Consider the following 261,146-nt stretch of genomic DNA (forward strand, 5'->3'; position numbering starts at 1 on the left):
GATGCAAGCTTTTGTCTTCACTTTTTCCTATCGACCCACTTGTGCCAGTTGTTTAAATTTAATTTATATAGTGCTTACTGGGGGTTCTTCAAAACTAAGTTATGTTTAAGTTTATTAATGTCAAAGGGCCAGATGTAGCAACAAAGCAAATTGTGACTTGCAATTTGCGAGTCCGTGCGACTCGCAAATTGCAAGTCGCAATTTGCTATGCAGAAAGGTGTCTCAGACACCTTCTGCAACTCGCAATGGGGTCGCAAAGACACACCTCATTAATATTAATGAGGTGGGTCGCAGTTTGCGACCCCATTGCGAGTATGGGCACTCACGGGGATGGTGGCCTGCTGGATTCAGCAGACCACCATGTCCGTGACTGCTTTTAAATAAAGCAGTTTTTTTTTTCCATCTGCACCCCGTTTTCCTTAAAGGAAAACGAGCTGCACATAGAAAAAAAATACCGAAACCTTTAGTTTCGGTTTTTTCAGGGCAGGGAGTTGTCCATTGGACCACTGCCTGCTCTGAAAAAATATTTTATTTTCCATTCACAAAGGGGAAGGGGTCCCATGGGGACCCCTTCCCGTTTGCGACTGGGTTAGCATCCACTTCAAGTGGATGGTACCTGCGATTTCATTCGGTCGCAAATGAAATTGAATAGCATTGCGAGTCGCAAATAGGAAGGGAACACCCCTTCCTATTTGCGAGTCGGAAATGCATTTTGCGAGTCGGATCCGACTCGCAAAATGCATTTCTGCATAGCAGAGGGGCTTTTGCGCCTCGCAAACGGTGTTTTTCGCCGTTTGCGAGGCGCAAACCCTTTGCTACATCTGGCCCTTAGTTACTTAAAACCATACATGTAAAATGAAATATAAGCTTCACATTCATCAGTTACCATAAAAAAATCTCTTGGTACCCATTGTACTGAACATAATCAAAATAAAACAATCATCTCAGAGTTTCGGCACAGACTAAGGTCCCTATTACGAGTTTGACTGATGGGAAAGCCCGTCCGCCAAACTCCCAACAGGTTGGCCACCGCCTTCGTGGCGACGTCCCCGTGGAGTTATTACGAGTTTCCCACTAGGTCGGCGGGTAGAAACGCGAGTTTCCACCCGCCAGCCTAGTGGGAAACAGGCTACAGCATTGTCTCTGGCTCGTAATCGAGCCAGCGGCAATGCTGTCGCCTGCAGGGTTGCACCAGCACTCTCGCAATGTATACTATCTGCAAAGCTGACAGTGAACATTGCAATGGTGCTGAGCAGGGGGGCGTCCGCATGCCAAGTCCATGAGAAGTACAGGGGTCCCCTTGAACTCCCTGCACCTGTTCTCCACCAGCGTCTTCATGGCGGTGAAACCATAATGAAAAGGCTGGCAGAGAATGAGGTCGTAATCCGCAAGGCACCGCTGCACTGGCGGATTACGATCTCTGCCTCCGCCAGGCTGCGGGGGTCATGGATCCTGGTGGAGATGGAGGTTCCCTGGCAGTCTGACCGCCAGGGTTTTAATGTGGAGGTCGGACCGTCTCAACAGCGGCAGTCCTGACCGCCATCGTTAGTGAGGCAGTCTGTAAACCACCACACTCGTAATGAGGCCCTAAAATACCTCAGGAAAGTTGTCTCGATGCTTGTGGTGTGTTAAACAGGAAGTACAACTTCCAAAATGGAGTCTATTATAAATTCTGTCACCTACCTAGACTCTAAATCACATGACAAGAAAAATCACCTTTGTAACACCTTTAATTTCAATTTGATTTGTTTTGGTATAGAAATCATGGGCCAGATGTATCAAAAAAACGATTTGCGTTTCTTAAATAGCGAATTTTAAGAAATCACTATTAAAGAAATGCAAAATGTTATGTATGATTTTTGAGATTCAGTAATAGCGATTTCTTAAAATTCACAAATGGTGTTACCAAATCGCAAATAGAAAATCCAACCCCATTCGCACCTATGGGCCTGTTGCAAATGTTTTTGCATTTCCCAAAATTCCAGTTAGGAAATCGCAAATTAGGAAATGCAAATCCCAGGGTGCTGGGGGCCTAAGGCCCCCACTACTGCACTCCAAAAATATTTTTATGGACATCTGAAGCACGCACATGCCTTAGGGGAATGTGTGGGCTGCATGTCAATTTTAAAAATGCATTTATAAAATTTGCACATGGTTATCACCAAACTTTAGTTTGTGGTAATTGCGTCTCTGAAATGCCCAATTCGCATTTAGAAAATGCTTGATACATGTGCTTTGGAAATCGCAAATATGAATTCTCTATTTGCGATTTCCTATTTAGAGAATCGCAATTTGCGGTTCTCTAAATGGGGCGCAATTTTAAGGAATCGCTATTTTAGCGATTCTTTAAAATTGCACTGCGAATGCCTTTCATCCATTGTGAAAGGCATTTTTGCATTCACAAACGGCCGAATTTTGCAATTCGCACCGTTTGCGAATGCAGAAAAGCTTGATACATCTGGCCCCATATCAGTAATTTGCACAGATAATATTTTGAAATACTTTTGCAAAAGAAAATATCTCTTTCAATGGAAATAAATGTATTTTTCTTTACATGTATTTTTTTTTTTTTTTAATGAATGGGTCATGATGCAAATCTGGCACTTGCATATGGTTTGGATATCCACAGCTCTTTCAGGGGAAATCATGTTCTTTTTTTTCTTAGTCTATCCTTCCTAGCACCTTATATATATATATATATATATATATATATATATATATATATATGTTAAACACTGTTTCTCAGAATGAAAATAAAAAACACACTCTAGCTTGAGCTTGAGAATATTGTTGTTTATTCATTGCAGCACCCTCCAACTCAGAACGCATTTCAGCTGTATCATCAGCCTTTATCAACTGAAGAGGCTAACAACACTGAAGAAGGCCTTTGTGCCGAAATGCGTTTATTTTGGTTTTGATGGTGTTTTGTTTTTGGATGGTTAGAGTTATCTCAAGTAACTATAACTCATGCCCTAAGGTAACTATAACTCACAACCTTGCCATCCACAGTTTTTTCAACAAATATTTTACTGCAAATATGAGATTGATATTATCAATGATGTTATCAAAGATGTCATGAGTGTTGTAATATGTGGGGTAATTAGCAGTGCATGGCGAGGGTGCGAGTTATATTTAACTTAGGGCACGAGTTATAGTTACTTGAGATAACTCTAACTGTAACTGGTAAATTTCTATGGTCTAGTATGTTTAAAATGTGAGCCTAACTATAACATCCCTGTAACCTTTTTTTTTTTAAGAGAATGTCTTTTTTTTTAAATTCTATTTCCTAACTATATTGTTCCTGTAACCTTTGTTTTTTTCAGTGAGTGGATGAATGAAGGTGTCGGTGGGTCTGTGAGTGGGTGTGTGAGAGTGAGTGGGTCTGTGAGTGGGTGCATGATGGTGTGAGTGGCGCTGTGCGTGGGTGCGGCAGGGTCCAACTGGAGCTGGTGTATGCACAAGGGTCTGTGTAGGTCTGTGAGTGGGTGCTTAAGGGTCTCACTGTGTTTGTGAGTGGGAGAAAGAGAATAAGAAAGAGAGAGTGAGAGGGGTTGTTTTTTAGGCTTTGATGTATGATATACTTAGAATGAGATATTTCTGCACAAATTGAAAATAAATGTTTTTGTCAATTAAAAACAGTAAAATCACCGTTCAGTATGATCCTTAAACATTTGTACTTGAAACAACAAGGAGAGGAATGACCAGGGAAACACCTGGACTCGAACTCTTAAAGTTCAGTGTGAAAGTCTGTGACCTTAACACTTGAGCTATAATTTTTTTTTCTTTAATTTTGCGGCCCTTTAGGCCTCAAGGCCTCCGCCTCGGTCCCTGATGATTTATTTTTATTCATTTTATTAGATGCCCTTTATGGGCTATCTTGGACTGCGGTGGGAGACTCAAAGCCTCCCCGGTGGTCCCATTGCTCCAGCAAGCATGCAGCTGCTTTTAACAGCAGCTCTGTGCTTGCTGGAACAATGCTTTCATCTCTGGTCCCTGCATACATACCTGCATGCAGGGAACAGAGATGAAAACTCTGCTTTCCACAGCAGGACCTGTTTGACAGGTCCAGCTTTCAGAAAGCAGAGTGTTTGCCGTGACCTGGTTGCAACTGTCAAAGCTGCACCCAAGCCACGGCAAACAGCTATGTCCTGGGGGTGGGTGCCACAGGACATAGCAGGAACTGGCCTTGGGCAGTGGCGGTCACTAGAGCCATCAGTGGCTCCTCAAGGAGGGCCTCGTGGTCCGCTTCCCACATAAAAGTAGCCCCAGGGAGGCTTGGGGGTCTGGAACAAACCCTCTTTCTTTTTTTTTAACTATTTGCCCTGGGGAGGGGGCAGTCCCTGGCGCAGTGGTCGGAGGCCCTCTCCCCCACATTATGATAAGAATGCCCTCAGAACTTGGCCACCCGGGATCTTAAAAAAGACAAAGTGCGGGAGCCCGCGCTTTATTTTTTTTTATTTACCGAGGATCCACCGATCTACTGCAACTCCGGGCATACATTTTAAAACAATATGTTTTTTAGCGTTGGGGGGTCTCTCTGGGACCACCAGAGCTCAGGGGTCAGGATGACTATACCCTGGCCCCTTTTCTTTATTTTTAACCTTTTTAGTAGGACTCAGCTGAAGCCAAGTCCCAACAACTTTCTTGTTGAAGTGTTGTTGGTCAATCAGATCTCAGCATGAGATTGGGAGGGGTCGCAAATTCTTTGCATCCCAATATATACAAATTAAAATTTCTTTTAATCTCTCTAAAACTACTGAACAGACTTACACCAAATAACAAAAAGGCCTCCTTCTGGACCAAGAGCTACCTTTCTGCCAAATTTGATGTGGTTTCGGTGCTATCGCTGTTCAAAATCCCTCTGGAAAAAAGAATTGGGAAATCATGTTTTGGGACTCCCCTTCTTTCTCAACACTGCTTGACAGATCGCCCCGAAAGTTTCCAGTCATCAATTGAGGTGACTACCATTGTTTTTTTTTAAATGTCATGAAGATTTATCAAACGGCGCCAAAGTTATTAGCAAAACAAAAATCATTTTTTCTATAGAAACTAGGTCCTGACTATAACTACCTAGTGGCAACCACCACTGGGTGATATATATATATATATCTATATACATATATAGATATATATATATAAAAAAAAAATCACTGAAAAAAAACAAAGGTTACAGGAACGTTAAAGGTAGGTTCTGAATTTACTCACAGAGTATTTCAAGTAACTATAACTCACGTCCTAAGGTAACTATAACCTGTGCCTTCGCCATACACGGTTTTCGGATCAATACTTTTATTGCAAGTGTTGCGTGATAATATCAAAGATGCCACAGAAGGTATCATCAGTGATATAATATGTAATTAGCTGTGCATGGCAAAGGCATGAGTTATAGTTACACTAGGACGTGAGTTATAGTTACTTGAAATAACTCTAACTGTAACTGCTGAATTTGTAAGGTTTTGTGTGAATAAATTCAGAACCTAACTATATCGTCCCTGTATCCTTTGTTTTTTTCAGTGAATTTCTATGTTTTTTTAGCACGCACCAACGTGAATATAAGCAGTGCCAAGCACGGCCTTCGGCTGTGCACAACCGGGGTTGGCCCCCGGGCCGTGGCCAACCCTCCTACACGCACCCAAACACAAGCCTCCCATGGCCTTTGGCCATGCACAGCATGAGTTTGGATGCAGCCCCAGTCAGACCCTCACGCACCCACTCAGACATTTACGCACCCACTCACACACCCACTCTGACAGTCACACACCCACTCACAGACCCACTGACACCCTGATACACCCACTCACAGACCTACGCACACACTGACACACCCAGTAAAACACTGATGTATGCACTCTCACACCCAGACAGAAAATCTGGCAGCCACTCTCACCCCGAGATTCATCCTCTAACACCTATTCTCACACCAAGAGAAGCCACAGACAACTCCTGCCCCGCATTGCCAAAGCTCTGTGCACATCGTGGTTTTGGGTGGTTAAGGGGTGTTGGCCGCAGGGTCTGGGTGCATGCCAGGTCTTGCAGGCAACCTCCCCTGCACACGGGTGAAGGCTGTGCACAGTGCAAGGGTGGGTGCTTTTAGGGGGTTGGCCTCAGGGCCTGGCCACAGGCCAGGCCCTCTGGCCAACCGCTGCCCCAAGATGCGGTGGTGGTTGGATCAACGTATAGCAATTAAAATTACTATATGTTAAAAAAACATAGAAATTCACTGAAAAAAACAAAGGTTACTGGGACTGGTGAATTTCTATGGTTTGGTATGGTTAAAATCTGAGCCTGACTATAACGTCCCTGTAACCTTTGGTTCTTTAAGTGACTTTCTATGTTTTTTTCAATTCTATTTCCTAACTATAACATCCTTGTAACCTTTGTTTTTTTGCAGTGCACTGGGTGCTTTTTTCGCATCTTCATGCTGCCGGTACCTTCGTAGCTCCTATCTAAGTATTTGCTGAGTCCAGGAATGGAAGTTTCCAACACCGCCGGATGATAACTTGCCTACATCCTGCACTCAAACACATGGGACACTCTGGAAACGTGTTCTGAATTTTTCCTTATGATATCTGTCTCTAACAAGTATTTTTCCCCTTAATCAGATAATTATAGGCTGAGCTCTTTTCCTCAGACTTGCCCTTTTGCTGGTCTTTTCTCTTCTTTCCTGTCTCGCCAGGGTGCGCTGGACAGTCAGCTTGTACTTATGCATGGAGTCATTGATTGGTCGACTGAACAAGAGGGTTATTGTGGTGGACTGATCGATGAGAAGCAGGGATGATGGAGGAGAAGCGGGGATGAGAAGCAGGGATGAGAAGTAGAGATCATGGATGAGAAGCAGGGTTGAGACGCAGGGATGAGAAGTAGGGATGATGGAAGAGAAGTAGGAATGGTGGATGAGAAGTAGGGAGGATGTATGATGGATGAGAAGTAGGGATGATGTATGATGGATGAGAAGTATGGATGATGGATGAGAAGCAGGGATGATGGAAGAGAAGCAGGGATGACAGAAGAGAAGCAGGGATGATGGATGAGAAGTAGTGATGATGGATGAGAAGTAGAGATGATGGATGAGAAGCAGGGATGAGACACAGGGATGAGAAGTAGGGATGATGGAAAAGAAGTAGGGATGATGGATAAGAAGTAGGGATGATGTATGATGGATGAGAAGTAGGGATGATGGATGAGAAGCAGGGATGATGGATGAGTAGTAGGGATGATGGATGATGGATGAGAAGCAGGGATGATGGAAGAGAAGCAGGGATAATGGAAGAGAAGCAGGGATGATGTATGATGGATGAGAAGCAGGGATGATGGAGGAGATGTAGGGATGATGGAAGAGAAGCAGGGATGATGGATAAGAAGTAGGGATGATGGATGAGAAGTAGGGATGATGTATGAGAAGTAGGGATGATGGAAGAGAAGCAGGGTTGATGGATGAGGAGTAGGGATGATGGATGAGAAGCAGGGATGATGGAAGAGAAGCAGGGAGGATGAATGAGAAGTAGAGATAATGTATGATGGATGAGAAGCAGGGATGATGGATGAGAAGTAGGGATGATTAAAGGGAAGCAGGGATGATGGATAAGAAGTAGGGATGATGGGTGAGAATTAGGGATGATGTATAATGGATGAGAAGCAGGGATGATGGAAGAGAAGCAGGAATGATGGATGAGAAGTAGGGATGATGTATGATGGATGAGAAGCAGGAATCATGGATGAGAAGTAGGGATGATGTATGATGGATGAGAAGTAGGGATGATGGAAGTGAAGCAAGGATGATGGATGAGAAGAAGGGATGATGTATGATGGATGAGAAGCAGGGATGATGGAGGAAAAGTAGGGTTGATGTATGATGGATGAGAAGTAGGGATGATGGATGAGACACAGGGATGAGAAGTAGGGATGATGGAAGAGAAGTAGGGAAGATGGATGAGAAGTAGGGATGATGGATGATGGATGAGAAGTAGGGATGATATATGATGAATGAGAAGTAGGGATGATGGATGAGAAGTAGGGATGATAGAAGAGAAGCAGAGATGATGGATGAGAAGTAGGGATGATGTTTGATGGATGATAAGTAGGGTTGATGGATGAGAAGCAGGGATGAGAAGTAGGGGTGAGGAGTGAGGAATGAGGATGTCCTAAAATGGATGCTGTACACCTTGTACGTGTGTGCTGACACTGAAGTGCTGGTCATCACTGGCAGATTCCTTGGACAGGCAGGTGGAAGTACAGCAAAATGATAGAGCCCCCCTGAATCTCCAATATCGCACAGATATCCATTGGCCTTGGGCTGAATGGACCCTCCTGGAAGTATTAGGGGCTCCCTGTAGAACTGACCCCCTGCGCTGCGCTGCGCTGGGTTACACCCCTGGTGGTGTCACTCCTCACAGCAGGCAGAGCGAATCTTTGATATAAGACAGCAGAAGAAGATAGGCCACCCCAAAACCTCATGGCTGGAATTAATGTGCTATATATGTTTTTCTGTGTTTTAGCCGGAGGCACTGAAAGTATGATTGTTAGACTTTTCATCCTCTGCGTGGTCTCCCTTAACTTTTTGCCTCTGTTTCCCAGGTTCTTGATGTGTGCTGGACTCTGTTTCTGCTGTTTTTGTTACTCTGGGCACTTTACCACTACTAACCAGTGCTAAAGTGCAAGTGCTCCTATACAAAATGTGTATTGTGGATTTTTGTCGTTGTTTTGTTTAGATAAATATTTTCTATTTTTCTAAACCTGTGTTGTGTCATTTTGTAGTGTTTTCATTGAGTTACCGTGTGTGTTGGTACAAATACTTTACACCTAGCACCCTGAAGTTAAGCCTACTTCTCGTGCCAAGCTACCAAGGGAGTACACAGGGGTTAGCTCAGGGTGATTCTCTTTTACCCTGACTAGAGTGAGGGTCCTTGCTTGGACAGGGGGTAACCTGACTGCCAACCAAGGACCCCATTTCCAACATTTATGCTCATTAGGGGTGCTGTAGCACACACAAAAATAACCTTGCTGGAATGAGCAATAAAGATGTTTTTACCTTTTGTTTTTAGATTGTCACATTTGCTGTTAATTCGAAGACAGAGGTCAGACGCCAGCCTTCATCTGCTGACAAACTGCTGCTTATTCACTTTTATTTCTCTGACTGCAGAGTGAGTGGGTTTTGTAAAAGTGACCTAGGTGACAATTTTGTTTCGGTACATGGAAGTGAAAGGAAAGGCTGTAGGCTGCCTGTTTTCTTTTTGTAACACATAACAGCATTTAAATACTTTTAAATGCCTATGAGTGTGCTGTACATATGTTTCAAAATATATCAGCAATTAGGAAAGAAATTCTGAAGTGTGATGAAAACAAAGATTTTAGTAGGATCAAAACAAATCAAGACACTTGACTTGTTGATGTGCAAATGATAATTACTGACACTGGATTTCCATGCATTATTGTTCATGCGCAATATAGTTTACCGGTAGGACTGCATGACTAGGCATTTCAAAGCAAAACGTGCTGTCTGAAAATGACAATGTGCTATGTCACGAGTGCTCCAAAATGCACCACTGACCGCTTACCTGCTAAATGGGCATGACACATTTGCTACACTTGTTTTTTGTATGAAGGTTAGATTGTTCACAATTCCTATCACATTATATACAACATTGATCACAGTACCCCAACTCTGAAAACTGCTCGAGCACCACTCGTTTTAGCACATGTATGTCAGTGTTAATAGGTTTTAGCATATGAAAGTCAGACCCATTGGCTTTGCCGACACTGCTTTAATTAATTCAAGCATAAATCTCAAGTGTTCCATACATAAAGCCCTATAACAATGTTGATTCTCATCTGGCCACAAGGTGTCACTGTTTGTATTAAATTGTTATCACTCCAATTCGAAACGTAGATTCGGGAAACCGCTGGGCAACGAGTTAGGTTTGGAAGTGTTCGACGTCGATAAGGAATTGGCACGAACAGACATAAAGGCCCTCATTACAACCCTGGCGGTCGGTGATAAAGCGGCGGTAATACCGCCAACAGGCCCGCTGTAACAAAAAGGGAATTATGACCACGTCGGAAACCACTCACACAGACAGCCACTTTAACACACTAACCGCCACGGTAGTAGCAACAAGCACCGCGGCGGTAACCGCCAACAGCCAGGCGGAAGACAATGTACCGCCCACACTATTACAACAGGCCTATCCGCCACCTTTTCCGGGGCGGTACGAACAACATCAAAAGCACGGCGGAAACAGATCTCAGAAGTCAAAGGATTCACCTTGGGAGACTCAGGGAAGAACCACGCTGCCATGGAGCCCGAGTTGCAGGTGTTGCCCATGCTCATCTATCTCTTACTTCACTATGAACATCAACGCCAGCGAAGACGACCACGGTGAGTGCAGCCGCCTAGCACACAGGGGAGGGAGGAAGGAAAAAGAGAGTGACACATACGCGCAACACCCCCACCCCCAAAACCAGACACACAAGCAGATGCAGTAAGAAAACATATTTACCCTGTGCCCCTCAGCAATAATGCAAGGACAAAAGAAATTGATTAAAGTGAGTGTAATAAGATACAAATCTAGAAATTTGCACTTCAAAATCAAAACAGTATATACATATATATAAATGGAGGGACACAGCCCAGTCCACAATGTGCGTGGGCCACAGGGCCACATCACATAGGCCAAGGCCCCACTTGACTCCTGCAACAACACGGAGAGAACACCACAGGGGCATCAGGTCGAAAATACACAGGCACCTCAGGGGGATGGGGAACAGGGGGCACCTCAGCCGGAAGATGATACACGCCACTGGTCCTGGAGGGGGCTACATGCCCACTGCTTTGTCCTGGGGAGTGCAAGGCCACAGTCTCTCAAGTGGGTGGTTTGCCCACTGCTTGGTCCTGGGGAGTGCAAGGCCACAGTCTCTCAAGTGGGTGATTTGCCCACTGATTGGTCCTGGGGAGTGCAAGGCCACAGTCTCTCAAGTGGGTGGTTTGCCCACTGCTTGCTCCTGGGGAGTGCAAGGCCACAGTCTCTCAAGTGGATGGCTTCTTCCACTGGTTCTGAAGGGGGCATTCTGCCCAGTGAGCTTCATCCTGGCAAGGATGCGGTGAGTGGATGGCTTCTTCCAGTGGTTCTGGAGGGGTCATTGTGCCCAGTGAGCTTCATCCTGGCAAGGATGCAGTGAGTGGATGGCTTCTTCCACTGGTTCTGGAGTGCAAGATCGCAGTCTCTCATCTGGGTGTGACACTCACAGGATTTGCATGGTCCAAGACGCACTACAGTCTATGGAGGCAGGACTACACACTGCCCGCCAGCAGTGACGGCTGCTCAGTGGTGGCAGTGGCGGGGCTGGTGTTGGGCCTGGCAGTGGTGGGGGGAGGCTCCTGCCCGTCCCCTGCAGCCTCGGATGGCTGCCCACTGGGGCTGCTGGCGGTACTGGCAGTGGTGGGGGAGGCTCCTGTCCGTCCCCTGCAGCCACGGATAGCTGCCCACTGGGGCTGCTGGCGGTGCTGGCAGTGGTGGGGGGGAGGCTCCTGCCCGTCCCCTGCAGCCTCGGATGGCTGCCCACTGGGGCTGCTACTGCCGGTGGCGCTGCTGGTGGCATGCTGTTGGCGGTGCTGTTGTTGGGAATGCCAGTGGTGGGGGGAGACTCCAGCCCTTCCCCTGCAGCCTCGGATGGCTGCCCATTGGGGCTGCTGCTGCCGGTGGCGGTGCTGGTTGCGGTGCTGTTGTCGAGAATGCCAGTGATGGGGGGAGGCTCCAGCCCTTCCCTTGCAGCCTCGGACAGCTGAACCACCATGGTTCATGGTGGGAGCTCAGAATCAGTCCCAGCACCAGGCCTCCTGTCCTTCCTGCAGGGGCAGGCCCCTTGCCCTTCCCAGCTGGTGGTGCCTCCTTGCCCTTCCCCTTGGCAGCTGGTGGTGCCTCCTTGCCCTTCACCTTGGCAGCTGGTGGTGCCTTCTTGCCCTTGCCCTTGGCAGCTTGTGGTGCCTCCTTGCCCTTCACCTTGGCAGCTGGTGGTGCCTCGCTGCTCTTGCCCTTGGCAGCTGGTGGTGCCTCCTTGTCCTTCACCTTGGCAGCTGGCGGTGCCTCCTTGCTCTTGCCCTTGGCAGCAGCTGGTGCAGGCACACTGTCAGTGCTGATGGCTGGTTCCCTGGAGCCCCGCCCACCTGCAGTAGCTGCCGACACTACTGTGGCCGTGGACTGGGTGGCTGAGGTGCTCGCCTGGGTTCTGACCACCCTGGCCCGACGTGAAGGACGGGGGGGTTAGAGAAGAGGTCAATGACGGAGAAGAAAAGCTTCTTAGGGACACTGGGGCGGGAAGAGGGTGAAGGTTTGGGAGTAGAGGAAGAGGGAGTGGTTGTTGTAGGTGTCTGCTGTGTTTGGCTGCAGGTGCATGGGCTGGATGCTGTTGTGAGGTGGATGGCTGTTGGGTGTCTGGGTTCTTGCGTTTGTGTACTTTGGGATGAGGGGGCACAGACACAGTGGGAGAGGACACAGGAGACATGTGCATGGATGTGGGGGTGGTGACTGCAAGTGAGGGGTGTGTAGTGATAGATGTGATGGTGATGGGGGTACCTGATGAGGATGTAGTGCATGCAGGTGTGAGTGGAGACACTACTGGGAGGGTGGTGGAGAGGGTGGTGAATGAGGAGGAGGAGGGGGACACAGTGGAGGCAGTGGATGTTGGTTTGTCTGCAGCTGGATGGTGTTTGTGTGAGTGACTGTGTGATGATGTGTGGTGCTTGTGTTTGCCTGAGCCACTCCTGTGTGTTGTCTTGGGTGCATGCTGGTCTGAATGTGTGCTTGGGATAGGATGGGGTTCAGGGGACTGGGACTGGACAGAAGAAGTTGGAGAGGGGAGGCTAGAGACAGGGACAATGGCTGCAATCAGAGAGGAGGCCAGAGCCTGGACTGATTTCTGTTGGGCCGCCATGCCAGAGTGAATACCCTCCAGGAACGCATTTGTTTGTTGCAAATGGCCTGCCAGGCCCTGGATGGCATCTGCAATGGTTGACTGCCCAACAGAGATGGATCTCAGTAGGTCAATAGCCTCCTCACTCAGGGCAGCATGGCTAACTGGGGCAGGACCTGAAGTGCCTTGGGCGAAGGAGATGCCCACCCTCCTGGGTGAGCGGGCACGGGAAACACGCTGAGGGGCTGCTGGGAGGGCAGTGCTGGTACGAGGGTGGCAGCTGTACCTGTAGTTGGGGTGGCCACAGAGGTGACTGCCACCAGCAGGGAGCTTCCATCGGAGGAGGTATCACTGTCAGAACTGTCCCCTACAGTCTCCGCCGTGGTGCTCCCCCAGTCCCACTGGTGCCCTCACCATCGGTGGATTCGGCCTCCTGGGCCATGTGGGATGCAGCTCCCTCCGTTGCCGGTGCCTCTGCTCCTCCGCCAGATGATGCTAATGCACAGAAGGACAGGGTGACAAAACAAAAAGGGGGGGAATCAAAGGATACACTTGGTCAATGGCTGCACCAACTCCACAGTTGGCATACACAGCACCCTCACACAGGGAACAGGCCTACGCACTATGCAATGCACTACCAGTCACAATGCTAGTCACCAGCCCAAGGACAGGAATACCTAACTCCAATAGCAGCATACCTCACACCCACAGACCCCTGCCCAGTAGTGGATGCTTACTAGCTTAGTAGGAGGTTGGGTTCATCAGTCCCTGCCCAACATGGAACCTACCCTGCAATGTCCGGCCTGGCCTAGGGGCACCCACTGGCCCACATCCCCCACCCGGAGACCACCCCACCAAGCGCAAGTAGTATATTGGGAAACTGTACTCAACCCCTTGTGACTGCTGTGATGCCCTCAAGCGCCCATCTAGCTCTGGGTAGGCCACCGCCAGTATGCGGAACATCAGGGGGGTCAGGGTTTGATGGGCACCCCTTCCTCGCTGGGAGGTCATCCCCAGCTGGGCCTCCGCCGTCTTCCGTGCCCAGCGTCCTAGGTCCTCCCACCGTTTGCGACAGTGGGTGCTCCGCCTGCCATAGACCCCCAGAGTCCGCATGTCCTTGGTGAGGGCACGCCATATACCCTTTTTCAGATAGGTGCTGAACAACAGGAAAATAAACATAGAAAAATGTATCAGCCATACCGTCCGGCCTGTTACACTCATGGCCCACCATATCCCTCACATCCTCTTATGCACAGACATTGCCCAGCATACATGCAGCACGCTGCTCAGGACCCTTCCACCACCCCCCCTTACATGAGGCCCTCACACACAGCACTCCATGCATTCATGCCCCATGCATCGTGCTCACAGTGTACTCACCTGTTGGTCTGGAGGCCCATACAGAATTCGGTACGGGAGTAGATCCCCAACCACCAGTCTCTCCAACTCCGCTGCGTTCCTTTCCCCAGTGACTCGAGCCGTGGTCGGTTCCAGACACAGGTCACAGCAGCACTTGCAGTGTAGGTCCTCTCCTGTTGAAGGTCAGGTAGCAAGTGAGAGAACAGATAGAAAATGGCGGTTTTGCCCCCTAGATTACAACCGCTGCAGATGAATAGGAAATGGAGACATCCCCCGTGTACAGACCCCTGGTGAACTTGGCAACAATGGAGGACAGGCACATTATCCTTCCCTATTGACTTGACAGGGCCACAATCACGGAGCTGTGTGCCCAATTGGAGCCCGACCTGATATCTGCTATCTGTAATGCCACTGGGATCCCCCCTTTTGTGCAAGTCCTATCTGTGCTCCATTTCTTGGCAACTGGTTCTTTCCAAGTGACAGTGGGCTTGGCAGCAGGAATGTCACAATAGTGCTGACCAGAGTGTTGTTTGCCCTGATTAAACACATGTGCAGCTACATTGTTTTCCCCCAGCTTGAGGATTTGGCCACAGTGAAAGCTGACTTATATGCAGTGGGATATATCCCCAACATTATTGGGGCTATTCATGGTACACATATTGCATTTGACCTCCCCCCCCCCAGAGAAATGAACAGGTGTTCAGAAATCGAAAGAGCTTTCACTCAATGAATGTGCAGATAGTGTGCCTGGCGGACCAGTACATCTCCCATGTGAATGCAAAGTATCCTGGGTCTGTGCATGATGCTTTTATCCTGAGGAATAGCAGCATCCCATATGTGATGGCTCAACTCCAGAGGCACCGGGTGTGGCTAATAGGTGAGCCCATGGTTCCCACCCAGAATATGTGGTGTATGGGTATGGTGTGGGCCCTAAGGGTTAGTGTTTGGATAACAGGCATCCCTCGTTATTTGCAGGTGACTCTGGTAACCCCAACCTCTCATGGTTACTGACCCCTGTGAGGAATCCCAGGACAAGGGCAGAGGAACATGGGTGAAAAAGAAGAATAATCTAGAGAACATTCGGCCTCCTGAAGGCCAGATTTCGGTGCCTTCATCTAACAGCTGGTTCCCTGTGCTACTCACCCAAGAAGGTCTGCCAGATCATCATGGCATGCTGTATGTTGCACAACCTTGCCTTGAGACACCAGGTGCCTTTTCTGCAGGGGGATGAGGCTGGAGATGTGCGTGTGGCAGCAGTGGACCCTGTGGACAGGTACGAAGAGGAGGCAGAGGATGAGGATGAGGACAACAGAACAGCAATCATTCAACAGTACTTCCAGTGACACACAGGTAGGACACTGTAACTTCACCTTACATTGACAGTTTTGTGTTGGACATTGTACATGGCAGCACACTACTATGGCCACTTACTGAACCCTTTGGCATTTCTATTTGCAGATATCTGTGCCCCACTCTGAATCCTGGTGTGTTGACTGCAGCCAACTACAGGTCATACCTATATATACATTACTGTACAGTTGAATTGTAATGCTTACAGCTTGTTAAACGAATACATAGTTCAATCAATTGACAGACTCCATACTTGTAGTTTTACCAAGGGTGTTTATTTAGGTGCTAATAAGTGGAGGGGGATGTGCAACGGGCTGGGTTGCTGATGGAGGAAAGTCCAGGATAGAGTCCAGTCTATGTGGATCACAGATGCAGTGTCCAAGGGGACATAGGAAGTGGAGCAATGGCAGTTCAAGGTGGACAGGGTAACAAAGTGGGACACAAGGGTGACATTCAGGAGAGTCTTATTTCCTGGTGGGGGTCTTGGTAATGTTCTCTGGCTTCTGCCTGGATCGCAGGGACCGTTTGCAGGGTGGTTCTCCTTCCTTCTGTAGGGGGAGGGGTGCTGGTGGTCTGTTGTTCCTGTGGCGGAGCCTCCTGTCCACTAGTGGCAGCGGAGGTGGAGGGCTTTTCATCGGTGTGGCTATTGTCAGGGGCCCGTTGGTGTGCCACTGCCTCCCTCATGGTGTTAGCCATGTCTGCCAGCGCCACTACAATGGTGACCAGGGTGGTGTGGATGTCCCTCAGGTCCTCCCTGATCCCCAGGTACTGTCCCTACTGCAGCCGCTGGGTCTCCCGCAACTTGGCCAGTATCTGGCCCATCGTCTCCTGGGAATGGTGGTATGCTCCAAGGATGTTGGTGAGGGCCTCGTGGGGAGTCGGTTCCCTAGGCCTGTCCTCCCCCTGTCGCACAGCAGTCCTCCCAGCTTCCCTGTTGTCCTGTGCCTCTGTCTCCTGAACCGTGTGCCCACTGCCACTGACCCCAGGTCCCAGATTGTCCTGTGTTTGTGGGGTGTCCTGGGGTCCCTGTAGTGGTGGACACACTGCTGATTGACGTGTCCTGGGGACAGAGATATGGGCCCGCTGGGTGGGTGCTGTGGTGGTATTTCCTGAGGGGGAGGCCCTGTGGTGGTATGGGACTGTGCCTGGGTAACCGACTGTTGGAGGTCCCTGATGGGCCAGGTTGGTCATCCAGATCCAGGCGTCCAGAGCTGCTGTCATCACTGTGGGCCTCTTCTGTGGGGGACTGGATGTTGCTGGCACCTCCTCTCCGGTGATGTTGGATGGGGGAACTGTGGGGATGTAAATGCAGTGTTATTGTTTCTGCTTGTGACATCTTGGGCTAGGTGATGGTCTCTATTGTGCATGCTTTAGTGATAGTTGTCCATACAGGTCTGTGATGGGTGTCCATGCATTGGTGTTGCATGCAGGGCATGGTTTTGGAAGGGGTGGGTTGTGATGGTGGGGTGTGTGTGAGGTGGTGAAGTGATGGGAGTGAGGGTGAGGGTGGGGGTATGTGATGGCATGCAGGTAGGGGGGTGAAAGTAGTAAAGAGTTGACTTACCAGAATCCAGTCCTCCTTCTACTCCTGCCAGGCCCTCAGGATGCATGATTGCCAAGACTTGCTCCTCCCATGTTGTTAGTTGTGGGGGAGGAGGTAGGGGTCCACCGCTAGTCCTCTGTACTGCTATCTGGTGTCTTGCTACCACGGAATGCACCTTCCCCCGTAGGTCGTTCCACCTCTTCCTGATATCATCCCTTGTTTTGGGGTGCTGTCCCACGTCATTGACCCTGTCCACAATTCTCCGCCATAGCTCCATCTTCTTAGCAATGGATGTCTGCTGCACCTGTGATCCGATTAGCTGTGGCTCTACCCGGATGATTTTCTCCACCATGACCCTTAGCTCCTCCTCTGAGAATCTGGGGTGCCTTTGCGGTGCCATAGGTGCAGTGTGAGTGGTGTGTGTGAGGGTGTGTGGGGTGATGTGTTGGGGTTTGTGCTGTAAGGCACGTGGATGGTGTATGGGTAATGGTGTTTTGTGGCTCTGGTTCTGTGGGTGCTCTTGGTATGTCTCTCTCAGTCGTTAATATTTTTGGGTCGTAAGGGGTTGTGGGTAGTGTGGGTGTGTGCTTTATAGTGGTGTGGGTGTGGTGTGTGTGTATATGTGTCAGATGTGTGTTATTCAGATTGACGAATGTGGTGTTGTTTTGTATGTGTGTGTATTTTGAGCGCAGCGGTATGTACCACCAATGGTTTTGCGCCATTGAATGTCCCCCGCAGTGATTCGTGGGTCATAATGCTGTGGGTGTAGTTCTGTTGGCGTAACGGTGTGGGTTTTTGTTCCGCCAGTTTATCACTGATCTTTGGGCTGGCGGACTTGTGTGTGTGGCTGTATAGTGACGGATTGCTATGTGTGTGTCATAATATGGGTAGCGGTAATCCGCCGTGCCGGCAGTATGTTGGCGGCAGTCAGCATGGCAGTAACCGGACTTACCGCCAATGTCATACTGAGGGCCAAGGTCTCTAATAGGGTGACCAGAGGTCTTGGATTTCCCAGGACAGTCCCGGTTTTTAGAGGGTTGTCCCAGTGTCCCGACACTTCTCTTAATTTTAAATAAATGTCCCGTTTTTTTGGGACAAGGGTCAGATCATTAAATAAATGTCCTGGTTTTTGGGACAAAGGTCACATCATCTAGGGAAGCATAAGTTAAAGGTATGCTCTCCTTTAATAGACGCCTATAAAGTATGAAATTCTTAAAGTAATTTATCTGTTACAGTCAGGCAACACAGTTCCCTGTCTGCTCCTAGCAGAGAGAAGAGTGGGGAGCAGAGAGAGGTCGGTGGGGGCGGGTTGGGGGTGCAGGTCAAGCCATAGCTAATTTTATATATGTAGGTCTGCTAAATGTGTGTGTGTGTGTGTGTGTGTGTGTATATATATATATATATATATATACACACACGTATAGGCACACATTCACAAAGCTAAGCAAAAAAACGGTACAGGCCAGATTTAAAAGTGAGAGTGAAGTCTTTAGACCTTCTTTTATGTCTGACCTGCCTGGGTTTTTGCTCCCCAAAATCTGGTCACCCTACCTCTAATGAAAGAAATATTTTGTTAGAAAATGATATTGCCCTAATGCACAAATGTGATCTCAAATATACCACTACTTTTAGCTACCCTGCTCCCAGGGGACAGCCAGCATTGTTGGAGTGCCCTGGTTGGTGGGTGGTTAAAAACATGTACTGGTGCTCTTCGACACGTAGTTGGCCGCCCTGCTTAGCAGTCATCATTGAGGGAGATGGTTACAACTCTTATAGGACAGTGTATTTATAAGCCCATTCTATTGGTCAAAACCTTGAAAAATGTAAAGGCTAATTTACAAGGGTTGTGCATCCGTTACTCAAAGGTGACAGAAGGTAGTCCTAATGAGGGTCTGATAAACCTCAAAGAAGTGATATAGAGCCCCAGCCCCCCAGTTGTCCCCACGTCTGAGATCAGACTCCTGCCCACTGCTGTCCCCAACTCTGAGATCAGGGCCGGCTTTAGGACTGGTGGTGCCCTGTGCGACAGTTTATTTTGGCACCCCCCCCACCTCATGACCTCCTCCTCTGTTTCACTCACTACCACCCAGCAAATGTGACCCTCATCTTTCCATCGTGACCCTTTAACATACATTCATCTGTTTTAAAGCACTTGTAAAGGCTGGCTTTACTAATCCACTCAGCTATCCACATAAAATATAGGGGCATATCTAAGAGCCCCTAGCACCATTCTAATGCCACATTAGCGTAATATTTGTACGCTAATGTGGCGTTAGAAGGCAAAAAACTTCATGCCATATTTACAAATTAGCACAATGCATGCATTGCGCCACTCTGTATCCCTTTGCGCTACATTATTCCTGTGCCAGGCATAGTGTATGCAAAGGTGTCATTCCCCCCATTAGGGGAGCCAAAAAAAGGCACAAAGAAATCTGACATATTTATTTTGTCATTTTTTTCCGTCACTTTTGATGCCTGCTCAGAGCAGGCGTTAAAACGAGGCTTCCGTTGGTTACAATGGGCCTCTGGATGCTTCGCAGGATTAGCATCAACATTTTTTACACTAATCCTGCAAAGCACCTGGCTAGTGTAAAAAATTCTGATGCTAGTCCCCTAACTACCACCGTGGTGTGCCGTATTTTGAATACAGCGCACTCATGGTGGCGTTAGCGGGGTGCTAAGTGGCACAAGAAAAGTGGCGCAGCACTATGTTCAGCTCCACTTTTTTTAAATATGCCCCATAGGGGCATATTTAAGAGCTCCTAGTGCCATTCCAACCCCACATTAGTGTCATTTTTTATGCTAATGTGGCATTAGAAGGCCAAAAACGGTGCACCATATTTACAAAGTGGCGCAATGCATGCCTTGCGCCATTTTGTAACTATTTGCGCTACATTATGCCTGTGCCAGACATAATGTATGCAAAGGGGGCATCCCCCCGTTGGGGGGGGGGGCAAAAAAAAATGGTGCAAAGAAATCTGACAGATTTCTTTGCGTCATTTTTTTCCAGCACTTTTAACGCCTGCTCAGAGCAGGCATTAAAAGGAGGCTTCGATTGGTTACAATGGGCCTCTGGGTGCTTTGCCGGACTAGCGTAAAAAATTCTGATGCTAGTCCCCTAACTACTGCCATGGTGCGCCGTATTTTAAATATGATGCACACATGGTGGCTTTAGAGGAGCGCTAAGGGGTGCAAAAAAAGTGGCACTGCACATAGTGCAGCGCCACTTTTCTTAAATATGCCCCATAGTTCTGCTTTTTGCAGCAGGCATATTAACCCTCTATGCTACTTTATGTGGAGTCAAAGCTGTCCCTAGGCAAAACTCCCATCTCTCTCCCTAGCAGGAGCATTAATCACAAGAGGTATCTTGACATTTTAATTGTTTCCTGAAAGCTGGACGTACAAGGAACTTTTCAGCAGGTGCTGTTAAATCGCAGGTTTCGGGAGTTATTGCTAAAGAAAGCGCTCCCGTTTAGGTCAGCGCCCGGTGTGGCCGCACCGCTCGCATCACCCAAAAGCCGGCCCTGTCTGATATCACATCCTGCCCCCTTTGGCCCCAACTCTGAGATCAGACTCGTGTCCCCTGTTGCCCGCACCTCTGTTACACCCAGGTCTTAGATCCGACTCCTGTCCCCTGTTTTACTCAGGTCTTAGATCAGACTCCTACCGCTCTTACTTTCAACTCTATGATCTCACTTCTGTCCCCTGTTACACCCGGGTCTTAGATGAGACTCCTGCTTCTCTTACTTTCAACTCTATGATCCCACTTCTGCCTCCTGTTACACCCAGGTCTTAGATCAGACTTCTGTCCTTTCTTCCACCGTTAGCTTTCAGGCCGGGCTTCTGCTCCCCGTTGGCCACAGCTCTGAAGATAGCCTCCTGTCTCTCTCTTACTTCCAACTCTATGATCCAGCATCTGCCTCTTATGTTACCCCTAGTTGAGCAGTTAGACTCCAGTCTCTTTGTTACCCTCCTCTCCCCCCCCACCAGTTCTTAAATCAAACGTGTATACCCTACGTTAACTCCAGTTCTGAGATTAGACTCCTGAGCTCTCCTGACCCCTGTCCCTACCGAAGCTCCTCGGCCAGAGTCCCAGAGCTAAGCTTAGCCTCTGACCTCAGTTCTGAGATTAGACTCATGCCTCTTTGTTACCTTTCTTGCCTCTGAGATCGGACTCCTTCCCTATTGCCCTCCCCTCTAAATTCAGACCCATACTCTCTCTCTATTGAACCCACCTCTGGGATCAGACTACTGCCTCCGCGCAAGTCACCCTAGCTCTATGATCTGACCCCTGCCCCTCTATTACCACCGTGTCTGACATCAGTCTCACGCCCCCTCTGGTACCCCAGATCTCAGGTCAGACTCCAGTCCTCTCTGTTACTCCCGATCTCAGATCAGACTCCAGCCTCGTCTGTTACCCCAATTCTGACATTAGACTCCAACCCCCTAGTTACCGCAATCCTGGGAAAAGACACCAGATCTCAGGTCAGACTCCCACCCCTCTCTTTTCCCCCATCATCATGATCACGCTCCTGCCCCCTCTTAAACCAGCTTTGAGATCAGGCCTAGTCCCAAACCCCTCACAATCAGATTCCTGAACTCCGATACCCATCGATGTGATCAGTCTGCCGGCCCTCTCTTGCTCGCCCACCTCTTTAATGAGACGTCTGCTCCCTCAGTCACCTCAGCACACAGGCCCCTGTCCCCTCTGTTACACTCAGCTCTCAGAACACACTGCTGCCCCCTTTGCTCCGCCCCCACCCCCGAGCTAAGATGAGACATCTTGGACACCCCTGTAATCACCAGATGTCAAATTAGACACAAGTCCCTGGGCCAAATGCAATAACCGATGAAAGGCCTCATGTTCAGCTAAATGGAACTAGTCAACCGCATGTTCGGTAGTCATAGGTAACATCCTATGACGTGAACACCCATGAGGCATCGAAGACAAGGAATAGATTTGCGACAAAGAATGAAAACTATAGACATATATGCCAGTAAAAGCCACAAAAGTCTATGGTTTTATTGGTTGATTAAAAAAAAAACACGGACCGGGATGTTTCTATGCAGATTTGAAAGACGTCTTGAAGCAAAGACACAGTGCACTTGGAAAGATGCCGCGTTACACTGGCCCTGCAGGGGGCAGGAGAGCGATGCAGTCGGTCTCCCGTATCCCACCATGCTCTGCCAAAGCAGACATTTGCATACATTTAGAAAGACAAACATACCCATTATGTGACCATAACATAAAGAAACACTTTGATCCAACTGAAGGAGATGGAATTCACCCAAAAAGCGAGGGGTCAAACTCAAGAAAAACAGACAGTTTGGCGAACACATTCCATCCCGCCCTTTCTGACGCAGTAGCCGAGTGTCTTGGAAAAGAGAACCAGCGCGCGGCTCCGGCCTGCACTTCCGGCTGGCTCTGATGAGCAACGGGGTAAGTTTTAAAGGCTGTTCTGCCTCCAGCTTTAGTGGAGGTTGGCTGGTGTGATGTATTTTAAAAAATATATATTTTTATCTTTGTAAACTGTTATGTTAATTGATGTAACTGATTATGCATGTTTTTTTGTTTCATATTCTCCAATGCAGTGCATGCAACTTTCACAGTTACGAACATCTATAGGCTAATTCTAACAAACTAAAACAAATTAAAATATTTAACATTCAAGCTTATGGGTAGCTTGATGAGGTTCGGTATTATCGTTGCATCCTGGGACTTGTAGTCCTGCATTATTAATGGAAAAAATGTAAGTAAAAGAAGACAACTGGGTGTTTATGGCTTCCCTTGGGTGTCTTCCTTTCACTCGCTGAAAATGTCAGCGTGTGCTAAAGTTGTATTTTTTATGGTATTATAAAACACAAGAGTTCAGAAGTACAAGCGAGGATCTAGTTGATAAACAGCCGAGAAAAGTGTAAATTACTCTGACTAAATACTGCTGTCCTAGCTTTTCTCTGGGCACCCAAAGCATTATTGTGCAGCGTGAGGCGTTAATGGACACCCAAACCAAGCTTAACTTGGTCCAGAGCTGGTTACCCAGGCCCATTCACAAAGAACTGATCCAGGCCAGGTGTTTTCTTCTCATCCTGGCACTTGATTTCCTTATATTAACGACCACAAAACCCAAAATACAAAGAGAAAAGCACTGGCTTAGATTATTGTCGGCTCGATTGATTGTGCTAGGCGCTGTAACCTTGCTATCGTGCATATCACAAATAAAAAGCTGTGCAATATGCTTTATATAGTCTGGACGAGCGTCTCCCTAATACTTAAGAGCTCTGCCGGTGACCCCTTTACGTGCCACCCTTCACTGTCAGACCGGTTCCAGAATGCCCAAAGTGGGAGGTGCACAGCGCCTTCTCCCAACTAAGACTGCTTAGGCTTCAGAGAGCATGAATTACAGAAATGTCTCCTGTAGGCACTGTATTGAGTGACAGGCATGTGGGTTTGAGTGAAGCATGTGCAGGGATTTAGGGGTGTAACTGCCTGATCCACCCCGTTGGCTACTTTTTTCATCCAATCAGTAGGCCAGACTGCTTTCCTTTCTTGCAGTAGGGGTCATGGCAACCGAGCTGTGCCGCTTATGAAATCTAAAGAGGGAGGCAAGAGTGTTCAAGACTGAGGTGCACCTAGGCCTCATCCATACCACATTTTCTGAATAGCCACTAACTTTGTAAACGTTTCTCATTTACACTTATACTAACCAAATGTAGCTTATCTGGCTGTCAAAGTCTGGCAGGATTTTTTTCTTTGTGGACTAGCACAGGAGACCCCTAATGTAGGGCCTGAGATTAAAGCGTTCTGGCAATTGAGTTTATTAGATGGATATCTAGCTTGCCTGCCTGTCTTCAGGTTCAGAAGCACTTTATAGTTCCCCATGTTTATACAGGAGTAGCCCCTTCATGCCAGGACTACACTTTGCATTCTGAAAATTGTAGTTCGTACACAATGGGACAACAAGTCCCAGAATGCAAAGCAAAAAACTGGACCGAGAAATCTTCCGACACGTGGTTCTGGGACATGCAATAGCCCTGGAGTCTGTTGCTAGTGACGCGTGAGCAGCAGTTTGTCGAATATCGCCACCTGGCTTCTAATCTTGCACACCTGGATAAAGTCACGTTTCGTCCTTTGTACCTGTTAATTTAGTAATTCGTAGCTATGGGGACAACAAGGACTCCGCTAAGGGGGTATCTGAGACATGGGGGGAGACTTGCTCCTGTGAAATCTCAGTGAGGTAAGGGGGTGGGGGGAGAGCTTTAGAGCCTGACGTCCCTAAACTGGAAGTGTATACTCTACTTTTACTATTTAAGCAGTGCTTAATTTGTAGATAAAACGTGCCGGTGCTCAAAGCCTCCTCTTAAACATGCGGCTGCTTCAATTAAATGTGCGAACATGGAATACTGAGGTAGCGCAATCCCAAAGCCATCTCGGGCCTCTTCAATCCATTTGAAGCCCCTCCCTGTCCCTTCAGCTCACTCTTGCAGCTTTCTGCTTTCTCCCATTGTGAAGCTTTTTCGTTTTTCTCTTCCTCCGTCTTTCCTAAAATGTGTCTTCAGCTCGCTGTAAATGCTTGAGGCGGAACAATAAGCTCCGGCCCTCAAAAATAAGTGCCGGTGCTGAGCACCAGTTACAACAAGCATAAATTAAGCACTGTAATTAAGTTTTTAATGGGTTGGTAAACTGGCATGTGTCCTGTTAAGCTACTATAACGTAACTTTTTTAAAAAAATCAAAGACCATATACCTGGTCGTATAACCAGAGAAGCTGGTACTCTGAAACACTGGAATTTGATATTGTGCGTCTGTTTTGACTAAGTTATCTGGCAAGATAAAGCAAATTATGTGGTTAACGCGGCGCGTTCTGTGGCGGTATTTCGCTGTTTGGTAATTTTAACCAACATTAGTGCTGTCTGGGCAAACGGTTCGCCTCATTACTGTGTTGCACGTGAATAAAGTAATCGGCCACTAAAGGGGTCTCTTGCCTTTTCATCGTTTGAGATAGAACCGTTTTTATTTTGCTGAAAGCTGCACATTTATAAAGCAGTTGGATTATGTGGCACGTGTGGTAAATCCATAGTTATGTGGAAATGCTACGGCTGCAGAATCTCATAATTCCAGTGGCTCGGTTTATAACACATGGATCTGTAAAGAGACTTCATCATTGGAAACCTTTGGCCAGGCCTGCCCATCATCAACCGCATATTACAAGCTGCGAGTATTGGGTTCCTTCCTAAAACTATGCCAGGCCCATAATGCAACCTGCTGTAGGGGAAAGCACCGGGCATCTACCACAGGGCTTGTGCCCACTTTCTTGCCTTAAACTCGTATTTCAGGGGAGGGGGGCTTGCCACAGAGATCTGCCCCCTCGAAGGAGGATGGAAGTGGGCGGGTGCAGTACTCCAGACCTGTCCGAGGCAGTGGTCTGACACATGACTCTGCTCCAGGCCAGCTGGCTGTTCAGAACCGAGCCTAATATTTGAACTAGTACCCCTCAACCATACCAGCCTTCCATCTTCTTCTATGCGCTGTGTCCTTGCCTTTCAGAAGTACCAGCCAACATGAAATGTATCCTTTTCACAATACCCCCTTGCAGTCCTGCCAGAGACGGCTTTGAGACTAGCAGAGTTGGTAGTTTTCAGCAGGATGGTGCCAGGGTTTCCACCCTCACTAAGAAGACTGAAGATGTTCCTGCTGAAGTGCCCTCAGTCTCTCAACAGGGTCTCATTCCAGGCCCTTTGCTGTAATGGCTTCACTGGGCAGCCTTGCTGCCCTACCTTGCCTTACAGACCCACTGTCTGTTTTTTGGGGGTGACACTGGGGGAATGACTTTGTTCATCATGTGTGGTGTTTAGAGACTCTGTCCCCGACCAGGAGTCTAACCTATGCCTTGGATGCCATTATCACCAGCAGGTTCATTGACCCACGGAGCTACATAATGTTGGTCTAGACCAGTGGTTCTCAAACATTTTAATGCCGCGCCCTCCACCCATTGGGGAAAATAAAATCATCGAACCCCCCTCAGAATTTTTCACAATTATTCTATCAAGCTGGCAATGTTGAAATATGTCTAGACTTATTTAAACATTACAGTTTAAAGTTAAGTTTGGTTACCTCTTTTTTAAAATATTTTGTAAATGCAATAAATCTATTTCTTCTTGAAAAGGCAGTGTTATCTGCATAATGCCTTTCTTGGCAACAGCCTGGTGCCCCCTCCACCCCAGCCCCCTTGGATCACTTGAGTCCTTCCCCTACCCCCCGTTTGAAGACCCCTGGTCTGGACTGTTGCAGACATGGAGGGGGAAAGAGAGACAAGAGTGAGAGAATGAAGATAATGACATGTTTTCCCACCTGCCATCTAGAAAGCATCAATAAATCTGCCAAAGTCCATAGGAATAATTAGTAATGTCCTTTTTAAAATCTTTTTTTGTGACTCCCCCTGTTTACTGGTGTTAATCAAAACTAGATGCTAGGCCCACGTTGCTCTTTTTGTAACACGGGAACTTTTGTTGCTCCATATTAATGTGTTTATAATTCATGTATAACTATTTAATCCCCATTATTGCCCAATTTACCTTTCATTGAATTTTTTTGTTTACACAATACACAACTTTCCCTTCCCAAATCACCATATGGAGATAACTTTCAATCCATGATATCCCTCGCCTCACTCCACATTCATCAGCTATACACCACATTAATATTAAATAAATGTGACAATAGCCATACAGGGCTTACTGAGTCACATGAATGTATGAGGCCAGTCTCGAAAAATCAGTTATTAAAGCATACAGAGGCAAGATCAAAACGGATTCTGTAAGGGGCACATATGTAGAGCCTGAAACATGTGGATAGCTCTAGGGCAGATAGCAGATGTTGTGTTTGGAATACCACATAGGCCAGCCTTGAGGATCAGTGGTGGAAGCAATAATGCTGAAGTGTAGTGACTTCTCCTTGCTAAAAGGCATCTCTTGTTTAGCTGTCAGGCTAGCAGAACCACAAGGTTAGATAGATCTCGAAGCCTCTTGGGAGAACTATTATTTCTGGCACAAGGGGAGGGCTATGGGGTAAAATAAACCCATTGATAAAATGGGCGCAGCCTTCCATTGTGCTATTTAAGTTACTCCCCTCAGCTTTTGTTATGCAAATTTGAAGATATTTTACTTTCTCACTAACTGTTTAGACTTGATTCCAGTCTTCTTGTCCATTTGTTGTCAATCTGTTTTTTATTTAATGACTAGCTTGAAAAAACAACATATTGATTTATAAATGCGGGTCCTGCTGAATGCAGTATACAAGTGAGTCATCCGCGTATAGTGCTACTGATGGTTCCCAGACGAACAAGTCTGAAGCTTTTATTGATGTTATTACAGGTCATTATCGTTAGAGACTCAAAACATAGGTCATATAGCAATGAACTCAAGGCTCAGTCATGAAGGGGCGCGCTCTGAATGTAAAACCTGAAATATAATTATGGATTATAGCAGAGGCATGGGTAGTTGATAAATGGCTCCTAGATACCACCTCAAGGCTTGTGGGTATCTCATTCTTCTCAATGTAGTCCATAAAATAATCCCAGTCACTTTATAGATTGCGTTCTTGCTGCCAGTTAATGGATCCAAGACTGTTTTGTTCTTCTGCACTATCTCTGTTGCAATTACTAAGTCATTCACACACATATATGTTTACTAATAATACATCCACGTTGTTTGAGTAAAATTTCTAAATAGAGACCTAGTGTAGGAGACTGGCCTGGTTTTGTAGTGGGTACCTAAGGTACTTAAACCTTATACGAGGTCCAGTTATCCTTTATTAGTGAAATGTAGTCAGTGTCTAGAAGCCAGACTGTCTAGATGTAGCTGTAGGCAGAGCAGCCAAGGCTGAACTAGGAGGCATGCAAAGCTCTTTCAATACCACTGCAATCACACAGTACTTAAACACAAAAAGACAATACTCAGTGTTACCAAAAATAAAGGTACTTTATTTTAGTGACACAAGGCCAAAAATATCTTAGAGGTTATACTCCCTTAGGAGGTAAGTATTATACATAAAATATAACTAGTAACCAAAATTGGTAAGAAAACAGTCATAAAATAGTGCAAATAGTGAAAATCACCGTAGGTTACGATGGGCCTGGGGAAACACAAACCATATACTGAAATAGTGGAATGCGAATGTTGGTTTCCCACCTAGGCAAGAGTAGTGTGTAGAGGGGTGCTGGGAGTGTAAGAAAACACCAAAGGTAAGTAAAGTACTCCACCCCAGAGCCCAGGAGAGCAGGAGTAAAGTACAGCAAGTCTCCTCAGAACACACTAGAAATCGTGATAAAGAATTATGCAAAAACCAAGCAAGACTGCAAGACGCCAACAATGGATTCCTGGACCTGAAGACCTGCGGAGAGAGGAGACCAAGTCCAACAACATCTGAAGAGTCCAGGAGTAACAGGAGCCCCTGCTAACCCAGATGAAGATGCAAAAGTGGAACCTCCAGTTGGAAGAAAAAGTCAGAAATGCACCAAAGAAGATACCTGTGGGTTCCTACTTGGTGCAAGAGATGTCCCACGTCGAAGAGATGAATGCAGGCTGGTTTTCATCGCTGGATTCTGCCAACAAGCCATTGCTCACGCAGGGGATGAGTTTGGTGGGAAAAGGTGCTACCCGGGCCAAGGAGGTCTCAACTTGGACTGAGGAGACAGGGGGGGCTCTCAGCACTTCAGCAGAGAGCCCTCAGAAGACCAGGCAGCACCCCCAGGAATCCCAGGACACATGGACAACGGAGTTGCAAATCGCAGTCGTCGCAGCACTATCATCAAATCAAATCATTAACATTTATAAAGCGCGCTACTCACCCGTGCGGGTCTCAAGGCGCTAGGGGAAAGGGGGGGGGGGGTTACTGCTGCTCGAAAAGCCAGGTTTTTAGGAGTCTCCAGGAATGCGGAGTGGTCCTGGGTGGTCCTGAGGCTGGTGGGGAGGGAGTTCCAGGTCTTGGCTGCCAGGAAGGAGAAAGACCTCCCACCCGCCGTGGAGCGGCGGATGCGAGGGACGGCAGCAAGCGCGAGGCCAGAGGAACGGAGGAGGCGGGTGGGGACGTAGAAGCTGAGGCGTCGGTTGAGGTATTCTGGTCCCTTGTTGTGGAGGGCTTTGTGTGCGTGGGTGAGAAGTCGAAAGGTGATCCTTTTGCTGACTGGGAGCCAATGCAGGTGTCTCAGGTGTGCGGAGATGTGGCTGTTGCGGGGTACGTCGAGGATGAGGCGGGCCGAGGCGTTTTGAATGCGTTGCAGGCGATTTTGGAGTTTGGCGGTGGTCCCAGCGTAGAGGGTGTTGCCGTAGTCCAGGCGGCTCGTGACGAGGGCGTGGGTCACGGTTTTTCTAGTGTCGGCGGGGATCCAGCGGAAGATCTTGCGGAGGGTGAGGAAGCAGGCGGAGGACACGGCGTTGACTTGCTTGGTCATGGTGAGAAGGGGGTCCAAGATGAAGCCGAGGTTGCGGGCGTGGTCTGTGGGGGTCGGTGCCGAGGGCCGTGGGCCACCAGGAGTCATCCCAGGTGGACTGGGTGTTGCCGAGGATGAGGACTTCCGTTTTGTCAGAGTTCAGCTTTAGGCGGCTGAGCCTCATCCAATCTGCGACGTCCTTCATACCCTCTTGTAGGTTGGTCTTGGCGCTGGCGGGGTCCTTGGTGAGGGAGAGTATAATTTGGGTGTCGTCTGCGTAGGAGGTGATGATGATGTCGTGCTTGCGTACGATGTTGGCGAGGGGGCTCATGTAGACATTGAAGAGTGTCGGGCTGAGAGATGAGCCTTGAGGTACGCCGCAGATGATCTCGGTGGGGTCTGAGCGAAACGGTGGGAGGTAAACTCTTTGGGAACGGTTTGAGAGGAAGGAGGCGATCCAGTCCAGGGCCTGGCCTTGGATCCCGGTGGAGCGGAGGCGGGTGATTAGGGTGCGGTGACAGACGGTGTCGAAGGCCACCGAGAGGTCGAGGAGGATGAGGGCGACTGTTTCACCGTTGTCCATCAGGGTTCTGATGTCGTCTGTGACTGAGATGAGGGCGGTTTCCGTGCTGTGGTTGGTTCGGAATCCGGTTTGTGAAGGGTCGAGCAGGTTGTTGTTTTCCAGGAAGGTGGTCAGCTGTTTGTTGACGGTCTTCTCTATTACCTTGGCTGGGAAAGGCAGGAGAGAGATGGGGCGGAAGTTTTTCAGGTCGCTCGGGTCAGCCGTAGGTTTCTTTAGGAGGGCGTTGACTTCGGCGTGTTTCCAGCATTGGTGGAAGGTAGCAGAAGAAAAAGAAGAGTTGATGACGGCCTGGAGGTGCGGGGCGATGATGTCGTCGGCTTTATTAAAGATGAAGTGAGGGCAGGGGTCCGAAGGGGTGCCGGAGTGGATAGAGTTCTTGATGGATTTGGTTTCTTCAGTGTTGATGTGGGTCCAGTTGTTGAGGGTGAAGGCCGGGGGTGTGGGTTCAGTGATGTTAGGTTGGGTCTGGTGTCCGAAGCTGTCATGGAGGTCGCTGATCTTGCGGTGGAAGAAGGTGGCGAGGGATTCGCACAAATCCTGTGAGGGCGTGACGGCATTTGCGTTGGCGTTGGGGTTGGAGAACTCCTTGACGATGCTGAAAAGTTCTCTGCTGTTGTGGCTGTTTTTGTCCAGTCTGTCGGTGAAAAAGTTCCTTTTGGCAGCGCGGATCAGGTGGTGGTGTTCGCGGGTAGCGTTCTTGAGGGCGGTCATGTTGTCAGCGGTGTGGTCCTTGCGCCAGGCCTTCTCGAGGGTGCGACAAGTTTTCTTTGATTCTTTGAGGTTGTCAGAGAACCAGAGAGGTTTTTTGGTGTTGGTCTGTCGATGCGTGCGTTTGAGGGGAGCAAGGTTGTCTGCGCAGTTGGAGATCCAGTTTGTGAGGCTGAGGGCTGCGTCGTTTGGGTTGGTGGTGAGGGTGGGTTGGTTGGCGGCGAGTGTGGAGAGGAGTTGCTCTTCGGGGATCTTGTTCCACTGTCGACGAGGGATGGGTTGAGTGCGGAGGTGGCGGGTCTCGCGTCGGAATGTGAAGTGGACACAGCTGTGGTCAGTCCAGTGTAGAGCGGAGGTGTGGCTGAAGAGGATGTGTTTGCTGGCGGAGAAAATAGGGTCGAGCGTGTGTCCGGCGATGTGGGTGGCGGTGTTCACCAGTTGCTTGAGGCCGAGGTTGGCGAGGTTGTCGAGCAGGGCGGTGGTGTTGGGGTCGTTCTGTTCCAGATGGAAGTTGAGGTCGCCTAGGAGGATGTAGTCAGGCGAGGGCGTGCGGGGAGATCCCACACCGCCGGGGAACAACTCAAGGAGCTGAAAGTCGCAGGATAGAGTGCTGGGGACCTGGGCTATGCTGTGCATGAAAGATTTCTTGGGGAAGCGCACAGAAGCCCTAGGAGCTGCAAAACACGCTGTGCACAGGGGTACTGTTTGGCCCAGGAAGGCATGCTCTTACTTCCACCAAATTTGGACAGTTGGATCTTTGGATAGTCAGGGTCACTTCAGTCCACCACCTGTGTTCCAGGAACCACACTCCTCGTCAGGAGATGGGACCCAGAGTACCAGTCGGTGCTGCAGAGGAGATTCCTTTGGTTCTTCTGGTGCGGGATGAGGACAGGCCGTCCTCAGAGTGTGCACAACCTGGAAACTGTTGCAGTTGCTGGCAGCAGCTGAACGTACGGAGTTGAAGTAGCTTTCTTGCATACTTTGTTGAAAGTTGTAGAGTTCCTGGAGCAGTTCTGTGGTTGATCCAACGGTAGAAAGTGAAGCAATCTGAATCTGAGGAGAGACCCTAAGTAGCCATGAGAGAGGGATTGGTCAGCTAACGCGGTAAGCACCTATCAGGAGGGGTCTCTGATGTAACCTGCTGGCACTGGCCACTCCAGATGTTCTCAGAGTTCCCTGGCCATCCTGAAAAGAAGATGGCAGAACCCAGGGACACTCGGGAGGCGCTCTGGGCACCACCCTTGGAGTGGTGATGGACAGGGGAGTGGTCACTTTCCTTTGTCCAGTTCCGTGCCAGAGCAGGGACTGGGGGGTCCCTGAACTGGTGTAGATTGGATTATGCAAAGAGGGCACCTTCTGTGCCCTTCAAAGCATTTCCAGAGGCTCTGGGAGGATACCCTTACCATGCCTGTAACACCTATTTCCAAAGGGAGAGGGTGAAACACCCCTGTCCCAAAGGAAATGCTTTGTTCTGCCTTCCTTGGATTGGGCTGCCCAAGCCCCAGGAAGACAGAAGCCTGCCTGTGAGGCAGCAGCAGCTGGGGCTGCAGTGGAAACCGCAGAGCTGGTTTGGCAGTACTGGGGGTCCCTGGTGGAGCCCCCAGGGTGCATGGAATTGCCCCCCAATACCAGAATCATCATGGAGGTACAATTTCCAGTTCTGAGACAACTTACATGGCCATATTCAGGGTTACCATTGTGAAGCTACATATATGTATTGACCTATATGTAGTGCACACTTATAATGGCGTCCCTGTGCTCATGAAGTCTGGGGAAATGGGCCTGGATGACTTGGGGGCACCTCTGCTAGTGCAGGGGTGCCCTCACACACAGCTACTATGCACCTAGCCTTCAAGGTCTGAAGGTTAGATATATAGGTGACTTATAAGTCACCTGGGGAAGTGAAAATGGCTGTGAAATAGTGCTTACACTGTTTCACTCCGGCTGTAATGGCAGTCCTGAAGAAGTGTTTGTATGAGCTCCTTATGGGTGGCAAAAGAAATGCTGCAGCCCATAAGTATCCCCTGGTACCCCAAAGCCCTGAATACATAGGTGCTATATACTAGGGACTTATAAGGAGGGTCCAGTATGCCAATTTGGAGTGAAATATGGAGTCACTAAACTATAGTGACATTTAGAAACTGAGCATGAGCACTGGAGTTCTGATCAGCAGGCCTCCAGTGACAATTTAGAAAATAGTGCAAGTACACTGGCAAGCAGGCCACAAACCATAAGCACTAGGTCCTGACTAGCAGGATCCCAGTGACTGTCAAAACACACTGACAGTCAGTCCGAAATTGGGGGTAACATGCCAAGAAAGATGGTACTTTCCTACACCTAGCCATAAATGTTGCATACATTTTGGAGTCTGGGGTTAAAAAGGAGATTGTCAGTAAGACCCACATCATTCCTGATCTTTGCTGGGATCAAGGAAGAGTGAAGCAGTTCCGCGAATCAGATATTTCCTTGTTTAGCAGGATTGAACTGAAGACCTTCTTGGGCAATGGCAATTTTAGTCTTACTTTACAAAACTCATTTAGAAGCTCACTTGGAGAATTGTTTTAGCCAAGTCTTTACCAGTAGGAGGTTCCATGTCTGGCCGCCTAAGAAGATGGCTGGCTATAAAAGAGGATTTCCCCACGGAATAAGGTTTGCCTTGATGATGGGGAAAAATTCATATTTCAAGCACTTTGTAACATGTAGGAAGGTAGTGTGGGACTTCCACTTCACATAGACAGCTTCTTAACCTATATGCTGCGTCTTACACAAGAGATGCCGCTATGGGATTGGACTGGCATTTACTACACCTCTGATATGGCACCGATGCTCTTTTCAGTGAGTGGCCCTGTACACCACTGGGCCCATATGGGGGCTTAGTACGACAGCAAAGGGTGAAAAGCAGGGGGTCTGAGTGGAGGGGTGATAGTGTTGTTCCAGGCACTGGTAGGCAATTGTGCAGCTTAATTCAAATCGATCAGAATTCAGAAGGTTATTGATCATTTTATTGAACCTTGGTTAGTATCAAATGATTCAAGATGAGTTTGTAATGCTATGTGAGTAATCGCAGTCAAACTGTGTTGGTGGTTGTCATCAGAAATTACATTTATAACAGATTAGTAGTTCACGCAAACAATCACTAGGAAGTGAATTTACTGTGCCAAGTGAAAGGATATAGAGTATAATATATGTACAGGGTAAGCATTTTGAGTACAGTCTGTCGGAAGCACATCTATGCATGACATATTGAGTTGGGCAACAATAAACACTTGAGACTCAGAGCCAAGATGCCCCAAGGGGTGAACATGCGCTTTACAAACAAAACGTGTTATGGTAATTCTGTTTCATGCAACCTCAAGCTAGGGGCTAGGGTCTGACCAATTCAAGTGAAGTTTGATATATATATATAATCTCAGCTACTGGCATGCATCCATTGTATATATGGTGCAATGTTTATAGATTTGCACGAACAAGCCATGTCTTGTTTCGCTTCACCTTTGCTAGTTTTCTGAAACTGGCTTTGTTGGCAAAGTGATATTCAGTGTAAATACAAGTGGTTCCCAACCTTTTGACTTCTGTGGACCCCCACTGAATCATTATTGGAACCTGGGGACCCCGCCTCTGACTCATTAATGAAAGCCAGGGACCTAATCTGTTAATATTAAGTTTACTAAGCAGTCGCGGACCTCCTGAGGAGGCTTCGCGGACCCCCAGGGGGCCCCGGACAACAGGTTGGAAACCACTACATTAGGGAGTACACTTTTCATGAATACCGTTACAGTTGCCATTTAGTGTTGATGACATTTTTGTTTCTCTGAAATGTTTAAAATAGTTTATATATTTGTTTTATTTGACATTCACAATGAACTCTAGTATTATTCATAGTTCATTTCGATGCTATTGTGGTAACAATAATACATTTTGCTGACCACTTTGTCACATGTGTTACAAAAGCAAATTATGGCTGCAGATTTCCTTTGCATGTTTGGATAGCCATATAATTGACAGTGCATACCTGTGAAGTATCCAGTTATGTGAGGCGTTATAACATATAACTATTGTGATCTTCCTCCCACCTTATTTACAACAATATCACATTGTGTAATTGTTTAGCAGAGGTGGTGTAATTCTCACTGGTGATAGTAGCAGTCCACATTTCTGCATTAAGGGCTGGATAACGTTTTTTAGATCTGATTGTATACTGATTTAGCTTTTTCACCAGAGCTCATATAATCACCTAAAAAAACAAAGCCTAAAGAACCAGTATCAAGGCTCCGCCTCTGTTAATCTTCTTTGCATACATTTGATAAGGCAGTAACTGTGCTAAAAAAATAAAAAAAATCCTTAATGCACTCTTAGAGTACAGTCCCCAAAAGCTTCTCCAAGCCATACACCTCTTACTGGTGCCCAGAGCCGACTTTAGGGCAGTGCAACCGGTGCAGCCGCACTGGGTGCTGACCTCGGGGAAGGGGTAACGCTGTGTTTTAGCAATAACTTTCAAAACTTCCGATGTAAAAGCACCTGCTGAAAAGTTCCTTGTGCGTCAAGCCTTGAGGAAGCAATTCAGAAATGTCAAGGTAACGCTTGTGATTAATGTTCTTGCTAGAGAGATTTGCATTTTGTCCAGTGGCAGTTTTGACTCTATATAAAGTAGCACAGAGGGTTAATATCCCTGCTGCAAAGAACAGAAGTATGTTTTATGTAGATAACTGAGTGGATTAGTAAAGTGAGCCTTTACAAGCGCTTTAAAACAAATGAAATGCATGTGAGAGGGGCTATGGTGAGCTGAGGGGCAATTTTGCCAGGTGGCAGTGAGTGAATCCAGGAGGTGGTCCGGGTGTGGGGCTGGAAGCAAAATAGATTGGTGCACCGGGCGACGCCAGCCCTAAAGCCAGCCCTGCTGATGGCTTTGCTGTCCATTGGGGAGGCAGAACCTACAGAGCAGCTAAATCACTCATGTACCTCCACAAAGAAAATAATATCAAACAATACATAACCCACCCCACTCAATGTGAAAGGTCCACTCTGGAACCTTTCACCAAAGGTCAGATTACAAAGCAATACACATTACTATACAACTGATTACTCTGCCAACAAATACAATTTGAAAATTCCTTTCTTACCATCTGCCACTAAAGAACATCTGTTAGACCTGGCATTGTCGGAAGCTGGCCTGGTGTGTGGTGGGTGCCTAAAGTACTTACACCTTACACCAGGTCCAGTTATCCCCTATTAGTGATGTGTAGGCAGTGTCTAGAATCCGGGCTCTCTAGAGGTAGTTGTGGATGAGCAGCCAAGGCTTATCTAGGAGACATGCAAAGCTCATGCAAAACCACTGTAGTCACACAGCACTCACACACATGAAAGAAAACACTCAGTGTTACAAAAATAAAGGTAATTTTTTTTAGTGACACAATACCAAAAAGTACTAGAGGCAACTCTCCAATAGGAGGAAGGTAACACACCAATTATATACACTAATTATCAGCAATAGGCATAGAAAGTGATAGAAAACAGTGCAAATGCAATTAGGCAATAGTGACCCTAGTGGAGCCCAAACCATATATTTAAAAAATGGAATGCGAACACAGGACCCCCACCTAGGTAAGTGGAATGTGTAGAGGGGATCTGGGGTACTAGGAAACCCCAAAGGTAAGTACCACAGTGCCCCCTAGTGACCAGGCGGAAAGGAGTAAATTACTGTATTTTCTCTAAACCACCCAAAAGGAAGCAAAAAAATAAGAAAATGCAACACCCAGACAAAAGACCGCAAAAAAACAGCTGTGGATTTCTAAAGAGAAGATCTGTGAAAGAAGGGGACCAAGTCCAGAAGTCACAGAAGAGTCTAGGAGGAGTAGGAGCTACTACCCACCCAACTGTGAATGCAGGAGTTAGTTGACGGTAGGACGAAGACGGTCAGAAATGCAGCCCTGGAGCAGGTGAAGAGTTTCTGGAGGATGCAGTCGATGTCCTACACTGGATAGAAGATTGCAGTTGATCAGTAGTACGGAAAAGCCACCAACACGTCTTGGCAAAGGCAGAAGTCGCAGTGAAGCAAAAGTGGAGCTGCTGGGGACCAGCAAGGTCCAGGAGGACTCAACTCCTGGGGGTGGGGGGTAAGAGTCCTAGGGGGACCCTTAGAAAGGTAGTGAGTGCAAAGAAAAGGCAGCCCCCACAGGAGACCAATTGGACGAGGAACCAGAAGTCCCAGAGGAGTCCACTCAGCACTAGTGGAGAGAGGAGCCCACTCAGCACTAGTGGAGAAGGGTCAGACGCCACAGGAAAAGCACTCAGAGGGCTGTGTGTCGCAGGAAGAAGTGCTGGGGGCTACATGGAGACTGAAGATCCCTTGGAGGAGATGCAAACAAGCCTTGGCAACTACAAGAGGTGCTGTGCATGCAGGTCCTGTGCTGCGTGGGAAGGCAAAGACTTGCCTCCACCAAAGTTGGACAGCTGGCACAGAGGACCAAGAGGACTACTCCAGACCACCACCTGTGATGCAGGATCCACACAGCTCAGGATAATATCATCCATGCAGCCGGTCATTGTTGCAGTTGGTGCCTGCAGATGCAGGGGAGTGACTCCTTCACTCAGATTCCTTCTTTCTCATGCAGACTGAACACTTGCCACCCTCAGAGGATGCAAAGCCGTGGAAATGTTGCAGAAGCTGGAAGGAGCCGTGGAAACAATGTTGCAAGCAGAGTCTTCATCATGGATGCAGGTTGTCAGTTCCTGGAGGGTCCAGTCGCGGTTCCAGTGGCTAGAAGTCAAAGTTGAGGTTGTAGAGGAGTCCTGCTGGAATCTTTCAAGCTGAATCTGAGCCCCTCCCACCCCCCAAACAGAGACCCTATATAGCCCTGAAAGGGGGATTAGTCACCTAGCCAGGTGACCACCTATCAGGAGGGGGCTCTGACATCACCTGCCTGGGCTAGCCTCTCAGATGCTCCCAGAGGGCCCTGCCAACTTTGGATTCAGGATGGCAGATCCCAGGGACCCTCTGGAGGAGCTCTGGGCACTAACCCCTGGGGTGGTGATGGACAGGGGAGTGGTCACTCCCCTTTCCATTGTCCAGTTTCACACCAGATCAGGGACTGGAGGTCCCCGAACTGGTGTGGACTGGTATATGCACAGAGGGCACCAAATGTGCCCTTCAGAGCATACCAGTGGCTTGGGGGGCTACCCCTCCTAAGCCATGTAACACCTATTTCCAAAGGGAGAGGGTGTTACCCCCCTCTCCCAAAGGAAATCCTTTGTTCTGCCTTCCTGGGCTTGAGCTGTTCAAGCAGCAGGAGGGGATAAACCTGTCTGAGGGGTGGCAGCAGCTTGGGCAGCCCGGAAAACTCTAGAAGGTTGGTGAGAGCAATGCTGGGGGTCCTCTAAAGAGCCCCCAGAGAGCATGGAATCATACTTCCGATACTGGCAACAGTATTTGGGTATAATTCTGACATTTTTGATAACAAACATGCCTAGGTTCAGAGTTGCCATTATGTAGCTGGACATAGGCAGTGACCTATGTCCAGTACATACATAAATGGGCATCCCCGCCCTCACGAAGTCAATGAAAATGGCACTGGAGTTTGTGGGTGCACTTCTGCTAGTGCAGGGGTGCCCTCACATACAGGTGCTTGCACCCTGCCCTCTGGGCTAGGAGGACCTGCCATTGGGGTGACTTAGTCACCTACTGCAGCGACCAATGGTGTAAAAGGGTGCATGCACCCTTTCACGCAGGCTACAATGGCGGGCCTGCAGAACACTTTGCATGGGTTCCCCATGGGTGGCATAATACATGCTGCAGCCGATGGGGGATCCCCTGGCACCCCAATGCCATGGGTACCATATACTAGGGCCTTACATGGAGGCGCCAGTATGCCAAATGTACGGTGAAAATGGTACAAGTTACCAAGTTAGAAGGGACAGAGCCTCATCACAGGGGTCCTGGTTAGCAGGATCCCAGTGAAGTCACACAAACTGACAACAGGCAGAAATTGGGGGTTGTAGGAGGCTGGCCTGGCTTGTAGTGGGTACCAGAGGTGCTTACACCCTGTGCCAGGTCCAGTTATCCCTTATTAGTGTAGAAGAGGTGTTTCTAGCAGCTTAGGCTGATAGAAGGTAGCTATGGCAAAGCAGTTTAGGCTGAACTAGGAGACATGTAAAGCTCCTACTATACCACTGGTGTTATATGCACAATATCATAAGAAAACACAATACACAGAATTACTAAAAATAAAGGTACTTTATTTTTATGACAATATGCCAAAAGTATATCAGTGAGTACCCTCAGTATGAGGATAAGTTATATACACAAGATATATGTACACAAACCAAAATTATGCAGATAATAGCAAAAGGAAGTAATGCAAACAGTGAAAAGTTACAATAGATTGCAATAGGAGCACATAGGTATAGTGGCAACACAAACCATATACTCCAAAAGTGGAATGCGAACCACGAATGGACCCCAAACCTATGTGAGCTTGTAGAGGGTCACTGGGACTGTAAGAAAACAGTGAGGGTTAGAAAAATAGCCCACCCCAAGACCCTGAAAGGTAGGTGTAAAGTGCACCTACTACCCCCAGAGAGCACAGAAGTCGTGATAGGGGGATTCTGCAGGAAGAACAAACACCAGCAATGCAACAACAGTGGATTTCCGGACCTGAGTACCTGTAAGACAAGGGGACCAAGTCCAATAGTCGCGACAGTGTAGAGAGTGGGCAGGAGCCCAGGAAATGCCAGCTGTGGGTGCAAGGAAGCTGCCACCTGTTGGAAGAAGCTTGGTGTTCTGCAAGAACGAAGAGGACTAGGAACTTCCCCTTTGGAGGATGGACGTCCCACGTCGTGAAGAAGCTTGCAGAGGTGTTCCCATGCAGAAAGACCGCAAACAAGCCTTGCTAGCTGCAAGGGTCACGGTTAGGGTTTTTGGGTGCTGCTGTGGCCCAGGAGGGACCAGGTTGTCGCCACTTGGATGAGGAGACAGAGGGGGCGCCCAGCAACGTAGGGAGCCCTCACAGAAGCAGGCAGCACCCGCAGAAGTACCTGAACAGGCACTTAGAAGAAACGTGAACCGGAGTCCACCCGAAGTCACAAAAGGGAGTCCCACGACACCGGAGGACCACTCAGAAGGTTGTGCACTGCAGGTTAGAGTTTCGGGGACCCAGGCTTGGCTGTGCACAATGGAAATCCTGGAAGAGTGCACAGGAGCCGGAGCAGCTGCAAATCACGCGGTACCCAGCAATGCAGTCTAGCGTGGGGAGGCAAGGACTTACCTCCACCAAACTTGGACTGAAGAGTCACTGGCCCTGCCCCGCGACACTCACCTTCTCTCCTGCTCCTGCTTGTTTTCCTCCTCTCTGTCTCTTCCTCCTCGCTCCCCCTCTGCAATCTTCTTCTGTGTTCTTCTGTTCTTCTGTTCTGTTCTTCTGTTCTTCCCTTCTGTTCTTCTGTGTTCTTCCGGTCTTCTGTGTTCTTCTTCTCTGTTCTTCTCGGTGCTTCTGTGTTGTTCTTCTCTGTTCTTCTCTGTTCTTCTCTGTTCTTCTCTGTTCTTCTCTGTTCTTCTCCTCTTCCGATCTTCTGTTCTTCTGTTCTTCTGTCTTCTGTTCTTCTGGTCTTCTGTCTTCTGCTCTTCCGTCTTCTGTTCTTCTGTCTTCTGTTCTCCTGTCTTCGGCTCTTCTACCTCCTCCGTCTTCTTCCCCCGAGCCTGCCCTCCTGCTCCTTCCTCATCCCCCTCCCTCACTCGCCTCCCCCTCTCTCACCCCTAGCTAACCCGTTCGCTATCTACCTCCCTCACTCCTCCTATCTTCCTATCTCTCTAGCTCCCTATCTCACTATCTAACTCCCCCACTCTCCACCTCCTCCTACCTACCTATCTGTCTATCTATCTATTTCCCTATCTATTGACTTCTCTATCTATTTTCTCTATCTATTTCTCTATCTCTCCCCCCCTCCCGCCACCCCCTCTACTACCTATCTCCCTATCCTCTCACTCTACCTCTCTCCCTCACCCACCTCTACAACCCCCCCTCCCCTATCTTCACAACCCTACTCCTATCTCTCTCCCTAATCTCCAAACCTCCTAACACTCACCCTCCTCCACCCTAAACCCCCTCCCCCAGCTCCTCTCACTCTACCTGTCCCCCCCCTCCCTCGCGCTTTCCCGCCGCGACCTCCTGCACGCCCCCGCCCCCCAGCTCCCATTCGCCCCCAGCTGACCCCTCCCCCCCCCTCCTACCTCTTATGGCGGCCGCTGCGCGACTGCGCAGCGGGCGCGCCAGAGGCGCGCCAGAGGCAAGCCCGTCTGCGCCCGTCCGCGCCTGGCCCGCGCCCAGCGCCACGACCCCTGGTCCCCAGCTCCCCCAAGCCCCGCTGATCCGCTACGACCCCACCACCCTCCACGCCCTCAACCCAGGGCGCTCCAAAACCTGCTTCCTAGCTCACCCCAAACGCACCCATGGACCCTTCGCCTGCAACTCCTGCAAACGCATCTTCCACCACGCAACTACCACGACCACAAGCCCACGCGCCATCAACCACCTCAAGTGCATCCTGATCAACGCTCGTTCCGTCCACAAGCACGCCGTTGAACTTTGGGACCTCCTGGACTCCACAGCCCCGGACGTCGCCTTCATCACGGAGACATGGATGAACGCCTCCTCTGCTCCAGACATCGCTACCGCCATCCCCGAAGGCTACAAGATCTCCAGAAAAGACCGCACCAACCAAGTAGGAGGAGGTGTCGCCATCATCTTCAAAGACTCCATCAGCGTCACCACCTCCACCGAAGACCCCCCCCTCGCCGCTGAACACCTGCATTTTCAGATTCGCACCGACCCAAGGACCACCCTCAGAGGATCCCTCGTCTACCGTCCTCCCGGACCTCGCGCCTCTTTCAGCGACGCCATCGCCGACTTCATCTCCCCGCACGCCCTCGCCTCACCGGACTACATCCTCCTAGGCGACCTCAACTTCCATCTGGAAGAAAACAACGACCCCAACACCACCACCCTGCTCGACAACCTCGCCAACCTCGGCCTCAAACAACTGGTGAACACCGCCACCCACATCGCCGGACACACGCTCGACCCTATCTTCTCCGCCAGCAAACACATCTTCTTCAGCCACACCTCTGCCCTACACTGGACCGACCACAGCTGCGTCCACTTCACATTCCGACGCGAGACCTCCCACCTCCGCACTCAACCCACCCCTCGTCGACAGTGGAACAAGATCCCTGAAGAGCAACTCTTCTCCGCTCTCGCCGCCAACCAACCCACCCTCACCACCGACCCCAACGACGCAGCTCTCAACCTCACAAACTGGATCTCCAACTGCGCTGACAACCTTGCTCCCCTCAAACGCACGCATCTACAGACCAACACCAAAAAACCTCTCTGGTTCTCTGACACCCTCAAAGAAAACTTGTCGTGCCCTTGAGAAGGCCTGGCGCAAGGACCACACCGCGGACAACATGACCGCCCTCAAGAACGCTACACGCGAACACCACCACCTGATCCGCACTGCCAAAAGGAACTTTTTCACCGACAGACTAGACAAAAACAGCCACAACAGCAGAGAACTCTTCAGCATCGTCAAAGAGTTCTCCAACCCCAGCGCCAGCGCCAACGCCGTCACGCCCTCACAGGATTTGTGCGAATCCCTCGCCACTTTCTTCCATCGCAAGATCAGCGACCTCCACGACAGCTTCGGACACCAGACCCAACCATACACCACTGAACCCGCTTCCCCGGACATCACCCTCAACAACTGGACCCACATCAACACGGAAGAAACCAAATCCATCATGAACTCTATCCACTCCGGCGCACCTTCGGACCCCTGCCCGCACTTCATCTTTAACAAAGCCGACGACATCATCGCCCCGCACCTCCAGACCGTCATCAACTCTTCTTTTTCTTCTGCTACCTTCCCCGAATGCTGGAAGCACGCTGAAGTCAACGCCCTACTAAAGAAACCTACGGCTGACCCAAGCGACCTGAAAAACTTCCGCCCCATCTCTCTTCTACCTTTCCCAGCCAAGGTAATAGAAAAGACCGTCAACAAACAGCTGACCACCTTCCTGGAAGACAACAACCTGCTCGACCCTTCACAAACCGGATTCCGAACCAACCACAGCACGGAAACCGCCCTCATCTCAGTCACAGACGACATCAGAACCCTGATGGACAACGGTGAAACAGTCGCCCTCATTCTCCTCGACCTCTCGGCTGCCTTTGACACCGTCTGTCACCGCACCCTAATCACCCGCCTACGCTCCACCGGGATCCAAGGCCAGGCCCTGGACTGGATCGCCTCCTTCCTCGCTAACCGCTCCCAAAGAGTTTACCTCCCTCCGTTTCGCTCAGAACCCACCAAGATCATCTGCGGCGTACCTCAAGGCTCATCGCTCAGCCCGACACTCTTCAATGTCTACATGAGCCCCCTCGCCGACATCGTACGCAAGCACGACATCATCATCACCTCCTACGCCGACGACACCCAACTTGTACTCTCCCTCACCAAGGACCCCGCCAGCGCCAAGACCAACCTACAAGAGGGTATGAAGGACGTCGCAGATTGGATGAGGCTCAGCCGCCTAAAGCTGAACTCTGAAAAAACGGAAGTCCTCATCCTCGGCAACACCCCGTCCGCCTGGGACGACTCCTGGTGGCCCACGGCCCTCGGCACCGCACCGACCCCCGCAGACCACGCCCGCAACCTCGGCTTCATCTTGGACCCTCTTCTCACCATGACCAAGCAAGTCAACGCCGTGTCCTCCGCCTGCTTCCTCACTCTCCGCATGCTCCGCAAGATCTTCCGCTGGATCCCCGCCGACACCAGAAAAACCGTGACCCACGCCCTTGTCACGAGTCGCCTGGACTACGGCAACACCCTCTACGCCGGGACCACCGCCAAACTCCAAAACCGCCTGCAACGCATCCAAAACGCCTCGGCCCGCCTCATCCTCGACGTACCCCGCAACAGCCACATCTCCGCACACCTGAGACACCTGCATTGGCTCCCAGTCAGCAAAAGGATCACCTTCCGTCTTCTCACCCACGCACACAAAGCCCTCCACAACAAGGGACCGGAATACCTCAACAGACGCCTCAGCTTCTACGTCCCCACCCGCCCCCTCCGCTCCGCTGGCCTCGCACTTGCTGCCGTCCCTCGCACCCGCCGCTCCACGGCGGGTGGGAGATCTTTCTCCTTCCTGGCAGCCAAGACCTGGAACTCCCTCCCCACCAGCCTCAGGACCACCCAGGACCACTCCGCTTTCCGGAGACTCCTAAAGACTTGGCTGTTCGAGCAGCGATAACCCCCCCTTTCCCCCCTAGCGCCTTGAGACCCGCACGGGTGAGTAGCGCGCTTTATAAATGTTAATGATTTGATTTGATTTGACTGGACTGTGGGAGTCACTTGGACAGAGTTGCTGAGTTCCAGGGACCACGCTTGTCGTGCTGAGGGGACCCAGAGGACCGGTGATGCAGTCTTTTGTTGCCTGCGGTTGCAGGGGGAAGATTCCGTCGACCCACAGGAGATTTCTTCAGAGCTCCTGGTGCAGAAAGGAGGCAGGCTACCCCCAGAGCATGCATTCACCTGGAAACAGTCGAGAAAGCCAGCAAGATGAAGCGATACAAGGTTGCTAGTAGTCGTCTTGCTACTTTGTTGCGGTTTTGCAGGCGTCCTGAGCAGTCAGCGGTCGATCCTTGGGCAGAAGGTGAAGAGGGAGATGCAGAGGAACTCTGATGAGCTCTTGCATTCCTTATCTGGTGAGATCCCCAAAGCAGAGACCCTAAATAGCCAGAAAAGGAGGTTTGGCTTCCTAGGAAGGAGGATTGGCTACCAAGAGAGGTAAGAGCCTATCAGAAGGAGCCTCTGACGTCACCTGCTGGCACTGGCCACTCAGAGCAGTCCAGTGTGCCACAGACACCTCTGTTTCCAAGATGGCAGAGGTCTGGGACACACTGGAGGAGCTCTGGGCACCTCCCCTGGGAGGTGCAGGTCAGGGGAGTGGTCACTCCCCTTTCCTTTGTCCAGTTTTGCACCAGAGCAGGGCTGGGGGAATCCCTAAACCGGTGTAGACTGGCTTATGCAGAGATGGGCACCATCTGGGCCCATCAAAGCATTTCCAGAGGATGGGGGAGGCTACTCCTCCCCAGCCTTCACACCTATTTCCAAAGGGAGAGGGTGTTACACCCTCTCTCAGAGGAAATCCTTTGTTCTGCCTTCCTGGGCCAGAGCTGCCTGGACCCCAGGAGGGCAGAAACCTGTCTGAGGGGTTGGCAGCAGCAGCTGCAGTGGAGACCCCGGAAAGGCAGTTTGGCAGTACCCGGGTTCTGTGCTAGAGACCCGGGGGATCATGGAACTGTCCCCCCAACGCCAGAATGGCATTGGGGTGACAATTCCACGATCTTAGACATGTTACATGGCCATGTTCTGAGTTACCATTGTGACACTGTACATAGGTAGTGACCTATGTACAGTGCACGCGTGTAATGGTGTCCCCGCACTCACAAAGTCTGGGGAATTTGCCCTGAACGATGTGGGGGCACTTTGGCTAGTGCCAGGGTGCCCACAAACTAAGTAACTTTGCACCCAACCTTCACTAGGTGAAGGTTAGACATATGGGTGACTTATAAGTTACTTAAGTGCAGTGGTAAATGGCTGTGAAATAACGTGGACGTTTTCACTCAGGCTGCACTGGCAGGCCTGTGTAAGAATTGTCAGAGTTCCCTATGGGTGGCAAAAGAAATGCTGCAGTCCATAGGGATCTCCTGGAACCCCAATACCCTGGGTACCTCAGTACCATATACTAGGGAATTATATGGGTGTAGCAGTATGCCAATGTGAATTGGTAAATTTAGTCACTAGCCTGTTAGTGACAAATTTGGAAAGCAGAGAGAGCATAACCACTGAGGTTCTGGTTAGCAGAGCCTCAGTGAGACATCACCCAGGGAACACATACATATAGGCCACAAACTTATGAGCACTGGGGTCCTGGCTAGCAGGGTCCCAGTGACACATAACAAACATACTGACAACATAGGGTTTTCACTATGAGCACTGGGCCCTGGCTAGCAGGATCCCAGTGAGACAGTGAAAACACCCTGACATATACTCACAGGCCAAAAGTGGGGTAACAAGGCTAGAAAGAGGCTACTTTCTCACAGGGGTAACCATGCAAAGAAGGAGGGTACTTTCCTACAGTCATCCTTAGGATGGTCTTTCCCAAAACTTTTTGTCTTATTTCTCCTGTTTTTGCTGAATTTATGTTGGCCTTAGGACTTCGCACACTTTACCACTGCTAGCCAGTGCTAAAGTGCTTGTGCTCTCTCCTTGAAACATGCTAAAATTGGATTACATCAAATCAGCACACTTACTTTACTTGCAAGTCCCTGGTAAAGTGGTACTACATGTATGGAAAGCCTGTAAATTAAATTCTACTAGTGGGCCTGCAGCACTGATTGTACCACAGACTTAAGTAGCTCTTCAAACCTGCCTCATACCTACCTTGCAGTATGTGTGTGCAGTCTAAAACTGCCATTTCAGCCTAGCAAAATAAACATTTACCAGGCCTAGCCTTTCCTGTTTAATATATACAGGTCACTCCCTCCCCAACCCCCCCGTCCCCCACCCGCTGGACCCTAAACAGCCCACAAGGCAGGGTGCAATGTATTTTAAAAAGGGGTACTTCTTTTTGGGGAGTTTTTTTTTTTTTGTGTGCTCTCATAGTGAAACACTTTACCCCTCCAATAGGATAACATTTAAGTTACCCTATTACATCTAATAAGATAACTTTTGATTGGCAACAGGTAGGGAAGTGATATTTGGTGTCGGGGATTTGTAAATTAAAACCAGCTTTAATGGTAAAGTTGGATTTTAAGTCATAATTCTGAAAATACCACTTACAAAAGTTGGGATTTTCTTCTCCTAACTGTTGGGCACCTGCAAGCTGTTCCTGTGCCACATGACTAGGTGTAGTTGACAGTTGGCTTATGTGTATTCCTCCCAGACAGTATCACAATAGTGCATGGGTGTTGGTAGGATGAGGTGGAGCTGTCACCTACCAGACTTGCACCTCAAAGGGACTAATTCAGGGCACTCACAAAGGATTTCAGACTAGTATATTGTGACCCCAAACAATCTGGGGACAGAGCAGGCAGGAAGGAAATTTCAGACACATCTGCGGGCGGCAGGACCCTAATAGGTTCTCCCACTTCAACGTAGGCACCAGGCATAAATAGAGGACCCTCGGATCCAATTCTTCAGATCACTTCTGAACCTGTGGGAATCTGAGGAAGGACTGCTCTGCTACCCTGCTGCAAGAGGTGCTGCTCTGCCTACAAGAAGGACCAATCTGCTGTTTGCTGAAGGCCTGAACCGACACCTTGAACTCAGGCCTGCCAGATGACCCAAAGCCCTAGTTTGCTGGCCTCCTGTTCTCAGCTACAAAGACACAACAGGCTCTTTGCCTTGATGCAGAACCACACATCGCAGCTTCTGTTCGGCGACTTCCCAAGCACCAACCCAGCAAGACACATTTCTGCACTGACTAATGTCCCAGATCGACTCTTCTCGATGAGGGACAGCGCATCACAGCTTCTGTTTGGTGGCTTTGCCAGCACTGACCCAGAACAATGCATCTAGATTCTGACAGCCAGTCCAGCTCGACCCATGTCGACTTAGCTTCAAAGAAAGGGAGCTCACTGCCTACACTCCAGCAACAAAGTATGACCCCAATGGATCATGGTAAATGCAGTTGAATTCGTAGTCCATTCAAAAAGTAAGTCTTTCACCTCTGTAGGTGCAGCAAGTGCTGTATATCCCTGTACACGGGCTTCTGGGTTTAGACAGTCATCAGCAGGGAGCAGCTCGACTTAGCACAACACATCTCGACAAGTCCTCTCAGCACAAGTGACTTCATCAGCCTCGACACAGTGCAACGTCCCTCAAAGCCTCAATCATTGCTCCCTAAAGGTGGTTTCACTGGCACCAACACAGTGGGACGCATCTTGACACAGGAACTCGCACCGCAAGCTCGTGTCTATGGCTCCTCAACACCCACGCCTCACAGGTCAACAGCAAGGACTTTGCATCTCAATGCCCAGGACACAAGGTACTTTTAAAAGTAGACTGAACTCAGTCTTGTATCTGGCATGTGTTCCATGGCGGTTGGCCTGACTTTGTGACTTGGACTCGGTCCACCACAAGATCTCAATTGGCACTTCTTGCTTCAAAGGACTACTTTCTTCAACACTTTTAAAATTGCATATCTCCAGTTCTACTAACTGGAATTTTTGTTTAAGTCTTAAATTGTTTATTATGTTTATTCTATTTTTCTAAATTGGTGTGCAGTTTGTCTTGTGTCAGATTTTCACTTTATTACCGTTTGAAGTGCTGCTTAAATACTTTACACATTGCCTCTAAGTTAGGCCTCACTGCTTTGTGTTAAGCTACACTGTGTTAAGCACAGGTTAATTTGGGGTCTCCATGTGTTTCATCCTGACAAGAACTGCGGTTGTTGCCCCCCCCCCCACACACACACACACCTAACCACTAACCCAGTTTCTCACAACATCCCAAAAGTGCTCTAATAAAATGCACCAAATATCCAGTAACTTTGAAACCCTAATCTAGAACGTGGCTAGCAACCTATTCTCATCTGCAACGCAGGAAGATGAAACTTATCTAACAATAAAGGACTACATTAGGGCAGCAAAACAGTGAGGAAATGGAAATCGATCTGTAGACAAAACCAGTTGATCCCCCACCCCAAACTTGCCGGAAAAGCATGCAAAAAAATTAAGATGAAAGCTACCGTCTTCCAACAGGAATTGGGTAAAAGAGAAGACCAAAAAAAACCTTTCACATACTAAACTAATTGTTTGTTCTGCCCAACTGTCCTCTCCAGGTGCCTCAATCAAAATGCAACCAGTGTCTATTTCCCCCTGGTCGAGACATAATGTTAGAATCATAACACCCCCATAAGACCTGCAACCTGAATAAAATGGCAAAATGGGACGCGTTTGAATCCATAGAATTTCCCTCCAATGTAAAAACCATAAACACTGTGACCACTTCTCCTGATGAAGATCTTATTCCTGTCCATTTAGCTACATCCTTGTCAACCTATAGTTCTCCTTACTAGGCCAGCCTCATAAATTGCTCACTGAAACAATTTTTCATGACTTCCTAAAAGAGGCCAAGTCAAAACCCATTGTTGCCTAAATCAAGATTTCTGCCCCAAATGACTCATCCATTCACCTGTTAAGCATCATTCATATTTTGCTTCCGCCCACCACAGCATACAGTATAGGGCAATGGGTGAACCTGCTTCATCCATTGGTTGTCTTGGATAGTGAACGATTTTGCCTTATCACATGTGCATAGCCATCCAAAAGAGTGCACTGCTGTGACAGAGCTGGTGTCTAGATTAGATTACTTGGTCAGTCCTTTATTTTTATATTTTTGCCCATTTTGATAAGGGTTATTAAGAAAGAAAAAAAAGAAAACCTGCACAATTGGAAGTCCAGTCATATTAGCTTTGCCAATGTTTGTCTGTTTTTTTTATCATTGTTGCAAGATTAACAGATATAGCTGTCCTAAGGCCAGTCCTAAAAAAAAAAAAAAACACGAGAATTAAGAGAGAACCTGGATTACACATCCACATAGGTTTCAGTATATTTTATTAATAACAGAAGAAAGGCTGACTTTTGTGCAGCCTGTGAAAGCATACAGTGGGCAGATATTTATAGGAAGGTGTGCTACTTTAATTCTGCCAGCACAGTTTGGGAAGCAGGAGGACTTTGAAGCTCCACAAAGTTGTAGGGGGAGGTGAAATTTCATTCAAACAGTTTCCAGGCAAAGTTTTTTTCCAGCAAAGCAATGTTCTGAAGAGTTCTGTATTTTTCTCTCCCGTTAATCTTAATTGAATGCATCTATTTCTCGAAATGTTGCTAAACTGCCAACCAACTACCTTAAGCACTGAGTTCTTAAAGCTGGTGATCTGTCACTGAGGGCCTGATTACGACTGTGGTGGTCAGAAAACCAGCGTGCAGCGGTCTCCCCACTGGCCCCATTACAAGTTTTCCACTGGGCTGACCGGCGGAAACAGTCAGCCTAGTGGGAAAAGGTGGCGCCATTGGACTCCCCTCCTCTCCACGTCGCAAAGCAGACAGTGCGCATTCTGATGGTGCTAGTTGGCGGGTGTGGAGGGGGCTGCACTTGTTCTCATTGTGGTTGAACCGCCATGACAAGGCTTGCAGAGACAATGGTTGCTGACTTCAGCGCCACCATGGCTGATTACAACCAGTCACCGTCATCCTGTCGGGATCAGAGATCGTGGTGGAGACGGTGCTCTTTTGCCTGCACTGACTGCCAATCTTGTAATATGGCAGTCAGACAGCCGCAGCGGTCCGACCTCCACCGTGAGTCTGGCAGTCTTCGGGCCGCCACACTCCTAATCTGTCCCTTAGTGTTGTGTTTTATTGTTAATTAATCCTAGAACTGTAAGGAAAGCAAAATTGCGGGTGTACACGTTTGCATGTGGATGTCTCAAGCAGATTGGGGATGCACTGACTGAGTAGCAACATGCCTCCGTAAACCACTAGATATACTTCGGATATTGTGCAGAACAATATGACCATTGCAGCCATGTCATAAATCTAAAAAAATAGATATATGAAATACATGTCGTTGATGCAAATGTCGCGAAGCTAGTTTATGGCCAATATAAAGTCCCTCAGGAGAAGGGTCTCTGGCCCAGGTCCATATAGTTCAATTTCCACTTGCTATAGCGCCTAGAGGCCCCCTCCAAGTCCTCAGGGTTACAATGACTATCATCCACTCTACTTCTCATAAGTGCGCGTTACTTTTAATGGGTCCATTTCTTTGCTGCTCTCTCACCCTCCGCGTCGACTCACATCCCTACTGGTGCCTCCAGTAACTGGGCTACCTACCCCCCCCCCCCCCCCCCTTCCCCTTGTGAAAGCGTAGTGGGCGGGGTGTTCGGAATCAGAAAGGCAAAGTATCAGAGATGGGGAGACTGGGTCTGGTATACATTTCTGCGCCTCTCCAGCTCTGTAAACAATTTCCAGTCAGAAATGCTGGCTGGGCAGAGGAAGGGCCTTCACACAAAGCAGCCCTCCCACTTAACTGCCGGAGTTCCTGTCCCATCTTCTGATACCCCCCTCCCCACACACACACACACATAGAGCACGTAGTATATTCATTTCAGCCCTTCTAGGCCTTTCCATCTGAAATGTATTCCTTTCTTCTCGTTGCAGATCTTCTGCCCCTCCCACCTCTCTCTAGCACTCACGGAGTTATCCCCCCTCACCCCAGGGTCCTCATTTTAATTTCTCACGCTCTGTTTGTGCTCTCTCCGCTCGCTTTCTCTCCCAGTGTTTCACCCCCCAGGAAGAATGTTCCCTCCGCATCTCTGTCGGTGCCAAGATTTGCGAGCGAACTAGGAAACATCTGGGCTAGGAGATCCGTACCCCTCGCTCTAGAGGCCTCGCCTCCCAGTACTAGAGTTCCTCTCAGAGCCAGGGGCCCGCAACATCACACCCAGCAGACCCGGGTCCGAGCCAGCGGAGCTATCCCTCCGAATACGCGGCAGTCTCTGCAGACTTTCAGTATGCTCCAGCGCCTTTCAGTGCTGTGCGCATCAGTGCCTTCAGTCACAGGAAGCACAGACTGCCCCGTCAGTGCCCGCCAGTCCTTCTTCCGAGCTAGCAGCAGGAAGGTCTCTCCGAATCAGCACTAGTCTCTTCAGACATCCCTTCCGCTCCAGCGCCCATCAGTACTGTACACTTCAGTGCCCGTCAGTACTGTGCGCTCCTGTGCCTCGGCCACAGAAAGCATGGACTGCCTCATGCAGTACACCCCCAGCCCCTTCGCCTAACCAGCATAGCTTTCCAGTCTCAGTACGCGCCAGTACTGCAACAGAACAGCCCCTCGTGGAAGAGAATCTCCCAGTACAAAAGCAGTCTGTTCAGAGCTGCCCCCACCAGTACTCCGCTGTCAAAACGCAGAGTGCATAGGCTCCAGTATCTACCCGCTTCCCCCCCCCCCCAAAAAAAAAAGCTGTGTACCTTTCCTGAATGCACGAGGCTCTTAACCCGACATGCACCAATCCCCCCAAAAAAACCACAACCTCCCGAGTAAGCACCACTTTTGACCAGTACGCAGCGCACTCTCCTGAGTTGACAGTTACTCCTAGTACCCGCCCGTGCACCCAGAGCTGGCACTGAATGTCCCACTACGCAGCTCTCTTCCGAGCACATACAAGCTCTGCTCAGTACACAGCACTCTGGAGAGCAGGACGGATGTCCGTACCAGTGCATGCAAGCTCCATGCACACAGCAGCCTCTCCAGAGGGCGAGGGCTGTCCATCCCAGTACGCACAAGTTCCCCTTGGTAGTCGGCAGTCTCTCCAAAGAGGGGTGCCCCCGCCCCCCGTGCCCATCAATTCCTCCCAATGCGCAGCAGTCTCTTCTGAGTCTGCCCTGACTGTCCCTCCCAGTACACTGCAGCTCCTCCCAGTACACGCCTGCTCCTCCCAGTACACAACCCTCCAAGTGAGCCAAGTTCCCGGGTCATCCTGTTGCTGTGGCCCTGGGGGGCGGGGGGAGAGGAGGTCCGGGCAGTCTGGGGCTGAAGGCTCGGTTTGTGCTGCGCTTCTCCCATCATGCCCCAGCGCTAATCTTTTTATATAATAAGAGGTCTCTGCGCGCTCTCGGTCACCTCCTCCCAGCGCTAGCTTCGCAAGCCAGGAACGCTCCCCTGTTGGCCGCTATCTGACGGTGAGTACTGGGGGCTCCGAGGAGGGCTTCAGGGAGCGCCCGAGAGCCTGTCGTACTGTCTGTCGCCGATGGTTCCCTGAGTTTGTTCCAAGCTCTGTCTGGACGACTGTGCCACACTCGCTGATGTACATGTCTAGCTGACAGTGTCTTGGCGGAGTTTTAAGGCACGGGCAAAGTGGGCTTTGGCCCAGGGCCCCAGTCTTTCAGGGGTCCCCCTGACTGAGCCAACTCTGGTCTGCAGAGAGCCTTTCCCCGATGACCATTAATACTTTCAAAACAGATTGGAAAAAGATGGAGCGAAAACTGTATTTTAAACAAACTGGGTAATGTGTGAGTCTACAGATATTTTGCAGAGAAATGTGGTCATTTTTATGCAACATCAATAAAAAGTTTCTTTAAGAGCAAAACCGGACCTCGCCTATGAAAAATGGAGGGTGCCAGAGATTATTTGAAGTAATATTAGTGAGCTGCTGCTGTGTTACAATATTGAAAACACTCATAACTACCCTGAATATTAGATATAAACACATTTTAAAATATGGGCGAGCCTGCGTGTGCACGGCCACTGACCTGGCCAACGAGAGCATGGAAAACCTGAAATTGGGACATATATTTAATGCTCTTCTGAACAGGGGCCCCAAAATAATTTGGCCCAGGGGCCCCAAACTCCTTAAGATGCCCCCGGTGTGCCTGTCATTCGGTTATTGGTGAGGGCACCAGGCACGCCGGCTGAAGTTCGAGTGTTCCGCTGTATTTACGCAGCTGGTCACGGTTTTGTACCGAATGTGCGGATCCTGCTCTCCGGGTAGCGCCTCGTTGCGCGGAATCTTCCAGCCTCGCATTACGCGGAGAGAATCAACAACTTGGCGTGAAATATATTCTCGTCCCCCGTGGATGTGGGCAGAGGAACGGTTGTTGCCACGTCGCCAAGTAAATGTGCGCTTTTCACAGTTGGTAGGTGCGTGATCTGCGTGCCGATGCCCCTTGCCGATGCCCCTCGACATTGCCGTGCGCACAATTGGCTCAGAATAATTCCTGCCGATGCGTTTAGAGAAAGGAGTGTATGCAAACAGTAGGCGTTTGTTTGTCAATAAAGAGTTGATTTGCGTCTTCCAGCAGCCATAACAAAGCAGACCTGTTTACAACACTATAACAACGGGGAGAGAAAGAGAGAGACGGTCATTGTACAATGCAAGGTAATAAGTGGGGTGCCACCTCTCACAATGAGTCGCGATAGTCTTTCAGCCCCCCCCTTGACCACTGCAAACATTTAAGCACTGCAACCAGGCCACAGCGTGTAAATGCATCTCAGCTAAGTGTGTGTGCGTTTTTTTTTTTTTTTTTTGGGAGGGGGGGTTGGAATGCTGATGGTACGCTCTCCAGCCGGATTTGATGCATGGCACTTGCAGCTACTGCTTCTGAGTTTCGATAGCGGTCCAGCTGTGTGTTTATATCATGCCAGTGAAAACGTATGTTCTACATAACACAAGTTAATAGGTACCAGTGTACTGATAAACGTTATTCTACACATTTAGTACTATAGTGCAAAGCACACATTTCATGTTATTATCATAATATAGCCTAATGTATGGAAGAAAACCGGCTTACCAGCTCAGTCTGCATGTTGCAATAATTTTATACAGAAATTGGGACCATGCTCAGGAGGCCTGTTCAATGTGATTTGTCTCACTGCGTGAATTTAACTCATGTCTGGGTTCTGGTAAATACCTTTGTGTATTATTCCTACTTAATATAAAAAGTGGTATCGCATAAACTTTACATGCAGGTCTGTGGAGAGTAATATGCTTATCATTGTCGGGGAGTGCATTTTGCCCAATTTGGTATTAATCAATAACACATTAAACAATCTGCTTGTAAGAAATTAAATTATTAATTGGGGTTGGTGACTGTCCACCACAAGGAACAATCCATTCTTATCAGGATCAACCTTCAAAGTCACTAAAGTAACCTGAGCTCCTCACCCTGGTAGCTATGGCACAGACCAGACAGGCTTAACGTAAGGCAATTTGTAAAATATTTATGCAGCAGCAAAACTGTAATAAAGCCAAAATGCAAAACAATAAAAATCACAAACAAATTAGAAAAATATAGTACAATTTATCAAACAAAATGACAAACTCAGTCGAGGAATGTCAATGGTCGCAGTAGAGCGGGACCTAGGCACAATTTGAGGCTGAACACAATGAAGCGCAGATCTGATACACCAACCAGGTTAGGCCTGATCAATGATTTTGCCTTTTGATTTAGTCCTTTAAGTCCCAATCCACCACAAGAACACTCTTCTAAAGTCCCTCAGGACCTCAGTGAAGGCACTTAGACTCGCAGGGTGTCGGGCAAGAGGCCAACAGTAGGGACCATTCCAAGTCCGGTTGCTGCTGGGCAACTGCAGTAAAGGCCTCTTGTCGCTTGTCTCCGTAGCCACACAGGAGGTGAGCCACCTGACCCTTGCAGGCAACTTACTTGCCCTGGGTACCTGAGGGAGCAGGTCAAGTCCTTCTAGGTTCTCCACAGGTCCTCTGTTTATCCTCCGGTCCAACAGTGTTCTGAAGTGGGTGCCTGGAGATGCCACATTTGTCTGGCATGAGCTTGTGGGTGACAATGACTCCTGGGCATGCCCTAACCAAAGGTTAAAATGTTCCCAGGCAACTCCTACCCACTTTGGGCATTTTAAAGATGATGAAAGTCTTCAACCACAATACACTTGGGCTCTGAGGGTTGGGGTGTTTGTGGTTAGTGTACTATGGTAATCCTAGTCTCCTCCTAAATCTAACATCAAAATCAATTTTCAAGCAGCCAATGTACCTCCTATAAACCAAGAGACGTTATTCTGGTAAGGCAAGAATAGGGTTTTCCAGTAACCACATAGTGGCTATACAAGAACTGCCTTGGAATCCTGTATCCTTCCTTTCAAGCACATCCCAAGTGTTGTATGTAAACCCAGTGGACAGGATTTGACACTAATGTAAAAAGGGATGTCAATAGCCCCCATTCAGCATAGCTCAAAGGGGTCCTCTAAGCCAGTTTACCGCAGCCTGACATTCACTGAGACCTATTGTGTAGCTCCTGGTAGGAATTTTACACTTATTCAAATGCTAATCACTGGTTGGGAGAAATTGGAGAGCACATGCAAATTAGCATTCACAAATTTCAGGCAGGGAAAAGGTAACTTTCTAAAAGCTACTGTTACTTAATATTAATTACAAATCTGACTTCACCATTGAATTTTATTATCTATTACAATTATTTGCTAATAGTAATTTTTTCTGCCTAGTTCCATTCCTGAGATACAGAATTAGGATTTGAATCTGTATTTAGGTTTTCTGTGTAGAACAGCTAGGCCTGCCAAAGTGAAAAGAAAAAAAAAAAATGATTTTGGGTGCTAGTCACTGTGATAACTTTTAATTTCTACTTGTCCTGCTTTTAAATATCACGCACCCTGTCATATGGGTTCCAAAACCTGCTTAGGGTTAACTTATTTATGCTTAAAAGGGAGAATTTGAGAAAACAAGGCATTATTTTGACAGGTCTAATTGCAGTTTTTGTAGTGCTGCAGTCAGGCTACAGTGGTTGCAGGGTCAGATTGGCCATCTGGCAGTGCCGATGGGCTAGTCTGAAAAGTCAGTGTCTGCCTTTTTTTTTTTTTTTTTTTGTCTATAGACATTTTTATGGTCTGTTGGTCCAGTTTTTGCTAATGATTCCCTTCATATCAACACAAACATTGTTTGCAGCAATCTAAAATCCATGCAGTTTTCCACACCTTGTAAAACACTTCAAAACGGACCCAATTTCTATTCTATTCTGTGTTTTTTGTAAAGCCTATGGCTACCCAAAATGGCTTCCCAGCTCTGAAACTGACCACATGCCCCTACTTAGCAGCAGATTAATCTATCAGCCTAGTGTTTAATAGTTTCCTACATTTTGGATCTGATGCCGTCTGCCTCAATTGTGGTAGAGGAGAATTCCAAAGCTTGGGGGCGAGTTAGATAAGAGCCCCCCCCCCCGGCTCTGGCTTATATGCTAGAGACTGCGGCAGCTGTTGATCAGTGGACCATAACCACCTTTCTGGATTGTAGGGTGTAAGTAATACCTGAATCAGTTTGAATCCTTTTTTATACCTTGCTGTATGTACTAAGCAAAGTGTTTTAAATTTGATTATTTTTTTATGTAGGGAGCCAGTGTAAAGATGCCAGTGCTGCTCTTGCTGGCTGCTCTTTATGTATTTTGGAAAGAATCCTGACTGCAGCATTCTGTACAACTTGCATTCTTTTTAAAACAGACTTAGGGCTCCCAAGATATGAGTTTGGAAGGAAGTGCTTGCTGTAGGAGGCTGGCCTGGCTTGTAGGGGGTACCAGAGGTACTTACACCTTGTGCCAGGTCCAGTTATCCGTTATTAGTGTAGAAGAGGTGTTTCTAGCAGCTTAGGCTGATAGAAGGTAGCTATGGCAAAGCAGCTTAGGCTGAACTAGGAGACATGCAAAGCTCCTTCTATACCACTTATATCATAAGCACAATATCATAAGAAAACACAATACACAGAGTTACTAAAAATAAAGGTACTTTATTTTTATGACAATATGCCAAAAGTATCTCAGTGGGTCCCCTCAGTAAGAAGGTAAGTGATATACACAATTTATATGTACACAAACAAAAATTAAGTAAGAGCAACAAAAATAATGCAAACAGTGTAGAATTACAATAGGTTGCAATAGAAACACATAGGTATAGGGGCAACACAAACCATCTACTCCAAAAGTGGAATGCGAACCGCAAATGGACCCCAGACCTATGTGAGCTTGTAGAGGGTCGCTGGGACTGTAAGAAAACAGTGAGGGTTAGAAAAATACCCCACCCCAAGACCCTGAAAAGTAGGAGTAAAGTACACCTACTACCCCCAGAGAGTGCAAAAGTTGTGATAGGGGGATTCTGCAGGAAGCACAAACACCAGCAGTGCACTGACAAAGGATTTCCGGACCTGGGTACCTGTAAGACAAGGGGACCAAGTCCAATAGTCGCGACAGTGTCCAGGGGGGCAGGAGCCCAGGAAACCCTAGCTGAAGGTGCAAGGAAGCTGCCACCGGTTGGAAGAAGCTTGGAGTTCTGCAATAAAGAAGAGGACTAGGAACTTCTCCTTTGGAAGACAGATGTCCCACGTCGCGATGAAGCTTGCAGAGGTGTTCCCACGCAGAAAGACCGCAAACAAGCCTTGCTAGCTGCAAGGGTCGCAGTAAAGGTTTTTGGGTGCTGCTGAGGACCAGGAAGGACCAGGATGTCGCCTTTTGCAGGAGGAGACAGAGGGGGCGCTCAGCAACTCAGTGCCCTCGCAGAAGTAGGCAGCACCCGCAGAAGTACCCCAGCAGGCACTTGGAAGAAGAGTGAACCGGAGTCCACGCGAAGGTACAAAAGGGAGTCCCATGATGCCGGAGGACAACTCAGAAGGTTGTGCACTGCACGATGGAGTGCTGGGGACCCAGGCTTGGATGTGCACAAAGGAAATCCTGGAAGAGTGCACAGGAGCCGGAGCAGCTGCAACTCATGCGGTACACAGCTTTGCAGTCTAGCGTGGGGAGGCAAGGACTTACCTCCACCAAACTTGGACTGAAGAGTCACTGGACTGTGGGAGTCACTTGGACAGAGTGGCTGTGTTCCAGGGACCACACTCGTTAGGATGAGAGGGGACCCAGAGGACCAGTGATGCACTCTTTTGGTGCCTGTGTTAGCAGGGGGAAGATTCCGTCGACCCACAGGAGATTTCTTCAGAGCTTCTGGTGCAGGGTGAAGGCAGGCTACCCCCAGAGCATGCACCACCAGGAAACAGTCAAAGCCGGCAGGATTAGGCGCTACAATGTTGCTGGTAGTCGTCTTGTTACTTTGTTGCGGTTTTGCAGGCGTCCTGGAGCAGTCAGTGGTCGATCCTTGGTAGAAGGTGAAGAGGGAGATGCAAAGGAACACTGGTGAGCTTGCATTCGTTATCTGAAGAATTCCCCAAAGCAGAGACCCTAAATAGCCAGAAAAGTAAGTTTGGCTACCAAGAGAGGTACGAGCCTATCAGAAGGAGCCTCTGACGTCACCTGCTGGCACTGGCTACTCAGAGCAGTCCAGTGTGCCCCCAACACCTGTTTCCAAGATGGCAGAGGTCTGGGACACACTGGAGGAGCTCTGGGCACCTCCCCTGGGAGGTACTGATCAGGGGAGTGGTCACTCCCCTTTCCTTTGTCCAGTTTCACGCCAGAGCAGGGCTGGGGGGATCCCTGAACCGGTGTAGACTGGCTTATGCAGAGATGGACACCATCTGTGCCCATCAAAGCATTTCCAGAGGCTGGGGGAGGCTACTCCTCCCCAGCCCTTCACACCTATTTCTCTCAGAGGAAATCCTTTGTTTTGCCTTCCTGGACCCCAGGAGGGCAGAAACCTGTCTGAGGGGTTGGCAGCAGCTGCAGTGGAGACCCCGGAAAGGCAGTTTGGCAGTACTCTGGTTCTGTGCTAGAGACCCGGGGATCATGGAATTGTCCCCCCAATACCAGAATGGTATTGGGGTGCAAATTCCATGATCTTAGACATGTTACATGGCCATGTTTGGAGTTACTATTGTGACGCTATACATAGGTAGTGACCTATGTATAGTGCACGCATGTAATGGTGTCCCCGCACTCACAAAGTCCGGGGAATTTTCCCTGAACGATGTGGGGGCACCTTTGCTAGTGCCAGGGTGCCCACATACTAACGTTGCACCCAACCTTCACCAGGTGGAGGTTAGACATATAGGTGACTTATAAGTTACTTATGTGCAGTGGTAAATGGCTGTGAAATAACGTGGACATTATTTCACTCAGGCTGCAGTGGCAGGCCCGTGTAAGAATTGTCAGAGCTACCTATGGGTGGCAAAAGAAATGCTGCAGCCCATAGGGATCTCCTGGAACCCCAATACCCTGGGTACCTCAGTACCATATACTAGGGGATTATATGGGTGTACCATTATGCCAATGTGAATTGGTAAATTTAGTCACTAGCCTGTTAGTGACAAATTTGGAAAGCAGAGAGAAAGCATAACCACTGAGGTTCTGGTTCGCAGAGCCTCAGTGAGACAGTTAGGCATCACACAGGGAACACATACAGGGCACATACTTATGAGCACTGGGGCCCTGCCTGGCAGGGTCCCAGTGACACATACACTAAAACAACATATATACATTGAAATATGGGGGTAACATGCCAGGCAAGATGGTACTTTCCTACACTTGCATAAATTGAGTCACAGGCCACCTTTTAAGCTTTCAAATTCAATAATGGGGCCACTTTTATTTTGGTGCTCAGGCCAATATTTGAGCCTGAATGGCAGGCCTGAAGCAATATTTTACAATCTTAGAGGATGGCACTGTAGGTGCTGCAGTCCACTAGTGACATTTAATTTACAGGCCGTGGGTACACCTTGTTCCATATACTAGGGACTTGTGGGTATGTTAAATATATCAATGAGAAGTATGCCAATTCAGTCATGTTTTAAAGCTGATCACAGGTACTTTTACTACTAGTTAGCAGGGGTGAAATGCTCAGAGTTCTAAAGCCAGCAAAAATGTTGGATCCAGCAAAAGATGAAAAATTCCGGACTGACCGTGCAGAAAAGGTGGATTTCCTACACTGCTCATCAGTGTCCATATAAAATAGAATTTAGCCAGTTATAAAAGTACTAGTTTTTCTGGTCCGGGTGTTGGAAGCTCAAGTTGTCTGTAGCAGTGCAAGGGCCTCCCACTCAGTACGTACATGCACCTCAGGCTCCTGACACTGTCAACGTCCATCTAGCACCACACATCACTCGCATCTGAAGCTTCTCACACTCCATGTGCAAATCAGTGTTAAAATGTCTGCTACAAATTTTAAAGCACACCTACGGGTCTAAAACTACAAAAAATTATAGTTTGTGCTCCAGCATTGAGAAACTTAATCACACATTCCCATTGTGTTCCAAATTGGCGCCAGCCATCTTGTTTTGGTATGATGCTTAGATTTTTCACAATTGAGGACCAATTAAAATCAAAACAGCCTGAGGGTCGGTTGTTAAACTTTTTATGCACCTTAAGAATCCGTTTGTAATGCACACCAAGCCTTGAACATCGCTATGTGCAGTGGCGGCCAAAACAATTTAAAAGTAGTAGTGTGGGTGGAGAGGGCATGGGGGCAGCACACAGGGGAGCATGCTGTGCAGAAACTGGAGGGTTTAATATTTTTTTTTTAAAACGTACCTGGTGCTGTCAGTTGCCTTGCGCTCCTCTGCTTCCTGGTCCCAGCAGTCCATGAGACGGCTCCAGAGACTCCATGTGCAATACCTGCGCTGCTCTCATGCTATTACCAAGCATGAGAGCAGCATGGGGATTGGCCTGAGCGTGCTGGTTTACCACCCACTCAGGCACACTGAGTCTGTGCTGTTTCTCCAGACCAGCTGTCAAATACAGCTGGGTTGGAGGAACCTAAGTGTGCTGGTCTGTTTGGCGGGCCTAAGACGCCCAGCCAAGCAGACGTGCACCTAAGTGCACTATACTCCTCCAACCCCTCCCTGCACATGCTGCCTCAGTCAGCAGCTGAAAGATAAAACGATAATAAAATATTATTTCATTTCTCATCTGCTGGCTCTGAGCCAGTGGGGCTACGCTCCTCTGCCATTGCGGAAGAGCAGAGGCTGGTTATGTGTATGTGTAATAAACAAATTGTTCATTCTGTGGGCCTCCTGTTTCCTATGAAATGCGGGAAAAGCCCTGCACGTGAGGCAAAAATGGGCATCCCTTTTAGAGATCTTTACATAACTTGTTCTGATACAGTTCGCATTACATCAGTTTTGTTTTTCTATGAGTTGGGGAAAAAGCGCAAGTGTTACTACTGCGCACTTCAGTTGTGCAAGGCTTTGTTACGTATGATGGATTCGAGCTGCAGATGTTAGCGCCTGATGTTTAAAGCGCAGACCGTTCTTGCTCATGTACATGAAAGGTTTGAATTCACTCATGAAGTCATTACTGTTTTTAATTTCCAAACCTACCCCTCGTTCTGCATGCAGATTTGGTACCCAGATATTTTTTTTTTTTTACATTACCCAAGTTTATATCGGTGGCCTTCCTTCCTTTCCACCAGATTGTGAGACTTACAGCATTTGGCTGCTCACCGGTTCATGTTGGTGTTGTGCTGTGGTTCAGATCCAAGCAGCGCACTGCTTTTGTTCTCACGAACAAAAAGCAAATTACATACAGATGGCAGGACAGTGATTTTTTTTTTTTCGTGTGTGAATCTGTTTTATGATGAAATAAATAAAACTACAAGTCCCAGAATTCAAAGGAAAAACCTGGACTGGAGCAGCCCATCACGCATTGACCTAGGAAAACTTGGCAGGGCTGCACACACGTTTCACGTGACACCCAGAGGCACTACCTTATTTAGCCACATGAACCCAGCTGCTTCATGTTCTGTTTATTTTAAATGTTCTTTAAACCGCCTAACCATCACTTAATCTTCCTCTGTGGTTGAAAGTTATATACAACCAGACTGAACTCAGTCACACACTCAAGTGTGTATTCTTTGATTCCATTTTCTTTGATGGTCTTGGAACAACATGAATACCAGAAGAGGTTGTGGTCTAGTAGCCAGAGCTGCTATTTTTGGAACTGAAAAACTGGGTTTGAGTCCCAGCATTGGCTCAACGTCGTGTGATTTGGGGCAAAGCACTTAACCCCCTGTGCCTAAAAAGAATAACACACTTGTACTTGTTTTAAAGTAAAGAGCACTGTTGGACCTGCCCCCTTTTTGCCTGGTCATCCCCAAACTTTTTGCCTTCTGCCTCCTTATTTTTCTGACACTTTTTGTTTGCTTTAGGACTCTGAGCACTTTATCGCTACTGATCAGTGCTAAAGTGCATGTGCTCTTCCTTCTAAACATGGCATAATTGGCTTACACCTGACTGGCATATTTAATTTACCAGTAAGTCCCTTATACAGTATCTCCTATACCCAGGGCCTGTAAATTAAATGCTACTAGTGGGCCTGCAGTGCAGCTAGTCACCCACAGAAGTAGACTTTCAAACCTGTCACAGGCCTGCCACTGCAGAGCCTGCGTGCACAGTTTACTGCTACCCTGACTTGGCAAGTCAAACTACTTGCCAAGACCTAAACTCCCTTTTTGCCTACACCTAAGTCACCCCTAAGGTAGGCCCTAAACAGCCCTATGGGCAAGGCGCTGTGCATGTAAAAGGTGTCTTTTTGTAGTGCTTCTGCTAGTAGTGACAAACAGCCTATTTGATTTCTCACTACTGTGAGTGCTGCTGCTTTCATAGGTCTGCATTGGAAATCTAAGTGGTATCTTCTGATCTATGAGAAATAGCGTGGGCATGTTTAGTATGTTTGGAATGGTAGTGTGAAATCCTGCTTATTGGTGTAGGTGGATTTTTTTTTTTATTCCCAAGGTAGAAATGCCACTTTTAGAAAGTAGGCATTTCTCTATGCTCGTAACTCTAGTGCTTTGCAGCCTGACTCTAATCTGTCTGGGGCAGAGTGACCGCTTCACTTGGTCCATAATTTCCAGATAGCCATCACACAGGAGGGGCTGGATGTGACAGAAGAGGCATCTGCATTCTCCTAGTCTTCCTGGGATGGGGAGAGGGAGGGTCATTCACACCTTACATGTGAATAGGCTTTGTCCTGCCCACACAATGGACTGATTACCCTCTACTGATGTCTGGAGACAGGGCTGGGTTAAAAGGGTGTTGTGCTTGACATGAAATGACTTATTTGAAGTTACCCCTGAACAAAGACATTTTTGAGTATAAGTAGAAGGGCTCTTCTCCCCTGACCGAGAGAGCACTTACAGAACTGGGACTGAGCCTCTGTCAGAGGGACTGCTGAACTGCACAAAGGACTCATTTGGACTGTTCTTCTTTCGTTGCCCTGCTGCCTCGTGCCTGCTGTGTGGCCCCTGGACTCATTTGGATTACCTTTCTGTGTGTTGCCTTGCTGCCAGCTACTTCCTAACACCATTCTGCCCAGGTACTGTGTGGGGCTCGCAACCAGGCACTGCATTGCTGGAGGACTGTGGGACAAGGGGAGACCGCCATCGGAGTTGCTTCCTTGCATGCTGGCCCACCTGCCCACCTCACCTTTTATCCCTATGAAGTGCCCCTCAGGAACCCCAGCGCATGAGGAGCGCTGGCTATTTTGTGCTTAGTACTGAGTGCTCCATGCGCAGAGGTCGCTTCCTCTTGTGGCTCTGATCTCTGCGCACAGAGGGCGCTTGGATTTCCCCTCCTGCCGGATCCACTGCTTCTGCATCTGTGTGGCAGACCAGAACTGCCTCCGCGTGGGCCATCACCAAGCGGCCTGGCATGCCTTCCAACCAGCCCCGTGACTGCTCCGGGTGGGAAGAAGGAATCTGCACCGCAGGGTGCTGTCCCAGTGGTCGTTGGAGAGCGACTTCCCTCGTCAAGTAAGGCCACTGGGTGGAGCTACGGGCCCCAGCCCCGCCGAACCTTTGCAGATACCACGCAGCAGACATTCTCCAAGAGCCGCAGATGCACTGCACAACCACGTCAGCTGCCCTTAGTTATTCCACGCGGGGGACCCAGAAAGAGGGTCCCCCTGCAACTTGTTACGAAGTGTTCCTCGCTCCTAACCCCCTGCTTGAACTCATACCTTGGGGGCAGTTGTTGGTCTTTTGCTTCCAAGATAACCTGTAAAAAGGTCCCTGGAATGGCACGAGGCTACTCCAGCACATAAAGACCTGGCCATAGAAATTACCATGTTTACTCTGAGGCTCGCAGGCGCTCCCACACCTGACGGAGTGTGACCTGTACCGTATACCATCTAAGAGGAGCGCAAAAGCGCTGTGGCCTTCGCCTAGAAGGCATTTATGGTGATTCCTGTAAACAATGCATTTTTCCCTTGGATTTCCGGTGCTCATTGTATATGCCGTATTCCTAGCTCATTATTGGCCCGCTAGGATAATTGGCATATTTTAGGATTTCCAATTCACGCATAGGGAGAGTGTGGTTTCTATGGTTTTACATGACCTATGCAACATGGGAATTTTTCTTATTTTGCATTCATGATGACGATGGTCTGACAAGTGTCTGTTTCATACAGTATTACTGATGCATGTCATGTTAGTCTAATGTTTTATACAATACAGTATATTTGTATATAACTTGTGGAGTTTTCTTTGTGGTGTATTGTCACGTGTGTGTGTGTGTGTGTGTGTGTGTGTGTGTGTGTGTGTGCGCGCTTGCGCTGTGTAAACGCTTTACACATTGCCTCTGGGATCAGCCTGACTGCTCGTGCCAAGCTACCAGGGGGGTGAGCAGGAGTTATCTTACGTGTGTAGCTCCCTAGCCCTGACTAGAGTGGTGGGTCCTGCCTAGCTGAGGTGCCTACCCTAGCCCACCAGGAACCCCATTTCTAACAAGCTCCAATACCTACGGGTCAAGTTTACACTATTTAAAACTGCAAAAAGAATGTGACTTGACGCAGTGTTTCCACAATCTCTGTATTCCATAAAGCACCTTTTCCCGTGTAATTGTGTATATTTTTTATTTCCTCGCATTCATACCAAGTACTTGACATGCAGCTATATTTATATTTCACGGCTATGTGATAAATAAACTAAACACTACCATGCTGATTACGTGTAGGGCACTAAAGTCTGTTTATTGTAACTCGGGAAACCGAAAACAATGTTTAGGTTTCAGATCACAAACTTAAAGGTCGCTTACTTAAAAAAAAATCATTACAGCTCAAAAGTAAGGATCTCTCTGAAGTCTGAAATGCCCATGAGCACACTTTTTATTGAAGAACTCGCACTATAAAGGCGCTGCAGCGCTGTTGCATATGTATTTCATTTGCTTGTATATCTATTGTTTTAATCTATATGTGGAGCAGTGAAGACCTACGAAAACACTTACAAAGTCAATAGCTATTGCATAGGCAAAACCTATTGGCTTTGCCTATGCTCGTCTTCTCAACATCTGGTCACCCTGTAGAGAAACCTTCTCGGAACCACGGCTGTGGGCTTCAGGAGTGTGCCTGCAAAGTCCTGTTAGCAGCCCCAACACGGTCTGGTTTTTGGTGCGTGCAGGTAAGTGTGGGCGTGGCCTGGTTGACTGGTTGACAGCCTTCGGACTCACTCAGGCCAGGTGCTGCGCTAAAGCCCCCCCCCCCCCCCTGGAGCTTGCCCCCCCCCCCCCCCCCCCCGGCCCCTTTCCCCCCGGGGGAGGGGCTGCAGGGGCACTTGTTACGCCCCGGCAGCTGACTAGAGAGGGTGTGCCTGTGGAGGGCACAGTTATCAGTCCAGTGGGCCTGCTCTTCAAGGGTGTATTCTTTATCTGCCATTGCTGAGGGGCTCAGGCCAGACCCGCTGCAGTTATCTGTAGTGAGAATAATATGATTGGGGCCGGGGTCAGAACGACCCACTGAAGGGGTCAAAGGTCAGTCAAATAACGTTCGATGCGGCTAGGTGCAGAAACCTGGACTGAGAAAGCGGGGGGGGGGGGGGGGGGGGGGCAATTGGGAAGCGGCGGCAGTTTCAGGGTGTATATCAAATGACTTCAAATAATTAATCTTGTTGAAGCAGTAGTGCGGATAGCCTGCACCACGAGCATTTAATCCGCAGCAAAGTCTTTTTTTTTTTTTTTTTTTTTGCAGTTTTATATAACGCGAACTCGACCCCAAGGTATGAGTATTTAACTTTTTATGTGGTAGAAGGAAACAACTACCTACATCCTTCCCTTTGTGTCACACAATTCACTTTACAAAGTCCTCACACTTTCCAGTAAGAAAAAAGTAAGCACAGTCTTCAAATTAAAAGAATAAGAAGCAGTTTATCAGAAGACTAGACTGGCATTTGACCTCTCTTTGAACACAAAGCAAATGTGACAAGACAAAAGAAAAATGTAAACTAGTCTTTAGTGCGTATTCACCGCATTAAGAGTTCCATCCTGCTTATTTTGGGGATACTGCCGCTCCCCCCGCTCCCCTCCTTCAAGTACCTATAGGTAGCACACCACACCACATCACTTATGGTGTGTGGCTGGAAATGTGTTGCCTTCGTTTTGATCCTATATGGTAGGTGTTTCCATGTCATGCACCATAACTACTGCGGTGCTTTGCTTGTGGGAGACAGGGAACACTTTTCAGAAGTAAATTGGCAACTGTATCAGCTGTCGGTGAAGGAGTCCCTGTCACTGAGCAGCGAATTTCATGGGCACATTTGCTACGTGCTAAGATTTTTATTTCTAAATTAAAATGCCCAAGTCTTTGGACTATGACAGCTCAGAGCTGGAAAACACATTAACAGAAGAATGCAGATAGCTTCAGATCAGAAGTACTTGCCTACACTGGTTTTTATTTAGGATAGTCGTACACATTGGCATGCAGAGACCCAGAAGAACTCTATTGTCCACTCTGAGATATCTTGATTAAAGTTTATGCACACAACGCTCTCTGACTGGCCACTTAGGATTTTGACAAGCCTCTGCCCACCTGCCCTCAGCCCAAACCCCTCACTGTCATCCCTGAATCGAAGGTTATCCTCCATCAGAGAGACACTTGTGGAAAGGTGCATGAAAGATGCAATAGCCGTGTGAGAGGAAGCAGGGCTCCAGAAGGAGAACTGGACCCTGAATATGCACCAGGTGGTTCTAGTCTCGCTCGCCTGGAAACAGGTGGGGCAATGTTATATTGGACTTGTTTGCGCCATATGTTACAGTAGGTTAACAGAGAATTACATAGCGCTGTATTGTCATGAATCTACCCTGTCACTGCGTCTGTTGGCAGTGCTGACCAGTATAACAATGTGTCTTTTCATAAAACTTTTCAGAAGTCTAATTTTCTTATTAAAAGTACACTTTAAAGTGAAATTCGTAAACAATTCATTATACAAACATTTCTTAATTTTATGCCAAAATGTAGAAGTTTTTCATGGATGGATTGAATTCATCAAGTCTCATTTTGGCATACAATTAGCAAATATTTCCAAATTGTGGCTTTTTTTTTTTAATAGTCTTTTTAAAGAACGGATTCACGTACAAAAAAAAAATAAACAACTTTTGAATTTGTATTCTGCATAAATATATCCCTGTTTAAAGCACAGTCAACTTTGCACTATTGAGCATTATGGTGCAAAGAAGAAGCCAAAATAACAGTTCTACAGTAATCCGCCCACCTGGCGCACAGTCTGCCATAATGCCAAGATTGCAGTTTTGCAGCAGTTCAGTAAATGGGGGGGGGGGGGAGGGGGAACCCGGTGGGCTTTGCTGATGTGATAGGCAGCCAATGGTGCCACTGAACCAGCCAGACACATTTTTTTAACCAGGCTACTAACTCCCTTGATGGAGAAGGAGTTGGTATTTGGTGCATCGGGTGCTACTTAGATCACAAGTGGGGTTATTTTTTTAAAGGAATGGATGCAAAGCATATGTACTACTATCCATGACATTTTAACACAATCGATAAGCAGAATTGTTTCTCATTGTTTTTTTCTAGCCGAGTAGTGGCCCAAAACCTGTTAGCCCCCGTCTGTTAGAATGGTACAAGCCAGCCACTTCAAGGATTGGTGTGGCAGGGAGGGTGACTTACAATTCAGACACAACTGATGTGAAAGTGACTCCCTTCCTTGGTCTTTTTAGGTCAAAGTCTACCAGACAGGGCAGCTGTCTAGTTGCTAAAGACGTCTGGAGAGCATTCTGAAAGCTGACCTAAGAATGCATTCTGCCCATTGCTTACCATTGGCTTTGTGGTTTGTAATTCATATGTCCTTGCTGTCCATTTGCTGGCTTTCTTTGGTTTAGGCTGTCCAACATGTCCTTGTCCCTTCTGGAGCATAGCCTGTTTCTTGCATTCTTCCACAGCTGCTCGCTTTCCGGAAACAGGCCTTTAAGTTTTGTTCCTAGCTTGCCCCAGAATGAACTTGCCATTTACTTTTCTTTCTCTGGCTTCTAAGTCAGACGACAAAATTTAAATGTCTGTAAATGAACTGTAAACATATTTCAGAATATATCAGACTAAGGAAAACACAAACGAGCCACGTTTTTGTAATTCTGAAGTATGCTGGGAACAAATATTTTAATATGATCAAAACAAATCAATACACTAGGTGATGCCATTTCCACACACTGTTTATGCGCTTTATAGTTTTATCAGTAAAGGTGAATGTGCAAATGTAATGGCCATTTCAATTGATAGTGTTGTGTGTAATGGAGTGCACAACCACACCATACACAGCACTCCACTCTATCCCACGACACTACGCTGCTCACCTCTACCCTGCTACTCCACCCTACTCAAAGCCTCTCTGAGTCCAGACACTTTGCTCTGACACTCTACTCTACAACACTAACTTTTAGCCATGCGGAACAGCAACAACGCTGGAGTTCAACATGGCTCAAGCACATTGGCAAAGCCAATACCTCTGGCATAGGTGAGATCTGTTGGCTTTGCCAGTGCTTGTTCTCTGCAGAGAAGCTTTTCTGTCAGGTGAGCCTGACTTGGCTGACCACCACAGCCCTACTAGCTTTTTCCTGTATGGCTCCCAGTCTAGGATTGACCGTAGGATCAAAGCATTGCAAGGCACACAGATCGTTTAGGAGGGGGCTGCTGGACTGATGTACCATGCCCCTGCCCCCACCCCCAAACAGAGTTTTTCGGCCTGTCTGCACTGGCAGAGGTCAGGCAGGACATTTAGCTCCGACCTGCCTACTGCCAGTAGGTGCAGGGGGTGGCACAGCGCCTAGACTGGGAAACTGACCCAAGTAAACAGAAGGGCACTGGCCAAAGAAAAGCCGAGTCAGAGCCAGGGCTTGCCCAGGTGGCTCACAGCCAAGGAGTGTCCAAGCGCCTGCCTCCTGTGTACATGGCAGCAATCCTCCAGGTGCCAGCGAGCAATGTAGTCTGAGGGATTGTGGGGACACAGGCAAGACCTATTTTAGGAGGTGCTGTATGGAACAAATTTTGATTTTAATACCCATTTCCAGGTAACTCGAGCCCGTATGAAGCCCAAAAATACTATATTATTTAATAAACTTTAACAGGATTACTTTAAAACAGTTAAAATATTGATTACCCGTGATTCCGTACATTTTTAAGATGACGCGAGGTAGAGATTGTCAGAGGTAGAGGTAGGCAGAGAGGGACGGAGTTTTAGATGGAGCAATAGAATAGAGAGAAAGTTAACTTTCCAAGTGCCTTGAAAGGTGGGTGCCCTGGGCAATGCCCACTTTATCTTAGAATGTCTGCCAGAGATATCCTAACCTCCAAAGTCACCCCCTGCAGGCACTAGACACAGCACAGGATCCAGGTTTTATAGATTGATGGGGCCTAGGTCAGAGAAGCTGCTTCATCGAGGTAAGTTACCAACTCTCTCATTTAACGCTCACTCATAGACCCATTGTCGGAATTAAGCTGATGCACAGGTTTCTCCTCACTAAGGTACTCATTTATTCCTTTTGTATAATACCACCCAAACAGCTCTAGATAAGCAAACTTCCCTTGAACCCACAAATCAGGGAACACTTTAAAAAAAAAAAAAAATTGCAAAGTCAATAGGTTGGGTGTTGGCTTCGAGCCTTTTGGCTTTGTCTTGTATTGCGATGATTTTTGTAAAAATGTCTTATTGAGCGAGCTACCAGACCAATACAAAATACAATTGGTTAAAAACAAACATACTTTTTGATCTCAAATATTATACATTGCTTTAGTTGTTCCTTGCACAAAAGGAACTACTTAATGTGCAGATTCGTTCCTTGCGGAGAGCAGACTGCCTTACTCGGTGAAGTTGGCCAGTAGCTGAAGTGAGCTGACCCACAGCTCCATGCTTTATCTTGTAGTTAGTGGAATTAAAACGTGAATGACAACAGCAGATCTTTGTAAGATGAAGTAACATTGTTGCACATTCTTTATGCTAGCCTCCCACCTATTTTTAGTTCTGGCTTTAGGCAAGACCTTTTGATTTGACTAAACTAACTTAGTTTGCTTACTTTTTGTTTGACTAAAATTATATGTGGTGGGAGAATAGCATAAGTAATGGGGAACAATGTCACTTCGTGCAAAGGTCTCACAGCTTCCTCACGCCCTCCTTTGAAGTCGTGACTAAAGTAAAAACTTTGCAGTGTATATTGTTTAAGCCGATTAATCTGATTTGTAATGTATATTTCCATGTATAAACCACATGCAGGATCCCTGAAGCTTCCGAATGTTTTTATGAGTGTTCTGAGAGGATTTCTGACTGAGCACTACCCAAAACACAATGAGTACCACAAGTGAACACATGGAAAGAACAAGTCCAAGTTATTTCCTCTATTCTAAGTCCGCTCCATATTTTCCACATATTAAATGGTAGTAGCTTTAATATATTAAAAGTAACACCTATCTAAATGAAAAAGGTCGCTTTTGTTATAAATAATGGTGGGACCCTAGCCCCACAGGCCCTTATAGCCTGGCGCCTATGGAATCCAGCATGGGCATCTGAACCGTCCTCAACATGAGGAGCCCCAGCTTCTCGTCACTGACCCGACCTAACAAACCACACTGCCGTCAATCCATGAGTCCCACAATCTCTTCCCTCCAACTCTGAGCAACCAACACCACCCCCAGCTGCCATTCAATGCCAGGTACTGAACAGCTCCCCTCGGACCCAGGATTCCTCTTCTCCCAGTAGCCCAAGGAGCCACCTGTTCCCAGACATAGTACGCAGACACGCTTTCACTCCTTCTCCAACTCTTTCTTGGTCCAAGGGACCATCCCAGCGTTCTCAGCCCTCGCCAAGTCACACTCCCACTTTCACAAGTCTCCAGGCCCCATCAGCCCATCTCCAGTGCAGATACTATAACTTGCAAGAGGCCACTTTTGGTTGAGCCTATCGGGTAGTGCAGCTGTCTGGTTGTGAAACATTATAGGCTTCCCTAGAACATACAGGGGCTAGGAGCCCACCCTCTGCTTAACTTAGGCTGGCCTTCTATCACTCCTCTGCCTGCATTATTTTCGGGTCCTAGCTTGTCAATCCCGGGTTTCTCTTCTATGGAACATAGACACTTTACTATCTTTGATTGGCTCGTTTCTATGCTTCACAACACAAAACTACAACTCCTCAAGGTATTTTGAAATCTGCATAGGTCGGTACATAAAGGTACTGTGAACACTGCAAAGATAGAAAAACCTGCAAAAACATTTAATGTATTCAATTTGTGCATAAGCTGAAAATTACATGTAAACAACATACGTCTAATATGGCTTATAGCTTTTTTTATTGCTCATCATTCAGAGGTGAATAGGCATCTGTCCTTTATTTCAAAAACTTTAACGTGAAATAAGAAATGAATCCACGATCTTTTCAGGACACACAGTTGGAAGCTATGTATTGTCTTATAAACAATATGCAACTCTTCAACCACATGAAATGTTATTTTTTTTATTAAATGAGATTTTTTGTAATGTATTCTTCCACAATTTTCATAGTGACTTAATGACTTGATCTATGCGGATTCATAATACCTGGGGAGCTGTAGTTTTGTTTTTTGTCTTGTAGGCCCCGTCCCCTTGGTGTGGAGAGGTTATTCTTTAATTCTTGGCTTTTGATTCCACGGCTTGCTTTTCACGCAATACTTTTTTCTTTTGGGCTAAGCACTCAGTGCATTTCTTTTCTAGCTGTCTTCCCTCATGAACTTCTCTCCCTCCACAATCAGAGTTGCTGTCATCAGTGTGTTTCTCCTACTCTATATTGCACTCACCTGTGCTTCTCCCTACCTGCCCCACGTTGCTCACTTCGCCTTCTCACCCCCTCCCTCCATGTTGTCCCCCCCACCCTCATACTCTTGTCCATTGCTTCTCCTCCCCATCCTACGTTTTGCTTCCTCCTTCCAGCATTTATGTAGCACAAGTGTTTATCTTTGTTTACCAATCCAACTCTGTAAAAAAAAGTGTCTTGCGTCATTTTGAAGGCATTTGCATGTGTTTCGCACCTTATAAAATTACACAAAAGCCGAAACATGGCACCTTTTTTCAGTTTGTATTTGTATCCATGCTGCGCATCACTGGGGATGCTGTACAGCAGTGGTTTCTAAGCTGTGGTCCGGGGGGGTCCGCGACTGCTTAGAGAATGTAATATTTTTAACAGGTTAGGCCCCCAGCTTTCAGTCATGATTCACTGGGGAGTCCCCAGATTCCAATCATGATTCAGTGGGGGTCCCTGGGTTCCAGTATTGATAAGGTGGGGGTCCACAGAATTCAAAAAGTAGGGTGCCACTGCTGTTCAGCATTGGTAAAGCCAATATGACCAAAAGCAAGACCTGGTGGCTTTGGAAGTGGTGTTGCTTTAGACGTTGGCACCAAGATGAGAACCTGTCCCACCGCACCAGCACAGAATCCAATGTCTGCATGGGCTCAGCTCCCAGATGATGAAGGAAAAGTGAACTGTACCAGGAGGAAGTGTTTTACTACAGGGAGTGCAGAATTATTAGGCAAATTAGTATTTTGACCACATCATCCTCTTTATGCATGTTGTCTTACTCCAAGCTGTATAGGCTCGAAAGCCTACTACCAATTAAGCATATTAGGTGATGTGCATCTCTGTAATGAGAAGGGGTGTGGTCTAATGACATCAACACCCTATATCGGGTGTGCATAATTATTAGGCAACTTCCTTTCCTTTGGCAAAATGGGTCAAAAGAAGGACTTGACAGGCTCCGAAAAGTCAAAAATAGTGAGATATCTTGCAGAGGGATGCAGCACTCTTAAAATTGCAAAGCTTCTGAAGCGTGATCATCGAACAATTAAGCGTTTCATTCAAAATAGTCAACAGGGTCGCAAGAAGCGTGTGGAAAAACCAAGGCGCAAAATAACTGCCCATGAACTGAGAAAAGTCAAGCGTGCAGCTGCCACAATGCCACTTGCTACCAGTTTGGCCATATTTCAGAGCTGCAACATCACTGGAGTGCCCAAAAGCACAAGGTGTGCAATACTCAGAGACATGGCCAAGGTAAGAAAGGCTGAAAGACGACCACCACTGAACAAGACACACAAGCTGAAACGTCAAGACTGGGCCAATGAATATCTCAAGACTGATTTTTCTAAGGTTTTATGGACTGATGAAATGAGAGTGAGTCTTGATGGGTCAGATGGATGGGCCCGTGGCTGGATTGGTAAAGGGCAGAGAGCTCCAGTCCGACTCAGACGCCAGCAAGGTGGAGGTGGAGTACTGGTTTGGGCTGGTATCATCAAAGATGAGCTTGTGGGGCCTTTTCGGGTTGAGGATGGAGTCGAGCTCAACTCCCAGTCCTACTGCCAGTTCCTGGAAGACACCTTCTTCAAGCAGTGGTACAGGAAGAAGTCTGCATCCTTCAAGAAAAACATGATTTTCATGCAGGACAATGCTCCAGCACACGCGTCCAAGTACTCCACAGCGTGGCTGGCAAGAAAGGGTATAAAAGAAGGAAATCTAATGACATGGCCTCCTTGTTCACCTGATCTGAACCCCATTGAGAACCTGTGGTCCATCATCAAATGTGAGGTTTACAAGGAGGGAAAACAGTACACCGCTCTGAACAGTGTCTGGGAGGCTGTGGTTGCTGCTGCACGCAATGTTGATGGTGAACAGATCAAAACACTGACAGAATCCATGGATGGCAGGCTTTTGAGTGTCCTTGCAAAGAAAGGTGGCTATATTGGTCACTGATTTGTTTTTGTTTTGTTTTTGAATGTCAGAAATGTATATTTGTGAATGTTGAGATGTTATATTGGTTTCACTGGTAATAATAAATAATTGAAATGGGTATATATTTTTTTTTTGTTAAGTTGCCTAATAATTATGCACAGTAATAGTCACCTGCACACACAGATATCCCCCTAACATAGCTAAAACTAAAAACAAACTAAAAACTACTTCCAAAAATATTCAGCTTTGATATTAATGAGTTTTTTGGGTTCATTGAGAACATGGTTGTTGTTCAATAATAAAATTAATCCTCAAAAATACAACTTGCCTAATAATTCTGCACTCCCTGTAATTAGCTAACCCGAATTAAGTGAATAAAAGCTGTTTCTGCTGTAGGCTTCTGCGTGGGGAGGGCAACGGGTGCTTTACATGCACCAAGCAAGATTAGTCTAACATCAGTTTACCATATGACTATATATAGATCTCAGCAGTTGGTTATTCTAAAAGGGGGGAGGAGCTGAGGGAGACCTGGAAGGAGTACCCAACTTGCAAACTGGTCTTTGGAGCCCAAATGCTAGTGAATACCCAAGAACAGAAGAAAAGGCGACTGTCTGGAGCAAAGGCCTGGCTCATCAATGAGGACAGGTTCCAGCAGGATTTGTGCTCCGTACAATGTCATGTATTTAGGCTTCTGCATGGGGTCATATCAAGGTTAATCTGAAACCGTATGTACCATACAGTTGAGAGCGTGTTTGCTTTCGTACGTTCATGTGACATAATGTCAATTACATGAAGTTAGGCATAATTACCTGAAATGCAAATCCGTAATGTTACACTTCATTTTAGGATGAAATGCATCATGTCCATTTTTAATGCCAAGGTCTTTCAATAAAAGCAGACACTCGTGTTATGCTGCTCCTGTACGCTTGCAGTAATTTTTTTCTGCGAGTTGCGCATCCACTCTAAACGTTTACAGCAAACAGCATGTAACTATGCAAGATTGCATAATTTCAGGAATTAAGCATATCGTAAAATTCCCTAAATTATGCAGATTACCCTATAGTGTGGCGTATAAAGAAGTCACTGGCACCAGGCAGTGACCATTCAAGGACACGATCGCTCAGTGGTAGATTGCAAAAACAAAACAAAAAAAGTCCAAGGCTCAGGGCATTAAATTCTCACCTGTAAAACACACTGTAGATGTCTTCAGTTAAGAAGCATTTTTACACAGCGGAAATATGTCTAGCCGTGCCCTGGAAGTACTCTAAAGTGAAATGTCCATAGAGTTGGCACCTTCCTTTCCGTAGCTCTCGCGTGCAGTCTCTCTCACAAGTGTCTTCCTGGTGTAGCAGGCTAGATACACTTGGGTGGTCTCACGTTTCACTATTGGAGAGAGTCCTTTGGCCCAACTCTTGACTGGACTATCTTAAGGCTGTGGCCCAGCTCTGTCCGTGGCAGGGCTTTAGGTGAGATGAAAAGGGTGTGTTTGGGAGAGGGTGGGGCCTAAAAGGGGCGTGGCCTATATTTAAGGGTGTGGTGTAAACACATAAATTAGATTCTGTGGTTCCCATAGTGTGCCACTATCACAGCACTTTGGTTCCTAGCTGTGCTTTACCACATCCAGATCTACAACGCAACAACTGACCGATACCTAAAACCAGCCAGGACCTTTGGCTTTGTCAGTGGTTGTTAGCTGTTTAAGATAAATGAAAAACAATGGGGTTTTTTTAATGATTAATATTGAGAATAATTTAATTCTGAAATTGACGGGTTTTTAAACATTACTGAGGCTTGTGGAGGGGCTAGTGGACTTTTGAGCGTCTCAATCACGCATGTTAGGTTCCCTCTGTTAAACACGACGCCCCTTCTTTTCCCCACAGCTTGTCCATCTCCATTTCGAACACTTCATCTTTCCTCTTCAGCACCCTCTTTTCACTCTCTTCTGAATGCACTTCTTGCATCTCCTTCACTTTATTTTCACCTTGTCAATATTTTGACAACTGTGCACCTCCTCCACACGCTTGTACAGAATCACAGCTGCAAGTGAAATGTGTGCCCACTGCTCTGTGCGCCCTGCAGAGAGCCAGTTAATTGGATGCCCACTTACTCTGAACACCTTTTCGCCCTGCTGACGGGCACTGTGAGAAACTTTCAGCCTCAGCCCCTGAGCTCTCAATTGTGGCCCGTTATAAACACCTGGAGGCGACTCAGTTCTAAGTATGCGGCATAGAACTGTGATGTGCTATACGAAAACAGCTCCGCATCCAGGAAATAGCGAACACTAAAACATGAAATCTAAAAAGAAACCAAATCACTGACATGGTTTACCTAAACTTTATGTTCATTGTTCGAAAATTGACCAGTGTTTTATGCCATTAAGGTTAGGGACATAAATACAGTCCCATATCAATTCTTAATTACTTCTTGGTCGGAGACTGGAGGGACCCGGCCCACTTACATCCTGCGTCTAGAATCCCAGCTGTTTGAGCCTTCCTGGTTAGGATAGCCAGATGTTGTTGCTGCCTTTATCATTGCTCAGGCATTGTCCCTATGTGTGAGGGGAGTAGACTTTGTGTCTGTAAGATGGAAGGTTAGTTCATGTTCTCCTCTTGCACCTGTTCTGTGTGAGGGGAGGAGCCTTGGTGTCTGTAAGATGGAAGCTTAGTTCATGTTCTCCTCTTGCATCTGTTCTGTGTGAGGGGAGGAGCCTTGGTGTCTGTGAGATGGAAGCTTAGTTCATGTTCTCCTCTTGCATCTGTTCTGTGTGAGGGGAGCAGACTTGGTGTCTGTAAGATGGAAGCTTAGTTCATGTTCTCCTCTTGCTCCTGTTCTGTGTGGGGGAAGTTGGCGGTGGCTTCCTAGGCCGGTTCTCATTTGGCGTGTGATGGGAGCTTGCGCGAGCTGCTAGTTTGGAGGCAGGTAGATGCATGAAATCATGGGGTTTCTTGGAGACGAATGTACTTGCCCCCAAGGGTGCAGGAACCTGGGGTGCAGGGAGTGCTGCAGCACCCACTGGGGTGTAGCAAACGTCGCTGCAGCCTTTGTGGCACATGCGGGGCTTCTGACCTTTCTGGGACCCGCCCAGTTCTTCAGGGGCGCCCCCTTCAGCCCAATACTAGTATCTGTGACATATGGGAGACTAAGGGGCGCGTATTCACATTCGGGGAGAGGATGTGGCGGCGCCTCGGTGCCACATTCTCTAATTCTAGGCAGTCACTATATCTTCCTGAACCTTAAAATCAACAAATGAATGTGCCCTTGTATGCTGCTCATGTAAAGCGCTCCAGTACCTTCGGGTCAGTTCGCCCTATATACAAGTGCAAAAAACACACAAATGTTGGTATTTTATTTCTTTTGTCTTCTGAGAAGTGCGCCAATAAAATGTGAGTGGCGGATTGATGCTACAGTGTAACATTGGTGTAACCCAAGTGGCCCATTCCTGTCTGAAGTTTGAGCCTTGATAATAGTCTGTGTAATCCGAGGGAATGGCTCGGGTGTCGAAGCATTAAATGCGGCAATTGTGCACCCCGAAGGAGCTCGTCTGGATCCGACAGCATCCGGAGCCCAAATTCATTCTACCTGAAGGTGTAGAGTTCTGTCGGTTTCTGAAACATACAGCCCTCTCTGAATGTTCTCGAAGCGGCCGAAATATTCCCCACTGCGAGGAATGAAAACGTACTTTTCAAAGAATGACATTGCAGAATGTCAGTGGAGAAACCTCCATAGCGAACAGTCAGTCCATTTGAGGTCCAGGATCATGGAGAGGCCATTTCGGCCATTTACCGGTTATAAAGGTCCCGAATGGTGGGGTGTGTGGCAGTGGTGGCTGGTGGTGGAATTTAAAAGCGGTGGGCAATTTTTAGATAGGTGTGTAATGCCCGAGCAAGCCCAGTGAGCGAGCACGAACGGAGGGTGTGGGGATGGGGGTGTTCTCACCCTGCAAGAAAATTTTGGGAAAAAAAGGTTTAACTGGTGAATTGCACAACCTACAATTGCAGTACTGCACGACCCAGAGGCTGACAATCACCCCTCCAGGGTCCGCCCAATCTCTCCAATAATAGCATCATCCCAGATCTCTCTGCATATTGAAGTCGCCATTCTAGCCAAAGAGGCACCAGAGAGGAAGTCGATGCTCCACACAAGACCTCCCATCAACCGGTCCACTGATTCATTAATCCAGACCACAGCACACTCAAGTGACTGAGAGAACACCACCCACTCTGCGGAGACCGGACGACTGCGCAACACCACACCAAGCGCCTGTTAGTCACCGAGGCCACTGTAACAAAGCATGGCACAAGTTTCATTCTCATCTACAGATATTTTAATGGACAGTGTATCAGAGTTCTTTCAGTCTACGGTGCTGTGCCACAGAAGATTCTTCATTTATTTATTCATTCACCTATGCCCACATTCAGTCATTTCCTCAACAGTTCCTACAACGCACACACCAACAAGGCGTGCTCCAATCCCATCGTGTCAGCTGTCTTAGTGCACAAAACATTGTCTGAAGACAATGCAGTCAACACAATCGCTTTTTACAAACTATTTTATGAAAATCATTTTACAACTTTCTCTAAATGAAGCCCTACTCTCCTAATACTTGTGTATAAAGTGCCTTTCACTGAGAGACATAGGGCACTTGAGGGTCCTTTATCCCTTGCTAAATGCCATCAGAATGTTTGTGATGTGATAATGCACCTGGTACAGCTCCGTCCCCCTCCCCGTGCATACTTGCGTGATATTGATGCGCAGGGGGTTGCTTTGTCTCTTCCCTTTGAAAGGAAGCATCCCTTTGGATCCAACTCCAAGCAGAAATCATCAACAGTGAAACTCCGCCCTAGAACCCCTATTTCTTGGTTATTAGCGATGCAGCAATGGGTGAAACTAGCCCGTGGAATGTTGGGTTGTTTAATGCCTCAATAAATGTAATGCTTCACGGACCCTTTCCTGTGTGTTTAGCGTATTTTGTTTGATGGTGAGATGATATGCATGTGAGTACCCTCTGTGCTTGGTGCGGCCAGTTAGTGTCTTATGTTGTTGCTCCTTCCCGTCCCCATGTGGTTAGAAGGTTGCACTGTATGCAGTGATGTCATCCAGATGAGGTTCTTCAGTCCACTTTGGTCTGTTGGATAGTTGCTTTACGCCATCTCACAGACCCCATGCATGGGAACAAGCAGCCTCCTTTGTATCGTTCAGATTATGCCCTGGTCTTACATGAACCACCAATATTCAGCTGACACGAAGGGGCATAAAGTGCCTCAATTAGTGAGATAGGCTGGAACAATATAAACCTTTCAATTCTAACATTGGACTGAGATTCCTATCCAGTGGGAGAGGCCTGGGCCCCAGGAGTAGGAGGCCGATCACTGCAACGTCCAGCGCCAGGTCTAAAGCTAGGACAGATGCATAAAGCTACTGGAGACTCTCCTCTTCTTGGGGTAACAGTAGTGAAAAGCAATAAATTACACTCGGGGTGGCTTGGGTTGGTGCCATGGACCTACTGCATAGGAATATGCCTCAACAGACCTTGTTTCCATAGTAAACACAGCTCCATTTTTAAAGTTATGGACTCCGGTGCCACAGCACTGGCTGCCCATGGATAGCTGCAACGCTTTAGTGGAGTAAATGATCAAAGATGCACTTTCTATCGCGTGAAAAGAAGGCATGATTTCTGCCCAAGTTCAATTCACAAGAACGCTGGTCACAATAGCTTTAGAATGCCAGAGTTCGCAGATGACTGGCCTTCTAGCTCTATTGTGATTTCATTTCTGACTTCTGTTTCTCCATACTGGACTGTGATGGATGTGACTCAGCCTCACCCCAAATGCAAATCTATGCTCAGCCTGGCTTGCACGTGCCAGTGCATATTACATATGGTCATAGTTTTAGGTCATGCACAGCACTCCCAAAGCCGCACCTTGCCCAATGTTGTAAATGTGCTGCTAGTTTGTAGTGCTGTTTGTTGTAACCCACCTACAAAGGCATGCCACCGTAGTACCCTGCAGTAGCATTTAGCTCTGTTTTTACCCCATTCTATGTTACTTTTCAAACAGTGACAGATGAATGAATGTCGGTGTTCTCTGCTAAACACACCATTACAATACATTCTTGGTTAAAGTCGCCCACCTCTAATGCATACTGCTCAGTGTACAATCAGCCCTCCCTTTCCTTAGAAAGGCCTCCACTTCGTAGCACTCACAAGCCTGGCATGGCAACAGGACGCTCGAGTCTGTAGTCCACACTCGCTCCAGACTGGGAGCTCACCTTCATTACTCTAGCAGTGTAAGAAGTCCAGGAGACATGTGAGTGTTCTCACCAACACATTGGCAAGGAGTGGTTTAATGGGCACTGTTGGCAGCCAGAGACCGACTTACATTTGGCATAGACGTTGCTGTTAGGGCCCAGGGTGATTAAACCAGTGCCTGATCCTTTCCTGCTTGGGGATCCCTTCTGTCCTTCTGCCCACAGCAACCAGCTTCAGCCCGGACATGGGCAGGACTGGTAGGTTCTGGTAAATTGTGTAACTGGAAAACTGCAAACTTCTGAGTTCCAACAAGAAAATAACGAAAGGAGGACTCAAAAGCAACACGGTAACTGGAACTTACAAATTGCATGCCCTGACTAAAATAAACGCAGAACCTTGAACCAATGTCACATGGTACCGGCTTTAGTTAACCTGGAAGGGGGCCGCTGCACTCCTCCTTCAGGCCCCAGTCCACCTATCAGTAACCATGACACAAGTTCTTGGGCAGCATGACGGAGGCAGACGGCATTGAAGCCACACCCACTCAAACATTGCACCCTTCAACCAGTCCCACTCCCAGCCCTTTTGCTTAATACACCCTTGGCTATTGTTTTTAACACCCAAACTTAAACCATATACATAGCGATAAAATCCACCACACCCACCACTGACATCACTGCCCTGGTTTCTGGTTCCAGGGCAAGGGACATTTTTCCCAGGCAGTGCATGCGCAGAATGCCATGATTTCATCCCCCCTCAAAAAAAAGAAAAAATAATTCTGAACACTTTCTGACTGAGCAGAAACTTTAATTTGTCTTCAGCTGCTAGGTGCTCCTTTTGATTGTTCACAGGGGTGGCAGGGCGACGCCCATCACGCTCAACACCAGCCGCCCCTGGTGCGAGTCAAATGTCTGTGCTGAGGACCAGGAAGTCCTTGAAAGCTTTGTGCCTCAGGCCAAGTGTTTATTCTTGCTCATCCTGTCTGGCTTGCTACCCCCAAGCCGCTGCAAGCATCCTGAAATATTTTTAAGGTCCTTTTCAGCAGACTGTCCAGTCTCATTGGCTAGAAGATTCCAGTATCTCTCAACAGCCCTGTGTGAGATAGATGCTCCTTTTTTTCTTATTTTAGTCGGTACTCCTAATTAACAGACTTAAGACTCGAAAATATTTCATGTGTTCCTATACAGAACAAGCCTAGCTACAGATAACATTGAATTAAACATACATCGCTTTGTAACTTTGTAACCTTTGGGATGAAATAGTAAGAGGTTACAACTGGGACTAAAGTACCAACATGGCCCCACAAACCTTGCCTTTTTCTTTCTTTGAGGAATACTTCCGTAGGCAAAATGCTGTTTTGCAAGGGGCCTGGTAAATCCTCGTCCCATTCAGCACGCAGACTGATACCTAGCAGAGAACAGTCCCAAAAGTAGGCCATGCTTATTGCCTAGGAGTTAAATTCCATGCCCTATGAAAACAGATGGGATTCTGAGTTTTCTGATAATTACCATACTATACTTTTTTTCTTTTCAGATTTCAGCAGCCCAGCCTGCCAGAATATATCTGGGTGGGACAGCATTTTGTGTGTTAAAAACAGAATCTGAATAAACACATTCCTAAAAAGGGTATTGGAGAAATCGTCCAGGGCTACTGGTCTCTGTAATGTTCCCAAACCATGCAGAGAAAAATTGTTGAAAATCTGCTTTAGGTACTGAAATATTGAATGAGGGAAATCCACCTTTTTCTGCTTGGTCATTCCAGATTATTTGTCACTTATTTGCTGGCGCCTATATTTTTGCTGGGCTTAGAGCTTAGTGCACTTTATCCCTGCTATTTAGTAGTAAAGCTCGTGTGCTCCCCTTTAAACATGATTGAATTGGTATTCTTTGAATTGGTATATTTAATTTGCCTATAAGATCCTAGAATATGGTACAAGGTGTACACAGGGCCTGGAAATTAAATGCCTTTGTGGAGTGCAGCACATTTTGGCCTATTCACTACAGTGTCAGCGCACATGTGGCCTCAGACCTACCATTGTACCCTGACTGTAGCAGTGCAAAAAATCAATTCAACCACTCAAAGTAAGCCTCTTTGAGAAGTAAAAACCTTCCTTTTAAATATTAACTTAGGCCTTGTAGCCCAGAAGGCAGAGTGCATAGTATGTAACAGTAGGACAAGTAGACATTTAATGTTAACATGTCCTTGCAGTAACTAACACCCAAAATCTATTTTCACTGTAGGAAGGCTGGCTGACCCACAGAGAGACACTGGGAAATAATGTTAAATACTAATATTGAATCTCTGGAAAGGGACCAGTAGAAAATATAATTGAACTATTTTTGGTAGGTATTCAAAATACAATTCAATTGTGAAGTCTGGTAGTTAATAAATATTAAGAAAAAGTAACTTTAAGAGTTACCTTTCCCTGTCCTAGATACCAGAAGGTTAATTTGCATTGGCTCTCCAGCTTTTCCCCATCTGTAATTATCCCTGAATAAATGTGAAATGCCTCCCCAAAACAAAAAAAAGGTTGACCTTAAAGGGCAGAGATGATTGCTCCAAAGTCCGTAGAATCTTCGGGATGGGGTATGGGGGAATCCTTTTTGACACTAAACTGTCAGATCCTGCATGAGTGTCAAATTCTGCTTGACTGGTCTGCTGGCTTTCCGTAAAACTTTAAAGTGAGATAAAAAAGATCCCAAAGCAATAGTAAGCCCACAGTTTGGTTGCTGAAAGACCCTGCTTTTGTCCTACTGGGCTCCTGTCTGATTTTTGTTGTGCATACAGTGGCTGCTTCAAACTGGACTTCAGTTTTAGATGAGGACACTAGACTTACCATAGTATCACCTCCTCGTCCTCCCACACATGCATGCACACCCTTTAGTGCTCAAGTGGAGTGTGGCTGAAGCCTTTAGCCATCTTGAAAATGCCCAAGGTGGGTAAGGTGGGCCCCAGTGAATTTTACCCCATTGGCTAGGGCATGTCCAGGAGTCATTGGGGATAAATATGGTACATCCAAGCACCACTTTAAGAGGGTGGATCAGTGTCAATGCTCAAACGATGTGTCCCATAGCACATAGTAACATTAAGTACTGATGGATTCACATCCCATGGACACTCAGATCACCCCTTTCCACAGACCTGAAATGTCCTTTTCTCAACTGGTTAACCGGAGTCTCAAAGTATACGATTAGATCAGTGTTTCACCTTTGTTCCTCCTCTATCCAAAAAATTGACACTTTGTTTTCAAAATTTTCCATGGACTGCTAGGACTTACAAGGAACTTTTTCACTGCCCCATACCCCTCCTCCCTGCCCATCCTTGCCTTTTCCGAGGCATAGACATGTACATCCTTGAGTACTGCAACTACAAACCATTGAAATTGACATAACACGAGACTTGATAATGTTGTAGCAGATTTGTTTATTTTAGCTTGGGAATCGTTTTTCTGGCTGCTTTGATTTGCTTTTCGGGATTTCCTTGATGGCGTTTGTCATTTAATTTGAATGTGTGCGGCTCAAATGGTGGGGTGAGCTTGAGGAGCTGGTGATTCAAACCGGGGGATTGTATATCTAAGGAGGGGAGATTGTCGCTTGCGAGTCGTTATTTTGGACCTGATGTTAACGTATGGATAAGGGAAATAAGGGCCAGATGTAGCAAGCAGTTTTGCCCATTCTGTGTCTATGGGGAAAATGTGTTCGTACATATGGCCCTAAGTTACGTGGATGTTACTACTCGCCGGCTTTCCGAGGGTTATTTCGAGTGCGTGTGGCCTCACACTTTTGTAGCACATTCCTCCGTCAACTTTTGTGTGTTTGGCAACGGAGGTACTCCCTGATAACATGCCGGTCCTGGCAGTCATTACTGGTAACATGCTGGACCTCATTGGTGGTAATCTGTAGTGTCCTGCTGGACACGTTCTAGTGTTTTGGCCAGCCTCTCTGCTGAGGGCTGGCCTCCTACACAGACCCACCCAACACAGGCGTCACCGGTCAGGTGACCCTGGCAATAAAAAGGGCCGGGCGCACGTGCCCAGGGCCAGTTCTCCCGACCATGCCACTGTGTCTGTGTGACTTATTCTAGTAGCATGAGGGCCTAGGGCCCCAACACTACATTGGCGACGAGTGGGTCCGATCCCACGTGGCAAGGAGCATCTTCTACGTTGTGCTGGGGGGAGAAGGCCGGCGTAGTCTCAGCCCCACCAGCACACGACCTGGGGGCTATCCTGCCACCCCTCTATGCAAAAGAGGCAGCGCCCTGGTGCTGTGCGCCAACAAGAAAACAGTAAGCCAACAGTGCGCCGCAGCACTGCCAATACGGATGCGGTCGCCGTAAATGAGGCGCGAGGTGATCCCCGTGTCGGCCGAAGCGTGGCCGCGCATTGTGTGAAACAGGGTGCCAAACCGCGACTGGGGCCGGTCGACCCCGCCCCTAAGAAAGGAATGCGGTCCGCAGCGTGTGCCGTCGTGCTGCGGCCACGTGTGAAAAACATGGTGCGATCGTGCACCAAGAGAAGGGAGAAAGCAACCGGGCCGTTTTCCCCTCTCTCCTGTTCCTTTTAAATAATGCTGCAGTCGCGCTGTGAAGAGGAGGGTCATAGTGCGCTACAAAGCGGCCCGCAGCGCTGCCAACCCGGCTGCGGCCGCCGCTAGCAAGAAAGCGCAACGGTGCTGCCTCGCACCGGAAATCAAAGTGCCGTGCCCAGGGCTGCCCCTCCATACAAGTGATCCGATCAAGAGGTGCTGACCTGCACCCGAAGAAACAAAGTGCCCAGAGCCGCCCCCCAGCTGCTGCGTGGTCACAGGAGACATTGGTGCAGACACGCACCGAAAACAATTTAGGATGCGTCGGTGCAGACACGCACCAAAAACAGTGAATGACCATGGTGCAGACACGCACCAAGTAGAAAAAAAGCCCCGGGCCGCCCCCACACCTTCGTCTGGTTCTGAATGAAATGCTGAAATGCGGCCCGCATAATGAAAATGGTGCTGGCACGCACCAAAGAAGCAGAGTGCCCGAGGATCCCCTTATCCCATGTGGGATACCAGGGAGGTTTACAGCACAGGCCCGCGACGGCCTGCACCAACAGAGCTGACCCCCACAGCATGTGCCCACATGTCACCAGGAGGCTGTGAAAAAAAAAAAAAACGAAAAGCTACTGACACACTCACTCAGAACTTTTGAACTGCCCAAAGTACCCCGTCACCAGAAGGTTATGTTTTGTTCTACAGTAACAGGGAAAAAAAAAAGACAGAAAAGCACAAAAGAAGAAAAATGGCACTTACCTGCCGCTCCAGACACCAGCAAAAACCCCCACCAGCCTGAAGAACTCCTCAGCAGCATGGTTTCACCGGCATCTGCCTCAAAACAAACGAGGCCGGTAGGAGGAAGACTGTCTTTCAAGTTGAAGAAAAGAAGTGCACTACTGGCATCCAGTGGCCAAAGTCGGTACTGCACCCTTTTCTATTTTAAAGTGAAAAAAAAACAGCTTTGTCAAAAGAAAGTCTAGAGCAACACCCAAGAGAGTGACTGCACAAGACTAACAGCGCGCCTGCGGAGCAAAATGGCGCAGAAGACGGAAACGGCACACAAGATGACAACGACGTGAACAACGCTGCACAGGGACAGAGAGGACTGCAGCTGTCCCAGCCAAGCTGCAACGGCGAGAAATGAACGCAAGTGCCACGTGAGGCACGAGGAGAGCGCGCATGGACTGCGCAGCCCCTGGCGGGTGTCTGCTGCCACCGCCGAAAGAACGCCACATGCCCCAGAAGTGATGGACATCACCACAGGACAAGAAAGGGACATGCCAGGCGTTATCATAGGACGCCCAGAAAAGAGACTATGTCACATGCGCAGAGACCTGTGCCAGAGAACGTGACGACTAAGGCAGCGCCTGCGAAATTGGAGAGAGCACCCGAGAGCGTGACGTAACGCACAGGACAAGAGGCCGTGCCAGCCAGCCTTTCAGCAACACAAGATGGCCACCGTTGGCCCATCACACAGAAGGTCATCAGAAGCGACCAACCCTGCAAAGCACACGCAGGTTCAAGCAAGACCCAGTGCCAAGAAAGCACTGCCTTGGGGCGCAAGCACTGCGCCCTCAAGTGAAGAGGAAGCGGAAAAGAAAGTGACCCTCCGTCACTGCCCTGCAACGGACCAGAGACTCAGCAAGGAGTGTCCTCCCCCACACTGCCTCAAGACGGAGTCGGCAGTGACTCGCAACAGGCAAGAGGAGAGTCGCACAAGGAGTGTCTTCCCCCACACTGCCTCAAGACGGAGTCGGCAGTGGCTCGCAACAGGCAAGAGGAGAGTCGCACACCCCAAGTGGCACGATGCCACCCAGCAACACTGAGAAATGCCTAGTTCTTGGACAGGACAGGACCTTCTAAAGGTCCACACAACAAAGGAGAAGAAAGCGTGGCGCAGCACCATGCTATGAAGAAGGAAGAAAGAAGATTGTGTGACATCACCTGTCACACTGCAACACCTGACGACCACAGAAGAACAAGAATGGAAGATCAACAGGGTGGAGAGTTGGAGGACTCATGCAACAAAGAAAGAGTGCACCCACAGACAAGACCGCCACAGGGGTGCGGGGACGTCACTGGAGACAGCTCAGCGAGAGTACCAAACGTAAGACGCCATGCGTGAACCGCCTACTTGCCCCACGCTTCACAGTGTGACCGTCCAAGTCACCGGCTGCTTAAAGCAGATGGCATCACTGCCAGCATCTGCACATGAGGAAAAGAAAGACTGCACTAGCTATGGCGAAGTCCCTCTAATCACCCTCACTCCAGCAACATCACTTGTCGTCCAGGTCTCCGAATGGCAAGCACCATCATTGCCATGTGCATCACGGTATCCATCAAAGGAGCAGTTAAACAACCAGACTGGAGTCCTACACCTCTGCGTTAATGCTCTGAAGAACCAGTCAACCAATGACCAACTGCTCGCCCTGTCTGTATCCTGCTCTCGGTGACAAGAGCAAGTCGTGACCTAGACCCATCTACCCCTGTAAGTGCACGAGCGACCAGGCAGTGGCTCCTAGGAGGTCTTGCAGCTGCCCTATGTGGCACACAAGCAGCCCCAGCGCAGACCACAAGCAGTCCCGTGACAACCCAGACAAGGGGCCTCTCAAGCTTGAGAGAGGACTGGACATTACCCCACCGATTAAGTCAAAGAGACAGACAGGGCTGTGCAATGGAGACTCCCAACAGGTCACAGCACACCAAGACTGTCTTCAGTGAATTAACATGACACCAACTAGACACCCTCCTGGCAACGTGATAGACAATTGCCCTGAGACCGTCTGAAAGCCCGCATGCACCTGAACCATGTCGGCAAGCGCCCTGACCACGGAACAGCCACCTTGTGGTTGTGCGAATGATTTGATCATGGCTCCTGTCGGAGAGCCTGCAGCGGCCGGCAGATGGCCCACACGCAGCCCAGCACAGTCCATGCCAATCCCGTGGCAAACCCATCGAAAGGGCCTCGAGGAAGTTCCATAGTGAAGAATCCAAAACCGAGAGGTGGTCTGGAACCAGCTCTGCCATCAGAGGGTCAGAACATACAAAGGCTTCAGAGGAGGACCTCACGCCATCACAGATGTCATCCGTCTTCAAGGGATTGGCCTTCGTGAAGCCAGGATGTCTCGGCAAGCAGATTCACAGTAGACTCCACCAACGCTCGTGATGCACCCAATTCGGGTGATGCACCCAATTCGAATGACACACCCAATTCGAATGACACGCCCTATTTGAACAAATTGAACTGTAAACGCCACCAGCCTCGCCACGAGTGCCCACAGGACTGAAGCACGGTGCATCAGTGGACACTTGTCCAACCATCTGACTGTCAGAGTCCGGATTTCTTCCACACTGTGTTCGTGCCCGGCTGTGACTGGTTAAATCATGAACTCATGCAGAAGGATCCGGGTGCTTCCAGCTGCACCTGCCCACGGCAATCCTGCGGCCTGCCTTCTTGAGGCCGAGAGACTGATGGTGGTGTTTTTGTTACTGTGTTTTTCTCTTGCAGGTTGGACTTTGTTTTTTGTTCCTCAAAGTTTTGGAGGAATGTAGTGTCCTGCTGGACACGTTCTAGTGTTTTGGCCAGCCTCTCTGCTGAGGGCTGGCCTCCCACACACACCCCACACCCACCCAACACAGGCGTCGCCGGTCAGGTGACCCTGGCAATAAAAAGGGCCGGGCGCACGTGCCCAGGGCCAGTTCTCCCGACCATGCCACTGTCTGTGTGACTTATTCTAGTAGCATGAGGGCCTAGGGCCCCAACACTACAGTAATCCTCTGTAACTTGCTGGCCCTGGCACACTGCTGGTTATTCCTCGTAAAATGCTGGCCCTGGCCTAATGGCGGCCATCCGCTAAAAAGGAGCGCGTCTACCACAAGGCCCAAGAAATTCAAAAGCACAGCAGCATCACGGCCAAATCAACCTTGTTATTTCACAGCCTTGAGAGGGGAGACGGAGCTGTGGAAAAAGACAATGTTTCTTCTCATTAAGTTGTAAAAACATAGTGCCTGGGTGCCTAGCACGCTTGGTAATGGCTGTAAAAGGTGGTAATGAAGAGAGGTCCTTATGAGCCTGGCGCGCGTGCCAGCCGCCCTCGCGTGCACAGGACCAGGCCTCGCTCTCAGAAGTGCGCAGTAGAGAAAGGACCCGCGCCGGGCGGGCTGTCGAAGGCTCCCGCATTTAGAGTATCACGTTCAGTGACTAATATTGTGTTTTGATGCAAAAATAGTTTGTCGAGTGCGCCGAGTGCTGCCTGTCGGTCACTTGGCAGCCATGGCACTGAGGCGCGTGCACTCCATGAGATCATCAAGAGTTAATAACCTGCCGGCGCTTCACCTCATTAAGAAAATAAATCGATGATGGATTCTTCTCTGTAGATTTGCCAGACTTGGCAAGCTGCCCGCAGTGTCCACACTGGCACCGTTTTAGGCCGTTTATCAATGGCGGATCAATAAAGGGTTAAGGTTTACCGCCCTTCAATGAGCCTGCAATTGATTTTTTTTCTCCCTCCCAATGAAGGTTTATCATTTCGCTGCAGAATGAGACGGGGTCTCTGAAATACCAAGGGCCACGGGTGTTCACATGCCAGGCGTACCGGCCGGCCAAGATCTAGTCCCTGATAGGCCTCTGCCCTCTGAAAGGCACTTAGCACTGAGATGCCAGTCCCTGGCTGGGCGCTGGAATCCTTGGACCAGGAGTGTGCTAATTTCTACGCCAGATTCTCCTGATTGCTGTGTAAATGCGTTCCACTTACCTTGATTGTATGTACATGCAGCTTACATGGGCATCCTGAAATGTGGCGTGATGCTTTTTTCTCACTTCTACTCCAATGACTTTGACAAATTTGGATTTCCTTTAATGTCTCAAACTACTAACAGATTTACACCAAATAACAAGTGTGCTTTCTGTAGGAAGCTGGGTTATGGCTGCAGTGCCCCCCCATTTTTTGCCTGTTTTTTGATGCAACTTTGAATGAAGTGCACTGGGTTCCTGCTGTCCAGGACTTCAGTGCCAGTGTTTCTTCCCCAAAACAAGACACCTGGTGACCTGAACCCCAATTGGCCAGGTCCCTTTAGTGCCTCTATGTCCCTTATAAACGGTACCTCTGGTACTTTCATTCAGCACTGGGGGGGGGGGCAGTGGGAAGGGGGGGTGCACAGGTAAGCACCAAACACACACCCTCAGCGGCACAGGGGCAGCTGGGTACAGGGTGCAAACACAGCATCAGGCGCCCAATGCTGTTCAATGAGGAACTCTGGGATTACAAAGAGGCTACAGGCTTGGTCCAGGGGGTTGGTTGAAGACGACCAACAGCTGGACAGGTAAGTTGAGGATCCTCTGGATGTCGATGGACTGACTGCTGGGTTCCCCAAGGCCAGGGGGCCACAGGTGCAGGGGTACTTTTAGGTGTCTGGTATCCTCACAGGATCCAGCTGTGTTCAAGGGGAGTCTTCTGGATCCAGGCTGCATATGTTGTCTTGGTGGCCAGCAGGGGTCAATCCAGGGTGGACTTGAGGTCAAAATCACCTGCGTACTCTCTGGTCATGTGGGCCACCTGGACCTGGACTCGGGCTGTGGGCATCTGGTGCAGAGTGGGCAGGACTTGAGGATCCAGGGGTCTCTGGAGTCCTTGTTGGAGGTTTCTTTGTGGAATGGACCACTATCCTTGGAAGTTCTTTGTCCTTAAGTAGGCAGGCAGTCCTCTGGGGGTTTGTAGAGGTCTCTGGTGCTGCAGGATGAGTCTTTTTTTTTTTTTTTTTTTCTTCCTTTAGCAGGAGTCTTGAAGCTGCCAACAGGCTGGTAGTGCTGGGGCCGAGTCATTTGTCGTCTGGTGTCTTCTCTGCTGGTGCAGCTCTTCAGTCCTTCTTCAAAGTCATCAGGAATCTGAAGAGCCAGGTTCAAGGGTGCCCCTAAATATTAGATTTAGGGGTGTTATAGGGGTCAAAGGGCAGTAGCTATTGGCTACTGACCCTGAGGGTGGCTATACCCTTCCTGTGACCATGCCCTTTGGGAGGGGGGGGGGGCACATACCTAACCCTATTGGCTATCTCCCTCCAAAACAAGATGGAGGATTCTGTCAGGAGGGGTTCACCTCAGCTCTGGGCACCCTAGGGGTGGTCCCAACTGCGTTGAACACTCCTCCTGGTGTTTATTCATTTTCCAGCCAGACCTGTCGCCAAAAGTGGTGCTTGGCCCGGGGGCATCTCCACTAGCTGGAGTGCCCTGAGGCAGCAGAACAGGCAGGAGCCTTTGAGGCTCACCGCAAAGTGTTGCTGATCCTGCAGCAGGGAGTTGTGAAGCACCTCCACCCAGAGCAGGCTTTGTCCCTGACCCCTGAGAGCACAAAGGTCCTCACGTCACGGGGTCCAAAACTTGTATGGTGGCGGCAGCTTGCATAGACCGGTCAGCTACACACTAAGATTGGGGGAATCTTTGTGTGCATTTTACAATAATTCCAACATTGGCATCAGTGTGGGTTTATTGAGCTGATAGGTTTGATACCAAGCTTCCTAGTATTCAGTGAAACCATCATGAAGCTGTGGAGCTTTTAATGACTAACTCCTGGCCCATGTACTCAATATGGCTACAGTGCACTTACAGGGTGTAAGAATGGACTTAGACATTGTAGGTACATATTACTAATGCAGCTATTCCTCACCTGTGGTGTAGTGCACCCTGCATTAGGGCTGTAAGGCCTGCTAGAGGGGAGGCTTACCTATGCCACCGACAGGTTTTGTAGGCATGATACCCAGAGAGGGATGCCATGTCAACTTTACCTTTTCCTCCCCACTAACACACAATCTGCAGTGTGCATGTGTTTGGTGAGGGGTCCCGTAGGGTGGCATAATATATTCTGCAGCCCTAAAGGACCCTCCCTGGTCACAAGGCCCTTGGTACCACTGGTATCTTTTACAAGGGACTTAGCTGTGTGCCAGGGGTGTGCCAATTGTGGAAGCAATGGCACAGTTTAGGGAAAGAACCAGGTGCTGGGGCCTGATTAGCAGGTTTCCAGCACACACTTAGTCAAGTTAACATCAGATATCAGTCAAAAAGTGTGGGGGTGACCATGTCAAAAGGGCAACTTTCCTAAAACCCTTACAGCCCTAAGTCAGGGTGCATTATATCACGTGTGAGCATATGTGCAAGAGCAGACATGCCCTTGCTATGTCTTTGTAGATTCTTAAACATAGTAAGTGTGCAGGGAAGCTATTTTAAATACATTTGCTGGACATTGGTCAATAGGAGTTCCGCAACTACAAGATGGCTTCACTGAAACTAAGGGTGTTTGGTATCAAGCATATCATATTAATTAACCCTCACTGATTCCAGTGATGGATTTATTATTACATGTACCCAGAGGGCACCTTAGAGGTGCCTCCTTAAAACCGACCAACTGTTGGTGGGCTCAGTGACTAGTTCTAGCCAGCCTGCCTGCCACCAACAGACAAAAATCTGACCCCCAAGGGTTAGTGCCTTTGCTCCCTGCAGGGCAGAAACAAAGCCTGCCCTGGCAGGGGTGTTAACACACCCCTTCCAACAGGTTGACCTTTAAATCTGCATTCAAAGGCAGGAGGCTTCAAATAAGCCCACTGTCTTTCGTTTTGCGGAACTGACTCTCTTCAGAGGATGATACTGACTCCCCTGCCCAGGGCCCATTTGGCACCTGGACAGGCGGGAACATTAGCTATACATTAGGCATGTTGCATTTCCAGACTGGACACACCCCTAGGGTGACCAGCCTGAAGTGGACACAGCATAGGACAGTGGTTCTCAACCTGTGGTCCGGGTACCACTGGGGGTCCACGAAGCCTCTTCAGGGGGTCCGGAACTGCTTAGAAAATTAAATAATATTAACAGACTAGGTCCCCAGCTTTCAGTAATGACTCATTGAGGGGTCCTCTGATTCCAGTCATGATAAAGTGAGGTACACAGAAGTGAAAAGGTTGGGAACCACTGGCCTAGGAAATTCTATCATCTTGTGTGTGGTGGAATGCAAGAACTCTGAACAAGGACGTGGCCTCCCCACAGGAAGTTTTCATCTAGGGGAGTGTAGTGACCCTGAGGGCAAGTAGCCCATTGGCTACTACACTTCACTCCCATACCACCCCCAAAATTGAGTGTTTAGGGGACCCTCTAGTACCAGGACTTTAGATCTTCACTGGACACAAAAGGAGTGGACAAGAAGCCTGCTTAACCCGAGAACCAAGGAGCACAACTGACTTGGGCAAACCCTGCCAGTCTGCCTGCTGCACCTGTCCCTCGAGGAACAACTGACCTGTCCAGCCTCCAAGAAACTGGGAAAGCTGCCAGCGCTTCGCAAATCACCAAGAATTCCCTTGGAGCATGAAGTGATTTTCCTGCATCTGCAGGCAACCCAAGAAAGAATTGTGTGGACTGGGATCGCCAAAAACCTGATGCCAGACAGCACCAATGCACCCGATTCACCTAGCCCGAGCTGAAGTGGGCCAACTGTGCCAGCATGGTTCCCAGGCTCTTCAGAGACCAAGCCTACCTTGTGCCTGTCCACTGTGGACTTCTTGGTGGCATCTGCAGCCTAGTTCTGCAGGCCCCCCCTCCAACTGTGCATAACTCCAGCACCAGACCAGATACCAAAATACACCACTGCACCTAGGCCCTACAGCCTGAGGAGTGGACCAATGGTTCCTTCAGGGTCGAGGCCTCTTGTAGGTTTCCCCAGACTGACTTTCCGTGCCCAGCTTGCAGCAACTTTGTGACCGAACAGTGTCCCATTGCAGTGAATGGGACACCCAACGCTGTAGCACACCTCTGCACCCAGACGCCCCAGAGCCCACTGAGGTGAACTGTTGGTGTTGCCTTGGACCTTACCCATACTCACTTCAAGTCCAGAAGAACAGTCCTGTAAGTAGTAGCTTAGTGCCTGCATGCAGTGTGTTTTTTTTTTTCCCATAAGATAACGTTGGGCACCCGACGCTGAAAAGCACCTCTGCAACCGGACGCCCCAGTGCCTCCCAAAATGAAGTGTTGGTGCTGCCTTGGACCTTGCCCATACTTACCTTAAGTCCAGGAGATTGGTCCCGTACGTCGCGGTGAAGTGCCCGAATGCATCACTTTTTTCCCCTTATAGGATAACACTGGGCACATGACGCTGAAAAGCACCTCTGCATCCGGATGCCCCAGTGCCTCCCAAAGTTACCTGTTTGTGCCGCCTTGGACCTTGCCCCATACTTACCTTAACTCCAGAAGATTGGCCGTGTATGTCGCTGCTAAGTACCAATATGCAGTGTATGGTTTTCACCCAAAGCATAACATTACCGCTCCTAAAATTTGTGCGGTCAGCTTTTGAAAACTGTAAAAATTCATAACTCAAAGTACTCACCTGATTCCTATGATCTTGGTATTAAAATTTATATAAAAGTATGTATTGTTTTTATAAATTGGTGTTGGATTTTTTTTGTGTCTCACTGCTTGTGTGCGCAATACATGCTTAGCACTACCCTCTGATATGCCTAACTGCTCACCCACACTACCACAAAAGAGGGCATTGGGGTGTCATTTGTGCCTCTAATTCCTTTGGGGCTTTGCTTGGAATCTTTACACAGTGTACCTCTTTTTGGTCCACTATAGAAAGAGCCCACTTCCTACACTTTCTGGACCAAGCCCTCACTTTCTGCAAACTTAGTGTAATTCTGTCCAGTGGTTCAGGCTGCAGTCCTGTTCAAAATCCAAATGGGAAACACTTTTTTTTTTATTCTCCTCTTCAGCCCCCCCCCCCCCCCCTTTTCCCTCTGCCACCGCTTGACATATCTCCCCAAAACTTTCCATGTACAAGACCCTAGAGGACACCTTTTTTTTTTTGTTGTTGAAAATGTCATGAAGATTCGTCAAACAGCACCAAAGATAAAGCCATGTCAAAAAACACTTTTCCTATAGAAATAGATCCCAACTATAATTCGTCCGCCAGTAGGTTTTTTGGTGTGTTGATAAAATATTGTACAGGTGCGTGTACCGTCTTGTTTGCCTACTGTAAGTAGCCCGCCAGCTTTATGTGACCCCTTGTGTGCCCATGATCACTTCTAGAGAGGCCACCTCTGGAAGAATCCGAGAATGATGGAAAGGTGATTTGAGCAAGATTCCCCCAAACTCCAAGTTTGTTCACAAAGGTAGAGAGGGGAGGCTATGGAGTGAGAAAGATACCACCTGCCTGCGAGCCCGGGGGGAGCGGGCGGCCTGTGTGCCTCCTGCGTCAGACCGGTGCAGCTGCGGCTCATTACCGCGCCACACACAGGCCCTTGATGCTATTAATGAATATAAATCGAGTTACGGTCCGTGGCTTCAAGGGCTGCAGGTGGCCCTGAGCCGCGCCTGGCTGGCGGGGGAGGACGAGCAGAGAGCTGGCAGACCGGGGACGGGAGGCGGGGTGTCAGGCAGACTTTGTGCCATGCAGGCCTAGGCTGAGCGCCAAGCAGGAACGAGAGAGGCCCAGAGTGTAACATCAGAAGCCTTGTCCTGGAGGGGGTGGGAGTGGATGGGGCCTGTTCACACTACCAAGTATGGAAGCGTTACCTACGACAGAAACGTTAACCCACACGGCCCTGTGTCAACTTTAACCCCGGATCTTTTTGAGTTATGATGTCGGCCTTTGTGTTGCTTGGTTTGTATGTGTTGGTGCTGTAATGCCAAGGTTTTTGTATTTGAATTGGTGGCCTAGTGCCATGTTTGTGTGCGGGCGCACATTAACTCTTCAATGCCAAGTATCAGTTTTTGAATTAGTGGCAGGTTTCTGTGTGTTGATGCTAGAATGCCAGGTGTGTCGGTGCTGCAATGACAACTTTGTTTGTTGGTACAGAAATGACATTTTTTTTGTGTGCATTCGTGTTGCAGTAGCCAGATTCTCTCCTGGTGCTGTGAACCCCCGCCTTTGTGTGCGGATTTGTCTTTTAATGACAGGCTTGTGCGAGCATTGGTGTAATGACGTTGGTGTTTCAGTGCCTGCAGTGTCAGTTTCTGCTTGCTTTATGGCCAGGCTTGTGTGTGGTCGCTGTTATAAGACAATGTTCCCATGAGTATTTGTGTGATAAAGCCAGACTTGTACGTGTGTGAATGTGTGCTGTTATGAATGGGTCTGTGTGAGCACTGGTGTTGTAGTGCCAAGTGTGCGGAGATGCTGCAGTGACAACTTGGTGTGCATCTGTTTTGGTACACCAGGTTTGTGTGTTGGTCCTGCAATGCCATTTTTATGCGTTTTGGTGATGTGTGGGTACAGCGTGACGCTCCGGCGGCGCCAGTTATTTGGCTTAACACCCATTGGTTGGAAAGTGTATACTGGACAGTGGCGTAGGAGGGGTGCCAGGGCCCTATTGCGAACTTTGAATTGCCCCTTAGAAGCTTGGTGTGTTCTTGCAAACAAACAAAAAATACTTACGCAACTGGAGGGCGGAGGGCCATTCACTGTCCTGGGCCCCGGTGCCATAGCACCTTCTGCACCATTGCGAGACCCACCCCTGCTCAGGGACGTTGGAAACCTCCACTCCAAGCTGTGCGTCAGGGCTGACGTGCATCATTTTATGTGCAGTGGCCTTGAGCACGGAGTCCACTGAGCCGTTTCGCTGTGATTTTGTTTCACCCCAGAAGAGCGCGACACTGCAGGGCTTGGATAGACCCCGGGTGACTCGCCACCCACAGTAGTGCACGACTAACGCTAGTTCACCCGGCTGGGGTGATACTGAGGCATTATACTCTGGACCGGCTTACAGGCGGTGCGACCGGTGCAGCTGCACCTGGCGCTGACCTGAGAGATTGGCACTATTTAAAAATAAATGGCTTAAGAGCAAGTAGTGCAGGATCCTTGTGTATCCAGCAGTTTTCAAGGACCAGTAAAATGTCAAGATAACACTGATGATTAATGTTCCTGCTGGAGATAGATCTTTGTCTAGTGGCAGTTTTGATTCATTCTAATGTGGCGCAGAGGGTTAATGTGCCTGCTGTTAAGAACCTGCGCCGTGCAGATCACAGAACTGAGTTAACTATGTAGCGCTATAAAAAATGAAATGCATGTCACAGAAAAGCTATGGAGAGATGAAGGGCACTGTTGGAGGGTGGTAGTGAGGGAATCCCCAGAGAAGGAAGAACGTGGAGGGTGCAAAAAATGGCTGTCGCACCAGGCAATACCAGCGCTAAAGCTGTCCCTTATTCTCTTGCTGAGACTGATCTGATCCTTTCGATCAATTTGTAAGTTCTGCAATAAGTGATGCCCACCACCTTTTCGCAAGGTTTTTCTGTGATAGTGTCTACATGCAGTGCTTGCTTTAGGGCAGTGCAACCGCACCAGGTGCTGACCTGGATTTGGGGGGTGGGGGGTGTTTAGCAATGACTTAAACTTGTGATTTAAAAGCACCTGCTGAAGAGTTCATTGTGGGTCCAGCCTTCAGGAAACAATTGAAATGTCAAGATACCTCTTGTGATTAATGTTCCTGTTAGGGAGCCAGGTGGGAGTTTTGTCTAGCAGCAGCTTTGAAGCACCATGATTGGATTAGTAAAGCCAGCCTTTATGAGCACTTTAAAATAACTGGATGTATGTGAAAGGGGGGGCTATGGAGAGATGATGGGTGCATTTGCCTGGTGGTAGTGAGCGAATCCGAGAAGGGGGTCATGGGGTGAGGGGCACCAAAAAAAGTTGCACAGGGCACCACCAGCACAAAAGCTGGCTCTGTCTACGTGTGTGTGGGGAAGGTGAGGGTGGAGGGGGGTCCTTGGCACATGGGCCTCGAATTAAGTTCCAATTTATTTTTATTTATTTAAGGTGGACACACTCATCTTTTCATTGACCCACACTTCTTTCTATTGCCATCCTGTTTCCCTCTGCCCCCAGATCAGGATACAAGCTGGCAAAGGTGGAATGGTGTTTGCTGAGAGCCAAACACCTTTTGTTACTCCCAAAGTAATGATCAGGGCTTGGCAGGGGAGCCTACCTACTTTCAAGCCTTGCCTTAGAAGGGCAACTGCTGGGCTTTCAGAAGGGAATGATGCCACCAAATAGAGGTCAAAGAGCATGCCCCACTGTGGGCGAGCTTCTGTAGTAAGGCCACTTGATGGCGCCGCCTACTGGCATCCGCACGTAGGTATTTATACTTAGGATCTAGTTTCCATAGAAAAAGCATTTTTTGACTTGCCTATATCTTTGGCACCATTCGATGAATCTTCACAAAATTTTCCCCAAAAAGTGCCCCGGTGATTTGTTACACAAGGAATGTTTTGTGGTGATCTGTCAATTGGGGGGCCCAGAAAAATTAGAGGGGGGTGAGGTCAGAAAAGTTGTTACCCATGTTAATTCCCATAGGACCTTTAGACAAAACTACAGCCTGAACCGCTAGATGAAATTACACCTAATTTTCCACAAAGCTAGCTTTAGGTACACAGATTGTGCTTTTGGTTATTTGGTGTAAATCTGTTCAGAAGTTTGAGAAATTAAGGAAATCCAAATTTAGTACATCTCTGGCTGTGAATAAATCATGAAAATTCACGAATTTACGAAATAGAAGCACTGTAATTGGCTGGCCACAACCCGCATAGAAAGTTGTGGCCACCATTTTGTTATGTGAGAGGGTCCCCGGGGCTGAAAATAGAAATAAGTGATATAAAGGATCAGGGTGGAGGTACTCTGACCCCAGTAGTGTGATATTGGGTTGTTTTAGGACCAAATTATGGGTTTTAAATGATTTTTCTTCGCCATGTACAATATTCTTCAATAATATTCGAAGATATGCAAAAAAAACAAAAACTTTCAGACTCATTCATGCACTAATTCATTCACTCATACATGCACACAGACTCATGCGGACACTCAGACCCACTCATGCATGGCGGTGGTTGGATTAACGTGGGGGGTAGTTAAAATTACTTTACGTTAAACCATAGAAATTCACTGAAACAAACAAAGGTTCCAGGGACGTTATAGTTAGGTTCAGAATTTACGAGTACAAAACTGTGGAAATTCAGCAGCTATAGTTGGAATTATTTCAAGTAACTATAACTCACGCCCGAAGGTAACTATAACTCGCGCCTTTGCCATGCACAATTATTCCACATATTGATAACATCTTCTATGGCACCTTTGATATTATCACTGCAACATTTGCAATAACATTATTGATAAGAAAACTGTGCATGGCAAGGGTGCAAGTTAGTTATTTGAAATAACTCGAACCTCAGAATTTCTATGGTTTTGTACGAGGAAATTCGGAACCTAACTAGAACGTCCCTGTAACCTCTGGTTTCTTTCAGTGAATATATATATATATATAAGTCCTAGTGTTTCCTCCAGGACAGAAAAAACATCCCAGTCACTCAATGTCTCCTTTCAAATTAATTTAATCGGCAAAAGCAAAATCACCCAATGTGTTTCGGGAGTCACAGCTCCCCTGTTCACGAGTCACAAGGGAGCTGTGACTCCCGAAACACGTTGGGTGATTTTGCTTTTGCCGATTAAATTAATTTGAAAGGAGACATCGAGTGACTGGGATGTTTTTTTCTGTTCTGGAGGAAACATAAGGACTAACATATATCACTGAAAAAAAACAAAGGTTACAGGGACGTAAATAGAATTTTTAGGATACCATAGAAATTTACTGAAAAAAGAGGTGGCAGTCCCCATGTAAAAAAAAGCGCAGGAGCGTGTGCTGCTTTTTTTTTTTTTTTTTGTCTTTTCTTTTTTTTTTTTTCTTTTTTTTTTTTGCCACGAATGGCGCAAACTCGCATCAAAAAAATACAAAATATAAAAATCCAAGGGGTCAGGGTGTCTCTACCCAGGCCCTTTTTTTTAATTTTTTTTTTTTACTTTTTTTTTTTTTTTCTTTTTCCCTGGGGCTCAGCTCAAGCCACCTCCCAAGATGGCTGCCAACACTTTCAGGTGTTGGCAGCCAATCAGAGCTGTGCATTTCCCTGCACAAGCTCATTTTTATTTGTGAATACTTAGCGCCAGAGATACAAATATGAATTTCCCTAAGTTTCTCAAACTACTGAACAGATTTACTCCAAATAACCAAAAGTGTGATCTGCATACCAACAGCTAGCTTTCTGCCAAATTTGGTGTGATTCAGTCCTGTGGTTTGGCCTGTAGTTGTCTAGAAAATCCTATGGAAATTAACATGGCAAATGCAACCTTTTTTTTTCTGCCCCCTTTTTCTCAGCCCCCGCTTGACAGATCACCACCCCCCCTAAACTTTTCATGCGCAACAAGAATCACTGCAGAACAGGTGATGCGTGGACCTTAGTTTCACGATGAGCAGGCCAAGGGAGAAAGTCCATCCTCAAAAGGGGGAGCTATTAGCATTTTTTTGCTTTTAAAACATTTGGGTGCCTCATTAGATCCAGTCAGTGCGAGTGTAGGGTCAGTTGTCATATTGCTTCCTTTGAAATCAGTGTCTTTTAAAGATTGTGTGATATTTCTGTTGGCGACATGGCTTCCTGTACCATAAGATCTGAATAGCAAGTTTAGGACTACTCCCTTTAAGGTTCAAGCTAGACCCAGGGTGGTGAACTTCTAGAAAGTTAAAGGTACTTCAGATGCTGTTCCCAAGGGGTGTGGGGACATGAGTGCACACCAGTTTGTGTTGTCGACGAAGTGGGCATCGATTTACCTCTAAATGGCATGGTGACCTTCAGCTATTAACCTGTACCAACTTCCGAGCATGAACAACTTTAGATCAATGTAAACCAGAAAGAGGGAAAGCAGACGGTTTCTCAAGTTGTATGGGACCGGTCAGGTATTCAGTGGCTTCCAGGAAAGCACAAAATCAAGTTTTCCTCTGCTGCAAACATATAGCAGTGGTGCTCACAATAAAGCCACGAAGTACATGTTACAAGAAAAATTATTAATGGTTACCACTATATCCCCTGTGAATTGTTTGTATGTTTTGGGACATACATGTTCAGGTAGCCACTGCAGTCATTTATTCTACTGTCTTCTGGGCATTGGTTGGAGTTATTGAGTCCCAACAATTACCATATTCATTTTTTAAGGATTTATCTGTGTAATTAACACAAACAGATTTAAGACTTAACACTGAATCCCAGATTTTGTTATGTAATTGACCTTTTAATGTGGTCCATATGGGATCCAACAACTGGTTCAAAGCTCTTTGTAAATAACAGGGAAACCAAATAAGCCAGCATGTGCAAGGAGGATTAGAACATTGGAATGTTGGGAGCGCCTTTGAAGACAACGGAGTGCTCGGGGCTTCTAATGGCTGGTAAAAGCCTTGCGCTCCAACATTCCAATGTTTTTCACAAAGCAAGAGCTGTGAACAAAGCCCTCAAGGTGCCCGAGGGAATTTCAGTCCCCTGGGGTACCATGAGGCCTTTTATTTATTTGAACATTCTTTCCTCTATTGGTAGAATGTTTTGAAGCCTTATTCCGCCTGGCTGGGGTATACCGGTCATTAAAGTCCAGCTCCTTGTTAAAGTCCCAAGCCGTAATGAGGAGTGGGCCTTTAATGGCTGGGATAGCCCACTATGTCGGGCTAGACAGCTGTATTAGAAGAGTGGAAGGCTCTTCCTAAATTTATCTAGTCATGTTCCGGATAAATGCATGGAAAGGTGGTCCGAGTTGGTACTTTAGCAATAGGCCCCAGGCCAAAGTCCTTAAACAAGGTTTATTAAATCATGGGAGGGGTGAGGGCACTCAAGCAGCACTGGTGCTTCTGGGATATTACCAATCATGCAGACTCATCCAGTTAAACGCTGTTCTAAGTACAACCACATAGAGCAATCCTAGCATATCCAATGCCCTGTGGTGCTTTCCTTATCTTTCGGTTCGCTTTCAGTCTGCGACTGGAGCACAAGGTGAAGTTATTGCTCGGGTATCTGACGACAAACAGCCGAGCACAATGGCTGATGCCATCACAAGATGGGGGCTGCGCTTTCTGAGAACTACAGGAAACCTTATGGTGAGCCACAATATATGCAAAATATTTACTGTTGATAAACACAGTAGAGGGGGAAAAGGTTCTCCCACACCACTCTTACACTTCAGGCAGCCATCTTGGAGCAGGACCATTTGCCTTTCATTGCTAAGATTTCACCAGCATAATTATCAGTGCAGAGGCACCAGAGCCCCTGGGTGTGAACAGCCCACTCAACTCCAATTATGGTGGCCTTTTACTACTCTACACAGTACTGTTTTCCTTGCTTGTTTGCATTGGGACCAGTGGCCATGAAGAAAACGGCAATGCAACACTTTGTGTTAAGGAATTCAAAATATATGCAACTTTTTATTTTAAGCCACTTGACAATATAGCGGTGTGAAATCTTGTGACGAATGTAGCAGCCTTTTTTCCCCATAGTTTTTTAGTTGTGCTATGTCTGTCGAGTGCAAGCCTTCCCAACCGCTTGGAAGCTGAATACCTGAAGTGGTGACAGTCACAGGTCACTGGGGCCCTACCCAGCTATATGCATGTTCTTGCCAGCTCTTCAGGGCACTACCCAAGACTGGGCATTTATGTCACAGAGGCCAGCGCACTGCTTACAGGAATAGTGGTGTGGCTGTAACTTGCCACTAGGGGGCATGGAAAGGGACCCTGACTCTTTCCACTTCCAATTCTTGGGGCAGTTGATCATTGTGCTTCTCCTCTGAGCTCTACCCCTGATGTTGGTGGTTAATAATGCGTTGGCAATGTGAATTGCAATGCTTCAGTCTTCCAGATGGACTTAACTTAGCGCTCTATTACCATGCTATCCCCCAGTACCGGACCTGCCCACTTGCTAATCCCACCATGTCAAAGGAGGGAACTGAGGTCTAGGGAGGGACAGGCCCTTGAGCCCATTACTTATCCATCCTGCCATGATGGTGCTTATAAGGATGTGGGGCTTTGGGAGGATAGTAACCAAAGCGCCACACTAAACCTCTTAAAAATAAAAGTTAAAAAAAAAAAATTGCAATTCAATAGGTCTCACATTTTTTTCAGTTAGTTATTGGCACTGTACATTCAGAAATTGACTTTTTTTGCCACATAAATTGGTCAAACCTGTCACATAATTGTCTTTTCCTGCCATATTTTGATCGTCGTTGGCGGCTATTGACATCAGAAATCACAAGCCCTTGAGGAGAGACGAGAAGATTACTGCACTACCTCGCACTGTGTAAACATCTGAACAGATATTGGAAAATAAGGCTGGAAAAGTGCTTTCTTTTTAATAGAATGAGAAGTCTTGCAAGCATTCTTGCCTCACAATTCAACAAGCAGAGCAGCCTGAGAAGATTTATGGCCCCATTAAAGGAGATAAGCAATGCCTTGTGTGTGATGTCATGAGTGCTGGTAGGGAGGGGCCCTAGAGAGAGAAGCTCTAGATGCAAGGGCTTTCATGAGCAGTGAGCTAAGGACCGGGTGTTTCTTTTGTAAAATAAGCTTTTTTTAGGAGCCAAAGGTAAACAAGGACAGCACTGGAATAAAGCCAAACAAATGTCAGCGACATGGGAGGAACAGAGTGCTGCAATAAAACACAGGCAGCTACCAGCCTAAAACACCCACAGTGACAGGGAAGCACCAAAAAAAATAACAAATAGTCCGTCACAGCAACAGATCAAGAAACCAAAGTAGAATAATACAGTAGTTGGTCACTGCTCTGAAACAGAAAAAGGAGGGAGAAAAAGGCAGAACTGACCACTATCAAGCAAGAATTTTTAAAGAACACTGCAACCAACAAATGAAATCGCTTTAAGCTATAAGAAGTATACGAAAAGTATACACAAGGTTGAATGCTTAGGCTCAACCTAAAAACGGTGCGCTGATGTTCTGGGGAGTTGCTCAGCCTGCACCCAATAGGTTGGAAAAATTTTCCCTGCTGGGGCTTCCAAGTCAATTTGTCTCTACCACAGTGTGGTTTGGAAGCTCTGCAATTGGGACTCAAGACATGAATACAATCACTTATGTTTGATCTCACACACACACACACACACACACACACACACACTCGCTCACAAACACACACAGACTTGCTCACAAACACACACACACACACACACTTGCAAACAGACTCGCTCACAAACACACACACACACACTTGCAAACAGACTCGCTCACAAACACACACACACACACACACACTTGCAAACAGACTCGCTCACAAACACACACTTGCAAACAGACTCGCTCACAAACACACTCATACTATCCATCCTGTGAACTGAAATAAAATATGAAAACTCCCTAGGAAAGATTTTAAGATGTCTGACCCAAAGCCCTTTTGTGTATTCCTATTAGGGCTGACATTAGCCAAGTCTGTTTGATTTTGCTAAAATTGTGAGCGATTTAGTTAAGCATTGAGGCTGTTACCCACTCCTCTTCACTGGATTGTCATTCACATTTTTCTTCCACTCACTTCACCATACAGCATAGGGCAGCACATTTGACAGAGCGTGTTTAGACCCGGGGCCGACGTGGCCCGAGCCCTGTACACTGGTCCTACCTTTGCTGGCCTGGCGCTTCCTCCCCCTCGCAAGACGAGAAGACAGAAGAGCAAGAATTGAGACGGAGGTTGCGCACGTCACTTTCAGCCGCCTGCACCGCCGCATCCACTGGGGGGTATTCAAGTGCCCCCCAGATCAGGCCTACGCCTTTTCTGTGGATGTGGCGTGGGCAGCGCGACCAGTGATCGGCGTCCGGTGAGACAAGGAGATGTAAGTTCCATTGCTCGCTTCAGCAGAACTGAACTTTGGAAGATCTCTTTATGTGGGCGGTCATGTTCCCTTCCAGTGAGGGTCGAGGGTTCTATCCCGGGTGGGTCCAGGGTCCTTTCCCAGAGACGCCTGTTGTTCCGTGCCAATTTTCCCACCTTGCCACTCTGGGACAGCCGGGATTTTGAGGCTATTTTTTCGCTGCTGCTTCTGAAACTCCGGGCTGCAATTCAATCCTCGCCTGATGAGTGGCCGCATGGGGAGGGTGGTTTGTGGCTCTTTCTGCGCCTGCGTGCATCAGAAGTTGGATGCCTGGTGGTGTGCCTTTAAGGTGTGTATTGTGCGGTGTACACCAGGAGTCTCATTGCTGTTTTTTAGGCTGTTTGTGCTCCCTACGCGCTCCTTTAGTGTCTTGTATCCTTTCTGCAGTTTGCATTTTTGTCACTTTTCTTCCTGCTGGGCCTATTTATTTGTTTTTTTGTGGTGTGATGAACGCACACAACCTTGATGTGGCTTTTTGTACCTTTAGGGGCGATGTGTGTTGTTAACTGTCCCTGTAGAGCAGTTTTTCTGTTGTTTTGTGCGCTGCCGCCCGCCGAAAGAGGCCTAGTTTGGCCTCCAGGGCCCGCCCGGGATGAAACACGAGCAGACACACACCAGACCCACTTCTTGTCTGGAGAGACAAATTTAAAAATTAACAGGTCACGAGGTTGAGTTGTAGTTTAACGTTTTTGTCAGAACAGCTGTAGAGTGTGACCGCGGATATGGGCTCGCAATACAAACAGACAAGACATCCCAGCTCTCTCGCTTGTCAACAGGTTCGTTCGCTTTGCATTCTGGTATTTGTAGGCCGATTTTTCCCGCTGCCATTTCCCGGCTGCAAGAGCGGAATGTAAAACGCAGGACTACATGTGCTGCTGAAGCCCAGCATTGGGCAAATTGAGATATTTATGATCATTGGTAAATTGTTTTCAATTTAGTGCCTCCCACCGCTTTGTGCTGTTTCAAGGCGCTGCAGGCAACGGGGTGGTTCAATGCCAAAGTCTGCTGTAATGCTCAGTGAAGACTTCCGTGGGCTGAGATTTTGTGATCTGAAAGTCCCCCTCTCCACCCCCGCCACAGTGACATTCTTGTGCCAAATAATAAAGCGCCAATTTACCACAAAAAAAACATCTTGGCGCTTTGATGAGCCGCTGGTTTGGTGAGAAATGCGGGAAACGGGCACATAAAATCACTTCATGGTTCCTTACAGCACCGCAGGTGCTACTCGGTCAGCAGCTCTTTTTGTTCCTGCACTGTTTATTTTGTGGCCGCTGCTGATGAGCGCCTTGCATGAGAATAAGTTCAGCCCTGGTGTGGTCAAGAGGTGCATTTTTTACGACGCTGTACTAGTTATGTCAGACCCCTATTGAGTGCATGTTGCTTGTCCTCGCGAGTGCTTTCCCTCTGCATTCTGGTACTTGTAGTCCTGCATTTTGATAGACATCAGAAAAAATCTCCTAGGCCTGTGTTTAACATGGGGAAAGTGAAACTTCAAGTCCCAGAAATCTGAGTTGCCAGCTGATAAACCAGGTGCTGTGAGGCCATTGTACAGCTAGGTAAGGTGCATTAGAGGGTGCTGGGGGGCCCTGACTTGGAAATGAGGGTCTGGTCCACTATTCTTCATTTGGAGTACAGGGATGAAGGGAAGGTTTTTTAAACTGGGAGAGGTGGACAGGTTCTACCTTTACCTATTTATTATCGGGGTGATTTGTTTCACAGCTGTCAGGTGGCGTCCTGTGATTGGGGAATATTTGTTCCATTCCCAACTTTTAAGGGCTTGGAAAGCCAGCCTTCTGAATGGCAAATTAGATACTACAGTCCCAGCAGGCAACATGCTGCTGGTTCCAAAGCTAAATCTGGCTGAAGGAGGGCGCGTGACAAGGAGGCTGCTGGCAGCCATAATCCTCACATAATCTACGGGCGGAAGTGCTGGAGAATAGCCTCGAGCTGCTGGCAGTACGTGATCGCTCATCAGGTAGGCCTTGCATCGGCTGGTATTGTTTGGGGGGGGTCCTAACGTGCTGTCTTCTTGCCTCTGCCAGTGGTACAAGTGCACGTTTTCAGTGCTTTGCCTGTGCAGGTTTTTTGGGCAGCCCCACAAGAGGGCGCCACGCTGGAGATGCGCTCTAGCGCTTAGTTTGACGGTTAAATTCGACACATGGCACTCAACAATGGCTGTTGAGTGCTATGTGTCGAATTTAACCATCAAACTAAGCACTAGAGCGCATCATAGGGCATATTTGGGTACCCCCACTATGTGTGAAAGTTACCTACTTTTAAGCTGTGAGAAAACGTGAGAAGGGCTGCTAACTTCCGAGTACAATTCAACAACCCTGACACATTGTGACAGATGTGCAGAAATAAACTCCAGACTAACACCGATCTGTTAAGTATACGACATTCCGCAAAGGCAGATACTGTATTGTAATCGTATTTATATTACGCTTACTACCCCTGACGAGGCGTTGAATCGCTTTTCGGTGAGTAGCACGCTACTCTGGAACCCAACAAGAATTAGTGATGCATTAGTATCGCGGAAAAAATGAGTACAGTTTTAGTATTAGGAGTTATTTTGACCCGCGGATATGAGAGTTTGTTAGTTAGATTGACTGGAGTAATGGAGGAGGAAAGAAATCCAGAAGTGTTAATTGGGAGTATATCCTTCAAAGGCTTGGGATGAGTAGAGGGGGATGGTTGAGGGAAGAGTATGTGGAAGGGTTAGGGAGAGCATAGTAGCAGGGTGCGATAAATGCGGGAGAATTTAGTAGGGTTGTGTGGGAGGTCACGGTAGTAGAGTGAGGTTTGGTGAGTTAGATGTGGAAGCGGAGGGAAGAGCTTAGGCAGAGATATTTAGGAGATGAAAGTAGCAGAAAGGATTTGGGATGAGTCAGAGTGAGAATGGAGGATAGTTTGATAGAGACATGACATATGATGATGGGTAGATAAGTGTGATAAAATGAGAGCAGGAATTCATAGATATTTAGGATAACCCACGAACATGCCAAGCACAGAAATAAATATACACACACACACACACGCGCACACGCACACACATGCACACACATATGCACATACAATACATAATTAGAACCATGGGTAAAATATACTTAGTCAAACAGCTTTAAAGAGTGTGTGTGTATTTTATTGTTATGACATAGTAGCAATACATATTTGCTAAAGAACTATACATAACTAGAAATATACACATAATCTTAAAAAAATATTTATCAACATAGGCATATGCTGTCCATAGTTGTTTGAATATGGTGGTTATGAAGGAAAGAGCCAACTCTTGAGTAGTTTTCTGAAGACAAGAAAGTTATCTGTGCTCTTATAGTTGGGGGTAATGAATTCCATAGTTTGGCTGCTTGGACGGAGAAGGATGTACCACCTATAGTCTTTTTCTTGTATGGTGGTGTTCTATGGCGGGGTGCCAATCTTGAGCGGCAGTTTCTTTGTTGGATGTATTTGGTTATTTTGTTTCTGATACAAAGTGGTCCTGTTCCATGTATAGCTTTGTGGGTGATACAAAGCAGCTTGAAAGTGCATCTTCTGGCAACGGGTAACCAGTGTAGTGCTCTCAAGGCAGGGGAGATGTGGGCTTGCGGCTTTACATGTAATAGTAGCCTGGCTGCGGAATTCTGGATACGTTGAAGTTTTTTCATAATAGATAGGTATGATCCATTGTAGAGGCCATTGGCATAATCCAGTTTGGATAGTACAAGCGAGATAGTAGCTTGCATCTTGTGTCGAAATCCGAGGTAGGGGAAGATGTGTCGTAAAGTCTTCAAGGTGATGAAGCTTGTTCGTGCTAATTTGTCCACTTGGGCATTCATAGTTAACTTGGAATCCATGGTGATTCCTAGGTTTTTAACTTCCTTGGATAATTGAGGTGGTCCGAGATCGTCAGGCCAGACGCACAGAGGGTCATAACTTTTCCAGTCACCACATATGAGTATTTCTGTTTTGGAGGTATTTAGTTTGAGATGGCTCCAGGTTATCCACTGATCAACGGCTCTGAGGCAACTGAAGATTTCTGAGTTTTCAATGTTTTTGGGGCATTCTAATTTAAGTAGTATTTGTGTGTCATCTGCATAGTTGTAGCATGTGAGATGGAAATCATTGATCAGTTCTGGTAAAGATATCATGTAGATGTTGAAAAGCAAAGGTGAGATGATTGATCCTTGGGGGACCCCTGCTTTTGTGAGGTAGGGTTCGGACGAGAAGGGGGGTGAGTGGATGATAGATCTTTTTTGAAGATAGGAAGTAATCCAGTCGAGAGCAATCCCTTGTATGCCGGCTTCGTGGAGTCTTTGAATTAGGGTGTCATGGTCAACCGTATCAAAGGCAGCCAAGAGGTCCAAGAGAAGTAGTGCAGCAACTCCATTTCGGTCGACTGTTTTTAAGATCATCCCAGATTGCTATGAATGCCGATTCAGTGCCTCTTCCTGGGTGGAATCCAGTTTGGAAGTCTGAAAGTATAGAATTGTCTTCAATGAATTGTGACATCTGGGCGAATGCTGCTCTTTCTATCAATTTGCCCAGCAAAGGTCCATTTGTGATTTGTCTGTAGTTGTTGGGGTCTTGCGGGTCTAGGTTTGTTTTCTTTAATAATGGTCACATATATGCCTTTTTCAGGTCTACAGGAAAAGTTCCTGAAGTTAAAGAGTTGATGATTCTTCTTACAGGTGTGGCAGCAGAAGTAGATAGAAGAATGTTCTTGAAGATTTGTGGCGGGCAAGGGTCAGAAGGGCAACCGGAAGGTCTGCTTGCTTTGACCAAATCCATAAATTCACCCTGGGATATTTGTTTGAAGGACTGTAGAGGTTGGGTTGGTTTATTCTTAGAGGGTATTTTAGGAAAGGGGGTGGTGCTGATGTTTTTCTTCTGTTTTAAATAGGAGTCCAATGTGTCTGCCTTGGTTGTGTAGTGAGTTGCCAATTTGTTTGTGAAATCTTTAGTGGGATGACTTCCTTCCATGCATGTAGGTTTTCGAAATTCATTGATAATTTTATAAAATTCCTTGCTTGTAGATTGAGCATTTTGAATTCTGTCTGAGTAGTACCTTTTTTTTAGCTTTTTTTGATTGATTTGTATATCCTGTTAAGTTTGTGTTGCTGCAGTTTGTCTTGGATGTTTGTTTGCCAAAGGCCTAAGCCCTCTGATCTCTAAGGTGGCTTCGCCAAACCAGTAACAATGCATTTGTCACTACTGTTAGCTCTGGGTAAGGTAGTGAGAGGGATCTGCCACCTGTCTAATTGTGATCTAGCAGCTACCACTGCAGATCCTTTTCAGTCTCCTCTGACACCTGACTGGAATCAGACAGGATTCCTTGGTGCTGAGCCCACTGAAACTTCAGATCCACTGCAGAGCCCACATGTGCCACCTGGTATGGTCTCCAAGCAAGCTACATGAGGCCAAGAAGTCTCCAAATGATCTTGCCAAAATACAGGTCAAAGGTTAAAATATCAGCATCATAGGCCAGACTCGCGGAGGGATGGCTCCAAACTGCACCATACCCAAAATGGCACTAATGACTGAGAGCTCCTGAGAACAGTCAGGTTGACTTTGGCACCTTGATCAAGAACCCCAAAGATGTTAGGAGGCTCGCCATTATCTGGAGGTGGTCTGCAGCTGGGGTGAGCATGCCTTGAACAACCAGTCAAGGTATGGGAAGACTGGTAATCCCAAACTGACTGACCTGAAGGATATACTGGTGGATGAGAACATCTGTTTTCAAAAGGCCTCCATACGCTCTAACTCTTTTGCTTCCATGTGTTTGGGTAGGGAATCCGAGTTAATCATGCAAATTGGCGAATGTATCACAACACTTACAGGGGTAGGGTAGTAGAAGAGGACAGGTGGGTTACCTGGGGCAAGTCTATATCACCTACTGATTTGCCTGTTCACAGGAGGGCAAGAACCAGCCTTTGACCAAGTGCCCATTAAGGTGGCTGTAAGGGATTCACTTAGAGAGGGGCTTTAAGGAAGTCTTTCCTGGATGCAAGACTTTCATCAAGAAGTAAGCTTTGCAACTCCGCTGAAGGCAGCTGGAGTTCAAGGACTTTTGCAGCTGAACTGATAACCGTGGCAAATGATACAGATTCCTCTGTGGAAGTTTCAGGTAGAGAGCGGAGGCCAGTGTCAGGGGGCGTATCAAGACCACAGGCATCTTTGAAATAAAAAAAATAATAATTCTCCTCAACATAAAGTTGGGAATCATCAGCAGGGAGTCCAGGGTCAGAAAACCTCTGAGGTAAAGGAAGAGTTTGATCAGTGTCTGAATGAGGCTGCAGAGGTTGTGATTGAGGTGGGCGTGACTTTGGCTTAGGTTGTGGCGTATTCACTTCTGTGTAGACAATCAGTTCTTCCTCCAGTGCTGGCGGTCTCCATACTGTCATTAATGCATGGGGAACCAGCGAGGATCTTGGTGTTGGGTGTCAAGTCGGAGCATGTGGTTTTGGGGTGGGAGGGTGAATTGGTGGAGGCATTTACCCTTGCACGCTGTGAGAAATTTTGCAGCAGAACTTTGTCACTGGCAAACACATAAGGAATCGAGCTCTGGGTCCACGTCGAAAGGCATGGAAAGAAATCAACTGATGTTGTGGAGCTGGTGCTGGTGTGGAGAGTATGTGTGGCCGACGTGGAGCCGCACAATGCCACATACCAGAGCAGGGGGGAACTGCTGAGAAAAATCTCTGGATCCAATATGGAGCCTGAGTATATTCACAAGATATCATCTTATGTTCTGCATATGTCTGTGGAACGCATTGCACTGCTTTCACTGCAGACTGTCTGAGCTGCACTGCACATATTCTCTCGTTTGTCCATAAAGATATACAAACGGCCACGGAGTTGGGTGGTAACTGAACCTGTTCTGTAAAGCACCATGAATTCGCAAGACATTAGAAGTGCTGTGTGTAAACTGTTATAACGTAAACAATTAATTAAAAAAGAAACCTCCGCTAGTTAAAGTACGTATGGACAACGCAGTCGATCTGGTTGTGAAGAAAAAAAAAACTCCACTTATGGAGTTCCTCACTGAGTAATACTTGGGGCTTGAGAATAGCCGTCGGGTGGTCCCCTGAAGTGTAAATTGTCTGAGAACAAATACTGGCCTATATGCGGCCCTATTGATAACTGATTCACTCCATTTTGTAATTTTGGGCAGCTTTGGAACCATATACTGTTTAAAATACATCGAACATTCACGATCACATTAAGGCCCACAAAACTAAGCTCTCTGTAGAAGGAGGCCGCCCTTCCATCCTTAATCAGAATCACTACCCCAAGTGGCTTGCCCTTATATTAATGGGTATGTATTTCAAGTACATATCTCTTCGTTCCGTACAATGGCGGTGCTTAATCAGTGTTGTGTTGCTGATGTGCACGGAAGCGCGTGAGCAGTGCTGCACTCACATCTTGTGCCGCTGCACAGTGTACACGTGACATTCCCATCTTGGGGCCGTGTACCCTTTCCTTGCCCAACTCGAGGCTGGCGTGGGGGGCATATCGAACTTCTCCCAATGTACCGGTGAGTTACTGCTTTTGTAGTTTCCTCCCTGTTCTTGGGGTGGCTTCTTAGCGCAGAATGTCTCTCTCGCTCCTCCGCTGGCGGGCCGGCTCTCTCACCCCTGGGTGGAATTCCTGCGCTCCCACTCCCTCGGAGGCTTGAAGTAACAGCCTGTTTCCGTGCCAGCCATAAGCTCTGATCCATGTGCAACATTCTGCTGAGGCCAAGGCGAGAAGCTACTCACTTGACCTAAGGGGTCAAGGGGCTGAGCCTGTCGTGTGTAGGTGGCACTTTCATTTCTGAAGCGTGGCTGCAAGTGAGGCACCACGTATTGTGGTGCAAGTCGAACTTTGATAAGCAGCGACAGCTTTCCTGTTTGAGAAGTGCATAATTTTAACCCTGGTGTGTAATAATCATGCAAAAGGGCCCCTATCAATGAATTGTACTGACATGGGGCAATTCTACATGGAATGTGGGTACTTTCGTACATTTGCGCAGTAATTTGCACTCAAGGGGATGCTGCCACAAGTTCCCTGGGGTGGGGACTCCAGTGGTACTCAGATGTGCTAGGAGCTCCTTCATTTTTCCCGCAGGTAGAGCTTACAAAATATGCATATACGAGCGCGTTGGGGCACTGGCAGCACTGTTACATACATTAGTTACATGCCTTGTGCAGATTATAATATGGAGCTACAGGCACACTAAGAACAAATGTTCCAGTTGCCCCAAGTCGGGTTTACATGAAGCGCACTGCCTGGGGTTGGCCTACACAACTGTCGCGCCGGACGGATGGCCCAACCACGCTGAGCCAGCCACGACCCCAGATGGGGTGAGGGACAGCCATTAAACTTGGAGCTGCGCAATGTTTCCCCTTGTGCCCATTAGATAATTGGGGATTGTCCATGGGGGTCGGCCTAAATACTGGTTCTTCAGCAAGGTTTTCCTTTACATGGGTGAAGAGTGCTTGGTGCGATATTGGTTCTCTTCCGGCAGGGCGGTGGCCTTAGGAGTAGCTGGGGCGCCCAGCTGGTTCGTAGAGGGGCAGCCGCTGTAGCGGCACGCGCCGGTATGTCCTCTGCTATTGATGTTATATTCAGCCTGTGCTGCAATGACAAAAGCTATTTTTTGCTTATGCTTCACTTCTGTACAACATTCTCATACTTGTTTCCTCTGTTTCAGTAGCAGGACGTGTTAAACGGTAAGGGTGCTCGTTCACTTCTTTGTCCAGCAGGTGGCTTCCAAGTTGCCACTGCTCCGCAAGCCTCAGTCGGCATCAGTGTTGCAGCGTACACGGCGGTGTGGGATCGGTGGTCTGAGAGTCACTCAGCTGCAGCGATTGGTCCAGAGGGTGAAGGGGTGCGGGGGACTTCTGTTCCCAGATCTCATTGCCGTACAGAGGGGAGACCTGGAAGTGGGCGAGGCAGGCCTACTGTGGTAGTGCCCTGGTCCAGGGCGTGCGGGGAATACCCTTCACAGGCGGTTTGAAGGTGCAGACAGATGCTAAGCAGAATGTGTATTTCTCTGATGCGGGCACAGACCGTTGCATTGAGGATGATTGGTCCTTTTCCCACAGTTTGTTTAGAGGTATGGAGAACGAAGGACCTCTGGGCCCCTGGTCGCCCTTGTGGTGTGAGATGAGATAGTAAATTCACCCTAAGCAACAGAGGGGTACCCAAGGCAGGGTACCCTGGATAACACCGAAGGTAGGATTCTGCAGTCCTGAACCAACGGGTGGATGTACACACCAGCTTGGGGGTTAGGGTGCCCAGATCAGTGGGGTGGGCACGGGGCTCCCGCTCCTGGCCACCCTGTTGCACCCGCATGACAGCTTGGTGTTGGGGCGGAAACAAGGACAAGGGACAGTGAGGTGTTGGGAACCGGCCCTGCAAGGATTCAGGTGAAGTACGGTCCACCTGTGTGGTCCAACGGTATTCGGGACGCGGGAGGATCCTTGGTTGTGTCGTTATCATGATTTATGACAGGATTGAATGTTGACTTACAGGATATGTTTTTATTATTTATGATTTTTATTAAGTGACTTTTGTAAATAAGATTATTCCAATGCCCAAAACAATCACTTTGTTGGTTTTACATTTGGCGGGTGGTGGGGCGGAGGCCTACTGGAGGCATCTGGGCTCTGACAGAGCACCTCCCAAATTGGGGGGGGGGCAGGGGGTTACGTTTAGGACCCAGGGCCACCATGGCCTGAGCCCTGTATGCTGGTCCTACGTTTGCTGGCCTGGCGCTTACGCCTTCTCGGAATTGAGACGGAGGTCGTGCACGTCACTTCCGGCCGCCGCCTGCACCGCCTCATCCATTGGGGATATTTAAGTGCCCCCCCAGATAAGGCCCAAGCCTTTTCTGTGGATGCGGCGTGGGCAGTGTGACCGATGATCGGCAATAACCCACACTCATCTCTTTAGACATGAGATTGAGGATAATGTGTGAGGTAAAATTATTAGGCGTGAGATGAGATAATAAATTCACCCTAAGCAACAGAGGGGTACCCAAGGCAGGGTACTCTGGATAACACCGAAGGTAGGATCCTGCAGTCCTGAATCAACCGGCGGATGTACACACCAGCTTGGGGGTTAGGGTGCCCAGATCGCTGGGGTGGGAACGGGGCTCCCGCTCCTGGCCACCCCATTGCACCCCCATGGCAGCTTAGTGTTAGGGTGAGGGTGGAACCCAGAGCACGAGGACAAGGGACAGTGAGGTGTTGGGAACTGCCCCCTCAAGGCTACAGGTAAAGTACGGTTCACCTGTGTGGTCCAACGGTGTTTGGACGTGGGAGGATCCTTGGTTGTGTCGTTATTATGATTTATGACCGGATTTAATTTGGACTTGCAGGATATGTTTTTATGATTTTAATGAAATGACTTTTGTAAATAAAATTATTCCAATGCCAAAAAAAATCAGACTTTGTCAGTTTTACGTTTGGCGGGTGTTGGGTCGAGGGCCTACTGGAGGCATCCGGGTTCTATGGCTACTAGCTAACCTCAATAAGTGATAAGTCTGTTCTTTCACCCAAAGCTCTTCCACACTCAAAATAATTCCCTTTAGTGCTAGGGACTACAATGGCAATGTGTGGTTATCGAAGTAAACATATTGACATTTTAGACTTTTTTTTTTTTTAAATATATATAAGATTGAGGGAATGGCATCTTCCTCAACCACGATGTTATTTCGATCTTTTTCGCACAAGCATAGACGAGCCAAAAACAGTGGCAGCCAATGCAAGACCTGTTGGCTTTGCCAGTGCCCGTTTGCTCAGGCTGGGCCAGACTAACACATTCAGCTCGTGGGTGGTACGTGTCTGTTGGTGAATGGCCCAGTGATTGCAAGTGTTGTTTTTTTTTTTTTTTTTTTTTTTTTTTTTTTTGGAAGACGTTTCCCCAGTTCCAGTATCAGTGAAGTGATCTCGCGCTTTTCATTTTTAATCGGATCTGTGCTTCAAAATCTGATTTATTCATCCGGTTATTCCGGCAATTGAATCCGTGTGTGATTGTTCGTTTGCGTTTTATTCACTCCCCAGTGGAAAACCTGGTATTAATTACTTTTTGTATGGAAGTGCGTTGCTGGATATCTTTACATGCCACAAGGGCGCTGCGAAAGATGATATTCTGAAACATGAACCGCCCCCAGGCTCAAAACAAACTACCTTCAGTAGCGCAACAAAGGCTCCCGCAAGCCTCCGCGTTGCGGAGGGGGTAGGCAAACTCCAAGGGATCCATTTTGCAGAGCGGACACCAAGCTTCGAGAGGCCACGGGTTGCCTTTCGCGTTATTAGTTACCCCTGATCAAAAGGCATTAATTGACCGAGATGGTGAGGCTTGGTCTGGAGAACTGGAGAAATTCACACCCACAACGGGCGTCTTAAATGCACTAAATGAACATGAGATGCCGAATAAAAGGCCTAAGAGTGCCCTCCTGTGGACATGTGCGGCGATACTACCTGTTGCATACAATAAAAGTGTCGGGTTCCAATGGGCCTCCCGTGTTTGCTTTTGCACAGCTTGTTCACACGTTGGTTTGATTTCTGGTCGTAAAACAAATGAAAAGCGAATCTGCCCACACTGCCTGGAGTAATGACATCTAAAAAGGCCACAGTTTCATTTGTCTAAGATTATTGGCAAAAAATATATCTCCACGGACTCTGAAAGTCTCAAAAAGGGGCCGGGTATTGGAGAAAGAGGTATGAACTAGTGGCTGAAATACTCAATTGCGAAACCGGGAAACGAGGGGTCAAATCTTGTTTCCCAGCTTGACCACACTGTTTGATCCTAGCTAAATATATTAATTTCACTGAGACTATTTTTCTTCATTATGAAAGAGGCTTCCTTCAAATTCATGGGTTCAAGTTGTGTTGCACAAAAAGTTTGATTTGTCAGACTATTATCTGGACCACGACACCTAAGCCATTCTGCAGACATGGCGTTTTCTCCATAATTGTGAATTTGCTGCATTTGCAACATAATTCAGTATATACATAATCCGAAGAGTTTAACAGGTTTTATGTATTGCTTAAATGGATCAAAAGTTACTAAAAACCAGTGGTGGCCAGCAGTTTTAGGAGGGAGGGGGGCAGGCGGGAAGCACACTCACTCATTCTTTCACACGCACATCCATTAACACTGATCAGCATTCAAACCAACAACCACACACAAACATTCATTTATAAAGATCACACACACTTACCTTCAGCCTCGGAGGTCCCATGAGGGTTGGGACTGCTGCCTTCCCTCGCTGGCTGACCTTAGGTCAGCCAATAAGGGAATGCAGCAGTCCCAACTTCGTCACAGAGTGGGATGGGGTCAGTGAGACTGCTGATCCCACCCCACTCTGTGATGAGGTGTCACTGATTGACACTCGCCCTGGGTGCTTCAGGGCTTAAACCTGAAGCGCCCAGGACGAAGTCAATGAGTGGCGCTTCCCTCATCACCCGGGGAGGGCCTCGAGGCACTTTTTGCTGAGTTGAGTAGGTCACGCCCACTGGAGATGTGACCTCTTGAGCCCAGCAAAGATCAGCTCAGGCAGCCAGGAGTCTTCGCAAATCGTGCATGTCTCACTCCTGGCTGCCTGACCTGAACATGAAGAGTCTGTCAGGCTAACCTTTGTTCAGCCTGACCAGCACATTTCATGAGGGGCAAAAGGTGGTGGGGGGGGGGGCATGGCCCCTCCGCCCTAAAGGATGGGCTGTGCCTGCTAAAAACTCAGCAGCACCAGCTGGAGAGCAGTGGAAAGCCATTTGCAAAGGTAGAATCAGCACGTTTCAGATCTCTATTGCTGTATACAGTATAGGAGTATTTAACTGGTACTAAAGAGGTGAAATCTTGCACAGACAGTGGTAACATGTAAAAATGACAAAATAATGAATAGTATAAAAAAAGTAGCCTGCTTGTATATAGTTCAATACTTTCTAGCACTAGGCAATCTCTGTGACAGTCAGATTTTAAGGGAGGGAGGTGGACTGGAGTACTGTGTGTATGTATATGTTTGTGTGTGTGTATGTATGTGTGTGTGTGTATATATATATATATATATATATATATATATATATATATATGCACACCACATATTTCCTTGTCCAATATAAAGGAAAAGTCAAGACACAAACGGGCAATTGCAAAATATATTAACAAAAACAAACGGTCTTCCTCCCAATGCGTTTCAGCCGTAGCCTTGTTCACGACTGCCGTGTCTGAGCCTCGATATTTCGGGCATTTTTGGTGGATATATATATATATATATATTTTTTGGTATCTGCATGTAAATAATGGGAACTGCCTGCACAACTGTAGTTTATCATTTGTAAATGCTGTTCTTATTGAAAATGACAATAGGAAATATATATTTTTCAAAAAGTATTCTACATTAAGCTTCACTTTACCACCCCTACCGTGGATAACAGTAATTTACAAAGTCCAAGTGAATCATGTCAAAACATCCTGTATGTCTAGACCCCTAACAGGTCTACCCATTGGGAATACTACAGATCAATAAAAACTTAAATGGTATTTACATCAAGACAGATAAAGTCTTTGGTGAAAATGGTGGCAATTTTTACACCCAACAGGGGGGCTGCCATTTGAGCCACGTTCTGAGCAGAGAATGAACCGTGGTTTAGAAGTCTAGGTGTTGCTGGCCCACCAGCAGGAAAGATGGATGCCTACAGGGTAAACAAAAACTGACCTGGTGATCTCCAGCCCAAGGCAACCTTGACTTCACAAGGTGCAGCAGTGCAACCCCCTTTGGCCTCGCCTCACTGTTGCGGGCTTGGGTGGAAACTGAGAGCCAGATACCAGTGCCAGAAGAGAAACCCAATCTGGTCACAAAGTAGGAAAAAGTGTCATTCTGGGCTGCCCACCAGGAGGGTCCAATATGAAGGGGCGCAATGAGGGCCCAACTGCACTGCAGTGAACGTCCCCTACACAACATCTTCAAATGTCCTCTGTTTTAATCGCCTGATGCCTGCAGTCGGGCTATTTGGGCAGGTGGCCGGAGTCCTAGAGTCCGGCTCGGCCTCCAGGGCTCCACAGAATTGCTCCTGACATGCTGTTGCCATTTTACCAAACTGTGTGTGTCCCTGTTACTAAACTTGATGATTTGTGATACTTTTAGTCTTGATTTCCAGGAATTACTTCAAGTGGACTATACAGCTGTATTATAAATACTTGTAAAAGGGAAGTGTGGACTAGATCCTTGTCTCTTGTGTTTGTCTATTCTATTCAGTCACCGGATCCTCGCTCTGATGTCGCTTATGGTGGTCAGTTTACCATCATCAGTTTGCAGGACACTTTGTGCACTGGCAACACTTTGCATGAGTACAGACATTGAATGATGCTTGTTGGGAAGCAGGGTACTACGAATCATGAGGAGCACTTTTGGAATTCAATACTGTAAGAAATTGTGTTTTTGGTTGGCTAGGGTATGCACCTAAGCCAGGCTGAACCCACCACTCTAGTCAGGGTGAGAAAGTTACACACCAAAGTTAACCTGTGCTCACCCCTGGTAGCTTGGCACGGGGCAATCAAGCTTATCCCCAGAGGTAATGTGTAATGTGTTTGCACACCACACATACACCAGTCACACAAATAGACAACAAGAAAACTCCACAAGATATTATAAAAATAAACTGTATTGCATTAACATAGATCAGAACAACATAAGTTAATAATACTTTGCCAAATAGGTGACTGTCTGGCACCATAATGTGTGCAGAGTGAAAACATCATTAAGCCTGATCATTGTGCATAATAGGCAGTCATAAGGAGCCGTACTCCCTATCCTGGAAGGAAGAAAGTACAACATGCCTTGACCTTAGTACATAACGCGCACCTGTTACATTGCCCGGGCCAGTGTAATATATAAAAGCAGACAAATTCTAGGGCAGTTAGTACCCTAAGACATGGGTAGAACAACCCAAGAATGTAAAGTGCCCTCAAAACATTCTCCACCAGGACGAATGGTGCAGCTCACTGGCACTCCTATTACAGTAATTACAGTAGTCTCTAGAGCAACACAAATACATGACTCACAATGAGCCGACCTAGGTACAGGGAGCCCGGACAGCCCTATTCAGTGGATTACGGTATTTCTGGTGGAGGGTACAATCTGCGATGTCAGCCTGGTGCTACCCTCAGGGTCCTCTATTGAGGGTTTTTTTCCCCGTGGCCGAGACTGAACAGGGCCCCAGACCCAGCACGAAGCGAGGAGGACCTGGGGGGAAACATGCATCAGGAAAACCGTACGAGAGACCTCACTCAATCCCTCTGGCCTTGGATGCACAGACAACTACTGCTTCCCTTCAGTCGCGGCCAGCCTAGCGAGGGTAGTTGCCCCGGGTGGTAAGAGGAGGCCCTTTGTCCAAGATGTGCTGGGTTCTCCTCTGCTGGGGTGGAGAGCTCGGTGATCTGAGGCAGCAGTGGGTCCTTCGCAGCATGGGCAGAAGGTGGGTGGTACGGCACAGAGGCTCCAAGTGCCTGTGTGCTGGAAGAATGGGCCCGTCAGGCCTCAGTCGGCCCGGAGTCCTCAATCCAAATCGGGAAACAGTTTCGTCTAGGTGGAGCAGCAGTCACTCCTGCCGGCTCTTCTGTGCTGTGGCTAATCCGAGAGGCGCGCTGAGCAGCAACTCCGCCTGTAGGCCTGGAGAGCATAAAAGTGCTCAGTACACACTGGGGGAAGGAAAACTATTAAGCACTTCACCCTGCGCGAAAACCATCCTGATGAAAGTGCTATTAACGCACTGAATTAAACCTCAGGAGCAGGACCCAGCGCTCCCCCTGCCCTGGACTCCCTGTGGGGGGCACTAGTAGGGGGCTCAACAGGTGCAGGCAGGCCGGCTCAGCTAAACCACGGCTTGTAGTGGCAGTCCCTCCTGGCAGTCCTTGAAGTGCAGCGTAGGGCAGCTGGCAGCAGGGCAATACCCAGTAAAGCAATCCAGATGTGTCCTTTGGACAACCCAGCGGACACCAGGCCGTAGCGCAACAAAAGAAGAGCAGTCCAGATGAGTCCTTTTGTGCAGTCCCTCTGGCAGAGGTTCAGTCCCTGTTCCAAAAGTGCTCTGAAAATCAGGAGGCAAGCCCCTTCTATTTATACTCAAAAATGCCTTTGTTCAGAGGAGTAACTTCAAAGGAGTCCTTTCAAGTCGAGCACAGCACCCTTCCAACCCAGCCCTGCCTCCAAACATCAGAAGGGGGTAATCAGTACATTGTGTGAGGGCAGGACACAGCCTATTCAAATGTGAGGTGTGAACGCCCCTGCCTCTCCCCAGCCCAGGAAGACTATCAGTATACAGATGCCTCTTCTGTCACATCCAGCTCCTCCTGTGTGATGGCTTTCTGGAAAGTATGCTCCAAGTGGAGCTGTCACTCAGATGTGGATTGGAGTCAGGCTGCAAAAGCACTAGAGTTATAAGCACAGAGGAATTCCCACTTTCTAAAAGTGGCATTTTTACCATGGTAATAAAAAAAAAAAACACCTACACCAATAAGCAGGATTTCTCACTACCGTTCCAGACATACTAAACATGCCCACGCTATCCCTCATAGATCAGAAGATACCACTGAGACATATTTCAGGACATTTCCAATGCAATTCTATGAGAGGAGCAGCACTCACAGTAGTGAGAAACTAAATAGGCTATTTGTCACTACTAGGACATGTAGGTCCTAAAGACATATGTCCTACCTTTTACATACACAGCACCTTGTCCATAGCCCTATCTAGAGCCTACCTTAGGGGTGACTTAGGTGTAGCAAAAAGGGGGTTTAGGCCTTAGCAAGTAGTTTGACTTGCCAAGTTAGTGTGGCAGAAAACTGTGCGCATAGGCCCTGCAGTGGCAGGCCTGAGACATTTTTGATACGCTACTTCTGTGGGTTTTGTAATCTGTTCTGCGGCCCACTAGTAGCATTTTTTTTACAGGCCCCGGTTATATGGTATACCACTTTACAAGGGACCTACAGATAGATTAAATAAGACATACAGGTGTAAACCAATTATACCAAGTGGTAGGGGAGAGAGAACATGCACTTTAGCACTGATTAGCAGTGGTAAAGTACCCAGAGTCCTAAAGCCAACAAAAAGAGGGTCAGAAAAATAGGAGGAGAAAGGCAAAACATTTGGGGATAACCATGCAGAAAGGGCCTTTTCCAACAAATACTATGTCCCCCTCTAAATCAGGCTAACTTAAATTCTATAATTTGACCAGATATTGAATTTGACTGTGATGACTAATCGTACTGTATTCGATTGCCATTCACTTCACCACCGCCGAGAGCAAGCCTAGACTAGTGGGTCCCAACCTTTTAACATCTGTGGACCCCCACTTTATCAGTACTGGAACCTACGGGCCCCCACTGAATCATTGGAATCCGGTGACGCCCCAGTGAGTCATTATTGAAATCTGGGGACCTAATCTGTTAATATTACATTTTCTAAGCAGTCACAGACCCCCGGGGAAGGCTCCGCAGACCCCCAAAGGTCCACAGACCACAGGTTGGGATCCTCTAGCCTAGACTGTTCATTACTGTCACTTTTGAGAGACTACAGTAGTTTACAAAATTAACAATTCCATAGTCCAAGTGAAATGAAAGCCACAAGCCCTAAAACATCAGATATTGCCTAGTAACCGCCCACTGCCCTCTGACCCAAAGAAAAGGTGTAGCAGTCTATTCGTATTTCCCCATGAAAGTATTTGGAAAGCTTAGAAGCTGGACCAAAAAAAAAAAAAACCTTGTCAAGACTCTAAGCAAGGTGGGAAACTCAGAGTAGACGGACAACAGAACTAGATATGGTTCAGTGGTTAGGTTTTACCTGTAGAGCTAGGAACCTCACATCTGATCTTGGTTTTACCACTTCCCTAAATACACTTGAAGTAAACTATGTATTCTAAAACTAGTCAGGGACTATAACAGCGACATTTCTCAGGGAAGTTTAGACCCTTGGCTTGGCAATCACTGCCACCCCAGTTGTGGTCTAGTTTGAAACTGAGGAACAAGGAGACATGGCTTTTAACCACTGCCTCCATACTTTCCCAAGTTGTATGGTCCTGGGTAGTCACTTGTTGAACATATTTCTTTTCTCCCGCTTCGGCAAGATTAGAAGTATTTGAAATCAATGTAAAGAAAAAAGTGAGTTTAAAGAATAAAATGGACTAGATAATCCAGAGGAAGGGCTGACAGTGCCCAGTCTCATGGTATATTCATCCAAGTGCAATATGATGGTACATGTATAGAGTTTAGAGCAAGAAGCAATAGGCTGCAATATTGGGTCTCCTACTTTACTAAGCTGTTTGATATTGAGCAAAGTCTACTCTTCTCGTGACCCATTCCACTAATCTGACAATACCCGAGCACTATAAAATGCAGTGCAAGACTCCAGCATGGTTTTTATTCACACACTCAGGGCTGTTTAAGGGCAAGTGAAGTGGCTGGATCAGTATCTCTGTAGAGTAGGGTGCCCCTGAAGTTGCAATGTACAGGACACTTCCTGTCCTCCAGTTCCTTCCTCCCAGCCACTCTCATGCACCTCTGTTACAGCCATAAAGCGCTGAATGAGTGAGAATCGGTGCGCTGTAGTGCCTCTGAGGACAGCAGGAGCCACAATTGGGCACAGCCCAACAAAACACAGGACTGTTGACCAACCTAGTGATACTCAGTAGTTTAGGGCACCTCCTCCCACCCTCCCCACAAGACGCCACTAATTCTCTCCTGTGTGCCTTGTATGTCTGCATTCTATTAGTTCTCCAGTCTTCATAACTGCAGTCTTTTTTCTTCTCGGGAGGTCTTCTGTGTCTGGATTGCAGATGCGATGTCTGCAATATCTGGTTGGTTTAACCACACATCCGATCCATTACACTACACTCTTCCTCTTCACGTATTGCTTCAGACAAATCCAATCAATTGCTGCTACAGAGAGCTACGCTTGAGCTCCTAATGGGAAGGAACCACATCCAGTTTGCACTCCCTCAAACCACGAGGGCCGAATTTTCAGGCCTGCCAAGCACCACGCATCAGGAGTCAGACTAACGCATTCTAGTGTGGCAGTCCGCATCACTGCTCTAAAATGCAGTCACACATTTGAGCCTCCTTGACACCACCGGGACTCACTTGGGGGCCAGACAGACACAAGCACAATGGAAAGCTCTACCCAAGCACTCATGAGCAGGCAGGCTGCTCTGGCAGTGTGACTGCAGTAGTGCACACACTCACTGTGCAAAAGTACGTTTTTCTAAAGGCCAGGTCAGGCGAGTGGGACGTGCCGGCCCGCGCTGGCTGCAGCATTCGTTACTATCACAGCAGCAGCTTCCGACAGCCCGGTCCGGCCCTTACGAGAGTCGCGTGGTAGCAACAATTTGTGTCCGTTTGCCGACACTGTCTCGCTGAGGCAGGATCTCGAGAGATGATCATTAATTAGCAGCTGAGAAATTCGCATTGGAGTCTCTAACTCAGGTCTGGAGTGTGTGAATCGATTTTTATTACTAATTCAAATATTTAGTTCAGACTGAGCCTGTAGCTCACTCCTCTCTAGGCTGGTGCCCACGGCAAGCTGGGCTTAGCTGTCTCAATCAGTATGATATTGATTAATGAGCCGCTGAGGGAGCGCTGCCGCCTCTCAGCTTGGTCGGTCAGGCCCGATGTTGACAGAGGCTGCCGGGACAGGCTTGTTGCTGCCGACAGGCTACAGAACGTCTGACCAGTGGTATTTATCTTTGATATGCGCTTTATTGCTTGGTTTTACTCACAAGAAAGTGTCACATTTGGCAGTTGAATGCTACTCATAAGTGCACTTGAACGATGAAAATGTCACTCGTAAGGAATCTAAAACTTGGCAGCTACGACAGTCGGGTGCCAGGTGGAGGCCCTGGACAGAATCACATTGGTGCCCTTCCATTTCTGGTGCTTTGCAGCAGTTTTAAGATCTGAGTGTCTTGTTGCTCAAATGGGTGTAATTTCTGATATATTTCCCTGGCCTTCATGCTTGATTTTACTCACGAGAAAGTGACACTCGTAGCCGTTAAAATGTCACTCACAATTACACACTGAAATTATGAAAATGTCACATAGCAATCTGAAACCTTGCAGCTATGCAAGGCCCTCAAATATAAGTGCAAAGTCCTTTTATAACACAAAATGTGAGTTTACGCGCTCCAGCACCTTCATTCGCATGGATGATGTAATGGATTTTTTTTTTTTTATAGTAAACTTTATAGGGGTGCTCAAATGTGTTAAAGGGTGGGAATGACTTGTAGGGGCTTGTTGGGCACGCACTTTAAAGTCTCGGGTAGAAGGGGGCGGAAAGTAAGCAAACATTAACAGACTTGTTAGGGGGACTTTTGAATATCTCTATCGCTGGATAAAAATCACTGCTATGAAACAACAAGACTGTGGTAACAAGTGCTATATAAAAAAAAAAATCAGACTTGTGTGTACATACGTTGAAATAAGGTGACGCAGGTTTCAACTACTTGTTCACGAGTGGGGATTAGTCTGGCCTGTACACGGATGCAAGCTCTGGGGGGTTTTCTGGTTTCAAATGTAGGTCTCTGGGCCAGAACCCACTCTTCCCTTTGTTAGTATGTAAGGTTTAAATGTTTGTATTTGCATGGTTTCTTTTTCCCTCCGTTACTTAAACGTGTACCCTTTCCGTGCCCAGATGCTGACCCTGCAGTCCTTGCGTGTGGGCGCTGGCCTGAGGAGAGGTCTTCTGGCAGCTGCCAGTGTCCGGGCTGCCCACAGCCACGAGGCAGTAGGTAAGAACGTCAGCTTGCTGTGGTAGAATGTGAAACCTGTGCACAGCTCCCTTCCTGGCTGGTGGCACCATGTTTGCAAAAAATGTGCACCTGCTGAGGTGCTTTCACATTTCATTGGTGGAAATAATGGTAACATCTGGAGTAGAACTCAGTAGCAACAATTAGAAGTGTAGAAAGATGGTACCGAGGCACACAAAGTATCAGCAATAGAGGTGACCAAAGTGTCTTTTTTTTTTTTTTTTTCTTTCTTTTTTCTTTATTCCTCACATTTTCTCCAAAGCTCTATTATGTACAACACATCTACGAAACGGCAGCCAACATGTGTTTCGTCCACAAGACTTTCAAGGCCTGTACATCGATGTACAATCCTATATCCGTGCAGTGCTCCATACAAGAATAAAGGCAAAAAAGGTTCTATCTATTCAGTTCCAAAACAGTGTCACTTTGTCGGACTCTGCGTGTAATGTAGTGGTTAAGGCTGGGATACGCCTCGACCCTTAAGTCTGTCACCAGCACCGGAAGCAAAAATGTTTGTATACTAATGTTTCTCTGTTCAAAGCTAATAAAATATATTTGCTCTTTTTACTTTGAACATTACTTTCCTTAATGTGAAGTAATTAATATGAATATGTACTCTATCCTGAATACCCTTGTGGGAAAGTCCTCTCTTGTGAGTTCCTATGTCATGATCCGTCCCCTGTCAGGCATCTCTCATTAGCCATAGTGTCCTGGTGCCATGGTCTCTATACCCTACCCCTCAGTGCCCAGTTGTCTGTCTGTGCCATCAGGCCACCTGGGTGTTTGCCACATTCAGTGCTGGGAGATAGAGAAGCCTCCAGGGGGTGACTGAGTGATTTGAGGTGGGCACCTTTCATGCCAAGATAGGGTTTATGAGCCTATCGCGCTGCCACTATGAAAGTGGCACTCTGGATAATGTTGCAGAACTTCTAGCCTATGGTACTAAAGTCCTCTCTTGACCACCCTCCTTCTCCCCAGTTAATTCTCCTCCCTTTTAGATGCTTCTGCATCCTTTTTCTGCAGGCCCCCTCTAACCATGAGTCCTTCTGGGTGACAGAAACCTGACAACTCTGCACCCGGCCACTCTGGCCCGAGGAGAAGAGGACCAAAGATGTCCCACATCCCTGGGCATCATTACCTGGGCCCATTTGTTGGTTCAGCCAGACTGGCCGCCCAGCCGCCGCCTGCAGCTGCGTTCTGCAGGCCCCCTCCAACTGTGAGTGACACTGCACCAGATCCGATGCCAAAAGACACCATTGCACTCAAGCCCCAAAACCCGAGGGGAAGTGGACTAACGGTGTCCTTGCATGCCAGTGCACATCAAGGGTCGAGCCCCCCTGTGGGTTTTCTCCCAGTCCCATCTTGCAGCCTCTACCTAACTGGACCGTCCCCATTGAAGTGAATAGGACACCCAACGTCGTAACACCTCTGCACCCAGATGCCCCAGAGCCTGCTTTGGTGTCATGTTGGTATGGCATTGGACCTTGCCCCATACTCATCTTAAGAAGACCTGGAGAACAGTCCCGTATGTCGCGGTTTAGTGCCCAAATGCAATTCATGTTTTTCCCCCATAGGTGAACAATTACTGCACCCACAAATTGCAGTGTCAACTTCTGAAAACTTTAAAAATTCATGACTCAAAGTATTTACCCGATTCAGATGGTCGTGGTATCTAAATTCACCTAAAAGTGTTATTTTTATAAATTGGTGTCAATTTCTTCATTGGGTGTCTCGCTTTTACTGCCTTTGTGTGTGCAATACGTGCTTAGCACTACCCTTTGATATGCCTGACTGCTCGCCCACACTACCACAAAAGAGCATTTGAGGTGTCACGTATGCCTCTATAATGCCATTTGGGTTTGCCTGGGCTCTTTGCACAGTGTACCTCGTTTTGGTCCACTATATAAAGAACCAGCTTCTTACAGCAACCAAAACTGGTTTGTGTGATTCAGATTTCAGGTGATCAGTTGTTTCACTGAATCAGGGTGTAGAGTGGCAAACACTAGCACATTTCTACTGGTTAAACAAATCTCAACTTAGCCCAAACAATAACCAATCACACAGTCCATGTAGAACGTTATATACACTAAGTTAGTACATAGCCAACATCCCACGTGCCTAGCATGAGTTAGTCACAATCTGTAACTGGTCAGCTGCAATTTCCACCAGCGATGACTCGTGCATGTACCTGACTGAACCTTTAGATTTTCATTTTGAAGCATTTGTAGGGGGTAAGTAGTGTTAACAGAGTAGCAAAATAAAAATGACTTTGCTCAAAGCACATAGAAGTCATTAATCATGGTTTGGCTAAACCTGATCTGTTCCACTTTCCAGTAATTGCATCTGCAATAGAGATGAAATGTGGGGATATTGGCTGAGTTCTGCTTTATTCAAAGACTGGAGAGATGGGTCTCAACACAAAGTCCCTTATGATCCTTTGCACACAGAAAAGTAGCTATGTGATAGATCACAAATGCTAGTTTTTCTACCATTGAGTTTGATCATCTTTTGCTGCCACAAACCTTATCTACCATTTAAGCATTTCTGGACTGGAAATTAAAATCTGCTCTGGCAAAAATGTTGACAGCCGGCCCACATACAAGAAGCTGTGACTAGCATGGGGGCATTGGTGCATGGCTAGGTCATAGCAACACATTTAACTCTGTAGCCAACTGGGAAATTCCTGAAGGACAAGATGGCTGTTTTGATCAGGGTTTAAGATTGGTTTTCTGAACCCACCTTGATGTGCAACTGAAACCCATATTCTTGGACTGTAATACAATCAAGAAATATCAGCCCCATTTCCCTGTTTGGCAGGAGCACACAGCTATCAGTGGACACTTCTACCGCTGGGCCCTGGTGCCACTTCACCTGCTGCACTATTGACAGCTGGGCCCTTGAACCATCACCCCTCCCCACCGCCTGTTATGCTTCCAGCTAGGGAAGGACAAAATAATCCAAGCTGAACAGCATCAGAAAACATTTTTTTTGAGGAAGCAGTTGAACCTTTTCAGTAGTTAAACTGTATTCATTTTTAGCTGACTTTATGGAAACATCAAGGTAGCCAATGCTTTAAATGGGAAGATACTGTTCTGTACATAGTATTTGCACTTTTTTAATTTGAAAGGGGGAGTACCTGCACTTCACAGCTTTGCTTCTGTACATTTAATGGGCGAGTGCCTGCACTTCTCAGGGACCAACAGGTACTCTATAAACTGAGTACCTGCATTGCTATACAAGGCTGGTCTGGGTATTGGGCTTTCCCCTGGAGGCTGGAAGGGTGGAGGTGCGGTTTATGTTTTCAGAGCAGCTGGTTTTGCAGCAGTGCTGCAATAGTCCCTGCCAACCCCCACCCGCTACCCCCCAGTCCAGCCTGCCAGGGACACTGTTTTGAAATTTGGTATGGGCTTAAAAACACCTGCTGCAGAGTTCATTGGCTATTCAGCAGTTTTCAGGCAACAACTGTCAAGATGTCAAGGTGATGTTCCTGCAGGCGATGGATCTGAGTTTTGTCTAGTGGAAGTTTTGACTCATCTTTAATAGTGCTGACTTTTAATATGCCTGCTGCAGAGAACGTCTACCATATACAGATCAGTGAGTTACTGCTTTTGTCAGAGATCCTTTTGTTACTTGCAGTTTATAAGTTACAATTGTAATATAAGACTGTGAGTTATGAACTGCCATCAAAGAGCTGCATGCAAACTGCATCATACATGTTAGAACTTTTTTCCCCAGTTCTTTCATTATCCTAATGGTACTAAAAGAGGGTTTGTGTGGGTAGAAATAAATTCCTATTAGTAAAACCAATCTTAGCCACTGTGGTTTGTTTTAAATCCCAAGTTTGTTTCTCCAGACCAGGCACTTTAAAAATTGCCGACCAGTATAAATGACATGTGACGCCTCCTCCTTATAATTCCCCTTTGTCTTATGTAACATTTTTTAAACGGGGCGGGGCGTTGCTCTTTAGAGGGTGATAGTGAGGAAATCATTGAATGGCCCAAACAAAGATTGTTGCGCTGTCAACCAACAGTGCTAAAGCTGACCTTGGGCCACCCTCAGCAAGAAGACCCCTGCCCGCAAATTGTTGCAAGGTGGCCTTGTCTTCCAGATCAGACGTCCGAGGCTTTAGGTTAATAAATGGCCAACGTGAAGGACTAAATTGTCTTTTCAGGATCCCTGTGTTAATCATCTAACACTATGACAATTGAGGAATATATGTATTGTAATTCAATGCAGTACAAATTGTGCTGTAATTAAAGGGTGACACGATTAACACTGTCTTCCTTGCTAATACATCAATACAGAAATTGCTTTTCAAGGTGCTTAAAGTCTCATTTTGCACAATGATAGCATGAATCATTGCCTGTAGATTGTCAAAGCGCAGTTACGACTCCCTTTTAGTCTTTCTAATGGGACCTATAATCCACACGCAAAAAATGTATTACTATTATTGTTTAAGTGGCTGCGTATTTACTGTGCTTTAAAGGCTAATACAATAGAATTTATAATGAAAAATGCGTTGTAGAATGCACCATGTTTGCCATTTCCCCCAAATTTCCTTGGCGGAGAAAACTCCCAAAACATTTTTTGTGGTGGTCAGGCTGGCTACGCAACATATTGGGACTAGCTCCCTCACCGCTCAACATTTGAGGTTCCATGCTGCAGTTTAAGGGTCGGCCAGCAGGTGGCGCCAATGTCACATGTTGACCAGGTGCCCTCTGTGCAAAGCAGTAATCACCCCAACCACAGCAATTTTGAATGGAAACAAATAAACCTTTAAACAGCGTAGTTATGCTCTGAGCTGTCTTACTGCTGTTTTTGTTCACATCACGTTTTCTAACTAAATTTTACTTTATCACCATTAAAAGGGTGAGAATGAGTCGGGCTTGCTGGGACCAATAATGTAATTTGAACTTTCTTGCAAAAAATAAAATAAAAAAAAATGACGATATAACCGACCAGCTTGCTCTTGTGGCCTAATATATACAAAAACTACCATTAGTCATGCGAGAGTCGGCTACATTGATAAGGCAGAAAAACACAAAGATAAATAAAATCTGTTGTCTGTGTTGGTCAGAGTAACTGACTGGCATATTTAAAACTGGCTTGTTAAAACCAAGCCTGGACGGAGTTCGCCGAGTTCCGCAGGTTTGGGTCAGTCGTGCTGATTTTCAGTACCTGGAGTTTCTCCCGCGCTTTAAATCAACACGGCGACATCATGCGGAGCACCAGGGGGCGCCAACTTTCTGCCGCCCGAGTAGATTTCCTACTGGCGCAGCAGCTTCCTCAATACAAGCAGTAGCGACCTGCCGTGATCACCCTCTTTACGAAATCTCGCTTGCGCTCGCCAACTTGGCAATTTCTCTTGCTCGTGCTCACCAATTTAACATTGGCGAGTCACCAGAGGAAAAAAAATCCTCCCCTCTGCGTCGCTTTGGAGTTTTTTTCCAGAAATCCACGTGGACTGGTAAACTCTGCAAACTCCGCCATTCTAAACCTGCATCGTTACAGCTCATAGCGTCTATGCATTTAAAAAAATAATAATAATAAATCTTTATAAAAATAGTTCAGTGACAGTGGGCTAGATTGTGGCAAATGCATAAAATGTGAATCAGTGATTCAACTCCATCGCAACAAATGAAACAAGTTAATCTCCATCAGTTTCTTTCTAATCAGATCAGAACTCTAGTAAGGAGAAGAGGTGCAAAAACGCAGCATTACAAATGTTTTTGATCAACAGGATTACGATAATCTTAGAAACGTCTGCAATTTCCTCGAAGGCTAGGCGTCTATAGTCTGCCAGATATAGTAATTCCTGCACGCCTTAGGGAGTGGAACACGTGTTGGCTGCGAGATGTACATTTCCTCTTCTCTTGGCTATGAGACCTATGTTCTTCCATCACTGCAAACTACACAAATGTGGTTGTCAGGTGCATTCATCTCCTTCACTGTGTGAAATAGCGATTTGACAATATAATTTTATATGAAGTATTTTGTGAAAAATTCACGATATGATCCTTTTTTTATGCATCAAGGAACAAATCCATGGATTGTCACCATTTGCATGATTGTGTTTCAGTATACTTACCAAGAGCAACCAAAATGTCCAAGTGAGCCTGGGTAGTCAGTGTACATACAAACACTATGGTTCACACAGAACACATTTACAGCAACAAAAATACTGGATAAGAACAGCAATACTGCTGTAATTCATGCAGTAATTTACAGTAGTGGCATGAAAGATAGGAATCTTTGCACATTAGATTCCAAGGTAAAGAACAGATTTCTGAAATTTAAAAACTGATTGTAAAAAAGTAGCTAAAGTGAAAAACCACAAGCAAACTTGTGAGAAAACAAAGATGGTGAGATAAACAGGTATGTTGGTAGGCAAATAACTCCTAGTTCTATTCCATTGCAGAAGAACAGGCATTGCCTGTTACATCACTTATGACAAGCAGTTTGTTTGCATTTGTCAACGGTGTGTTGACCCTTTCTGAGGATACTGGGGTCTCTTCAGGACTTGATATGGTCTGGAGGACTCTACAAACAAAGCAGAGCACAATGTGAGGGCAGGGAACTTACTAGAGCATCGTGGCAGGATGATAGGGAGGGTTAAAGGATAACTATTGCTGGCCAGAAGTGAAACAAAAAAACTGGCTGATACATCATGCAAGTAATAACTCACACCGATGTGTAAGCACAAAATGCAAACACTCGTGTGTGGGACCTAGAGGGATTGGGGGAATCAAAGCACATGTGTAAGTAAATATACTTAGCGCATCGTGAAAGAAGAATTCCACATCAGGAAATACAAATGACTTACCCTTGAAGCGCGATGTGGCTCGGATATTTATTTCTTTTTAAAACAAAATTACTCAATCAATATTGGGGTTATGTAACCTGACCAGTCAAGAATTACTGTGGTGTTTCAGTTCAAGAATCACAGTTGTATGAGAGGAAAAAAGGACAATTTGTTGTAAATTGTCCGGCAACACAGCTACTACACTTATAGCGCCCCCTAAAGTGGGGTGGGGCGGAATCCATACCCCAGCTCTGTACGATGTTGCTGCCTAGGTTTAGGCGAAGTGGTGTATAAATGGAACAGGTAGACTTCAATATTTTTACCCCTTCTGCAGGCAAAAAAGTGCCAACCCAGATAAATCCTCAGTCTGTCTCAAAACATGCCAGTATTGTTTTTCACTCGACAATTTTGTAGGTGTCTGGGCAGAATGTGGTGACTCAAACCAGTTGATCTGAGCATTCTCTGTCTCTAGTGTGCAGGATATCCCTCCTTTGGCTGTACCATGCCCTCTTCATTGCATCCCTAAGCACCCGTTCGGGATACGGCGCATGAAGTGCAAGTGGATAGACAGATGCAACTCCATCAAGGCCGGACTGAACACCATAGAAGAGTGGTGAAACAGCGTAGCCTTTTCTGACCACTATCGAACAATTATACAGAATTTGTGCTACAACTCATGGACTGTAACAGAGTATGGACTGGCTTACACATCGGTGTGAGGTTTATTACTTGCATGCTGTGTGTCGCAGCCTGCGTTTGTTTTTTTTCACTACTGGACAGCAGCAGGAAGCTGTTTTGTCCCACCCCATCATGCTGTCACAGCGCTTAAGAATGTTCCCTACTCTTACACATTGTGCTGAATATTCTTTCACATCACCCGGCCACCTCAAATTCTATAGAAGAGCCAATCATCCTCAGAAAGGGCCAAAACACTGTCAACACATTAATGCAAACAAACCGCTTGTCATTTAATAAGTGATGTAACAGGCAACAACTGTCCTGCTATAATGGAAAAGAAGTATGTGGTTGTTTTACTACCAACCTACCTGGTTATTGCACCACTTTTGTTCACTCAAGTTTTTTTTTTTTTTTTGTTTTTTTTTTTTTTTACATGGGGGGGTGTCACTTTGCACAGTAAGTTTTTACATATCAGACTGGATTTATGGTATGAATAAATTTGTTGTTTACACTGCAACCTACTGTGTGAAGATCAATTTTTTCCCCATTACTGCATGAACAACAGTAATATTCTTATGTTATCCAGTTTTTTGTTGTGAATTAGTTCTGCGTGAATCATTGTTTTTGACTGAGTGGTGGCATCCCACATTCGGCTTTGCCTAACGAAATTCAGCTATTTATGTACAATTACACCACAAGCACCAAGACATGACTCTTCATTGACAAACCAGGTAACCAAGTCCAGTGTTTTCCATGGTCCTTTTCTTTACAGACTGTAAATACTTCTAAGTATCTTTTTTCATTGGCTTCGACGTTTGCTTGGCAGACTACATTCTTAGACTGTGCAACCTATTGGCAGGAATCTGCTGGGATGCTTGGGGGGGGGGGGGGGGAAGGGCAGGGGAGGGGGGAAGGAGTGGTCCTGGCAAATCTGGACTGTGTTCTCTGTAGCCTGGGAAGGCCAAAGAGGGCTTTTGGGAGGCATTGGGTTGCTTTTCCAGTTTGCAGGATGTACTAAACCCACTGGTGTGTTTTATCTGTTTTAAAAAGGAGTGATCCAGTATTTTAAATACAAGTTGTTTACTCTCGGAGTCCACAAGTGGGAGATGCTACAATTCAGTAAAAACAGGGTGGAGTAGGGAACAGCAGAGTCCAGAAAGTGGGAGTCACTGGGGAAACAAGTCCATCACGCTGGTTTGCTGGTATTTCCTATTTTACAAAGTTTGTCCCAAACATGTAGCTAGGCCAAGTTAACTCCGTAAGGCTGGGCTGGCTTTGGCCACACACTGATCACACTTTTAAGAGGGTGTTTGGTATGAAGAGTCCTGCATGGACCTCGGTCTATCCAGCAAGTCTTAGTATAATACTTGTAAGATAACTCCGGAGGGTAATGCACTTGAACTCTGTGCGGGCAATTGCTCGTCATAGATTTGAGTCCTAGAACCGCGGTGCAATGGATTAATGTGCCGGCTCCATGCTTTGCTTCTAACCTGCAGGTATGTTGGGCAGATAGTCCAGTAGGTAGTGAATAAGCTGCACAGATCACTGCCTACAAGACACAAGTTTCAATCCTGGTACAATGTTTGGATAAGGCGTCCCCTACAAATATCTCCCTGTACCCTTCAAGACATGTGCTTTCATCTTTCAGGTTTTGAGTCTTTCATTTGGCTTGGATTAAAAAAAAAAAAACTACTTTTTGAATTGGATTGTAATTAACACCTGCAATTAAGTTTCAAAATATAGTTTGGTTTGTATTGTGTGCTATACAAATAGTCATTTGTGTAATTGTGCACCTAAACCTGCATAACGTATGCACAGCGCTTGAGAAAATACAACTTAAATCTCGGTTTAGCTCTTGGCAAGTTTGTGAAGTGACAAGCAGGGTGAATCTTCATAGTGAAACTTTGTTTGCCCGGATAGTTTCTAGGTCAGTAGACAGCGGTGACCATTGGGCTGCTTTTGGCGTCAGATGTTCGTACCAAGCCAGGGTACAATTGGAACAAATACAATTACTGATGATCTTTCAAAGGAGGGAGCCGGAGATAAAAGTGGTGGGAAAACAAAGCTACATTCACCCTTCAGCAGACTACTGACGTTCATTTGCCCACCACACTGAATTCAAAGCAGGGGTGGAGCATCAGGGGTGATGTTTGAGGCGTTACACCCCCCTAATAAATGCATTTTATGGCAAATAGTTTGGGACAGGTGCTTTCACTCGGGTATGGCGAGGTGTCATTCTGATTTCACCTGGAATTGTTACCTAAATACTGACAAACACACACACTCTCCCTCTCTGCTTTAAAAGTCTTCAAATAGGTTTGTTATCTTACAAAATATTGTTTCCTCCCACTTACTACCCCTGCCAATCCCCATTTGTCTCCCTTTCCCACTGCCCCTTTAGCCCCTCTCATGTACCCTGCTTGTCGTGTTTGTTAGACAGTCTGAAGCTCACACCCCCAATCCTACTGACCAAGCTACGCCCTTGTACAGAACTCACAAAATGCATAAAAAGGAGAATGCTTCGTAGAAGTATGTTGTTGTTTGCAAATTCCAGTACCAAAATCAGATCTACTCAAGTGCCCGCACTTTCCGCAAGGTAGCAACAAAGTTAGGGTTTGAAAGGCTAGTTCACTCATTTGTTTTAGCTGTCGGATTGGGGAAGGAAGCTTGGGCATATGCTGGAAATCTCCAACAGAGCAGCACAATTACTGTGCCAAACCCTTACAGTGAATTGTGGTCCTTGGTCAGATATAACCTTTCCCAGGAGACCAGGAAACAATATATTATACAATGTGGAGATAGTTACAACTGTGCTATTTGAGAAACAATAGATAACTTGGTTCATGATCAGAAGGGAGATATTTTGGTTAGGTTCTCCATGCCAGTACTGTTGTAATCCCTCGGTTTTCAGAGTAAGCGCTCAATGAAGTCTGCTTAGGAGCTGTAGAAGGGCTGTGAGGGTCTGTAGTAGCCCTTTCAGCATGAAGCAATCTACTTGTCCCCTGGAGCAGATGTCACAAGTAGGATTTACTCAATCACATTATCCTTTGTTGGACTACCAGCATAATTCTGTATTCTACTAGCCTTGACTTGACACCTGAGTACATATTTTTGGCAGGTAGGTACAATCTTTTCTGTTCAAATGGCAGCCCATGCTCCAGGATTTGGTTGGGGTCCTCAGTCGCCAGGCCAACAGGCCTTTGACTCTTTCATGCAATAATTAGGTTCATAAACTACGTTAGTAGCATGACTTCAACACTGCTCATCCAGTCTTTGGACTGTGTGTGGAGAGCGTATAGAGAGCAATGGGTCAGGTATGTCAAATAAGTGGGCTTCTATGTGAAAGTGTGGTGATAAGGTATACAACTGTTCAAATACTGCTGTGGCACAAAATCTGTGTGTGTGTGTGTGTATATATATATATATATATATATATATGTGTGTGTGTATAACGTCCATTACATGTGAAAATGTGTGTCTTGAATCCTTATCTATCACCCCTAAAGTATGCTGCAGTCCTAGATTGTTTTTCTGGCATTTCATGCAGAGTTGGTTTCTATTGCTGCGTCCCCTGGTGTGCTGAAAATAAATCTGCTGCTTCCCATTCATTGGCCTCCTTATCACTGTATGACGCCTAGCAAGTTACAAGCATAATTGCAAAAAGAAAAAAAATATTTTTATAACATGCCCCTCTGGGAATGGATAAAGGCAAGCATGAGTGTTAACAATTGCACATTTTATCACAATGTGCATCCTTTCCTTTTTACACATCACTTTGTATGGTTAAACAAAACATTACTTTGGTGTTGCTCACAGAGGTGTGTAGTGAGATGTGGCGTCAGTCCATCAGTCGCCAGGCGGTGTTGGTCCCTCAGTCGCCAGGGAGAAATCTGATTCCTGATTGTTGTTACTCATTGCACAGTAACAACCCCCCGAGAGCTCTGCAGTGGCACACAGTCCAGTTACCAAGCCTTGTAAATGACCCAGATCCATACAGAGTGAACACTGGTCATTCCAGGCAGCATGGGAAGAGTACTTGTTTTTTGAATGGCCAAAAGAGGAAGCCACCTATTTGCTTTGCAAAGAGAAAGTAAATGTTCTTAAGAGATGCAACCTGGAATGGCACTACAAAACTTGACACAGGATATACTTAACTTCCCATTGCACTCAAAATTGTGTTCAGCAAAAGTGGCTTTGTTAAAGCAATCTCTTCTTTCCCAGCAGAAGCACTTCCTTTGCAGAATGAAGGAATCTGAGGGTGTTACAGAAACATTCAAAATATGCTACTTGCTTGCCAAACATAAGAAGCCATTCACTTAGGCAGAGCTGGTGAAGAAATGTTTCCTTTCAGTAGCTGAAATTTAGTTTCACAACCGTAGCAACAAAGCCAGCGTTTTAAGAGAAATCAATGCATTACAGCCATCAGATTCCACTTGTGCACGCAGAATAGAGGCAATGGGTGAAAATGTCCATGACCAGGCGATCAGAGCAGTCAGTCACTGTTCAGCATTACCATGGATGAGTCCACAGATTTAGGCGATGTGGCCCAGTTATTAGTTTGGTAGCGGTATTTGGACCAACCTCTTCACCCCAAAGAAAAGCTCCAGTACCTCTACCACTGCAAGGGCACCCAAGAGAAGATATACTAGACAGCATCTGCAACTACTTTGAAACATATCACATACCACTGGACACTCCTGACCGCATCACAACTGATAGGGCGGGGGCTCCTGCCATGGTAGGCCAAGACAGAGGCTTTGTATCTCTGCTTAAAAAGAAGTTAACCGGACATACTGTGATAGACTACCACTGCATTATTCATCAGGAAGTTTTGTGTGCAAATTTAAAGCATGGAAACCTGAATAACGTCCTAAAACGTGCAGGGAAAAATGTTAATTTTATGCGTGCCAAAGCCCTTAGCCATAGACTTTTTAAAGGAATGCTGCAGGTTTCTGAAGCTGAATATACAGACCTGATGCACACTGCAGTGAGATGGGTAAGCAAAGGGAAAGTTCTGGAGTGGTTCATTGCTTTGCTTCCTGAAATTGAATACTTTGTAAACAGTAGAGGTCAGTCATTCCCAGAACTAAAGATGTGAAATGGCTTTTAATGCTCCATTTTTTTTCAGATCTATTTGCACTCTTCAATGCTTTCAATTCGATGCTGCAAGGCAAAAAACAGCTTGTGTGGTTCATTATGAATGGTATTTACTCATTTGAAAGTAAGCTTGCACTATTTAAAGAACTAGATGTTGCTGACTTCACCCACTTCCCAAAACTGTTGGCTGTGACACAGAGGTTTCCAAATGCACAAGAAATGCTGCCAACAGTAAACCTTGGTGCATATCTTGCAGAAATTTCTGAGGAGATAAATGGCGATTTTTCTCAATTCAGAGCCCTCACCCCTCTGTTCTGGCTGGTTGAAAACCCCTGGATGGTGAGTGCATTAAATATTGATGTTGAACTTGTTGGCTTAAAAAGGGCGCAAGCACAAATGGAGCTGATAGACATGCAGCACAATTCAGCTCCCGAAGCATCTTTTTTGGGGCAGGCCCCAGAGGAATTCTGGAACATTGTGCCTTGTGACAAATTTCCTGTTCTTTTTAAAGTGGTCCAGAAAGTAATTTGTATGTTTAGGTCAACATATGTTTGTGAAAGTTTGTTTTCCACAATGGGACTGTTGAAGAGTAAACTCAGAAATAAGCTAACAGACTTACGTCTGGATCAACTCTTAAGGCTTGCCATTTCAGACATAGTACCAGATTACAGGCCACTAATTGGAGACATGAAGTATAAAATAAGTTCTTAGAATACCCTCCTTTGATGTACCTATTTTTGAGCCTCAGTTAAACCTGTGCTGAATATCCACTTAGCGAGGCTTACCATGCAATGCCTCTTAAGAATGCTGTTGTATGATAATAAAAATGTATTGTGAAACTGTCCTCCTTGTAGCTTTGTACTTATATACAGCATTGCCTAGTTATGTTTTTTACACCTGTAGCCCTGCCCCTTCACTCTTGTCCGCCCCCACAGGCCTATCGGTAAAGCTCTCGGCCACAAACCTGACTGTAATTTTGGCCCCCGGCAAAAAGTTCGATTCCCCATGGTCTATGCCAATGCACTTTACACCATTTTCGTCGGCTCTGAGAGCCACTCTGCCCAACACCACTACTGTATGCCACTGTACTGTACGCCAGTGCACTCTATGCCACACTATACCACTACACTCTAGACACTTTACTCTGCAACAGTGCACTCCATGCCACTGAACTCTACGTCACTTTACTCTGCACTACTGCATTCTATGCTAGTAGAATCCATGCCACTGCTTTCTATGCCACTTTACTCTGCATTACTCCACTCTACACCTCAGCACACTGCAGCACTTCTCTATGCCACTGTACTCTAAAGCACTATACCGTCCACCACTCTGCCACTCTACTCTGTGCCACTGCACTCTAACATGCACCACTCTTATCTACACCACTGCATTTTATGACACTGCCTTTTACACCACTGAATTCTATACTTATGCACTCTACGCCACTATACTATGCAACACTCTATGAAAAATGGACTCTACATAGTGAACTATATGCTACTTCCCTGTACACCACTCTACGCATCTTCACTCCATGCCACTTGAATACACAACACACTATGCCACTCCCCTTTGTCACTAACCGTTAGCCATGCTGAACAGCTGCCACGCTGGTGTACAACATGACAAACACATTGGCAAAGCCAATAGCTCCTACTTAAACTAGACTAGTTGGCTTTGCCAATGGTTGTTCATGTAGGGCAGCCTCCAGCTAAAGGTGGGGTAAATCACTGGATAGTGGGTTTCAACCAGCAAGCCACTCCTTCTGAAAATCTGCTTCACCAGGGCAAAGATTGGGGCGAGGCATTCTTGAAATTAAAATCTAGAAGTGCAGTTGTTAAATATCCCATAGTGCATGCGTAATGCTGAAGAGTACTGTCAGTGTTTACAAAAGTGTAGCACCCCTGCTGAGAAGTGATTGCACTCTGGGGGTATGTGATAAAGCAATGCGGGGGGGCTGGAGATGGGAAACTTCCAAGTGTACTAGCATGCAGTGTCTTTCACAAACGCTTGCTCCCCTCCAAGATGATAACAGTGGAACATTCTCAGTCTCTCAGCAGGTGGATGTCCCTGGGGAGAACTACTTTGACCACAGGATCTTCCCGCTGCCGGATGTCCCGTTCCAGAAGGAGCTGACCGCAGAGCAGAAGGCGCTGAAGGAGAAGGAAAAGGGCTCCTGGAAGCAGCTGAGCAATGAAGAGAAGGCGGCAAGTATGTAAAGCTGTGGCGCCACACTGCTGACGTAACGCTGCACACCACCTGTGACGTAACGCTGCACACCACCTGTGACGTAACGCTGCACACCACCTGTGACGTAACGCTGCACAGCACCTGTGACGTAACGCTGCACAGCAATACTAGTTCTGTGCAGTCTTAAATTGGCAACATTGCTGTTGACCTAACACTGCACACAGCAGGAGTGACGTAATATTGATGACCTAAAGGCGCACCCAGTACTCCTGGCGTAAACGTAGGGTGGCAGCAGCACTAGTGCTGACAACACTGCAGGCAGCAATGCTGCGGACCCATCATAGCGCCTTGCACTGCGCACAGCACGTCACTCTTCCTGACATAACTAACGTTCTTCACAGCCCATCACTACCGCTGACTTAAAGCACTGGGGTCTGATTCACAGGGGGTAAACTTACACTTTTGTTTACATTTATACTTGCAGAAGTAACGTTACTACTTTTCCGTATTCACAAACTACCAGTGTAATTTTAGTACTAGTAAAATGACTATTAGGAAAGGAAAATGAGTAGGATGAAAATGACTAGTAGGAAAATTGCATTCAGTTTGAGAATACCCAAAAAGTAAAGTTAGCACAGCAAGTGTAAGTTTACCTTTGAGTCAGGCCCAGAGAGCATCGGAGGAGAACCGTTGTGTTCGAGGGCATAGATTCATTGTGGGGGGTCTTTGGAGAGTTACACCTGCCTTAAAGTATCCTGTAATGAATTGTTAGGTATAGGTGCTTGCAGTTGGGTACGTGAGGTATGTTGGGTTTCACATGGGATTTTACATACACACAAACAAAAACGCACACACTCGTTAGTTTGAAAAAGATTGTGTTTTAAGTGTCCCTAGTAGTCAGCACTGCTCTCCGTTTGCACTGCCCCTTAACACCCCCGCACCCCATGTCCTGCATCTCAAATAATGTATTTTAACATTCATATGTCAGCGAGAATTCGAGGAAATCTAATCTGAAGCTCACGACCTCTCACCCCCAAATCTGCGCCCCGGGTTCTGTCGAGCATTGATTGGGTTGGACCACGGTTCTGTTCCAGAGTTCTCTGTAGACAGGTCGAGCTGCCACAGCTCTGGTGGGGAGACTGAGATTCACAGTTCTGGGTTGTGGCATAACCAACCTGCCAACGTTTGACATGTTTTCCATGTAACAGATAGGACACATTGCTCGAACTGTTGCATGCATGTTTATCGTGTTGTCAGCCTGTTATTCTGTTTAATTCACATATTTCTAGCACTGTATATTTGCGTACTATGCACAAACATTCAGTGGCAGGGACTGAGAGCTAGGTGCAGTCACGAGAAAAATGTGACTAACAAAGGGGAATTTCTATCAACATAACATGACCCTGACTGAACCTCGCTCACGCGGGTGTATAATAATGGAAGATCGTCTTGAAAGGGTTTGCTCGCTGGTACTCTGTGCAGCGCCATTCCGCCAGCGACCGCGAGGTGGCGCTGCTGAGCACTGATGGAGGCAGGCTGAGACCTGCATTTAATTTCCAGATACATTAGGGTGTGAAAAAGACTTGCGCAAATCCGCGCGAGGGTACACGGCCCTATATAAACTAAGGCCCATATTTATACTTTCTTAGTGCCGCCTTTTGACGCAAGAGCGGCGCAAACGTACAAAATACAATTGTATTTTGTAAGTTTGCGCTGCTTTTGCGTCAAAAAATGACGCAAATGTGGCGCTAAAAAAGTACAAATATGGGTCTAAGTTTCGGATTAGCACAAGGAACTGTTCTGCTTTAAATGTGACTCAATGTCACTGCCCATTGAAAGCATTTTCGTGAATGTATTTCAAAAATGTGTAAAGACGTGATTCAGAGCTTGCGTGGTGACTGAAATCTGTACGCCTCTTTTTCGTTCATGACATGGATGAACACGAGCCCATATTTGTATTCCTTTTGTTTTTAAAAAGAGTATATTGTGATTTATGTGCTAGATTTTTCTCTTTAAAGGGCTTATTTCATGAGCTGTGGGATTCGGTAGAAGTGCAGCTCACTTTCAAGAGGCTTGTATCGTGAAACTTTCCACCTGTCGTAGCTTTGTAAAGCCACCAATCTTTTCCTCACGGCCACTGGTGGTAAAAAAAGGAAAAAAAAAAAAAACACTGCTGAGCATCCCTGGCCAAAACAGAATTAGCTCAGTGCCACTCATGACGTGGGGTGACTGGGCATCTGTCACTATATACACCTAACGTGATTGATGTCACTTTGCATATAATGCCCTGATGAAGCATGTATTCATTATTTTTTTTTGCAAGACTTGTACTTTCATTTTGTCTTTAAATAGCCCAACTTTCAATCAATGTCCCTGAAGCAATAACCGCAAATAAAAAAACAAGTCTAAGAAACACCGGTATTCTGTTATGTTCATACTTCATTTACCTTTTCTTGACCTATTTGCGGCTCCAGAAAATCAGTTTCTATACTGTCTATCTTGAATGGGGAAGCACCAGTCTTTGGGTTTCTCTCGAGTGGTCCTTGATGCTCTTCCAGGTTCAGGTGGGGGATGGAGCTATTTTCTGTAGTTGTCTTTTCCGATGTCATGCGTTGCCCAGAGTGAATTCTCAACCACAGATGTAGTGTCATTCGCGGGCGACACCAAGTGCAGCAGACTCATGGATGGAAAGCCTTTATGCCCCTTCCCCCCCCCCCTCCCCACCCACACACTGCTTTTTCCCCCCATGCTACCGGCTGGTAATAACGGCGGGGGATAAATTAGGGCGACCTGGAACAAGTGGGGGTCTTTGGGGGCAAGTCTAAGAAAATAATAAAAATATATTGCTGGAATGTTCATGCACCACGGCCTCATGTGTCTTTCGTTCAGGCCAACTCTACAACACCCATGCATTTTTAAAGGCATTACTGACTTGGGGAAGGGGGAACAACACCACAACACATTTGCTGTGTGTGTGAAAAAGGCCGCTTTATTGGAAACAGGTGCACTTACAATATTAACCTTGGCCTATTGTCTCACAAAACTAAACCTCACTTTACAGCCAATTTCACCTAACCAAAATGCGCCCCCCCTCCCTTTACCCTTAACCTTGCAGTCTTTTAATACATTCTTCCTTTTAATACTGATTTTTTTTTTTTTGTCGAATCCGTTTTTATCACCATAATTGTCTCCTGCTGCCACCTAACAATTGAAGCTGCAACTAGCATACCCCTAATGCTAAGTTTTTCCTGCCTGTCCTGCTGCTGTCCACCCCTTTCAATCTGAAAGTGTCTTGGCACATTCGCTGTCAATACTTATTTTCGTTGTCATGTGAACTTTCCTTGCCTCCGCCACCAGAAAATGGAATGCCTTAATTTATCTGTCCCCTCCCCACACAGCGTCTAACTACTGAAGCCCCCTCCTTTGTGTTTTTTACTTTTTTTTTTCTTTCTTTTAATATTGTTCCTTGAATAAAGCCTTCAGGACCTCCTTCATTTGGAGCAGCTACAACTACATGCCCATGAAGGACAGGTGCACACTGTCGCCCCTGAAAAATTCCCTGTCTTCAAACCGAAGATCCAGATGCTCTAAATATGTAAATCCCTTTGCCACACAAAAACCTTTCATTTCTTTATTGATTTTCCTCTGCGCCTGCTCTGTTGCCCCCTGTTTCTTCGCTCCTCTCCACACCCGCCGCAGAACAAAAGCTGTCCATATCACGTGCCACTGTTGATTGATTTCCTGTAAATCTTTTTTCATGCTCGTCATATCTAAACCTGTCCTCTGTGCTAAATCATTTTCTCCTAAATGTATCAACAGGACATCAGGACAATGACCCCTGTCTTTTTATTTCTGCAGTCTCCCTAATATGTCCTGCCACCTCATCCCCCCCTTTCCCATCCGAACGCACCCTGTAACGCTCCCAGCCAAGCCCACGTTTTCCTCAATAGCTGGTCGCCTTGCTTGCTTCTTGGCCCATTTGACGTACAAATGCCTGACAACCCATATCAATAGAAAGCTCACCTCCGGACCTGGCACGGAACCTGCAGAAGAAAAAAAACATGTTAAACGTGGTCCCTTTTCCTCCATCCCTTCCATACTTCTCACATACTTATTGTAGGCGTCTGATTTCCACCTCCCCAACCCCATGCAGTCCCTGCTCCATCCTCTTATCCCCGCCTCTGTCGCCGTCCCGATCTGGAAAGAGTGGGTCCCAAAATGAGAAGTGTCCCTGCCCACTAGCTTAAGACCTCCCCTCAAAATTACCAGAAGCTGGTATGCAGTAACCCCTTTCCCGTCTGTCGAAAAACTATTCCATCCCCGCCCATATCACCCACCTTCAGCTGTCTGCCCAGCGCTACGGGGCATATCCCAGACACTGGATATGGCCAGAGAACGTGTACTCCTCTCCCCAGCTGGTCCATTTTTGGGCTCCCGATCCGAAGAGCTACACCGTGTGCCCTGAACTGGACGTCATCCCACCTTATGGCCGTCCTCAACTTTGACCCCAGCAATTCTGAAAACCGGAAGGCTCCAAAAAACATCCATGACATTAAGGTCCGAAATAATAGGCATTCATTCTCGTCCGAACATATACTACCTGTAATGCCTGCAGTACCTTTTTTAGGAGTCTCAGTGACATTGGCTGCCTCACACTGCCCCTCTTCCCCTCTTCCTTGGCCCAACTCCTCAGAAGCCTTTGACCCAGTTCCCCAGCATAAACCACAACAATTTTCCCATAAAGGAAATGCCCACTAACTTCCCTGCTATAGTGATTCTAGACTGCCCTCTCTCTCTACCAGGTCCATGATAAACTGCACCATATCTTCCATTCTGTCCTTTTTCGGAGTCCCTCCTACGCGCACCGACCGCAAAAACTCCTGCCACGCCCTGGCATATGCCTTTTGTGTGGAGTGTGCCAACGAATTCACCACTAGATGAAGCATCTGCCATTGCCTATGGTCCACAGCGCCTCTGGCATTCTTGTCCTGCACAGGTCCTCTTCCGCAACTAGCCCATGGAACCGCTCCCAGTGTAAACGAGACAATGCATCCGTAATGTCATTGTTCACTCCTGGGACATGTTGCGCCCTAAACATAATGCTGCGCCTCAAACATTCCAACAACTGCAACACTTGTACCTCCCTCGCCGACTGCCTATTAAGAACTTGTCCCACTGCCAGGTTGTCAACATCGAACAACACTTTTTTATACTCCAAAAGGTGACCCCATATGCATATTGCCACCACCAGCGGGAAACCATTCAAGAAACGTGATGCTCCACCTGCCCCCCTCCCCCCACACCGCCATTCAACCGGCCATTCCTCCGCATAATATTTGCCCTGCCAATATATTCCAAAACCCGACGCCCCTGCTGCATCCAAAAATATTTGAACATCCCATTCGCAAATCATCCACAACTGTATGGGTATGCCGTCAAAGGATTCCAAAAAGATACACCACATCCTCAAATCCTCCTTCACCCCTACGCTAAGCTGCACATGATGGGGTAACCGATGCCCAGAAAAAGCCATACCCAGTCTCCTAGAATGTCCTCCCTGCTCCAACCACCCTGCAAGCAAAATTAAGGTGGCCAAGTAGTACCTGAATGTCCCTGACCATCACTTTAGTTTGTCGCACCATGACCCTTGCCGTCACAATCATAGCCACCTGTTTTTCCCCTGGTAATCAAGCCATCATAGCCTCTGTGTGCAACCCAATGCCCAGGAAAGATAAGACCGTGCCGGGCCCCACCATCTTTTCAGAGGCTAGGGCTACACCCAGGTCCCCCACAATTTCCTGAAACTGCGGTAGCACCACTGCACAGCCTGTCGGAGCAACAAAGAAAAAGTAATCCAGGTAATGCATCACCACCTTGTACCCTGTGATTGTGGAAAATATCCATTGCAAACGTGCTGAAACACTCAAATAGGGAGCAAGAAATCGAACAACCCATGGGTAATGCCTTGTCCACATACCACCTCTCCTGAAATTGAATGCCCAAAAGCTCAGTCACTTGGATTGACTGGCAACAGCCTAAAGGCTGATTTGATGTCAGTCTTGGCCATCAATGTACCTGGGCCTAGGGACTGCGCCATAGCAATAGCCACATCCGACGCAGAAGAAACCTTGATTAACTCATCCGGAATGAAATCCTTCACGGATGACCGCCTCTGGCCAGGCTAAAAGATGTATAAGTCTGTACTGCCCGGTTTCTTTTTTGGGCACCACACCAATCGGGGAAATGATAAGGTTTTCCAAAGGCCAGTGTGTAAAAGGACCCTCCATGCACCCCTCAGCCACCTCTCAAGTTTGTCTTACAACCACCTCTTTGCCTCTTACCGAACTCAAATTCTCAGCCCACCGCCTGTATCGAAGTCCTGTGTATCCCAAACTAAATCCCACCGGGGCTGTTATGACAGCCCACCCCCCCGCCACCAACCGGGCCCACCCCCTTGCCCCGAGCTGGACCTTGTCCCCCTTGGTTAACCCCTGGAGAGGACTGACCCTGCCCCGTCCCCGGGGATCCATTGTTGACATTGACATAGCAGTTAATAAGCGCGTGGCTCCCTGCACACCGCAAACACTTGTGTCGAAATTTACAGTATTCACAATGGCACAATCCTTTATTGTAACTCCAACAGGCTCCTGCCTTCGCTGCCCCTGTCCCCGCTGCTCCAGACACCCCTTTAGTGCCTGTTCCCGCCCCACCCTGGATGGGGCGCTAGCGAGAGGGCAGGTAAGTAATGGGCAATCCACTGGCCGTAAAAATGGTTTTGCCAAATTTTGAGGGGGCCACTGTGTGCTGCCATAAGTCTACATCAATCTACCCCCACTGAACTTCAGGATCGGCCGCCATTTGTGCCCGAAACTCCTCATTGTACTGTACCCAGGCATACCCCCCATAATTCAGCTGCACCTTACAGATGTCTATGTATTTAAATAGCGCAATTGACCTCTCGGGGACGCGTTCGCAGTACACGCTTGCAAATATTAGAAATGCAGCTGTCCAATTTTCCATAGTAAACGGGACTCTTGGCCGCTTGGCTAACTCAGTCATCTTCCTTCTAACCTTCCTCGGACCTGACCTCCCTATGTAAAAAAGCTTTAATATTTCCACGTATTCTCCCCTCCAAATCTTCTCCTTTGTAGTCAACATAAGGTATGCCCCAAGGGGTTTTGCTGTACCCCCATGTTGGGTAATTTCTTTACCTTTCCGTCTGCCTTGCCAGCATCTGCGTCCCCTTTTGGTTTTCCCGCCTCGTCTCCTGTCCACAAAGTCACCGTTCCAACCCCCCTTCCGTCCCCACCCGACATCCGAGACATAAACCCCTTTATGTAACTGATCCTCCATATTGTCCACCTTCGTCTCAATAGCCACCAACACAAATCTGTTTTTGTTCTGAACCTAACCTGGTGTCAAGGACAGGGGCTGCTCCTGTGTCATCTGCCTCGCAAGTTGGGTGCCTCCCTTCAGCTCGACATCCGCCTACAAAGACTGAGATACAGGGTTAGACCTCCCCCCGCCCCTTGTGCACCACCTCAATACTTTCCTCATCATAATTTAATCCATGCTCATAAATGCCCTCGGCATACTCACCTGACAGGGCGCTCCCAAAGGCCCTAGCCCCCTGCATGACTTCCTTTCCAAGGACCTTGTCCTGTGACGGCTGTCTGGGGGCCACCCTCAGCCTTCCCAGCCGCTCCGATTTGCCAGGCTGCTGCCCCTTGGAGACCATGACGCCTGCAGGTGCAAAACCCCTTGCATCACAGGGTCTCCGCAGGACAACCTTAGCCTCCAATGCCCAGCTTCCTTGCTCCTGCAGTAATGTAATCCAGCCGGCCGCCCGTGGCCCCGCCTTCTCTTCATCCCAGGGTTGCACCAAACCTGCCTGTGTCGCATTGTTCCTCCATCGCGTCACCCGTCCAAAATAGGCCCGATGTGCCGGTGATCACTGCCTCAAACCCCTGTCTGCCTGTCTGTCTCCTGCCTCGCTGCTTACCTTGTCCTCCCACCCTACCCCTTCCAGGCTGCGCTCGCCTCCCCTGGCCCCCAGCAGCACCACCATCACCCAAGTCATCCTTGGCATACTCTAGTAGCCCCTTATATCATAAGTGAGCATTGGGGGGCGGGCAGTCAACGTGATCCTATCCCCCTTGACTTTACCCCACCACCCTCCTCCTCATCACCCCACCTCAAGTAAGGTGTGCCCCTTCGGAGATACCAGGCCCCCCCACCCTGCTCTGCTACTGCTGGCTCCCACCCCCCTGACCTGCCCTCAGGCCTGTAACGATGCTCGGGGTCTGGCCCCACTCTCTCCTTCACCCCCTGCTCCACAACGTGAAGCACTGGTTGCCAAGTCCGCACCTGAGGAAAGCCTGCCCCTTCCCCCGTGCCCAGTGTGCACCATCCCTATCCCTCCTGCAGTGCCAGCATGCCCAGCCCCAATGCCGCCAAGCATTAGGCAGTCACTTCCCCTCCCCGGGCCCTTGCCATGACCAGACATGATTTTGGCAGCCCTACCGCAGCTGTGGTCATGGAAGCTGCGTGTGCTCCCCGCCTACCCCTCGCCGTTCAGTCGCTCCCACCCCTCCTCGCGCCTTTCCAGTCTTACCTGGGGTCCTGCGCAGCGAGCGGGCCAGCACAGCTGCCACCACTGAGATCGCCTAGCTCAGGGATACTCAAAGTATGGCCCGCGGGCCTCATGCGGCCCCTCTGACCTTTATATGCGGCCCCCTGGCCAACAGGAGCACTGAGCAGCTGTTTGCTCGACTCAGCACTTACAATAAAAATATTAAATAGACACAATCATTTATTTCAAACTTAAAAGAAAGGAAATAACTAGGGACTCCTGCACTTAACTTTAGAAACACCTTCATTTTTAAAGACATCTTGCAGCCTAAGTGTCAAACTAAGACAGTCTCTTCAAAATTAAGTGTATTGAGTTAACATGCAGAACCTTTTCACCTTTTCACCTTAGAACAATTTATTTTATCAGTGCATTGAGATGTATTCATTTAAAAGTGATAGTTTTCAAACATAAATTTGGAAACATTAATTCTTCCCCTTACCCTGATAACCGCACCAATAGTAAATTAAAGAGACAAGTCACTTGGTATGTGCACTTTATGGGTGGGCTGGGTTCCTATCATACATGAACAACAACATAGTTTAATACATGAAACATAGAAGCAGGTTAGAAGCAGCAAATGAAACTTAAGCAGGTTAGAAGCAGCGCACACCATGAAATCATGTAATTCGAGGTCTTCTCATATGTGATAATGCAGAAAAAGGACAGGCAGTGATATTAAACAATTGCCAAAGCTCACACAATTTAGAAAAGTGGATAAGCCAGGATTAATTCCATGTTTTCTGGTTTCCCATTGTTTATTTCAGCCAGTAGATGTATATCCTTCGCTTCTCCTACACCTATCTTGCCACCAATACCCCCCCCCCCCCCCCAGCCACCCCACCTAACCGCCACTGCCCTGGCATTAATGCGGCCCCGGGCACATCACAGACCAAACTTTTTGGCCCCTGGGAAAATGTTTGCGAGTACCCATGGCCTAGCTGGTCGTCGGTGCTCCAATGCACCGTCGTGGATGAGGTTGATGCGCTGGGCCTCCTGGAGAAGTTGGAGTGCCACCCGCACTCGATAGTCCACCGTGCCTACCAGCAGGTAAGCTCTATCAGCCTCCTACTGGTCACATGCCCAAGCTCCCTACGGACTGTGAAATGGCACACCCTCACTACCCTCACCACTAAACAACCGCACAATGTAGTCCTGCCTGCTGTAATTCTTATGTTATGTAGTGTATTGTTAATTTTTTTTTTTTTTAACTATCTCCTACCACTAGAAAAAATATCTGCTACCGGCCACTGTCGCCTGCCCAAAATGGTAGCCCTCCACAAAATGTTCCCCTACTTGTACCCCTCCCCGAAGCCCAAAAATCACCCAAATGGTGCCTGTGGGCAGTACCACCTTCCCCAAATCTCCCGGGGGGGGGGGAGGGGGGGAAACCTCTCCTACTTTGGCAGTCCTTCCCCCCCCCCCCTCTCCCCGGGACCCCAATCCAAGAGTTATGGGTGTGGGAGGTGACTGATCACGGACCAGCCCCAGTGCCACTGTACCTGCCGCTCCAAGGGAAGCTACGCCCCTCACCCCCGTTGCTGGGCCTACAAGGAATCGAAATGTCCGATAAAGTCAGAGGCCTCAACCGGGTCAGACATTCCTGCGTACCAAAACAGGCAATTAAAAATGATCCCTGCCTCTGACCTGCATATTTTAGTTAACTGAAAATAGTAGATACAGTGGCAAGTTGGAATTCCTAAATCTTGCGCCCAAGATCAATGTGTCGGAGGATAGAGCACGTGAAATGTTTAATGGTTACTCCTCCCCAGGCACCTTTTGTTAATAAATGCCACCCTCCTGGGTCACTGCCAATCTCCTCTGCTAGCAGGAATGAAATGCAATTGCTTCCCCCCCCCCCCACTGCACCCAAATAGGTACCCAAAGACTGAAAGCTATGCAGGCGGTACTGGGAGGTGCTAGCCAGGCTCAACCCGCAATCAGTACCCGTGCTCCAAAATTGCTATTACTATATTAGACTATAGAGCATTGGCAAAGGCAATAGGTCTGTCTTTTCAAGCCCATAACTAGTTGCTATTTTTGCAAACCTATCAAATGTATCAATGTAAAAGTTCTATAAAAAAAATGCTGCTGTCGTTTGCATACATTTGAAAAAACAAATGTTAAAAAAAATCTGTTGCAAATATAATTAAAGCATAAAATAAATGCCAAAAAAAGCAGAGCTTGACCTACCAACCCTAACACGGAAGTGAACTATACCTTAAGTGGATGTACAAAAGTGCAATGCCATGACTGACGGTGAAGAGAGCCAATGGCTTAAGTGGCTTAAGTGGGCTAACTTGTTGCACTATACAATATGCCGTGATGAGCGAAAATAGAATGTGAATGACAGATGAGTAGATGAAGAGGGATGACTAAAGGCCCCTAATAAAAATATAAATACACACACAGTAGGGTGTTTTTTTTTTTTTAACATGGTTAACAATACAGCTAATGCTGTCTCTTGACACACCTATTAAAGGCGAGCCTACTGTGAACAAGGCATGTCATTTTCTGTACGTTGAGTCGCTCCAGACTGTGCTAAGCATTCGGAGCCTTTGTCTGTGAATGGCCTGGCCGGAACGCCTCCCCTTGTCGGTTTCTAAGAGTTTCATAAATTTATCATATGTTCTTTCATTATCTACATTTTGTAGGACTTTGCAAGAGTCTCAATGCGTTGACCCGCGCTTCCTGTGGTGCCTGCTGGCTACTGATAAGCCCCTATCGTCGATAATCTGATCGTGTCTGTTCCTTCCGAGCATACTCTATCAATGGAAAACTTGCTTCTTCTAGGGCTGTAGGATGGACTGTGGCCACACCATCCTTTGAGGGGCACTAAACTCTCAACCAGCTCGTAGAGGGTTCTTCATATACGGTCTGGGCCCTCGGATCAAGCCGAAGCCTAAAGCCCCCTGGTCTTTACTATCGTTGAACACTCAATATACCAAATTAAATTAGTTATTTTGGCGCATTTTGTTGATTACAATTTGGAGCATAGTCAACTGTTCATGGAATCCAAATTTCTCTTTACTTTGTTGAACATAATGTAGAAATTTAAAATCATCCATATATTTCCTTCAAAATGGACCCGATAAAGTTACTGGCAAAAAGATTGGAGGGCTGTCTCCTTCACTCTGGCTGGCATGAAGGGATTCGACTACCACAACCTAGGGCCTAAGAGTCAGTGGGTAGCTGACATTTTTGTTAAAATGGTCTAATCTGTTGTAATTCCAGACGTTTGTGCTGCCCCAAATATACAAAAAATCCAGTTTTACAGAATGTGGAATTTTGTTGGCTATGTGGGAGTTTTTCCTCCCCTTTCCACCTTCTTCCCCACCCACTACCCCGCGGGAGAACGATTTGAGTCGAAAATAACTTTCTGAGGGTCACCTTTTCCTTGAGTGAAACAATTTCTCCTCAAACTAGTGTCCTGCAGGAATGTTATGACTTTTCTGTATGAGCAATATAATTTCAGGGAAGCTACTGGAGACATGCATTTTCCATTATATGCATAAGTTAGTTGAAAAATACTGTAGGGAAATGTCTCCCTTGGCATGGTTACCCCCTAATGCTTTGCCTTTTGTTGATGCCAGTTATGATTGAAAGTGTGCTGGGACCCTGCTAACCAGGTTCTTTCCCTAAACTGTACATTTGTTCCCCCAATTGGCACAGCTCTGGCACACGGATAAGTCCCTTGTAACTGGTACCCTTGGTACTAAGGGCCCTACTGCCAGGGAAGGTCTCTAAGGGCTGCAGCATGTATTATGCCACCCTGGGGACCCCTCTCTCAGCACATGCACACTGCCTCACAGCTTGTGTGTGCTGGTGGGGAGAAAAAGACTAAGTGGACATGGTACTTCCCTCAGGGTGCCATGCCCTCAACCCACTGCCTGTGCCATAGGTAAATCACCCCTCTAGCAGGCCTTACAGTCCTAAGGCAGGGTGCACTATATCACAGGTGAGGGCACTATGCCCCTACAGTGTCTAAGCCAAACCTTAGACATTGTAAGTGCAGGGTAGCCATAAAGAGTATATGGTCTGGGAGTTTGTTAAACACGAACGCCACAGTTCCATAATGGCTACACTGAAATCTGGGAAGTTTGGTATCAAACTTCTCAGCACAATAAATCCACACTGTTTGGAGTGGTATACAGGGGACATCTCTAAGATGCCCCCTGTATAACACTCCAAACACCAGTTTTAGGCAGACCAGTTCCTGCCACAACCAGATGGGGTTTTTGGCCACATGGGGTGAGTGCCTTTGTCACTCTGTGGCCAGGAACAAAGCCTGCACTGGGTGGAGGTGCTTCTCACCTCCCCCTGCAGGAACTGTAATACCTGGCGGTGATCCTCAAAGGCTCATGCCTGTTACAGCACCCCAGGGCATCCCAGCTAGTATGCCCACCCTCCAGACACAACACCCACTTTTGGCAGCAAGTCCGGAGGAGATCATGAGAAAAACAAGGAGTCACCCACCAGTCAGGACAGTCCCTAAGATGTCCTGAGCTGAGGTGACCCCTGCCTTAAGAAATCCTCCATCTTGGTTTTGGAGGATTCCCCCAATAGGGATTTGCCCCCCTCCCCTCAGGGAGGAGGCACAAAGAGGGTGTAGCCACCCTCCAGGACAGTAGCCATGGGCTACTGCCCCCCAAACCTAAACACACCTCTAAATGGAGTATTTAAGGGTGATCCTCAACCTAAGAAATCACATTCCTGCAACCTGAAGAAAGGAGGACTGCTGAGCTGAAAGCCCCGCAGAGATGACGGAGACAACTGACTTGGCCCTAGCCCTACCGGCCTGTCTCCAGACTCAAAGAACCTACAAAGTGACGCATTCAGCGGGACCAGCGACCTCTGAGGACTCAGAGGACTGACCTGCACCCAAAGGACCAAGAACCTCCTGAGGACAGCGGCTCTATCCAGAAACAACAACAAAGCAAGCAACTTTAAAGAGACTCTATCTTCCCGCCAGAAGTGTGAGTCTTCCCACTCTGCACCCGACGCCCCTGGCTTGAGTTCAGGACAACCAACTGCAGAGAGGACTCCCAGGCAACTCAAACGATGAGGACACCCTGAGTCGACCTCCCTGCACCCCCCCACAGCGACACCTGCAAAGAGGATACAGAGCTCACCCTGATCGCGACGGCCTGGTAACAAAGAAACCAGACGCCTGGACCAAGCACTGCACCCGCAGCCCCCAGGACCGACAGGAACCACCTACCAGTGCAGGAGTGACCAGCAGGCAGCTCTCATCCTAGACCATTCTGTGGTTGGCCCGAGAAGCCCCCTGTGCCCTGCCTGCATCACCAGGGTGACCCCTGGGTCCCTCCATTGATTTCTATACAAAATCAGGCGCCTGCTTTTCACACTGCACCCGGCCGTCCCTGTGCCTGTTTTGTGTGCCTTCTTGTGTCCCCCCCCAGTGCTCTACAAAACCCCCCCTGGTCTGCTCCCAGAGGACACAGGTACTTACCTGCTAGCAGACTGGAACCAGGGCGCCTGTTATTTGGGCCCTCCTTTGACCTCTGCACTGACAGGCCTTGTGTTGCTGGTCCTGTGGCTTTGGGGTTGCCTTGAACCCCCAACGGTGGTCTGCCTGTGCTGAGGAGACTGAACTTGTAAGTGCTTTACTTCCCTGATAAACGATTACCTACCTCTCCCAGGAACTGTTGATTTTTGCAGTGTCCACTTTTAAAATAGCTTATTGCCATTTTAAACAAAACTGTATACTGCTGTTTTAAATCAAAGTTCTCTACTTAACTGTGTGAAGTACCTTACAATTTATGTACTTACCTAAATTTGAATCTTGTGGTTCTAAAAATAAAGAAAATATATTTTCTATATAAAAACCTGTTGGCCTGGAGTTAAGTCTTTGAGTGTGTGTTCTCGTTTATTGCTTGTGTGTGTACAACAAATGCGTAACACTACCCTCTGATAAGCCTACTGCTCGACCACGCTACCACAAAATAGAGCATTAGTATTATCTAATTTTGCCACTATCAACCTCTAAGGGGAACCCTTGGACTCTGTGCACACTATCTCTCACTGTAAGATAGTTTGTACAGAGCCAACTTCTAACATTCGTGGCTCAGCGGTGGGGGCTAAGACTTTGCATTTGCTGGACTACTCAGCCAATACCTGATCACACGAAAAAATTCCAAATATTTTCATTAGAAATTGATTTTTGCAATTTGACTATTTTTTTCTCAATTTTCAAAAGTTCTGCTAGGGCCTTGTGTAAGTCCCTGTTAGCATTTCTATTGAAGTTTAAAAGTTAGGATTTAAGTTCTAGAAGTAGTTGTTAGATTCTTAAAAAGTAATCCCAACTTTTAGAGTGATACTGAGTCAAACAGAAGAGACAGTGATGGAACTCAACCTCACACCTTACCTGCATCTAGGGATGTCAGAGTTAAGGTCTCTCTGTAAAACAAAAAAGATAAAGACTGGGTCCAACCTTACCAAGGCATAGCTCCAGGAGCTATTGGCAGAGTTCACAAGGGACCACCCCTCTGATTTGGAGGATGCTCCTTCAGATGGGGAAATTGGTGAACCGGAGAAAGAACTCACCCCTCCTGTCCTAATTAGGGAGAACAGGGTTCACAGAACCCTGACCCCACAAATCCTAGAGAACCTGGTTCTTCCACAGGGGAGACCAGTGCCTCTGTAAGCATTGAGGACAGCCTCAATGAAGGACATCTGTTAGCCAGGATGGCCAATAGATTGGCCTTGGAGAAGCAGCTCCTAGCCATAGAAAAGGAAAGAAAAGAAATGGGTCTAAGTCCCATAAATGGTGGCAGCAACTTAAATAGGGTCAGAGAGAATACTGACATCCTAAAAATCCCCAAAGGGATTGTAACTAAATATGAAGAAGGTGATATCACCAAGTGGTTCACAGCTTTTGAGAAGGCTTGTGCAACCAGAAAAGTAAGCAGATATCACTGGGGGCCTCTCCTTTGGGAAATGTTTACTGGAAAGTGTAGGGATAGACTCCTCGCACTCTCTGGTAAAGATGCAGAGTCCTATGACCTCCTGAAGGCCACCCTGATCGAGGGCTTTGGATTCTCAACTGAGGAGTACAGGATTAGGTTTAGGGGGGCTCGCAAATCCTTCTGCCCGATCCAGGTTGATTTTGTTGACTTCTCAGTCAAACCACTAGATGGTTGGATAACTGGCAGTGGTGGTTGTGATTCTGATGGGCTGTATAATTTATTTATGAAAGAACATCTGTGAAGTAATTGCTTCAATGACAAACTGCATCAACATCTGGGAGACCTATGTCCAATTTCTCCCCAAGAATTGGGAAAGAAGGCAGACCACTGGGTCAAGACTAGGGTGACCAAAACTTCCACAGGTGGTGACCAAAAGAAAGGGGTCACAAACCTCCCCAGGGGAAGGGTGGTGAGACATCCAAGAACACTCTTCTACAGGGCCCCAAAAACCTGCTCAGGAGGGTGGGCCCTGAGCCTCTTCACAATCCACAAATGGGTTTAAGGGTAAAAACTTTGATCCCAAGAAGGCCTGGTGTCAACTGTAGACCGCATGGACACCAAACTGGAGACAAGACCTGTCCAAAGAAGTCCCACAACTACTCCAGTTAGTACTGGAATAGCCATTCTCCAGGTGGGATCAACAGTGTGCCCAGAGCAAATCAGGGTCCACACTAAAGCTACTTTGGTCTCAGAGGGTGGGGTGGATTTACCCACACTTGCTGCCTTGCCACCTAACATGCAAAAATACAGGCAGCAGCTCTTGATAAATGGGAATAGAATAGAAGCCTTGAGGGATTCAGGTGCCAGTGTCACCATGGTGACCAGACAAACAGGTTTCCCCAGGGTAGTACCTGGCTGCACAGACCTATCCAGTTACAAATGCTGACAATCAAACTAAAGTCCATCCCATGGCAATAATAACTTTAGAATGGGGAGGGGTCACTGGCCTGAAACAGGTGGTAGTTTCCTCTGCAATTCCAGTAGAATGTCTGCTAGGGAATGATCTGGCGTCCTCGGCCTGGGCTGAAGTAGAGCTCAAGACCCATGCGGCCATGCTGGGCATGCCTGAACTGGTGTGTCAAGACAAGGGCACAACGCTGAGCACAGGGTGAAAAAGAAGTGTTGGAGTCTGGAATAATAGCCCTACCTTCCAAGAGGAAAGGAAAGAAGACTGAGGAACCAGCTTCTTCACAGCAAAAGAAACAACCTTTTCTCAGGAAGATGTTCTATCCCCTGAGGGAACCGAGTCCATGGAGCCGTAGGCTTATCAGGTTGAGCTCTTGGGCCCAGACGGACCCTCAAGGTAACAGCTGTGTAAGGGACAAAAGAGTTGTCCCACTCTTGAAGGCCTAAGACAGCAAGCAGCTGAGCAAGAAAAAGGCAATGTAAGGGAACCCACAGGGTCTATTGGGAAGATAGACTCCTTTACACTTAGGCAAGAGATCACAAACCTGGTACCACTAAGAGTGGTAGTGCCTCAGGAGTTTAGGGAGTTCATTCTGACCTTAGCCCATGACCTTCCCCTTGCTGGGCATTTGGGACAAACCAAGACTTGGGAGAGATTAGTCAACCATTTCTACTGGCCCAATATGTCCCAGAAGGTAAAGGAGTTTTGCACCTCCTGTGCCACCTGTCAAGCCAGTGGTAAGACAGGTAGCCATCCAAAGGCCCCCCCCTCATTCCACTTCCAGTGGTGGGGGTCCCCTTTGAGAGAGTGGGAGTGGACATAGTGGGTCCACTTGAACCTCCCACAGCATTAGGAAACCAATATATTCTGGCAGTGGGTCATGCTACCAGGTACCCCGAGGCATTTTCCCCTTAGGTCCACTACTGCCCCTGCAGTAGCTAAAGCACTGATAGGTATTTTTTACCAGAGTGAGGTTTCCTAATGAGGTGGTTTCTGCCAGAGGTACCAACTTCACGTCATCTTACCTAAAACACATCTGGAATGAGTGTGGGGTGACTTACAAGTTCACCATACCATCTACAAACCAATGGTCTTGTAGAAAGGTTTAAAGACATTGAAGGGCATGATCATGGGGCTCCCTGAAAAACTCAAAAAGGAGATGGGATGTCCTCTTGCCATGCCTGCTTTCCACCTACAGGGAGGTGCCTCAGAAGGGAATAGGGTTTTCCCCCTTTGGGCTTCTGTTTGGCTATCTGTAAGGGGACAACTGGCACTTGTAAAAGAAGGCTGGGAGAGACCTCTCCATGAGCATAAACAAGATGTAGTGGACTATGTACTAGGCCTCTGCTCCAGGATGGCAGAGTACATGGAAAAGGCAAGCAAAAACCTTGGGGTCAGCCAACAACTCCAGACGTTGTGGTATGACCAGAAGGCTAGTATGGTTGAGTTTGTCAGGGCAGAAAGTCTGGGTTCTGGAGCCTGTGGCTCCCAGGGCACTTCAAGACAGATGGAGTGGCCCTTACCCAGTGCTAGAAAACAAGTCAGGTAACTTATTTAGTGGACCTGGGCACTAGCAGGACCCCCAAGAGGATGATCCATGTTAACCGCCTTAAACTCGATCATGACAGGGCAGATGTAAACATGCTGATGGTTACTGATGAGGATCAGGAAGCAGAAAGTGAACCACTCCCTGTCCACCTCTCCACTGACCCTAAAGATAGCTCAGTGGATGGAGTTGTCTATTCAGACACCCTATGGCCAACAGCAAGATGATTGCAGGAAGGTCCTCCAGCAGTTTGCTAAGCACTTTTCCTTGACCCCTGGTCAGACACACCTGTGTACCCATGATGTGGACACAGGAGACCGTTTACCTGTCAAAAATAAAATATTCAGACAGTCTGACCAAGTCAAAGAAAGCATCAAAGTGGAAGTTCACAAGATGCTGGAATTGGGAGTGATAGAGCACTCTGACAGTAACTGGGCTAACCCAGTGGTCTTGGTCCCCAAACCGCACACCAAAGATGGAAAGAGATGAGGTTTTGTGTGAACTACAGAGGGCTCAACTCTGTCACCAAGACAGATGCTCACCCTATTCCAAGGGCAGAAGAGTTAATAGACAAATTAGATGCAGCAAACTTCTTAAGTACCTTTGACTTGACAGCAGGGTATTAGCAAATCAAAATGGCACCTGGAGCAAAAGAAAAGACAGCATTCTCTACACCGGATAGGCATTATCAGTTTACGATTTTGTCCTTTGGCTTGAATGCCCCGCCACCTTCCTAAGGTTGGTGAATCAAGTCCTTGCTGGCTTAGAGTCCTTTAGTGCAGCATATCTAGATGATATTGCTGTCTTTAGCTCCAACTGGCAGGATCACCTGGTCCACCTGAAGAAGGTTTTGCAGGCCCTGCATGCATCTGGCCTCTATCAAGGCAATGCTCCATCTTGGTTTTGGAGGATTCTCCCAATAGGAATAGTGATGTGCCCCCCCTCCCCTCAGGGAGGAGGCACAAAGAGGGTGTAGCCACCCTCCAGGACAGTAGCCATTGGCTACTGCCCCCAGACCTAAACACACCCCTAAATTGAGTAATTAGGGGCAACCCTGAACCGAGGAAATCAGATTCCTGCAACTTGAAGAAAGGACTGCTTACCTGAAAGCCCCGCAGAGACGACGGAGACAACAATTGACTTGGCCCCAGCCCTACTGGCCTATATCCGGACTCAAAGAATCTGCACAGTGAAGCATCCAGCGGGATCAGCAACCTCTGAGGACTCAGGACTCACCTGCACCTAAAGGACCAAGACAGCAGCACTGTCCAGAAAGAACAACAAAGCAAGCAACTTTAAAAAGACTCTAACTTACCGCCAGAAGCGTGAATCTTCCAACTCTGCACCAGTCGCCCCTGGCTCGAGTTCAGTACAACAAACACTGCCAAGAGGACTCTCAGGCGACTCCAACGATGTGGACACCCTGAGTTGACCTCCCTGCACCCCCATAGTGATGCCTGCAGAGGATCCAGAGATTCCCTCTGACCGCAACTGCCTGGTAACAAAAGGAACCAGACGCTTGGACCAAGCACTGCACCCGCAGCCCCCCAGGACCGAGAGGAACCCCCTACCAGTGCAGGAGTGACCAGCAGGCGGCCCTCATCCTAGCCAATTTGGTGGCTGGCCAGAGAAGCACCCCTGTCTGCATCGCCAGAGTGACCCCCGGGTCCCCCCATTGTTTTCTACGGTAAACCCGACACCTACTTTGCACACTGCACCTGGCCACCCCTGTGCTGCTCTGTGTTTTGTGTGCTTGTGTCCCCCTCTCCACCCCCCCCCCCCGTAAGTGCTCTACAAAACCCCCCGGTCTGCTCCCCGAGGATGCGGTTACCTGCTAGCAGACTAGAACCGGAGCCCCTCCCTGTACTCCATAGGCGCATATGTTATTTGGGCCCTCCCCATTTAAAATAGCTTATTGTCATTTTAACCAAAACTGTGTGTTCTACTGTTTTAAATCAAAGTTCTATACTTACATTTGTGAAGTACCTTACAATTTATGTACTTACCTAAAATTTAAATCTTCTGGTTCTAAAAATAAATTAAGAACAAATATTTTTCTATATAAAAACCTATTGGCCTGGAGTTAAGTCTTTCAGTGTGTGTTAATCGTTTATTGCCTGTGTGTACAACAAATGCTTAACACTACCCTCTGATAAGCCTACTGCTCGACCGCACTACCCCAAAATAGAGCATTAGTATTATCTAAGTTTGCCACTATCAACCTCTAAGGGGAACCCTTGGACTCTGTGCACACTATCTCTCACTTTGAGATAGTATATACAGAGCCAACTTCCTACAAATAATCTCAGATTTTGCACCCCATGGTGTCTGCTTGGAAACCCATAGATATGTCAATCATAGTGCTGTTGTCAGCACAGTGACTAGTCACCATGCAGCACCCTCTGCTGAAAAGCCTGGGTCCAGGCTGCTTCATGGCCCCTTTAGACACTCCTCGTGGAACCACATATAAACATTCTAGTGCAATGGTTCCCAAACTGAGCTTGGTGTGTGGCTCCTCTGGCTAGTTTTGACTGCTCACCGGGGTGCTGAGGTTCACTGATTGTGAACCACTGTTCTAGTGTGATGCAGAAGAGACGAAAATGATGCAAGCTCTTCAGCTCCCACTTACAAATATTCAACTAACTGGAGGCACTCACCAAATCATATGTTTTGCTTTTACAAATTATTCACAAAGTACCATGGTCCAAACTATTTTTTAGAAGGCCTCATAAATTTATACCAACTACTGTCCCTGACAGCGTGGCAAAATGCTAGTACCAGCGCTAGCAGCAAACCATTGACTATTTGGAGTATTCCAGGTCATCCCAACCTGAAAGAATGGCCTGGGTTGCACGGGTTTACATTTTAAAAATGTAGATTAACCTATAAAAGAGATTGCTTATATGTTCAGTTTAAAAGTAGGCATACAGGGCCACCATGTGGTATGATGTCATAAAAATGTCACAGCGTTAAATGAGTGCCAATGTCGAGCCTTGGAAAACATTGGCACAAATTAAGCACTGTCCCAAATAAACTGAGAGTGGCACTTATGTTCAAGGGAATGCCAGGGGCCTCTACCTCTGTTCCATCTGTGGCCTGGTACATCATTTAGGGCCACATGTGCAATTAATCCATTATTGCACGACCGGGCATGTAACTTAGTGTAGCACACTAATTTTCTCTTTGGCTAAGAGAAAAATAGTGTGCTACACTAAGTTACATGCCCGGTCGTGCAAAAATTCATATAACAGGGTCAGTCTCTAAGGCGGTAACAAACGTAAACTCCTTGAGTCAAAACTGCCACTAAATAAAACAGATTTTCTCACCAGTAGGAAGATTAGCCACTATTTATCTTCACATTTTCAATGCTGCCTGAAAACTGAAAAAGCTGGACACACAAGAAAATCACACACACACACCACCACCACCCCCAGTCAGCACCAGGTGCGGGTGCACCGGTCACACCCTCTTAAGTCAACCCTGCTGCCCCTACAGTGCCTTAGTATAGTTTCATTAGCTGCTTTTTACTCTCTTCCACCTGGAATACTTTGTCCCTGTTGCTTAGTTTGTAAAGAAAAGATGTGCAGGAGGGACTGAGGTTTTCTGAGAAGCTTGCCACTGGTACTGCCGAATTCCAGGTTTGATTTCACCCTCATGCCTCTTCCATCATTCTGTACTCTGCCACTATCTAAAACGTATGGGGTCTTATTAATCATTTTTCTCCATTTCACTGACTTTCCCCTTTCTTAGTCCCTTTTCTCCCTTTCTGCCTCTTGCTCTGGGTTCAGATCTGATGTACAATAAGGTCTGGTCCCAAGAATGAGTTGCGCTGTCCAACCTCCGGTTCAAGTTGGGTACTGGGGTCTCCCTTGATCTCACACATGGACCGGTGCTTTGTATACAGTACGGATTCATCCCATCTCCTCTCAGAGGGCACCCGATTCAATGATCCTGGACTACCTTCACGCAACTCTTGACTAGATGATGTGCAGTCTGCTTCTCGGCACCGGTCGATAATCCCTAGGACACACCTTTGGGACCAGCAACATCTGAGCCTTGCTGTATTGTATGCTGCCCACCCACCAGTCCTCTGCGCACCCTTGTGCGCAAACTTATCCGCCACGTGGAGCCAATACAATTCCAAGTGTGCTCCTGGCTTACGACAAAGCACCCTCTCCATGGTCAGCTCTGTGACTTGGGGACCTGGAGAAGGCCATTATGTATGATTAGGCTGTGATATTTTAAACGTGAGCAATAGCCTAATAATTAATTGGTAGGATCTGCCAGAAAGAAATGTAGTCAGTCTTCTCAGTGGTTCAGTTGTGCTGGTGCTCCTAAATCCTGGAGCATTCAAGTACCAGGGCTTCCTGATCTTGATTCTCCCTCATACCTCTTCCTTCCACCACATGCACTTCATATCTTTTTAGCTCCCTGCTGCTGGTTCTTTTTAGTATGAGTTTCCCTTTGTCACTGTTTTCCATCTTTCTCTTCTTCCTGTGTTTTTTCTTCTGCCTTACTCTCTTGTTTTGGGTTAGTCTGATATTGGAAAATAATTCCTGGTCCCCAACATTGACGGACATGTGCCCACCGCCTTCAAAAATTAAGCACTGGTCCTTGTTCTTTGTGCAACTAGCTTTCAGCCTCCCCCTTTCCCATACTACAGTGTTCTACTTTCTTTTGAGGGGAGACTTGTGACTCTGTACTACAATTTCAGCCTTTACTCACCTGATGCCACAGAGAAGGGAACATGTCACTATGGAAGTCTGTTTGGAAGTCTGTTTTATAGCTCCAGCTCAGCAGAAGCCTTAACAGTGTCTCAGGTTCTTTGCTACCGAATTCCTAACTCAACATTCTGCCTCCAGCATCCTGCTCCATCTCAGACTCCTTCCTCCGAGGACCATCTGGTGGAAGCTTCTCAGCCGCGATCTCCTGTGTGCCACGTAAAACAGTCTACATGGGAGACTCTCGCACAGTCCTTGCTTCACTTTCACTCGATCTTCTGTGTCTGGCTTGACGGTGGGGCACTTGCTAGACCTTATGTAATCGACTGGAAAGGTGTGTTCAAAAGCGCTATAACGAGGGGCTTTGGTTCCACCCAAATGTTTGTTTTCTTGAGTACACCATGTGAGCTGACGGGTGAGAGTCCTTGTGTTGTACTTTTTGCCTTATGAGAAGGTTCTTGCTTAACATAGCATCATTGATTGGTTATAGTGAGAACCCAATGATCAAGGTTATAGGCCAGATCTGTTTAAATGAAAGTATCAACAAGCCCAGCAGGCCTGGCAATCATTGTGAAAAGCACTGAATTGCACAGATAACTGTAGTAGGCAATTAATTGGGTTTGGAGTCGGACACAAACTTTGACAAAGCTTGGGTCTAGAAGATTTGTACTGAGTGAATCCTTGTCACACTTAGGTAGGCTTTTTGCATTGTGTTCTAATTTGTTTGGATTCCTGGTGTTTGCGTTGTAGGAAAACATTTGTTCTTACAGTAGACTTGAGTTGGTTATTGTGACAAGCCAAAAGGTAAGCCAATAGGCATATCTGGGTCATAGGGGAAAAATGTCTGGTGCCATAGGTCTGATCCATATATTATGAAAAGTTATGACTAAAACAGCAAGCAGAATGTATTTACTGAAACAAGCATTCATTAAAGGCAATATGCTTTTAAAAATAGTATATTGTTATTAGTGGGTTAAAGTCTGCAGACTGGTATCTTGTTACATGGACTCTCAGATTGCCTTTGACAGCAATGGTGTTGGTGTTGATTACCCCCCTTGACAAAGCCTTGGGGTAAAAAAGTTACACTGTACTTATACTTGCAAGAGCATCGTAAGAGTCTTACCTATTTAGTTGACTGCCCTGCTCATTTAGTAAAGAGAACATTACACATAAATACATACATGGAGAGGCTTAGAAACAGCCCTCGTCTGCTTTTGGTGTGCAAGATTTTCGTTCATGCTTTAGTCCCTGACAGTATACTGCATCGGGCAACAGCAAGCCTATTTCAACAAATGGCTAAATTGTCCAGTGAGTGATGGCATTCTGCCTGGGCACATCTGCCTAAAAACTAGTGAGCTTTAATGCCTGGGCCAGTACTTTTTAGTTTTCTATTTTCTTCTTTTAAGTCCTTTCACTTCTTTCCTTCTCCTTTTTTTTTTCTTAGGGCGTCCTTCAGACCCCCAACACTACTAGAGAACCTCCCACTTTCCGCTAAGTTTTTCTACAGTGTGCCGAAAGCCGCCCTCCCAAATCTTCTAAGTTGGGTGGCCAACTTGTGTATAGTCAAAGCCACTGGAATTGTGCAGTATTGCAGTGTTTTGTGCATAGTTATGGATTTCCTAGTTTTGTCACAATCCTTGTACAGCATATGTAGATTTTACAAAAAACATCTAGCATAAATATGGTTTTAAAGTTTTTTTTGTTTTTTTTTTAAGTACTGCTTGTAGCTCTGTACAGTATAGATATTTTGCTAAGAATGAATGTTCATCTATCAGTAGGTGACTGGTGTTTACAGGTGTTACTAGTACTAATGTGATGCAGCATTCTCTACACAGTATAACTTGTGTAAAAATGTCAAACCAATGATTTCATCCTGCCACAGATTGTGGCACATTGCACCACATAATTTGCGACTTCTTCCCACATTATTTCAGCTCTCCTGCATAAGTTGGTCCTGCAGTGCCGAATAATTCCAGTGACCCTGGTAGATCTCCTGGTGTTACTGTTCCAAGGTGATAAACGCGTCGCTTTTGAACTTGGCCACTACACAAACTTCAAATCAAGGCTATATTATTATAACATTCAAACATCACATTATGATGTGTTTAATCCTCTTTTGAAAGCGTTTACTCGCTACATTTACGTGGTTGCATTCTTTATTTTGTCTTCCATTAATTTGTCTAATTAATCTTAGATGATTCACTCATTCCTGCCCTCCCGCATCCTTTCATTCCCTGACTAACTCATTCCTCCACCCACAATAAAACGCATACAATCTAAACCGATTGTATGCATGAAAATAAGTTCCTAAACTCAAAAGCGACTGAAGAGGCACTATCGTTTGGAAATCAGATCTCTTGGCATTGCCAATTTCTGCTTTCATTGCACCAAGCCACCTTTTTTGTACTCGAACTACTTGTGACTAAAGGTAAGAAACGCACTGCAGCGACGCCCATTTTAATTCCCTCTCAGGCACATATTCCGTTGACGTCTAGACACCTCCTCGCCGAGCTGGTTCTGCATCACTCACCTGTCTGGACTCTTGACAACCAGGCACTGAACGCAGCACTAGCTCCTTGCATGCAGCTACTTGTGCGTCACCTCACGCGCTCCTCGCGTGCCTCCTCAGGTGCTCCTCACACCCGTCCACTGACGTCATTAATGAGCGCCTCCCAAAACCATTAGGTACAGTACGACTGGGTGATCTTAGCACACAAAACACCTTTACTGTTTGTTTCGAATTATTGACCCGACTTTCAGCGTACATATTGGGGTTGTTTTATTTTTGTATAGAAAACAGTAGTAAAGATTAACAAGCGGTTTAAGAGTGACACTTTCAAAAACTGGCCAAGAAAACAAGTGCAGTGCAAAAGAGTGACATCCAAAAACGCTAACCTCATCCCTTTGAAGTTTCGGGAACACATAGCTCGTGTCGAGAAGGAGGAGCTACAGAATAACCGATATTTAAGTCTACCCCTTGGACCCCGGGGCAGTGGGCAGCAGGTCACCACTCGCTCTGCATCAGCCATGAGTACTGTGACCTTGAGGGTGAGGTCATAATATAAGTTTTCTTATTTTTTCCTATTGAAAACCGACCGGGCATCTACATGGGATAACAGTTACTTTAGACTGGCAAGGGATACCCCAAGTTGTGCCAACCCATGTTTCAGGCTTTTCTTTAGTCATCCCTCAGTTTGCAGGAGCCATGATCTATGAGCTTGTGGACGCTTGGTTTGCTTCAATCATCGATGAATTGTGGTGACCTAAATACTTCAGAGTTAACTTATCAAACCTTGTAAGGACCGTGTTGCTTTCACTTTCACCTAGTGATGACACCGATAATTCATTGTCAAAAATCGGGCATTAAATGAAATATACCCACAAGACTGTGATATATGCATATTATTTTTTGTGAGCATGTCATTCTGTCTTATCCACTATGAGATGCCTTCCTGGGAAGCATCTTGCACTTTAAAGCAAATTTTCATCCTCTGTGCAACGGTAAGTCCTGGCACCACACCCAGGCCCTGCATGGGCCCAGATCGCCTGGAGCACCAGATTTTGCCTCTGTCCGTACCCTGATACCAGCAGCCAGCCATCACATACTGGGCATTTCACTCCAAGTGCGATGTGATGTGTAGTTCTCTGGCATTCTGGAGGTAATGGGGGAGGGGGCGGTTTCATTCCATGAAGTAACTCTGCTTCAACTCGGGCAAAGATGATCAAACCAGCTCGGCTACCTGCTTTCTTTCTTATCTTTTCTGTCCATCCTGAAGCCTCTCACCCCCACCTTGCGCCTGCTGTAATTACCTGGGGAAGCTGGAGAAAGTGGCAGAGGCTAGGAGCTGGTCCTTGCCCTAAAAACCGGCCTCTAAGGATGACAGCTCATCGGGGGAATGCCTGGTGGATAAAAACGTCAGTCCAGGCCTGCCCTGGACTTGGTATAAGCTCTGAATAGCTTGCAAGCTTTCATTTGAGCAGTACCTGCATCCAGAGGTCCATGTCTGGGGCCACCTACAGCATGCCCTCAGATCACGAGTACTTGCACACTGCTTCAGCACGTGGTACCCGCACGTGTTCCACTGACCCCGCCCCAGCCCGGGTGAATTTTGGGCTCACTGCATGCTTGGTTGCCATAATTGACTTATGCATGGTAAACGCAATTTGCAAAAGAAAATTTTAAACCGCTTTTGGCAAACAGTTCAGTGTAAAAAAAACAAGCCTAGATCAGCGGAAATTGTTTTTGTTGGTTTTTAACAGCCCAGATAGGAGCTGTCTAGTTTCCTATCCTCAAAATACTGCCTCAATCTCAAACCAGTCTGGTAAAGGAGTCCAGCCAATTCATGATCTCACTCCATATTCAGTATTTCATTATCACAGAATTTCATCATATGTCAGCAGTGCCTCCAGCAAAACATCTAGCTAGTTTTACTCATGGCTCTGAGGGATCGGCTTGGATTACATCGACTGCTATAGTTACTTTCTACCCTGAACCTCCTCATGGGCAAAAGAAGCACACGTGTGCAAGAATACAGGCGAGGGGCAAGCCTGATTGTATATGTGCGTCAGTAGTGAGACTGAGTGTATATGTATTGTAAACTTCTCACCCCAGTCTTACAGCCCTCGCCTCGGGTTCATGGATGAGAACTCGCTTCCATTGCAGTGCTTAGAGATTTTAAGAGATTTTTATTTTTATTTTCTATAGTGCACTTCAGTAGTAGTTGATATTGCAGCGTTTTACGTGTACCATTAACCGCTTATACATAAGTTTGCAACTACATTTGAAAATCCGCTAGGCATTTGAGTACATCAGAAGGGAGGGCTGTAGAGTTTTGTAGGAAAAGAGGGGGCGGAGGGGTCTTGTAGAGAAACACTGATATAACATCTCCTAGTGCAACGACCGACTCCTTCGAAGCGTAACTTGTACATAGAGAGGGTGCCATTGATTATGAAGCCAAACGAATTGCCTTCGGTGGCGGGAGAAATGGACGGACAGTCTTTAAGCATAGTAATTAAGACTGGGTCAATTTTTGTTTGATTTGCAGGATATTAGTTTGAATTCCGTTTTGTGAGTGGTGTGTTATCACAAGAACCCTTACTTGGGGGATCCTGCTTGCGTAGTTAAGACTGAATCTAGGTCCCTGTATAATTTGTATGTTCACACTAGAAAATTTACTATCCCCAGCGTGCACAGCAGGAGATTCTGTCTGGTGTACCCTTCCCTGGACCCAGATGTTTACATTTGGGCTGCTCCCGCCAAATCTGCTAAAAGGCCAGGGTGCCACCAACCCCAGGGGGTAAATGGACCTTTCATTCTCATGACCATGGGTCTGTAGGCCTAAGCCCTTGCAGAGAGCAAATACTTCTAACCTGGCCTATCACAATCCTGCTTACTCCAGACCCAGAGGTGTCTCAGTAATGTTACCTATCTCTCGGTTTATTATTCGTAGCAATCATCTTGCCAGGCAGCTAACTCTGCCCTCACTCTGGAATACAGAGCATTATCCATCCACTGAAGACGCAAGGGCCCCAGAGCAATGGGCACTAGATCTGTGGTGCTGCCCTATTCAGCTCTTTCAAGGACATCCAGGGTGAGGACTAGTGGGAACTCAAGTCCTGCCAAGGCAAAAGTTTAACAGCTAATCAATCTGGAAGTCTTATGAGCTCCAAATACAAGTCTGCAACTGACTCCTCGGAGCAGTGCTGAAATAATTTTCAGTCTCTGTGTGGTGTCATCAAGGTTACATCACAGAATTCATAGGGAATATGAAAAATCCAAGAATCACACAAAGAAAAAGTGTTGCCAATGAGCCATGCCCATTCAATGAGTGATAATGTAATATGTAGATGGTGCTGCATTTAGGAGCACACAGTCCCAAATATATTACTGAAATATGGTGTGGTAGTGCAACACCGTTTACATACAGCACATTTTGCAGTGAAATTACTATAATAATTTGATAGACATACAGTTTTACTTATAAAACTATATAGCACACAAGATAAAATATAGAAATTGTGTTTCTGTGAATATTTATCATTTGAACATCACCATGTAAAGTGTCTTGATTTGTTTTGATCCTGTTAGTCTGTTTCCTTCACACATCAAAAAAGTAATTAATGTTTGTTTATTTTGAAATATTTGGACAGGCTATTTGTGGGTATTTAGAACCTACATCACACAGCTTTTCTTTTCACACCAGCAAAATTGTCATATAGATAACTTTAAAAAAAATCCTCACACTTTGCAGTAGGAAAAAAAAGTAAACACCTGTCTCCTTGTTAAAAGAATATGCAGTCATTTGTCTAGATATTGGTTGACATCTGACCTCTATTTTTGAACAAGCAGATGTGACAAGATAAAATCAAAATGTAAAGTCACCTTTAATGCTCATTTACTTTCAGAACTCCAGCATGGTGATTTGAGGGTGCTGCAGCACCACCCACACCCCTACTTCCAGTGCCTGTGTATCACAGATAACTGGATCTGCTTCAAATCCTCCAACCTCTGTTGCTTAAAAAAAATCCAAGAATCATTAGAAAAGGGGAACCCAGACTAAAATACTTTTGGAGCTCTGCTAATGCTGGAAGGTGCTATACAAATGTTGATAACAATACATCTGTGCCTTAATGCTGGCCACATCTCCTAATCCAGTCCGCCCTGTTCTTTGAGTGCAGAGACCAGAGATAGTTCTCATGCAGCGTGATGGTGTCCACCAAGAAGCAATGCATTTTAAAGTGCCCCTAGAAGCTTCAAATGTGGACCAATTGTGAGGGATGCGAAGTGATTCAGGTGGTGCACTGGTCCTCCTTGTACCATCCTCAAGTATGTCCGTCGATTGCTTTGTGCGTCACAACAAAATCCATTATCAACGAGCTGCGTGTTCTTGTGCGCTTACCATTCAAAGCGCGCATTATCCGTGCCCTTTCCCACGCATGGACTTTAGATTGAAGCTTTCATTATCCCCTGCGGGCCATGGTAATCCCATATCTGCTTTACCCTGCTTAACTTAATCCCTCAAATTGACAACTTGCAGTGAGTTTATGCATCTCTAAGTACACATCATGCACCAAAATCCGCTATTCTGCCTAGCTCTAGCTATATTCAATTTATTCTGTTTTTGCCTTGAATGTGTACTTACAGCTTGGATACCGAAAATGTCCTCATTAAAGTGCAGTTCTGCCCTATCAAGATGTGAAAGAGTAAAATGTATCAAGGGGGCAATTTCTAACTATTTTGCATTTGTATAGTTGTGTGGTTTTACCATGCTGCTTTGCCGAGGTTTTAATTGCAATATAAACAGCAAAATTGTAGGTTTAATATCAAGTTAAAAACGTAGACATTTTGTAGACAGAATATTCTATTACACCTCAAGCCTTTCTGATAAGGTAGCCACATACTGTTAAAATATTATTTTATCTTTTTTGATAAGCACCATCTAGGAAAACATTTATTTTTCAACGCCCCCCCCCCCCTCCCATTCCAATTCTTGCAAAGCTCCTTAGCTCCATAGGAGTTAGTTGACCATCCCCGACAAGTAGAACATTTCCAAAATTGTTACCTGAGGAACCAGCTAATAAGACCGAATTCAGACACCGGAACCTGGGCGCCCTCCCTTGCTGCGTACTATCTCTGCCGCCATGGATACAATTAACTTTGAAGGCGTCGTGAAACAATTTTATTTCGAAGTTGCACGTAAACCACATTATTGGTCCAGACCTCGTCTGGAAGCAGGCCATGTGAGTTTTCATTCCCCGCGAGTCCTGATTAGAGTACTCTGGACAAAATGGACATCGGATGAACATGGGACCCAGACCGGATTTAGCATCTGCTCACCTTGAAGCGTTTTAAAGTTATAGGCGCTGCCTCGACTTCAGGTTTATCCACAGAAGGTTTTCAGTAGACGTCGATTAAGAGGCCAGTTTAAGTCATGGCGGTGCTACTTGGATGCCACTTCGGACCACTGGTTTACAGCACAACCACCGGAGGGCGCCAGATTGCAACACAAGGCCTACAAAAGCCTCCGCCATTGGAGAAAGAGCACCACAATTAGTGCTTGAGCCCCGAAAATAACTCTGCAACTTTAGTTTTTGCATGTTTGCAACACTGATCTGCCACCTACCAGCTAGTTTTGAACAATCGATTTCCTTGGCGTGCCCCCTGGTAGGGATGTCTTTTATTTCCACTGGCAGCTTGTGACTAGAAGTGAGGTGGGGGCGCGGGGGGGAGAGGAGGAATGCCTCAGTGTATATCATCTAAGAACAATGCAGCCTTCTTCGCCTCTTTCCTTGGAACAAACTCGCATGTACCGCACGTCAAGCGCTCTGGAATGTAAACCGGTCAGCTGCAAAACACGAGTAGCAAACGAAAGGAATTCCAGTCGCCCAGTAAAAAGTGGCTTCCGTGGGTCCAGTTGTCGGACTGCGCGTTTTTGGACATCGCTTCACCTGCTTTGGAAACCATTTCAGTTGATTCTATGTAATTGGTCTCAGTTTTCTATTCATTTCAGTTTTTTTTTTTTTTATTAAAAAAAAATAAAGCTTGCGTATTTTCCACGCTGACGAGCTCTTCCCTGAAGCCTGCACTTGGCAGTCTCCATGTTTTCGCCCGAAAATTAAAATCGTGCAAATTAAAGGTAAGAACCCCGTGTGCTCGCATCCAAGCTCTGAAATCGGGCTCTGGCCTCCATGCTGGAGTGTGCTCGCCCACAAATCACCGCTTGGCCCTATAAGTGTTCCGGCGCGTCAACCATAGGCCAGATAATTGTATTTGTTTTAGTGGTGGGGTTCTGCTGGGTGGTCCTTGTGGCTGCCACTAGTGTTTAATGTCTATACAAAAAAAATACGTTTAAAAAAAAGCAGCGACCCAATTTTTTCTTAGGGGCTTCTCGTCCGGGTTACTGAATACCAGACTGCCTTGATTCCACCTTCCTTTCTCGCTCATGTTGTGGGAAAAGGTCTAGTAATGAAAAGCAAGTCTTGCTCCCCCAAAATCAGTGTCCAGCCTGCCACCATCAGAACATGTAGGAAGCTGGCCTGGTGTGTGGTGGATACCCAAGGTATCCCCTCCAGGTATCCCCTCTTAGTGAAGTGTAGGCAGTGTCTAGAAGCCAGGCTCTCTAGAGGTAGCTCTGGATGAGCAGCCAAGGCTTATCTAGGAGACCTGCAAAGCTCTTGCAGTACCACTGTAGTCACACAGCACTCACACACATGAAAGAAAACTCAGTTTTACTTGGCACAAATAAAAAAAATACTAGATAAGTGACCTACCCTTAGGAGGTAAGTAATACACTAGCAATCAGAAATGGGCATAGAAAAGTTTAGAAAACAGTGCAAACAGTAATAAACAATAGTGACCCTAGGGGGAGCACAAACCATATACAAAAAAAAATGGTATGCGAACAAGGTAGCCCCACCTAGGTAGTTAAGGTGTGTAGAGGGGTTCTGGGTGTATTAGAAAACCACACAGGTAAGTAACACAGTACCCCCCCCCCCCCCCGCCCCCACCCCCAGTAACCAGGAATGCAGGAGTAAAACACTGGATTTTCTCCAAACCACCCAAAAGGATGGAAAAGAAGAAAGACACCCAGAGAAGGCTGCAAGAAAACCAGCGCTGTATTCCTGAAGAAAGGAGACCTGTGGATAGAGGAGACCAAGTCCAGAAGGCTCAATACAGTCCAGTGGGGGCAGGAGCCCCTACCCACCACATTGGAGATACAGGAGTTGGTCGGTGAAGAACAGGTCAGCACTGCAGCCCAGAAACCAGAGAAGAGTTCCTGTGGATGCAGATGGAGACCCTGGGTGGAAGGAAGATTGCAGTCTGGCATCAGTGGAGGAAGTCCACTAACAAGCCTTGGCAAAGGCAAATTCACAGTTGGAGGAAAAGAGGTGCTGCAGTGGACCAGCAAGGCCCGGTAGGACTCTACCCAGAAGTGGGAGTAATACCCTCCGTGTCGCAGAAGGCCCACAGGAGCAGAGGCAGCACCCACTAGAGTCCCACAAGACAGTAACATAGAAGTTGCTGAAGCAGCCGAGGCAGCAAAACAGAAGTTGCTCCCACGTCATCGGGGGACCATGCAGAGGCCCAGGAGTTGCAGGAGGGAGTGCTGGGGGCTGGAACTACACGTCGCCTGAAGTTTCCCTTGGAGGTGAAGCAAACAAGCCTTGGCAGCTGCAAGGGATGCAGTGCAAGGGGGTGCTGTCTTGTGTGGAGTGGAGAGGACTTACCACTACCAAAGTGCAACAGCTGGTAGAGAGGACCAAGGGAGACTGTCCAGACCATCATCTGTGACGCACGACCCACACCACTCAGGATGAGGGGAGATCCACACAGCCGATCGTCGTTGCAGCCGGGTACCTGTAGTTACATGGGGGTGATGCAGTCACCCTAAGGGAAATTCCTTCTTGTGCAGGCTGAAGAGTAGCAGTCTTCTGAGGATGCACGGCCAGGGAAATGTTGCAAGTTTGGAAGGCAGTCTGGATACAATGTTGCAGAAGGGTCATCCTCGTGGATCTGCAGCTTGTAGGTTCCTGGAGGGTCCAGTTGTGGTTCCGGAGGCCAGAAGTCAAAGCAGAGGTTGCAGAGGAGTCCTGCTGGAATCTTGCAAGCTGAACCTGAGGACCCACTCCAGAGGAAGACCCTAAATATCCCTAAAAGGGGGATTGGTCACCTAACCAGGTAAGCACCTATCAGAAAGGGGCTCTGATGTCACCTGACTGGCCCCTCGGATGTTCCCAGAGTTCTCTGCCAACCTTGTAATCAAGATGGCAGAACCCAGGGACCTTCTGGAGAAGCTCTGAGCACCACCCATGGGGTGGTGATGGATAATGGAGTGGTCACCCCCCCTTTCCATTGTCCAGTTTCACGCCAGAGCAGGGACTGGGGGTCCCCGAATCAGTGTAGATTGGTTTATGCAAGGATAGCACCAAATGTGCCCTTTAAAGCATTGCCAGTGGCTTGGGGAGGCTACCCCTCCCAAGCCTGTAAGCCCTATTTCCAAAGGGAGAGGGTGTAACACCCCTCTCCCAAAGGAAATCCTTTGTTCTGCCTTCCTGGGCTTGAGCTTCTCAAGCAGCAGGAGGGCAGAAACCTGTCTGAGGGGGTGGCAGCAGCTGGGCTGCCCAAAAAAACCCTGTAAGACGGGATAGAAATGCTGGGGGTCCTCTAAGGAGCCCCCAGAGTGCACAGGATCATACTTCCAATCCTTGCAACAGTATTGGGGTATGATTCTAACATGTTTGAAATCAAACATGCCCAGGTTCGCAGTTACCATTATGTAGCTTGGCATAGGTAGTGACCTATGTCTAGTACACACACAAAATTGCGTCCCTGCCCACACAAAGTCCAGTAAAATGGGCCAGGAGTTTGTGGGGGGGCACCTCTGCTTTTGCAGGGGTGCCCTAACACACATGTACCTGCACCCTGCCCTCTGGGCTGAGAGGGCCTACCATAGGGGTGACTTACAGTAACCTGCTGCAGTGACCTGTAGTGAAACCGGGTGCATGCACCCGGTTCACGCAGACTGCAGTGGCAGTCCTGCAGAACCCTTTGCATGGGCTCCCTAAGGGTGGCAGATAACTGTTGCAGCACATAGGGATCCCATGAAAGACGAATGCCCTGGGTACCTAGGTACCATATACTGGGGACTTACCTGGGGGTAACAGTATGCCAATTGTGGGGAGAAAAAGGTACAATTTAGAGGAGAGCAAAACTACTGGGGTCCTGGTTAGCAGGAACCCAGTAGACAGTCGAACATAAAGACAACAGGTAGAAAATGGGGGTAACCATGGCAAGAAAGAGGGCACGGCACTTCCCTACAGAACACATTCAGCATTGGTTGCCTCTGGTTGCCATTTGTTAATGGAGAGGCCATTGTTGTTACAGCCTTAGGGCCCCTAGGGGACTGTTTGGTCCATTAGGTCTTGTTGTCTTTGCCAGCTATTTTAGGGGTCAGTGCCAAAGGATGGCTAAAAAGTTATTAGAACCCCCTTGAAAACAAAGCATTAATGGTATGTCCTCCCTTAGCTTATGTTGCCTGAACATTTAACCCAAAGTCTACATTCATCCCTTAAAGTTTGCATTTTCATTCTACTACTGTTATTTTGCTCTCTGAGGTGGTTTTCCCTGCTTCTGGGGCAGTCCATGATTGTTGGGCAGTATATGGGGTGGTTCTGGCATTTACTCCTGGTGTTCCAGGGCCTCCGGTTCGGTTGCATGCGACCGGTAGTTTCTCACTTGAGCCTCAAGACTGAATTTTTCCAGGAGGTGACAAACTTTGAAATTTGCACAGTGTGAGCAGAAATTGCCACCAATAAAACCAATGTGAAATCTGTTCCATATTTTATGATAAAGAATGTCTGGCAGAGAAATTAGAAGGTCCTGGCAACTTTGGAAGCAAAGGCACTGTATTGCATATACGGCCAGAGTATAGTTCTGGAAACATGGGTTCCGGGAACAAAAGTATGGCGCAGGGTCTCTGATTACCTCTGGTCTTGTTGAATCTCACCAGACTCCGGATTCCAAACTCAAGACAGGAGTCAGTGCCAGACCAAATCCTCAGTGTACCATCAAGGTCACTGATACATATGTCCAGTGTCCTGGTTCATTGCAGCAAAGAGCGAAGGAGCATCACTTAAGGAGTCTGAGGTGATACCGCCGTGTCTAAAGCAACACCCACTGCTCAGTGTTGCAGTAGGGTCCAAACCATAATTGATTCATAGTTTACTATTTACCCCAGGGAAACTGGCCCGCCCATGTAGTGAATGGGTGTTAAACAACTGGGGGTAAAACTGGCCAATGAATTAACAGATGTCAGGCACAATAAGTTGGATATTATATTGTTTATCAACTATTCTTATGGTGCACAATAACTAAATTCAGCTCCCATCAATACATGTTTATTGTGAATGGCCATGGTACGTTCAAGGCATGGCTGTGCCACCAGCCTGTACTGAGGCATTGTATCTAATGTTAGCAATGGATTACAGATGGATCAGAATCCAAGGATAGATTAGTGCATGGTCTTGGCAAATGTGTTGATGAACTGTGGAGATCAGTCTCCATATTAGATGAAGGTGGAAGACTATCTGTTTAATACCCATGCATGGTGGTTAAAGCCTTACATGAAATTGCACCTGAATCCAGTCTCTGATAAGACAGGCATGGCAAGTTGAAAACCATGGCTGTGATCAGTGTGACCTATCATAGAAAACTGACCACACCCTTGTGGTCCTGGTGTTATGGGGTTTCCACTAAAGTAATAGGACTGCATATTAGGACAACATAACTTCAGAATGTGGAGGACTAACTCCATCCACACCACTGGGAGCTGCTGGCCCAGTTCCTGACTAGCTCAGTGCCTCACCTGGACCCCTTAACCTACTGGGGTGGATGGTGATTACGGCAACCTAAGCTTGACACAACTCCTCAGGGAAGTTGTGGAAACAGATCTCACCCTTTTTGTTGTTTTATTCATGCATGCGCAGGTGCAACACGAGAGATAAAAGGTAAGTTCATAATACATTTATTGAAACAATTGCAATCTTGCATAGAGCAAATGAGCTGCGATAATTAGGCATATGAAACAAAGCAAAAAGACCAGAGTTATTAACAAGGTAAAGAAAATGAATAATTCAACCATGGTAAATGTGTTCTAGAAATTCAAGAAGTTCCTACCTAATGCGAAGACTTTGCTGAGAGCATAGCAGGTGTACCCTTCTGCCTGGCCCGATCTAAAGGATTAGCCTTAGCCCCATGCCGGGAGACATTGTCATGAGTCAGCCTGCTGTGTAGATGGTAATCCTCTCATGAAGCTGGTAGATTAGCGCCGGCAGAGCTCAGCATTAATCCCAGGATGGTAGTGGCTTGAATGCACTCTCCCCTTCCGGGTCAGTGACCCAATTCTACAATAAGGCCATACTGTGTTGGAAGTGCCTCTCTAAAGTAATGCTGCATCTAGATGTTAGATGCTGTCTCCTGGACAGGCAACACAAGAACGCGATATCGTGTGCAGTGATCTACAGAAAGGTACGCATTGCATGTCATGCAAAGGCTAACTAAACAAGCAACTCGTACCACATAGTGCTAGAAGAATATCATGCATTAAATTAGTGTAAAATGTAATTGCTAAAAGCAGTGCAGCTAAAACGTATGAAATAAGAAATAAAGCTAAAAACAACTCTGGTCAAAAGGTCCTCATGACACTGAGTTAAAGTGGGAACTCAAAAGTTCTCCTGCTTCAACAATTGGCGTGGTAGGGGAATTTGGGGGAATCCATTCAATTTTCCACCGTTGAGACATTGAGTCCATGAACATGTCACAAGACTGTAGTTCAGGCGTGTAGGCGAGTGGGCAGTGCAGGGCTAGGAGGACGGTGGATACCTAAGTAGAGATCAACATCTACACAGGCATGAATAGAGTATCAACAAATAATGGGTACAGGTACATTAGGGGATGAGGGACATGAGAGCACCTAGGAAAAACATTTCCCCACTAGTCTACGCATGGGTTTCAACTGTCTGCTGCCCCTCCTGTCAGGCTGCTGCTGAAATACAAATTCAACATGCTAAGTCCTATAGGCAAGGTCACGGTAATTATGCAACGGGGTTGACTAATGTGGCAAGAAAAGGCAAATTAGGCACATTTTTGATAGTATTTCATTATTGTGTAATTTTTACACATGGTAATACACTCTGGGCAAATATTTCACCTCATTAGTGTAAAAACAACTGAAAGATGACCAGTTAATGTTTGCAATGAGTTTTCCACTGTGCGCCACGTTTTTAGTAACTCTTGAGCTGGAAACAATTGTATTTTTGTTAAACTCCGTAGATTAAGCAGTAGATGATGGGTAATGTGGCAAATGCAGCATTACCATAATTATGTGAAAAAAGCATCACCTGCAGAATCACTCAATTCCAGTGTGGTCCTCCCTCTAGGTGTGGTTGATTCATGAAAGTGCAAACCAGACCTTTAGGCTTTGCCAGTGCTTATTTTTCAAGTGGGTACGCTACTGATTTGGGAAGCCTTAGGTCTCCTGCACCCTGTCTCTATCCTCTCAAATGCTAATTATGACGACCCTTCTGCAAGGTACCCGCCCACAACTTTACCCCTCCTCGACTTTTATAATTCAGTTTTGGTCCTGGATTTCAATCTGGGTTCAAGAAGCAATACTTTTTCTTATAAAATGTAAATGGACTCCTCTGGTGCTTGAGGTGTGGAGTTTGAGCTGGTGCAAAATGTTGACTCAAGAGTTATGTGGCCTGAAGACATCAGTAAAATACTCGAATTCCCATTGTGCCCTCCAGTTCCTGATCGTCCCTCTGCTCACCAGTGCGATCTTCTTTGTGTCAATCAGTGCGTATCAGACAAGCCCATGAGGGTCACATTGAAGCTTGGACTATACGCCCACTCAATAACTGGCTTCTCTACCAAAACCTCAGTAGGATTGTTTGCTCAATATCAAACCTTGTGATGGCTTTTGCAGGAAAAGTTATGGAAATGGAAGTTTTATTGATTCCAAATAACATAAAGAAAAGAGTTCTACGTGACTAAGGATATTGGGGAACTTCAGCACGAGGATCAAAATATACACCGCTGCTCCTTGTTACATTTCAAAATTAGAGTCGAAGTAAATCCATTCTTGGCTTGTTTTACGGTTACCAAATAGTGCCGGATGCCACGAGTGCCCCATACAGGATGTTCTTTTAAAGTTTCTGGAAGTGTCGCTTAAACCCACTTCATCCATGTTGCGTCACACCCTGGCCAACACTTCTGTTATTGAACATTCTTCTGCATTTGCAGTCTTCTTTCCTGTGTTGTCTCCCACCACGTCGGTTAGGTTTCCTTTTTCTTGAGGTTTTCACTTCCTGAAATCTGATTCCATTAAGTCATCACACTGTAGCATGTCACTGTACCACTGCCCTGAAGTAATCCGTTCGGTAAAAGCTGGCAGATGAATTCCCGCACTGCACCGGGGCGTTTGGAACTCGAACATGCTTAGTGGCTGGCTGAAGCAATTATAGATACTCAATTGCTGACCTACGATGCAAGTGGTACGACTCATTCATTCAACCCCTGTACAAACCTGACGTTTGCCCCAGGTGGGTAGACCCATCAGTTTCAAGCAGTCAGAAACCCATCAACTCTGCTGGGTCTCCCTTTGTCCAACCTGGTTTATTGTGGAGCCAATTGGTAACCCAGAATAGGAAGGAAAGGGAGGCCCAACCAAAGACTGTCAATTTCTCTGGATCATTGTGCTGTCCGTTTACTCTTCGCCACCGGCAGTGAAGGGACCTCTGAACTCCACCACCTGGTAGTTTGAGGGAGATCTGAATACTGAACCTTTGTCCAGGCTTGTATGGGAACAAAACATGGGTTCACCTTGGTGGTATTTAATAGCATGCCAGAACTTCATTAAACAGTTTGCTTATCTACTTAAATCAATAGCCGAATTAATGAGTACACGCAATGCAGTTTTGCAGAAGGACTTCAAACTTAATTTTGTTTTCATATAAGCTCCATAGACCGTTCAGGCTGGACTCTTCCCATGGGGAACAGGGTCAAGACTGATTTGCATATGGCGGAGTCCAAACTGGAATGGCATGGCAAGCAAAAAACTGATGGATTAAACCCAGATCTGTGACTGGGGGTGAATGTTTGATTTGCTCCGCATTCCATCCATCATCTGTTTTTGCAGAAAAGTGGAGGAAGGCAGGCAAAAAGTTGTAGGGTGACCACTCTTAGGCAGTCAGGTCTAACACTAACCGGTTGTAAATTATTATTGGATTTCTCATGATGAGTAACTAGCCACTGACTTCCTGCTCAGGCTTTGTTAACCCAATTTATTGCATTCTTGTAACAACTTCATTGTCCATGTCGCTATTGCGGTCCTTATTCATTCCTTCTTTGCCACACAGTGTTTGGTCTGTGTTTATAAAAAGGGTACCATTCAAGGCTAGGGTTAGCAACAATTGGGTTAGTGACATTTGTTCAGTTCATTGCGAGTGACTGGGCATTTGAAATTTCCTTCCTAGCTCTTTTGTGAAGTGAGTTTTGTCTTCTGACGAAATTAAGGCATTAAATGTGGACCATCTTAGCTCGGGAAAACGCTCACATTACGACAAACTGTCTGCGAGAACAGATCCTCACGTCGCTTCAACATTTGGCGTTAAGCATGCATGTTGTGTATATACGTAAATGAGTATGGATATATGTGGATAAGGGGCTTTATAGTTAGGTTGACATTTTTCCCATACAAAACCATAGAAATTCAGCAGTTACACGTACAGTTATACTTATGTTAAACTAGAACTCGTTGCCCAAAGTTACTTTCCTGCATGAGTTAGATTTTCTTCAGATAAGTAGAACTATAAGTAGAACTAGAACTGCTGAATTTCTATGGTTTTGTATTGGTAAAAAGTCAACCTAACTATAATGTCCCTGTAACCTTTATTTTTTTCCGTGAATTCCTCTGTTTTTTTTTTTTTTTTTTTTTTTAACGCACACGTTCATATTTGTCAGGTTGCAGCAAGCCAATCAGGGCCTTGCTTTTCCCCAGTATACGAGGAGGATCCTTGAATCCGCAGATAGACTGGAAAACAAAAAGGGCATTTTTTGCCCATGAGTGGGATCCTAAGGGACCCCTCTGTACCCTATGGGGCAGGATACCTGTATCCTCGCCCCTTATGTTCTAACACAGTTTTTGTTTTTTGTTTTTTCCACCTCCCCAAGGCAATGCGAGAAACAAAGTGGCAGCCACAACTTTTCTGTCAGGTGGCAGTCAGCCAATCAAGGATTTGCTTTTCCTCCTAATCTGTGGAGGATCCAAGGAGGATTTGCGCCCTTATATATATATATATAAATTTGTTTATTTAATAACTAGAAAACTACTGAACAGATGTATAACAAAAAGGCCTCTTTCTGGACAAAGAGCAACCTTTCTGCCAAATTTGGTGTAATGCCATCCAGTGGTTTCTGCGCTATTGCTGTTCAAAATCCCTATAGAAACACGAATATGGAAATGTTTTATAACCCCCCCCCCCTTTTTCTTGACCCCGCTTGACGGATGACCCAGAAACTTTCCAGACAGCAGCTTAAAGTGACCACCATTCTTTTTGGAAAATTTTATGTAAATTCATCAAACAGCGCCAAAGTTATTAGCCAAATAAATGCTTTTTCTATAGAAACTAGGTCCTAACTATAACTACCTAGTGGCTGTCGCTACTACTATATATGTATGTGTGTGTATGTGTGCATGTATATGTAGGTGTGCGTGTATATGTGTGCATGTGTATATATGTGTGCGCGTGTATGTGTGTGCATGTATATGTAGGTGTGCGTGTATATATGTGCGCGTGTATGTGTATATATGCTTACGTGTGTGTGCGTGTATGTGTGCGTGTATGTTTGTGCGAGTGTGCATGTATGTGTGCGTGTGTGCGTATATGTGCGTGTATATATGCATGTGCGTGTATGTATGGGCGCGTGTATATATGGGCGCGTGTATGTGTATATATGCTTGCGTGCGTGTATGTGTGTGCGTGTGTGTATGTGTGCGTATGTGTGCGCGCGTATGTGTGCGCGTATGTGTGCGCGTATGTGTGCATGTGTGCGCGTATGTGTGCGCATGTGTGCATGTGTGCGCATGTGTGCGTGTGCATATGTGTGCGTGTGTGCATGTGTACATGTGCATATGTGTGTGCGTGTATGTGTGCGTGTATGTGTGTGCATGTGTGCGTGTATGTGTGCGTATATATGCGTGTGTGCGTGTATGTGTATATGTGCGTGCGTGTGCGTTTGTGTGTGTTTGTGTGTGTGCATGTATATATGGGCGCGTGTATGTGTATATATGCTTGTGTGTGCATGTGTGTGTGCGTCTGTGCGTGTATATATGCGTGTGTGCGTGTATGTGTGTGTGTATATGTAGGTGTGAGTGTATATATGGGCGCGTGTATGTGTATATATGCTTGCGTGTGTGTGTGCGCGTGTATGAGCATATATGTGTGCGTGTGCATATGTGTGCATGTGTGTGTGCATGTGTGCGTATATATGCGTGTATGTGCGTGTATATATGCGTGTGTGCGTTTGTGTGCGTATATGTATGTGTGTGTTTGTGTGCGTGTGTATATATGCATGTGTGCGTGTATGTATGTGCGTGTATGTGTATGTGCATGTGTATTTGTGCGTGTATGTGCATGTGTATTTGTGCGTGTATGTGTGCGTGTGTATATCTGTGTGTATCTGCATATATATGTGCGCGTGTGTATATATGTGTGCGCGATCGTGTATGTGTGCATGTATATGTAGGTGTGTGTATGTGTGTGTATATATGTGCACATGTATGTATATATGTGCAAGTGTGTGCGAATATATGCGTGTTCGTGTATGTTTGTATGTGTGCATGCATGTGCACGTGTGTATATATATGTGTGTATATATATATATATATATATATATGTATGTGTGTGTATATATGTATGTGTGTATATATGTGTGTATGTGTGTGTGTATATGTGTATGTGTGTGTATATGTGTGTATATATGTGTATGTGTGTGTATATATATGTGTGTGTGTGTATATATATGTGTGTGTGTGTATATATATATGTGTGTGTGTGTGTATATATATATGTGTGTGTGTGTGTATATATATATGTGTGTGTGTGTATATATATATGTGTGTGTGTGTATATATATATGTGTATGTGTGTATATATATATGTGTATGTGTGTATATATATATGTGTATGTGTGTATATATATATATATATATGTGTATATATATATATATATATGTATATATATATATATGTATGTGCGCGTGTGTATGTATATATTTAACCTTGATAGGACCCACTGGGTTGTAATCTTGTGACCTCCAAGCTGGTGCCCAGGCAGCTCAGATGTTGATTTTCTGGGGCACCTCATTTCCATGTTTTGTAAGAAGGTGGATGTTCTTGAGTAAGCTACATGCTGTATTTTGTAACACTACCACATAACCCTCCTGGAAAGTCTACGGCAGTAAGCGAAGCATATGGTCCTCTACAAAGGGCACCAATGAATTTAAAGGAGTAGGCCACTGAGAAATAACAGTGCTATCTATGCCAGTCTCAGTCTCCAATATTGTATTTGCTCAATGAACACGTCCGGTTCAGTGATGGGTGGTTTGTGTCTCGTTCTCTGCAGTTTACCGCATGAAGTTCAACCAAACGTACACTGAGATGAACAAGCGTGGCAACGAATGGAAGACCGTTCTTGGCGGTATCTTCACCTTCGTCGGTTTCACCGCACTTATCGTCTGGTGGCAGAGAGTGTACGGTAAGGACGAGGAGGGGGTTCTGTAATGTCCTGCCCTTGGATGTCATTGACAACAGGCAAAGCGAAAGGTGGTGGACAAGGGATTAAATGTGTTTGTAAAAACTAGAGACCAAAGGTGTATTGCGAGGGGGGCGGAGGAGGCATGTGATTTAGGATAAAGGAAAAAGGTTCCTAGAATGAGGAGTGCAGAACTCATTCAGATGTTTTTACCAATTGTGGATGGAGCCATAAAATTGGGGGTTCTTACCCCAAACCTCCCTGTAGTCCCTTCCCGTGCTTTTCTTACTTCTCATAATTGAATAGTCAGAAGTACTATCTGTAGATCAAAATATCATACCTCCCCAAGCAGCAGCAACTGTTTCCAAAGATCCAGTCCAACCATGTGTGTTGTAAGCTGATCTGCTGCTAAAAGATAAATTGACCACTCACATCCAACCAATCCCATTCCAGGCCTTTATAATTCCAGCTGTGCCTCCTCGTCTACCATGAGTTGGAATTCATTTTTTTCTCTGGGCTGAATAAGCCATTGAATTCTAAGCTGCAGGTTGCTTGCTTTTCCTCTTGTCTTTTGTACCTTTGTTTGCGGGCCTCACTCCTACTTCTCTTCATACCTCTATCTCCCTCCTTTTTTCCATACATTTCAGTGTTCTCTCCTCCTCCTTCCTATCTAGCTGCTCTTATGCAGTGGAGATCTATACCATTTTAATCATCTTTCTAGCACATCTGAATTCCCGCTTCTCCATGCGCTGTCCGCCTTTGACCATAACCTCTAATGCCTAGACTCTCTAGTTTTTCAAGGTGCCATTCTCTGCAGCCCTACATCTGTGATTTCTTGGTCTTCTCTTGCAGTGTACCCACCAAAGCCGCACACACTCAGTGACGATTGGAAGGCCATGCAGACCAAGCGGATGCTGGATATGCGTGTAGGCCCAATCCAGGGCTTCTCATCCAAGTGGGACTATGAGAAGAACGAGTGGAAGAAGTAAATCTCTCTGGAGCAGCGTGAAAGAGCCAAGCTAGTTGTGGTGGATCTGACGTGATCATTGAACCAAAAGGGAACATCAGATTGCACCTTCTGCAGACAGCTGTAGGGTAGTACCTTTGCACAACATATTCTTGCCAAACTCGCTTTGCACCTTAATTGTTTGCATGTAAGTGTAGCGTTCTAGTGTCAGTTCTGGTCTTCTTTGTAGACTGAACCAATCCTTTTTGGTGGATTTTGGGGAAATCCCGAGTGATCTGCGTCCTTGCTCCAAGTGCTGCATACATGTTTTTGTTGAACAGCTTCTCCAACATGTTGTGATGTAGTTTGTGAATCTGCAAGCCCAATAAGTGGAAGTAAAACACATTTGTTAATTAGACATCTTGTGTTTTTGTATTTTGGAGAATAATTTCGAGAGTGACTCCACCTGCCACATAAGTCCGTTCATGGTGTGCAGAGTCTGAAGTGTGTCCTTAAGCCAAGAAAGTTTTCTGCTTTAAAGAACATTTCCGGTTGTGCTTTCAGACAATTGATATTCATTGGAGCAGTCGAATGGCCTTGCTGTGTAGTAACTGGTAAGGGTCTTATCACAAAATGCTTTCTGAAGTTTCATGGTGGAGATAATTTGAAAGGTTGTGGCATATACTTCTGGAGGCGGCCATACATACTTATTGAGGGGTGGTGGTAAAGGCACGCCTTCCTAAAATTGGATTCACATCTACCCCCACAGCACTATACCGGCCCTTTTGTGGGATGGAAGGCAGATGGCCCAGTGACAGAGCCTCCTGCCCTCTTCCATTAATCTGGAAAATGTCTTAGTTGAATTCACCAGATATAGGGTGTTTAACATTACTGGTGTTCCCCTGCACCATAGCCTGAGTGTCCACATTGTGTCCAGAGCATGGTGATCTTTTGCAAAATGGCAGCTCAGGTGCCCCTGATAAGTTGGGATTAAAACCGCATGAGACGAGTACTTGAAATGTGGAGACTGGCAAGGTCCTAAAGCCGAAACATTCATAGTGCCTCCATGTGGTTATGTGAGAAAAATATCAATGTTACCTATGGACCTTGTGAAATTTCAGTCATGGAGTCTGGGCTGGCTTTCGCACTGGTGGCGCCCTGTGCGAGTCTTTTTTGCCACCCCATCCATCACCACCTCCTCAGATTCTCTCATTACCACCCTGCAAATATGCCCCTCATCTCTCCATAGCCCACCTTTCAAATACATTTATTTGATTTAAAGTGCTTTTAAAGGCTGGCTTTACTAATCCATTCAGCTGTCCACATAAAATATAGTTCTGTTCTTTGCAGCAGGCATATGAACCCGCTGCGCTACTTTATGGTGAGTCTAAGCTGCCACAAAACTCCCATTTCCCCCCTATCAGAAACATTAATCAGAAGAGGTGCTTGACATTTTATTTGTTTCCTGAAGGCTGGACGCACAAGGAACTTTTCAGCAGGTGCCTTTAAATCGCAAGTTTCGTAAGTAATTGCTAAACACAGCGCCCCCTGAGGTCAGCACCCCCCAATGCAGGTCAGCACCTGGTGTGATTGCACCGCCCTAAAGTTGGCCCTGCATGGAGTAGCTCTCTAGAGACTTCCTGCCACGTCATTTGACAGATATTGATACGTTCTCTGGGGGCCTATCACAGTGCCACCGGGGCAGGATTTCTAACCCCCTGGTGCAAGGAGTCAATGTACCAATACAAATTACAAAGACTTCAACCCAAGCACCAAACAATAAGGCACAGGAAAGTTTTCTATGTACGCGGAGTCCCACAGGATTGGTTTAGGGACACAGTGGAACACTTAACCTTTGTTCACCAAATGAATAATAAGTTCAAAATAGCACTAAGAAAACAGGAAACCATCTTTAAAACGTTTATTTTAAAATCCTAGTCTAGTGCATAAAATTTTAACGGTAATTACACTGAATACAAAAAGGAACGCAGCTATGCCCCTGTGTTCAGCAAATACATTTCTAATCTGGTTAGTGAGTTCTTAGCTATATGGTGTTAAAATGTTATTTCTAGGGACTGTTCTAAATATTAGCAAAAGCACCAAATAGCAAGTCTGAGTTTCAAGTTTCTTAAGGTGGGTCACACAGCATACCTGTTGTCGTTGAAGAGTAGTTGAGTTGCTAATTTCCTATCACAGCTTTGCCTGGGAATAAAAAAACTGAGCTGGGCTGAAGGTCACTTCTCTGCACTGCTCCTAGTGTGGCCCCGACTGAGACTAGTTGGCCCTGCAAACCGTTGCGACCGCTTGCCTGATAGTCCTAGCATGAAGTCCCTCTAACCCATGGTCATATTCTGGATGATCACCAATCTTGTTATATTTATAAAACAAAACTGCATTTGCAGATATTGAAGTATCAACAAGACTAAACATGGTTATAAATGTGTCATCTCCATATTGAGCATATTCTTCAATAGCTAAAACCAGTAAAAACATGTTGGCTACTACAGTGAACTCCCATGATGCGGCTGCGTCTGCAACTGAAAACAAAAAGTGTCAGCCTAGATAGTTAGCAGACACGATACCAACATTTCTGCATACGTCTAAGAAATCCACACCGCCTAAAGAGAAGGCTGAACACAGGCATAAAATAATAGAAAGAGCTTAAACAGGATCTATCAGTGTTCGTGAGAAAATGGAAGACATTTTACTGCCAGTGTGGTGAAGGCAGTACCTCCTACCTCACTGGCAGATTGAAGTGGGACATGTAAAGACCACATTGGTCTCAAGTTATTTACACATTCATATTTCCAGGCTTGCATGAGAGACGAAGGGGTGACCGTAGAGGAATGTGGATGTACAGAGGAGAGTTAAATGTGGCAGTTTCACATTTGGACATCAAGGGGCGTGATTTTCAGGACTCTTGAGTGATGGCAGAGGGTTGATGGCCCTCCTATCAATAAGGGTTCCCATGAAGGGCCACTAGAAGGCTGGAAGCCCAACAGTGAGATGAGGCTCTGGATTTTTTTTTTTTTTTAGAGGAAACCAGGCTTGGACTGCCAGATCAGATTGCATGAAGGAGATTATGTAGTTGGTATTTGTAAAATGTAGTTTGTCACCGCGGATACCTTCAAGGTTTAAGCTGATAGAGTTGTAGAAAATTATTCTTCTGGTGAAATTATTAACTTTAGGTAATAACCTCGTGCTCAGAGTAACTGGGTAAACCACTTCAAAAGCCAACAAAATGACTTTATAAAGTGCTTCTTAAAGCACTGCAAATAGGTTTTCTGACTATCTAAACTGATGATACTCGTTCAGCCTGATGGCTGCGTAGACCTGAGCAGGTTTCTTACCAGAAACCCTCTAGTGTGCCATTTCTGTGGCAGAAGTCCTCAAGTTCCACCCTTACATGACCAAGCCGGGTTCCCTTTTTCTGTTAAAATGTCATGCACATTGATCTAAATTTGTGGTAGCCCCTTGTGATGGGACAACTGAGGGGGTTCACTCGTCGCCTGCCTTTTAAAGCCAAGACAGATTAATTGAGTCTGACTAAGTGTGCTTTTTTAGGGCTCGCCTACAAGACTGCATGTCTGTTGCGAGATGTATTGTTGGTTTACAGTGGGATTAGACCACTCCCATTACTTAGCATTAGTTGAATTTATTGTCACTCATTTGCTTGCTTCTTGTTATCTTGTGTGGGCCTTGCTTTCTCTTCTTTTCTACCTCTGGCACATTACTTGTGTCCTACTGCTGCTCTTATTGCAAGCACTACTTTTTTCTTTGTTTGAGCACACCACAAAAGTGCATGTTTTCCCGTTGTCTCTCTTGTGTAATTCTCCCCTCTTCATTTTGCTTGTGCTGTTCTTTCTGCACCAGTGTGCTTCTGTTGGGCCCTCCTCCTAGATGCTTTGACCCTCGTGCTTCTGCTACACCCGTTGCTTTTTTGCCCCAGTGCATCTCCCTCACCATCTCCATGTTGCTCTTGCATCTGCTTCACTTTCCCCCCCTCCCTGCTCTACATTGGTCTTGCGTCTACTTTCCCACTCTCCACATTACTCTCCCTGTGTTGCTTATTCCACCCATGTCCACGTGTTGCTTCTGCCAACTTCTTGTGTTGCCTCTCCCACCTGCTTGCTCTTTGGTAGGTAAACAAAAACAACAAAGTGGATCAGTAAACAATAAGAAAGAAACAAGGTTGTCATTTTGTAGGCACATGCATGTTTTTTGTGAAAGATTGGCTTCGGGAGCGGGTCCTTGCTCTCGTGTTTGACCTGGAGAGGGATCTGCACAAAGACACCCAGTGGTGGACCCCATTAAACATCATCTCTTGATCTCTGATGGCTTTGAGTTTATTTAGGGCATTCATTGCAACCCTTGGAGTTATGTGAGGAACCCAAGCACCAGAGGCACACCTCGTGATGGTCCCTGAAACATTTGTTTGCAGCAGTCCCTACAAGACTTAAACCTTGTTATCTTCAGCAGAGAAATTATGTGCACACAGTGAAAACGTTTTGGTTGAAAGAAATATCTCTTCACTGAAAGAAGAAAATAGGAGCGGTGCTCCAGATCTGCATCAAAAGGCGCAGAAAGAAAAGAACTAATGTCACCTCACATAAGTGGCACTGATATGCAACTCCGTTTATTACTTCCGGTGTAGAAAGACATCGACACGGTTGCACGGCAAACCTACTGGCACATTGGAGCACTGCTATCAAAATGTCAGGATCCAGTCTGGTTCCTGGGAATATTTATACATTGAGTAATCTGCAGTTAGATAAGATATACACCAGAAACCGCTATGCCAAAGGTAAGTAAGTTGTCTTCCGTCCCTCTGCCTGCAATGTGGCACACCCCTTGTCCAACATATTGGTTCCCTAACAATTTTCCCTCACTAAAAGGAAAAACAACTCTCAATCTGTCATGAGCTGTGAAAGAGGTACGCCAGTGGCTGTAGGGTCTGCAGCATAAGAGGTCCTTCACAATGCAGTTTTAGGAGCACATTCAACCTCAGATGCAAATCAAACCAGTAGTTGGTAAACTGCCCTGAATGAGTTACTGATTACCATGCTGGGCACATCCTCACAGTATACCCTTGGTGTTTATTCATTCCATTAAGCCTTTCTGTAGGTACTGAAATTGTTAGATATGTGTTCGGAGGCGAGGGACTTGCCAAGAATCCAACAGTTTATTAAAGTAGATCAGAAACTGCAGCCGACTTCTACATCTTGCAAAGAATTTACATTTACCACTACATTGTATGTTGATGAATATAAACTGGGCACTTCCCTCCCTCAGGTAATAAACAGGCCATGTTTTAACCACAGGGTTGCTTTCTGCATTTCCATTAATTATAAATACTTCCAGTTTAAAAAAAGTGAGCAGAGGAATACGTTCAAAATGTTATTGCCCAAGATCACACATTTTGACCAAACTGGAGGCCAGGGTTAAAAACTGTAGCATGGTTCCAATAGACTGCAACTAGGACCTATTTTTGAAGGTAAGGCGCTGCTGTTGCAATTCCTGGAAAATTCTAGTTTTGTGGGTCCTGTCCTTCTGTAGAATAGTGTTTATTTCCAGAATATTTAAGTGAAGTGAAGTGATAAAAAATGATTAGATGTAGAGTATCCTAGTTTCATGGCTAAAACATACTCATAGGACCAGGTCATCTGGCATTAGGTTATGAGTGGTAGATACTGATATTCAACACCGGTCTTTCAAATCTTAAAACTATTTAATGCAGCTTCATTTTCTAAACTTGACTTAAAGGTTGCAATAGCAAGCTACTCCAGGAAGTGGTAAGGGGATTAGTACTCAAATACAGTACAAATAGAAATCCCACTCAAAGTCCATCTCTGGCTGTGTTACACATTTCAAAATGACCTCTCCAAATAATACTTTTAACCCCCACAATGTTGCAATATCTGCTGCAGTTCGTTTATGGTTTGTCAGCTCAGACTTGGTCACTCAGGGTAGCTTGGAGCTTCATAAAAAAGGAATCAGAGGGGCATTCTCTCTCTTAAATACACTCCCTCCTTAGCCTGCATTTTTGATATTTTTTTTTAATTCGTTGTAAGCACCCCATTTATAAAACATCCCTGTAGGTTTGTCTCCATCCCTTTCCTTTATTTCCATTTTTGGTCCATTTCAGATATCTGAGTTGCTTCTAATTACTTTTTGTCTCCCGCATCAGTAAATACTGTAATATGCTCAGTCTCACAAATGAGGTTTTGTTGACCCACTAAATTGTAGCCAATACCACATCATGTCAAATCAGTAAGGTTTGCTCGCTATATATAAAGGCTGCGTGTTAGCCCCCCTACTGTTTACTATATTTATCAACGAAGTAGTAAAGGCTGTGTCCACAGGCCAGAATGATGCCCCTTCCCTGAATACACAAAAAATCCCTATCTTGCTCTTTGCCGATGATTCACTCCTCATTTCTAAGACACCAATGGGGTTGCAGACCCTTGTTGACCGGTTTAACCAATTCTGTAGCGATTATGGGCTGGAGGTTAACATTAACAAAACAAAATTGATGGTCTTATCCAAGGGACCTAGGAAAAGATGTTCCATCCACATTGAGGGAGTACCGCTGAAGGAAGTAAGCTCTATAGATTACTTGGGAGTTAGGTTAACCAGTAAACTACTATGGGAAGAGCAGATTACGAAAAGTGCAGGGCTCCTTCAACATAGAGCCTCATCCATATTGCGTTTTTATCAAAGCTCCTTTACAAAGGTTGTTTCCCCAGCAATAAAAATTTACACGGCTAAGGCTCAAAGTGCAGCCCTGTACGGAGCGGAGGTATGGGGTTACGCTAACTGCAATAAGATCAGTGTGGGGGAAAACAACTTTGCAAGGGCTTTAATTGCATGTCCACGCACTACACCCTTGCTTCCAATATTTCTAGATCTGGGGCTAAGCCGAGTAGCAGATCTAGCTACTCTAAGACCTCTCCTTTATTGGATTAGATTATGGACAACCCCCGAACTAGATATATATAAGACCGCATTACTCGATTTACTGAAATGCCAAAATGCTAATACTCTTCCCTGGATTCGCCATGTGGCCCATTGGCTTAGGCTTTTGGGCTTGGGCGACTATTGGAAAAATCCCCACAAATTAGAGAGACGGCACAAAAATGTTTTAAAGTCAACCTATTGGTCTTATGTTAAGGACAACTACATAATCCATAAATCCCATGGTCGCTTAACTAATTCCTTTACTGATATTAAATGGTCCCCAAAGTTTGAATCCTATTTGGATGTGATACCGGACTTGCAAGGCAAGAGCTTATACGCAAGGTTTCGTTTTGGCTCACTGCCCCTGATGTCATTGATTCATAGGTGGGGGTCGATTAATCTTCCCGATACATGCCCTGCCTGTGGCAGTATTTTTGAAACCATTGAGCATTTTATGTTCTTCTGCCCAGCCTATGCGATTCCGCGAACAAAATGGATCCGCAAGATTTGCAGGGACATGGGATTCAAGAATTGCTCCTTGGCTCTACGGGTTCTAAAAAGCCATAATTCAGCTGATGTAATTCTTTCAGTAAGTAAGTATTTAGCAACAGCTTGGCGCATACGTTGCCATCTTCAAAAAGTTATTTAAGGTCTTATCTCTATATAGGTAAGATTTAGAGCCATATGTGCAAATCAAGTTATTGTTTTAATATTTTACACCTATTTACAGACATGTAATTATTTATTTACTTAAGAATTATTATATTCTGTTTTATGTGCTTTTATGGTCATTGATGAACTAAGTTGATGATGATGATGAAGATGATCTGGATGAAGTGGGTTGGATAGGACTTGGAATAGATTTTTCAGACATTATGTAGGCAATCATTATGTGTTTCTGCCATTTTAACACTAGTTTTAGCCATAAAGAGCTATTTTTTATGCATCTGTCTGGCACTCGTGCCATTTTAACATGAATCCGATAACCATTTTAAGTTAATATATAAGCTTTTTATCACACTGTGCTTGTGTCTTAACGACTTGACAGTACTTAAATTTGCCAAATGATTGTGCCGGTAGTAGGCTCTCTTTGTTAAAGTATGCCATCTAAATTATTAAGGAATTATATTAGTATGTAACATCAAATCAGCACTTTAAATTTTTACATCTTGGGTCGGATAGTTTGTATTTATCTTGATGATGATACCATCGGGGAAATATGTATTTTGAAATCACCCCATATTGTTTTAAGAGTTTTAAATATTTGTACTATTTTAACGTTATGAAGTAATTGTCTCAGAAACCCTGGTATCTAAATGTTAAGTTATGTATCGGGATCAATGGTGGATTATAGTAGGCCATTGCCTATAGAAGCTTTTCCTATTCTAAACCTTACTATTTTCAGCCAGTGTAAAAGTATAATGAAGAAAACGTACCTTTTTTGTACAATTTAATATGTAACTTTTATGACCTATGGTCGAATAAAGTATATGATGATGATGAAATTGGTTTATATATATATATATATATATATATATAGTACCTTTGTTTATGGAAAGGCTATAGCATGTTTTCTTCACATTTCCCATGCTGTTGTGTTTTTGGGCACCTGAGAGTAGAGAAGTTCTGTTATGGAGAAATGAGAACTGATCATTCTTCTCACTATTTCTGTGGTGATGAGTTACAGACCCAAGCAGTACAACAGAATACTAAAGGCTTCATGCAGTACGGTGCTACTCTTCTGAAATATAGGTCAATGCTTCATCAAGTGCAGTGAGTGCTATATAAATTCACAAAACACGTTTTTAGTTTAGAGGAAAAGGACTAGGTACATTTCTTACGATGATGTATGCAGAGTGGCTCTGTCCTGTGTTGTACACCAATGGTGACATTACTCAAACTTCCTGGAAGGTGTTAGTATTGATCCTCAATTTGCCAGCCTGGTAGAGCCATAGTTTGAATGTGGAATTCTGCTCTGTGCCAGTCTTTCAATTCCACATCAACACGTACCAGCTTCCACACTGTCATGCCAGTTAACACTATCCTCGCATCATTTATTTGTAATGCAAGTTTCCATGATTTCTCCATAAATCTGCCCTGTGCTTTGACATAGTATTTTCCATATTCACCATGTACCCAGTAAAGAGGTGTGCGATGGTACTGTCACACTGCAGATCCAAGTACCTTCTTTTTAGGGTTAAGCGTGCACAAGGGCTCTGGACCATGTTGTAATCTCTCTGTGGGCTTTTACCACGGCTGTCACTCATTAGTTTGTGGGCTTGCCTTTTAAAAATTGATTGATTCCATTTGTGAAAGGCATGCATACATCATGCATTTTCTGGTGTGTAGCCCTCCTTGAGTGCACTGGTAAACTACTGAAAACATACGAGGCTCTGTGTTTTCAGCTGGCTTCTTGACTATTTAATCTTTTCATTTCCTGCAAAGTGGGATCTCACTGGGCAAAAGTAGAGTGCTTTGCATGACACAGACCGTGTTACATGGATAATTGCACTTCTGCTGGTTACATGGATAATTACATTTTTGCTGATATGTTTCACTGCAAGCGAACTTCTGTTTCCTTTTCTGTGTCTCCTTCAAGCTCATGGTGACCATCGGCCCACATATGTGAAACTGTTTTACTTTTCATTGTTAGTTTATGTGGCAAGAAAAGTCTGGTTAGAAGTTTGCAACGAAAATAGCTCTAACGCGAGACCCATTGCATTGCATACTCTTGTTTCTTTCTATGTTTCATTTGTCCTGTGTTGAGCTTCAGCAGACATTGAAGAGGGAGAGGTTGTCAGTGTCCAGTACAGACACGAATGACATCTGTGTAGTGAAAATGAGTTTGCTGAAGTGGTTATAAAAAGATAGTGTGTCTCATGGTACAAAAAGGAAGCAGCTGGAGCCAGAGTGTGCTTAAGATGTTGAATCTCTTGTATCTCAACCTGATGGTACTGGTCATCATTCTGGTGCCAACAGTACTGCTGATAGTGCAGTGCACCATTCTGGTGAGTTTCTCCATTGTGCATAACAGCTCAGTATTTTCCACTAATACAAATGAGTGAAAACAGGGGGATATACCCGATTGTTGAAAAAATTCAGTGTTTCTGCAAAGAATATTATTTGCTTGTTGGAAATAAAAAAGTGATTGGGCTGCTCAGCATGTAGATAACTGGAAGCAATGAGCATAAAAAGCTCCCAAGGCTTGAGATTTGCTCTCAAAAGGTCAAAGTTAATCTTTATGGAAAAGACAAATGTCAACTGATCATGTCACTGTAGATAAATTGTCATTGAGACAAACCATGGAAAATCATGCACGTTTGATGTATATCATAGTACAGGAAACCACATGCTGTGTTTCATACAGCCTACAAAGTATGAGAATATGGGTGTCCATTTGTTGATAAGCCGCTGGACGTAGATGTGCAGCAACTTAAGTGATTGAACATGGGTGTGTTGGTCATGAATACCAAATAAAGTGCTAATATTCTAGACCACATAGCTTCAGATTTGCGGGGGTGGGGGATAACAAAGGACATATTGGGAAATAAATGTAAAATATGCCTGCTAATTGATCTATCAACTGCATTTAGTCGAAAATCAGTACTTGTACTGTGCTTGCGTGATGCTGTTGCAAATGATTCTGAGCTTGATGGCATCACAGCTACTGATATCCTTACAAGTGTGATCGAGTGTCCTCAATAACATGCCTTTCATGAGGATTTTCTACTTGAGTGATTGCATTGTCTTGAGGTGGTGGATCTGTGATGTTGGGGGATGTAAGTTGGAGTTCCAAAGCAGCTTCAGAAGCGTTATGTAGACTTATTTGTTTGTCACTGTAGCAATCAATGCTTGGAGCTGGCCGTGGGAGATGTAATGAAGGAAATTTCAGGGGTAAATCACTTTCAGATTTTCTTGGATGAACTGTATTCTCTGTACAATCCCTCTCCTAAAAATCGAAGACAACTGAAGCAGTGAGCGGGGACAAAAAACAAGCAGCATTTTTTTGGGTTATCCTTTCCATTTGCTTAGTTGCTTCCAGTAATAAGAATGTAAGGGTTGTCTAACACTAACAGAGCTTTTCTTCTCTACCCCAGCTTTCCTCCTCTGCTGGCGGAGACAAAAAAGTGGGATTCCACAGACAGCAAAATATGCTGGCATTGACCTTATTCTTGCCTCTTGATCATTATTAAAGAATGTTGATGTTATGTGCACTTGTGGATTTTTTTATACCACTCTATACATTTTATTAAACAGTGTAGAATGAAGTCCAGCAGATATGCAAATTTAAAGTATTGTTATTGACATTGTGAGGTCACTTCTGTTTTCAGCCTTTCAGTAGTCGAGGATCCAGGCCATGATGGTATTCCCACAAACTTTTCCACACCTTGTAATGAGTCTGGGGCATCCCCTGATGTTGTAGATGTATTCTTTTGCCACAACACTCCATACCACAAGTTCATTTCCTCATGTGGGAGCATCATGTCTGATTGCCACTGACGGATGGGAATCACCTTACCCATTGCCACCAAATGCCTTCTGCCCCACTAGCCACCACAGTCATCTATCAAACTAAGTAGCACCATGTTAAGATGAGGTATGACTGGTCTTCCTATAATTTAAGGTAGTGTGTTGTGTATGTCAGACCAATACTGTATGGGTGGGCATTCCCAGGAAGGAAGAAGGTACCCAACCCAATACTACACCTAAGACCATGAGTGCCTCTTCATCCTGCTACGTTTCTGGGGGCTGTAATAACCTCAATGAAAGTATTTAATTTGAATAAGTCTCAGATGCATAGACACAGCAAGGACACTGGGGGTCATCTTTGCCTCAGTTCAGCATGTCTCGTCTTTCATCTAAATCTGATGGGAGTCCGGTGTACTGCCCGCCAGTGAGATTTATATTTTGAAAATACCCTCCCCAAGCATTATATTGTAATCCTCGACTCTACTAGCTGAAATCGGATAGAGCAACTAGGCTTGCTCCTATGAACTACCAGGACATGACATGACATGACATGACATAGCTATGAATCTCAATTACGATTTATGTATGTCATGTGCCAAGGTCAGTTGTGCAAAGGGTCTCCCAAAATTGAGATGCTGATGAGGTCCTAATGGCAAGAGCCTTTCAGGCCCACTGTGTGTCTGAGCATGTGCCACACCACAGTGGGCTCTTGGCAGTCAGCATGCCCTCCAACCCCGAATATCAGAGTGCCTGATGCCAACAAAGGAGTGATGCATTGGTTGTGAGGGGGCAATCTGGGTATGTTGCAAGGCCATAACCCAATCGGAGTAAACCACTCCAGCTCAGAGCCAAGACAGGGGTCATCGCTGCCTGTAAAGGGTTAACTATTAACGGGCACCAGTTGGCCAGCCCACTAATATAATCTGACATCTGGCAACCCCCATCAGCTGTTGTATGGAAAGAATACACGTTTTAATGCAATGTGGGGGCTATTTACCAGTGCATACGGGCCTATGATTGCTGACTACAGTGACACAAAGGAACTTGGTGGAATGCTGTATGTAAATTTAGTAACACATAAAGGAGAAAGGAAAGGGAAAGCATCCTAAATAGGGCACCCCTACAGCAAAATTTGGGTGGGTGGGGCACTGCCTTTCTCCATGTCCAATCAGACTTGTTGAAGCAACAGTGCTATGTTCAAATGTAAGGCTCTGTTTAATTGGTGATATGTACATGCCTGGTTAGTAAAGTGATCTGTTGTCCTTCACAGGCTAAATGTCCACCTGAGATTTCTGTAGTCACTTATCACTGGCCCACAGACTGGTTTGTTCCCTATTGACCATCAAGCTAGAGGCCTCGCCATGCACATGTAGCATGTACAGCAAACTGGGAGGTCATAGGAGCTTACCCATAAATTAGGGTGGTGTCTGCATATAGCGCAATTCGGTCCCATCTAAGCCCACTAAATAATGAGGCTCGATGGTCAGTGTCAATAGTGTTCCCCTGCACACTGAAAGGAGAGAAAAGGATCCCATTTACTTTCAGTTGTGCCCAGTGGACCATATTTATAAAACGTAGTGTAGCTCCTAAACAGAGGACGGACTTTCATTCCTTCAGCGACTGAAACCCAAAGGGCTATTGTACTGAGTTGAAAGATTTGTTCAAACTCCACCAAGATCAAGGCCTGGGTTCATCCAAACGATCCAATCAGGTCAGTTGAATAATAAATTGCTGAGGGCCGTGGTTTATATCAAGCCCGGGGTGAACCCATTTCGATGGTTGTGTGAGGCTACAGATCACTGCATCGGTCTGTTAGCGAGGATTTGGGCGACGGGCCTTTGTTTCCAGGTTAGTTAAGTACACAGGGCAATGATAGGCACCATCCAGGGGCTCCACTGCTTTTAGAATTACAGACATTACTGCACCGCTTAAAACATATGGCAAAGAGCTGAAGTCAAAGGGTTCCTCGTACATTGCTAAAAAGGGGGCGGTCACGTAAGATGCAGATCTCTTGAAGACCGCAAGCAGAAAGCCAGTGGTGCTCGGAGTCTTCACTGGGGCTAGCGTAGAGACCCCTCAGAATCTCAACCTAAAGAGGTTCTACCAGATTTTGACAGTCTGCCTTCGAGAGCCTGGCCTTTACTTAGCCATTAACAACAGGGTTACTACGCTGAGCCCGAAGTGGCACCCAAGCTATACAAAAGCAATAATGTGAAGCAAATGCCTGCGCTTTTGTATCCAGGTGTTTCACTACATTGTTCCCTGTAGGAGTGCGAATACATGGCACCAGCCAAAGTTCCAGATCTCTGTTGGTGAGCCAATAATGTAAGTTACCGGCTTCATCACCCAGTTCATGTGTTTTATAAGGAGTTGCTGTGCAAGTCAAGGCAGCGGAGTCAAATCATTTCTGCCTAAGTGATAATCACATTACCTCTAGTTAGTGCTGTACCCCCTCTTCAAAGGCTTCTGCCTCCTTTATTTCCAGATTTTAGATGTTATTCTCTAGGTTTTGGGTTTCTGTGTCCATTGCTGGTTTTTTTTTTTGGCCCCACTGACATCGGCTAATGCCTGTCCACGCATGATTGTTTTAGACATCTTCCGTATCGTGGTCCCTAATGCAATTGTGCCTGTATGATCCTGTCTGTAGCTAAAAGTAGTCCACTACCTACTAGCACAAAATCAACATCACAAAGTCATCATGCGTTCAGTATCCTTAACCCTCCCTGTCACCCCCAGGCCATCTAATCTGAACCTCACATCCCCAAGTGTACCCTCTAAAACTACAACTCTCCCCAGATCGTCATTCTGGGCTTCTGAAGTTTGCATGGGGGAATTGTTTTTGAATGAGAATCGCCATGCCTTAAGAGCCACGCGTGAAGTCAGGGTGATAATCCCTTTTTGCCAGAAGCCCCCACCAGCGGCCCGCTGAATCAAGGGTTTTACACATTCTGTGTCCATAGGAAAATGCATTGATACAGAGGGCCCCACCTGCCTAGTACGTGGGTTTCTTGCAGGGATACTACCTGTGGTGAATCTCTTGAGGTATTGAAATATGGCCCCTCTCCTGATCCTAGTATAAAGGCCGGGGGAGTGGTTTTTCTCTATTGTGGATCTAAAGTGCCTGTACAAGCACTGCCATACATGGGGAAAAAGTCACAAACATAATAAACAATACCACGTCTCAACACCACCTTTCCTACACTTCCAGAACTGAAGCATCTGTGGGATTCTAGAGAGAGGAGCATTCTGAGCCTTAGGTAATACAGGAGGCGTAATGCTGAAGCAGCCATCATTCAGATGTTTCAGAGGACCCCAACCAAACTCCTGGGTATTTTCCGTAATTTGTCTTGCAAGTTTCAACATCATGATACAACTCTTCAGAGTGCTGACATGGCAGTGAGGGTATTTGAACCCAGAATTAAAACTGTAGCACCATACACCAAAGAGTGATAGAGGCCTGCAGCAGCATTAGTTTCAGCGGTACATATACACAAGAGCAGATAAGCTCATCCATATGGTATATCCATTTCCAGGTTTTTTTTCTTCAAACTGGCCAGAGTTGTCACAATTTTGCCTACTGTCAAAATTCCAATGTTTTTCATGTGCGGTTTGGCCAGAGGCAATCTGAGAATGTTAAAATTATCCTTTTGTGCATGCAAGGGCAACCAGAGTAGAGAAAGCAAGAATGGCTCTATGATGCAAACTGAGAAAACCTGAATCCAATTAAATGTTTTCCCCTTGCCCCATCCCAAGCCATACCCCGTGGCTTGCGGCGTAATCTGGTAAGTACCTGTACCCCCCCACCCCCACCCCCACCCCTTCGCTCAATGAAAGCACTTCTCATACCAACTGCCTCCACCAGCACTCTAAGTGAATACTAGTAAGTGCAATAACAACCAGAGCATCGGAAGGGAGAATCCATAGCAAGCACAATACAATATGTCTCTTGTCCTGGTGGCCATTACCACATACAGGAGGACTGTGATTCCTACACATTAGGAGGTCTCGCACACCTGATTGGCATCAAGCTGGCTTATGCTGTCTGTTCAGGTGCATGGCAAGTTCTCCCACCAGTGTGGACGTGTGGACTGGACCAAACCTACCATAGCCTATATTACTGCACTACCTCAACCACCTCTCCTCTATGAAGCAGGTGGTCGGCCATGGGTGAAGTTGAACAGTTTATGGAGACACCCTGCAGGACATGCATGGAAGCCAAATGCTACATTTCTGATTTTGGTCATGAGCAGATGATGGTTGGCCCTTTATGGTGCCTAGGGACAGACGGGCGACCAATATTTTGTTTCACTTGATGGGCTCCGAGACCAGTGGGAGGAGGATCTCAGGGTCCTGTTGGGCGAGGAGTGGGGAAAGCCTCCTCCCACTTGCAAGAGGTCACCATTTAGGCAGGTGTCCTGGTGCAATTGAAATCCTGGATTGAGCCTATTACACCAGAACACGGCTGGTCCTCATTGGAAGGGCAGAGAAATGCAGATGCTTACAAAACTGCGTTTATTGTAGAACACTGATACACACCATCTGGAACTGCCCATCAATTCTAGCTTTCTGGTGAGACTCCTTGGACACCTTTCATCAATACTGGAGGTGCCAGTGGAACTAAACTGCAAACTGCGTTCTGAGGATTGGGGGTAGGGGGGAACACAACACACTACCTAAAATGCCTGCTCTTTTGTAATTTGTCCCTTATTGCAGCTAGATGGGACATAGTGTGTGGGGAGGGGTAGAGGTACCCGTGGTCTCTCAATTGCAACATAGGATGGATTAGTGCATGTACGCTGAGCGCATGATATACGAGAGTAGGGAGTGCCTGAGGAAAGTCGATAAGATATGAGGTCTTTGGAGGAAAGTCAGAAACTTTGATTTAACCGATTCACTGCCTGCTGTCATCTCACTGTACTTCGATATGACCCCCTAGACTTGAACTGTGTCTCTCACGATTGTCGAATAGTTGTTGGTTGGATGTTATGATGCAACAATTAATAAAATAATTTTGAAAAAAAAGAAATGATACCCGAGGCCCAGATTTACTAAGGGCTTGTATTGCCCTTGTATCACACAAGGAGAAGCAGGGGCACCACAAGCCCTTAAGTGAGATTTACTGTGCCATGCAGAGCCACAATGCATGGCTCTGTGTGGCATAGTAAATCTAGAGTAACACAGGACAGCGCAAGTTACTGCCTTGCTTTACTCTGCCCTGGGAAAGTGTTCCATGGGTGAAGCATAGGTGCTCCCATGCATCCAGTCCTGCTTTTTGGCGCATTCCCAGATTTACTAACAATTTTAAATTTGGGACTGCGCCAAAATGCTACACCTTCCAAGGTGATGTGTAACAAGAAGTATGTTTTTCTCTTTGTTTTTCCTCTTTCTACATGTGCTGGATTCTGCGGCACACTCAGAAACAGGAAAAAGCCTCAGAGAATTGTTTTGGTGCAGGAAGGTTTCGCTTTGTATCACCCACAAAGCTATAGATGGAACAGGACCACTTTTTATCAGAAACAAAATAACCAAATACATTCAACAAAGAAACCTCCACTCAAGATTGGCACCCGCCTTAGTACACCACCATACAAGAAAAAGTCTATAGGTGGCACATCCTTCTCCATTCAAGCAGCCAAACTGTGGAATTCATTACCCCCAAATATAAGATCCACGGATAACTATCTTGTCTTTAGAAGACTACTCAAGAGTTGTCTCTTTCCTTCATAACCACCACATTCAAACAGCAATGGACTGCATATGCCTGTGTTGATAAATATTTGTAATCTGATTATATGTCTATTCCAGATATGTATAGTTCTTTAGGAAATATGTATTGCTACTATGTCATAACAATAAATTACACAGATATTCTTTAAACCTGTTTAACAAATGTATATTTAGTTATGGTTAAATATGTATATGCACATGAATGTGTTTACTACCATGATCTCCCAAACAACCCTTCGAAATTCTCCCTCGTTTATCTCACCTTCGACTCATCCAAAACCCCTCCTGCTACTATGATCTCCCTAACCCTTTCCACAGACTCTTCCCTCCTCCATCTCTCCTTTACTCATCCCAAGCCTCATCCTATTACTATAAATTCCCAATTAACACTTCTTGATTCCTCCCTCCTCTATTCCTTCATTACTCAAGTCAATCAACTAACAAACTCACATATCCTCTGCTCAAATTAACTCATAATAATACTAAAACTGTACTCATATTTCCCTATAATAATCTGCCACTAATTCCTCTTGGGTTCCGGAGTAGCGTGCTACTCGCCAAAAAGCAATTTGACGCCTCGTCAGGGGGAGTAAGCGCTATATAAATACTATTACAATACAATATAGATGATACGTTCTAAATGTTAGCTAACATCTGACAAAATGTTGCCCAGTATGCCCTCTAACACCATCAGAATCTGTGAGGTCACTAAGGGCAGCATAGGACTGCCACGCTCTTTGGCTAATTAAGACTACAGTCATGGACTCTGGGATTCTGCTAAAGAGAGGGGAGCAAAGAGCATATAACATTGATTACAGAACTGTAAAAGGAGCGTACGTCAACCATCAAGAGGAACAACCAAGCTAATTTGAATTGCTGACAACGGGTTTCGGAAGAAGGGTCGATGGTATTACCCACTAAACATGGCAGACAGGTTTCACAGCCATTAGTGCATACAGGTGGTATTCGAGCATAATGAGTGTGCTCGGCATTGTGTAAGTATGGATAACAGCGACTGTATGTTGAAATATTGGGGACAGAAGCCACAAATATATCAACTTCAAAATATCAATTAGCACTATATTGGTAAGGTAAGCAACAAAGGGAAACCAAGATGTACTAATATTTTCACATTTACTTACGTTGGTTATATAGTTTAAGTAAATATTATGGAGTCTGTATATTTGGAGGTAGATTTTCAAACCTTGTGAATATTTACGAGCCCCTTGTGCTGCTGTTGCACCACTTTTTGAGATGCAATGGTGGCGCAAACTTTGAAATCATATCTATCAGGCCACACAAAGCCACTTTGCGTGGCTTTGAACGGCCTCAGATATGGAGTAAATCAAGGCAGCACAAATTGCTGCTTTACCTTACTCTGCACAAGGGAGGCGCTCCATGGGCATTGCAGTGGGTGTTCCCACATAACACCCATGGATTTTGATGCATCCCCAGATTTACAAGGCCTCGCAAACCTGGGGATGCGCCAAAACCTTACACCTCCCCAGAGGAAGCGCAATGAGGAGAAATATGTTTAATCGCTTTCAATGTGTGTTGCATTCTGCAACACACACAGAAAGAGGAAGAAGTCTACCAGTATTGTTTTTGTGCAGGAAGGTGCCCCTTCCTACACAAAAACAATCCTGCCTACAAAGCAGACAACCTACATTGGCGCTAGGCACTTGAAAAGGACACGAATGCGCTGTATGCCATTGATATGGAGCATTCCTTTCCTTTCCTTTTGAAGCAGGGCAGCAAGGTGACTTTTGTCAAGGGGCAGTTAGGACTGAGTTACCTGTAATGCAATCAAATCAACAACCAATGATCACAAAAAGAACTCCTGTGGATTTTTTCTTCAGCGCCACCATCAAAAGAGCAACTTTCAAAGTGATAGGATGGTAATTAACATGGACGCAAATAGAAATGGAGTAGTCCAAAAAACACCAGCAAAACACTGAGCCGATGATGCCCTATTATTTCACAACAACACATTACTGCCGGTCATAGTGGCTAAATTCTTACCGACAGTGGCATACTCAAGTGTCGATATGCATGGAAAAGATGCTTCAATCTTGGATAGATCACAAATAAATACATACAAAACAGTATTTGCCCTTCCACAGAGCGATTCACCTGACCAAGTTTGCCTGGAATTCAACATTATGCAACAAGTCCTAGGGAGAAGGTTAATAATAAATCTGATCTACAATGGTGTAAACCGGTCAAACCAGGCCAACTACAGGTTGATAGCACTTATAGACTCTGAAGCAAAATATTATGCATCGCTAATTCTCAAGGAGCTGGTTGAATGGTCAGACATGAAGAACATAGTTCCAGTCAATCAGACAGGGTTCCAAAGAGAGTTTGGGACACCCACAAACATCCTCGCTGTTGCACTAATGGCAGACAAGTGAAAGCACCTGTGGAGAAAGTTACATTTCTGTTTCCTGGACTTTAAAGCGGTTTTTGATCGAGTAGACTGGGCCCTGCTGTGGGGGTAAATTAAGGGAGTGGGGTCTCCCAGATAGAATACTTCGAGCTGTTGTACACATGCATCTGGATACAAGTCAAACAAGCCAATGGCACAAGATAATCAAGGAGAATCCCCATGGCAGTAGGCCTCAAACAAGGCTGTGTTTAGCTCCTCATTTCTTCAATCTGTCTGTAGCAGACTTGTCATCAAAGCTTGACCAGATAAACTCTCATTCTCCGCACCTGTGTACCTTAAGTTTGAAACATCTTTCCTATGCGGACGACAATCTTACTCAGCCAAACAACAGTGGACTCCGAAGATTACTCAGAGAACTGGCTGACTATGTTACAGGTAACAAACATGAAATCAATACAACAAAAAATAAAATGTCAATTACGGACGACCTGGGCCACCACTCCACATCAAGCTCAGAGACAAATTGCTATAGGAGGTCAACAGTTATAAGTATGTGGGACTTTACATAGATGATAGTCTAACCTTTCAAACACACATGAAATATGTCATTAAGAAAGGAAACGCTCTGATTTATGCGTTCTGTGTACTTGCAAAGAATCTGGAAGATCCCTCTTTCAAGCCATTATTGGTGGTCACAGCAGCTAAATTCTTACTGACAATGGCAGACTCAAGTGTGGATATGCATGAAAAAGATGTTTCAATCTTGGATAGATCACCAATAAATACATATAATAGAGTATTTGCCCTTCCACAGAGTGCTTCACCTGCCCAAGTTTGCCTGGAATTCAACCTTATGCAACAAGTCCTATGGAGAAGTTACACCTCAATAAAAACATGGTACAAAATCTGGTCCAACCGGGCTAGTACGTTAAATAATGCTGTACGGCGGGCATTGGCAGCAGATCCTCACTCTATCTACAGTAAACATCTGCAAACAGCATTTAAAACAATAAATACAACTGACCTTTGGAACAAGAGCCTCCCTTTCCCAGCATTTTGCCAATTTATAAAGTTGCTAGAAGGCAATCTTTTTTTTAGATGATAAAAACAGACTAACCACTTGCACCCATGCTTGAATGGTCTTGCAAACATATGATGCGTTGAAACACGCCTCGTGTCTAAGTACAACATTTTTGGTGCTTATGGCAACTCGTTTCAGCATTTTGCCATCTTTGACTGACCAGCCATCTTAGAAATATAATGGCCCAAAGACGTGCAGATCATGTGGAGCTGCAAAGGAGGATATTATCCATCTGGTTTGCATATGCCCATTCTTAAAGATAGGTCGTGTTTCATTATTGAAAAACAATATTAATGCAAGAGACATTCAGTCTTGCAGAATGGTTATAATAAAAGGACTTGACCCAACTGACCCAGCTTAACTGTGATGAGATTCTTAATTTTATATGAGAAAATCATTTGGTCCAAACCTTCGAGAACGACTGGTCCATAAGATCTAACCCCATTCAATCCCTGTACATTATGATCTTTTAAAACAACATGGCCCACACGAGCTTCACGGCACCTTGTTGATGACTGGTTGCTAATACGTCCTGGTGACAATATAGTTCAATCACAATCCAGAATTGAGGAAATCTGATGTTTTGACTCTCGTTGACAAAACCTGGCTTTTGACGTTATGTTTTCTTCTTTTTTTTCCTTCTTCATTTAATCTAACTCTTATAGATTCAGTTTTAGAGAGACTACGGCACTTCACAGATGACAATCATGGTGGGTTTTATCTTCTTCGTTGAGATGATTCTTTGTGATGATTTTAATTACAACTGATTCAGTATTATATTTTATAAATTGCTTGTATTATTGTAATATTGTTATGGACTTTATTAACCCAAACAATAAAGTGTTTGACAGGATCTCTTCTCTGTTCTAGAGGATAAAAAGCATCTTCAGGAGGAGAGGGAGTGGGAATATCACAGAGGGTGGTAGTTGTGGTAGCAGGAGGTCAGGTGTTTTTTTAAATATTTTTTTTAGAAAGGGAGATGCGATGTTATCCATGGCTTCCCAGTTATACCCCAGCCTAGCAGTGGAAATCAGATGTAAATTATTTTATTGGCCATACGTAACTTAAAATGATCAATGGGTAAAAATAAATAATGGATGTTTTTCACCTCTGAGTTTTGGGTGACATAATAGTAACTGAAGCTTCACTCTTGTTATCTGTCTAATATCACCCAAACCCCTCAGTGAAAAATATCCCATTATCCACTGTTGGCTACCTACAATTGTAAGTATCTTTAGAGAAAACCAGAATCTTTTAGCAGGGCCTAGGTCCAAGAGGCATCCTAGATAATGTTATAGCATTTAGATGGAACCATGCTGTAGCTGTTTTAGTCTATCACTAGGTGTTCAGTAGGCTTCCAAAACTGTCAGGGGATCGTGAGTGTGTAAATCATAATCTCTAACCATCGTGGAATCATAAGCAAATGTTTCAAAGTAAAAAAAAGACGATCGTAAGAAATGAATGTGAGACCCTTTTCTTAGTTCCCATACTTGTTCTCAAACACCAAAACCTAATTGTCCACCACCAAAACTGCATCTGGGACCTAATCCCAAAACTGGGTGCTCTGACAAAGTACTTGAGAATAATTCAAAAGAATGATGTTTCCGGTAGAGCAAATTCCTTTGACTGTGCTTGGTGGGCAACCTGGGATCAACGGTGTAATCTGACTGTCACAAAACGGACAAGACTAGGTGCTAGAAATAGATACAACCACAAACAGGGGTAGATAATGAGAGAAGAAAACAAGCGTTCACCACAACAATCCCTCTTAAGTACATGAACTGTGCTTGACTAGGTACCACCCCTAAAAAAACTTGACACTTCAGTGACATCCTCTTTAATTAATGTGTTATTGTTAGGACCCATTCTTTGATTGTCCAATTACAAGGATTTTTAGGGGTGGTACCTTGTATAGCACCGTTCGTGTACTTAAGAGGGATTGTTGTGGTGAGCGCTTGTGTTCTTCTCTCATTATCGACCCCTGTTTGTGGTTGTATCTTATCTGGAGATGCTGCTCCCACAACTATATTAACTCTAGATTCTACTAATTTTAGAGAATTGTTGTTTTTCAAAAGTAAACATAGAGATAATAATGGATAGAAATAAATTGGCAGAGGAACTATTTAATAATTTGGATAGTGGACATTCGGTTAGACAAGCAATCTCAGGTGGAAATCCAACAAGGAAGGAAGGCTTAAGGGGAAAATGTGTTAGATTAGAAAAACGTAAAAAGAAGGAAATGTCTAAATGGTGGGATAGTGCCACTTTAAAACATTATAAACCATTAAATAGAATACCTAGAGGTCTCAGATCAAATATTTCCCTACTTATGATGATTTAGATACAGATTTATTGATTAAATGGGAGGAAAAATTGAATTCAAGTTCATTTAGATTAATGGATGATGAAACACGTGTTGGCTTGGCTGGATTTATCTGTGAAGAGACATGACTTGGCTGGATTTGTCTGTGAAGAGACATTAAAGATGAAATTTACTGGATAACTGATTCTGGGACTGTTGATTTGATATGTTTGACTGCCATTATACTCATTAAAGAACAAGAGTGATAGTAGTTGTAGTTTAGGTGCTAGAAATAGCCTAACGCCAATAGTATGCTCCTAACAGTGTTAGCAAACTTCAAAGGCCTGTACTTATGAACGGATTAATTATAATTTTTCACTGCCACAGAAACCTGCTGGAAGAGGTGACATTTGGCATTATCAGCTTTCGTGTTTGGATGCACCAGCATCTTGTAACCCTCACCTGCCCTGGCCTCAGGCGCCCTCCAGGGAGCTTAAGACTGCTTGGTGTGATGACAGGCACAGCCCTATTCAGCTGCAAGTGTCAGCTCTTCCCACATTCTGCAGCACACATAGAAAGAGCAAATCGCCAATAAAGATTGTTTTTGCGCAGGAAGGTGTCCCTTCCTGCACAAAAACAATCTCCCCCGCAATGCACCCATCCTTGCACCATGGTCAAGGGAGGCTACGTTGGCACTAGGCAGCTAATTTAGCGCTGGTACAGGGGAAACACACAGATGCACTGTATTTTCATAAATATAGCGCATTCCTGTGTTTCAGAACTGAGTCGGTGCTGCCAATTTCGGCGCAGCGCCGCACTGTGCCAGTTCTGTGTAAATATTCCCTAATATGTCATAAAGAGATGGTTCAGATGACCTCAGTTCTGTTTGACTAGGAGCGTATGCTGAAAGACATTACAACAGTCTTTAGACGAAAGTTGGAAATTGGTGTTCTTCCTGGGCCCAAACATAGGTGATAAAGGAATCCAGGTAGGCCAGGTGATGTGAGGATTTCACTCAACACCAGGGGGAAAGCAGTGGAGTTGTATTAGCAGCGCACCGAGGGTCCTACTTCCAGTGTGTTCAAACATCCTTAAGTAAGGTTGTGTGCTAAGTGTCTGTCCGATGGAAGATGGGGCAAACCTGCTAACAAGTCTGAGACAGTAGCCTGGCTACAGATCTGAGTTTCATTTCAGCAGGGCAGCATATCACTGAGTTTTCCTAGAGATGGTCCTCAGTGCAGGATAAAGTTCAGCTAGAGTTTTGATCTCGATATTAGGGGTGCTCTCTCCCCATAGGACATCCACTTTGTCATCTTTCACTCAGTAACAGTAGTTGTTGCATTGTCTCAGATCCACTGGCTTTGTCAAGCTTCATAGAGGCCTCATGCTTGAATCTTGGTTCCTTTCATTTGATGCTGCAGGGTTTCTTCTTAAAGCACAAATTACTAGTTTCAGAGGCAAGTACTTTTCTGAAATCAGAGGCAGTAGCAGTGAGCCAGCCTCAAATCACAAGGTATGCCATCTTGAGATACGAACTCTCCTGTCGATCAGAGCAGGAATCATTTGTGTGCCCCCCGTGACCAGGCTTGCCATTATGGAGAAGCAGGGTGGTAGCTTCAGCAAGGGTGTTACCCCCCTAATAAATAAATTTTCTGCTAAATGTTTGGGTACAGGTGTTTTTAGTCGGGTATGGTGAGGTGTCTGTCGGATTTCACCAGGATTTTTTTACATACACGCAAACAAAATCGCGCGCACACTCTCTACCTTTCTCTGATTTGAAAGTCTTCAAAAATCTTAACTTTACAAAATACTGTGCTTTCCCTCAGTTAGTACCCTTACCAAGTGCATCCCTCTCCCTTTCCTATGCACCTTAAGCCCCTCTCATGCGCCCTGCTCCCGTATAATGTATTTTACATTATATGCCAGCGTGATTGTTGGAAAATCTAAAGCTCACCCACCCCCCCCCCGCCAATCTTACTGACCAAGTTACGCCCCTTTGGAGGAGTGAGGAGGGGAGGCAGCAGCTGCCTGTCTGATGGTATGGATCACAAATCCAATCCCCAACGCCTTTCATGTTGATGTTTCCGGGAAGAAAATGGTACTTCTCTGCACAGGCTATGGATGGTATGGAGGTGGGGTGGGGGATAGGGGTGCTCAGATTCTGTCGCTTGTCCGAAGCGACCTGGCAAGAAGTGGATGCTGCATTCTTGCTACATAGAGTTTGAGGTGCAGGCCAAGGGGAAGCCCCAAGAAAATAGAAATCAAAAAAGAAGCGTTGCCCTCCGCCACAGTGCACGTGTCCTCAAGAAGGGCAGTACCCAGGTATCACAAGAGCATTACGACTCGCACATGGTACGTGCATACTCATGGGGATGTGCACAAACCCCATTTCTGGTGCCACTAAGAAACTGACCTATCTGGCTACACACAGCAGTCCAGACCAGAGGTACACACATTCCAAATCAGTGCATGTCAGTGCAGCACTTAACAATCTCTCTAAAGTAGGGCTAGCCTGATTTCCTATCAGGGCCACAAGCTGACATTTGGGAATACTAAAACATTCAACACTATCTCATAGTACAGCAACAATGGAAGAGCAACCAGTCGTCGTTGTTGCAGCAGGGGCATTTATGGAATTGAGGAACAGGAGCTTCTCTCAAACAGTTCAAAACAAACTCCAAACAGCTTAAAGTTCTGCAGTGACACCTTCCAATCTAGCTGCAGTGCAACTGTATCACGAGTCTAAAAATGAATTAATTCTTGATTTGGGTCTCCAGAAGGGTGGTGACAAATATTAAACTGGAATCCAATGTAATTTGTCCCAAAATGTTATAATCTACTTTTGTTATGCCCGAGCCAGCTTTTCTGAATAGATGAGGTCTTCATGCTTATAATTAGATGACTTTGCATCCCCTAATGATACTGACTAAGCTAGCTGCCATTTTAGAACTACAAAGTAAACACATGCAAAGCACCAGGAGGAGGGGATAAACAGGAATGGGCTTGCTGCCGGATCATGTGCTAGTAAACAAACCTGGCCTCATCCTGGTTAGCCTCGTCAAGCACTCGTGATGAAGAGAGTTATGATTGTTTGCTAGTAAATAGTTTGGCGACGAGATTTATAAAAGAATTGTGTTGCCCTTGCATCATGTAAGGTGATGCATTGCTTGGTAAATCTGGAGTAAGGCAGCACAGGTTGCTGTCGTGCGTTATCCTGCTTCGGGAATGTGTTACATAGGTGGAGTGTGGGTATTCCCATGAATCCACCCGTGCTTTGCAGCGCCCTCAGATTTACAAAGACTGGTGAACCTCATGAATGTGTCGAAATCGTACACCATCCTAATAGAGATAGGCACAACAAAAAGAAGAAAAATGTTATTTATTCTGGAAGCATCAGTTTAAGGCATGTAGTGCTGTAGATTCACATGCTGTGCATACTCCTGCCATCAGGTGTGAGGCCTAGATCTGTGCAGCTTGTTTTTATTTGAAGAAGTATTTTTAAGTAATAAGGTATGGTGATTTCACCTACCGTAAGTAATGCACATGAGCATCGGCTCCATAGTTAGATTATTTTTCCGCGCAAAACGCAAAGATGTATATGTCCATGTGAAGTACACAATTAAGATAATATCAGCTGCAACAGAACCCAGGCAATCAGCTAGGAGGGTGGGCACATGTGAATCTACAGCACCATATTCCATGAACAGATGCTTTCAGGTTAAGTATCATTTTCTGTTTGTGGCATGTGTAGCTGTAGATACACATTCAGTGCATGGACTGCATACATCCCTCCCAGAAGGAGTGGCTTAGCCTGAGGATGTTGCAGAAGACTGGAACAGTGTGCTTAGAACAGCCTGTCCAACTCGAGCTTGTTGTCCAGCCATGACATCCACACGGTAGTGCTTAGTAAAAGTGTGTGGGGTGGACCAAGTAGCTGCTTTACAGCTGTCAGCTAGTGGTATGTTCCTTAAGAAAGCCATAGAAGCCCCTTCTTGTGGGTGGATTTGGGTCTCAGAGGGATGGGGATGGACCTTTTAGCTTAAGCGTAACAAGTTCAAATGCACTTGGCAAGCCAACATGCAACCCCTGCCTGGGAAATGGCACACACCCTGTGTGGCTGACAGTAGGATATGAATAGCTGTTGTGCCTTACGAAGTGGCTTTGTTCTGTCAAACCTGTAGGATCAGGGTGTGGAGTTCCCACTCATGGACCTGTTGATGCATCCTGCTGAGCAGGTCTGCCAAGTCATTGTCCAGGTCTGGATAGTACTACATGACCAGATGCACCTTGTGATGAATTGCCTACCACCTGATGCTCTGGGCTAGAGCAGACAGCTGGGGAGAATGTATACCTCCCCGTTTCCATAAGTAAAACATGACCATGGTGTTGTTTGTCTGAACTAACACAACTTTCATGAGAATGAGTGAAGGAATGCTCGGAGAGCAAGCTGGATAGCCAGCAGCTCCCAGTGGTTGAAGTGAAGACCCTGCTGTGCAAGCATTCACAAGCCTGTACTATAGGATCTTGTAGGTGCTGTCCGCTTCTGGTGAACAAGACATACGTAGAAATGGTCTCTTGTGGAACTGGGTCTAGAAAAAGTCTCCCCTGAAAAAGGTTGTTTTGCATTCCACCACTGCAAAAAGCGATGTGTCCGGCACCAAATCAACACTGGATCTTCCCATAGGACCTCTGCTGGAGACCACTGTGCCGCTAGGCACTGCTGTAAGGGATGCATGTGTAACACTGCACGAGGAACTATAACGATGGAGGATGTCATCATGCCTAGAAGCTATGACTGTCCGGACCGCTACCTGAGGGTCCAGCTGAAACAGAGGCAGTAGGCTTTAAAAGAAGTTCACCTGGGCAAGACTGGGGTAAGCTTTTCCCACCCTTGAATCTCCACTAGAAGGCTTGTTCTTGGAGTGGCTGAAAGTGGAATTTGACTACATTTTGGTGAAGCCTCACCCATGAAGAAGGTTTATGGGTGTCTGCATGTGTGAGATCGCTTCCTCATGGCACTCTTGATTAGCCAGTTGTGTGGTAAGGGAACACGTGGATGCCTCCCATATAAAGTGAATGTTACCACAGCTACTAACTTGGTAAATACCCTTGGAGCTGTTGTGATCCCCAAAGGGCCACACTTTGAACTGATAATGCTGACCCCTCACTTCAAACCACTGGAATCTTCAATGTGCTGGATGGTGGGAATATGAAAGCAGGAATCCTTTAAATGAAGGTCATTTATGAAGTTGCACTGCTGGAGAAAAGGGATGACATCCTGAAGTGTGAACATATGAAAATGTTCTGAGAGGATGTACTTGTTAAGGGACCGGGCATCGAGTATGATGTTGAGGCAGCCATCCTTTTTTTGGGGATCAGAAATTACAGGGAGTACACCCCTTTGCTACGATGTTACAGCAGCACCAGGTCTATGGCCCCTCTTGGAGCAGACGCTGGTGTTCTGTGGACAGGTTGTGTATGCGAGGGGGAATGTTGGGTGGTGTTTAGACGAGTTCTTAACAGTACCCTCCCCTACACTGTCTAGAACCCAGTGGACAGAGGTGATTGCCTCCCAGTGAGGCAGGAACCCCTGTAACTTGCCCCCAACAGGTGTTTACATGGTCGAGCGTGGGAGGAAAGCATCAATGTTTTGGGGTGGTGGTTCCTTTCTTCTACCTCTGACATTGTTCCCCCTACCCTCTCCCCTATAGAAACCCTGTGAAAGGGGTTGCTGCTGCTGTCTGGTGAGGTAGATGGAAGTCTTCAGCACTGCAGGTGCTTTAACTCTACCTCAGTACTGTGCTCGGCAAAAAGAGCAATGGGCAGTCGGTGTCTGTAGTGCACCCTTGGGTTTAGCTTGACAACATCCTTGATTTTTTTCAAGCATCTTGTCGACCTGTGGGCTTAAGAGATGCTTGCCATCAAAGTGTATGTTAAGGAGGTGTTGTACCTCCGTTTTAAAATTGGAGGCACGTAGTCATCGTGGCTTCGGAGGAGGGGACTAGAGTTAATGCCACAAGCAGTGGCGTCCAGAGCACAGGAAATGTTGGTGTAGGAGATGATTTTTCCCTCCGTCACCAAATCATGCCCCCGTTTGCGGTATTATTCTGGGAGATGTTGGATAAGATCTTCCATCTGATCCCAGTGGGCTTGCTCATACCAGGAGAGCAAGCCAATAGAGTTTGTAATGTTCCACTGAGTGGCAGACTGCACTGCAACTCGCTTGCCAGCTACATCTATTCACTTGCCCTCCTGATCAGCAGGGTGCGCATCCCCTGTACCCTGGGAGTTCGCTCTCTTCCTAGCCATATGAACCACCAGTGGGTCTGGGGATACATGCCCTCTGATATAGGGGTAGGAGTCTGAGAGAGAAGCCTTAAACTTCTTGTCAATGCTCAGCGTAATGACTCTGGCTTTAACAGGCTTGTTGCGTATGTCCCCTGCAGGTTTTACCATGCCCTTCAACATAGGTAAGTACTGGCAGGGACCTCTAGGTGGAGGAGAGGGTTTCCAGATGGAAATGATCCTTCTCAGGTTGAATGTGCAGCTCAACCTTCTAACAGGCGGGTGCCCTGTGTAGTACCTCATAGTATGAGGCTGTGTCATCAAGAGGAGAGGGTTTGGCCAGGTACATATCCAGGTCGGTATCTGCACAGGATCTACTTGAAAGTCATCCCAAGGGTCATGAGACTTAGGATTATATTGTGGATCATATGGGTCATAGGGTTGACCCTGGGCTGTCCCCACGCTATGAATGTGACAACCCCTGTGGTGAATGTGGGTCCACAGGTAACAAAGAGTAGATAGTAATAGGAGGGGCCGGAGGAGGAGTAAGAAGAAGAGGAGGAAAAGGTGGCCAGGAAAGATGAGGCAGTAACGGGCAGGTGCCTCTGTCCTGGCGCTGAGGCCTATAGGTGTCAGCTCTGAAGGAGGGTTAAGGGCCTCCTCGAAAACCGGTCTCATCTTGTGAGCGAAGAAGTCCTTGGCTGGCTGTACAAACTTAGCCAGAATCCAGCCCCTGCCCAGCTGGATATGGATCCCCTGCTGGCCTTCATCCATACATTCTTGAAGCCATTGCAAGAAGGGCTGGTCAAGCTCCTCCGGTGATGGCCTGGATGGGGGGGACCCATCCCAGGTAAGTAGAGGGAAGTAATTTTTTTTTTTTTTTTAAGTGGCATAGGGGGCCTAACATGGGCCCCCCTACATGCCACTGTGCCCAATGACCATGCCCAGGGGACAGAAGTCTCCTGGGCAAGGCCCTTGGGCAGGGGGGCATGACCCCTGTCTTTCCTAAGACAGGAGTCAATTCAATGGGGGTTGTGCGTCAAAAAATGGCGCAAGTCCATTTAGAGCCATGATTTTTTACTCTAACCTGACTTGCACCATTTTTTGACGCACAACCCCCATTCTTCCCTACGCCTGCGTTGCCCGGTTAGAGTCCTTTTTTTTTTTCTACTCTAACCAGGACGCAGCACCAGCTAACGTCAATCCATAAATAAGGCCCCCGCCTGGAGCATTGGAATGGCGTTAGCCAACGGTAAATGTTTTGACGCAAACCAGCGCCGGCGCTGGTTTGCGTCAAAAAGTATAAATATGGGCCTAAGTTGACTGGCGTTCCACTTTACACCTTTTGACACAATGCTCTTTTGAACTGATACTTATAAAAAAAACTATTTCCCACTTACTTTTGCCAGTATGTTTAGCAGGATACTTGACTTCAAAATAGACAGCAAATGAAAAGTGATCATCTGCCACAAACATCTGGCTCTGTGCCAGTGCACCGGCCTGGGGATGTGCATGGATCATGCAGGCAAAAGCTCATACCGAGAACCTAAAACGCCTTAAAGTCCAAAAGATATCCAAACACAGGCAAGTGAGGCGCTTGAAATATTGAAGAAAGTATCAATCCACAATCAAGATCCAATAAAAGCTTGGGGAAAATCCTATTGGAATGTTTAGTAGTAAGGCATCCGGGAACTGTGAGGGTTAACGGCAAATGTATCTTGAGCAACAACATCATCTGACAGAAGTCAATTCGCTTCACAAAATCACAAATTAATAAAATGCTACGATTACAGCATTTAGCACCGCAGAACCATGCACTCCTGAAGTCTCTTCGACACAGTCACAGAAGTCTGACTAGGGAGGTCACGTTGTACAAGAAGGGCAAAGCCAAAGCTATATGGGTCAAGCTTCTACATTGTTCAAAATCAAATGATTACTGGCAATTTTAGAAAATATAAAATGATCTCGACAAGGGTCCCAAGGCAGCAAACATCGTGAACATAAGTGAGGAAGAATGGGTGACCTTTTTAAGAGCCCACTATAAAGAAAGCTCAGATACTGCTACAACATAGGGGCCCTGCTCTCGTTTAGCATCCAAAATGGTCCACACTGAAAATAATAGTGGTGGTGCCACAGACACCCTTGAATATAACATCATGGATCTGGAGAAAATCATTCTGTGCTCATGTAACAACTGTGCACCAACCCTCCTGAAGGAAAACACGACTTGGGCAAGTTTCCTGATATTAATGTTTAATTACATATTACAGACCGGAAATATCCCAGACAGCTGGAGAGGGTCAGTGATTCACACCATCTTTGAAGGCGGGAAAGCTGCATCACGAATCAACTACCGCTTGGTAGCTTTGTTATATGTGGATCTCAAATACTTCTTAACCCTACTTTTCCAAGACTTCACAGAATGTGAAACCAAGGCAAAACAGGTGCAGATGAACCAAACAGACTTCTTCAAGAAGCAGGGGACAATCTTCAATTTAACAGCTGTGGGAATCATAGTGAGAAGAGAGAGCGACACCCGCACTCCACTGTTCATGTGCTTTGTGGACTTTAAGGTGGCCTTTGACTGCGTCTCCTGGGAGTTGCAGTGGGAAACGTTGCAGCGCTAGGGCATTTTCCAGAAATTATTACAAGCAATCCAGTTGGTATATTCTGGAACTTGGGTCAAGGTTGGGGAAGGCTGTCATCTGTCCAGAGAAGTTAGAATATCTTCAGTGTTAAAACAAGGCTGTGTACTAGCCTGGTTACTATTCAATGTATTCATCTCTGACTTACCCCAATTTGAGGATGCAGCGGGCCTCAGGCACTAAGCCTCGGTGGCAAAGAGTTGTGTAAGATCCTATATGCAGATGTCCTGCTAATGCTAAGTAACACCAGAGTAGGCCTTCAAAGATTAATTCACAGGTTAGCAGAGTATTCTGTTGAAAACAAGCTGGAAAGGACTAAAGTTATGCCCCTCAAGTTTCAAAATTTGTGATATGGCACCTCCAGGGGTCAACGACAGAAGAAACATCGACATATACTTACCTTGAATTCAAATTGGATTCGAGGGGGTCATTTGCAGCACAAAGGAAGGCCATCTCAACAAAAGCGGAAGCGTTAAACTTTGCCTTCGCGACCCTAAGGAAACATCTTTGGGCCACAATTTGAAGGCCTTACTAACGGTGGTGAGATCTAAACTGGTCCACTTGAGGTCATACGGAGGGGAGATCATGCTGGGGTAGGACACCGATATCCTGGAGAAATGCATACTACGAATATACGAACATGTTTCAGCAACCAAGATCCACCCCCCCCCAGCCAAAGTAAGATTAGAGTTTGCCTTGCCAAAGCAAATAATAACTAGGCAATGTGCGCTTTTAAAATGCTGTCACAGCTTGAGGGATGGCCCTGAAGATACCCATGCATATTATGCATGGCTTGAAATAAACCTAGAATGCAGTGGTGGCTACTTGTCAATGGGGATGGCGGGGGTATAAAAAATAAATGAATTAAATTGTTTTTAAAACATACCTTTTTTGTTGGGAGAGACGGTTCCGTCTCTCCTTTCTCCTCATCTCTTCGCTGACTCCCAGAAGCACACAGGCTTCCAGACTCCTCTCCGATCACAACGCTTCTATCACCAGCATGACAGCAGAGTCGTAATTGGTCTGAGCGGCCTGCTTCGGCGCTGAGAGTAGGGCCCTGTGCACTTTCTCCTCCTGGCTGTTGAATACAGCCGGGTGGAGAAATGCAAAGTGGGCATGACTGTTTGGCCGGCCCAACACTGCCGGTCAAAGTGTCATACGCACTCATGTGCACGAACCACTACTCCAGCCCTACTCCTCCAGCACAGCCCGCCTGACTCAAACCCAGCCCAGAGGAAAAATAAAATGATAATAAAGTTGGTTATTATCAAGTTATTTTTCCCTTTCCTTCACTGCATAAAGCAGTGGGGCGACGCTCCTCTGCGGTAGCGGAGTAGCTGCTAGAATGGAGGAATCAACATTTTGCCACCTACTTGCAGAATAGCTTAGAGAATTCAGCCCTCCTGGATGTTTGGGAACAGAACATCAGCAACTCTGCCACCTCTGTTACCAGACAAATGAAACATTCTTGCATATTGTATGTTTGTGTCCGAAGTTATTAGCAGATCGTACAGCCTTGTTGCGGCGACAATTTATTGCCCTGGAGCAAGGACTTGTAGGTCAGTGGTGATCACGACTTTCGGACCACAAAACCCCATGCTAAATGTATGACTGATGCAGTTTTTAGCCATTTTTAGGTCAAGCGTGCAAGCGCTTTGACCTATTGTGTTGTGGGCGTTTAACCACGCACACCTCTTTCACTAGTTCGTGGGCTTACCTCTCAAAAATCCTTCATCATAGGTAAATGCTGTCCGTTTGTCCCTCCGTGGGGAGGTTTTGTTACCACCTTGCAGACTGACCCTGTTAGCTGGATAATTGCACGATTGCCAATATATTCAACTGTGAGTGAACTTTTTTCTTTTGTGTCTCTCTTTCTCGCTCATGGTGGCCATGGAGCTTTGAATTGGCTCACTTATGTCAACTGTTTTACTTTTCGTTTTCAATTTATGTGGCAAGAAAAGTCCAGTTAGGAATTTACAACGCCAATAGCTTTAACTGGAGCAAATAGGAGATCAATTGCATTGCAAATGCTTGTTAATAGTAAGATGAAACTACACCAGGGGTCTGAGTCGGGATGCGGGAACTGGGGACCCGGGGAATCTTAACACCCCATTAAGGGTAGGCCATGGGAGGGATCAGAACCACTTTCCCCTCCCTCATGGGCACTAAACCAAACTTTCTTTGAGCAGGCTGGCATAGCCAATAATTTTACTATGAAATGCACCTAAGGCAGAGCTGCTGGGGAAGGGTGCGATGTTTACAGACCTCCTATCCCGACCTTCAGGTAACAGAATCTGGAGGATTAAGAACCTGTTTTAGGGGCTCCCAAGTCTACAGTAAAGCCGTTATCTGACAGTATAACAGCTCTGTACCTATTGTTTGCACTAAGCAATTTAAGCACGATTGGTCATGCCTGTTAGAGGTATTTTTTTGTATAACGTACAATGCACTTTTAGGCTCACTTCGCGTTACTCAGGTAAAGGAATGTAGGAGTCTTGAATCTGTTTTCGGGGATCCCAGGCCCATGGAACACGATCATCCATTATAGTTCTGTATTTATTATTCGATTTAAGCACTTTACATAAGATTGGTTATGCTTGACCTAGAGGCAATCCCTACATAATTTACAATGCACTTTTAAGTTATTGTGTATAATCCAAACCACGATAGGCCCAGTTTAATCTTGCCTAGTTAAATAATGCTTTGATGTTGAGTGACTGGGTTGAAGTTGGACAGAAGTTGGACGGATAATGAATGCCGGGCTCCACAGTTGATTAACCTTGATACTTTGATTTTGACTATTTGTCTATTCTTCGTTTTTATTGAAGATATGTTTTAAGTTCAGTGTCTGTATAATTTTAATTAACAATTAGTTTACATTTTCATTCATTCAGTTACTTTTGATAACTCTTTAACTTCTTGTCTTTATTATTTTTCCTTTTTAAGTCATCTCTTTAAGGCGTGCGGGTGATAAAATGAAGGCCGTGGCTTAAAAATAGGGAAACTAAAAATCTGTGCTTAGCATAGTGTGCCACCGACCGGAATGGGTCCTGGCATCTAGATATTACAAGTAACATTACACCTACAACAAGCCAGTTTTATTGGCTTTGTCAATGGTTGTTAGTCGCACTAGATAAATAAGCAACAACAAGGGCTTTGTTATATAAACTATTGAAAATGCTTTAGTTCTGAAACTATAACAAGTCTCTTTGAAGTTACATCAAAGGCCGTGCAGGGTGGCACTTATTAAGGTTTTTTTTCCACTCGAAGGGTGAGGGCATACATGGACAGCCCAATAGGGACCCGTCTCAGCACCTGCTTTTTAGAGCTACCGGTGCGGAGCCCCGACAGGACCAGGCCCACTTAAAGCCCCGCCTATAACTGTTGCGAGACTCGGTTATGGGTGGCTTCCAAGCTTAAGACTCATTGGCCCATATTTATACTTTTTTAGCGCTGCATTTGCGCCACTTTTTAACGCAAAAGCGGCGCAAAGTTAAAAAATACAATTGAGGGGCATATTTATACTCTGTTTGCACCAAATTAGCGTCATTTCTTTTACTCTAATTCAGTGCAAAAGTAACTCCATATTTATACTTTGGTGCTAGACCCGTCTAGCGCCAAATTTCTGGAGTTAAAGTCATTTTTTTGGAAATGGAAACCAACCTTGCCTTAATGAGATGCAACGTAGGCGTTCCCGTGCAAAAAATTACTCTATGGCCTTAACGCCATATTTATACTCCCGTGCAAAAATGGTGCACAGGAGGGAAGAGGGGTAAAAAAATGGGGCAAAGCTTGTTTTGCCCCATTTGGATCAGGGCAGGCGTTAGGGGCCCTGTGGGCCTATTTCCATGGTGAGACACCATGGAATAAGCCCACAGGTGCCCTCCCCAGGCTACAGGGACACCCCTACCCACACCAGAGGGACAGCGGAGGATGGGGGACCCCATCCAAGGTAAGTACAGGTGAGTACAGGTAAGTATTTTATTTTTTAAAGTGCCATTGGGGGCCCTGAAATGGGCCCCCTACATGGCACTGGGTGCATTGGCCATGCCCAGGGGACCCTGGTCCCGTGTGCTGGCCATTGGGGTGGTGGGCATGACTCCTGTCTTTTCTAAGACAGGAGTTATGTGGTATGGATGGTTTTGCGTCAGAAAACGACTCTAGGCAGGTTAGAGTCATTATTTTACTCTAACCTGCCTAATGTCATTTTTTGGTGCAAAAACCCCTTGTTCCATACTGCCAGCTCAACCAACTAAAGTAATTTTTTTTGCCGCTAGCATACCCTGTGCACCAGCTTGCACCATTCCATAAATATGGTGCCTGGCTGGTGCACAGAAATGGTGCTAGCCGATGCTAAACATTTTGGTGCAAAACTGAGATGTTGCAGTTTTGCACCAAAAAGTATAAATCAGGGCCTGCATTTTGTAAGTTTGCGCCGCTTTTGCATTAAAAAATGATGCAAATGTGGCGCTAAAAAAGTATAAATATGGGCCATTATCTTTTGCAGCATGATTTAATTTTTTCATATTTTTACATTTTTCACGGTTTCAAATAAATGCCATTAACCCAGTTGAATTTCTAGCATTTAATGAACATTGCCACTTACGGGACAGGAAAGGTATACATTTTTATCAGGGCAATTATCCGGATAAATAAGTAAAGGATCTACCGTTTTGGGCGGGTCTTCTTTTCACGCCCTCCTCAAGACTCCTAAATAGTTTGTTATTGGGTTGAAATGCGCTGGTTGCCATCTTGATATAGCTCTAAGGCATTTCTGAAGACACCATGAGAAATAGAAAATACCAATGGGGGACACAATATATTGTGGTTTTTTGAGTCAATCACATAGGGCGAGACCCGCAGTCCAACATTCTTAAGTCCACAAGAACGTGTTGTGATGTTGTTCTGGCTTTCTTTAGAAAGTGGAATGTAGATTGTGGAATGCTTGGGGGGAACTCCTGGGGTTCTGTTATCAGTTTCCTTAGAAAGCTAGAGGGTCAAGCAGGTTTGGTGGTGTCCTCTTGCCAACTTTTATAAGGAGGTCGACCTCCTTATCTGTGAATTCAACTATTTTTCACTGGCAATGAATTCTGTTTGCAGCGTAGAGGGCAGTAACTACACCCCACAGCATGATCTCTCATGTTCCCCATGTTCTATCAGGCACTGCGTGGAGTAAAAGTAAAGTTTTTAGGAGAAGCTGGAAGTGGGTCATGTGTCCTCATCAATGTCATGTCAGTACACTGCTGCTGTGCAGTGCAAACACGAGCCTCTGCTCACAAACCATCGGTGGATCTGTCCCACAGCCAGTGCTCTCACACCTCCTCAGGCTTTACAGTATTGCCACTTGTCTGTTGGGTCTGCAAGCTGAATTTGGATGTGTCCTCAAAGGAACGCTAGACCCAGTCACCTTGTATTGCTTGTACCACATGTACTGTGCTATCTGAGCCAAAAGAAAAGCTAGCACTCTTTCTGATGCGACTCTAACTGCATATTCCTCCCCTTCTAAATACCAGCAAACTGGACCCCGAGATTTTTCTCAGCACTGCCCCTGCGTGCTAGCAGATGGCTTCATGCAGCTCCATATCTGCTGCACACTGCTATTTAAGTGATGCCAAAGCCACATACTTGCGCCACCCCAGCACGCCAACATCAATGTCTTTTTTTACTCTGTCCACGCTAACAGACGTAGACCTTCATAACTGATCATATGTGAGTGTGCAGATCTCAAATTGTTTTTTTCTTATAGATGGATAAAAGAGTTCATTCCACTTAACTGAGAGGTTTGAGGGAGTGAGGAATCTGCAATTACATAAATTATCCACCAGAATGAGAGTTACCGAAAGTAAGTAGATTGTTTTTCCAAAGGATACTTCTAACTGCAGATTCCTAAACTCGTGAATAGATACCAGTACCTCCCAAGGTGGTGGATCTGTGGAATGACTCACATCAAAATGTCCTTCAGAGCTGAATGGGCGAAGTGTTCTACCCACTGGACCCGACTATCAAGGCAATAGTGCTTCATTAATATGTGGGTTGAAACGCAAGTCTGGGCCTGATAGATTTCCAGAAAGAAATACTCTGCATACTAACACGGTGGCAACAGCCTTGATTCTGGTTGAATGAGCCCTATGACCCTCTGGGGGCTGCTTTTTGGCCAATGCCCAGCACATTTTATTACAGAGGAATTGTCCACCTCTATATGGTCCATTTCTGCACTGCCTTACCATTCTTTGCCCCAGAGAACCCCCCGAAGAGTTGATCTTCCACCCCCTGGTCCATGCAAAAGCTCAAAGCTCTTTTTTTGTTCCAAACAATGAAGTCTCTCCTACTCCTTCAAGGAGTGAAGTGGAGCAAAGACCATAAGTATGATGCATTGCTGCATATGGAAAGGAGTAGTGGCTTTTGGCATAAATTCTGCCCTAATCCACAGCACCAGTTTGTCTGGGCTAAATATGGTTGTACAGTGGGTGAACAGACAAAGCTTGTATCTCAAGAGCTTTTATCTGCCACAAACAAGCGGAAATTGCAACAGGAGATCCTCAAGAAGTGGCCACCTGATCACAGGACAAATACTAATAGCTAGAAGTAATGGATACCACACTTTTCCAAGCTCAGTCCAAAGCTACTAGGATGACTTAGGCCAAGTTGTTACTGATCTCCTTCAGAACTCTGGGTACAAGAGGCAGAGGCGAGAAGGTGTAAAGGAGCTCTGGGCTCCTCTCGGGGCACAATACTTCTCAGAGAGAGAAAGGCTTTTTGGGTCCTCCAGGGAACAAATGTTGACATTGCATGTTCTTGGTGGTGGGGACTCAATTGAGTCAGGGATCTTCCCATTGCTGGGAAGCTTGCTTCTGGTCCATGGAGGACCTTGCCTGGCAGTTCGGGCTGGACTGTTCCCATGGGGAACAGTGTCAAGACTGATTTGCATATGGCTGGGTCCAAACTAGAATGTCAACGTGAGCAAAATAACTGGTGGATTAAACCCAAATCTGTGACTGGGGGAGAATGTTTGATTTGGTCTACATTCTGTTCAACTGTTCTTTTTGCAAGTATATGAAAGAATGCACAAACACAAAGGGGCATATTTACAAGAAAGTGGTGCCTCAGCTCAGATCTGCCTCTTTTCTTGCCCCGCCCTAAGCCTTCTAAAGTCACCATGGTAGCACTGTATTTACTATACAGAGCACCATGGTGCATGTTAGGACAATAGTGTCAAAATTGTTGATGCTAATGTGGTGCTTTGCTGGACTAGCATCAAAAATTTTGACACTACTGTAGTCCAGCAAAGGTCAAGGAGGCCCACAGGGTATAACGGAAGCGTCACTTTAAAGCCTGCACTGAGGAGTTAAAAATGACAGAAAAAATGATACAGTAAAATCTGTAAATTTCACTTCACCATTTATTTGGGCATCCCTGAGGGGGAATGCCACCCTTGCATACATTATATTTGAAGCAGGTATAATGTGGCGCAAGAGGTTACAAAGTGGTGCAGGGCAAGCATTGCACCACTTTGTAAATTAGGGGCACGACGGGGGCCTCCTTAATTCTACATAGCATCAAAAAAATTACACTAAGGCGGCACTAAGGTGGCACAAGGGGCATGTAAATATGTCCCAAAGTTTATTTCTGATAAATGCTTTCATTGGGTTTACATGATGATTGAATATGTTTTATTGATCCATCAATATTGCATTTATGACAATGATTTATGCCAAAGTAATATCCTTATTACACTATGACTGTTTGAAACTCTTGATATGTTTGGGGGACCACTCTAGGGGGTCATCAGTGGTTGCACAATGTCAGCTATGATGTGTTCCATCTGCCAATGTATATTTGTAAATTATTGCGTAGTATTTAGTAGTATGTAAGTAATAAATGTACTTATCCTTTTCTAAAGAAGAAGTACTGACTGGACAATCATTTATTGAATGTTATTATTGCATTAGTGATTGCTAGCCACTTCTCTTGAGGCCTTAGATTGCTCTGCCTCGCTACCCTGTGAGAGTCAAGTGCTACAATAGGCTGTTTGGTTCCCACTGAGGACAATTGAGGCACTATTACTTGTAATGGCCACATAATTAATAGCTCAATTTCCAACATGTAGTCTCTTTGGAGGAGTATGGTGAGGCTGTGGTACGTTGATCAAAAACCCAAAAACTGTTAGGAGGTTCACCATCGTCTGAAGGTGGTCTATGGCGGACTGTGGCTAGCCCACCTTCAATAGCCACTCTTTGAGGTAGGAGAAGACAAGCATCCCCTCACATCTGAAGATGTGCTATGACTACTGCCATCATCAGCTGAAGGGGCACTGGTAAGGCCAAAGGGTCTCAAAGGAAAACTGAAAATGCTCCTCCCCCGACTTCATACAGCTGCTAGTATTTGTGGGATCATAAGACAGGGGTTTAAAGCAGGAATCCTGCAAGTCCAGTGCTACCATTCAGTCTCCTGGACCCAGGGCAGGCAAAACGTGGGCCAACATGAGCATTTTGAATTTGTCCTAAATAGGTTGAAGGGCTCTGTCTTCCTCAAGCACCACTCCATATCTGTTTCTGATGCCTCAACCCTTTGTGTCGCCTTTGTGCAGATAAGCCTGGATTTCTTTTCGCAGAAAGGACAAATGGTCCTCTGATAACCCCTATGAGGTAGGCGGGATATGCCGTGGGTCCAACAGGAATGGTAGGGTTTAGCCTTGTTTAATTACTTGGAGCACGCACTTGTTTGATATTAAGCTCTGACACCACTTAAGGTAATAATTTATCTTGCCTGATAGAGGGTGGCCATGTGTCACAGAGGGCAAACTAAAGAGGCTTGGGAGCAGAAGGTGGAGAGGGCAGAAGATTGGGCAGTATGGTGCTCCGCCTGGCCTGGACATTGTCAGTTAGATCCCTTATCCTGGCCTCGAAAGGACTGGTGGAGTCTGCTGTTAGAGTGGAAGGTCTTTGTGTTGACTTTATGCCAAACCCATTCCAAATCATCAAAAGGGGCGGTTTGCTGTGGATACTACTGCGCAGGAGTGGAAAGGCCAAGGGAGCATGTTTTGGATGTTGTTCTTCAAGTGATCCAATCCCAAGCCCGCCTTATCTCCAAAGAGATGTGTGCCATCAAATGGCATTCCCCTTAACAATGCTCGGACGTCACCCGAGAAGGTTGTGGATCTCATCCACATTTGGAGCTGAAGCACCACGCTTGTACTGACTGCCCTGCCTAAGAAGTCAGTAGTGCCCAATCCAGAACAGATCACATACTTTGCTGTATCCTGGTTATCTTGAATGATCTATGCTAAATTTGCACACAATTCTTTCAGAACTGTCAGCAAAATCTCACTGACCATATCCCATAAATTGTGTGAATGCCTGCTAGGCTGACCCCATAGGTTTAGATTACCTCCTTGTCCATCTTCCTTGATGCAGTCCTCACAACTGAGATCTGTTCTCTACCTGACAGAATCCCTTCCCTAGCTGGCAATCTAAAATAGTTCCTCCAACATGGCCACCACTATCCAGCAAGCATCACAAAAAGAAAGAACTCAATCAATCAATCAGTAATTTGTTAAGCGCGCTACTCACCCGGAAGGGTCTCAAGGTACTGGGGGGGGGGGGGCTATACTGCTCGAAGAGCCAGGTCTTGAGGCACTTCCTGAAGGTCATGAGGTCCTGGGTCAGACGTAGGTTGACGGGGAGGGAGTTCCAGGTTTTGGCGGCAAGGTGGGAGAATGATCTGCCGCCAGTTGTAGTCTGGTGGATGCGGGGGACGGTTGCGAGGGAAGGTTGGCAGAGCGGAGCTGGCGTGTCGGGATGTGGAAGTTGAGACACTCATTGAGGTAGGTTGGTCCGGCGTCGTGGAGAGCTTTGTGAGCGTGGATCAGGAGTCTGAAGACGATTCTTTTGTTGACGAGGAGCCAGTGGAGGTCTCTGAGGTGGGCTGAGATGTGTTCGTGGCAAGGGAGGTTGAGGATGAGTCGTGCTGAGGCGTTCTGGATGCGCTGGAGTTTCCTCTGGAGCTTGGCGGTTGTTCCCACACAGAGGGCGTTGCCGTAGTCCAGTCTGCTGCTGACGAGGGCGTGGGTGACCGTTCTGGTTTCAACGGGGATCCATCTGAAGGTCTTGCCAAGCATGCGAAGGGTGTTAAAACATGAGGATGAGATGGCGTTGACTTGCTGGGTCATAGAGAGCGAAGAGTCCAGTATGAAGCCGAGGTTGCATACGTGGGTGGTTGGCGATGGGGCAGACCCCAGAGTGGCAGGCCACCAGGAGTCGTCCCATGCTGATCTGTTGGAGCCGAAGATGATGATCTCGGTCTTCTTCGAGTTCAATTTGAGGCGGCTCGCTTCCATCCAGTTGGCGATGGCGTGAAGTCCGGTGAGCCAGTGGAGGTCTATGAGGTGGGCTGAGATGTGTTTGTGGCGAGGGAGGTTGAGGATGAGTCGTGCTGAGGCATTCTGGATGCGCTGGACTTTCCTCTGGAGCTTGGCGTTGTTCCCGCATAGAGGGCGTTGCCGTAGTCCAGTCTGCTGCTGATGAGGGCATGGGTGACCGTTCTTCTGGTTTCAACAGGGATCCATCTGAAGGTCTTGCCAAGCATGCGAAGGGTGTTAAAACATGAGGATGAGATGGCGTTGACTTGCTGGGTCATAGAGAGCAAAGAGTCCAGTATGAAGCCGAGGTTGCATGCGTGGGTGGTTGGCGTTGGGCCAGACCCCAGAGTGGCAGGCCACCAGGAGTCATCCCATGCTGATCTGTTGGAGCCGAAGATAATGATCTCGGTCTTCTCCGAGTTCAGTTTGAGGCGGCTTTCTTCCATCCAGTTGTCAATGGCGTGAAGTCCGGTGTGGAGGTTGGTCTTAGCGGTTGCGGGGTCCTTTGTGAGAGAGAGGATGAGCTGAGTGTCGTCTGCGTAGGAGATGATGTTGAGGCTATGGGATCAGACGTTGGCGAGTGGTGCCATGTAGACATTGAAGAGGGTGGGGCTGAGTGAGGATCCCTGGGGGACTCCGCAGATGGTCTGGTGGCTTTAGACAAAAACGGGGGAAGGCGGACTCTTTGGGTTCTTCCAGAGAGGAAGGATGTGAGCCAATCCAAGGCTCTGTGGCAGATTCCGGCGTCGTAGACGCATGTGCAAAGGGTGTGGTGACAGACGGTGTCGAAGGCGGCGGAAAGGTCAAGGAGGATGAAGACAACGGTTTCACCTTTGTCGAGCCTGCTCCTGATGTTGTCGGTGCAAGCAATAAGGGCGGTCTCGGTGCTGTGGTTCTTGCAGGAGCCAGACTGGGAGATGTTGAGTAGACTGTTGTCCTCCAAGAAGCGACATAGTTGGTTGTTGACTATCTTTCCAATGACCTGACTTCTTTCTACAGTTACAGTCCCTAAGAGGGGGGTCAGGTAAGTGGTTTGTATTTTACCCAATATTGTTTGTTTTTTGGAGGCCTGTTTTAGGGGATTCCATATTGATTATTATCTTTCAGCCTGGAATGCTGTGCTTCAGCAGGCAGGGCATCAACAACAACTCTCTCAACATTTATAAAGCAGTCTTCCTTAACAAAGGTTATGTTCCTTAGAGGTAAAGGTTTTTCAGTGTTTCCTTCAGTTCATTTGTTTTCTCCCCTGTGAAGTGACTAGGGAGTATGGGTACAACTAACACGCATGATTCGGTTCCTTCCCTATTCCCTCATGGTGGCTCTCATGAGGCTTGGTTGCCCAAAAACTGACTGAAAACAAGGATGTTTTCGATTAGTTTCAAATTCTCTTCTATGGAAGGCAGTGAGTGTGGCAGCCTGTGTGACTGACTGACCAAGTTTTGCTGGTGATTTGTTTTCCTCTTCCTTTTGCTATGGAGAAAACTGAGGAACTAGTCTGGCCCCCATCTCAGGATTCATCTGTGCATTTTACTCAGGCCAGGACTGCAGCCATGTTAGAGAGAGCTTTTAAATCTAGAGAGGGTCCTTCTCCTGAAAAGGTTCCCAGAACACAGGACCAAGATGATCCTGGGTTGATGCACATGAGGAGAGCAGCAGAGGTTGTTTTGTTCAGGGATCTGACCTTGCAGATCTTCTTGCAGATCTTCTTGCAGCATTTAAGGAGAATTTGAGTCTGCCAACTCCTGACCCCTCGGCTGACTGCAATGACGTCCTCGAATGTTATCAATGAGTGAAATATGAGGCTGTTCTAATACACGGCACCAACAGACGAGTCTTATCCCATGAAAGGAAGGAAGTGGAAAAGACAGTTTTCCCAGGTTTATGGCCAGATGCTATTCCATAGATGAGTTTAAGGAGGACTTTCCTGTGGTAGTGAACATGGTAAATCTGATGGCAAGACTTTCCACTCTGGGTGTATAACAGGATATTTCCCCACCTGACGATGTGGATAAAAAGATGGAAGGATCAATTAAGACGTATTATGCAGCTTCTGATTTTTTGACCAGACGTTCAGTCCCGCCTAAAAATTTTTGGAAGCTTTGGTGCCCTCCCCCCCCCCCTTCCCCGAATGAGGAGCTGGACTGTTCTGCCTACCAACCCCTCATGGAGCAACAAGTCTGGTTTCTTTCATACCAGTCGTTCCTGTGTGCTTCAGAGGCGGTATCAGAGGCAGCTATTGCTGAACACTGGCATTTATGGATGTACTTCTGGAGGGCGGATACAGTGCAAAACCTGATTCTCCTGAAGTTGCCCTTTGAAGGTCCCAGGCTCTTTGGCGAACAACAGGAGGACAATTAACAAAATCTGTAGCGAATAAGAAGTTAATGGCACTTGTATGTACTTTCCTTAGAGGTAAAGGATTTGACTACAAGAGAGCATCCCTGCCTTGTCCTCCTAGGGGTACATCACAGCCCTTTCGATGAAGGGGCTGCGGCACCCCAAACCCTGAAAACTCCCAGTTCCAGCCCTCCTCGACCGCAGCCAATTCCCCCTGACCAAAGGCATCACAACCAAAGTTGTTCTCCTGTGGGAGGATGTCTTCTTTTTTATCATGCCATTTGGTATTGGTTTTGGAAGGATACTAGTTAGAAATTTCAGAACATCCAAGCCTTTTTTTAAGACGCACCCCATGAACAAAGGATGCCCTACGTCAACAAGCACTTCTTGAAGTGATTCAGAAACTGCTACAGAAACAGGCAATCGTACCAGTCCCTCCTCCTGAACAGGGATATTTTACTCAGTTGTCATCCTGGTACAGAAAGTAGCAGGAGAGTACTGACCAGTCCTAGATTTGAAAGTCTGGAATCGATTCCTGGTCCAGCACACTTTCAACATGGTCACAAGTCTTGCATCTATGGATATGTTGGACGCGTATTTACACATTCTAGTTTTTCCTTAACATCAGTAGTATGTGAGATTTGCAGTTGACAACCAGTTTTGAGTACTGCATTTCTGCCTGGCTTCTGTGCCAAGAGTATTCACAAGACTATTGGCTCCATTGGTGAGTATTTTAAGGTTGAGAGGTATACCTGTTTACTCATACATTGACGACTGGTTGATTTATTCTTCTTCTCTCTCTAATGCATCCCATGACATTGAGGACGTTTGCCACCTTCTTCATCATCATGGATTTGTATGTCAGAGCTGCAACCTTCACGATTTGAAGATCAAACAAAGGCGAGTTTCGATGTACTTAAGAGAGATTTTTCTGATTCCTGAGAGGGACCAACTGAGACTTCACTTGTCATCCGTGTTGAAGTTCCCGGAGGCTCAAGTTACATTTTGGCTCTGAAGTCAAGGAGGGATGGTGGGGACTCTGAAAATTGACCCTTGGAGTCGGCTTCATCTTTATCTCATGCTTCATCACATTCTAAGACACTGAAATCTGCTGTGTCAAAATTACGAGGTCCCAATTCCTGTCACACCTCTGATTTGTGTGGGCAGGAAACTTCAGCAGAGGCCATCATTTAACGCAACTTTCTTTCTTGGTCATCTTAACAGATGACAACAGGTTGGGGCTGGGGGGGGGGGCTAATTCAGGATGAACACAGAGCCCAGGGTACATGGAGCAGACCAAAAGGCTCTGCAGTCTTCCAACTGGAGGGAATTAGTAGCAGTGAGAGCCGCTGTCTTTCACTTTCTCCTGTTAATAAAGGTTTGCTTAGTCTGCATTCAGAAAATCAAGAAACAAGATCATGCCTGTGTCATCAGGGGGAAATGATACAATCCATATTTCTGCTCTCCTAGAGATTTGCCTGTGGTCACAGTAGAATCTGCTGTACCTGCCAGGGAAGGAAAATGGGCCTGCTGACCAACTCAGTCATTGATTTCGATCCTCGATCTCGCTCTGCCTCTCTCCACTCATTTTTCAGGAGATCACCAAGAGGTTCAGGACACCTTGGTTAGATTTCTTCGCCACAGAGGACAATGCCCTTCTTCCTCACTTCTAATCCCAGATGAAATCCCCAGCAGCATAGCCAATACATGCACTATCAATCCCTTGGCCGAGTGGTCTGCTGTATTGCTTCCCTCTCATTCTGTTGATTCCCAGGGTGTTGCAAACAAAACAACACTCTAGTACTTCTGGTTGATCCTGGATGATCATGGAGGACAAGGTACCTCTCCTCCTGCAGTAGACCATCCATTCTCCATGGTTCTTTCCCCTGCATGCCTCTCCTTTAAGTCAGCCAGTCTTGTCACAGGACTCTGAGGAGCCTCAGTCTGGGGGTTCGGCTGCTGAAAGGTTGAATCTTTTAGCTCAAGGATGTTCTTTAGATGTTGCAGAGGCAATTCTGCTATCTTGTAGGCCCTCAACTTGCAAATCTTATAGCCATCTTTGGAGCCAATTTTGCAGCATGGTGTAATTCTAAGATTCTGGATCAAGTTTCTTGTGATTATGTATGAATCCTAGATTGTTTTGCAAGATGGGTCCCTGTTGGGTTTTGTGGTTTCCACCACCAAAACACAAATCAGCTGCTATGCGGGCATTTAGGAGTGAGACACTAGCAGCTACAGCTCCTCTAACATCCCATCTACTCAGACGTTTTTTCTTCAGAGAACGGTAATTCATTCTCCAGCCAATCTATGGGAATTACCCCAGGTGCTCCACGCTTTAACTGGTCCTTCTTTTGAGCCTCTCAGTTCATCTGGTCTGAAATAGGTCACTGAAAAGGTAGTGTTCTTAGTTGCTATTTGTTTGAGTAGAAGAGTAAGCGAAATCCAAGCTCTCGATAAAGTAGTGCCTCAACCAAGTCTAACTTTTTTACCCAAAATTCCTTCCAAATTTCACTGTGCGGAGGACCTTTGTTCTCCCAGTTTTCTACTCTAATCCCTCTTCAGATGAAGAGATTGCTTTACATTCTATGGAGAGATTTATCTATCTATATTGCTAGAACATCAACCTTCCGAAAGATTGCTTCTATTTTTTCACCTTTAGGGTTCCTAATAAAGGTTTTCATCATTCCAGCTCACTAATTTCCAGAAGGATTAAATCAACTATCATTAAGGCATATCACATCAGAGGGTCTGCTGTTTTCCCATAAGTGGAAGTTTCTTCAACACAAGGTGTCTCTGCCTCTTGAGCGACCTTTAAGGGAGTTTGAATGAAACATATGTGTTGTTGAGCAGCTACATGGAATTCCTTGCATACCTTTCTGTCCCACTATCATTTACAATTAAGTGAGAGGTTTTCCTCAACTTTTGGAGACTGAGTTCTTTCTTCTATTTTAGATGTTTAATCATGATTCTATTTTCTGCTGTCTATAGCATGTAATAAATCCATTTTTGGTTTGCAAAAATGTTTTTGTTTTTCCTTTTAGTGTCTCAAAATAATCAATTGTCAGTTGCTTTGGTATTCTCTCAATTATGAGAACTCTATCAATGAAGACAGACAAGGAGGTAATACCCTAGTTACCTACCAGTAATCTTCATTACTTCGAGTCCTGGTCTTCCTTGGTGCAGACCTGTATTGGACACCCTATCCCCACCCAGGTGGAGAGGATAATCTGTTGATAGACTCCTCTCTTTGGCTTTGTTGGTCTGACCACTTTGCTGTGCCTTTCAATGTTAAGGTATCCTCTCGTCCTTCAACAACACGGTCTAACCCTAGGATGGAATCTAGGAAGTGGCCCAAACTTAATATCACAGCACTGAATGAGCAGCTGCTCAGCACTAAGCCTATCTTAAAACAAATGGCTGTTTGGGATCATGACATAATTCATTAGTGGCTCACTGAGGCTATTGATGCCACTTTGCCGGCTAATGCTAAACACCCGGGGAAGATTCACCCACCAGCTCCCTGGTTTACTGAAGCACTTAAATTAGAAAAGAAGCACTGTAAAACATTAGAAAGACTCTAGAGGAAGTTGTATGTCAAAGAGGCTAAGGCCAAGTACAAGGAGTCATTAAAATGCTATCACGCCCTTTGAAAGTTCACTTGTTCTACACACCACAATCAGACACTAGCATGTATCTCCAGCTCCCCTCCTTTCCTAGATCCAATCTGATGAGTTAGCTCTCTTCTTCTTCACTCATAAAATGGAAAATATTCATCTACAGCTGGCTAAAGACTCTATGAATGCAGATTCCAAATCAGATCCAGATACTCCGAATGCAACTCTAGCAGGGATTAACTAGCTCCAAATTGAGTGAGTGGCCGCTTCTTAATTTTTCATCTGTTCTAGCCATTTTATAATCTATTAAATCGGAATCTCCGGTTGTTCTCCTACCAGCTGGTAAGCTCAGGTTATTGGAGTCGACCTTTTTAGCTATGATATGGAGCTCCTTAATTCTTCTTGTGGGAAGGGGTCATACCTCAGAGGTGGAAGCATGCTATGGGTTGTCCACTTCTGAAAAAAACTAGACTGGATCTAAATTGTCGAACTTTCAGCACATTTCCTTGCTATCTGTCTTCTCCAAAGTCTTGGAAAAGCATGGTAATGCACATCTTACTGCATTTGCTGAGGCCTGAATTTTGTTTCATTCCTCGAAGTAGTGCTTTAGGGCTGGACACAGTACTCAATGCACCCTATTGGGCGTTACCGAACACTTGAGACAAAACTTGGATGAGTGTGGCACTGCCACACTCATCCTGATGGATTTTGAGAGCGGCTTTCAATACGGTATCCCAATCCATCCTGGTGGAAAGACTGAAGGCACTAGGCCTCGATGGCTCAGCTTTGGCCTGGCTTGCTTCCTTCCTAAAAGAGTGTATGTTTCAGTTAATGCGAAGTCTAGCCACAAGCTCTAACTTCAGGAGTTCTGCAAGGTGCAGTCTTTAGCCCCCTGCTATTTAATATTGATCTCTGCCTGCTGGCAGAGTTAATAGAAAGTTGTGTTCTGACCCTTTTTTTCATATGCCGATGGCACACAGATCATGTTTTCTCTGTCATCTGCCATCGTATCTTTACCTGGCTTGAGTAAAATTTCCTCATGGATAAATAAAAACTCACTCAAGCTTAACAATGATAAAACTGAGGTCATGGTTCTGGGTGAGAACACCTCTCTTAGGGGTCCTAGACATTTGCTGGAAACCTTAGGGAACCTGCCTACCCCCGTCTTCTAAGGTGAAGAACCTAGGCTTCTCCCTGGATGAAAACCAATCAGTGACACTGCAGGTGAACAAAGTAACTGTCACTGGTTTTGCAGTCCTCAGATGGTTGAAAAAGATAATTTGGTTAATCCCCTTACCTGCTCAGATGACTGTGATTCAGGCTTTAATACTATCCAGATTGGATTATGGCAATGTGTTCTATCTGGGTGTCGATAAGGCTATGGTCCATTGTTTACAGATAGTCTAGAATGTTGTTGCTAGGATGCTCTATCACTTGCCTAAATCTGCCACAGTATCTCATCTTTTACAGGAATTGCACTGGCATAGGATCCCTAAGCATTGTGCGATCTGTTTAAGGCCAAAGCAGGACCACGCAATATTCAGGAGTTGGTGGTACCCTATCAGGCTACTCATTCCCTGAGGTCCTCAAATTGAGCTCTGTTTACTGTACCAAGGTTCCGTCTAACTCGCAAGCTCTTTCGCTTATCTTGGCCCAAAACTATGGAACTCTCTTCCTGAAGCTCTTAGAAACAGTAAATCACTATTGACCTTTGGGAAAGGCCTGAAGACCTGTCTCTTTGAAAGGACACCCTACCTTTTTTTCACTATGTGCCGGGAAACCCTTTAAGGTAGTTGTGTGCATTACAAGAAATTACAATAAAATACAAAAAATATCCATTGAATATTAACTATTGTATTTTATGTGGTATTTTACAGGAACTGAGATAGTCAGTTCCTCCTTTTTGTGATGATTCCTGGGTAGTGGCGGTCATCTCGGAGGAGCTATTTTAGATTGCCAGCTAGGGAATTGGTTCTGCAAGATGGAAAAGAGATCTCAAGTGTGAGCACTGCATCCAGGACGACCTGGAGTCGTAGAGTAGAGTAGAGTCATTAGGATTACCGGTAAATAATGGGGGCCTTCTTTGCTAGGAGAATTCATAGGAAAATAAATGGGATTTAGTCTGCTCGTAAGGGGACTGTAAAATCAGTCTCTCTGGCATTGGATGCTGGGTTAGGATTGCAGGGTCTACTGAGGCATCTGGGCACCGGCCTTTTTATTGGTGGGCGACAGCAATGTTTGGCACAGTGAGCACTTAATTAAAACAAAGAAGTAGTTCAGTAGATGCCTATCCGGGCTGCAGAACCTCCAAAAGCACATTTGGTTTGACCTAAATAGATGAAAATTGTAAGTCCAAAACTTTGGCCACGTGCCGGATGACTACAGCAGAAGAGGATTCCTTGGTATAGGGTCAGAGGGAAACTGCATCTGGTGTCAGAGGAGATGTCCAGACCACTGACCTCCTGCAAATTCATGTACAAGGTCTTGTCATCATAATTTTGGGCATCGAGCTCAGCACTCAACAATCAACCAACAAAAACATGAATTCCAATGTGTCTTTCTTTTCAAAGAAAGAAAGTACTTTCAATAACTGTTCAACAATATATTATCCAATCTAACTTCTCACTCACGTTAGTGTCCCTAGGTGCGATTTGTGGTCACGGTGCTGCACCATCCCTGATCCTGTCACCAATCCCTCCCAGGCACTTGTAGGAGTGGCCTCCTTGCATAATGAGGCAATAACACGGATCAAGAGCAGGTGCAGCCCTTACTCTTATAGTCAAATGCACGCTCAGTTTCAATCATACCCCCTTAATGAATAGGGTATGAACAATTAGGCCTCATTCATATCTTGGCAGTTCTGCTGTGTGTCTCATGCAGGGGTTACAGTCAGCAGTAAGTCTGCTGGGCCCAGTCAGCCTACGCTCATGTTCAGCTTCAATCTCTTGATTTTGTACGCAGGCACAGGGACAGTGACAGCTGTGGCAGCCCTGCTTGGGCAGATGACAGATGCAGCTATAGCAGGGCCGATAGAGGTCATAGTAGTTGCATTCCCAATCAGACCAGATAGGTGAAGCCCAACTGAGCCTACCATGATCAAATGAGTTGCAACTCACATCAAGGTCTGAGATGATGGCAGCAGTTTCAGCATCCGTCCAGATAAGATAATCATGGCAGGTGCAGCCACAAAACAGCATACCATGATAACACAGTCGCAGCTTCTGTCTGTGCATACAATGATCACAGCAGTTAAACTTCCCACCAGGTACTGGGATGAGAGAACAGGGGTGGTTGTGACACACGGATACCACCTAACTCGCTTCTGTGTAGTCAGTTCTCTCTGGATTTCCAGCAGGCAGACACCCTTCTAAGAGTTTCAGGCAGATCTCACGGCTCCTCAAGCAAAAAGTGCAGACTTTAGGTGAGGCGGCTCCCTCACCTTTGGGAGACTGGCTGTCAGGAAGACACCTGCTTAAATTGCACAGCAGTCATTTGAATGCTCTGCAGAGCACGCCCTTGTACTCATCATAAAAGCCTTGGAACTGCAACAAAGTAGGGTGGTTTGGGTCTCACTATTGTACACAACTTCCAGCTGGAGGATTTGGATCCACTCTCAAACTGCAGAACTGGTATGGGGTGGCTCTTCTTTCAAGTATCCTTCTCTTTCTTCTTCAGGCAGCCTTTTGAGCAGGTTTCTGCATCTGGGTTCCATCAGCCCAAATTAAAAAGTAAGCAGGGGCAGACAAAGGGGCAAACCTCATCCAGAAACGTCCCTACCTCACACAACAGAGTGCAGTCCCCCTCTCAACTCTATCACTCTCAAATGGCAGTGCCCAGGAGGACTAATCAGTAGCTCTTTCCTAGCAAAAAGCCAAATGGCATTTCTAAAAATAACCAGGCCTCAATGTTTCTCTCTTCACTATCTTGTTCCCCTCCGTTCAGCCACGAAAGTGCAGCAAGTTTACTTCTACTGCCCAAGAAAAACAGCTCTCCTCCTCCATCGTGTGCTTGGCTAATGGCAACCAAACCAAAAGGGATGCCATGTGACCCTAATTACTCAGGCTCGCTTGCACATAGCTTATTACCATGCATGTGTTACACACAATACACACGCACTCAACATACACAACAGATACCATCACAAGATTCTGGCTATAAGCATAATAGCAGAACTTTACTCAGGTGGGCCAGTAGGCCTCACTCCCAGTGAAAGGGATAAGAAAGTATTTTTGCACAGCTGATCTGTTCTCAAAACTCGGTATGCTGCCTTTGATACCTTATGCACTGTACACAGGAAACGCCTCTCTACGTCAAAGGACAAATGTAAGACTTTTGACAGTAAGGGATAGGCCTAGGCCTCCGTACACATGATTAGATTAGCATGACCCCAGGGCCAAAGTAAAAGTCAGGATACCAGTTAGGCTGGGAGCAGGGCAACAGCATATTGAATGGCTTAATTCTAACTGATGGCCAGATGAAAGCATAAGGTATCCAGGGAGACTGTGGATGACTTGGCATAATTAAGGCTTAGTAAACTAATACAGACAGGTTTGATAGCTGACAACACAGAGACATATACAGAAACGTTGGGGAAAAAGGGTACTTTTGGGGGTACTTAAGGGATCTAATTGGTGTGCCCGAATAATATTGGATTAGACATGATAGTGTACCACGTACTGAGAATGACTTAGGATTCATGACTGATGTTTTCAGGAACGGGTTCTGTTCTGCAGTTACAGGTTTGATCAATGAGCTACAAATGTTCTCAAAGTCAGCCGATAAGGAGCTAGCCTTTTCCAAAGATTAGATAGTCCATCTGGCCTTGATAAAAAGTCCAGTCATAAAAGAACATTACATTACATCAAAGAATTAATGAATCCCAGTACTTGGCCTTGCTATATTTAAACCTACGCTACATCAACGCATAACACCTAAATAACTTCAACTTCAGAAAGGTTTGATTTGGAACCGCTAATTGTTATTTCACAATTATATAAAATTTTAAGTGGATAACAGGCATCTTTTTCTGAGGAACAGGAACAGCCTTTTGATCAACCGATCCTAGCTCCTGGTCCATTTTGGCACGCACTCAGTTGAAGGTGATGCTAGTCTCTAAATATTTTAGATCTCAACATTTCCCCGGATTTGCCACCACCCAAAGATCCATTTGACACTGTTGTGTATGATTCTGAAAAATGGGCGACCAAAATATGTAATTCGATAACCACTGAAAGCATCAAAGAATGTTACATTTAAGAATTTATAAACCAACATGATTATACATAGATGTCAAAGGAATTCCTATCAACTCAAGCAAAACCACGTTTAGTTCCCAGGGGGTCATCCTGTTCCTAATTGGTGTAATCCTGTTTTATTGCTAAATGAATATTTAATATACCTCACTTACATTGTGTTTCGTGGTCTACCTATAAGGCAGCCTAGCATATGCTAGGTTTATGCCTGTTAAATGTAGGAGCTGGGATAAAATGGACCATACCTTTTTACTCTAAAGCAGCTTCATTTAGGTAAATAAGTGTTTTGTAATCTCTCAACACTCCAGGGCCTCTATTTGATGTACCCAATTACCTGATTTCAGGAGACACGCTGCTAAATTCAGGGACTCTGGCTTAACATTAACACTACCTCTTCCACCTGCAGTAGTGAGTAGCCAGTAGTCTGGGATGCACTTGCATTCTTTGGTGCCATGCAACTAACGTCTGCACTAAATGTGTGTATCATGCCTTCTGTGCCCACTGGTAAAATCAGGAACATATTCACAATTGATTTCGGCCTTTTCTGAATCACTTGATAGATCAGTGGAGTTGCCAAAAAACTTTTGGAAATCGCCTTGTAGCAACTTGTCAACAGTGAATTCCCACACAATTCTCATTGTATGTACTTAAAAAGGACAGGCTTGTTTTTTTGTTGTTTTCTCTTTCAAGGAAATAAGTCGATTTCTGGGACTCTTCTGCTTGCTTACACTTTAAAGTAGAATCTTCTATTTTCCATTGGTGAAATTCTGCAATGGTTTGATTCAAGGAGTCTGCACACTTTGTACTGTATTCCCAGGGCTTTTTCTGCTGTCAGATGATGCATATAAATCCTGGATTTTAAATAAATCCAGGATTTGTAAAATCATGTGTGAGAGTCTCAAGGCGCTAAATTGTAGGTGCAGGGAGATTAAGTGATGTGCCCGAATCAAAGGATGTTGAGAAGCGCCGAGACTCAAACCTGTTTCCCCCAGCTCCGAAGTCAGCTCCCCTTACTCCACATCCTCTCCCCAACCTAGTGGGGAACTATCCGCTGTTTATGTCACTTGTGTTTTTTGGCTTGTTAATTACCTCCTCTGCAAACTATTGTATTGAATGTACTATTTTACGGATTTTGTCACCTTGTATTAACCACAACTAGATTGACTCAATAACAAATGTTGGCAATCACCGTCATGGTAACGACTGGCACGAGAATCTGGCTTTGGGATTCAGCTGAATACGCACAGCGAGCCATGCCACTATTTTATCACTGCCATAGTCTGATGTCCAGTAAAGGTGAGTAGACTTCCGTGCACATGATCCTCTCATTTGTAGGCAATGTAACTGCCTTCACTGTGTTGTAATGGTCCTCAGAACATCTTTGATCCGTTATCAGATGGGATTTTCGCCATTTATCTCGGATGGTGTTTGTGTTCTGCAGAGAATTTACCTTGGCACTCAAACCCCTATTTAAGGATGAAAACATCTTCCTGTTCTTCTGAGAGGAGCAACTGATGCATCAGAATTTTTTTTAACCCGATGACGTAAACCTATTCTTGGTCAAATGGCTTAACTGAATGGATAACATTTTCAACCAACCGTAAATGGCCTGGCTTTCTTTTTCTGTGGGCATCGGTATAAGGAAATAACTCTCCTCTAGATCTGTAGTCACCGCAAAGATCCGTTGTCAGTAGTATCACATCCTGCAACTAAGTCACATTAACATTTTGGGCACCTCCCCAATTATTTTGAAACTGCCTCACGTTTAGTATTTTCAAAATACGGGAGGGATCAGGAGGAGTTATGGTCCAGTGTATATCCTCCAAATGGAAACATCAAAAATAAGTAATACACTGTTCCAACCATGTAAAACAGAAAGTAGTGACCGGGGTCCTAAATTCTAGGAGCAAGAGGCCTCACACACCCACAGGGTGTCATGCTTCATCATAGGCACTGCTCCTCGTCAGACCGGCGCTGCAATGTCTGACGGGCACCACCCCGTGAGGGGGGGCTCTTTGCCGGAGATCTTTTTATGTGGTGGTGCCGTGACCCCAAAGGTAATTGAAGTGTCAACGGAGATCAAAAAAGAATGTGATTTAAAATTGACTACCAAAACCGCCACTGAGACAATGGATTTTATTAGACCAGATGGACGGTCAGGGCCAAGGTTAAAAATATATAGTCAGAAGAGTGAATAGAGAAATTAAGATCAATCACTCTTATAGTGAAAAAATGTATCAAAAGGAGGGGTCTGGGAATTTTCCAAAATCTACCTTCTCATGGGTCAACATGTTTCGCATCCTGGTGGTCCAAACGGATCCAGTGATGCTTCATCAGGACCTTATATGACTATGTGTATCTCCTAAGTACTAAGGGCCACATATATTTCCGAACAAGGTATACAAGTTACTATCAGCCCGCAATTAGCTGGGGGGAGTAACAATCACTTACATGAACGTGGAACCAGTCGTTCCTAACTCGTGCCCTAGAGAGAGAAGTACAAAAGTTATACCACAGTAAGCACGAGATATGACTTATGTGTATCATGGGAAAGGAAAGTGACCGTGCAGTACAGTGAAAGTGTTAACTCGTGAACAGCAAACATGCAAATGCTTGTGAATACGAGCTTACCGTCCTAAACTTGAAGACGCGCATCCTAGGAATACACAGACCAATGGTCCAGCGCTAAATGACGTCTACAGAGGAGATGTGGAACAAAAAGTTTAAATGACAAGTAGATTACCCACTCAAATGTCTCAAATGTCCAATAACATAGAGGTCTAATGTGTAATAATGGTAGGTTCTAAATTAGAAACATCACAGGAAACATGGTAGCTCAAACGTGACTGGTAAAAGTCATAAGTACTGTATTCTAATCAAATAACTGATGATCAGTAATAAAAAACACGGTGTCTCTGGAAAGCAGAACAAAACACAACAATACAAACATTAGTTCCGTATTGGTAGAAGAGTTTAAACAACAAACAGTATATGGGATGGTACAAAATATTTGTCAATGTCCCGGTAGAATAACGAGTGTCAACTATGGGGTGGATCACAATAAATGTGGAGGTATCACCTTAATCGATGCACCGGTTCATAATAATAGGCCACCAGGTAATAGGTCTAACGGTGAGAAAAGCCGGAGAGTATAAGCAGAATCTTGCCTCTTTATAAAGAGCGCAATGCACGTGTGACCGGCCGAGTCCCGAGAAAGCAAACTAGCCTCGGAAATGTAAAAACGGAGATCGGCTGTGCACTTACTTTTGTCTGCTGCTGTAACCAGGACGTAACCTACCCCGGTCCGTGGTTCCCGAAGATTGGAGGGGACCGGGCTGGGGCGTAGAAATGAGCCTTACACCGGAAGCCGGAGAATAGTATTTCCGGCAAGAGGCAAGGTCAGGCAGTCAGGCAACGCGGGAGCGTTGGTCTGAACAAGCTAGAAAGTGAAGAAAGACTACGAAGCGGCCCGGGAAGCAGAAAGGGGGAAATGCATGCAAAGTCTAAGAATAGCTCAGAGCACAGATCACAACACTGGATCAGAAGTCACAGGGCTAATAGTATTAAAAAGTCAATAATAATACAAGGGTAACTCCAAGTCAATTATCAGACAAAGATAGTTGGGACATGGGGTACTGTAAGTTCAAAGTCGAAGAAGGCAGGCTAGTGGAAATCAGCAGTAATGACTTTTCTAGTCAAAAAAGTATAAAGAAGAATTATTTGGATAGACAGTTCCAAGGAATGTCATCATTCAAGCCATACACATGGGTGCGTAACTTAAACACCCATCGTTGTTCTAACTCAAACAGAGAGTTAGATGTATTGCGTGAGTCAATTTGTAATACTACCCACCACATGTCGTCAGGGCTATGTCTCTTATCAAGGAAGTGTAGAGCCAGTTTGGTCGTGGCACGGCCACATCTGACGTTACTGTGATGTTCATTAATTCTCAGTTTTACTGCTCTTGTGGTCATACCTATATATTGTAGTTTACATGGGCAGGTGATCATATAAACACAATTCTTTGTGTTGCAATTCGTATGTGAGGCTAAAAGCCAGAGACCTATAGAATCAAATTCGATGGATTTTAAACGTTTGGTAAGGCTGCATATATTACATGTACCACAAGGAAAATGTCCGGCCACAGGTGGAATACCCCATAATGTTTGAGAATAGGGGGGTGATTGGATGGGGCTGGGTCTAGTATGGACGAGTAAATCTTTTACATTAGTGGTGCGTTTAAAGGCAAATAAAGGTTTTGGAATCTGTGCACCACCACTACATAAAATGGACCATCTCTTATTCACAGCTCTTTTGATGGCGTTAGAAAGAGGAGTGAAAGTAGATACACACGTAAGTTTTGGGTCTGTATCCTGTGAAGTAGTAGATAGTAAAGTGTCTCTATTGCAGAACTTGGCCCGTTTGAAGGCTGTCCTAACCACCTTATCTGGATAATGGCGGTTACAAAGTTTGTTGGTCAGGTCATCAGCTTGGGAATTGAACATACGTATGGTACTGCAGTTCCGTCGTAGTCGGAGGAACTGGCCGTAGGGAAGATTGTCTCTCAATGTCTTGGGATGGTGACTCTCATACATAAGGAGACTGTTACGGTCTGTAGTTTTATGGTAAGTATGAGTATATAATTTCCCACCCTCGATGCAGATCATGAGGTCCAGAAAAGGTATCTCTGTTTCGGAGACAGATGATGTAAATTTCAGAAATGGATTCAGTGTATTAATCCAGGTAGTAAAAGCTTGTACCTCCGACTGGGCGCCTTGCCATATGATCAAGATGTCATCAATATACCTGCGCCAGAGTTTAATATTGGTATGAAAGGGGTTGATGTCAGGAAGTATAAACCTAGATTCAAAGTCAAACATATATAAACATGCCAAGCTGGGGGCGAAGGTGCTACCCATCGATGTTCCGCGTGTCTGATGAAAAAGGAGGTCCTCGAACTGGAAGAAATTTTCTTTCAAGGCTAGAGAAGCGCAGTGCATGATGAAATGTATAGGAGAAATAAGTGTCTCATTAGTTGAATGAAGTGCAGTTTCCACAACTTCCAAAGTAGCCTCTTGTGGGATATTCGTGTAGAGGGCTTCAACATCAAGAGTGATAAGGGCGTGAACTTCAGTGGTTAAGTTGATGGCTGCAATCAAATTGAGGACGTCTTTAGTGTCCTTCAAATAGGTGGAAGATGACTGGACAATCGGTTGTAGAAATCTGTCACAAAAGGTGGAAAGGGGTTCGAGAATAGACCCTATGCCGGAGACTATAGGGCGTCCCGGAGGGGGTATCTTGCCCTTGTGGATTTTGGGGAGACAGTAGAAATACGGGATACGCGGGCTCGTGGTGTCTAAAAAAGTAGCCTCGTTGCGTGAAATCCAAGAATTCCCTAAGGCTTCCTCAATCATGCCTCGTATTTCAGTTTGTAATCGTCTCGTTGGATCAGTATTAATCCGTGTATAGTAGGTCTGATCCCCCAATAGACGTAGGCATTCATGTCTATAATCGGAAGAATTAATAATGACCGTGGCTCCCCCTTTATCCGCAGGTTTAATGACAATACTCGTGTCTGTGGATAGTGCTTTGAGGGCATCTCTTTCAACATTGGAGATGTTGGAAAAACTCCGTTTGGGTTGTAAAGAAGCTAGGTCGCTTAATACTGCTTTTTCAAATGCTAAAACCTCGCAGGGCATCGCCGTGGCAGGGGGCATGAAGGTGGATGGTTTGCGGAGGCCCGTGTCTGTGGGCTGATCAGGTGGAGCTCGATCCTCAAAGAAAAATTGCAATCTAATCTTCCTGAAGAAATGCGACATTTCACAATGGAGGCGGAAAGAGTCTTCTCTAGGAGTAGGGACAAAGCCTAGTCCTTTATTAAGGACCTGCAGTTCAATAGGGGAAAGCGATTGTGATGAAAGGTTGACCACTAGATCCGATTTGGTGGATTCTTCCCTTGACTGCGGGTTACCATCTGTGGTTCGTCCTGGGCCCAGTGTACCCTTCTGCCTCTTCCTCTCCTTCTGCCTCTTCCCCTGCCCCGGCCGTGGCCTAAAAAAGGCATGTAGGGGAGCATGGGGCGAGGTTGATAGAACGGAAATGGTTGTTGCCATGCTAAGGGTTGTCCAGGGGGGTACTGGGAATGTCCAGGAGGGTATTGGGGGTAATGGTAGAATGGATAAGTCCCATCATCATCTGTACTCCAACCATCGGATGAAGAGCTATTACTATATTTCCGTGGTTTCTTCATTGATGCAGATGATTCATCAGAAGAGGAGGGAAGTGTCTCAGTAGTAAAGTCATCTGTGATGTAGGGGTAGACTTTGTCACGGCTAAACCTCGTAATGTCTTTTTGTAACTTCATAATTTTCTGTTGAGTTAGGAACTCCCTATTATCATTAAGTTCAGAGTTGATTTCAGCTAGTCGACTCTTAAAAGCAGCCAATGAGACTGTAGTTTTGAGAGCGCCTTCCATGAGAGTAATCTGTACCATGATGGAATCAGCCAAACGTTTGGAGGTGTTGATAATGAGCACCAGCCAATCTCTAGTGCATTTCCATGCTACCTGGGCCCAGTCTTTTCTAAAAGCTAAATCTTGCAAGAAAATCCTAGGCATGTTTGAGACGAGCAGACCATTAGGGGCTATATTCGCCCTCAGATATTCGGTCATAATTGTGCCGTGTAGGACGGTTTTGATCAGGTCTCTTTTAAGTGAAGACAAATTGTCCCACTCTTCTTTTGATGGACCCGAGGGTCCAGCGCCATTGTTTCCCAAAATAGAAGGGAATCACCCCCCTATTCTCAAACATTATGGGGTATTCCACCTGTGGCCGGACATTTTCCTTGTGGTACATGTAATATATGCAGCCTTACCAAACGTTTAAAATCCATCGAATTTGATTCTATAGGTCTCTGGCTTTTAGCCTCACATACGAATTGCAACACAAAGAATTGTGTTTATATGATCACCTGCCCATGTAAACTACAATATATAGGTATGACCACAAGAGCAGTAAAACTGAGAATTAATGAACATCGCAGTAACGTCAGATGTGGCCGTGCCACGACCAAACTGGCTCTACACTTCCTTGATAAGAGACATAGCCCTGACGACATGTGGTGGGTAGTATTACAAATTGACTCACGCAATACATCTAACTCTCTGTTTGAGTTAGAACAACGATGGGTGTTTAAGTTACGCACCCATGTGTATGGCTTGAATGATGACATTCCTTGGAACTGTCTATCCAAATAATTCTTCTTTATACTTTTTTGACTAGAAAAGTCATTACTGCTGATTTCCACTAGCCTGCCTTCTTCGACTTTGAACTTACAGTACCCCATGTCCCAACTATCTTTGTCTGATAATTGACTTGGAGTTACCCTTGTATTATTATTGACTTTTTAATACTATTAGCCCTGTGACTTCTGATCCAGTGTTGTGATCTGTGCTCTGAGCTATTCTAAGACTTTGCATGCATTTCCCCCTTTCTGCTTCCCGGGCCGCTTCGTAGTCTTTCTTCACTTTCTAGCTTGTTCAGACCAACGCTCCCGCGTTGCCTGACTGCCTGACCTTGCCTCTTGCCGGAAATACTATTCTCCGGCTTCCGGTGTAAGGCTCATTTCTACGCCCCAGCCCGGTCCCCTCCAATCTTCGGGAACCACGGACCGGGGTAGGTTACGTCCTGGTTACAGCAGCAGACAAAAGTAAGTGCACCGCCGATCTCCGTTTTTACATTTCCGAGGCTAGTTTGCTTTCTCGGGACTCGGCCGGTCACACGTGCATTGCGCTCTTTATAAAGAGGCAAGATTCTGCTTATACTCTCCGGCTTTTCTCACCGTTAGACCTATTACCTGGTGGCCTATTATTATGAACCGGTGCATCGATTAAGGTGATACCTCCACATTTATTGTGATCCACCCCATAGTTGACACTCGTTATTCTACCGGGACATTGACAAATATTTTGTACCATCCCATATACTGTTTGTTGTTTAAACTCTTCTACCAATACGGAACTAATGTTTGTATTGTTGTGTTTTGTTCTGCTTTCCAGAGACACCGTGTTTTTTATTACTGATCATCAGTTATTTGATTAGAATACAGTACTTATGACTTTTACCAGTCACGTTTGAGCTACCATGTTTCCTGTGATGTTTCTAATTTAGAACCTACCATTATTACACATTAGACCTCTATGTTATTGGACATTTAAGACATTTGAGTGGGTAATCTACTTGTCATTTAAACTTTTTGTTCCACATCTCCTCTGTAGACGTCATTTAGCGCTGGACCATTGGTCTGTGTATTCCTAGGATGCGCGTCTTCAAGTTTAGGACGGTAAGCTCGTATTCACAAGCATTTGCATGTTTGCTGTTCACGAGTTAACACTTTCACTGTACTGCACGGTCACTTTCCTTTCCCATGATACACATAAGTCATATCTCGTGCTTACTGTGGTATAACTTTTGTACTTCTCTCTCTAGGGCACGAGTTAGGAACGACTGGTTCCACGTTCATGTAAGTGATTGTTACTCCCCCCAGCTAATTGCGGGCTGATAGTAACTTGTATACCTTGTTCGGAAATATATGTGGCCCTTAGTACTTAGGAGATACACATAGTCATATAAGGTCCTGATGAAGCATCACTGGATCCGTTTGGACCACCAGGATGCGAAACATGTTGACCCATGAGAGGGTAGATTTTGGAAAATTCCCAGACCCCTCCTTTTGATACATTTTTTCACTATAAGAGTGATTGATCTTAATTTCTCTATTCACTCTTCTGACTATATATTTTTAACCTTGGCCCTGACCGTCCATCTGGTCTAATAAAATCCATTGTCTCAGTGGCGGTTTTGGTAGTCAATTTTAAATCACATTCTTTTTTGATCTCCGTTGACACTTCAATTACCTTTGGGGTCACGGCACCACCACATAAAAAGATCTCCGGCAAAGAGCCCCCCCTCACGGGGTGGTGCCCGTCAGACATTGCAGCGCCGGTCTGACGAGGAGCAGTGCCTATGATGAAGCATGACACCCTATGGGTGTGTGAGGCCTCTTGCTCCTAGAATTTAGGACCCCGGTCACTACTTTCTGTTTTACATGGTTGGAACAGTGTATTACTTATTTTTCACGTTTAGTATTGACAGTTGTCAAACCCTTCTCTATGGGAGATAAGTGAAGGCTTCCGGTCCCACTGATGCGAAGGGAGGTCCTCTATAGCTCAGTTTGGTAACAATACTTTCACTTCTTCAAACAGCAGTGGTAAGCATCTCGCCTTGGTGGGCCTGTGATTCAGTGGTCTTAAAGTTCTTGAACTGGTAACAATACTCCCAAGACAGTCATTGCATGTGTGTTGACATCCTTTGCAGTACATTCCCTAAGCAATTCTTAATCCTGTTGTTAGCAACATTTTCTCCCTCATTGATTGTAATATGTAATGATGCTTTTGGTAGGTGTGTCATCCACTAATGAATGCCATCCCAATGTCCTTAGTCATACCCTGTTAGCAAAGTATTAGCAATCCTCATGTTTCGAGATGTGGAGACCCTGTGTTAATAACTAGAAGTCTGGCTACTAAGATATAGATTGTGTAGCACTTGGCCAGATTTCTTTCTGATCATTTGTCTCTCATGACTGACAACTCTGTCTAGGCCACGTATACCAACATGCGATTAGACCCTAAGAACCATTCAGTAATAGACACCAGTGAGAGAATAAATGGGGGAACAACTGTGGCAAAGGAATAAGAGGCTGTAAAGGTTGTACTGAGAGGGAAATGTATGAGTAAGGTGTAGGTTATTAATCAACAGTTAAGTCAGTGTGAGGCAAGAGCCACCCAAATACAGTGACAGGAGGCTCTGAACTCCATGGCCAGGAGACTTCGTGCCAGCTAGACACGAAGCGATTGTGGCCTGGGGTGTACTAGATCAGTTTACTTTAAAGGTAGATAGGCAAAAACTGAATAGGGAGGAGCATAACATGACTCCTGAAGAGGGAAAGACTGCCTTATTGCAGCACCAAGTCGGAAGTATGTGAGGACTCAGACCAGCACAAATGACACCCTATGGCAATACTTTTCAACCATATACAGGCAACGAATGCCAGTCCAGGTAGAGAGCGCCCTAGAGGAACCACTCCTCCTGAAGCTTACAGAAGATCAAAAAGTTGAATTAGACTTGGACTTGAAACAATAGGGATTCAGCCAAGCTACAAAGAACTTCCTAAAGGGGAAGACCCTAGATACAGATGATCCTATTTATGATTTATATCAATCTTGCACAGTACTTTTCACAGGGAAACGTTTATAGATATTTAATGAGACCTAACAGCTGGTAGGTGTAAAGGACCATGAGGGATGCAATCGCAATGGTGGTAGCAAAGAATGATAGGAACCTGGCATAGGTGAGATCATACAGACCTCTTTCAACATTGATGCCAAAATACCATCAAACGTATTGGCTAATAGGCTGGTGTGTGTAATGGGCTTCTTCATGCATGAAGACAAATGCAGCTTCATCTGGGTAGGAAGATGGCCTTCAATCTTGGGACAGAAAGTTATGTGCTACCCGACAATGCTATAAGAGACTGATGGTGCGCTAGTCACGCTTAATATTGAAACAGGATTTGACAGTGGATACAGTTTCAGTGTATGCATATTACACAGATTATCGTCAACAGCCTGATAGATCAGTGCCTATAGTGATGTATGGTATGGATAGATTTGGTGGGGGCTGCGGGCTGCACTTTAACAAGGTCAACATTGATATTTCCCCTGGGTACCCTGAGGAGACCTCCTTAAAAGGAACTGTCAGATTGTGGATACAATGGGAGAATGAAAAGTTTCAATATCTAGGAACACAGATAGCGCATATGGCAGAAAACCAATATGTGTATGAGACGGGCATAGTGCTCTGGGGCCTCAGAACTTCGGTGCACATTTGGAACCCACTCCCATTGTCCAGAATGAGAAGAATTGCAGTAGCAAAGCTGGTGCTTCCACCCACATGCCTGTATCACTTACAAAATACGTTGTGATATTCCATGGGCAACTTTTAAGGAGTTGGAAATCACGTTGATTTCTTTAGTCGGGGTGGGGAGAAGCAGAATATGAAGAAACTTAAGTGAGATAAGGAGTCCGGGGGCCAAGGTCTGCCAGACCCAAAGATATTTTTAAAAACATCTACACATTTGCAGCATTTTGCAAAATGATGTAAGGAAGCAGATACGGGAAAATAGGATTGCTTCTTGGGACAGTGGAAAGGCAATCTGCGCCATTACTTCTAATGAGGGTAGTGTGCCTAAACACGGTCCTCATAAAGTGTCAGACAGCTTGTGTGGGATCTGTGATCGAGTGTTTTTAGACACCCTCCTTTCTTTAAATCTTTGGAGACATAGTGGCCACAACCATTCAACAATATAAGGATATGTCCATAGCAAATTAGACAGAGGAGTGTTGTACCATCAGAGATCTTTACCCAGGTGATGAGTTTATCTCATTTAAGGAGGCACAGGGAGAGTTTGGTGTAAGACCAGACCCGTTACAATGTGCAAGGTTAGCCAGGACTACCCGACAGATCTGTTTGGAGCGCCCAGGACCTCCAGCCACATCTGCCACCCTAGCAGGGTTACTGCGGCAGTGCCGTAAAAATAATCTCCCACATTTATAAAGCCCTAAAACAAGATAGAAGGCAGAAACCACTGGCAAACATTTATGAGAAGTTAAACAATTAACTGACGTTAAATGGATGACTGCATCTGCCCAAGTCCAAGAGGTGTCCATTAAAGCACATTTTAAGTTAATACACTTTAATTATCTACCACTGTACTTATTTAACTCTTATGAAAGGGAATACGATATACCTAAATAAGTATTTCGCATGCGCAATATGTGGAGTACACAAGGCCACATTTTTGCATATGATATGGTCTTGTGTGAAATTAGTTGAATATTGGTGGTATATAATAGTGAGGTTGAAGACAGTCACAAACGAAAGCTAAGAAAGCGTGGATCGAATATATATTTTTTCTTCATAATACCCTCTTCTCCATTGCCAAAGCACACTCTTATGTTTAATTATTCTCAACCCCAACCCTTAGCTAACCTATAGTAAGTTATTGTTCATGATAAATTTGCTAGCACATCTCCTTAGCTGGTTGAGATCAACTTCCAAAGGCTTCATCTGGTTTTGTCTATGCTACTCCTAAAAAGCGATTCCAGCAAGCTCGCATTATTTCAGTCTCCAAACCTTGAATCGATTCTCTTATTCATCTTAACCATTTCATGTTTCTCTCGCACTCTGAAGAACTTTCAGAAGTCTAGCCAGGCACTGGTCTCTTTTGTGTGATTCACCAGATAGGGTCCGCAGATACACGGGACTCTTTATAATACAAATAGGCTCCGACCTGCATTTTCATGATTTCCCAGCCTTGAAGAGAAACGAAACGCAAGTTTGTTGCCAGCTAATACTCCCATTTGTGGTTAGATGGAGCTTTGCACCTGAATCGAAAGACAGTCACATGGACATGATTCAAAGATATCAGGCACATATATGACACATTGGTATGATGGTTCATTTTTTCAAAGCTCAGGAACCTCCTGCAGGTAACACACTGACTCCAGAAACTTGTCCCCTGAACTGGGCAGACCGCCATGCAAAGGCTGGCGGAAAGGGGGTGCCGGATGCCCCATGGGGGACCTTTCATTACCCATGAACTTGTCATGGGCAGTGCAGGCCACCCCCCATGGACAGCCTCATCGTGCTTTACACTGCCAAAAAAGTGCGACAGGTGCTGTGGCAACTGACGCACCGCCACTTTGCCACCGGCTCAATTATGAGCCAGTAATGCTGTTTCCACCTGCCGGCCCAGTGGGGAACTCTTAATAGGGCCAGCGGGCGGAAGACTGGCATGGCGGTCTTCCGTGCGAATGAGAGGCCGCCCGCCAAACTCATATTGAGGGCCTTAGTTACTACTTTTTTTTTTCTTCTTGGCACCAGTGAATCCCATAACAAGATGATCATCCTGTCATGTGCACTTGACATAATAAGGCACGGCACATCTGGGATCCAGACGATAAACACACTCCTTACTTTGGGAAAGTGAGGAGGAAGGAAGTTGGAAGGGAGAGTGATGGACTGTTCCATGAGATTTGCGTAGACAATTTTTGGCAGGAATAAATACACGTGAAAACAACCAGTTTATGCGGGTAGAAAACAGTGAAAGGCGCTGGATCGAAAGGGCTTGAGGTTCACTGACTCTAAAAGGACAAAGTTAATGCCTTCAAGAAAGCAATTTTTAACCTAGGCTGACAAACCGGGCGACTGAACATAGGCTTGAATGGAGACACTGAGGAACATGAATAAGAAATGCACAGAGGAAGAATTCATTGAATGGGAGAAAACAAGTACATCAAATCTTTCCAAAATCACACAAGTGGCAACTTAAATAAAGAAGGCCAGTCAGGATGGCAGATGATGGTCAATAGGGCAACAAAATAGCTGTTAACACTAGTGACTGCAAAGCCCTTTGGGCTAAAGACAATGCAAATCATAAAAAACACATCAGAAAGGTGGGACTGGAGAGGATCCAAACCTTTTGACACATGCACCAAACAACATAATCAAGCAGCCCACATAAACGAATTTCATAGCATGCTTCCTGGCAGCCATAACGAAGCTTCTGCTTCTATACGTAGACAGAGGATTTCTAGTTGGCACTGCTCAATATCCAAGTGTTATAGATCTGAGCCGGAAGACTGGATGGCCATGCTACGAAAACAGGTCTAATCTTCGTGGGAAGAGAGGGGCACAGTGTTGCATTTCAACAGGCAATCGTACCAAATCATTCCAAGGTGACCTGGCATGGTCGAGGTCAGTTCTGCTCGATTCTCTGACACCTTCTGTAGGACTCTCAACAGAAGCATGAAACGCAGACCCTAAGAACAATGAAATCTGAAAGCATTCCATGGGGGCAGGTGATAGGGCGAAGTGTATGGCACAAAACTAAACTGAGCAATTCCCGTTCACGGCACTGGCAGATTGATGCATTTATACCCCAATCTGGAGAAGATCATGTCCCCCACCTTGGGGTGAATCTCCCAATTGTGGGTATATGTATTCAATTGGATGGTGCTTGAGAGGTAGACCTCTACTGAGAATAAACACCTTTGTAAAACCAATCAATACACCATGATCACCTCTGAACACTGGCTCCAAGACTGCATAGTGACCTGTTAAGAAAATAGACAATGATCATGTTGTTCAACACAACCTTAAGGGTGAACCCTGAGAAGGAATGGAGAAAAGCCTTCGGGGAAAGGTAGACTGCCTGCAGTTCACACACAGGCTCCTCTCCAATAGAGACCACCGACACCTCTCCGTGACGGCACCAAGACAAATGATGCAGCGCAAATAAGAAGGTAAGCATAACCACATCAGCCTGTGACTGAAGAGGGTTGAAAGGACGATCTACCAAAAGATTGGAGGGGCACATCCACACGTGCAGATCTAGGAAAATAAAGTAATAGATGTTCACCCAAGCCAAGAAACTCCTCTGATTCTGGTCTCTTTCTCCTCGAGTAAAACTGAAGGGTCCTGTTCTCTGGTCGCAAACGCAGAGGTAAACGCATCTTACCTGCCTCCGTTTTCTGCCAAGTTTTTTTCTCTATTAATTGCAGGTCGCTAGTTAAGCATAAACATGAGGTTTATGACTTTCTTGAACAGCATTTGCCAGATGCAGTTTTTCTGACTGTGACCTGGCTCACGGAGGCCTCTTCTTCTGACCCAATACAAACCATGCCCCAAGGTTTTGCTATTGTGAGAATTGACAGGCAAACTCAGAAAGGCGGGATTGCCATCAATTTCATGCAGACACTACATTGCACCCTCTCTGAGCTTTTTATTGATGGGTGCAAAGTGGCTTTTTTCCTCTAGCCCTCCCTAGCAATTTTACCGTATAAAGGACTCTGATCTATCGCCCCCTGTTCTTGTTTCTGTTTTTGTTACCTCTCCATCTGATGCTCTGTCTCCACTAGTACTTCGCTATTCTAACTTCATAGTAGTAGGGGATTTTAACATACACTTTGACGATCACCTGCTCAGCATCTTCTACTTTGGCTGCAGACTTGGATGATTTACAGCTCTTTCAACACGCTCCCAACCCCCACAGACTTGGGCACACCTGTGATCCTCTTTTTTTCAATCTTGCCTTTTTAGTGACTGTCCCTCTCCTCCTGCTTACCTGGTCTGATCATTTTGCCATTCATTTTCTGTTCCCTATGACAAGTCGCTCATCAGTCATGTATCTGCTCATGTTGTATGGGCACGACAGTGGGCAAAAGTTACCCCCTCTAAATTCAGCTACACACTAGTTACCATCTGACCCATTTTGGATAGTTGTGTCGATATGGCCAATTCACAACTGGTCAACTGGTTTCGCGGAGCATTAGATCAAATAGCTCCCTTTTTTTCCAGATACTATTGGCTGACAATGACATTTTAGAGTTAAAAAAGAACTGTAAGCACATTGAGCACCTTTGGAGCAGAGTCTATGAGCCAACTGGTAAAGCTGACTATATTGCAGGTCTTAAATTTTACCATGGTTGCATCAGTCAAGTTTGTTGTGACTTTTATAAAAAATTAAATTCAAGATGCCCAAAACTCTTCCTGCGAAATTTTCACCGTCAAGTCACTTTCCTTGCTGTCTCTAGTCTCAGTCTGTACTTCGTCATCAGAGGGCTGTAATGCCTTAGCTCAAATTTTTCTGAAGAGATGGCAGATATTTATGTCTCCTTTCCTGCAAAGGCCAGAGACACCCCTCGTTTAAGTATCAGGTTCAATCATCTTCATGGCAGCTCTAGGCTGATGAAGTTTAAGCCCATCGAACCTAAAGACTTGACCCTGCTCCATGTTTTGGTTTCCTGGAGGTGGAAGCACGCCATGGCGGTCCCACTCTGTAAAAAGCCTTTAACGACCCCTACCAAACCCGAAAACTATTGGAGACTCACTGCTTCCACTTTTCTCGAAGATCACAGAGAAACGTGTCAATAAGCAGCTTTCTAGCTTCAATAGGAACCATGATCTGCTTCACAGGACTCTGTGGATTTTACTCCCTTTTTATAGAACAGAGTCAGCCTTGCTGCTCGCTACAGAATCAATCCATCACATTTTGGATGCTGGTGATTCTGCAGCATTAATATTGCTGGATCTCAGTGCCGCAATCGACACTGTGTTCCATAACCTCTTGACTGAATGGCTCTGGAACTGCGGCATAGGTCATAAAGCTCTGAGGTGGGTTGCTTCTTTGCAGAAGGAACACACCTTTCAGGTGTCTCAAAAACCTTTTCAGTCAAACGTGCTTCCTCTGTAGCACGGAGTACCGCAGGGTTTTTCCTTGAGCCTTGCCTTTTTAATATTTGCGTGCGTCCCTTATCTCAGGTGATCGAATGCTATAGGCTTACCATCATCTCATATGATGATAACACTCATCTCCTCATCACGCTTTCACAGAACTCCTCCCATATGACCTCCACTCTTTCCTGTGGCTTGCAGAGGTTACCAAGGGGATGGACTTGAACTGTCTCAAGCTAAGTGATGGGAAGATCGAGGTACTGACCTTAGGTAAATCCTCCTGACATCTGGTTCACTGCATGGTGGCCGAACAATTTGGACCCATTACCCTTTCCCAAGGCTAAGGTCAAGAATTTGGGCATTTAGTTTAATGAGAAGCTTTCTTTTGACAACCAAATCCCTGCACTTGCAGGAATATGTTTTGGGCTGCTCAAGACTCTAAAGAAAATATTCAGCTTCTTGCCAGAGTGGACAAAAAACACAGTGGTTCACGCCCAGATTATGTCCAGGTTGGACTACAGTAATGTTCTGTACCTCGGGTGTCACAGTCTCACGTGAACAGACTCGGAGTGCAAAACGCTGCGGCATACCTTCTCTTGAATCGGTATGCCTCTATCATAGCCGCGCTCGAGAAGTTGCATTGGCTCCCGCTGAAGCAGAGATCCTCTTCCAAAGCCCTATGCTACTGCTATAAAGCATTTAACAACTAAGGCCCACGGTACCTCCGACCTCTTATCAAACTATACGTACCATCTAGGAACCTAAGATCCACAGATGCAGTGCTGGCTAGTATTCCCACGATGAAGAGAGCTTGCGCTGGTGGCAGCTCCTTCAGCTACTTGATGCACAAACTGTGGAACTCTCTTCCCCTTTCAGTCAGTCAAGCCCTGTCCGAATCTCTCTTTTAGAAAAAAAAGCATATAACTTAGCTATTTAGATCCTGCTGACATGAAGATAACTGAAATGTTCTGGTCTAGCAGGACTCTGGACCTTAGCGCAAGGACACTTTATTTTGAAGTAACTATGTGCTCTATAAAATCCATATTATTATTTGTCACCTGGCACACTGCACTCTTAGAATGAATAATGCCATCAGTCCCAACAGACACAAGAATTGCAGAACTGGAATAGTTGTCGGAGCTAGAAACATCAGAATCATATCCAGATTAGTTGCAATGCTCAGAGTAAAGGGCTTCATACAGGTCGTATATAGCACCGCACTTATGAAGGCCAGCCTCTATGTGGAGATAACCTGCAGCTCCTGGGCACTGGACACTGATGGTGAAGGCCAAGTTGCACACAAGGATCCTGGTGCACTGAGAAGGATCACAGATTACTAAAGAGGACCCAGCTTTCACCAGTTAGTTGTCCAATTGTGGAAATGTGTAGACTGCTACATGCCAGCACCTCAGTGAACACTTCTAATGCAGTCATCAGACCAAATGGCCATTCTATTCAGCCGGGCAAAAGCCCTAGTCTCCAAGATAAAGACATGTGCCAAGAGCACATTCTATAGGGAGAGAAGGGGGCAGTTGAGTGGGGAGGACAAGAAAAGAAGTGTGTTTTCCTTTTGGAGCTGAAAGATCCAGAAAACTCTTGCCACCCATCTTCCTATGGGTGGAAAAATAATAGCTCCCGACCCTATTAGATTAAGGTGACGTTAAAAGGCAAAGATGTTTTGAGACAGCAGAGCCAGAACACCGAACTGGAGCGGCTGTTGCGGATATCCCCTAGATCCAGCCGTGCTAGAAAGGAGCACTACACCTGCTTGCGATTTTGCATCGGTTGCCATAGTTTCTGCTGATAGGAATATTGCACCCTGAAACTTCCTTTACTTTTTAAACTGTTTCACGGGGAAGGCTAGGTCCATCACTGTCAAACCTGGGGGGACTTGGCTTTCTCACCAAGGAGAAGTTAGCCATCGAAAGCCATATCCATTAAAGTTACTTGGACATCTCTCAAGATGTCACTTCCAATCATGGTTGCACAGGGTAAAGGCCATGACAGCTGAACAAGCGCCCTTATTAATGGAGTCCGTCCACACTTATAGGTTTGTTTAAATGTATTGTTGACCAGATCCAAAAATGGCTTTTTGCCTGTAGTCAGAACTGTGAATGACAGACTGATAAACGCAATTTTCACTAGCTTCTCTCTTGCATGAGCATAATGGTAAAGAAGGAGCATGACATTAGCCCATTCAGAGAGCCAAACTGTTGAGGAAAAGTATTTTCAGACCTCAGAGTCAAGCCTTTTAGACTCCCAGACTGGAGGAAGCGCTAAAAAATGAATTAGGTTACATTTAGCAGAATTACCAGCTCCTCCAGAGAATGGAATCAAGACAAAAACCTTTGGGTAGAAAGGTGCTAGTCTGTGAAATCCTGAGAATGGTCTGTGGACTGCTGGGTCAGAAAAGGGCTTCTTGCAGCCAATCAAAACAAGATCCAAGAGCACGTTGTTAAAATGAAACAGCAGCTCTGGCACTGCTGAATGGCGCGACAAGACTGCAGTCAAAATGTTGGACCTTGCATCAGTGGCAGGCAAGGACAATTCCAAAGCCTCTGTAGCTTTCAGTACCACTGAGGTGAACGAACCGGCAACCTCTCCAGGAGGCCAAGAGGAGCGAGGGTATATCTTTGTGGAACCATATTAGGATCAACTAGCGTTTTACTTGTCCAGGAAAAGGCCAGCGTCACTTTTGTATGAGGAATTGATGTTATCACCCTCCGCGTCATCATCCACTGTGTGGCTGTAGTCCTTGTGTAGCACAGCTGGAGCACCAGAATCTAATCTGATAAATTTCTCCATCTGGACCTTAGGGAGGAGCGTTGCTCTATTTTCTTCATGGAAACGGGCATTACTTGTGTCTTTCGCTGCTCTGATAATAGTCTCCAGCTTCAAGCGTGGAAGCATCTGCTTTGGCCTTGGAATGTATTTGCTTCTTCAATGGTGTCTCAGAGGCATGAGGCATTAGAGTAGGAGCCATTGAAATAATTAAACCCACAGACATGGGACCACCCATTGGGAGTTTCCAAAGAGAGCCAGGAGTCATCCTGATTATGTCAAGCATGGCCTGATGTAAGACCTTGACTTGTGTGAGGTTGGTATAAGGGGTCCACAGATGCAGCCAGGAACTCCAGTTCATCTTCTTTAATATCATAACGGCTCCAACAATGAGCAAAAGATGAGGCTACAGGAACAGCATTGACTCTCCCAACAATCATGAAAGTAGAAACATTTCCTCCTTCCTGTGGCACTATAGGTTTTTTTTGTAGGATGTGTTTCACATCAGAAAAAAAATACGGAAACGGGGCAGACTCTGGTTATACAAAATGCATCAATTGTGCTTTGTAGCTCTTATGGTCTACCATTTGTGTGTGTTCAACAGCTCACAAGTAGAAGGGTCTTCGTAAGTAAAGCATATCCCTCACATACCTCGCCGGACACCTATACTGGTGTAGGGCACTAGAGGGAGACTGTCTCAACCTTTTGAAACAGGGGATCAAGTCAGAGACCTATTTACAGTTTTAATGAATTTAGAGTGGGAACGTTGATCAACCTAGGATGCTCGGAGTCTTTTGAGTGAGGTTTCAATGCAGGAGCTCGTCTGCAGCGCTATGTGAACGGCATCAGGCGTGAACAGCCTGGCAATTTTCCTCCAGGAAAGTACTTCCATGTAAATGAGCCTGGCGTTCCCGCTACTGAAAGGACAGCAAAGGGCTAAGGGCCAGATGTAGCAAAGGGTTTTTCCCATTCTGTGTCAATGGGAAAATGCGTTCGTACATATGGCCCTAAGTAACAGGCAAAACTATATGCTGGTGGTGCTGGCTTGGATACCATCTAGTCTTGTTCTGTGTCGGCTCTTTCTGGGATATAAAGAGAGATGATCGCCAGCACAGATACTCAAGAACTCACCAGATGCCCATTCCCAGACACAGGTACTGTCATCAGCCCACCACTCTTTGCTGCTCGTAATGAACACTATATGAATTATGTTGTGAAAAGCATGCCTAGCAGAGTGGGGTGGGGGGGATGGATTCTTAACTATTCAATCGAAATGAAAAACAAAATCCAAAAACGGAAGCCCTGGAGACAACAATCCACATATGCTTCTGAGGGTGAAAAACACCAACTGGTTGGCTGTTGGTCCTGCATTTGTGGTGCATAAACCTAGATTCTTTGAAAGGGGCTGCATTCTTTGAAGAAATACATTTTACGGATCTGCCTGCCAGCAGAGACATTGGCAAATAGTTTAGAAATACTGAGAGCATGAAAGTCATTGGACTGCTCGCACCGCCTCTGCTGATGGTTCAGTTATGTAGTCACAGCTCACATTCCTCACCTTACCCATAAAATGAGCATGGGCCTGCAAAACTTGTGACTGCTCGTGTGTTTTTCCAGAGTAACCTCCCTTATTGCGATTTTAAAAATAAAGGCATCAAAAAATTGCATTACTAGATCAGGAGTCTTGTGATGCTTGGTTCTAAACCATACACCGCCGATTCAAAAGCTTTCTCAAATTATTTTTTAATTATTTTTTTTAAAGAGTTGAAATTTCGTTAAGAAAACATGGGCGTCAAGCCTCCAAAACAAAGACGTGCCAAAATCGTTTTCAGATTAATAACATAAAGAATCTTCTTCACTGTCATAATATTAATTTGCATCTTTTCCCACTTCCTGGTGCAGAAGCCTTACGATTAGGCTATGGCTTAAATCAAACAGTTTTTTTGGTGTCAAAGGTTCTGCATTTTTTATTTCTGCAAATATCATGGTGTGTGGATGGCACCTCAGGTGTCGTCTTCAGAGCCTAATGGTCTGTCTGTATGTTAAACTGAAGTTCTTCAGCGAGTGTTGCTTTTCCGTTTGTCTGCCTCGTGTTTCTCAGCAAAAAGCACCTTGTCATAAGTCCTCGAAGATCAAACTACTGTAAGAGTGGTGATCTTAAACTTGAGCTCAGTCTTCACTGTATACTGGTTTCTTGGTACCAAAAACATTTTCAACTTACAGCAGTTGTAAGCAAAACTGGTTCTAGGAGAGCATCCTCACATAGCAGCCCCGAAACATTTTCTCATTTTGTTGGTCAGTTTTAACAATCCCAAGCTCCTATCAGACGTAAGTAATGGAGCGCCTAACTGCTTTAGGTGCTCATGAGTTTGATTTTGCCCACAAGCACCACACAAGGATGCTTGATGAGGCAGTGTTAAGTGCTGAACAGTTACAGTGCATACAATTCAAGGGAACCCTTTTCATTATCAAAAACCTCTCTAGCACTTCAAATCCCCAGATCATGCCAATAAATGCAACTTTCTCATATGACAATTCTTTGGAACAATAGTCTTAAATAGGAACGTTGAGGTCCTATCTCTAGCTGTATATTGCGCCAAAGATATTTGGCAGTCATCCTTTGTGAACGACACAACGGAGGGGAAAAAGTATTTAAAGAAAATGGAGATACATGAGATTTTGTGGAGTATTAGTTGACATTGTGAGGGGGTTTGAGTACAAGCACTGCCATTGTTCGCGACCAAAGGAACATGTTGTGGAACACAAACGGCACCTTTTCTGCTAACAAGAACGATGAATAATGTGTAAATCTTTAACAGGTTTATGAAGCAGAAATAATGCCCATGTCGATCAGAAAGGTTTTACCTGTAAGCAGAAAAAAGGACATCCGGTGAAGCAAATACACCTGCTGCAAAACTCAACTTGAAGCAAAAATAATGAGGGTAAAGTCCTAGGATCAGCAATCTTTCTTCAGCGGATGGTAAATAAACTTTGGGGTCTACTGTGGTATATCTGGGGACTGTGGGCTGTCATCCTAACTAAAGAAGAGCTAGAGCAGCCCATGTATGGGTTTAAACAGCCCCCCCGAGCACTATTAATATTGTTTTCTTGTTAAGGGTGCATATGTTAACACACTATATATGTGCACACACACACACGCACACACATATATATATATATATACACACACACACTGAATTTTTATGGTTTCGTATGGGTAAAACCTAACTATAACGTCTTTGTAACCTTTGTTTTTTCCAAGTGAATTTATGGTTTTTTTTTCTATGTAAAGTAATAGGTAAAGACGACCCCCACCCCTGCATGCACCCAGCCGTGAGCGGCAGAGGGGTATGGTGTGTGAGGGGTGATTCTCTCCCCCCCCATTGGGCTATGGATCCACAGATCCATTGCAGATTTACACTGGGAGTCACGCTGTGTGCATCACTGGATCAGCTGACAGACCCCCAATTTTTTATTTATTTAAATAGACTTTTTTTTGTCCATGACGGGTCTCTTACAGACCCCTCTATATGTCCTATGGGATCAGGATACCTCTATCCTGACCCCTTATGTGTGCTTTTATTTATGGTTTTCTCCCCAGGAGCCCAGCCAAGAAACAAAATGGCAGCTGCACCTTTCCTTTCAGGTTGTGGCCAGCCAATCAGGGCCTTGCTTTACGCCCTGATCAGTGGATCCATGAAGGATATGTGTCCCTAGATATCTATACTTTTCTTGCTTTAATAACTCCCAAACTATGAACAGATTTACACAAAATTACAAAAAAGGGCTCTTTTTACATCAAGATCTAACTTTCTGCAAAATTTGATGTAGTTCCATTCAGCTGTTTGGCGGACTGTACCCATGTCTAAAAACAGCAAAATCCCCACAGACATTGTATGGAGAAAAGGTGTTTTGGGACATCCTCTTGTCAAACGGTGCCAAACTTATCAGCAACACAAAAAATGATTCATCTATGGGAAAAGCTGGTCCTAACTAAAACTACTTACTGGCAATCATAGATACTTTCAATAAGAAAGCATTAGACACATTATCAACACACACACATAGTGAGAGATGATACATAACTGGTAGCCCTCTAATACGATCCAATATTGCCTTTGCTGGTTTCTGGTGAATTCATAAAGCAAAAGGTCAAAGACAACG

The 261,146-nt window shown here is 46.1% G+C and overlaps 1 protein-coding gene across 3 annotated transcripts; it reads left to right on the forward strand.

The window, feature by feature from the left end:
* The first annotated feature begins 22,460 nt into the window (after positions 1-22,460).
* On the forward strand, positions 22,461-184,851 carry COX4I2 (cytochrome c oxidase subunit 4I2). Of its 3 annotated transcripts, XM_069243349.1 has the most exons (6): positions 52,527-52,673; positions 65,587-65,793; positions 125,497-125,593; positions 140,241-140,402; positions 183,359-183,490; positions 184,340-184,851. In XM_069243349.1, exons 2-6 carry the CDS (start codon positions 65,665-65,667, stop codon positions 184,474-184,476), a joined length of 657 nt encoding a protein of 218 aa, XP_069099450.1. In that variant the 5' UTR covers positions 52,527-52,673; positions 65,587-65,664; the 3' UTR covers positions 184,477-184,851. The 3 variants fall into 3 exon arrangements, with proteins under 3 accessions (XP_069099451.1, XP_069099452.1, XP_069099450.1); XM_069243350.1 differs by lacking the exons at positions 52,527-52,673; positions 65,587-65,793 and adding an exon at positions 22,461-22,598; XM_069243351.1 differs by lacking the exon at positions 65,587-65,793 and having other exon boundaries at positions 52,516-52,673.
* The last annotated feature ends 76,295 nt before the right edge of the window (positions 184,852-261,146 follow it).

Source organism: Pleurodeles waltl, chromosome 7 (genome assembly GCF_031143425.1).
Source record: "Pleurodeles waltl isolate 20211129_DDA chromosome 7, aPleWal1.hap1.20221129, whole genome shotgun sequence".
Taxonomy (NCBI): domain Eukaryota; kingdom Metazoa; phylum Chordata; class Amphibia; order Caudata; family Salamandridae; genus Pleurodeles; species Pleurodeles waltl.

Coding starts and splice junctions, on each gene's coding strand:
- COX4I2 (XM_069243349.1), top strand. CDS start 65,665: ATGCTCGTCTTCTCAACATCTGGTCACCCTGTAGAGAAACCTTCTCGG. Junction 65,794..125,496: donor CTGGTTTTTGGTGCGTGCAG/GTAAGTGTGGGC, acceptor TTCCGTGCCCAG/ATGCTGACCCTGCAGTCCTT. Junction 183,491..184,339: donor CTGGTGGCAGAGAGTGTACG/GTAAGGACGAGG, acceptor CTTCTCTTGCAG/TGTACCCACCAAAGCCGCAC.